The 288,358-nt window shown below is 41.6% G+C and overlaps 2 protein-coding genes, 1 long non-coding RNA gene and 1 pseudogene across 5 annotated transcripts; 3 read left to right on the plus strand and 1 right to left on the minus strand.

The window, feature by feature from the left end:
* Positions 1-8,325: 8,325 nt before the first annotated feature.
* On the plus strand, positions 8,326-52,992 carry ZC3H12D (zinc finger CCCH-type containing 12D). Its single transcript, XM_033405170.2, has 7 exons — positions 8,326-8,388; positions 18,841-19,014; positions 26,353-26,727; positions 40,962-41,101; positions 45,852-46,086; positions 49,083-49,189; positions 50,378-52,992. Exons 3-7 carry the CDS (start codon positions 26,423-26,425, stop codon positions 51,076-51,078), a joined length of 1,488 nt encoding a protein of 495 aa, XP_033261061.1. The 5' UTR covers positions 8,326-8,388; positions 18,841-19,014; positions 26,353-26,422; the 3' UTR covers positions 51,079-52,992.
* LOC125960664 (uncharacterized) lies at positions 9,750-87,397 on the plus strand. Its single transcript, XR_007470559.1, has 2 exons — positions 9,750-11,640; positions 87,340-87,397. It is a non-coding gene; the product is annotated as an uncharacterized LOC125960664 (long non-coding RNA).
* A 3,450-nt stretch (positions 87,398-90,847) lies between these two features.
* On the minus strand, positions 90,848-177,447 carry TAB2 (TGF-beta activated kinase 1 (MAP3K7) binding protein 2). Of its 3 annotated transcripts, none has more exons than XM_033405184.2 (8): positions 177,302-177,440; positions 152,547-152,695; positions 129,353-129,543; positions 120,303-121,803; positions 104,318-104,478; positions 104,009-104,102; positions 102,673-102,753; positions 90,848-92,904 (listed from the first exon to the last, which is right to left on the minus strand). In XM_033405184.2, exons 3-8 carry the CDS (start codon positions 129,452-129,454, stop codon positions 92,762-92,764), a joined length of 2,082 nt encoding a protein of 693 aa, XP_033261075.1. In that variant the 5' UTR covers positions 129,455-129,543; positions 152,547-152,695; positions 177,302-177,440; the 3' UTR covers positions 90,848-92,761. The 3 variants fall into 3 exon arrangements, with proteins under 3 accessions (XP_033261075.1, XP_049551340.1, XP_033261090.1); XM_049695383.1 differs by lacking the exon at positions 177,302-177,440 and adding an exon at positions 176,217-176,932; XM_033405199.2 differs by lacking the exon at positions 152,547-152,695 and having other exon boundaries at positions 177,302-177,447.
* LOC117197163 (60S ribosomal protein L30-like) lies at positions 133,955-134,324 on the plus strand (annotated as a pseudogene).
* Positions 177,448-288,358: the final 110,911 nt, after the last annotated feature.

The following is a 288,358-nucleotide window of genomic DNA, read 5'->3' on the forward strand; positions in this document are numbered from 1 at the left end:
TCTTTATAAGATAATGCCAAGTTATATTCTGCAGTGGCTGTACCAGTCATATCCCTACCAGCACTATATGAACTACCTTTGTTTCAGAGCCTTTCTAATACTTCTTAATTTCAGACTTTTTAATTTTGCCAATCCAGTGGCTGTTAGGTGGTATATTATTGTAGTTTCCAGCAAGAAGACTTCTATTACTCTTACATTTGTTCTTCTGTATGAAACTTTTTTTTTTTTAAATTTAGTTTTGGCTGTGTTGGGTCTTCGTTTCTGTGCGAGGGCTTTCTCTAGTTGTGGCAGGCGGGGGCCACTCTTCATCACGGTGCGCGCGCCTCTCACTATTGTGGCCTCTCTTGTTGCAGAGCACAGGCTCCAGACGCGCAGGCTCAGTAGTTGTGGCTCACGGGCCCAGTTGCTCCGCGGCTGTGGGATCTTCCCAGACCAGGGCTCGAACCCGTGTCCCCTGCATCGGCAGGCAGATTCTCAACCACTGCGCCACCAGGGAAGCCCCTCTTTTTCTTTAGTTGCTTTTAAGGTTTTTCTTGATCACTGCTGTTAAGCACTTTGATTATGATGTGCTTGGTGTAGTTTTTTTTTCCCCCTTCATGTTTCTTCTGCTGGGGCTCTTTACCTGTAGATTTATGGTTTTCATCAAATTTGGAATTTTGGAGGCTTTTTCATTTATTTTTTTCTGTCTCTGTCCTTCATTTCTTTCCCTGTGGGACTCTAATTGTATGTTAGGCTACTTGAAAACTGTCTCTTAGCACTCTGGTGCTCTGTTTTGTTTTATTTTTCTTTGTCTTTTTATTTATTTATTTATTTTTCTGTGTTCCAGATTGGTTTCCATTGCTATGTCCTCAAGTTCATTAATGTTTTCTCCTTAAGTATCTAATCTCTTGTTAATCCCGTCCAATGTATTTTTTACCTCATACATTATATTTTTAATCTTTAGAAGTTCCATTTGGGTCTTTTTTATATCTTCCATGTCTCTCCTTCCAGACTCCTGCTTTCCTCTCTTTTTTGGAACATCTGACTGAACATTACTGTTTCAATATACTTGACCATTCTGTCATCTGTCATTTCTTGTCTGTTGCTGTTGATTGATTTTTTTCCCCTCATTATTGGGTTGTAATTTCCTTCTTTGCACACCTGATAATTTTTGGATTTTACACTGTTGGGTGCTGGAGCTTTTTGTATTCCTTTTAATATGTTGAGTTTTGTTCTGGGACATAGTTATTTAGAAATAATTTGATCATTTCATAGCTTGCTTTTATACTTAATGAGATAGGACCAGAACAGCCTTTAATCTAGGCTAATTTGGCTCACTACTGAGATAATACCCTTCTGAATAATCTTCCTTACACGTGGTTTACTATGAGATTTCTCCACTCTGTCTATTGAGAGCGAGAACCATTCTGAGCCCTGTATGAACTTGAATTTTACCACTTATTCTTTTCTGGTTCTTTCCCACCTTGGGGTAGTTTTCTGAAGTGCATACACTGATTAGCCGAAGCCTCAGGGGAACTCTCTGTAGATCTGGAATCCTCCCTCTGTAGCTCCTCTCTCCAATACGCTACCCTACAGATTTTACCTTGGCTCCCCTAAATGCTCTACCCGGGGAAACGCCCAGGCTCTCCCTGCATTAAGCCTGGGCAATGGTAGGACTTTCCCTGTTTGTTCTCCTCTCAAGAGTCACTGTCCTGCACAGTTGTCCAATGTCTGAAAAACTTTATTGTACATATTTTGTACGGGTGTTTCGTTGTTTAATATGGGGAAGGGAAATTCTGCCCCTGTTACTCCATTTTGGCCAGACTGGGAGTCTCATTGTTTGAATGTGCGTTTCCTAAATTCTAACAAGGTTGAGCTGCTTTTCACGTATATTATATTCATTCCTGATTGCTCTCTGTGAAAAGCTTATTTCCTGTCTTTTGCCCATTTTATATTACGTTGCTGCCTTTTTCTTAAGGAGTTAAAAAAAATAGATTGTGGATACTAGTCCATTTTTACTGTTATATGTTGTAAACATTTTCTCTCAGTTTGTGGTTATTTTTTCACTGATTGATGCCCTTGGGAGGGCACAAGTTGTAAATGCCCCCCAACTTTTTTCCCTCAACTTTTTAATATGAAAAGTTTCATACATGTGTAGCAACACAGAAACATAATGAACATATATATTCCATCCAAATTAAACAGTAACATTTTGTTGTTGAACAATTTGAAAGTAAATTGAAAACATGATATTTCACCTTTCAGTATTTCACCATGCATTTTCTAAAAAGCAAGTGTCCTATATCACCACAATATTATTATTACAAACAGTAATCTCATAATATGTAATATATAGTATAAACTCAAATTTCTCCCATTGTCCCAAGGATGTCATTTTTATATGTTGGTTTGTTTTTAAACCCAGACTCAACCAAGCTTCATGAACTGCATGTTGTTTTGTCATTTTATTCTCTTAATCTAAAAGAGTTTCCTACCCATCCATCCACCCCAACCACATCTTTTTTAAATTTTTTTTATGACATTGACTTTTTGAAGAGTTCAGGCCAGTTGCTTTGTAGAATATTCCACATTCTGGAATTATTCGACGGTATCTTCATGGTGTCCTCCATCCTCTCTACTTTCTGTAAACTGTAAGTTAAGTCTTGATGTTTGATTGAAATTAGGTTATGCATTTTAGACAGAAATTTTTAAGTTTAATGTCAAATTTATTAGCCTTTCCCTGTGTGTTTTGTGCTTTTTTGTATTTTGTTTAAGAAGTCCTTAATAAAGTTGTTCTCCCATATTCTAAAGGTTATAAAGCTTTCTTTTTTACATTTGACTTTAATCCATATTAAATTGTATGTGTATATGTGTATGGTGTGATAATAGGAATTCAAATTCACTTTTTTTTTTCCACTTAGGGATGTAACCAACTGTCCAAAATCTGTTATGAGTGGTTCATCTATTCCCCATTGATCTGTCATATAAGTTTCTATATATATGTGGGTTTTGTTTCATGGGCTCTCTACTCCATTGGTTCATTGTTTATTCCAGCACTGATACTAAACATCTACATTTCTGTGGCTTTATAGGAAGTCTTGATATTTCAGTAACCCCCCCACCCCGCCATCTGTTTCATTAGGAATACCGTGGCTCTTTTTTTCTGTGCAATTTTGGAACAAACTTGTTAGGTTTCCGAAAAAATTCTGTTGGGACTTCAGCTGAATTTGCAATCAAACAGTAGATTAGTTTGTGGAAACAACATCTTCATAATCTTCCTATTCATAAAGATAGCATACCCCTCCATTTAGTTCTTAGAAGTTTTCTTTTAAAGCTTTTGAGCATCTTTTGTTAGATTTACTCCTAGCCTCTTTATCCTTTTTTTTTAGAAGAGTAATGTTATTTATCTTGTTTATTTATGTATTTATTTTTTTATGTATTTATCTATTTATTTTTGGCTGTGTTGGGTCTTCGTTGCTGCGCGCGGGCTTTCTCTAGTTGCAGCGAGTGGGGGCTTTTCTTCCATGCGGTGCGCGGGCTTCTCATTGCAGTGGCTTCTCTTTGTTGCGGAGCGTGGGCTTCAATAGTTGTGGCTCACGGGCTCTAGAGCGCAGCCTCAGTAGTTGTGGCGCACGGGCTTAGTTGCTCCGCAGCATGTGGGATCTTCCCGGACCAGCGCTCGAACCCATCTCCCCTGCGTTGGCAGGCGGATTCTTAACCACTGTGCCACCAGGTATGTCCTAGCTTCTTTATCTTTTATGTTCTATTACAAATGATACCTTAAAACATTTTTTTTTTCTTTTTCCTGACCTAAGAAGTTATATTTTTGACTACTCCTCTTATATCCAGTCATTTTGCTAAAAGTCTTATATTTAAAATTTATAGGGTTTTCTTGTTTTTTTGGCCATGTTTTGTGGCATGTGGGATCTTAGTTCCCTGACCAGGGAGGGAACCTGCACCCACCCCCTGCATTGGAAGCATGGAGTCTTAACCACTGGACCACCAGGGAAGTCCTCTTGGGTCTTTTATGTGGACAATAAATGATAGTGGTGTTCTTATAGTGCTTGCTGGCTAAAATTTCTAGTACCGTGATAAAATTGGCCTATAATCTTCCATTTTTGTGTTGCTCTTGTCTGGATTTGATGTCCATGTTATAGAATAACTTAGTGACTGTTCTCTTTTTTTTTCTATTGAAATAGAAGAGAAGATTTAAATATCTTCCTTGAATATTGGATAGAGGGTGCCTATAAAATTGTCTGACATTTGTGTTTCTTTTGTGAGAAAATTTAACTAATGATTAGATTTCAATGATTATAGAATTGTTAGCCTTTCTATTTCTCTCAAGAGTTTAGTCAGATTGGGATTGACATATATACACTAATATGTATAAAATAGATAACTAATAACCTGCTGTATAAAAAAATTAAATTAAAAAAAGAGTTCAGTCATTTTTGTTACTACATCTTTCTGTGAATTTGTCATTTTCATTGAAGTTTTAAATTTATTAACATAAAGATGCTCACAGTACATACACCTAGTAGATTTTTTACTTCCCTTTTAATTTTGTCTTACTTGGTCCTGATGTTTTAGTGTGTCCCAGAAACAGCATATAGCAAATTGGATTATATTTAATCTAATCTTAACCTTAACTGATGAGTTTAGTCCTGATTATTTACTGATATATTTAGATTTATTCCTATCACCTTATTTTGTGCTTTTTTTGTTTGTTTTTGCTTTCCCTTCATTTTCCTTTGGATTAATTTAAAACATTAAAAAAAAAGAAAATCTAGGGACTTCCTGGTGGCGCAGGGTTAAGAATCTGCCTGCCAATGCAGGGGACATGGGTTCGAGCGCCGGTCCGGAAAGATCCCACATGCCGCGGAGCAACTAAGCCCGTGCGTCACAACTACTGAGGCTGCGCTCTAGAGCCCACGAGCCACAACTACTGAAGCCCGTGTGTCTAGAGCCTGTGCTCCGCAACAAGAGAAGCCACTGCAATGAGAAGCCTGCGCACCACAATGAAGCGTACACACTGCTTGCCGCAACTAGAGAAAGCCCACGTGCAGCAACGAAGACCCAAAGCAGCCAAAAGTAAATAAAATAAATAAATACATAAAATCTACCCTCCTTCCCCTCATCTTTGTTTTGGGAAATTGCTTTTGAATTTACCATCCATACTTAAAATGTAATGGTAATATCTTCACCTTCCTCTCTAATTGAAGATCTTAGAAATCTTTAAGTTTCAATCACCCCTCTTCCAACTTTTGTGCCATAATCCTCCAGTATTTTAGTCTAAGCTTGTGATTTTTAACCTTAGCAATTAGACATTGTTATTTCTCTTTTTATATAGGTAGTTGTTAGATTTACCCATGTGTTAATCATTTCTTTACTCACCATTCTTGCATCTCAGATCTTCCACATAGGATGTAATTTTCCTTCCTTCTGAAACACAACATTTGATATTCTTCAGTGACAGTCTGTTGATGGTGAACCCTTAGTTTCTGCTTATCAAAAATGTATTTAGTTCACCTATGTTCTTTAAAGTTGATTTTCTACATACACAATTTTAAGTGGACAGCTATTTTTTTCTCACCACTTTGAAGACGTTCTACTATCTTTCGTTATTGCTGTGGAGACGCCCATTATTATTCCTAATGTCATTACTTTGGAGGTAATGTGTCTTTTCTTTCTGGTTGCTTTTGTTGCTGTTGTTGTTGTTATATTTAGTATAAATAGTCTTTATTGAACTGCACTGAGAAGATTGCATCTACATAAGCATAAGTTGTAACATTTCACAACTTCTAAAAAGAATGTCAACAATTATAGTGGTCTATAATCACATTTAAGAAGCATATTCAACCATTTCTAAAGAAATGCTTTAACATTGTTATATTTGTTGTTATTAATTAAACTTTTCATGTTGTAGATTCACATGCAATTATAAGAAATAAACAGATGCTTGTACCCTTCACTCAGTTTCTCCCAGTGGTAACATCTTGTAAAACTGTAGTACATGGACTTCCCCGACAGCCCAGTCGTTAAGACTCCGTGGTTCCACTGCAGGGGGCACAGGTTCGATCCCTGGTCGGGGAGCTAAGATCCCACATGCCGCACAACACAGCCAACAAACAAACAAACCAAAAAAACTGTAGTACAATATCACAACCAGGATATTGACACTGACACAGTGAAGACGCAGAATATTCCCATTACTACAAGGGTCCCTCCAGCTGCCCTTTTATAGCCACACCCACTGCCCTGCCTCTCCTAGTACCTCCTTAACCTCTGGCAACCAATTAATCTGTTTTCAATTTCTGTAATTTTGTCATGTCAAGAATTTTATATAAATGGAATTACATAGTGTGTATCTGTCTGAGATTGGCTTCTTTGTCATTCAGCCTAATTCTCCAGAGATTCTTACAGGTTGTTGCATGGAATTTAAGGGAAAAAAATGTCATGAAGAACCTAGGGGTAAGACAGGAATAAAGCCACAGACCTACTAGAGAACGGACTGGAGGATATGGGGAGGGGGAAGGGTGAGCTGTGACAAAGCGAGAGAGAGACATGGACATATATACACTACCAAATGTAAAATAGATAGCTAGTGGGAAGCAGCCGCATGGCACAGGGAGATCAGCTCAGTGCTTTGTGACCACCTAGAGGGGTGGGTTAGGGAGGGTGGGAGGGAGGGAGATGCAAGAAGGAAGAGATATGGGAACATATGTATATGTATAACTGATTCACTTTGTTATAAAGCAGAAACTAACACACCATTGTAAAGCAATTATACCCCAATAAAGATGTTAAAAAAAAAAGTTAATTTGTTTTTATGGCCAGTAATGTTTCCTGGTATGGATGTACCACAGTTTAACCATTCACCCACTGAAGGACAGTGGGTTATTCACCGTTTGGAGCTATAATGGATAAAGCTGCTATTGATTTTTGTGTGAACAGGAATCTTCATTTCTTTTGGGTAAATGCCCAGGAGTGCAGTTGCTGAACATATAGTAATTGCTTGCATAAATGTTTACAGACTGCTAAACTGTTTGCCAGAGTGGTCATACCATTTTACATTTCCAGTGTATGGGTGATCCAGTTTCTCTGCATCATTGCCTATTCGGTATTTTCACTATGTTTTATTTTAGCCATCTGGTAGATGTATAATGACATCTCACTGTGGTTTAAATTTGCATTACCCTAATTGCTAACGAGGTTGAACATCTTTTCATGTACTCATTTTGTCATCTTCATATATCCCCTTTCGTGCAATGTCTCTTCATGGTTTTTTGCCAATTTCTAATTGGATATTTTACTTTTGAGAGTTCTTTGTATATTCTAGATACTAGGTCTTTGTTGGGTATGTTGTTTGCAAATACTTTCTCACAGCGTATTGCTTGTTTTTTTCATCCTGTTAACAGGGTCTTTGTAGAACAAAAGATTTTCGTTTTATTCAAGTTCAGTTTATCAGTTTTTCCTTTTGTGGACCGTGCTTTTGGTGTCAAGAATAAGAATTGTCTAGCCCTGGATCCTGAAGTTTTTCTCCTACCTTTCTTTTTCTAAAAGCTTTGTAGTTTTAAAATTGAAGTCTGTGATCCATTTTGAGTTAATTTTTTTTTTTTTTTCTTGTGGTACGCGGGCCTCTCACTGTTGTGGCCTCTCCCATTGTGGAGCACAGGCTCCGGACGCGCAGGCTCAGCGGCCATGGCTCACGGGCCCAGCCGCTCCGCAGCATGTGGGATCTTCCCGGACCGGGGCACGAACCTGTGTCCCCTGCATCGGCAGACTCTCAACCACTGCGCCACCAGGGAAGCCCTTGAGTTAACTTTTGAGTAAGAGGTAATACTTAGGTTGAGGTTCTTTTATGGATATCCACTCACTCTAGCATGATTTGTTGAAAAGGCTCTGGCAGCTTTTAAAGGTTTTTCTTTGTCTTTGGTATTCTAGAGTTTCACTATGATGTGTCTAGGTGTGGATTTATTTTATTTATCATTCTTGGTATATAATTTCTATGTTTGATGGCTTCATACTTTTCACCATTCTGGAAACTTCTCTATAATATTGCCTCTCCTCTATTCATTCTATTCTTTCCTTTTGCAATTCCAATCAGTTTTTTGTTAAACCTTCTCATTCGGTTCTTTGAATCTTAACTCTCATTTTCCATATGGTGTTTTCTGAATAATTTCTTCAGGTCTATATTCCAGGTCACTGATTCTTTCTTTCTTCCTATAAACATAATCGGCTATTTAATCCATCCAATGAATTTTTGATTTCAGTGATTCATTTTTAGAAGTCCCATTTAATTCTTTTTCAAATTTGTATGCTTATTTTTATTTATTTATTTTGATAGGTAAGAAGCGGATTTATTTAGAGAGAAACACTCCACGGACAGAGCGTGGACCATCTCAGAAGGTGAGAAAAGCCTGTATGGTTATTTTACATTTTCCTTGCTTATTTATTTCCATTCTGTTTTGTTTCCATGGTTACTTAATATTGTGTTTTTGACAATTCCAATATCTACATTTTTTGAGAATTTGAATCTAGTTTTTTTCTGCTGACTTGTGCATAGTGGATTATTTTGTGTTTCTGATGTTTTTTTAAATGGGGGATGCATAATTTGGGACTCCCAAGGTATGTAAATTGAGGATGCTTTTCTCCAAAGAAGATTTCTGTTTATTTTTTAGGCTCCAGGTGATGTTATCACTTGGGGCCATTTTAATTTCTTGGCTTACTATTTCCATGGGCATACATAGTGTACTTTTGAACCACAGAATCTAGTGAGAGTTTACAAAATATTAGGGAAGATAAGTCTATTATTAGGATCTATCCCCATCTCCATCATTGCAGAGCTGGGAAGATGCCTGAAGATTTTTTTTTTTCCTAGCCTAGTCCTTCTCTTCTAATCTCCTGGCTTCATGTGAAAATCTTAGATTCAGTTTCTGAACTTTCTTTCAAGCCAAAAGTCTAGTCTTCATCAATGTCTTTCATCACTGTGGCCTGAGGCTGTTAGTCCCCAGAGCTCTACATTGAGGGCTGGTGGTGGTTTGCTTACCATTTTGTTCATATATTTTTGATCTTGAGGAGTTTCCCCAACTGTCTTACAATCTCATCAATGCATTTAAAGTACGACTGCTGGAACTTATCTGGATTTATCTTACATGTGGATTTATCTGGCATGTGTAGGGAGAGGGGAATGTGAATGGTTACAGTTCAGAATATCCAGCCCACCACACTGCTAAGAGCAGACGTCTCTCTGCTAGTATACATAACCCTTAGCCACCAATAGAAGAAAACTGTAATGACATTACATAAGAAACTGTCACCCTGAATATAGAAAAATAAATATTGTCCACGCAGAAGATTCTAAAATGTGGTTTGAAAGATGAATGAGCAAGAGAGAAATGATTGCTGACTGTGACAGGAGTCATGAGAAGAAAAAACTTACTGATAACTAAAACTTGAATTCAATAGGTTCAGTGGGAAGAATAAAAGTAGTAAAAATTTCTGAACCTATTGTTTCAAGGAAAAACTATCCTTAATTGCAATAGCTGATATCTTAGGTATGAAAGACTCTAGTTTTAACAAAGTTGTATGTATGGAAACACTGAGTCCTATTAATCAGAAAGTGTTTTTAATGGTGATGACCTCTAATTACAGTGTCCATCAAGTCTCCTTGACTAGATACAGGGCAGCTGTGGTGCTATGTTAGTATTACTAACAAGTAGGGTAAAGTGACCATGTTTCCTGCTTCTTCTGTTTTGCTTCTCTAGGTTTTAGGTGAACTCTTAAAACCAGGCTCCAGTAATATCTTACTTTTGCTTAAAAAAAAAAAAAGTGAGCTGTAGGTATATATTTTTATCTTTAAGAGGAAAAAAATAGTTATTTTGGGACAAAATTGCTCATTCCTTGTAACTTTGCTGTAAACTTTCAGGTTTGATCTCCCTTACCCATTGAATTTTCAAAGATTTTGATCGGAACTATTAAAGGCTAAAAGAAGAGAAACTTTAAATAGGTCCATACTTTCACAAATGTCTTTTAGTAAATTGGTTGCTTTTTATTACTGAAAGATATATTTCATACCTATGTTTTCCACTCATCATAAAAAAATTTTAATCTTGAATTTGACATTTCTTACCCACCTAGATCGAGTCACAAAGAATGCATTATAGATAGTAAAATCGAAATCACAGAAGACTTACCTTTCAGTAGCCGTTGCTATGAAACCATGTTTTGATGGGAAATTTTAGAGAAGCTTGTGCTTCCTGTTGTTAAATGATAGAATATGGAGATCCCCTTAATTTTTAAAATTGCCCTTTTTAAAAAGCAAGTAACCTCAATTATTCCTTCTAGTGGGACACTCTTTGCTCTTACCCTACCTTACCCACCCAGGACTGCTAATTAGGTTTAATTTTATCTTTGCTTCCTCTCCTATTCCTTGTGCATTGAATGGGCAGATGGGCAGAGTTTATGAGAGATGTTTTATGTGCAATTACAAGGTTGTGTTGCTATTATTTATTTTACCTAGGACACTAGGATGCTCAAGATACAGAAAGAATCAAAAATATGGTAACTTACGAGCAAGAGAGCTTCCATAAAATGGGAAGTTAGAAAAGTGCCTCTTTGTTGTTGTGAATCTAGAAAAAGACCACAATGACCTCTGGTTCCTGAAAAAGAGAAAAATTTTGTTTAATTTTGTTTCCTCCAGGCAGTGTGATCTGGTGGAGAGAGCTTGGGATTCCAAGTCAGAAAACAAGTCAAAAGGCAAGAGGTGGAGGGAGAGTAATCTGCTGGTCTGACTAAAGCAGAGGACTGTGAAGCAGAGAGCGTGGAAAGGCGGGAGGAGATTAGGGAAGGGAGTGAGCTGAATGCAAAACTGGGCACCTTGGACTTGATTTGCCAGGCAGTGGAAAAGCAGAACATATTCCTAACAAAGGAAGCGGCACTGGGATAGTTGAGAAAGTTACTCTGGGAGTCGTGTATAGTTACTCAGGGGTTGGCACCAGATTCCTCAGATGGCACCGCGTATGATCCATTTGTCATCTATTGACACATAGCCCCCAATCCAGATTTACATCAAAGCAGGCTTCCCAGGGGAGACGATGTATATACGCTGACACCTTCTGCGTTTGATATCCAAGTTGGTGCAGAACGTGGAATGGGCCGCCCAATAAAATTTGTAAAACTCATACAATCTTGGCGACATAATCACTCATTGAGCATTACAGAAAACAATTCAAATATCTTTGGAATGGTGGTAGATGGACATGCTTTTAGTAAAACTTCGATATGGTGTAGGGTCGGAATGGAGACCCCCTGGCTGAGGGCTGCTCTCTTCGTACTGCGTTGGTGGGATGTGTGTGTAGGGCTAGCCTGGAACCGTCCTGAGAACAGGCACCTCGTCAGATTCATCTCTGCACATCTGACACGCAGGAGAGTGCCTCACCTTCGTGGGAAACCAGCCCACAGATTCTGCGATCTCAGCAGATGGCAGTAATGTGGTTTCTTTTGCGGTACGCGGGCCTCTCACTGTTGTGGCCTCTCCCGTTGCGGAGCACAGGCTCCGGACGCACAGGCTCAGCGGCCGTGGCTCACGGGCCCAGCCGCTCTGCGGCATGTGGGATCCTCCCGGACCGGGGCACGAACCTGTGTCCCCTGCATCGGCAGGTGGACTCTCAACCACTGCGCCACCAGGGAAGACCAGTAATGTGTTTTTAACTTTATCATAAGTGGTGTTTCATTATTATGTTGATAATTATCTACTATTCATTCTCTGAAAATAAACCAGAGACACACATTCATGGCCTTTTCCCCTAGCGTGTGCTTATGGGAAAGAATGTGACAGGCATCCCCGTAAAACCTGCTTGATCTTCGGGCTTGTCTTAGATGTCTTCTCGCGGCACACCCCAGCATGTGTAGGCACAGGCCATGTGCATCACGTGCAGACAGCCGCTTCTCGGCCGGCCAAGCAGCCCTTGGGCGCAAGGACTCAACTCTTCCCGCTACACAGGAGGAGTGTGCTTAGCTTAGTCAGCGGTTACCACGGCTAAGAGCCCTGAGGGAAGGCGTTTTGGAGGTTAAGGGGTGTATTCGTTTCCTAGGGCTGCCATTACATATTACCACCAACTGGGTGGCTTAAAACAACAGAGGTTGATTCTCACAGTTCTGGAGGCTAGAAGTCCAAAGTCAAAGTGTCAGCAGGGCCCTGCTCCCTTTGAAAGATCTAGGGAAGAATCTTAACTCGCCTCTTCCTAGCTTCTGGTGCTTACAGCTGCATCACTCCAATCTCTGCTTCTCTTCACCTGGCCTTCCTCCCGGCAGCTCTTCTGTGTCTCTGTATCCAGATCTTTTCTCTTGTAAAGACACTAGTCATTGGATGTGGTGGCCACCCGCATCCAGTGCAACAGCACCTTAGCTTGATTACATCTGCAAAGACCCTATGTCCAAGTAAAGTCACATTCACAGATGTTGGAGGTGAGGACTTGAACATATCTTTTTGGGGGGCACAATTCAACCCACTGCAAGGAGTGAGGTGTTGCAAAGTTCAAGAAAAGCCTCTGTAGCACTTTGGCCAGAGGCCAGAAAAGATGCTGTTAAGAGAATATGGAGCTGAGCCTTAGAGCCCAAGTTTCTAGACGTAGAATGTGTTGCAGGTATTCAGATGTGACCACTTACATCTGCTGTCATTAGACCCAGAGTAGTGCTTTATCTGAACACAAGTATTGTCACTCATTCTACGCCCTTAACCTGGGTTCCTCCACCTGTTTCCCATAGACCTCACACCTTTTGATTCACGGTCTCTCTTCCTTGCAATGGCTAGAGTGTTAGACCATCTCATGTTTCCCTCAAGGCTTTTTGTGAGACAACTACGGACTCCAGAAAATGTGGGTTCCCCAGAGTCAACTGAAACTGTAGGTGTGGTTGCAGCAGCTTTAGGGAGCTTTTCCAAAATGCCAACTTATTATAATTACATAGATGCAATCTCACGATCTAAGTAGAGACTGTCTCCAGGACCAAACACAAAGGCATTCGAGCCCTCAGTCAGCGACTCAGACACTAAACAATGGGGCAACGAATTCGGTAGCCAAGGGTGGAGAAAGAATAGAGTCAGTTGGACAGTGCCCTGGAAAACCGGTACTTTTCTTACTTCTGGTTGGTAAGAAGGTCTGAGATGCTTCAAAGATTAAATGACCTTTGAAAGGCCAGGCTGTTCTCTTTTTTTTTGCGGTACACGGGCCTCTCACTGTTGTGGCCTCTCCCGTTGCGGAGCACAGGCTCCGGATGTGCAGGCTCAGCGGCCATGGCTCACGGACCCAGCCGCTCCGCGGCGTGTGGGATCTTCCTGGACTGGGGCACGAACCTGTGTCCCCTGCATCGGCAGGCGGACTCTCAACCACTGCTCCACCAGGGAAGCCCCAGGCTCTTCTCTTGATAACTTCGAGTACTCTGATACCCTCTGTTTTCCCAACCTGGTAGCTTCATGACGGCCCAGAAATGGAAATCACGACAAAACAACCCATGTATGAAAGAACATATTAATGATTCAGTTAATTGTATTTTAAAAAATGAAAATGCTTCCTAAAAAAAAAAAAGAAGCGTAAGTTTTTCCTGAGCTGAGTTGTTTCCCCTTGGGCCCGAGCCTCAGCCCCAGAGCGCTGGGCATGCTTCCTGTCCCTCTGAGCCTCTGCCTAGATTTCCCTCCATCTGGAATATCCCAGAGAACCCAGCCTTCTCTCGGGACACTCTGGCCTCTCCTTCAAAGTCACCCAAGCCACCCTCTCCTCCACGAGGCCTCCTCCGCCCCTCGTGCAGTCAGTACTTCCTCGTTGACGGAACCTCTTGCCCAGCAGTTCTGAATCAGGGGCGATTTTACCCCCAGGGGACACTTGACAATGTCTGGGCCCATTTTTAGTTGTCACCATGTGGAAGGTTGCGCCGCTGGAATCTAGTGGGTAGAGGCCAGATGAACGTCCTACCCCGCACAGGGCAGCACCCACCGCAAAGAATTATCCAGCCCATGACATCAGTGGTGCCGAGGTTGCTTTAGTCTAACGCTGCTTCACGCTAACATTTACAGTGTCTCTGTCATTCTTTGTTGACAATCATGTCACTTAGGGGGCAGAAACTTTGTTTTGTTGGTGTTTATGTTCTCAGCCTGGTGCGTGGTGTGAAATGAAAGTGAAACGAATTTAGCAATTTTTTTTTTTTAAGCAGTGTGTTTATTGCCTTGATCCCTGCACTTGTTTATGGTAACATCTCAGGTAGAACTCAAAGAAAGTGACACATAGATTTTATTTAATAACAAAAATTGTTTTAAATGCACAATTGTTTTAAATGAGATTATTGGGCTAAGCCAATAACAACTGAGGTTAGATTATTGGCTAAGTGATAGAACAATGACAGCAGCTTCCCCACTTGCTTCTGTGTGGTTAGTGGACGTACACTTCCCTGTTGATGACCCAGAAGGTTGTTCTACTTGTCTCTGTAGCCCTCTGACAGTTTTGCAGTGTTCCCTGGGTGCTAGACTTGGCCATCATAAGTTCTGGTAATCCTATCTTCATTAAAATTTGTGCTCATAATAATAACATCTAACTATTAAGCACTTACTCTATGCCAAGCACTGTTCTAAGCACTCTGTGTGCATTAATTAATTTAATTATCACGATATCCTTGTGAGATAGGTGTAATTATTATCCCCATTTTACACATGAGGAAATGGAGGCACAGGGAGGTTAAATAATTTGCTCAAGGTCACACAGCTAGTAAGTGACAGGGCAGCCCGACTTCAAGTTCATGACACCAAACTGCCTAACCTGATAAGCTTAGACCTTTTCTCATACAATTTGTAAAAAAAAAAAAAAAAAAATCCAGATCATGATAAAAGATCTGATTATGAAAAATAGAAACTTACAACTTTAGAGAAAATCTAGGAAAATATCTTTACAATCTCAGGATAGGGAAGGATTTCTTAAACAAGATTCAAAAAGCACAAATGATGAAGGAAAAGCCAGTAGATTTGACTACATGAAAGGAAAAACATCTGCAGGCCCCAAAACATCATAAACAAAGCTAAAAAGACAAGCATTTGACTGGGAGCTGAAAGCTACAAAAGATATACATATACAAAACATATACAAAAGATAAAGGATTAGTAGGAAGAATATATGCAGGTTAATACCAATTAATAAGGAAAAGACTACGCAGTAGGAAAATGGGCAATAGAGGGAAAAAAGAAGAAAACTGTGCTCTCCGTGAACATATGAAAAAATCCTCAAGTTCACTAGTAATCGGGGAAATAAAAGTTAAAATCACCATGAGACGTGACATACCATTTCTCAAACATCAGGTTGGCAAGAAGCAAAAAGTCTCACAGGCTCAAATGTTCGTGGGGTGACAGAGAAACAAGAACTCCCACGCGCTGCCAGCAGCGCAGTCTCTGGGGAGGAAGCTGGGTGACCTCCAGCAGGGCTGAGCCTTTGCGCGCCCTAGCTACAAACAGCTGCACCCTGTTTCAGCTCACAGAGAAAACAGATCATACAATAAAAGACTGTTCTTGGTGCTCACTGATGCTATACATAGACGGGAGGTAGCCAAGCCAGGGCTCCTGCCCTGGGTCCATCCGCAGGCTCCCAGGGTCCTGAAACAGCCCATGCCATCTGCCCACGCGTTCATGTGTTCCTCTCTGGGGAGGGTCTGTACCCCACATTTAGGAACACTGTCTCAACACCTCCAGGCTGCTTCCTGAAAGTACAGACCTCTGTCTCTTACAACGAGGGCCAGAGTGCAGAAAAAATAGCCTCAGGTCAGACTCAGTGCCAGTCTTAAACAGAGCAGAAGAAGGAAGTGTGCCACTGTTCTCCAAGTCTAATAGCTTTAGAGACATGTAGACATTGACCCAGTTACCTCTGCAAGTGGGAAGCTGCTGTCCTCTTTTCAGTCTACCGTAGACAGAGTCTAGTTTGGGGTGAGTGATACAGTACCTAAAATTGTAACCTCTGGCAAGTTACAACTGGGGAGAAATAACCTAAAACAGTGGTGCAAATCTTTTGGCTTCTCAGAGTGGTGGCAGCTAAGTCATTTTAGCTGTAGAGGAATCAAGGTGAGATTTCTTTAAATCAGATTATGTTATTTAAAGTCACCAGATGGTGGCTCTTTTCTCAGGAAGCCAGCTAAGTAATAATTTTTCTGGTCTACATAACATCTCCAAGATTTCAGACACAGAATTCTAGGATGTCTGCCAAATACTTACTTGTCTGACAGTTGAGCAGATTCAAGCATCTTTTTGGCGAAACTGTTAGCTGCTGGCCACTGTGGTGCCTGTCCTGTGCAGAGGTGCCCCTCGCCTGGGGTTGACACAGATCAGGATTCATAAGGTTCACCGCCCAGGTTCATCTTTTATTAAGTTCATAGCATGGTGGCACTTGACAATCTCCGCAGAGAATTCCTTCCTTGACGGGTTTCTATCCTGTACGTAAAAATATTGTGGCTCAGAATCCGGTATTTGGGAGAGATGGTCCAAGGAGCCCCTTTGCAGTGTGTGGCTCTGAGTTCTATAGCTTTATTTGGCTAGACAGAGAACAAGGCTCTTGGACAACGTTAGGTCATTTCCCCACAGAAACCCTCTCCTGAGTTGAGGTGTGACAATTCCGCTTTGACGGAGGCTTCCAGTAAAGAAGGGGCATTTGATGGCCCATGCCTCTTCTACAGGACTCGAGCTGAAGATATTGTCTGATATGTTACTTAACATAAGGACTTTGATTGCTCCTAAAATTTAGTACCAGGAAAATATTTACTTCTCTTGAAAACTGTGCATGCTTTACTAGGGGGTGGGAGCTGAGACGCTACACGTGACCATGTAAAGAGTGTATTTTGGGGATTTCCCTCGTGGTCCAGTGGGTAAGAATCTGCGCTCCCAATGCAGGGGGCCAGGGTTCGATCCCTCGTCTGGGAACTAGATACCACATACATGTGGCAACTAAGAGTCCGCATGCCCCCACTAAAGATCCCTCATGCGGCAACTAAACATGCCGCGATGAAGATTCCGCAACTAAGACCTGGCGCAGCCTAAATTAAAAAAAAGAAAAGAAAAGAGTATTTTGAAGCCTGATGGCCCTGGGTTTCAATCCTGACTCAGCCACTTACGGAGTGAACTTGGGCAGTTTAGTTACCCTTCCTCAACCCCGATGACCTCATCTCAAAAATGGGAATAATAATTCCTATGCGTAGAGCTATTGTGGGATTAGGAAACTTTGACGGAACGTTAACAAATATACTGCAGGGGCTGGACACATGGCAGTTTATTTTAGAAAATCCATTGTGCCCCACATTTCAAAGCTATGATTAGCGTTCAAATGAGGTGACTATTTTCATCCAGGTTCTAGTACATGTTCTTTTTTTCTTTGAATGATTTCTGATTGTACTTTTATTTTTTATTAATTTTATGAATTTTCATCATTTAAAAAAAATTGGAGTATAGTTGATTTACAATGTTGTGTTAGTTTCAGGTGTTCAACGAAGTGATTCGGTCATATATATATATATATATATATATATATATATATATATATATATATTTCAGATTCTTTTCCCTTACAGGTTATTACAAAATATTGAGTGTATTCCCTGTGCTATACAGTAGGTCCTTGTTGCTTATCTATTTTATATATAGTGGTGCGTTGATGTTAGTCCCAAACTCCTAATTTATCCCTCCCCTCCTCTGATTGTACTTTTTTTAATTTAGATGATCCATTCTATAGGTGCTTTAATATTCCAGACTGCGTCCAATCTTCTGTGGGAGACAGACGGGGAGTAAAGAAAGAAAAGCAACAAAGGTCTGGGAACTTGTGACTTTATTTCCTCGGCACCAACTCCCAGGATCTAAACTCAGCTTGACCATCTGGCTGACTGTGCATTTCTGGACAGGTCACTTTAGGGGCGTTGTCACTTGCTGGCAGGTGGGCTGCTCTGGGATTTGATTGTGTTCCTTCCTCTTATTCTGACCCCTGATGGGCATCCTCCAATGCAGGAGATAACCACAGAGCTCGGGGTCTGTTGCCTGTACCTGTTGAGGCTGCAGCAAGCTGGGCTGCAGGATGCTGGGGTCACGGTGTCCAGGGTTAGGCTCCTCCTGCCACAGTGAGAGAGAAGCAGCTGCACACCCCATACAGGGCTGCAGAGAGGGGAGCCCAGGGTCATATAATCCCCAACAGAGGCCAGTGCCCTGATCCTCGAGCTGGAAGGACTTTGTGACCTGCCTGGGACCCCTGTGATGGCAGGCACTTGCCCACACCCCCCTGCACCGAGTCTCCACAGCCATGTCTGTTCTCTCCCTGCCCTGCCCCCTCTTGGCTCCTGCATTCTGTATTTTTTGTTTGTTTGTTTTGTTTTGTTTTGCGGTATGCGGGCCTCTCACGGCTGTGGCCTCTCCCGTTGCGGAGCACAGGCTCCGGACGCGCAGGCTCAGCGGCCATGGCTCACGGGCCCAGCCGCTCCGCGGCACGTGGGATCCTCCCGGACCGGGGCACGAACCCGTGTCCCCTGCATCGGCAGGCGGACTCTCAACCACTGCGCCACCAGGGAAGCCCCATGCTGTAGTTTTGTTTGTGAAGTTGTGAGCACCCAGCCTCCTAAGGAGCATCTAGGCTCAGATGCTCTTCTCCTCTGGCGGCACGAGTGGGAGCAGCTGTGTCCACTGTCGGAGGCCAGAGAGCTCATGCTTTTGTCTGCGGCCAGCCCTAGCCCTCACAGAGCGTGTTTTGCATGTGGTTGTTGAACTTTGATTCAGTGACTCATGCTGAGGCGCAGGCTTTATCTCCCTCCCTCATCTGATTGCTTTCTTCCTTTCCTTTTTTTTTTTTTTTTTTTAAGTGCAAAGCAAAACTACCTTTGCAGCTGAACATGACTCTGGTGAAAGGAAGTGGAGCTTTGGCCTGAAGTGGCTCCCCGGGCCTCGGGGACACCTGGCCAGCAGGGAGGACAGTGTGTGACCGCTGCTGAGGGGAGCACAGCATCCACTGTGAGGGCCCTCGACACGCCCTGCTGGTGAGTGCATGTCCCCTGGCCATCCTTCAGTGTGACAGAATGCTGTCAGACTTGGGTCCAGGGGTGGGAGGAGAGAGACAGAGCACACGGGGAAGGGGGGGCAGTTCTTGGATGCGTGGCGTCCTAGCAATATCATCTCCTTCAATTACTTTGAGGGCTCAGCAGAAAACAATTAGGTAAGCATCTTTAACCTCCTTTGGGTGAAACCTTGCTCATTCTAGCAAAATTGTAGTTAATGTCAAGAGGGCTTTTGTGTACCTCCCTTGAAGGGTTGTCATAGGACTGAATGAGAATTTGTCAAGTGTGAGCACCATGTCTAGCACATAAAAAAATTCTCAGTAAGCTTTCTGTTATTATTTTAAAAAAGAGGGCTTTTGTGGGAGAAAGATTAATGAGAGGAAGCTCTTCAGTTTAAGTAAAAACTCTTGCTGTGGTCTTTGAAGATGTTTTAATTTTATGAACTCAGAAGAACTAGAGCTCTCAAGCACATCTGAAACCTGTCTCCGTGCTCCTGAAAGTATCTCCTAGACTAGATGCTTTTTGGCAGGTGTCTAGTTTCCTGGCAGATCAGGAACGTTTGGCAGTGGCCCCAAATGCCGTCTCCTCTAGAAGATGACCCTGTGGGCTTCAAGAAGGCCTGTGAGGACATGGAAATAAGTCTTCACCTGATGGCAGTGAATGTAATTTTGGCCAGTTCCCTGGAGCCATTAGAATGCTTGGCCATGAACCCTAAGATATGACCTCTTCTCCAGGGCCAGACGTTGCCAAGGTGGGAGTGCCAACACCTGGCACGTGAATAGGTTGGGAGTGGCAATTTTTTTTTTTTTTTGTGGTACGCAGACCTCTCACTGTTGTGGCCTCTCCCGTTGCGGAGCACAGGCTCCGGACGCGCAGGCTTAGCGGCCATGGCTCACGGGCCCAGCCGCTCCGTGGCATGTGGGATCTTCCCGGACCAGGGCACGAACCATGTCCCCTGCATCGGCAGGCGGACTCTCAACCACTGCGCCACCAGGGAAGCCCTAGAGTGGAATTTTTTTTTTTAACATTTTTATTGGACTATGATTGCTTTACAATGTTGTGTTAGTTTCTGCTGTATCACAAAGTGAATCAGCTATACGTATACTTATATCCCCATATCCCCTCCCTCTTGCGTCTGGGAGTGGCATTTAGTAGAGGGTTTTGTTTTAAACTTTGCTTCAGAGTTGTCCTGGGATCAGGACTGTAAATACTTGTGTGTATGCCTGAAGTAACCTACGACAGCACACAAGAGCAGGAGACAAGTTTGAGGGGAAAACAAAGACCAAGCCAGTCCACCCAGGCTCACAGCTACCCTATTCACAACAGCCAAAGCGTGGCAGCAGCCCAGGTGCCACTTGGGTTGCTTGAGTGGATGGATGGATGGATAAACACAATGTGCTATATACGCACAATGGAGTATTATTATTTCCTGCCTTAGAAAGGAAGGAAATTCTGACACCTGCTACAACATGGATGAACCTTGAGGACATTATGACAAATGAGAGAAGCCAGTCACAGAAGGACAAATACTGTATGATTCCACTTATATGAAGTACCCGGAGAGGTCAAATTCATAAAGACACAAAGTAGAACCGTGCTTACCAGGGGTTAAGGGAGGGGGTGGGGACTTAGTGTTTAATGGGGAGAAACTTTCCATTTTGGAAGATGAAAAAGCTCTGGAGATGGATGGTGGTGATGGTTGCTTAATGCCGCTGAAATGCACTCTTAAAAATCGTTAAAACGGTAAATTTTATATTATGACCACTTTGCCACGATTTAAAAAAATTATAATTCCGTTAAAAAAAAAAAGACCAGACCCAAACCACAAATCTCACGGGCTGAAGTCTTTGCCTCTCTGTGAATTCTTCAAACTCTGACAGCTTCCCTGAGGGCCTCTAGATCTGAGCTGAACCAGAAAACTTCGGCGTGGACCCTGTTTAGAACTTTCTCCTCAGCATAGTGGGTGACTTCTGATGGGTGTCTGTGGTAGGTTTCCCTGGAGCTGGCAAAGGCGACCCAGGAACGGACTTGGGGGTCAGTGTCGTGTGTTGCATGAGGGCTGGCCCTGCTCTGTGGCCGCCGAGCAGCCCTGGACTGCACCCTCTGGCAGGAATTGGGACGCCCTTGGGAGCCTAGTCTCTCCCATCCATTAGCTGTGGGATCCTGGGTACAGCATCAAAACTTCTCTTTCCCTCAGTCTTGTCACCTGCAACGTGAGGAACTCTTTCCATGTCCCAGGGACTTTGGGATTTTCCAAAGGTGACATACCAGCAGGCACTTGTAACTAGAAAACACAGTGCCCATGTGAGCTGCTGTTTCTCTACAGCTCTTATCCCTCTCATTTTCTCATCCTTCTGTTTCTCATTTATTTTTTTCCTTAGGGGCTCTTCCAGCCAGAGGTTACAGCCTTTTTGGCCCAGAGCCCCTCCCTCTGGATTGGCTGATTCTAGAAGACCTGATCTGACCCCCGTTGTTCCACTTGTGAGGTGTCCCTCCCCTCCTTTCCTGCTGTTCTGTCAGGTCCTGAACCCACCTCCACAGCCTTGACACTGAGCACAGAGCAGCGTGCCACACTGACCGTTGTCAGAGCTCAGGAGACCTGGGAAGATTTTCAAAGTGTCACTAATCATCTGTGCTGTTTGTGACTTCCAGTCAAGATTGAGGAAGAAAACTAAGATGAAATTGTTCATACTTTCAGGTCTTAAAAATAGAAAGGAAAAAGTAGCTGCTGGCAGTGGTGCAGCTCAAGGGCCGACACAGCTGAAGGGGGAGGGTTGTGACCTGAGGCTGCGGAGAGCGGCCTCCCACCCCTGTGTTCTCCCTTATTTGGAAATTTTATGAGGAAATGAAGTTATTTTAAAGTCTCAAGGAGGGGGGGGAAGCCTCTGAAGTAGGTGAATTCTTTCAGTTAATTTTGTGTAAAAACAGCCCTCCTGTCCCACACATAGCCTTTCAGAAGTCTGCTCAGAAAAGGAGCCCTGTTGAAACCTGAGGGTTCTGTGGGGAGCTGCCAAGGTCAGGTCCCACTCCCTCTCCCCTGCCCCAGGGGAAAAGGCCAAGTTTTTTCAGTTTGAAAATATTCATGTTTCTGTCATACCAGAACGCAAAGTCACAAAACAAATGTGGACTCTCCTCGTAGCTGTTACTTGGTGACCCAAGAGAAGTCACCTGACACAGTCATATTTTGGTTTTTCCATTTCTGTGATGGCAAGGTGTTGCCTCCGTCCTGAACACAACTCAAAGCAACCCATTATTTTGGGCATCTACTTATGGTCAGTCTCTGCCATTTAGTAGCTGTATAGCCTTTACTCTGTACCACTCTGAACCTCAGTTTCTTCATCTGTGAGAAGGGAGTACTTTTATCTACCCTGTCTAACCACCAGGGATGATGGGAAGTTCAAGTAAGAGTCTCTACAAGAAAGCGACATGGAAACGAAGAACAACGTGAATACAGACTTTTACGTTCGTGTTGCCTGTACTGTCTTTCTTCTCTTTCCTTTTCTCTCGTTTGTGTTCCCTCCCTCTTTTCTTTCTTCCACCCATCCTCTCAAGCCTCCCTTCTCTCTCTCTTCCAAACCCAAATAAGTGCTACAGAGCAGGCGTAAGCAGGGAGGGGTGGAGGTGGGAGCGACTGGGGCCGCCAGGACTGGGAAGGTTTCTCAGAGGAGGTGACAGTGGGGTTCGGTCTGGTGGAGGAGGGGCAGGCGCTCCGCAGTGGGAAGGACCCGAGGGGAGGCCTCCAGGCCTGAGAGACCAGGGTCTTTCAGGGACAGTGAACAATCCTTGGTGTGAGGCTGGCCTGCCGGGCGGGTGAGTGTCCCCTTCCTCTGTGGACATTGGGCCAAAGCTGGACCCCGGCCCAAGGGAACAACCTTCCTCAGAGAAAAGGACTGGCCACTGGTCAGGGAAAAGGTGAGACTGAACTAGAGGTATGTGGCCATTGAGACTGGAGAAGGGGTTGCAGCCGTTGTGAGGGGCCTTGCCTCTCATGCTGAAGGGTTTGACATCCACTATTAAGGACCCCAAAGAAATTTTGCTTATGTGGGTTCTAGCTATCTATGCATATGTACCTTATTAGAAACTAAAACTATGAAATTTAAAAATATTCATTTATTTTAAAATCAGAATAAACCAATTATATTAATATAAATGATGTATTTTATGAAAAAGAACTCTATTTTCCAAAACCCCCCAAATTTGTAAGAAGACTGGCACTGATTCACATTTTTTGCAAATCTCTTTAACAGCCAATTTAATAGAAGACCACTTGCTTCTCATATCTGCTTCCACATTCAAGCTGTCACAATATCACAACAACAGGTACCCTCTGGGATACTTCATGGTACGCTCATGAGAGGATGAGAGTGAAAAAACCCAAATTACACCTAAGCATTATTATGGAAATAGTTTTTACCTTAAAGACTCCCTGAAAGGGTCTTGGGCTCCCCCTGGACCCCACTTTGAGAACCACTGAAGTGGGCTCAGCAAATGCCTGGTGCGTGACAGCATTGTGAGTTCCCACAGCACTTTATCGCATAGCCTGCAGGGCGTTTATCTCCTAGATCTGCAGCCACGTGTGCCCGGTGCTAGCAAGAGGTCTGAGCCAGAAGCGCAGTTGTGCGCTCAGTGATCTAGGGGCTGGTGGAGGGCACGAGGGGGAGGGAAGATGGCCTGGGCAGGGCCCTGACGTTGAACAAAGGAGCAGAGGCTAAGGAAAGAGCTGGAAAGACTTAGGAGGAGACCCAGGCCAAGTTGTACAACCTAAGGGAGAAGAGAGTTTCAAGAAGGAGATGGTCCAAAATTTTTGGATTTAAAAATCACAAGGAAGGGAGTGGTCCACAGAGTTAAAAGTCGCAGAGAGTTTGCCTAAGGCGAGGCGTGTGAAGGTGCCATTGGATTGGGCAGTTAGGATGTCATGGTGACCTTGGGGGCGGTTGTGGTGTTGCAGCAGTCAGTGGGCCAGGTGGGTGGGAGCTGACAAGTGGAGGCTGCAGGAGAGACCTCTCCATTCAGGAGGCTGGCTTACAAGTGCCCTTGATCTGCCAGCCCCAGGCATTGTGAGTCCTGCTTGGGTTCCAGCACTACCGGGAGATACCCTGCAGGAGAGGGGGCGGCCATGCTGGGAACCCAGAAGAGGGAATGTTGCAGAGGATTCCAACAAGAGACTGGGAACTGAGGATAAAGAACCTGTAATACTGAGGAGAGGATGAGGTGAAATGATAGACGTGTGTGAATGTGCGCTGAGCATGAAGTGTAACAGGGAAAGATCGAAGACCATCTAAATTTCCGTCGTTTGGCATATGGATAAACACCATTCATTCATTCATTCAACAAATATGCATTGAGATTCAGCTGTGCCAGGCACTGTTCTAAATGCTGGGGTTATGGTGGGCAGCAGAACAGGTAAACCGGCAGGGAAAGCTTTCCAAAATGCCTTTTTAGTAAGAAAAGTATGTTGCTAAACAATAAGTCCAGAATGATGCTATTTATGTGAAAATCACCTCCTTTAAACAGTATATGTGTGTATCTATTAGATATGCAAGTAAATGCATAGAAAAAACTCTAGAAGGAGACAGGAGAGGCAAGTGGGATTTGGGGTATGTATGAAGTTATATCTTTTTATTTGCTATGCTTCTACATTGCTTCAATTTTTCACACTCGATATATTTTCATGATTATTTCTATATTTTAAAAGGCTTTTTGAAAGATGTAGGTCTCTGTGAGTAGAAAAGAGAGAAAAGACAGAGGGATCCAGTCTGTCCAGAGTGTCCCCTTTGGCTCACTCATCTTTTTCTTGTAAACGTCTGTCAGGCTGCAGCCCACTGCCCAACACTACCCCAAAGGTGTAGGCCAGGCAGCGATGGCTGAGTGGAAAGGATCAAATTTGGGTTAGGCCCTTCTATTGTAGAGGTTCCGTACGATCTGAGTTCATTGCTAGGGAAAGCGTACCAGTGCACAGAGCTGAATTTAGGTCAGAGCGTTGTGCTTCTGGGAATAGAATTCACCAAGGGGCATTTTCCCCTATTTAAGCCGCGGAGCTGTATTAGTTTGCCAGGCCTGCCACAGACTTGGTATTTATTTTATGCACGTATAATATGTATACAATCGGCCCTCCATATCCTCGAATTCAACCAATTGTGGATTCAAAATATTCGAAAAAGAATCCCAGAAATTTCCCAGACCCAGGCCCTGGAAGGCTGAGCCTCTCACCTGCTCTGGCCCTGGAGAAGCTGTCCCGCCACCTGTCCTCCTTCCTGGCTTGGTGGGGCCTGGCTGAGGGGCAAGACTGACCCACGGGGGAAGGGGGAATCTGTACCTGCTGCTGCTTCCTCTGTCTTGGCTAACCCCCGTTCCCCCTGAACAGCTAACCAAACTCAAAGAGTTCCCAAAGCCTGAGACCTGGGCCATTCAAGCAAAACTTAAATTTCCCACGCCCTGGCAACTCTTTACGTGGCATTACATTGTATTAGGTATTGTAAGTAATCTAGAGGGGCTGTAAACTATACCGGTGCATGTGCTTAGGTTGTATGCAGATACTAAGGCATTTTATATAAGGGACTCAAGCATCCACAGAGTTTGGTATCTGCAAGGATCCTGGAGCCTGCCCCCTGCCCCCACTACCAAGGGATGACTTTATAGATTATTTTTAAAATTTTAATTTATTATTATAATTATTATTACTATTATTATTATCATCAACTCCTCACAGTTCAGGTGGCCAGAAGCCTGAGATCACAGTGTCGGTGGGGCTGGTTTCTTCCGAGGCCTCTCTCCTCAGCTGGTAGATGGCCTTTTTCCCCTGTGCTTTCGCGTGGCCTTCCCTCTGTACCCAGCTGTGTCCGGATCTCCTCTTCTTATGTGGACACCAGTCTTATTGCATTAGGGCCCACTCCACTGACCTCCTTTTACCTTAATCACCTCTTTAAAGACCCTATCTCCAAAAAGTCACATACTGGGGGGCTGGGGGCTGGGGGCTGGGCTTCAACATATGAATTTGGCGGGGGAAACAATTCAGCCATAGCAGAGCCTCAAAAACATTTCTTTGGCCTGTGCACGAATGTTCCCAGGGCTGGGCGGCCTGCTCAGCGGCTCTGGGTCCCTCTGGCCCCCTTGCGGGACCGGGAGTGGGGTGAAGGCCTGGGAGAGCCACTAGTCCAGGCACCGTGGTTGCATCGCAGCTCTTCAAGCACACTGAGCCACTGAAACTCCTCAGGGGACCAGGCCCCGACGTGACTTCCTGACAGATAAGTGGGGGGAGAGAGCACCCGTAATTCACCTCCTCTGCCCAGGAAACACCTGATGGATGCCTTTTCTCTCTAGCTCATGCCGGTAGGGCTCTGCCAGGAGGAGGCCGGCGGCAGGACCCTCACGGGGGCCCAGCTGGCACAGCATGGAGCGCTCGAGAAAGATGGAGTTCTTCCAGAAGCTGGGCTACGGCCGGGAGGATGTGGTCAGGGTGCTGGGCAAGCTGGGCGAGGATGCCCTGGTCAACGACGTGCTGCAGGAGCTGATCCAGACGGGCAGCCGGCCCAGTGCCCACGAGGGCAGCGCCGCGCCCCTGCTCGTTCCCAGGGGCTCCTGTGGGAACCCCGACTCTGCCCAGCGCGGGCTGAGGGCGGACCCGGAAGAGGACAGAGGAGGCCCAGCCAGTTCCTTGCGACCCATAGTGATCGACGGCAGCAACGTGGCAATGAGGTAGCTTTCTTCGTCCCCTAACCGCGGGCGGGGAGAACTGCCCTTCTCGGTGGGTCTGTCCGAGGAGCTTTGGAACCCATGGATGGGGCTTGGAATCCCCATTCCATCCCTCAGTAGCTGTGTGGCCTTCAATAAGTCAGTTAACCCCTCTGAGCCTCACTTCCTCCCCCTGTAACGTTGGTCTACAAGCTCCATAGAAGGTAATTGTAAGAACTGGAGCTGCACAGAAATGCCTAGCGCAGTGCTGACACAAAGTAAGTGTTCAACAAACGGCAGCTTTTATCGTACTAACTCAGGAATAATCGGGGAAGAGCCTAGAGCTGGGCCTTGGTGAGCACGGCTCCCTGTCTGGTGTCTGTCCCTAACCAGCTGTGTGACTCTGGGAAAGCTGGGGTATCTCAAGCTTCCTCCTCTGTGACACAGGTCAAGAGAGAACTCTTCTACTCCCCTCAAGATTATGAGAAGCAGATGGGAAAACGTAATACTTGAACCGTGCTGGAAGCCCTCTGCTGGGGGTTGTGAGCCGTGCTGGTGGCGGCCCTGGTGGTGGAGTGGCTCCCTAGCTGGGTGCGGGAGGTGTGCTTGTGGCGCCTGAGCTCTAGAGGCAGTGTTATACTGGTGTATTGGCATCCTGTGTGTCTCGGTGATGAGAGCTTCGCGCCCCAACTCATCTTTCCTGGAGAGGCCAAGTTCAGCTGAGAGAGAAGCTCTGCAGCCTCACCCACACTCCGCGCTGGGCACGGAGGAGGCTTTGCCCAAACAAGCGCATTATTTTACTGTTGGGCTGGGCTGCAGCCCCGCAAAGGGCAGAGCCGTAGGAAGGCGGTCACTCGCAACTACAAACAGATGCTCGTCCCTTTCCCAAAGCTGAGCCACGGTGGATGGAGAAGAGCAGTGTCATCGGCGCTGAACGTGTCAACAGGGTATTCTTTGGCTGACAGACCGAGTGGTCTTCCCTGAAAATTTGGGCTCGCTTTTTTGTTTGTTTTTAAATTAAAAAAAAAATTTATTATTTGGTGGCACCAGGTCTTAGTTGCAGCAGGTAGGCTCCTTAGTTGCGGCATGCATGTGGGATCTATAGTTCCCTGACCAGGGATCGAACCTGGCCCCCTGGCACTAGAGGTGTGTGTGTCTTAATCACTGTGCCACCAGGGAAGTCCCTGGGCTCACTTTGGATTGGGCGCTGCAGGACAGAAGTGTGGAAAGGTTAACTCAAGATGGCCCAGGCTTGGGGGTAGTTCCAATATGCCCTGCTTGGTGTGTAGGACAAGTTCATTCAAGCGTCCATTCAAGTTTTAGCCAGCCAAGTCTCCCTGGGCTTGATGATGTCAATAGGCAATGGAGCCCTGCCTTTTCCCTGGGGCCTAGGAGCTGGTCCTTCGGTCTCTCACACATGCTCTGTGGAGGCACCAGATAGGTGAGACCCTGAAATCCTGCTTAATTCAAGATCTCTGGGGGAGTTAAAGGGATTTTTAAGAATCCAGTAGGTTCTGAGCATCCTAGGAAGAAAGTCTGCTGGGTTCTGAGAGGGGCCTGGCCTCTGCCTGGTCTGGATGAGGCATCTCTTCCTCTAGACATCAGTAGAAAGACATGGGTTACATGTAAAGATTTTTTCGATATGGACCATTGTTAAAGTCTTTATTGAATTTGTTACAATATTTCTTCCGTTTTGGTTTCTTGGCTGTGAGGCATGTGAGATCTTAGCTCCCCTACCAGGGATCGAACCTGCACCCCCTGCATTGGAAGGCAAAATCTTAACCACTGGACCGCCAAGGAAGTCCCTGGCTTGTATTTAAAGTAAGATGATATTGCTTAAATCGAAGACCTTTCCAGTCCTAAGATTATATGAGCTCTCCGATTCCAGATCAAAAGAGCAGAATGGCTGCAGGGTAAAACAACTACTTCAGATGCTACAGGAAAGCATTCTCTCTTTGGGGACCAGACTTTTTTTTTTTTTTTTACTATTTATTTATTTATTTGGCTGCACTAGGTCTCAGCTGCGGCACGCAGGATCTTCGTTGCCATGTGTGTTCTGGCGTGTGGGATCTTCTTAGTTGCGGCATGCCAACTCCCAGTTGTGGCATGTGGGATCTAGTTCCCCGACTAGGGATCGAAAGCAGGCCCCCCTGCACTAGGAGCGCAGAGTCTTAGCCGCTGGACCACCAGGGAGACCCTAGGGACCAGACGTTTTTTAGGAACGGCTACAATAGGGTGATGGTGGAGGGTTTTCTTTTGATGAAAGTCTCTGTTGCTGCTTGGAATTCACATTTAAACCACGTCCTCTATTTGCACATGACCTAGACGTGTTCTGGGTAAATCCATTTAGTCCCACCCTGCCCTCACCTCCTACGATTGTAATTAGTCTGTGGCTTACAAATGGAAACCATCTCTCAGGCTTATTATGAACATGTGTGTGTCAGAACATGAATTCTTTCAGACTTGTGCTGCCTAAAATGACCTCAGATACCTAGAACACATGTATTTGTGTGTGTTCTCAGGGTGTGTACGTACGTATATGCACGTATACACAAACATCCCCTCCTCTGCCCCCCTGCATCCCCTTAGTTAGGAACAAAAAGAGAAATTTCACAGCTCCCTGATGGTGGGACTTAATTTGTTCAAAGGCCCGTCTGGGAGAGAGCTGGGGTCCGATGTTCAGATCCACACCCGCTCCTTCTCCTGCAATAACACCTCCCGTGTCCTCCAACCGGAGTTTCAAGAGGACCCCTGACCTCAGGCTCGGCCAGATCCTCGTTTGTAAAGGACAGCTCCCAGTGTGGGGCGCACCTTTAGAGGGACCAGATTACTGAAACCCAGCATGGTGTCTACTCGTTATCTGCTGACCTCAAAACTCAGTTAACCTCAGAAACATGGTTTCTGAAAATTCTCCTTCGCTGAAGTTTTATAGTATCGCAGGCATTGCCATTCTCTGTTTTTGAAGATGCTGCTGCTTCATGTGCTGTCTGGTCCTGGAAGGAGTGGGGAGGAGCCTAAAAGACAGGTTGGGATGCATGTCCTTTCTGCCCTGAGCAGGTGAGAAGCGTGTCTTCTGTTGGCAGCAGCATCCTATAGGGTGCCTGTTGCCGACTTGCTGACTGTGGCTTTGTCCCCTGGAGCCTGGGACTGTGTCTGCCTTTGCTCACAGAGAACAAGAGCCTGACTTTTCAGCCATGTTTTTTTTTCTCATTATCTTTGGGAAGTTGTGTTTCAGTGGATCTTTAAAGACCAAAAAAATCTGTATTAGTTTCTATTGCTGCTATATCAAAATTACCACACAAATGTAGTGACTTAAAACAGCACAAATGTATCGTCTCGTAGTTCTGGAGGTCAGAAGTCTGGCCTGGGTCTCCCTGGGTTGAAATCAAGGTGTCGGCAGAGCTGTGTTCCTTTCTGGAAGCTCTAGGGGATGATATGTTTTCTTGCCTTTTCCGGCTTCTGGAGGCCACCTGCATTCCTTGGCTTATAGCCCCTTCCATCTTCAAAGCCAGCAGTGGCCTGAAATGATTTACAAAAAGTAGAATCTGTATACATATATTGGTTCCCTTGGGAAAAGATCCACAGCTTCCAATAGCTACTTAGAAGGTCTGTGATCCCCAAAATGTAAAGAAACACTGATGTAGAATGAGCAGTTCTAGATAATGTCATGCTTTACGGCAGGGCGCTAAGCCTCTCCATTAGCACAGAGAACATGAGAGGGGGTCATCTGTCCTTGCCTCTGACCATCTGAGTCGAGAGAGGAAAAAGCACAGGAAGGGCCTAGAAGGGCTTAGCCAAGATCAACACTGGCTCCATCAGACCCTGGCCTCCAGCCTTGTGCTCTGACCATACCATCACTCTAGGAGTTTCCATGGGCTCCTCTCCCCAGAGCCTCAGAATGTGTAGCCCAAGTCTATTCGTAGTGGCTGAACCCAGTAGGCCTGGGGTGGCTGCTCTCTGGAGATCGGCAGTGAGGGTCACTGGCCAAGTGCTTTTTAAGATAAGCGGGAATGTATTTGTTCAGAGCACACATCTTGTTCAAGTCATTTCGAAAGGACCATACCACCCAATTCCAAAAACCTCCCATCTCCTCACTGTAACAACAAAAGGAGTCTATATGGTTCTTACAAGCAGGAGCAATGGCTTCACTTATCATTTCCTAAGTGGTGGGTCAACTTCAATGTGAATTCTAAGTTGCAGTGGCGGGCGTGTAAGATTGGGACCTGGGAAGCAGACCTCATGCTTGTCCGTAGTTTTGCTGAAATCCTTGTATTTCACGTAGGAAGCTAGGGAGGTCAGGAGCAGGGGACAGAACATAGGGCTTAAGAGTCCGAAGATCTGAGTTGTGACCTCTAGCCTAGGGCTGCCCAATAGCGCAGCTCCCTGTGACGATGGAAAGTTCTTTACCCGCATATGGTGGTCCGTATGGTGGCCGCTTGCTACACGGGGCTGCCCAGCACTGGAAATGTGGCTGGTGTGGCAGAGGAGCTGAATTTCCAATTTGATTTCTTTTGAATTAACTTGAAGCGTAGATAGCCACATGTGGTGAGTGTCTGCACAATGGACAGTACAGCTGTAGCTCCTCAGCTTACCTACTGTGTGACCTCCACATGCGTCACCTGACCTTTTTAAAAAAATTTTTTTTAATTTAATTTTTTATACAGCAGTTTCTTATTAGTTATACGTTTTATACACATTAGTGTATACATGTCAATCCCAACCTCCCAGTTCATCCCAGTACCCCACCCCCCGCTTTCCCCCCCTTGGTTGGTGTCCATACGTTTGTTCTCTGCATCTGTGTCTCTACTTCTGCCCTGCAAACCGGTTCATCTGAACCATTTTTCTAGGTTCCACATATATGCGTTACTATACGATATTTGTTTTTCTCTTCCTGACTTACTTCACTCTGTATGACAGTCTCTAGGTCCATCCACGTCTCTACAAATGACCCAATTTCGTTCCTTTTTATGGCTGAGTAATATTCCACTGTATATATGTACCACATCTTCTTTATCCATTCGTCTTTCGATGGGCATTTAGGTTGCTTCCATGACCTGGCTATTGTAAATAGAGTCACCTGACTTTTTTGAGCCCTGTTTATACAGGTAAGAGGTTGGACTGAATAATAATAATCTTATGTAGTTTCTCATCTCTAACATTCTCGGATTCAGGGTGATTATTTTATGCATGTGTGAAAGAAATAGATGCATTTTTCTTATAAAGGAATGTCTCTCCTTCTGCAGAGGTTCAGAGAGAGTAAGTAACTTGCCACAGGTCCCAGAGCAGTAAGTGGCAGGCTCTGGCTTCAGTGCTCTTCCATTTCCCCAGCACTGTGTATCTTTGGGCTGCTAATCCCATGTATCTTTGGTCTCAGAGTGGGAGACCCTGACCCCATAGACTTTTATTCCGGGGCCAGAGCCTGCCTGTGCTGCCCAAAGTCCTCCCCAGGCACGATGAGCTCCAGACGTGCCCGCTGCAGACAGGACACGCCAGACCCCTCTCCCTCACCAGGGGCCAGGATGCCCCTCCTGCAGCTGCCAGCCTGTTGGGAACCCTCAGAAGGTCACACGTGCATTGAATGGTGGCTCTGCTTGACCAGCAGCACAGAGACGGATTTTCAGTCCCTACACCTTCAGGGGTGTGTGCGTACGTGTATGTGCATGTGGGCATGTGCAGGAAAGAGGAAGCTGTGAGCCGAGCACTGGAGTCGCTGTACGCTTGGCCTTAAGAAAAATGGCCAGAGGTTTTTAAAAGGTGACTTTCGTTGAAAGCACGTGACCAGCTGCACCGTGGTGTTTGGGAAGAATGTTGCTTCTCGCTGCCGACTCTTGCCAACATTTTCTTGCCTGGCAAACTCACAAATACCCACATGTACTGACAAGTACCAGTGGTGTATGTTCTGTAGGCAAATTTAGGAAAGGAGTGAGTTGAAGGCTTTCAGCCTGGGGAAAAAACACCTGATAATTTCACATCCTCTTACTGGCCTTGACAAGAGTTTCATTTGAGTGTTTCCTCATTTGGGGGTGTACAGGGTTTTTTGTTTGACTTGCTGTTTACCTTTTTAAACTCTTAAAAACCTTAACAGTATCTGGCGTATTCTGGAGAAACAAATCTTCAGTGATGAGAGAGCTGAGATTGGCAATGGGAGGTTTTCATCAGGCCCCTCTCAGTGGGTGTAGGGGGCACACTCCTGGGCTGGGGGTCCAACCTGCCTCTCAGCCCCTGAATGGACTCCAACCAACATTGGCCTTGGGTTCCCACCTAAGTCTGCACCCATTTCTCCTTTTATGAGATGAGGGAGCACCCTCTCTCAGAGGTCACCCCCTGTCTCCCTGCTGACCTGAGCTGGGGAGATCTCTTGGTGGAAGGGCTAGAAACTCCAGGTTCAGAGTGTTTGCCGTTTAACCCCAAGTAAGAAACAGAGTCATTCAGTGTTGGGCCTTTACATCTCACACCCCAAAGGAATCACCGCTTGTCTTTCCTTTCGTCCCACCCCCAAACCACCGCCTCGCTCTTCATAAGACCGTCTGCTGGTTTCTGCAGAGACTTCTTGGGCAACAGTTAATGATACAGGGGCGTTCACTTAGATTGTCAGTTACTGTAAATGGCTACGCACCGATGGTGGCTGCCCAGGCACACTCGTCAGGCAGGATTTGCCTCAGGTACCTACCCACTTCCGTTACCACCTCCCTTTGTTCAAATCCTCCCACTCCTGTTTCCTTTTCCCGAGGCCTGGCGCTCAGCTCTCTGCCTGATAAATGGTTCTCAGTGGCTTTTAATAAGCGCTAAGGTCCCTCCCCCAGCTCGAGCATTTTAACAGCTGGTAATTTTTTAAAGTTTTGATTGGAGCACAGTTGATTTACAGTGTTGTGGACAGGTGGTAATTTTTGCTCCGAAGGAGCTGCTGTCTGGGTCCCAGGAGCAGAGACTGAAGAGGGGCAGGAATAAATCGAGATGGGAAGGAAGAGTTTGCAGCCCAACAGATTAGGCTCTGAGATCAGCGAGCCAGCACATGGCTTTGCTTTAGTTTCCTCAAGGGTGAAATGGGACCAATGTCACTTCCTCAAGGGCTTCTTGCAATGATTAAATTAGGCACATGTGCAAAGTGGTCAGATACACAGGACTCTGTTAGAATGAGCTCCAAGAAGCTGGCGTGAGGTCTGCCTCGTTCACTGCTCCCCAGGCCCCCCGCACAGCGCCCTGCTGACGGAGATGTTCACAGCTGCATGCTGAGCGAGTGGAGGAGAAGCCCAGGGGAAGGGGTGCCTCTGGCTAACGTACGTGGGGTGTGGGCTTCCAGGGTGACCGCTGAGCTTCATTACCTGACTGAGAGCTCTGCCGTCTCCTAGAAACAGAGCCCCACGTGGTGAGGAGGTGACCCCTGCTTGTGGCATCAACCCTGCCATTGCTCAGAGCTTTCTGTGGCCAGGACTAGGGCAGCCATGATGGGGTTTTGAGGTTGGTAAAAAAAGACATGGCAAGGACTGAACATAGATAATCTTCACATTTCTAGAGACCAGAAGGCTCATGAGGCTGGGGTAGAGTGTGTGCAAAACGGTGGACCTGAATGAAAAATGCTCCATTCCAGAGAGACCAACTTAGGGGTTCTCAGGGCCAGTCCCCAACCTCCTTGTGCCTGGAATTCAGGCTGGAAGAGAGGGTACCTCTGAGGGAGAGAGGGAAGATACTGGCCGCACTGATGGGAAGATGTACACTCCCTCCATCTTCCACTGGTCTGGGGGGTACGTATCTGTCCTTTGGAGCCTCTTGGTTGGGGTCTGCCATCTTGGAGTCCTGTATCAGAGAGGCCGTGGGGCCAGTTTCTGCTGCATGAAGCTGATGGTGGCCCCATTCCTCAGCTCTTCTCTTCCTGAATCTCTGCACCTCCAACTGCCTCCCCTCCACCTGCCTCCAGAGTAGCTGGAACTTGTCACCCTGCTCCCCATTGCCCACTCACAGGGATGGGGTGCCTGATACCTCTGATGGGTGTGAGATTTATACCTCCCAACCCCCGTCCCAAGTCACACACCCATCAAAGGCATCAGGGATGGAAAGTTGGCTTTTGAACAGTTAAAGACAGATAGGTAGTCACAGAAAAGAGAGCAATCAAGAAACAAATTTTAGGGACTTCCCTGGTGGTCCAGTGGTTAAGACCCCACGCTCGCAATGCAGGGGGCCCGGGTTCTATCCCTGGTCGGGGAACTAAGATCCTGCAACCCGCATGCCACATGGCATGCCAGAGAAACAAATTTTAAAAGAATCGTGGCAACGATATGTTTTCTTGAGAATGGACTGTGGGCACTTTGCTGCAGCCAAGAGATACATGTGCTCGGGGGCGGGGTGGGAGTGTGGATATCATCCGATGTTCACATCACTGCTGCAGTGTGCACAGAACACAGACCTTATTTTCTATGATAGATGAAATCTCTTCGCCACCTTCTAGGTAGCGTGAAGGAGCAAACTTTACACTTGCCCGTCTGTGATAGCTCAGTGTCTTCTGTCTTCTGGAGGACTCAGGCTTCGTGTTTCCTCTCCCTTCCCCTGCCCCTCTCCCAAATGGCATCTGGAGGCTTTTGAGACCTGGTGTTGTCTGGCAGAGGGGTCTGGGACGGTCACCGGGCTCCTCTGCAGAGCAATGGGCTGGCCTGGCTTCCGGAATGGTCAACAGAGAGGGTTATCGGTCCCATTTGTCCTTTTGGGGAACCATGCTGGCTTAAAGTGCTGTCCATTCCCAGGCTACGTGAAATCCTCCAGGCCTGGGGAAGCAAGGGATCCAGGGGTGTCGCTTCCGGTTCACCTATCCGCCACTTTCCTCCACGGCAGCTCTGCAGCCCTGCGGGAGGCTGCACCCACTGAAACCACGATTTCTCTGAGAGGCTTGCGATAGACCCAGGCTGTGCTGAGAGACAAGCCTTCAGCCTCCTGTTCACATCCATCGCGGTGTCGCCAGCCCTCCCGTCCCCTCATGGCTCAGCGAGTTGGGCAGGCCTGGGGGGCAGGGTAAGGACGCTGTGAGTGGCCCCTCATTCTCCCTCCTTCTCCTTGTTTTGCAACTTCTGCTGGGGCCGAAGGGACTAGCTTTCCATTTCCTCTTCCTTTTTACCACAGACGGCCCCATTGATTTTTTTAAAATAAATTTATTTATTTGTTTGTTTTTGTCTGTGTTGTGTCTTCGTTGCTGCACGTGGGCTTTCTCTAGTTGCGGAGAGTGGGGCCTGCTCTTTGTTGTGGTGCGCGGGCTTCTCAGCGGTGGCTTCTCTTGTTGCGGAGCATGGGCTATAGGCGCGCGGGCTTCAGTAGTTGTGGCACGTGGGCTTCAGTAGTTGTGGCTTGTGGGCTCTAGAGCACAGGCTCAGTAGCTGTGGTACATGGGCTTAGTTGCTCCGCGGCATGTGGGATCTTCCTGAGCCAGGGATCGAACCTGTGTCACCTGCATTGGCAGGTGGATTCTTTTATTTTTTGTGGGTTTTTTTTACTATTACCATTTTTATTAGACACTCTCCTAAAAAAAATCCTAGTCTAACTAAAAATACTGAATTAGAAATAAGGGGTATTAACTGTAGGAAAAGAAGATATAAAGGTAGTATTATTGCTGATAATTAATGTATTACTTGAGAACAAAAACCACAAACCATTGGAGAAATAGACCCTTGACTACATAAGAAAGTAATATAAGATGAAGAAAGGGCCACCAGTCAATGGGAAAGAAATTGGGTTATTCAATCAATTGTGTACAGCATCCAACTATCTACTTTGAAAGAGAAAAATTGCGTAGAGCTGCATGTTACATTCTACCACAAAACAAATTCTAAAATACTAAAAAGATAAGTATGAAAAAGAGTCATAAAACTAAAGGAAACAAAGTTGATTATTTATCATATCCTTGAATCAGTAATAATGTTCTAAACTCAGTTAAAAAAAACTGCAAAGAAAAAGATTGGTACACTTAAGTATGTAAAAATCTGAAACTTCTACATATCAAGAATTGTAAAATTACATGTCCAACAAAACTAGAAAAAACATTGGCAATAATATGACAAAAGCTTAATATCGTTAATAGGTAAATGTTTTTACAAGTAAAAGAAAAAACAGACATCCCCAAATATATGCAATAGAAAAATAAGCAAAGAACATGGATAGAAAATTCACAGAGAAAAAACAATAGCTAATGAACATATTTTTTTTAACGTTCAATCTCATCAGTAATCAAAAAATGCAAATTAAAGCAAGATTTCATTATTTGCCAATAAAATTACCAAACTGTTGAAATGACGCAGTACTCTAATACACCACTGGTGGGAATGTGAATTGGTACAATCTCTCCGTAAGATAATTTAGCAATATGTATCAACACCCTTAATAAAATTACTCATGTTCTTTGACCTAGTAATTCTAATTTGAGGGAATCTATCCTCACGACATAATTTTGAAATACAAGTAGAGTTTTATGCACAAAGATGTTAACTATGTCATTATTTATGATGGCAAAAGACTGGGAATAACGTAAATGTTCAGTAATAATGCATTAATAATGCATCATGTAATTCTACATGATGAAATTACATTTACTACAAACTCTTTTTTTTAAACATCTTTATTGGAGTATAATTGCTTTACAATGGTGTGTTAGGTTCTGCTGTATAACAAAGTGAATCAGCTATACATATACATATATCCCCATATCTCCTCCCTCTTGCGTCTCCCTCCCACCCTCCCTATCCCACCCCTCTAGGTGGTCACAAAGCACTGAGCTGATCTCCCTGTGCTATGCAGCTGCTTCCCACTAGCTATCTGTTTCACGTTTGGTAGTGTATATATGTCCATGCCACTCTCTCACTTTGTCCCAGCTTCCCTTCCCCCTCCCCATGTCCTCAAGTCCATTCTCTACAACTGTGTCTTTATTCCTGTCCTGGCAGGCGGATTCTTAACCACTGTGCCACCAGGGAAGTCCCCCTGTTGATATTTTCTCCTTACTGTTTGCATAAGCCTCACAGCTCAGCGACAACGGCCAAAGGGCTATTTTCTCTAAGCTGGGAGACCCTACAGATCTAGGGGGGTGAGGCCTGGTTCCTGATACGTCACTGGAGCTACAGGAATCTAGAGTTCTCTTGAATCTCCACAAAGCCCAACTTCTAACACCATTGATTAGCATTTCTTTTTTTTTTTTTAAAGAATTTATGACTTCTTACCATATGGTGTCATATACTAAGACTTCATGATGTTTTCTTTTAATTTTATTTATTTATTTATTTATGGCTGTGTTGGGTCTTCGTTTCTGTGCGAGGGCTTTCTCTAGCTGTGGCAAGCGGGGGCCACTCTTCATCGCGGTGCGCGGGCCTCTCACTGTCGCGGCCCCTCCTGTTACAGAGCACAGGCTCCAGACGCGCAGACTCCGTGTAATTGTGGCTCACGGGCCCAGTTGCTCCGCGGCATGTGGGATCCTCCCAGACCAGGGCTCGAACCCGTGTCCCCTGCATTGGCAGGCAGATTCTCAACCACTGTGCCACCAGGGAAGCCCCTGATTAGCATTTCTAAGACTCCCTTTTTTACTTTATAAACCTGGACCTATCCTAATCCTCTCTGAGAAAGTAGTGGAAGAAGCCACGCACAAGAGAAAGCACAAATGTGAAGATCTGTTGTGTTGGCCTTGCCTGGACGTGGAGAGGATGCGAGGGCCATGGGGACCCTTGGCTCTCTAAGCACCCAGCCCTGCCCCTCCCACCTCCCCTTCGCCTGCTCCACGGGTTGCAGCCGCACTGTCCTCTTTTCAGTCCCTAGACACGCAAGCCTTTCCTGCACCAGGGTCCTTCCAGCCAACCCTTCCCTGTGCCTGGGCTGCTTCTCTTCTGGCTGCTCATAAGACCTGTTTCTTCTCAGTCATTCATTTCTTCAGCATGTTTTTGTTGAGCCCTTACCAATTATCAGGCACCACCATGCTAGGTGCTGGGAACGACGGGCAGCAACAGGAACCTATGCTCTAGAAAGGGGGAGGCACAATTCATCCTGTGGGGGAGTGTGCATGTCCAACTGTGATAGGTGCCAGGAAGGACAAGGATGGTGCTGTGAGGACTCCTAACAGGGGAATCTGACGGAATTTAGAGGCGAGGGGATGCTTTTCCTGAGGAAGTGACGATGAAGCCGAAGGAGGAATGGGCTGGGCTGAGAGGAGTGGAAATAGTTGGTGCAAAGGCCCTGTGATGGGAGTGAAGGGAGATGCATGGTCAGGACAAAGGGCTGAGGGAGTGCCGGTGGCTGGGTGGAAGTTGTGAGCAGGGGGTGAGCTAGTCTTTAGGCCAGGCCATGGCCGAGTCCCAATGAGTCTGCATTCTCAGTATCTCAAATCTATGTACCTGTCTCCCTCTCCAGCAAAATGCCGCTGACCTCCACTCATGAAGTCTGAGGGGTGTTTTCAGGCTTCACTGGCCCCTCAGAGCAGCATTTGGCTGCCTTCCTCCCGAGGCTTCCACGGTGCCGCCTTTTCTGCTTTACCCACTTCTCTTCTTTTTTTTTTTTTTTTTGCGGTACGCGGGCATCTCATTGTTGTGGCCTCTCCCGTTGCGGAGCACAGACTCCGGATGCGCAGACTCAGTGGCCATGGCTCACGGGCCCAGCCGCTCCACGGCACGTGGGATTTTCCGGACTGGGGCACGAACCCGTGTCCCCTGCATCGGCAGGCGGACTCTCAACCACTGCACCACCAGGGAAGCACCCCCCTTCTCTTCTGAGAGATGCCTTTGCTTCGTCCCTTGGTTGTCCTGCTCTACCTGCAACCAGCTGCTCGGTTCCAGGGCTCCTCCAGGTCCAGCCCCTGATGCTCACTCTCTGTCCAGGCAATTCTCTCCACGCGGTGGCTCCAACTGGTGCTTAAACAGATGACTCACATGTTTTATCACCCAGACCTCTCTTCTGAACCCTAGCTGTTTATTTAATATTTCCACTTAGAGGTCACCAAGGCTCCTCCCAACTCTCCATGTGTCCACGGCCAAACTCAGGATTGTTTTCTCTAAATCCTGTCTTCCTCCCAAACAGGATCTGTCTCAGGGAGCCCTCCATCCCCTATACAAGTCAGAGGTCTCCTCAGTGCCTTTTTCCCTATCACCCCTGTACCCAGTCAATCAGCACATTCTGGAGATACTACCTTCTAACTATCTCTCAGGTTCACCTACTCTTCACCACCACCAGCTGGGTCCAGGTCACCATCAGGTTTTGCTTTGATGACTACAACGGCTTCTTAACTGGTATCCCCCCTACTCTGGATCCTTCCAACTTACTCTCCTCTGTGCTGCCAGGTTGAACTCTTTGAAACATACATCAGATCACATCTCATCACATCACATATACCCCCAGTCTTAAAATCCTAAAATCTTTCTACAGCTTCTCATGCTTCTTAGGAGTAGACAGATCTTCTAGCTCCTAAGACCCTGCCTGGTCTTTTTCTTTTTTAATTCATTCTATTTATGTATTTGGCTGCTCTGGCTCTTAGTTGCGGCACGCGAGATCTTCGTTGCGACATGCGGGATCTTTAGTTGCAGCATGTGGGATCCAGTTCCCTGACTAGGGATCGAACCTGGGCCCCCTGCATTGGGAGCACGGAGTCTTAGCCACTGGACCACCAGGGAAGTCCCCCTGCCTGGTCTTGAGTCTCCTCTCACACTGCTCTCTCCTTCCTGTCTCCATTGATGGATGGTTACAGTGGAATTTGTGGGGCACATTGGCATCCTTACTTGGACTTGGGAAGACCAATATCACATGGACAACCCTCTCTCTTTTTTTTTTTTTTTTGCGGTACGTGGGCCTCTCACTGTTGTGGCCTCCCCTGTTGTGGAACACAGGCTCCAGACCGCAGGCTCAGCGGCCATGGCTCATGGACCCAGCCGCTCCACGGCATGTGGGATCTTCCCGGACCGGGGCACGAACCTGTGTCCCCTGCATCAGCAGGTGGACTCTCAACCACTGTGCCACCAGGGAAGCCCTGACAACCCTCTCTTGATCCATATTAGCTTCAGTTAATAAGAGGATCTTGTCTATTAATCCTTGGAATGCACTCCCCTTGGAGCCGGAGACCCTCTACATATTATCACAAGCTAATTGGTTCCAATTAAGGGACATATTTTGTGCAAAGAATGACCTATTTTCAAAATGCAGATTTGCCTGATTCCCTTTGATTATGAGACTATGATCCAGGCTATTCCCAGGAAAAGTCACTCTTGAGGAACCCTTCCTGTTTCTCTGCAGATGTCTTTGTTTTCTCATTGTAGTCATGGAAATAAAGAAGCCTTCTCTTGCCGGGGAATCCAGCTGGCTGTGGACTGGTTCAGGGACAGAGGACACACCTACATCAAAGTTTTTGTCCCCTCCTGGAGGAAAGAACCACCAAGATCTGATACCCCGATTAGAGGTATGCTGGAGCAGGTACATTCTCAAGAGGGACTATATACCTTTCCTCCACAGTACTCCTGAAAATCACAGTCAGTTATCTGCTTACCGCTTGTTTGATGATGTCTGTCTTCCTCACTGGACTATAAGCTCCATGAAAGCACTGACCATGAGTGTGCTCTGCCGGAGCCCTGTCACCTAGCGTAACAGCTGGCATATAGCAGGTGCCCAATAAATAGTTGTTGATAGATAAATGAACAAAGTATTTACTCTTTTAGTGTGAAAGATTAAGTTCCAAAAATAATAGAATCTTATAACTTTTAACACTCTGCAGAAAGATTGGGTCTGCATCCCACCCCTAGTAGAATACAGGAACTGAAAGAGGCATCTGTTTGGTCCAGTGATATTTATTAACTGAATATCTAGTTCAATCTCTTCATTTAAAAAAAAAAAACAAAGGAAAACGAGACCCAGGGAATTCTTTATTTTTAATTCTTATATCAGCTAGGAATATTTTCAGCTACAAATAATAGAACAGGTGGTTTAAATAAACAGGGTTTTTTGTTTGTTTGACTTTCTTATAAGAAGTCACATGCTGAGCCACTGCTGGTATCATGTCAGCCAAGTCCGCAATGTTGGGACCGACCTCTTCGTGATCCTGGCAGGTTTCATTGACTTCTTCTTCCAGCCTTTTAACCAAAAGTTGCTGGTTTTGTTTTCAGTTCTGTCAGTGGTTACCAGTTGCTTCTTCTTCTCTTTCGGATTCTGTTTTTTAAGTAAAACGCTATTCTTGTTTTACAGATACGGTATCTTCTTGACTATTTCTATACTAATACAGACTTTAAAAAAGTTCTCTGAAGTTCCATGAATCTTATTTATTTTTTCTGGGGTCAGTTCTGTTTGTTCATCTCTCTCTTTCTCTCTCTTTGTGCTGTTAAATCTTCTTCTCAAAAGTCTGGTGATCCTTTGCTTGTCAGTGTTTACTTGTGAAGAAAGAACCAGATTGGTTAAATACATACCTGTGCAGTTGCCGTGGGCTTCCTCTCCTGGTATTTGGATCTTTCCCTAAAAGGTAGGACTGACCATTGAATGTGCTGAGCAGGAGAGTTCACTTCAGCACACCCTGTGCAGAGCAGGCAGGCAGCTGGACACCTCTGCCCACCACACATTCCAGTGCCACGAGGATGATGGTCTTACTTTAGGAGGTCAAAGGCCACATGGGAACCTCCTCCTTCCTAGTTATATCTTCACTTTCCATACAGTGATAGGGACCAGAAAGGGTGGATGCAGCTGCCCCATGGTAGCCTTTCAGTTAATAATCCGACTTCTGCTGACTCGCCACTCCTGCTGGAGAGCGCTGGGACTTTGCAGGGAACGGGCTCTACCTCCTCTTCAGCCTCCATGCACATCTGGGCTGTGGTTCCCTTTGTACTGTAGGATCAATATGATCCTACCTGCTTTCTTTCTTTCTTTCTTTTTTTTTTTTTTTTGCCACGTGGCACGTGGGATCTTAGTTCACTGACCAGGGATCAAACCCAAACCCCCTGCATTGGAAGCATGGAGTCTTAACCACTGGACCGCCAGGGAAGTCTCTGATCCTACCTGCTTTCTGTCTTCCTAAAATTTGTCAAAATCCTGGGTTTGCTGCTGTCCCCAAGCCCATTTTTAATGTGCTTATGGATTCCCTACCCCTTCTGTACTGCTTCCCTTCTCTTTCAATGGGATTATGAGAAGGAGGGGGGATGAACACTTGTGTTCATCATGGACCAGTTGTCCCAGATTATTCTTTATGGTCTGAACATGGAGAATGGTGTCTTTCAACAGCTGTGCAATATTGTGCAATATATATTGTGCGATACATAATGGATAAAGAGTAGGGAATTCACTTTGGGGTAGGGAAGAATTTTTAAACAAGCCACAACAAATGCAGAGAGACAGCGGAAAGAGTCATAAATTTGCCTACATTACAATAAAAGCTTCCATTCATTAGTGAATACCACAAAAACAAGAAAAGACAAGCCTCAACCTGGGAGAGGCCATATATCACATATCCCTGATGAAGGATTCCTGTTGGAATCTATAGGGAACTTATCCAAACTAATAAGACCAAGACAAAGGACAAATATATAGAAAAATGTGCTAAGGCATGAATAGGCCTTTGACAGAAGAGAAAACACAAACGGCCAATAAACATATGAAGCGATGCTCAGTTGTATTAGTAACCAGAGAAATGCAAAATAAAATCACAGCAAGAGGCCACGTTTCACCCACCAGACTGGGAAAAATTTGAAAAACCTGCAAATGCCAAGTGCTGGCAAGGTTGCCTTAGACGCTGTGTTGGGTAGTAACTTGATATAACTACTTTGGAAAATAACGCAGCGTTACCTTGTAAAGTGCCTTTCCCTACAACTCAGAAATATCACTCCTTAAGACAGACCCTAGAGGAACCCTTGTCCTTCTGTACCAGGAGACTTCTGTGCAAAACTGACAGTCATGACATAGCCAAACCTCAGGCACACAATGTTCAATGAGGAAAGAAGTCGCCCAAGAATATGTGCGAGGTGATTCCATTTGTGTGAAGTCTGGAGGCTCATAATCACATTGGAAATTGTCCTTTTGAAGGGTACATATATATGCAGTTAAAAAAATAAAAGCAAGGGAATTATGAACACAAAGTTCTCAAAATTGGGTTATCTTAAAGAGAGTGGAGGGCGATGCAAACTTCGAGGGGCAATGCGGACTTCAAAGCACGGGCCGTGTTCTATTTCTCAAAGGGAGTACCGCACACATGGCATTTAACTAATGAATTGTAGTTTTAAATTGAAGTATAATTGACTTACAGTATTGTATTAATTTCAGATGTACAACGTAGTGATTCTGTTGCAGGAAAAATGGGGCACAAGAGGATAGTCATGTCTGAGGTCTTGAGTGAGTCCTTGGGACAGACGACCAAGTGAGGGTCCTTGGCTTTGGGCAGGAAAGAATTCTAGAGTGAACCATAGTAAAGTGAAAGCAGGTTTATTTAGAGAGCTACACACTCCAGAGACAGAGTGTGGGCCATCTCAGAGGGTGAGAGCCGGCCCTGCGATATGAGTGGTTAGTTTTTGTGGGCTGGGCTAACGCGTGGGAGGAATATTCTAACTGTCTTGGAGAAGGGGCAGGGGTTTCTAGGAATTGGGGCACCCCTACTTTTTGGCCTTTTATGGCTAGCCTTGAAACTGTCGTGGTGCCTGTCATAGTGTCATTTAGTTAATGCATTACAATAAGGGTATAATGAGGCTCAAGGTCGAGGGGAGTCTAATCTTCTGCCATGTTGCGCCTAGTAGGTTCTAACCAGTTTTTGTCGCATCCCGTTCTTCTTAATGGTTGTGTCATTCTTTCAATAGTTGTGTCCTTCCGCCTTCCTTCCTGTCTCAATTCGATATTTTTATACATTACAAAATGATCAGGGCTTCCCTGGTGGCGCAGTGGTTGAGAGTCCGCCTGCCGATGCAGGGGACGCGGGTTCGTGACCCGGTCCGGGAGGATCCCACGTGCCGCGGAGCAGCTGGGCCCGTGAACCATGGCCGCTGAGCCTGCGCGTCCGGAGCCTGTGCTCCGCAACGGGAGAGGCCACAACAGTGAGAGGCCCGCGTACCGCAAAAAAAAAAAAAAAAAAAAAAAAAAAGATCACCACACACACGGCATTGAAAAGAAATTATTCTTTGTACCATACATGCATTATGCACTTTTGAAAAGTCTGGGAACCATGTCATATAGGGAAGGACTGAGACATGGGGGACGAATATGCTAATCATCTTCCACATGCGGAGTAACTGTTTCGTGTGGAAGGGATTTCTTTTGTCTCCGAAGGCAAAACTCAGATCAAAGAGTAGGCCGTCCAGAGGTGCAGATTTTAGCTCCTGCTAAGAGACCTTGTAACGTCTGCAGCTCCCGGGACACACTCCCTCCTCCCTGGCTTCTTGGGGGCTCGCCCCACATGCGCTGGTCCAGTCGCCCCACAGATGCTGTGAGGCAGGTGCAGGAGTCATCTTCCTCATCTTATAAGTGCAAAACCTGATGTTCAGAGAGGGGTGAAAAACCCGAGAGCTGGAGCTAAGAGCGGAATGTAGGCTGCAGATTCCTAATCCCGGCCTCTCTGCGTGACATTCTTGTGTCCCTCAGAGCTGTCAGTTGTGGGCTGCTCCGTCCTGAAGGTGTCCCAGCAGACTCCTGTGTCATGGGAGAGGGGGCAGTGGTTCTCCGCTAAGGGCCCCGGCAGCACTCTTCCAGGTGGATGCAGGGCTCCTGGTAATTCCTAAGTGCCGGGATTCTAGTTAAAATAGGGATGTCTTTCTCCAGAAGAAGGCCTCTGTGTCTACTGTGGGAGGGGCACGGGGCAGGTAACCATCACAACGACAAGAGCTGTGGCTTCACTCTTCCTTCCAAAGTGTGTCTCCCTGCTGGGCACCATCCTCAGGGCTCCCGTCACGACGCAGGCAGGACAGAAGCCAAAAGCCCACTTGACCTCAGGCTGCTGGCAAATTCCTCTCGAGACCTCCCTGCTCTTCGTCTGCTAGGCTGGGCCATAGGGGAGAGGGGGAGGGGGGAGAGGGGGGAGGGGTCTAGGGGAAGGGGGAGTAGGGGGAGGGAGGCGGGGACGGGTGGGAGGGGCGAGCTGATCAGAGAGGAGCCCTGAGCTGCCGGAGCCGCTCCGGAGTTTAGGACGGCTCTGGGGGTGGAGAGCCCCTCCGAGAAAGCGCCTCATGCGGTCCCCGCCCTGTGGCCCCCAGAGCAGCACGTGCTGGAGGAGCTGGAGAGGCAGGCGGTGCTGGTGTACACGCCGTCCCGCAAGGTGAGCGGCAAGCGCGTGGTCTGCTACGACGACCGCTACATCGTGAAGGTGGCCTACGAGCAGGACGGGGTCATCGTCTCCAACGACAACTACCGCGACCTGCAGAGCGAGAACCCCGAGTGGAAGTGGTTCATCGAGCAGAGGCTGCTCATGTTCTCCTTCGTCAACGACCGGTGCGTGTGGCCCGTGGGGTCCCGGGGCGGGTAGGGGGCGGGGCGGTGACAAGGGCCCCCGCGGGGCTTAGTCCCGGGCTCAGAACCCCCTGCCCCGGGCCGCCCGCGCCCCTTCCCCGCCGCACATCTCTCTGTTGGCCCTCTCTGCCTCCTCTCTTTCGTGACCAGATTTCCCCCACGGGGCTGTCTTGTCCCATCTGTCCTGTGACCTTTCTGTTCCCACGCCCACATCCAGCTGAGCCAGCACCCAGTTGCCTGACGCATGGCCTTGGGGGGACCGTTCTTTTTTTTTTATTTTTGAAGAATTTAACATTTCAAATAAGAGCCCTGGAACTGTCATCATGGGGTGAATCTGAACTTTGTTGCACTCCCTTTCACTTCTTTTATGCTTCTGTTTTTTTCAAAGTTTTGAATTCCGGATGGGAGTGGGCACCATCACCTTTTCTTCGGGGCTGTAAAGATCTTGGAACCGTCTCTGTCTTAATACGTCTTGGTTGACACTTTCAAGAGAATCTGGTTGGTTCATCTGTCCCCTAGGGTGTTTCTCCTGGGTCAGGTCCCCCCTGGACCAACCAGCTACAGCGAAGGGAGGACGAAGTCAGGGTCACAAAGCACAGACCAGTTAGCAGGTGCTGGGTGACCAGTTAGCAGGTGCTGGGTGAGTCCCTAGACGGGGCTGAGGTGGGCAGGGTGTGATGGCTGGTCCACAAAGCACAGACCAGTTAGCAGGTGCTGGGTGAGCCCCTAGACCGGGCTGAGGTGGGCAGGGTGTGATGGCTGGTCCACTGCAGGTGTCCTGGGGCATGCTGAAGAGCCTGGCAAGGTGGGCCTGGTCACAGGGTAGGACAAGATGGGAGGGCACAGCAGGCTGGGACGTCACTCCCATTCCGATTTCTGTTCCAGGCATGGTAGCTCGGTCCTCATTCTGGGCTCTCTCACTGGCTTGTAGGAATGTGGTTTGGGACAAGCTCCCCAACTCCGTGAGGGCAGGGACTGTATGTGTCTTATGTGCCACAGCTCCAGCCAGCCTGGCGCATCATAGGCACCCAGTGACTAGTTGTAGATTACTGAGTGAGTGAGTGTAAATGGCTGCAGCCCTTGGGTAGGGAAGATGGGGAGACAGAGGCCACGTGGCCGCTATATCAGGCCACCTGCACACGGCAGACCAGCTCCTGACCTGGAGCCTGCGGGGCTGTGTGTGTGGTGGAGAGGGCTAGGGCTCTGGAAGCAGCAGATGAGCTTTCAAACTGAGGTTCTGCCACTTACTGGCTGTGTGTGGTGAGGAAAGCTCTCAACCTCCCTGGGCTGAATGTTCTTCACCTTGAATCATCCGCCCTGGGATTAGTCACACTTACCTCTGAGACGGTCGTGAGGACCAGAGAGGACTGTATGTACCCCTGGTGGTAGCGGCTATTCTCAGGCCAGGCCAGGACATGTGCCTCCAGGGCGCACCCACAGCCAAGGAGGCAGAGGCACCCTCCTACGCCCCAGGGCGGACGGTCACAGCAGCTGCTCCGCAGTATCCCCCACGGTCATTTCCACGTTCAGGAGGCTGGAGGCTTCCTCTCTCTGGCTCAGGCCCGGAGGAAGCTGGCAAGGCTGGCACCATCGGATCCCGAAAATCCTCACTGAGTTCTGGTGGATCATGGCCGCCTCTGACCTGGTGACAGCCTGGGGTCCAGGCCAAGTCCTCTTGACACACTGGCCTCTGCTCAGGGCCTGCCCGAAGGTCCCCCGACTGCCAGAGGGCAGAGCCTGCCGCCTGCCTGTGGGCAAGGACGCTCGCCCCGTGCCCAGGGCACGTCCATAGGGCCCTCCTGGCCCAGCTCCCGGCTGTGAGGCCCGGGAAAGAGCAGGAGGTGACGCCTTTGGGAACTTTTAATAACTGCACTGGGTGGCTCCCTGGATTCTTGGTCAGGGCCCAACTCTGAGAAGCCGGCTGTGTAGCTGGGATCTGAGCCACGCAGGCTACCCGGGACCAGGGATCACCCAGCTGGGGGCCGGCCTGGGGGATGTGGTCTGCACGGTGGGACCCCAGCGTGACCCTTGACACTAAGGGGGAAAGCAGCCCGTAACTACAAGCCCCCGATCAGAATCCACTCCCTCTCCAGTGGAACCTCTGTGTGACCTGGAAGCGCCTCCTGGGAACGACAGTATGTTCGTAGGAAAAGTGGATCGTGCTGAACCAGGGAGTTTCCCTTCTGAGGAAAGTTGTTTTCCCTTTTGAGCTGCGGGCATCGAGGATGCATTCCCTTCCTCCTCAGACCAAAGCCAGGGAAGGGAAGGGGCAGGCGGGGGGCAGGGTGGTGTCAGAGAGTGACAAAGTGACCCCCGCCCATGGTTTGCAGAGGAGGGGGGAGCCTGCGCTGAGCCCTGGGGCTGCGTGCGCCGCCGCACCTGTGTGCAGGCAGCCCCCGGATCCGCTTCTTCGCTGACCCACCAGCTGGCGTTTTGAACTCTGTTAATTTTCATCCCCAACCTGAGAGGCCCAGAGCTGTGGGGGCAACACAGGAGAAATGGAGCTCCCAGGACCAGAGAGTCCCCCGGGCCCCCCGGAGGTCTCCAGCCTTCTGTTGAGGACATTGGAATGCAGCTTAGAGTCGCTTTCAGACTAGGCCCTAGTGCAGTTATGCTTCAACTTTAGTGGATAAAAATGATCTGGGAAGTTGTTAAAATGCAGATTCCTGAACAACTTGAGGTTCTGATTAAGCAGGTCTGGTGTGAAGCCCGGAGCCTGCATGTTTCCAGGAGTTGCTAAGTGATTCTGGCATTGCTGACTCAGCAGGAGAAAAACTTGGACAAGGCCCAGGGGCTGCTGTCCTGGGATCTGTCAGCGCTGTGCTCTGTGCGGGTCAGTGTTGAGGAAGGCTGTGCTGCTCTAACACGCTGTGACAACCCCTGGGTGGGAGAAAGAGTCCTGGACGGCAAGAGCCCTGGTGCTGCCCGCGGCGGGTCTCTGTGGGCCTCGCAGTCACTCCCCTGTGCTTGTCTTCCAGGTTCATGCCTCCTGATGACCCCCTGGGCCGTCGGGGACCCACCCTGAGCAACTTCCTGAGCAGGAAGCCAAAGCCCCCAGAGCCGTCCTGGCAACACTGCCCCTATGGTGGGTAGCGCCCCACGCCTTGTGGGCCCTGTTCAGGTCAGAAGCGCTGGCTGGGTGGTCCGCAGCCTGGGTTCTAGCCCGGCTTCTGCCCTTAATCAGCTGTGTGACGCTGGGGAGGTAACTTACCCTCTCTGGACGGCAGGTTCCAGACAGGGTTATTGTAATGGTGAACTGCCATCCTGGACCCCTGTTGCATGCAGTTTGTGAGGGCTGGATGAAGGGGCCACACACAGAGCAAAGTCATATCCAGGGAGCAGGGATGCTGTGTGCACCCCACGCTCTCCTTTCTCAGTCCCTCCCCTGGCACCTTGTGCCCACATCCTGCCCCACAGTCTCACCTAAACCCCTACCTACGCTTAGGGACTCTGGTTGGTGCGATCCATTAAGAATTAAGGATTCTCTCCCAGAGCCCTCCAGGGACACTAGCTTTCTAGCCAGCTCTTTCATTAGCTTGCTTTGGGCAAGTTATTTAATGTCTCGTTTTTTGTGCCTATAGAAGTTTAAGATGCTGTAAGTGATACTCAGAGTCATTTCTTGTTAGAATTAAGGTGATCTCACACACACACACACACACACACACACACACACACGTTGAGGTGGCCCATCCTGTTCCCTTCCACTGTCAGAAGGGCCCTGGTTTGGATGATAAATTATTTGATCACCTCTGTTAAAACAGTATGTAAGGGAAGGGCAATGATTAGTACAAGGGATGTGGACAATAGGGTAAACTGAGTCAGCACTGGAGGCACAATCCTATGTCATGAGCACCCACTCCCAACACCCGCCCCCCCCCCGCCCCCGCCACTAGGTTGGCCGGATCCAGTGTCTCTGGGGAAGTGGAGGCTGAAGGTCATTGGATCCAGAGATTTGGTCTCAGTCCCTGGTCATGGGAACTTCCAGACAACAGTCCCCCTGCGCTGGGTGGGTAACACTGGGGTACCGTGTCCAGTGGAAAATACCACGAGGAGTAGGGTGCCGCACCCTCATTCGTCCTGTCTGCGCCCCAGGGCACTTCTCCCCACTTCGTCCCAACCTAAACCTGACAAGTCTGCAGCAGGCCCGGGGGCCTTCCCGGAGGAATCTCCAACGAGAAAGGCCGCGCAGGGCGGGCACTGCCCGGACCACACCGGGCCTCCCCACCCAAGGTCTCTCACCAGGAGCCCTCTCCCCCTGCCCCGCCCCTTCCAGGCAAGAAATGCACCTACGGCATCAAGTGCAAGTTCTACCACCCGGAGAGGCCGCACCACGCGCAGCTGGCTGTGGCCGATGAGCTCCGCGCGCAAACGCTGGCCTGGCGGGGCGCGGGCGGCGAGGAGGCGCAGCGGGGGAGCGCGCGGGCGGCCGACGTGGCGACTCTCGGAGGCGTTTTCTCGCGGCTCGTCCTCAGCGACGAGCCGGGGCCCCTCTGCGCGCCCCCTCGGGGCCCCGGCAGCGGCCGCGCGCCCAGGCCGCCCTGTCCCGACTGGGGGGCGTCCGGGCCCGCGCCGTCCCCGCCAGTGCCGCCCGGCCTCCAGAGCCCCCGGAGCCCGCCGGGCCTACGGGGCGGATACCGCCCCGGCGCCCCGCAGAGTGACCGGCGCCCCCCGCGCCGGCAGCCCGCCGACCCGTGGGCCCTTCCTCTAGGGGCCGACTGGCTCCCGGGCCGCTCGGCCTGGGCGGGGTCGCGCTGGGATGAAGACGGCCTCGGGGGGGCTTCGGGGTCCGTGCCCCAGGCTGCCGCCCCCGAGGTGGACTCGCGTGCCAGGGCACGCACCGTGCTCTGCAGCACCTTCCCGGCCCACCAGGTGGACAGCGTCATGGCCCTGTTCCCCGAGCTCTCCGACATCGCCAGGCTCATCCTCCTTATCCAGAGATTCCAGAGGTCCGGTGCGCCCATGGGGAAGCCCTGAGAGCTCATCGAGGCTACCACATGTGCTGTCCCAGTCTTGCCTTGCGACCCCACCGGGCTGGTGGCCGTGGTCAGCCTGCATCTGGGCTGGCCCACCCTGTGGAGCCCCCTTTCCTTTAAAGATGGTCCGTCCCCTGGAGGAGGCCAGCTTCCTCACCCTCTGCGGTGCCCACGGTGGCACTTGGTGACCTTCCCTGACCACACAGGGGCTGCTGCTGGAGGTCCATGTTCTGCAGAATAAGGTTGCCTTCCATAGAGGGAGTGGTTTCTCGTGCCTGAAGACTGCAAAAGCCCACTAGGGCTCCAAGGGTTTGTCCAGAACACTCCAGGGCTGTTTGGTCCAGCTGCAACTGGGAGCCACAGGTGGGTCCCAAGATCAATTTAGTGGGTGACACCCGAAATAGAGCAGAAGAGAGACACACCCCACATAATCAGGCTAAGTGGGAAACTCTCCTTTGTTGGCCACGGGTGGGCCTGTATGCCCTTGGCAGCCATGGCAAAAGGTGGAAAACTGGTGAATGGCCTTGAATTTCATTACATCAGATCACGTCTGAAATAGGTAGTCAGTTGGCTGGTGCAGATGTTGGCATCAGGAGGTTTTCACATGAGCTCTTTCTAACCTCTTGAGGGGAACCCAGTTCTAGCCTCCACGTGTGGGCTCCACTTGTCACTCTGAGATTACGTGGCTGTGCTGGTCTGTGGGGGTGTGGCAGGGGCATCTGGCCGGGGCCCTCACACCCTTCACACACGCACACCACACACACAGGCACACGGCACACACACACACGCCCCTTGACTCAGGGCTAAGCGTCCCTGTTTTTCAGCCGTCCATCACGGCAGTTTCCAGCCCAGGCCCTATACTGGCCAAGCCTTCTGAGCTACCCCTCACAGCTGAGCCCAAGCCCTGTGAGTCAGGACTTTTGCTCAGAAACCTCTGGGGGGTTGGTCAGAGCTGGGGTGAGCCTTGGTCATGGAGGTTTCTCGCCACCTTCAACCATGGCTGTTTCTCCTAGCTAACTACTGCTTTGAATTTTGGGGGGAAGGGACCCACTCATTTGCAAAGGACAAGAGATGAGACAGTGCTACCAGGACGCGGGCCCTGAGTCCTCCGGGGCCGTGGCATCTCTGGGTGGCGTCCACCCATTCACTCAGGGTTATGAGTCCAGCTCACAGATCTTGGCTGGTTTGTTCATGAGGAGAGTGTGAGGTACCTCCCAGTGGAAAACCAGCTCCCACCCCAGGCAAGCCTCCTGCAGACTGGCGAGCGCTCCCTATGGGCATGGCTGGCGCAGCCCAGTGCGCCCCCCGGAGAATCTGCTCCTGCCCCCTTCAGTGGGGTAAATGTTTCCTTTGGAGATACAGAGACCTTGTGTCCCCTGTGAGCCCTTTCATCTTTTTAAACCAGATTCTTAGTGCGGCTTAGGTCAGATCTCTTCCTCACCTCTTTTTTTCCCAAAGACAACACCCACAATTGTATCTTAATATTTTGGGACTGCAGTCCTGAAGAAGACCCACTCTTTCTAGGCAAATTGGATTCCCCTCATGGTGGTGTGGTTTTTTTTTTTCTTTTGACAAGACAGGCTTTATGTTAGAGCTGCTTTTGTCTCTTGGGTCTGTGTCCTGACTTGGAATCGTTGCATTGCTGATTTACAGTTAGAAATGTTTAAACTGCTTCCTTTGAGGACAAGTTTGAGTTTGAGTAAGCTGTAAAGCTATTTTATTTGGTGCACTGTGATTAAGACGAGCACAAAAACAAGTGAAGAAACAGCACATTTCAATGTAATCCCCTTTGGAATTCTTTCCAAAGTCTTGGTATGTCTTTGTGACACAAAACATGAATGGGATGGGGGTGAATGAAATGTTCCTAGTTGCATAACTATTACTGTGCTCCAAAAATAAATCACTTTTACCCACACCTGGACTCTCCATTGTCAAATTGTATGTCAGTTTCCCTTGTGTTGGCTTTTCCCCCCCAGGGCGGTTTTCTCACGTTAAATATTGTGGGTGTGAAGGCTGAGGTTATAGCTGCTTTATTCAGTGTTATTCCCCCCTTGGGGGAGGCGGGGAGAGGGCTGGAATTCACCTTTTCCAGGAGAAGCATCGAAGCCCGAGGCAAGGACGTGCCTTTGCTGGACGTTCAGCAGGCTGTACCCGAGGACACAGGCAGAGTCCTCCGTCACTCAGATCTGAGGCTCCCCGTGCTGGACTGTTGTTTGCTATGTGGTGTAGCTTTCTCAGAGGCCTCTGGAAGGTGGTTTGAGACACAGTTGCAGAATGTTGGGGGTTGAGGGCTAGAAGCAAGAGAAGCCACTCCTGTTGTCGGCATTGTTCCAGGTCAAGTGAATCCCTGCTCTCAGGATTTTACAGAGCTCAGATGGGGAGCAAATAGACAACTCCCAGCTGGCACGGGTATGGCTCGCTGCCTCTGGGAAAAAAGCCTCTGGTGGGAGAGAAGAGCATAGGGGAAGGGTTATTAAGGAGTGGGTGATGGGGGAGGGGGCCCTGGGAACTGGAGCGACGAAGTGGAATCGTAAATCCCACCATGAGGGAACGCATGGAAGCCAGGACCCTGTGCAAAGTTAACTCGTGGGGCTCTATGTAAAATCAAATAGCAGGGCTCCTTGTTCAAAAGTGATAAAGAATTTCAAGACATTGGCAACTGAGCATTGAAACGAGTGCCCTCTAAGTGCCCGCCTCTGATGCAAGAGACTGAAGAGGGGAAGTCGGGGGGATTGGGCAAACTGCACACTGGATTGGCCACTTCCAAGTGAGTACCAGATGTACGTGGGGGGGGCTCTAACAGGGCAGCAGGCATGCTCATTTGTGTCGGGCAAGGTGGTTTTTTACAAGCAAGGCTCACAAACCAAATGGCAGGAGGCCAGGATGGGGGCAGCTGTGGGGTTGACTGAATTTAGGGGCTCGAACCCTGTCAGGACTCTCTCATCTGTTTTCTTCATTCTCTCCCTTAAGATTTTCCCTGCACTGTGAAAGCCATTCTGTTGGCAGACAGGCACATATCCTTCTGGCTAAAGGACTCAGGAGGCAGCCTCAGAAAATCCTGGGAAGAATTCTGATTGGCCTGGCTTGGATCACGTGTCCATCCCAACCAGTTGCTGTGAGGTTCTACCATTGGTTCACTGGGTCTTAGGTGCACACTGATTATCAGCTCACACCTGAACCCAGGTAGTTTGTGGGGAGTTGGGGATGGTGAGTGGTTCCCTCAAAGAAGCGGGTACAGTGTCCAGGCAGACAAAACAAATGCCCCATGCACAGCAAAGCCAATCTACTGACACTGGGCTGTGGGGAAGGAAAGTACAGCATTTATTGCATGGAGCCAGGCAAGGAGAATGGGCAGCTGGTGCTCAAAAGACCTGAACTCCCCAATGGCTTTCAGGCAAGGGTTTTAAAAGGCAACATCAAGGCTGAGGGTTGCACAGTACATGGACAGTTTTTTGATTGGTTAGTGGTGAGGTAACAGTGTGACGTTTCAGTAATCTCAATCATCAACCTTCTGGCCCAACCAGTCTAGGGTCTACGTGTTTGTGGTCAGCAGTTTTCACTTGGTGGGGTCCTGGCTTCTGTAAAAACAACTAAAAATGTGAGTCAGAAGTTTATCTATCTCCCTCAAGGAGAAACTCAGAGTCTTGTGATTCTTTTATGGCTGGACTATTATTTAGGTTATTATTACTTTTTTGCTTCACTGCTTTTCCTTTGTTTCTGCTTTTTTATTTCTCTAATCATTAACTGCTTGGGCCTGTTCTTTGGAACTCAGGGAAGGCCTAGGAGACTAAAGCTTTTTCTACAAGCAAGAAATGGGGAACACAGGGGGTCTGTCACTGGGGAAGGTCCCTGTGCACCAGGACTTAGGACGTCCCCACCCTCCTCCACCCCCAACACTGGCTGCACCCGAGAAAGGAGCTGCTGTGTTTATTCACTTCCCCCTTAGTCACATCCACAGACAGCAGACGGCAGAGCTTTCTGTGGGAGGAAGTTGGGAGGCCCTGCTGCTACGGCACCCGAGGTATCATTGTGTTCCATCTTGCCAGTCCTGGGACTGCGGCCAGATGAGCACTTAGGTGGGAAGCCTCCAAAACCCCTGCAGGGGAGGAAATGCCTCCCCAGAGTCTAAGGTGACCTGGGTCCCTTTCAGTCACTTCTGAGCTGATGCCCTCAGGAAGCCTTGGGATCACGGCCGCTCAGCCTAGCAGCTGGCAGCCAGGCTGAAAATGAGGGGCTGAGGGCCTGACCCAGCTGGGGAATTACTTTGTTCTGAATTCCTGGGGAAACAACATCACCTGTGTGTCCTCGTGGAGGAATGACATACCTATCCCCATGACAGAAACAGGAAAGGTGCTGGGTAGATAGAGGCAAATGGGCACGGCGCTCAGAAACCAGCTGAATGCTGTACTTACTGACTAGCTGACTGACTGACAGACGCGGACTGGCTGACTGACAGACAGTGATTGGTGGATTGACTGATACTGAGAGACACTGACAGGCTGACTGACTGACTGACACTGGCTGACTGATAAGATGGAAAGTGTGGTCAGCACCTGTAGCTGTGGGGAGAGATCACTCAAATAGGATTTGAAAACCACAATAGTTTTGACTCTATCTGAAGTCACCTTACTTTTGTCTTCAAATTAAGGGCATGCTTGACTTCAACAAGCCCTATTAAACCTCCGAAGTTCAGATTCACCCGTGCCATTCTTTTTTTTTTTTTAACATCTTTATTGGGATATAATTGCTTTACAATGGTGTGCTAGTTTCTGCCCCATAACAAAGTGAATCAGTCATACATAAACATATGTTCCCATATGTCTTCCCTCCTGCGTCTCCCTCCCTCCCACCCTCCCTATCCCACCCCACCCGTGCCATTCTTGATGAGGCAGGCTATGGAGGCATTTTTTCTCCAAAGGAAAAATGGGAACGTCTCTCCTTGCAGCAGTGATTTCTCCCAAACAGGCCCTTTTCTCTTTCTCTGACTGTTTTTAGCCCCCATTTGCTCAGAACCTCTGCTTCACACAAAATCCCCTGCTCAGCAGTCCTCTGGGCGCCGTGTTGTGCTCGATCACGACACCTTTGCTCTCCCACCGCCCTTGACCTCCTGCCCCCGACCCCTGCCCTCAAACCTCCCCAGCCTTCATGCTTCCTCCACAAAGCCTGCCTGGCCATCCCAGCACCTTCTGCTCAGATGGCGTCCTGCTGTCCTTTCAGGGGCTGGACGTTTCCCGTCTGCTCCACGGCGTCCTGGCTCTGAATGGTGATTGGCGGCTCATCATGGAACTCTTTCCTTGTATTCAGGCTGGACGTCCCCAACAAGACCACACACACTTGGAGGGTTGGGACTCTGTCTTTAACCTTGTCTCTCCATCAGCCCTGAGGCCAGGCAGTCGAGGCCAGAGAGGTTACGTTACAGAAACAAAACGGTCCCTAATCCCAATGGCTAAGACCCCAGAGCTCGTTTCCCCACTGTGCTCTGTGTCTGTTGTAGGTTGGCTGGGGCTGTGCGTGCACAGACCACTCTCAAATGGGCACAGACGCTTAAAGCTCCTCCCAGGCTCATCACTGCTCTCGTTTCATTGGCCAAAACAAGTGATATGAGGACACCTAACTCCCCAGGGGCAGGAAAATGCAATTCTACTGTATGTCTGCATATGGTAGGCCTATTTGTAGAACAGCACTATGACAATTTGCCTGCAGTGGCTTAGAGAGATGTGTCTGTTGATTGAAAACCTCAGTGGAAGGAACGAATTAAATGAAGCATGGGACATCCATTTAATAGAATACTGTAAGCCACTGAAATGGTATCGTAGGAGGATGTGGATGACATAGAAAATGTTGAGCACACATTATGAAGTAGAAAAGTAGCTTATAAAAAGAATGTACCATATGATCTCTCTTTTTTGTGTAAAAAATGCATATTTATAGAAAAGAACCAAAGGAAATTTACTAGAAGTTCAAGAGAATATATCCGGGTGGGGGGATTACGATTACAGGTGGCCCTCTCCCCTTTTTGGTCTCTGTAGTTTTCTAAATCTTCTATAGCTAATAACTGTGGTAACAAGAAAACAATTTCTTGCTAAACAATGCTGCCTTTAAAAAAATAATAAAAGTACACATTCATTATCAAAGATTCAGACAATTCAGGCATCTTGAATTGACATCTGATAACACCAAGGTGTAGATCCTTCCAGATCTTTTTCCATACATGCGTGCATATTTAACTGAAAGAGGGTCCTCATGGGCTAGGGCCCGGGTCACACCTGGCTGATGTCAGTGACATCACAGTCCAGGTGAGCAGAGCCTCATGCTGGTTCCACTGCCAGAGCGTCTCGTGCAGGCCCTGGATCCCGGGAAGGTTGAAGGATCTGGGCAGGCCCCGCCCAAGCTCTATGTCTGCCGGCCCGCAGTGGCTGTCGCATGAAGACCTTTCGGCACCCGGGGCCACGAACACTTACATCTGGGATCGTGCTATTGCGGGGGAGAGGGGGCAGCTCTCACTGCTCAGCTGCTCGCCTGGGAGAGGAGGAAGATGCACATTTCCCATTCTCTGTTTGTGTTCTTTGAGTTGATTCAGCTCCAGGGATTTTTTCTGGCCAAGGCATTTTTCAAATAACTCTTCACAAACTATTTGGTGCAAATACAGTTGATTTGTGGCTCTGCTGACCTTTGATTTGTTGGCAAGTCCCTGCCTGGGGCCCTGGGGAAATTTCCCTTTGCTTGTTTACCAAGAGTGGTTTAGGAGCTGCAGTGCCAAGAAGGGTTCCCTAGCGCTTCCGCCCCGGGACCTGACCGCGTGGCCCCTGCCCTCAGGGCTCACACCCTGGTCGGAGCTCAGCCTCATATCTCATATGGAGAGGCAGTTTTCCTTTGGACTCGCTGGACCACGTCACTCATAGTCTCCGGCTTTTAACCCCTTTCCAGAAGCCCCCGAGGAGATTCCCAGCGTGCATCTCACCGGACGGCTGCCGCCTGCAGCCCCGCTTGGTCCCCCGTGTCTTCCACACCTGCTCTTTCCTCGCTGGGAGCTGAGCCACACGACTTTGTATTGATTCTGCTGGGTCAGCTCATTACAGAGTCTGGGAGCACAGCCAGGGCCTGTGGTGCCCATGGACTCCAGTGGCTTGGGCCTCCTTCTTGGGGGCTGTAGGTGAGGGCTGTGCTGGAGCCATTGCGGCTGGTGGACCAGACGTGGTGCTTTCCTATCAGGATGGAGCTGGAAGGAAACTCCCAGGGACTCCCTTCCTGGGAGGCTCGCTCAAGGCCCAGGGGAGCTTTCGGCCCCAGGACCCTTCCGGGCAGGGACCCATAGTTCTCTTCTTTGCGAAGGAGAAAGCATGGCTGTCTGCTGGGACCTCTGGGGACCTGGAGGCCATAAGGAGTGGACAGAAGCTTCGGGAAGGCGGGAGGGAGCTTCTTAGGGGTCCACCGTGTGGCTGCAGCAGTTTGCTTAAGTCAGTGACCACTTTCATCACGGGGACGGACAGTCATGTGGAAAACTGCGCTGTTCTCACTGAAGGAGTGAGGAGAGCTGGGGTCAGAGGGCGCCTTGACGAGGGCTGGACAACAGGTAGCAAAGACCAAATTGCTCCTGGTGCAGGGGCTGCCATCCCCTGTGATTTAAGGGAGGCTCCAAACAGCTCCAGAGAACAGAACGGAAAACAAAACAAAACGAAACCCTGTTTAGGACAGCTGATTGTTGACAAAGGTGCAAAGGCAATTCAGTGGAGAAAGGATAGTTTTTTAAACAAATGGTGTTAGAGCAATTGAATGTCCGTGTACAAGCCAAATCAAAACAAAAACTCAAACTCAGATCGTTTTCTGAACTCGTGCCATATATGAAAATTAAGTCAAAATGGGCCGCAGACCTTCATGTAAAACCTAAGACTATAAAACTTCTAGTTTCGTGTCTACAAAAACACATAGACATCTTTTTGACCTTTAAGACAAAGATTTCTTAGGTACAAAAGCATGATCCATAAAAGAAAATATTGGTAAATTGGACTGCTCTTCGAAAGATGCTATTAAGAGAATGAAAAGATAAGCCATAGACTGAGAGGAAACATTTGCAAAACATGTACCTGCTAAATAACTTGTGTCCAGACAATATAAAGAACTCTTGAAACTCAATAATAAAACAAACAGACCAATAAAGATACTGAGTAAGACACTTCACCAAAGAAGATGTATAGATGGCTAATAAGCACATGAAAATATGCTCAACATAATTAGTCGTTAGGAAAATGCAAATTAAAACCACAATGGGATACCGCTACACACCTATTAGAATGACTAAAATAAAAAAGATAGACCATGTCGAGTGTCGGCAAGGAAGTGGAGGAACTGGAACTGCGTCACTGTTGGTGGAATGTACCATCAATAAAATGGTACAACCACTTTGGAAAACATTTTGGCAGTTTTTAAAAAAGTTAAACACTCACCTGCTATGTGATCCAGCCGCTTCACTCCTAGGTATTTACCCCAGAGACGTGAAAGTGTATATCCGTATGAAGACTTCCACATAAATTTTTATACCAGCTTTTATTTGTCATAGACAAACACTGGAAACAACCTGAATGCCCATCACCAGGTGACTGAATAAACAATTTGTAGCATAACCGTGTGATGGAATGCCACTAAGCAGGGGAAAGGCATGAACTCCTGGTATGTGCAACATGAATGAACCTCAAATGAGGCTGTGACAGAAGCCCATCACACAAGAGCACATAATGTATGATAGCATTTATGCAGAACGCTAGAAAATGTAATCTGATTTCTAGTGCCAGAAAGCAGATGCAACTTTACCTGGAGATAAGGGAGTGGGGAGGAGGAGGAGGAAGGGGTTACCCAGGGGCACGAGGAAACCTGGGGGCCGTGTATACATCATCCTGATTGCAGTGGTGGTTTCGTGGGTGTATACAGATGTCAACATTAATCAATTGTACACTTTAAATATGTGAGGTTCGTAGTATGTTAATTATATTTTAGTAAAACTCTTTAGAAGAAAAACAAAAACTGCATAGAAACGTGTTCCCAAAAGAACTAATTCTGGAGGGTCTGATGCGGACCGGCCTTCACTGTGGGTCTTGTGAGCTGGGTCCCAGCCTCACCCCGTCGCCTCTCTGTCCCGCACAGAGTCCAGCAGGAGGGGCCCCTGCCCTGTGTGTCCCCACTGAATGAGGTAGGTCCATCTAAGGCTCAGGGGCACGTGGGGGCTGGTCTGTGGAGAGACTGCAGGGCTGCCGGGCCTTCCGTGGAGCACAGGGCCCTGTCCTGGCTGTTCCCAGGGCCCACTCCTCCAGGTAGGTCCCCTTGTGGCTGGGCTGCTGGACCGCTCTCCTGACCCCCGTCCAGTCCCTGCTCTGCTGTCCAGGGCCTTTTTCTCTGGCCCTTCGTGGACACCTTGGTGGAGGGGGGGGGGGAAGTTCCTGAAGGTGGCAGCCCTTCTCATTTCAGGCCCGGCACTGAAATGCCCTGGAGATTTGGTGGAAAGACAAGGAACGTGGGGCACAGGCAGCTTCTTAAATAAGTGCTCCAGGAACAGCTGGAAAATGGGAGGAGCAGGGAAGGGAGAAAGTGACAGCAGCAAAGGAGAAGGCACGAGAAAATACCAGCTTCCCAGTTCTGTCCGTTCACCAGAGTACCAGTACTAATGTTTACTTGGCATTTCTCCTTACTTGATTTTACACCTACCCATTTGTTTTTTTTAACATCCTTATTGGAGTATAATTGCTTTACAATGCTGTGTTAGTTTCTGCTGTATAACAAAGTGAATCAGCTATATGTACACATATAGCCCCATATCCCCTCCCTCTGCGTCTCCCTCCCACCCTCCCTATCCCACCCCTCTAGGTGGTCACAAAGCACCAAGCTGATCTCCCTGTGCTATGCAGCTGCTTCCCACTAGCTAGCTATTTTACATTTGCCTACCCATTCTTTTAATCTCTTATTTTTTATTCTCATACTTTCTTTTTCATGGAAAGGCATTTTATTTCAAATACAGCAGTGTGGATATGTCAATCCAGACCTCCCAATCTATACTATACCCTCTCCACCCCCTGCCGCTTCCCTCCTGGTAACTGCAAGTTCATTCTCTAAGTCTGAGTCTGTTTCTGTTTTGTAAATAAGTTCATTTGTATTGTTTTTTTCTTTTCTCTTTTTTTTTTTTAGATTCTGAATATAAGAGATATCATATGATATTTGTCTTTCCCTGTCTGACTTACTTCACTTAGTATGATAATCTCCAGGTCCATCCATGTCGCTGCAAGTGGCATTACTTCACTCTTTCTATGGCTAACATTCCATTGTATATATGTGCCACGTCTTCTTTATCCATTTCTCTGTCAATGGACATTTATGTTGCTTCCATGTTTGGCTATTGCAAATAGAGCTGCAATGAACATTGGGGTGCATGTCTCCTTTCGAACAATGTTTTTCTCTGGATATATGCCAAGAGTGGAATTGCTGGATCATAGGTTAGCTCATTTTTTGGTTTTTTAAGGAACTTCCATACTGTTCTTCACAGTGGTTGTACCAATTTACATTCCCACCAACAGTGGAGGAGGGTTCCAGTTTCTCCACACCCTCTCTAGCATTTACTGTTTGTGGATTTTTTGATGATGGCCATTCTGACTGGTGTGCGGTGATATCTCATTGCAGCTTTGATTTGCATTTCTCTAATAATTAGTGATGTTGAGCATCTTTTCATGTGCCTCTTGGCCATCTGTATGTCTTCTTTGGAGAAATGTTTGTTTAGGTCTTCTGCCCATTTTTTTGATTTTTTTTTTTTTTTTTTTTTGATATTGAGCTGCATGAGCTGTCTGTAAATTTTGGAGATTAATCCCTTGTCAGTCGCGTCGTTTGCAAATATTTTCTCCCATTCTGTGGGCTGTCTTTCCGTTGTGTTTACAGTTTCCTTTGCTGTGCAAAAGCTTTTGAGTTTAATTCGGTCCCAGTGGTTTATTTTTGTTTGTTTGTTTATTTATTTATTTTTGGCTGCATTGGGTCTTCATTGCTGCGCAGGCTTTCTCTAGTTGTGGTGAGCAGGGGCTACTCTTTGTTGCGGTGAGCGGGCTTCTCATCGCGGTGGCTTCTCTTGTTGTAGAGCATGAACTCTAGGCTCCCAGACTTCAGTAGTTGTGGCACATGGGTTCAGTAGTTGTGGCTCGCGGGTTCTAGAGCACAGGCTCAGTAGTTGTGGCGCACGGGCTCAGTTGCTCCGCGGCATGTGGGATCTTCCCGGACCAGGGCTTGAACCCATGTCCCCTGCATCGGCAGGCAGACTCTTAACCACTGAGCCAGCAGGGAAGCCCCATTATTTTTGTTTTTATTTTCATTACTCTGGGAGATGGATTGAAAAAGATCTTGCTGCGATTTATGTCAAAGAGTGTTCTGCCTATGTTTTCCTGTAAGAGTTTTATAGTATCCGGTCTTACATTTAGGTCTTTAATCCATTTGGAGTTTATTTTTGTGTCTGTACATGTACCCATTTTTATCTAGCATTTTCCAAGCAGCAGTATCTGTGAGGTCCTGGGTTGATATGTTAGCTACATTTTTTCCAGTACACATGAAAGAGTTATGTAACTAAAGATATTTCTAGAGATGGAAAGTAGATTAGTGGTTGCCTAGGGCTGGGTAACGGGTGCTGTTGGGAGAAGTAAGGGGATAATAACTAAAGGGTATGGGCTTTCTTTTTAGGATGATGAGAATGTTCTAAATTAGATCATGGTGTTTGTTGTACAGCTCTGTGAATGTACTAAAAAGCTTGAGTTGTATACTTTAAATGGGTGAATTTTATGGCCTGTGTATTATACCTCATTAAAGCTGTTACAAAGTGAAAAGAAAAGAAAAAGAAAGAAAGCTGGTCTGAGTAACATCCCGAATCTTCCTGCATCTCTCAGTGCGGGAGGGACCACATAGAAATATTTGGCTATAAGAGATCCTGGGTCCCTTCTGCTTCTAACATCTCAGGGCTCCTGTTAAAGTTGCATCTGCAAGGAACCGACTGCCCCATGCTTCCCAGATAAGCAAGTGGTGGCAGCCTGTCTGGGAGCTGAGACAGGCACAGCCTGGTCCCATCCGGGAGTGGGCACTCCGCTGGCAAGAACCTGAGCCTGGCTGTGGGCTGTGGGCAGGGCTTTGCCCCATCACAGTATCAAGGGCTTCACATCAAGCAGTGACTTGAGGCAGCCACAAAACATCCATCACTATTGCACCACCAAGAAAACATCTGGGGTCCAAAGTTGCAGCTGACCCCGCTCTGATTCGCTTGACCACGAGACCATTGGACATTTCTATGGGTCCAGGGTTGACAAGGGATCTAAACCAAAGGAGACAAAGAACCTGGAGCCACTTGAAACCCCTCAGGCAAGGCAGGGCTCCTTGGGTGATAGTCATCCAGGTTGCCCAGGACTGCTCCAGTTTTAGCACTGAAAGCCCCACATCCCCAGGAAACACCTCAGTCCTGGGCAAACCAGACAGCTGGTCACCCCAGCTCCTCACAAATCCATGACCCCTGAGGCAAACTTCCAGGTAAAAGGACTCCAGAAATGCTACAAGAATTGGCTTTCACCCTCCTCTGCTCCAATATCCACAATGACTGGAATGTGTCCTGGAGAAGGGAAAGAGGAGGGTTTTTTTGTTTTTGTTTTGTTTTTGCGGTATGCAGGCCTCTCACTGTTGTGGCCTCTCCCGTTGCGGAGCACAGGCTCCAGACGCGCAGGCTCAGCGGCCATGGCTCACGGGCCCAGCCGCTCCGCGGCATGTGGGATCTTCCCGGACCGGGGCACGAACCCGTGTCCCCCGCATCGGCAGGCGGACTCTCAACCACTGCGCCACCAGGGAAGCCCAAGAGGAGGGTTTTGATACAAGCCCGGCAACCCATTTTCCAGGAACAGAAAACAACAAGAAGCTGGGCTGTAGGGAATCAGGCCCTTGGCCAGGGCACCTGTGGGGCGGTGGGCACTTGCCTCTCTCAGCTCCTACCCTCATCCTCCAGGGGATTAACTCTTACTGACTGTGATGGTTAATTTATGTATCAACTTGACTGGGCCACAGGGTGCCCAGATGTTTGGTCAGATAGTATTCTGGGTAGGTCTGTGAGGATGCTTCTGGATGAGAGTAATATTTGAATTGGAGGCTGAGTAAAGCAGATTGCCCTCCCCAGTAAGGGTGGGTTTCATCTAATCAGGCGAAGGCCCAGAAAGAATGAAAAGGCTGACCCTCCCCCTAGTTCTTCCTGCTGGACGGCCTTCTGACTGAAACATTGGCTCTTCCTGGGTTTCAAGCTTACTGGCCTCTGGCCTTACTCCCCTCAGGCCTGTGGACTCAGACTGGGACTAACTCATCAGCTCTTTTGTGTCTCCAGCTTGCCGACTCACCCTACAGATCTTGGGGCTTGTCCACCTCCATAATCGTGGGAGCTGATTCTGTGTAATAAATCTCTCTCTCTTTCTCTCCCTTTCTCTCCCTCCTACTGGTCCTATTTCTCTGGAGAACCTTTATTATACTGATGAATTTAGCTCTCTCCCTGCACTAATTACTTAATGACCTTCAAATGAAGATGTCGATTTTTAGTAACTTTGAAAGGCTCAGGCTGGTGATGATTTCAATGTCAAAGCAAATAAGCCGTCAGTGTTGTTTGTGGCCTGTTACTGTGCAGACTTAGAGGATTTATAAGTGGCTGTGGAAGGAGAAAGGCTGGTGCATCCGAGTGTATTGTCTGGGGGAACACACCCATCACTGGTCCTCCATGTAGTGCTAGAAATACTAGTGTTATTGAGTTACTTCTATTCTTGGTCACATGTACATTCTCAGACATTTCAAGACATCCAGTGTCTGTGGGGAGTTGGTACCATGAGCTCCAAGGTCTTGTCTGGCCCTGACACTCCATGATTTTTGAAAACTACTTCCCATTTATGTAGCACCACTAACCAGCTTGCTTTGAAATGGATAAAAGTACATGTCCCTACCCCACGCAGTCTTTCCTACCCAACTACAGAAACATTTCTTCCCCTCAGAGCTCACTTCACATGTGGGTTTGAGACATTATTTTCAAAGGGCTCCAGACGCTGCCTTGGTGTTGTCAAGGATGCCAGTAGAAAGCTTCTTCAGGACTTACGACTTGGCTCAGCTCTTGGAAGGAGAGGAAAAGCACAATCGAAATTCTCCGAATTAGTTTATGTTCATCTGCTTCGGCTGAGAAGGGAGCTGACCAACTGTAATCCACTCCAATCCGGAATCCTTTGTTCTGTTTTACTTAGCTGCCGAAAGAACAGGCCTCCAAATACAGCTGGTAGCGTTGGCCTGTGGCTACCCAGTCCTTCAGACCCAAGAGCGCAGGTAAGTACCTTCTCTGACCATTAGGTGTCCCTGTTGCACACAACTTGTATTGACCTGGACTCCAGGCGCTTGACAGTGCTCCAGCTTTAACCATCTAGCAGTGCCCGGCCTGAGGTCAGTAACCAGTAAACAGTGGACAGTGTTTACAGAATATAGGTAAAGCTCACTACACTTGCGCACTGGCAGTTACAGCTCCTTGTTAGTGGAAGATGTAAGAGCTGTGGGTATCACGAACATCAGGAAAGGCAAATAAAATATATTTTTACATTGTAATTTTAAATTCATAGTAAACTAGTTTGAATATACAGAAAATTGCAGAGACTATTATGAGAAACACTTGAATTGAACTGTAACATCTTGCCATGTTTGTTTCAGTGTTTGTTTTAAAGAAATGAAACATTGTTGGGGCTTTCCTGGTGGCGCAGTGGTTGAGAGTCCGCCTGCCGATGCAGGGGACATGGGTTCGTGCCCCGGTCTGGGAGGATCCCACATGCCGCGGAGCGGCTGGGCCCGTGAACCATGGCCGCTGAGCCTGCGCGTCCGGAGCCTTGTGCTCCGCAACGGGAGAGGCCACAGCAGTGAGAGGCCCACGTACCGCAAAAAAAAAAAAAAAAAAAGAAATGAAACATTGCTGATACAGTTGAAGCTCCATTGCTGGCTCTCCAGAGACAATACTATCTTGAATTTGGTGTTTTTCATTCCTGTGTATTTCTATGCCACCACTGTATTTATATGTACTCATAAAGATTGCATAGTATCGTTCTGGGTGTTTTCAATTTTTAGGTAAATGTTACCATTCGCACTATGTGTATTGTTTTGCAAGTTGCTTTTACTACCTCAGCCATTATTTTTCATTTTGGAGGTTTATTCATGTTGATATAAGTAGCTCTGGCTTTTTTACTTGGATCATTTTATTGTATTCAAGTGAATCTCTACAGCAATCAATTTGTAAAATTATTGGCTGTTTTCAATTTTTTACTCATTGCAGATAAGGCTGCAATGACAATTTTAAAACAACTTTATTCGAGTGTAACTTGCATACCATATAGTTTATCCACTTTAAGTATACAATTTAATGACTGCTAGTAAATTTACCAAGTTGTGCAACTATTTCCACAATCCAGGTTTCAAACATTTCACTATCATCCCAATAAGGCCCCATGCCCATTTACCATTAATTTCCAGTCCCAGGCCAGCCAGGCAACTACTAACTACTTTCTGTGCAATGGTTATTCTTACACAGGTCTCTTTGTGCTCACGTGCAAGACAGCTTCTCCCTCGAAGAGTGGAATTGCAAAGGCCGTGGGCACATGTATTTCAATTCTCAACTTTTGCTTTATCGTGCCTTGTGTGGTTGAATCAATTTACACTCTTACCAGTGGTGTGTAGACTTTTTTTTTTAAATGAAACCATGTGTTTTTTTTTTAATTAATTAATTACTTTTTGGCTGCATTGGGTCTTCGTTGCTGCACGCAAGCTTTCTCTAGTTGCGGTGAGCGGGGGCTACTCTTCATTGCAGTGCATGGGCTTCTCATTGCGGTGGCATCTCTTGTTGCAGAGCACGGGATCTAGGTGCACAGGCTTCAGTAGTTGCAGCGCGTGGGCTCAGTAGTTGTGGCTTGTGGGCTCTAGAGTGCAGGCTCAGTAGTTGTGGCGCACGGGCTCAGTTGCTCCGCGGCATGTGGGATCTTCCTGGACCAGGGCTCGAACCCATGTCCCCTGAATTGGCAGGCAGAGTTTTAACCACTGCATCACCAGGAAAGCCCTAGACTTCTTCTTTGGCCATATTATTTTCTTTAATTTTGTTCCTTTCTTTGCCAATCTGACTTGTGTAGTTATTTTGTTGTTTTAATTTGCATTTTCCTAACTTCTATCTTTCGGTGTTTATTGGCTTTTTGCATTTCCTCTTCTGTAAATTGCCTATTCATATTCTTTGCTCATCTTCTAAAGTACTGTCTTGTCCTATTGATGTGTAGCAGTCTCTTATATATACTGGATAATTATTCTTTTTCAGTTACATGCTTTGGAAATATCTTCTCCCAATCTGTGGCTTATTTCAACTCTAGGGACTTCTGTCGGACAAAAGTTGTAAATTTTTATGTAGTCAAATTTATCAACATTTCCACATCTTATAAGAAATATTTCCCTACCCCGAGGTCACCAAAATATCTTTCTACATTTTCTTCTAAAATTTAAAAAAATTTACATTTCACTTTAGGTCTTTAATCCACCTATAATTGGTTTTTGTATGTGGTGAGGAATTTTTTCCTCCATGTGGATGTCCTTTTCCTCTATCAAACCACATTCCATGTCAAGTTTCTGTTTCTGGGCTCTCTGTTCTGTTTGTCTGCGCCTGTGCCCGTACTCACCATCTCCATCATTATAGCTTTAGAGCAAGTCTTGACATTTGGAATGTTATTAAGCTCTACAAGGGCAGGGATCAGTGACCTTTTTGTTAACTATCATATTCCCAGCATCTAAAGCTATAGCACATAGTAGGTGTTCAATAAGTATTTGTTGAATGAATGAATGAATAAATGGTAGGGCAAGTCTCTTTTCTCATTTTTTCTTTTTTCTTCAGGACTGTCTTAGCTATCTCTGGTCCTTAATTGTTCTGGATAAATGTTCAGATCAGGTTGTCAAGTCCCACAAAAATCCTTACTGGAAATTTTATTAGAATTGCTTTGAATTTATAGATTTATAGATCAGTTCGTGGAGAATTGACATCTTTATAATACTGAGTCTTTCCATTTAGGAACATGGCATATATCTAGATGTATTTAGGTTGTCCTTTATTTCCTTTAGTAATAATTTGCAATTTTCTCTGCAAAGGTGTGGGTGCCTATGTTATTGAACTTATTCCTGGACACCTTGTAGTCTTTATTATTATTATAAATGAATTCTTTTTTCTTTCCATTTTCCCATAGTCTCTTCTTGGTGTATTTATGTTTGTATGAATAAATCTTGAATTCCCCGAATACTTTGTTTGCATCTACTGAGATGATTCAGTTTTCCCCTTTCATCTGTTAATGTGCATTTCTTTGATAATTTATTGGTGTTGAGCCGTCTTTGCATATGGGAAAAGCCCGTTAATTTTCTCCATTAGGGTGGACCAGTAGAAGTTTCTGTGGTGATGGAAATGTTCTGCTCTAAGAGAGTAGTTACCGCCCATGTGTGGCTATTGGGCATTTGAAACGTGGCTAGTGTGACTGAGGAAGTGAACTTTAAATTTTACTTAATTTGCTTAATTTAATTATAAATTTAAATCGCCACACGTGGCTCATGGCTGCTGTCCTGCACAGAGTCCAGCTGCGTGCCCGGTGCTGGCCAACCTGTGATGCTGCTCGGGGTTTATCTCCTGTGTTCTATTCCCTTGAATGGGCTCTTTGGGAAATACGATAAAGACTATTGCTTTTCCTGGGGAAATATAAAAAGGCAGCTGAACCCAAACCATGATGCAGTGAAAAGTCACATGACAGCCAGAGCAGCCACCACCGCAGGTTCTTCTGTTTCGTGTTCCTTCTCACAAGCAGGGGGATTGTGCCCCACCCCACTTTACCAGACAATGCAGACATCCACACGTTGAGGGCAACTCCTTAACACCAGCTCTTCTTGGGAAAATAATGCGTATGTGTATTCCACTGTTAAGGAGATACATATTCATTAGAGAAGACACAGGAGATACAGAAAAATGACGAGGAAAAAAAAATCAAATCAACCACGTAACATTTTGGTGTATTTCCTTCTCATATGCTTTTAATATATAAGTTTCTGTTGCTGTTGTTTGTTTGCAGATGTACAGTTGAGATCATTCTCCAGATATAATTTAAAATCCTGGTTCTTTCCTATAATATTGTAACATGAGCATTTCTTCCTCTTATTATAAACTTTGTAAACATCATCTGTTAGAACTACATATTTTTTGCAGTGGAGAGACTATAATTTACTTAATTTATTGCACATTATTTATTCCTCTCTTTTGCTATTATGCATATAAATATGTTTGGCATGAAGCCCTTTCACCGTTCCAGAATTTACACCAAGTAGAATTACTAGGCACGAGCAAAGTAACACATGGTTTAAGGTCTCTGACGCCTATTGCCCAACTGCTTTCCAAGAAGGCGTGCAGATCTACCCCGTCATCAGTAATGCAGGGGACCCTGCACTTCATTACCACCACCACCCCCCCTTCTCCTGCTCTGCCTGACCGTGATGGGCAGGCGTACTGGTCAGACTGTCCTTTTCTCACTCGACAGCACTTCTGTTGGCAATCTTACTCCGGGCTTGATCGTCACTGACACGTAGCTGCCTTTCCAGCCTAGAACACACCTTGGGCTTCAACCGCCCCCTGACGGCTCTATTTGGAAGACTCACTGGTGCCTGGGACTCGGCACACTCACATCTGATGTCATGACTCTCCCCCCAAATCCCCTTTATCTGTGTTCCCTGCTCAGCCATCTGCTCTCCCTGCACACCCGCCTCTTTCCGTGCTCTCCACGGTCTACCTGGCTGCCCCTGCCAGAGGCTGGGGGACATCCTTGACCAACTTCCTTCTCCACTTTATACTATCACGTAGCCAGTCCATTCTGCTTCCTACCTGCCCTCTCTTCATCTCCACTGTGATTGTTCCTGTGAATTCTCTCCTGGATTACTTGAATCATTCCCCCCTGCCCCAACTTTCCTAATAAAGAATTTTCAACATATAAAATGTTACGTTGAGACTTCCCTGGTGGCGCAGTGGTTGAGAATCCGCCTGCCAATGCAGGGGAACACGGGCTCAAGACCTGGTCCGGCAAGATCCCACATGCTGCAGAGCTACTGAGCCCGCACTCCACAACTACTGAAGCATGGGCCTAGAGCCCATGCTCCGCAACAAGAGAAGCCCACGCTGGCTGCAACTAGAGAAAGCTGGCGTGCAGCAACGAAGACCCAAACGCAGCCAAAAATAAATGAATTAAAACAAAAAAAGTTATGTTATACAACTATGCAACCTACTACTCAGACTTAATAAATGCTAACATTAGCCATTAAATGCATCACATTTTTAAAAGAATGAGAATACGAGATATAGTTGAAACTGTCTTTATGACTCTAAATCCTGCCACCCGCCTTCTCTCCCCAGGGGTAACCCGTGTTCTACAGCTGGTGGCCTCCCTTCTATTTTTATACTTCCAACGTACATGTAAGTCTGCAAATGCAGGGTGTGATGCATTTGAAGTGCTATATAAGTGACGCCAGATGCCACGTAATCCTGCCTGCAGCTTGGTTCTTTCACTTAACATCACATTTTGAGATGCAGCTCTGTTAGCATGTGTGGCTGCAGTTCATTCTAATTGCTGTATAGATTCCACCGTGTGAACTTACACGTCTGTTCCCGTGTTGGTGGACATTAAGTTACCGCCCCCCGCCCTTTTTGCATTACAAACCATGTTTTAATCAATGTTCTTACGCTCACCTTCTCTCACATGCAGATGGTGTCCACAGGACACCTCCCTACAAGTAGAATTGCTGACAGAACACATCTGCAACCTCATTAGATTCTGCTACATTGTCCTCTTGCAAGGTTTGAGGGCTTGTTTTCCCACATTCTCACCAAAAATGTACTGACAGCTTTTCCACTGCTGCTGACTTGATGGGTGTGAATCACATTGTACTGCGGTTTTGATTTGCACTTTCCTGTTTACAAGGGAGGCTTAGTGTCACTCCCCTTGTGCATTTCCTCCTCTGTGAGTTGCCTGCTCATGACCTTTGCCCCCACAGGAGCCTCCTGCCCTCTCCAGTCTATTCTCTGCCCTTGCAGCCAGAACGAAAGCTTCTAGAAAAGGCAGCCCTGACCAGGCATCCACTCTGTTCAACAACCCTCTGCTTCTCAAAGCCGAAGACTCATAAGGTGGCCTCAGACCTGCACCACCCCCTGCGGCCTCCGTTCCGGCCATGGCCTTTCATCTCTCTGGACACCAGCTGCCTGGACTTTTCTTAGTCCCTCAGATGTGCCAGGCTCTTTCCTGCCTCAGGGCATCTGAGGCACAGTTTTCTCCACTCGTGGCCGACCTCCTCTCCCAACTCCTGAAACTCTCCAAGCCCAGAAGAATGTAGGGCTTCAGGGTCCCTTCAGGGAAGCCCCGTGAGCCTGATCAACGTGCTCCCAGCAGCCTCTTGGGTCCCGGGACCCCAGTGGTCTCATTGTCGTGAAGACAAGAGGCTGGATGCACAGGTGCTAGACCTTTCCACTCTCCCTTCCCTCATGCACCTCCCGCCACGTCTGCCCCATCTCCTCAAGCCCCTGTTGGATAAAAATGGGCAAGACTTGGGAGGATAAGATACAGTTTCTATATATATCAAGGCTGTAAGCTGTCATGAGATTTAGAAATGCATATAGGGAATTCCCTGGCGGTCCAGTGATTAGGACTCTGCACTTTTCACTGCCAAGGGCCCGGGTTTGATCCCTGGTTGGGGAACTAAGATCCCACAAGCCATGAGGCGCAGCCAAAAACAAAAAAAAGAAAAGAAAAATGCACACAGTGACGAACGCTCGCACCAGAGCTGTCTGAGGCCCCCACTACTGTGTGTGGTTAAACATCTCCGGACTCCCTTCCTTCCGCCTAACGAAGGCCTTTCTCAGAGTGTAATTAGATCTCATGTGCGCTTGAGCCTTCATAAGAGAAAAAACCCAAAGCGTGGTACTGCATTATTAATACTGGACCAAGAGAGCCTGAAAAAGTGTGGCTTTGCTGACCTGCTCAGGTTTCCCCCCGACCAGGTTTACTGAGATACTATAACATTGTGTGTTTAAGGTGCACGAGGTGATGATTCGATCTGAATGGATTGCGAAGTGAGCACCACAGTAGGGTTAATTAACACCCCATCATCTCACCTGTTTACTGTGTGTGTGTGTGTGTGTGTGTGTGTGTGTGTGTGTGGTGAGAACATTTAGGATCTTCTCCTTTGGCACCTTTCAGGTGTATAACACAGTATTGTAAGCTTCGGTCACCATGCAGTGCATAGAGCCCCAGAACGTATCCGTCTTATTAGCTGGAAGTTTGTGCCCTTCGACCAACATCTCCCCATTTCCCACCTGCGCGGCTGGGCAACCACATTCTACCCTGTTTCTGAGTTCGGCTTTTTCAGATTCCACCCATTAAGTGGGATCGTCTGGCACTTGTCTTTCTCTGACTTACCGCAGTCGGCCGGCTCCTTTGGGAATGGCCTTGCTCCCCGCTGGCCGGGAGGAGGTCCCATCCGGGAGCCGTGGGAACTTCCCTGGGAGTTGTCGTCCTGGGCGCTTACGGTGGGGGGAGGGGCTTTTGCTGTGACAGCCGCGGGGACGCAGCCCTCCGAGCTCTCTCTGCGGGCTGACGGCTGGGCTGACGGACAGACCCAGCTTTTCTCTCTGGATCCCCCTCTGCGTCTGTGCTGAGGTCACTTTTCCCACGAGCTGCCCCAGCGAATGACACAGGGCGGGGCACAGGGCAGGAGCGCTCGCTCAGACCCCTTGCTGAGGGATCTGAGCTCCTTGGTGGACAAATTCCTTCAAGCACCCTCTTGGCCTGGTGCAGCTGCCGTAGAGTCACCTGCAGCCTGAGCTCTCCACCTTCCCCACTCCAACCTCCTTCCTACTCTCTCTCTCTCTCTCTCTCTCTCTCTCTCACACACACACACACACACACACACACACACACACACACACACACAGGGTGAGGTCTGCATCGCTCCTTTCTCCTCTACCCTGGTGTTTCCCCCAGCACAGCTCACACATCTAAGCCATCTTGGTATCCACTTCAGTGGGAAGCTGAAGCAACACAAGTGGTGGCGGGAGGGGTCCCAGGAAACGAGATGGGGCTGAGGACAGGCTGGCTCACTGCCCAGGGCGAGGAGGGCACCGTGCTGAGTGGTATGTGGGCCCCTGACACTCTGTGGCAGCTCCGTCACTAAAGATTTCATCAGTGGTGGTCCAAGAAAAAGGTCCCGGTGGTGGAAATTATCCTTCCAACGTGAAGATGGGAAAACAATGTCTACAGGAGTGGAGCTTTTGGTAACTGCTAAGCTGCCGTAAGGCCCCGCAGAGGGATAATAAATACTTATTACTATTATTATGCCCTTAATGAGCAGTTAAAGCCTGGGCGTGAGGCCTCTTGGTAAAGAGGCTTTTATCTCCTGCAGTAGAAGAACTGACACAGCTGAAGAGTGGACTGAGGACCTGATAGACTCAGAACTTCAGAGATGTTTAGATACTCCGTCAGGGCAGGTCTGTCAGGCTGCTAAGGTCTTTGCCTTGGCTGGGAAAACATGACCCATGAGCATGTGATGGGGGCATCTGGAGGGATGCCTCTGAGGATGTTGGCTCTGTAGACCCCCCTGCTCCCCCCTCTCCCAAGCCCTCAGAGCTTGTGGAAGCGGCCCCTCCCCAGTAAGATGGCCCTTCCCCGTGCTGGAAAGACACAGCAGAGGCCACGGTCCTGCAGGGTGGCAGGAGTCCCCTCTGGAGCTGCCCTCATCTCCTCTCCTGGCCGCCAGGCTGACAACTAGGGGTCACTTCCAGCATAATTTGGCTGGACATGGACTGTTCCTGATCAGGGAGGAAAATGATTCTATTCCACAGATGTTGGGAGAATCAGCAAGCATGTGTGGGCAGGAGCCAGGGGAGTCTGTCTGGGACTGGATTTTGAGGGGCCTCCTCAAAGAGGCTAGAATATAAGACTGGATAAGCAAGAGTGCATCGATTTGGGGCACTTTATCAGACGTGGGGTTTAACACCCTGGCAAGGCCTCCAGAGGAGGGGCAGACTCCTGCTGAGGTGGCCGTTAGAAGCCTGAAGTGTCGCAGCCAACACTGGGTGAGGTGAAAAGGCCTGAGTTGCCCTAACAGATGGTGAAGGAAGGAACAGAGACTGAGGGGAATGGCCACACTCGAAAGCTCATCCTATGTGAGGCCAAAGACCCCCAAAGAGCTTCCAGACGGGGCCATCAGGAGCACATGGGAGAGAGGGACCCAGCGTCACCAGGACGCTCGGCCGTGGCTTTCTGCTGCAGCCAGGGTTGGTGGTAGAAGGGATGGCACAGAGCAGGGCTCGTTAATATCCCTTTCCCACCCCCATGAAGTAGTAGAGCTGGGTGGCAATGCTTAGCTACCAGGAACTGGAGGCTACAATGATTTTACAGCAAGACGAGAGGGGACTTGACCAGCAAGAACCATGGGGATGGTCATTAGAGCATGGTGACCCTTGAGGTCAAGTAGTTGGGGAGCCAACAGGGGCACTGCTTAGCATCTACAGCCAGAGAAAGGCAAGACTGGAAGAGCGGAAAGCCAAGGGAACTCACCCAAATAAAGTCATGATCCTTTCCTCAGTTTCTGGACCAGAGTCTATTTTCAGGACTGGAACCCATTAACTGATGAGTGGCCACGTCCTTAGGAAGAAGGACCCTGTGACACCGTGGCAAGTGCGTACTGTGATGATCTCCCAGCCTCTCCCTGGAGGGACCTGTGGCCGGTTACTCAGGTGACTGTATACAGGACGGACAATACCCAGGCATTTGGAGGCTATGACAAAAGCATTCTTTTCTATTCCAATTAGAAAAGAAGACGAGAAACAGTGCATTCACGTTGGATGGACAACAAATTCATTTGCAGTTTTGCCTCGGGGCTATGTTAACTCTCCTGTCTTCTGTCATGATCTAGTCCAAAGAGAGCTGGATTGCCTGAACTGCCCATGGAACATCACACTGGCCCATCAGTCACATTGATGATATGCTGATCAGATAGGAGAGCAAGAGGTGACTAGGAAGCAGAGGTCTTGGTAAGACATATGCTCACTAGAGGTGGGAGATAAACCCTGTGAAGATTTAGGGACCGACCACTTCAGTGACGTTTTCAGGGGTCCAGTGGTCAGGGGCATGCCCAGATGTCTCCTTCAAAATAAAAGACAAATGCATTGTCCATCACAGAGAAGAAAACTCAGTACCTGATGGGCGTCTTTGGCTCCTAGTAGCAACACATTCCACACCTCCAGCCCACATACCCGGTGACATGAAAGTTTGTCAGCTTTGCGTGGGGTTGGGAGCAGGAAACAGTTTTGTAGCCGGCCCAGGCTGCTTGGCCCGTAATATCAACCAGACCCTATGGTGTTGAAGGTGTCAGTGGTGAAAGAAGATGCAGGGTAGAGCTTATGGAAACCCCTCGAGCGGGAGAATCACAACACAGACCCTCGAAATTTGGAACAAGGCTATGCTATCCAGTTCTTTTGGGAAATAGTTCCTGGTATGTTACTGGGCCTTGGTCATGGGGTGCCAAGTGACCATGCAGGACTGTCCATTATGGGTCCTATCATATGACTCATCAAGTCATAAAGTTGAATGGACCCACCATCAGTCCATGGTAAGATGGAAATGGTCCATCCAGAATCAAGCCTACGCAGGGCCAGATGGCACAGGTGGGCTGCTTGAGGAGGTAGCCGGAACCCACACCATCACCAGTGTCATTTCCCCAGCTCACACTTATGGCCTTAAGGGGGGTCCTATATGACCAGGAGGAAAAAGCCCAACCTTGGTTAATGGATGGGCTCATCAGTCTGTGGGTACAAGCTGCAAATGTATGGTGGCTGCATTGCAGCTACACTCAGGGGTGCCTTGCAAGACAGTGGAGAGGGAAAATCTTCCCAAGGAGTGGAAGTGTGAGCTGTGGCCTCCCACTTTAAGTGGAAGGAGAAACGGCCTAAGGTGAGACTGTACATCACCCTGGGCAGTGGCCTGGATGTCTGATCAGGGGCTTGAAATAAAAAGGATTGGAAGATGGGAGACAAGGAGGTGGGGGTTAGACCATGTGACGGACATACGGGGCGGGGCATGAGATGAGAAGTTATCACACATTATGTCCATCAGAAAGCATCACTATGGAAAAGGCACTGAACAACCAAGTAGACAAAATGACTTAGCCAGCTGACAACGGTCAAACTTTGTTATTGACCCCCTGGAACCAGCATGATGGGTGCACAAATGGAGCGGCCATGGTGACAATGAAGGAGGCTACGTATTAATACATACCTAACGTGGACTCTAAGTCCACTCTCTCTACTTCAGGCCCCTGAGGGCCAATGCTGAGCCCCTGATATGTAGTCTTCCTCAAAGGACAAACGCCAACCTCTTGGGAGCACGTCAGCTACACTTGGCCCCTCCTGTTCTGTTCAGTTCTTCCTCATCAGAGTAGATACCTATTCTTGGTGTGGGTTTGCCTTTCCTGCCCACAGAGCTTCAGCCAGCACCACTGTCTGGGGGCCTCCTGCACGCCTTATCCATGGGCACAGAATCCCACATAGCACACTGTAAGGCCAGGGGATGCTCTTCACAGTGAACGAGGTGCAGGAGCGTGTCCTCGATCATGAGATCTGTTGGTCATATTGCACACTGCAGCGGCCGGGAACGCTGGCCTCGTGGAGCACTGAAGTGGCTAACAGCCCAACTGCAGCCCCAGCTTAGCAGTAACATTCGGAAAAGGAGAGGGGCCACCCTTCGGAGAGCAGTTCGGGCATGGAGTCAGAAATCTCTATTGTGGGACTGTGTCCCCAGTAAGAGTCCATGGGGCTAGGAAACAAGTGGTGGAACACAAGTGGTTCCACTTACCAGGACCACCGATGACCCACTGAGGGACTGTGTGCTTCCCTTTCCCCAACTTTGGGCCCTGCAGAGTTGCAGGTCCCAGCCCAGGAAGGGGGTGCATTCTTGCTAGAGTGCACAGCAAGTCCCACTGAACTACAAGTACTGCTGTGCACCTTCGCCCTGGTGTCCAGTGCCCAGCACGTGAGGGGTCACGATCACGATCCTGGGGGCTGGGAGGAGTGTGGGGGGGGGCCCGGGTGACCCCTGTGGTCACCTCCCGCTTCCCGCCTCAGCATGGATCTTCGTAGACCCTGGCAGCCCCTGGGCTGTGCAGCCTGTGGTCGCGGGCCTCCGAGCCCTCAGGCCAGGAGGCTTGGGTTACACCAGGGACACCCCAAAGACCTGCTGAGGGGAAGGCTGAGGGGAACTGGGAACTGGTAGTGGAAGAGGGAGGGGGTGAGTCTCCGTTGTGGCCCCAGGTCAACTGCAGAGAGAGGAGCGGGAGTGTGTCCCCCAGCCTCCCTCCTTAGCAAGAGGCCCACGGAAACTGTGGAGGCGTGCTCCCCAGACCCACGTGAAGAGGTAAGGTAGCTCCGTGAGGCGCGTGGCTGAACTGCGACAGCCGTGAACGTGAGCTGCCCAGACGTCCCGCTGCAACCGAGGCCCCAGCCGCTGTCCCGGCGGATCCGTCGCCGCATCTGCGCTGAGGCAGTTTCCAGCCACTGACGGAGCCCAGCGGGTACCAGGACCTGAAGGCATGGGCGCTTCTGACAGGCCGCCACTGCTCAGGGCTCCCCACCGCCCCGGCTGGAGCTTCCTTAGATCTGTGCTGCGGCCCGAGTCTGTGTGCCCAGTCCTTCCTCCCCGCTTCCCAGGGCTCAGGCCATGCCGTGCTCTGCCGCCCTCCCCGCCCCCATCTCTTGTGCATCTCTAATCTCGCCTCGCCTCCGGTCGGCTTCTTGGAGGGTGTGAAATCACAGAGAGGCTCTTTAAAAAAACTTTTTTTTTTTTTTTTTGCGGTACGCGGGCCTCTCACTGTTGTGGCCTCTCCCGTTGCGGAGCACAGGCTCCGGACGCGCAGGCTCAGCGGCCATGGCTCACGGGCCCAGCCACTCCGCGGCATGTGGGATCTTCCCGGACCGGGGCACGAACCCGTGTCCCCTGCATCGGCAGGCGGACTCTCAACCACTGCGCCACCAGGGAAGCCCTAAAAAAACTCTTTTAAAAAAATTATTTATTTTTGGCTGCGTTGGGTCTTCGTTGCTGCACGCGGGCTTTCTCTAGTTGCGGCGAGCTGGGGCTTCTCCTGTTGCAGAGCACGAGCTCTAGAGTGCAGGCTCAGTAGTTGTGGTTCACGGGCTCAGTTGCTCCGCGGCATGTGGGATCTTCCTGGACCCGGGCCCGAACCCGTATCTCCTGCACTGGCAGGCAGATTCGTAACCACTGCGCCGCCAGGGAAGTCCCATAGAGAGGCTGTTTGGATTTAAAAGCTCTACTGCTGGGACATTTCTCAAGGGGTTAAGGGTCTACAAAGAAATTTAAAAATGTTTAGAACAAAAGGCAGCCTTTAAAACAAAATCAGCTATGAAAACGCAGCATATTGTTCTCATTTTTTTTTATTTGCTCCAGATCGCTGAAGGAATCAGTGTGGATTGGGAACAGCGTGCAGCCTGGCGTTGAGGGGCCGCCGGAGTAGAAGTCCCTCTTGGGGGCTCTCCTGTCTCCCCTGGCTCTGTTGCTGTTTCTCCTGATGAGCCGTGAACTAAACTTGTGCTCACGTTGTGGCAGCTGCTGTGTTTTTCCCGTGAATGATTTGTGAAGAGGGGTAGGGATGGGACTTACTCAAGGATAAATGCCCTAACCCGGCCAACACAGGTGGCGGGTGAAGGCCCACTGTGGGAAGGACTTTGTTCTCAGGCAGTAGAGGTGACGGCTTCACGTGGAGTTTCAAACAGCCCCTTCTGAGATGGAGTTGGAAGTGACAGCATCGAGGTCCTGGCTGCTGGCTGCTCTGCTCGCGTCCAGACCCCTCCGTGGAGTCTTTGCTTCCCCTGCTTGATATCCGTTTCCTGTGATCAGCATCATAGGTGCTTTTGAAGGCTGCTACCACGTTTGTGCTGTCTTTTGGAATTAATCAAAACTTTAATCCTCTGCTCAAAAAGTTTCTTTTGAACTATGGAAATATCAGCCCTGTCAGAAAATATTTCTGAAGGGAAAACTGAAAACAGCTTAAACTCCTCTCTCTAAAGTTTTTTCCGAGTGAGCAATGTTTTAAACTTAAAAACGTTCCCGTGTAATTATGTCTCTGTGTGTATTCGTGCTTTTCTTCTGCTTGACTTCCATTCTGTTTACTCAGCAGTTAGGAGCCGTGCCACACAGGGCTCAGCTGATGGAAGACGTCCTCACGATGTGCTCAGAAAGCGAGAAAGGGGAGCCCAAGGGGAGAAGCCACACGTGTGCTGTGTCCTCCCCAGCACGGCGGTTAAGGGGGAAGGGCATCATCTTTCTGAGATACCCTCCACTCTCCCTTCCTTATTAAAGAAAACATTTAAAGACGTGAGAAACGAACAAAAACGATGTGAGATTTAGGAATCCATCCAACTTAAAATCTGCTGCTGAACAGACCGCACATGAAGAGACAAACGAGGGTAGGGTCAGAGCGACACTTTCCAGCCTTTTGGGAGCAGTGACCCCAGAGCTGTTCACTTGCCCGTTTTCCTCTCCACCCGCCTCAACAATATGACAACCAAGACCGGCTCTGAAGAGACTAACAGCTAATGTTTGGAGCATTTTGCGACACGTCTTGACAAGTGAGGTTCTCCATTATATCACAGAAGCAGAAGCCAGGAAAGTGTCACAGTTTACTCGTTCTTCAGTAAAAGAAATGGTTGCTTTCATTTAGAAATGTATTCTCGGGACTTCCCTGGTGTCCAGTGGTTAAGACTCCTTGCTTCCACTGCAGGGGGCGTGGGTTCGATCCCTCCTTGGGGAATTAAGATCCCGCATGCCCCGAGGCTCAGCCAGAACAAAACAAAACAGAAAAACCCCCCAAACCCCCAAAACTACTAGAAATGTATTCTCTTGAATTTGAGCACATGCTACTAATGGGAGAACCTGAAACCAAAATATGACAAGACCACTCTCAAAGCAACTGGGCAACATACAGAGAAGGCACGTGAGAGGCAGTCCAGGGCTGTGAGAGATCCCGGGGGACAGGCGGGCACAGTGGTAACTGTAACACCGAGTCTGTGTCCCCAGAACCAGAAGAGTGCTTGGCACATAGGACTGCATTTTTTTTTTTTTTTTTTTTGTGGTACGCAGGCCTCCCACTGTTGTGGCCTCTCCCGTTGCGGAGCACAGGCTCCGGACGCGCAGGCTCAGCAGCCATGGCTCACGGGCCCAGCCGCTCCGTGGCATGTGGGATCCTCCTGGACCGGGGCAGGAACCCGCGTCCCCTGCATCGGCAGGCGGACTCTCAACCACTGCGCCACCAGGGAAGCCCAGGGCTGCATGTTTTGAATGAATAAAAAGAAATGAAATTTCTAAATCAAGGTTTAACTCTGGAAAGCAGAAGCATCTGATAGTTGTTTGGGATTTGTCAGCATAAAATGTTACATAGTGAGTGTAACCAGAGATGTTAATTTTATATACAAGAGAATTGCTAGAATTAAACAAATAGTTTAAGAAAAAGGCAGGCAGAACGGGGAAAGCTAAACATGGGTCGCTCCCTGAAGAGCATCTGTTTGTACTGCAGAATTCAAGCTGCCAGAAGGCCAGAGGCTGTGTCCTTGGGATGCTGACGCTGTGTTCCTTTATGCAACATCCAGCGGTGGCGGCATGGGAGTGAGCACCGCCAGGACAAGGCAGCTCTTCCCTCCCTCACAAAGAACGATCCTCTGGAAGGACCTGAGGACTCAAAGTCCTAGGATGGCTCTGATCTCGGTGCACATGTGGCAGAGTTCACCCGGCCACTTTCACAGCGTCCGCACGGTCACGGATCTCATGCTGAGCTCCCCAGAACAGATGACAACGCGAAGCTCCTCAGCACAGGTTGACCTCATCTTGCTTAGCATTAATTCAGTCAATGGTTTGAGAAGAAAACTGACCAGGTGTACTGGTTATCTGATAGACAGTGGTGATAGCTTTCAGAGGAATTCATATATACTCTACTACTATGTACTTGTAAGTAAGATACAAGTTAGTGACCGTATAGATAATTGAAATTCTCACATAGGATGATGTCTGTGCGTCTTTAACTTCAGATGTGACAAGGTCACCTTATAGCTGATAATTACTAAGAGGGCACCTAGCTGGCAACTGGTTTTGTGTTTCTGCTTTTCCCCTTATTTGTCTTTCTCATGGGTGTTTGTTCATCAGCTTTTCCCCACAAGGTATTAAAACAGATGTTTCCTCCCCTAAAGTTTCTTTTAAGATAAATTTATTAGTTTAATACATACTGTTTTAATACAATAAAGTACACTCACATAAATTGTGTAATTTTCATACAAAAATCCCCATTTTTAAATGAGTTTTGACAAATGGATACACCCATGTAACTTTGCCACAATCAAGATGTAAACACATCCATCACCCCGAAGGTTCCCTTGTGCCCTTTTCAGTGAATTCTATCTCACTGCTCTGTTTTCTGTCACTAGAGATTAGCTTTGCTGTTTCTGTAATTTCACAATAATGAAATCATACAGAATGTGCTCCTCTGGCCGGCTTCTCTCACTCCGCAGAATGCATGTGAGACTCGTCTATGTTGTTGTATCAGTATTTGCCCCTTTTTCATCCTGAGTAGTGCTCCAGTGTATATATAGACCGCATCTGTTTATCCCTTCACCTATGATGGGCATGTGGGCTGTTTGCAGGTTTTGGCTATAATGGGTAAACTTGCTGTGTGGACTTCTGTTTTCATTTCCTTGGGCAAGTTACACCCAAACCTTCCATGGCTCATTATTGCCTTATTAAATTAAGCACGCTCTCAATCATCCTCCACAGGATGGTCCAAATTACCTTTCCTGGCTTTTCTTCCCAACCTGTCCTCACCTTTCAGCCGAGCGAGGTCCCCTGCAGATCTCTGCACAGCCCCTGTAGCTTCTAGACTCCACTGGGGCTCACACTGTTTCCCACACCTGGAATGTCTTTCCACCTCTGTCAGATTCCCGCCTACCATGAGTCCCATTTCAAAGGCCTCCCTTTCATAAGTTGTCTCTGACTCAACCATCAGAAGTCATCTCTCCCATCACTGAACTTTGTACCCCTCTGTACAGCACTTGCCTTATAATTATAGCAGATTCTTTTTATTTACGGTAGTTGTGTTCTATAAAGTCTCCACAAACACTGTATTAGTGAATACTAAACTCCCATTCCTAGGGAAATACAGGGTTATGTTCCCATGAGCCTCTGGTCACAACGTTTTCATCCACCAAGTAATACCTGACCTTGTTTCTATGTGTGTTTCATAGGTACTCTTGACTCATTGACTCTGACCTCCCTGGCAGCACCATGACTCACACCTGAACGAGGCTTACCTGACACACCGTCTCTTCTCCTTAGGCACATCCTGGGCTTCCTGAACTCAGGAACACGAGACAGCACTTCAGCACTATGCTTGGGGGTCATCGTAAACAGCAAAATCACCAATAAAAAGCACAAAAATGCAAAAACTATGGCACTAAATAGACCATAAAAAAGAACAGGTGTTGGGCTTCCCTGGTGGCGCAGTGGTTGAGAGTCTGCCTGCAGGGGACTCGGGTTCGTTCCCCGGTCCGGGAAGATCCCACGTGCTGCAGAGCGGCTGGGCCTGTGAGCCATGGCCGCTGAGCCTGCGCGTCCAGAGCCTGTGCTCCGCAACGGGGGAGGCCACAACAGTGGGAGGCCCGCGTACCACACACACACACAAAAAAGGACAGGTGTTTATAGTAGGAGAGCTGAAACAAAAAGGCAGGGTCCTCACCTTGTCTGTCTGACCTGAGCCTGAGTGTCAGGAAACTCAAAATTTTCATCGGTCTGTGCATGTCCATGAATGACTATAGTTAGTAGACAAATTCACAAATTTTATGGAATTCCAGGAATAACAAGGATTGACTGTACTGATTTCCCTTTTGTAAGCTCTAAGGCAGTGACTGTATCTGCCATGTCATCTAACACAATGCTTGGCCCATGGGAGGAATGTGATATTGAGAAGCATTTGGGGGAAACTGATAGAAAAATAAAGTTATACTAGGTCACCCAATTTCTCAGGTAACTTAAAATTTGTTATGCACCTCCATGTGCCAGGCCCACATGGGGAGCAGGTATATAGTGGTGAACAAAACAAGAGACCCCGTTCTCACTCGCAGGAGTAAGAATAGGAAGGCTAGCAGAAGGAGTAGCAAAAATTGAAATGTAAAATTTCTCCTCAGATGGAAAGAAGATTCCAGAGACTGAGAGCTGATCACTTACTGTAGCTACCTTGGAATAAATAGCAATAAAAATCCATCTGCAAGCCCCTCAGGAGAGCCTGGAGGTAGCTCACTGTAGTGGTTAAAAGCATGACTGGAGTCAGACTGCTTGGTTTTTAATTTTGGTCCCATTAGCTGTGTGACCTTGGGAGAGTTACTTAACCTCTCTGCTTCACTTCTTCTTTTGTAAATGGGAATATCCTATCCTCTACCTCTTTGGGTTGTTACGAGGATCGCATGAGTTAATATTTGTAAAGCATTTGGAACAGTGCCTAATGTAGCAAAAAGCAGGTGTTAATCATATTTTGAAAATTACACAGTGCCCAATTCATCTGCCGAAGAAGCAAACCTTGTCAGATCAACGTGATTACCTTTCAAAGAGAAACAGGGAAGTGCAATATGAGGTAGATAATGTCCTGGGCATCTCATTATCAAGCCAGGAAAGGTGGTCTTGGGCTCTCAGGTGAACTGTGTAGTCTGAGGACGTGCCGAGTAGAGATGTTCCAAGATGTTATCAGGACTGAGTCACGGTTGGTCCTGAGGCTAAGAATCACCGCCCCATTCTGCTCGTCTCCTGGTGAGTCACATACAAACCTACTGAGAAAATGCTCAGTACGTAAAAAAAGGATTAATTTTGAATGGATGGTTAACACTGAAAGAGAAATTAAAGTTTAAATACTCTAAAACATTAGAAAAAAAAAGGTTCTATAAAAACAGCATAGGGAATTCCCTGGCAGTCAAGTGGTTAGGACTCTGTGCTTTCACTGCAGTGGCCTGGGTTCAATCCTTGGTTGGGGTATGTGGCACAGCCAAAAAAAACCCCCCAAAAAACAAAACAAAAAACCCACAACAGCATAAAGTCAGTAGCCATGAAGTAAAAGCACTGATGGATTAAGAAAACAAAACGTAACAAAAGCAAAAACCGAGTGAGTAACTGGGTAGCACAATTCTAAGGCCAACTGAGTCCATGAAATCACCCTGAAGAGCATAGGCAGAGAGCTGTGTGACAAACGCCACAGGAGGAAACCTCCCACATGCCTCAAACGTGTAGCGAAAAGCACAGGACATACAAGTGCCAGAAAACAAGCATTAAGCCCATTTTCTTTCTTATTTTAATCAATCAATTATTAATTAATTAATTAAGCTTTGGCTGCATTGGGTCTTCGTCGCTGTGTGCGGGCTTCCTCTAGTTGCAGCAAGCAGGGGTTGCTCTTCGTTGTGGTGCACGGGCTTCTCACTGCAGTGGTTTCTCTTGTTGCAGAGCACGGGCTCTAGGAGCGTGGGCTTCAGTAGTTGTGCCACGCGGGCTCAGTACTTGTGGCTCACGGGCTGTAGGGCGCAGGCTTAGTAGTTGTGGTGCACAGGCTTAGTTGCTCCGCGGCATCTTCCTGGACCAGGGCTCGAACCCGTGTCCCCTGCATTGGCAGGCGGATTCTTAACTACTGCACCACCAGGGAAGCCCTAAGCCCATTTTCTGAACGAATAAAGATGTCAAAGGTTCTATGTCCAATTATAATTCATAAAGCATGGTAGAGGAAGCTGGGGCCTTAGGAAAGGAAAACAGAGTGTATGAGGAAAGACGGAAGGTCGTTATTCTGTCTAGAGGAGAAAGCTGAAGGGTTACTGAACTGTATTCTTTGAGAACGGAAGGGCATTTTTTCCTCTGTATCCTTGTAGAAACCTGAGAAAATAGAACCCAATGACTCAATATAGCAACAAAATCCTTTTACTTGTGGACTCATGACTATGTAAAAATGCCATGAAAAACGAAAGCTTCATACGACTCAAGTTCTCAAGATTTCTGCACCGTAGCGAACATAGATGTCAGTACATCAGAACATAGATGTGCTCAAAGGAAAAAAATGCCAGTTGGCCGAAGGTTTTCAGCGAGTCCTGCTTATTCTTTCTTTCATTTGTCTTGGAATGTGGAGGCCATTTGTTTCATGTAATGTGAAGTCAGTGCCTTTTTTTTTTTTTTTTTGGCAGTATGCGGGCCTCTTACTGTTGTGGCCCCTCCCATTGTGGAGCACAGGCTCCAGACGCGCAGGCTCAGCAGCCATGGCTCACGGGCCCAGCCGCTGCGCGGCATGTGGGATCTTCCCGGACCGGGGCACGAACCCGTGTCCCCTGCATCGGCAGGCGGACTCTCAACCACTGTGCCACCAGGGAAGCCCGTCAGTGCCTTTAACTATGGTACATTAATGGTTGTGAACAGTAGAAAAGAGTAAGATTGTGGTTGATAAAGAAATACAGTGACAAGTTTAAAAAACTTTGCTGTGTGTTTTTACCATTTGCTAGTAACGTAATTATGCTCTGGGATACTGAATCTGGTGCTTCAGTGAAAGGGTTTGTGAAATAATTCTATTAAAACCCCAAAAGATAGTCATTATGACTTCAAGCCAATTCGTGTACTAAAATGTACCCTGTTTCATGGTGCCCATCACACAGGCAGTGTCTTGGTTATACATGCCTGAGTCACAAATATACACCTAGTCCCTGCTCTCTGCTATTGTTCCTTTAGTCGGAAGCCTGTCTTTCCACCCCCTTCTTTCCACCCCGTTCTTGGGAAAGGGGAGGAGTTATTTCACATTTCACTTTCTTCTTTCTTTCCTCTTCTCTAGACCAGTTTTCTCAGGAAAAAGATTCTCTCATGTCCTTCTCTGCTTCAATTGTGAATTAAAAAAAAAATTGATCCTCGTTATGTTTAAGAACAAGCCACGCAAACATCTTTATCGAAGAAAAAGGCAAAATTAAAGCTCTAAAATGAAATCAGATGTAACAGAATCAGGAGACTCAATTTCAAATGTCAAATTTCTGGAATTTTCCAGAATATCCACAAAGCTCTCTAATTCTCCACCCTCTTCCAGAAACGTACATAAGAGATTTGAAACATTTTCACTTAATTTCACTGTTAATTTACTTACCCCAATAGTACTGCACCTTATTTCAGTATTTCAAATGCAAAGCATTCCAGTTAATTGGTGATCTGGCCTGGGAACCTATCACTTATGATATTGGTCCTATGAGAAAATACATATCAAGTTCAAAACGGCTGTACCGATTAACTTGGAATTAAATGTTAGAAATTAACTTGGTCGTCAAGAATCATTACCACCATCACCAGTTATTGACTTCTTGCTGTACATAAGGGCATTTACTGTGAGGACACAAAGCGGGTGTGTAACAATACCTGCCCTGTCAGGATGTAAATGGAGAGGTCAAAGTAGCAATGAATGACAAGTGGGCAGAAAATACAGCAAGTGCCATGAGAAGGTGCAGTTTGGAAAGTTCTCACAACCTTGACCCTTGACCTGGTTAAGTTTTGGCTGCACCAAGTTTAACCTTTGAAAGGTTAAACTTAAGTAGAGACAGGGGAAATGGGATGGACAAAAGTACATTGGGGTGATGTGGGGCGTGCAAGATCTCTTCAGGGAAGTGATTAGGCCAATTTAGCTGGAAGAGTATTCTGTTGCAAAGTAACAAACCATCCTGAAAAGACGACAGAATTGTACCAGTTAAGCCCAGTCAGCAATGGGGAAACAGTAGAGGTTTCTGAAGAGAGCATGGAGATGATGTTCTCTCTTTAATCTAGCTGCAGGTGCAAGGTAAGAGGAAGAAGCCAGAGGCAGAACCAATTAGATCACAGTGCGAAAGGCACTGAGCCTACTAGGAACTAATGGGTGGTTTCACAGGTGGGAGGGAGCTTTTTTCTTTTTTTTTCTTTTTTTGCGGTACGCGGGCCTCCCACTGTTGTGGCCTCCCCAGTTGCGGAGCACAGGCTCTGGACGCGCAGGCTCAGCGGCCATGGCTCACGGGCCCAGCCGGTCCACGGCATGTGGGATCTTCCCGGACCGGGGCACGAACCCGTATCCCCTGCATCGGCAGGTGGACTCTCAACCACTGCGCCACCAGGGAAGCCCTTTTTTTTTTTTTTTTAAATTTTATTTGTTTACTTATTTTTGGCTGCTTTTGGGTCTTTGTTGCTGCACGTGGGCTTTTCTCTGGTTACGACGAGAAGGGGCTACTCTTCGTTGTAGTGTGCAGGCTTCTCATTGCGGTGGCTTCTCTTGTTGTGGAGCACGGGCTCTAGGCGTGCAGGCTTCAGTAGTTGTAGCTCGCGGGCTCTAGAGCGCAGGCTCAGTAGTTGTGGCACACGGGCTTAGTTGTTCCGCGGCATGTGGGATCTTCCTGGACCAGGGCTCGAACCCGTGTTTCCTGCATTGGCAGGCGGATTCTTAACCACTGCGCCACCAGGGAAGCCCAACTTTTTTCTTTTTAAACTCTCTGGAAAGCACTGCCACGTTTAAGATACCACAGTATTTATTCACTATGCTATGAGGATCAATAAGCATTTTTGGAATGTAGATTGGTAAGTTGTAATGGTTCTACTATGTAAGTCGTCCTTTGGTATTCACGGGGGATTGGTTCCAGGACAGTCCCCAAGATATTCAAAATCCAAGGATGTTCAAGTACCTTATATAAAAAGGTGTAGTATTTATTATGCTTTAAATGATCTCTAGACTACTTATAATACCTAATACAATATAAATAGCTGCTGGTGCACAGCAAATTCAAATTTTGCTTTTTGGAAGTTTTTGGAATCTTTTTCTCCCGAGTATTTTTTTCCCAACATTTATTTATTTATTTGGCTGCGTTGGGTCTTAGTTGCGGCACACAGGATCTTCCTTATGGCATGCGGGATCTTTCGTTGCTGTGTGTGGGCTCATTGCGGTGCATGGGTTTCTCCCTAGTCGTGGCACACGGGCTCCAGAGTGCGTGGGCTCAGTAGCTGCAGCGTGTGGGCTTAGTTGCCTTGCGGCATGTGGGATCTTAGTTCCCAGATCAGGGATCGAACCGTGGCTTTGGAAGGAGGATTCTTAACCACTGGACCACCAGGGAAGTCCCTTCCTGAGTATTTTTGATCTGCGGTTGCTTAAATCTGAAGATGTAGAACCTGCAGATATGGACGGCCGAATGCAGTTGGGATCAGAGGAAAGATGTATTTCTGCCCTCAGAAGAGGGGGGCGGGAAAGAAAGAGGTAAAAGAAGGGGATCTGTAAAGAGAGGCTAGAATGAAGTGGACCTTGGGTCAATTTTAGGCTTAAAACAAATATGCAGATGTGCAAACACTGGACTAAGTCCTTTGAAGAAAGTGTTTATTTTCCTAGAGAAATAATTTGCTATTCTCCATCATAAAACGTACATTCTTTAGAGAGCTGGACATGCAAGAGAAATATAAACACACTTGATCTCCAGGTCAGCTTTGTAACCTTTGCAAAGCAATCAACCTTTTGACTTTAAAAGAGGGAAAGAATTACAGTGACTGAAATACCAAATTCTGATCGACTGAGATGTCCCTAGACCAATTCAGAGAAATAAATAGTAAACTTACCATTCTGTTCATTAATACTGTTGAGAAAAATGCCTCAAAACCCATTCATACAGAAACATAACCCAGTTTTAGGATAATCCGGTTCCTAGAGAGAAAAGAGGTTGGCTCAGATAGTTCCAAATTTAAGCCCCTCAACACCTCTGTGAGGAGGGTTTAACGTTAATATAATTATCTTCCTTTAACAAGGCAAGGAAAGAAAAGCAAAGGACTATCCCAGGGTTACAGAGTAAATCTAGGGAGATGCCCGAATTGGATCCCAACTGTCCTGACTCTTAAGATTTGAGGGGTCTATCTGGGGAATAAGGTGGCACAGTATTAAAAATGCAACTGCTTTCATAACCTTCTTAAATAACTAGGTAAATTAATGAGCTATTGTACTGTAACATGGCAATTCTACTTTTGAACTTGTAATACAGGAAGAAATTTATAGTTGCAAAGACAATGCATTACCAAGCATTTTTAATGACTAACTACACTCCCTTAAAAAACAACAAGAACAACAACAAAAAAACACCAAACAGCCTACTACATATTGGGGGGGGGGTGGAAATCCAATTTAACAAATATAAAGCTACAAAATTGTACTTTCTTTAGAGGAAGCCTTTTCTCTCAGTTGCCTAATTATATTTTCAGATGGAAACAATAAAAATTAAAATGCAGCCCTGAGTCATTTCATCTTCAAGTAAAATGGATACAATTATAGCTTCTAAAAACTAGAATCAAAAAAAAAATACGTTCACTTGTCACGGAGAAATATAAGCATTTTGTAATATTATATAGGAAACTATGCGAATACCTGGCACGCAGATATCAAATCTGGAATGGCGTTTGATGCCATTTAATATTATTTCCTAAGGCAACACGGTCAACTTCAATTACTCACAGACTGACGATTATATCTCATACCATTTACTTAAACTTATCATTGTTCACTATAATTTCCCAACAACTGGTGAAATGTCAGTTAACCTTGCTATTTATACATGCTTTGATTAAAATATAAGTTAAATAGCTAATATAGTTTTGAGCTATCATAGATATGAGTTTATGTACAATTTCAATTCTCCAATATAAAGTCAATTAATATTACACTGTAGTTTGGCCCTGCTTGTCATTTAAAAAAAATGGAAATTTTAAAAGAAAAATAAATTTTTATATTTTTTCCACAAAAATTCTCAATACAACATGCATCTTTGTATAACATACTAGTTATATAGTAGATACTGGCCAACATTTTGTTAAAAATAAAAGTTTTCCTGAGAAGTCCAGTTTACATGAACCGCTAACTGCCCACCTCCCCTTTCAATATAAAGCATGTCAGCACCTAAGGATGATCAGCAATGAGAAACGAAGTCCATCTTTCCATCTGAGGCTCTTAGTGCCTGCAATTCTATTTTAGTGCAATAATTCCTGAAGGTAGTCTCCAGACCACCAACATATCCAGACCTCACATTCCCTGGCAAAGAATATTTATGTCCTACTAGGTTTTAAAAGACCAGTCAGGGCAAGGCAGAGCTTTCTGTAAGTTATGTCATAACAAGGTCAGCAAGGGCCACTCTGCTCTTTTCAAGCTCAGAAAAACTGAGTCATAATTTTTTGAAAACTCAATGTAAAGGTTCTCTTCAAGGGAAGCACCACCATCCTCAGCACTTACACATAATACGAGAGAGCAAATATTAACTAAATGACTACTCAGGCTAAATGGCCCAAGAAATCGCATTTAAAAATCCCAAAAGAAACAAAAGAAAAAGCTATAATAAACTCCGAGAAAAGCAATATTCATTTTTCTGCCTTAGCTTAAACATGATTGCTTTCGCTCATTAGTTAAAAAGAAGCCTGCGGAAATTGATACAAGTAATCCAAGCAATGCAGTGGAATGCCGTGATGTCATGAGAAGACTCTAGAGAGTGAGCTTTCTCTGGTTTATATTAACTATCAAAGGTTCTGCTGGGGCATAAATTATCTCCTGTCCCACAGACTTTAAAAACAAGTCACAAAATCCACGTTAGAATAGAAGTGTTTTAATTTTTATAAATAACTTATCTGTTACAAAGATAGTTTTTACCCAGCTAAATCACAAAACCATCAACTCAAGATATCCAAATTACGTTTTATTAATAAAACAAGTAAAAACTGATTTATCAATCTTCACATAGAACTGCAGATGAAGCTGAAAAACAAGGCCTATTTTTAAAACAAAACGCATCAAATGTAAGGGCTTTGAGTTTGTCTAATTAACTAGGATTGTCATAGTTCTTCCCATATACAAGATGCAAAGCCTGGAAGTTAAGGCTTTGACATTCATATAGAATCACCTGTAATAATCCTGTTTATTCAAAAATATTCATTTGCAAACATTTACAGTGGGTGACAGTCTACATTACCTCCTATCTTTTGCTACATTTCAGCACTTCCCTTAGCCCCATTCTAAGCACTGATATATAATTCCATAATTGTTTTTTAAAATGCATACTGTTATTTCTTTTTCTTGATTTCATTTAGTTATATACACTCCTGATCATCTGAATATTTATTTTCCTTATAAAAATATATCATCAAAATAAAGAGATGCTTGAGGTTGCTTCAGTGTTCAAGTTTGCTTGTTTTTCTTTTTTCCAGCTCTTCTTCAGTTGTCCTAAATATGACTAGCCTTGTTTTATAAATATACATGATACTGCCACCAAGTCAGGTTTAGAAACGGATTGCCCCAACAGTAAAGCATTTAAACTTCTCTCCGAAAAAAGGGCTGTAGGTACTGCTGCTGTTGCTGGTTTTGAAACTGTACTTTCCCAATAGTAATCTCTTGTGAGAGTTCTGTGGGACACGAGGCAGATAAAGCAAGCTTAACCTTGTTGCTGTCAGTGGGTTAAAAATATCTTTTGTTTTAAGCTTCCCTGTGGAAGATAAAACACTGTGTTGTGTTACCCACTGCTAAAGTCAGTATATAGTGTGACCTATAGACGTAAGTCTTGTAATATTTTCTGCAATTCACTGTGCAGCATCTGTATGTCTTCACAGAACATCGGCACTCATGAGGGCAAAGTACAGAATAAGTAGAGGAAAGTTATTTTGTGCATAGTTTCATTTCATTAATGCTTTTTTTATTTTAAGGCATTGCTTCTCTCAGGTAAGGCTTAAAAAGGGACATGATCGTGCTTAATCACTAAAAGGAAAAAAGAAAATTAGTTAACAAAAGACTATTACACTATACATATAGAAATACAAGAAAATAATAAGGAAGAAAAGAAATCACTTAAAGCAGACTCGAGAGATCTGTACAGTAGGAAAGGCTTTGGGATATCTCACTCCATGTTTGTACAGACAATGCATGCTGCTTTTCTTTTCATCTTTAGACCCTAGATGCTGGCTTCACAGAGTGGAGACGTTTTCAGGGAAGACAAAGACAAAGCCAAGAGTACCACAGATTTGTGAAGTTCTTCCCCTATCCATTGGCACTATATGGCAGCAAACAGTTTTTAAATAGTTAAACCTTGTTCCTTTTCTTCATGTTTGTAGTGTTTCACCAAAAGCTTTAAAAAAAAAAAAAGCCATTGTTCTGTTCCTTCCTCCTGTCAAAATTCAGTAGTGACATGAGGGGAAAAGGTACTGGGAACACCTAGGTATTAATATATTGAGAATTATACTTAATGGGCTACTGGTAACACTGTACATGGTTAGGCAGTGGGCAACCAAGTCTTTCAGCAGATTACCTTCATGTGATGAATTTCAACTGCCCATGACATTAGACTGAGGTATTATTAGCTCTGTGGGCTGACATTTAACATTAGCACAACACCATCTTGTCACACCTTCAATTTGACAAAATCCTATGTAGCAGTGAAACTTTTCCCCTGATGACAGACTAGTTTCTTGAACTTCAGATGTGGTTTTAGGGAAGATATAGGGCCTCTTGGCTCAGAAATGCCTTGGCATCTCACACTGTTCACAACGGATTAAGGCTGGATGGTTCAAAAAAGTACAGGCAGTACAATTCCACTGAGCCCCCTCATCATCTTCTGTGTCTTGAGTCTTTGGTGTTTTGATGGTGGACCTTTGATCTGTAAGGAAGCAAAAATTGCAGTCATAAATTACTGGCAACTTTAAACACTATTTGTACTGCACAGCATGAAACAGCTTGTTAAACAAGTGAAGCAGCTAGCTGAAACTGACACACACGCTTGATCCTTACAACCTGTCTCTGTCAGGCTGGCACCTCTCCACTGGGGAACAGCAACATGTACATGACATAACCACCTCAATATTTCCTCAAAGGGGAAAAGAGCATCATTTCCCCCAATTTATAGCAGGAGAAAAGGGAAGTCAATTCATATGGTAACTAATAGCCAAGATTACCATAATGTCACCTAATATGGTGAAAAGGTGTCCAACCACAATGTAATACTGCTAGTGCATTTATGTCTGATTAAAGTTTGAGTTTCATTTCTCACTGAAGTAGTATTTATATTTTTGTTTTCTACCAGGAATGGAAGTTGTTAAATGTTCTCTATCTGAACAACACAAATAAAATATAAAGATGAACTAATTTCTAAAATCTTATTTAACTAAATATCGACAATAGACCTTGGAGGAGTAAATCAGTATAAAATTTTACCAGACTTTATTTCTCACTTTATTTTAAAATCATATTTATTATGGAACACGAGAAAGACTATTAGATTAAAGATTAAGAGTTGTGAGAATGGAGTTCTACTCCTGGCTCTGCTACTAACTCCTAATTTCTTTGCTCTGTGATCTTAGATAATAAATCATGTATCCTCTACATCTAATCCTTCTTACCTATAAAATAAAGTCACTGCAGCTTTATGAGGCCAATGTTCTAGAATGTTTGAAAGTGCAGAGGTAACTTAAATATAAGGAATAATTATATTCCTCCATGGTTGTATCTAAGATGAAATTACGTTTATGAAACTACTTTTTTGGGGGAGGGAGGTACCATTATAATTTCAGAATAGTATCCCTACAAATTATTGTGGAGACGTTTCAAGTAAAAGGAGCATGCATTGTTGGATCTCTCCAGTCAAGGTTTATAATTTGTAGTTTCCAAACTATGTTAAGATAATGTATATTAATTTGAAAATTCTACCTGCTCCATGGAGTTGATAACTAAATGATACCTTTTCTGCTATTTTAAAAGACAAACTATTGTATATAGTAGATGAAAATATCAAGTTTCTATAATAAATTTAAAATCATTAAGTTATGTTTGGTACTTTGTGCCCCTTTAGCAGCACTTTACTGTTTGGCGTTAAACACTTTGTTGCAAAATTCCCACGTTAAGCATTGGTCAGAATTTTTTAGGCATCACCACAATTTCTGGCACATGCATGGGCAGCATGGAAGTACTATTTATACAGTAATTTTCTTTAAATTGAATAACTTTAAAACAAATATCTATTTAAGGTTTACCTAAGTAAAAATATCTGAAAAATCAAGGGTCTGACAGTACTAATTAGTACCCTCTAAGACACATTAAAATAAACACAGTTAAAAAAAGTTCGACTTTTTACCATCTACAATTATTTGATACTCCATACCTGGGAAACATTTTATAGCATAACTGTTTTAATCTGGGGATAATCCAGTCTACTTACTAGAATTTTGGTCTCACCAAGGTTAGAAATCATTCCTACCTGGCACATTTTCAGTAAAACCTTGTCTTTCCTTTTTGTTTAACTACAAAGGTTTTTTAGGAAGGCTATTCAATCTATATTAACACTTCAATCTATTATTAAGTGCCAGAATCTTCTTCATTATTTAAGTAATATCTAAGGTATCAATAGAGGACCTAAATTTTTTTTTAAATGGAAAAATCTCCAATGGTTTTCTTACATCTGCACGATCTCTTTTGGTACTTAGAATTATGACTCTTATTTATGAGTGGTATTTGGAAACTAAGTAACCACCAGAATTGAAAAAAGAGGAAATTAGGTGGCACAGGATGACTTGTGATTGCCACACTTCATTTTAGCTGTTAAAAAACCCTGCATTGGGCTTCCCTGGTGGCGCAGTGGTTGAGAGTCCGCCTGCCGAGGCAGGGGACATGGGTTCGTGCCCCGGTCCGGGAAGATCCCACATGCCGCGGAGCGGCTGGGCCCGTGAGCCATGGCCGCTGAGCCTGCGCGTCCGGAGCCTGTGCTCCGCAACGGGAGAGGCCACAACAGTGAGAGGCCCGCATACCGCAAAAGCAAACAAACAAACAAACGAACAAAAACCCATAAAAAACCCTGCATTGTCTGTTGGTGGAAATGTAAACTGATACAGCCACTACAGAGAACAGTATGGAGGTTCCTTAAAAACCTAAAAATAGAACTACCATACGACCCAGCAATCCCACTACTGGGCATATACCCTGAGAAAATCATAATTCAAAAAGAGTCATGGGATGGGGCTCTTTGGTGGAGCTAATGGCAGACTCTGGGAGGGCTCACGTCAAGGAGAACTTCCCAGTACTTCTGCTGCCAGTGTCCTTGTCCCCATAGTGAGCCACAGCCACCGCTGACTCTGCAGGAGACCCTCCAACACTAGCAGATAAAGAAACAGAGGCTAAAGACCCGTTAGCAGGAAAGTCAGCACTGGAACTCAGGACTTCTGACTGCAGAGACCACCCACACACTTCCACATCTTCTGTCTCTCTCAAGGCCCAGCCCTGTCTTCTGAAGAGAGATCGGGTGCTGACAGGGTCTTGGTGCTCTGGCCGGATGTCAGGCCAGAGCCTCTGAGGTGGGAGAGCTGAGTTCAGGACACTGGACCACTAGAGGCCTCCCAGCCCCACGTAATATCAAACAGCGAAAGCTCTCCCAGTGACCTCCATCTCAACACTAAGACTCAGCTCCACTCAGTGCTTCACCCAGCAAACTACAGTGCTGGGCACCCTATGCCAAACAACTAGCAAGACAGGAACACAACCCCACCCATTAGCAGACAGGCTGCCTAAAATCATAATAAGGTCACAGACACCCCAAAACACACAACTGGACGTGGTCCTGCCCACCAGAAAGGCAAGATCCAGCCTCATCCACCAGAACACAGGCACTAGTCCCCTCCACCAGGAAGCCTGCACAACCCACTGAACCAACCTTAGCCACTGGGGTCAGACACCAAAAACATGGGAATTACTAACCTGCAGCCTGTGAAAAGGAGACTCCAAACACAGTAAATTAAGCAAGATAAGACAGAGAAACACACAGCAGATGAAGGAGCAAGATAAAAACACACCAGACCAAACAAATGAAGAGGAAATAGGCAGTCTACCTGAAAAAGAATTCACAGTAATGATAGTAAAGATGATCCCAAATCTTGGAAATAGAATGGAGAAAATACAAGAAACGTTTAACAAGGACTTGGAAGAACTAAAGAGGAAACAAACAATGACATATAACACAATAAATGAAATTTAAAATTCTCTAGAAGGAATCAATAGCAGAATAACTGAGGCAGAAGAACGGATAAGTGACCTGGAAGATAAAATACTGGAAATAACTACCACAGAGCAGAATAAAGAAAAAAGAATGAAAAGAATTGAGGAAAGTCTTAGAGACCTCTGAGACAACACTGAACACACCAACATTCGAATTATAGGGGTCCCAGAAGCAGAAGAGAAAAAGAAAGGGAGTGAGAAAATATCTGAAGAGATTATAGTTGAAAACTTCCCTAATATGGGTAAGGAAATAGTCAATCAAGTCCAGGAAGCACAGACAGTCCCATACAGGATAATCCAAGGAAAAACACGCCAAGACACATATTAATCAAACTATCAAAATTAAAAACAAAGAAAAAATACTAAAAGCAGCAGTGAAAAGTAACAATTAACATACAAGGGAATCCCCATAAGGATAACAGCTGCTCTTTCAGCAGAAACTCTGCAAGCCAGAAGGGAGTGGCAGGACATATTTAAACCGATGAAAGGGGAAAACCTACAACCAAGATTACTCTACCCAGCAAGGATCTCACCCAGATTCCACAGAGAAATTAAAACCTTTAGAGATAAGCAAAAGCTAAGAGAATTCAGCACCACCAAACCAGCTCTACAACAAATGCTAAAGGAACTTCTCTAGGCAGGAAACACAAGAGAAGGAAAAGACTTAAAATAACAAAGCCAGAAGAATTAAGAAAATGGTAATAGGAACATATCGATAACTACCTTAAATGTAAATGGATTAAATGCTCCAACCAAAAGACACAGACTGGCTGAATGGATACAAAAACAAGACCCATATATATGCTGTCTACAAGAGACCCATTTCAGATCTAAGGACACATACAGACTGAAAATTAGGGGATGGAAAAAGATATTCCATGCAAATGGAAATCAAAAGAAAGCTGGAGTAGCAATTCTCATATCAGACAAAATAGACTTTAAAATAAAGACTATTACAAAAGACAAAAATGGAGACTACATAATGATCAAGGGATCAATCCAAGAAGAAGATATAACAATTGTAAATATTCATGCACCCAACATAGGAGCACCTTAATACATAAGGCAAATGCTAACAGCCACAAAATAGGAAATCGACAGTAACACAATCATAGTCGGGGACTTTAACACCTCACTTTCACCGATGGACAGATCATCCAAAATGAAAATAAACAAGGAAACACAAGCTTTAAATGATACATTAAACAAGATGGACTTAATTGATATTTATAGGACATTCCATCCAAAAACAGCAGATTACACTTTCTTCTCAAGTGCTCATGGAATATTCTCCAGGATAGATCATATCTTGGGTCACAAATCAAACCTTGGTGAATTTAAGAAAATTGAAATCGTATCAAATATCTTTTCCGACCTCAACACTATGAGACTAGGTATCAATTACAGGAAAAAATCTGTAAAAAATACAAACACATGGAGGCTAAACAATACACTACTAAATAACCAAGAGATCACTGAAGAAATCAAAGAAGAAACCAAAAAATACCTAGGAACAAATGACAATGAAAACATGATGACCCAAAACCTATGGGATGCAGCAAAAGCAGTTCTAAGAGGGAAGTTTATCGCAATGCAATGCTACTTCAAGAAACAAGAAACATCTCAAATAAAGAACCTAAACTTACACCTAAAGCAATTAGAGAAAGAACAAAAAACCCCCAAAGTTAGTAGAAGGAAAGAAATCATAAAGATCAGATCAGAAATAAATGAAAAAGAAATGAAGGAAACGATAGCAAAGATCAATAAAACTAAAAGCTGGTTCTTTAAGAAGATAAACAAAATTGATAAACCATTAGCCAGACTCATCAAGAAAAAAAGGGAGAAGACTCAAATCAACAGAATTAGAAACGAAAAAGGAGAAGTAATAACTGACAATGCAGAAACACAAAGGAGCATGAGAGATTACTACAAGCAGCTATACGCCAATAAAATGGACAACCTGGAAGAAATGGACAAATTCTTAGGAAAGCAAAACCTTCCAAGACTGAACCAGGAAGAAACAGAAAATATAAACAGACCAATCACAGGCACTGAAATTGAGACTATGATTAAAAATCTTCCAACAAAAGCCCAGGACCAGATGGCTTCACAGGCGAATTCTATCAAACATTTAGAGAAGAGTTAACACCTATCCTTCTCAAACACTTCCAAAATATAGCAGAGGGAGGAACACTCCCAAACTCATTCCACGAGGCCACCATCACCCTGCTACCAAAACCAGACAAAGATGCCACAAAAATATGAAAACTACAGGCCAGTATAACTGATGAGCATAGATGCAAAAATCCTCAACAAAATACTGGCAAACAGAATCCAACAGCACATTAAAAGGATCATACACCATGATCAAGTGGGGTTAATCCCAGGAATGCAAGGATTCTTCAATATACACAAATCAATCAATGTGATAAACGATATTAACAAATTAAAGGAGAAAAACCATATGATCATCTCAATAGATGCAGAAAATGCTTTTGACAAAATTCAACACCCATTTATGACAAAAACCCTGCAGAAAGTAGGGAGAGAGGGAACTCACCTCAACATAATAAAGGCCATATATGACAAACCCACAGCCAACATCGTTCTCAATGGTGAAAAACTGAAACCATTTCCACTAAGATCGGAACAAGACAAGGTTGCCCACTCTCACCACTATTATTCAACATAGTTTTGGAAGTTTTAGCCACAGCAATCAGAGAAGAAAAAGAAATAAAAGGAATCCAAATCGGAAAAGAAGAAGTAAAATTGTCATTGTTTGAAGATGACATGATACTATGCATAGAGAATCCTAAAGATGCTACCAGAAAAATACTAGAGCTAATCAATGAATTTGGTAGAGTAGCAGGATACAAAATTAACGCACAGAAATCTCTTGTATTTCTGTACACTAATGATGAAAAATCTGAAAGAGAAATTAAGGAAACACTCCCATTTACCACTGCAACAAAAAGAATAAAATACCTAGGAATAAACCTACCTAAGGAGACAAAAGACCTGTATGCAGAAATCTAAGACACTGAAGAAAGAAACTAAAGATGATACAAACAGATGGAGAGTTATACCATGTTCTTGGACTGGAAGAATCAACACTGTGAAAATGACTATACTACCCAAAGCAGTCTACAGATTCAGTGCAATCCCTATCAAACTACATATGGCATTTTTCACAGGACTAGAACAAAAAATTTCACAATTTGTATGAAAACAAAAAAGACCCCGAATAGCCAAAGCAATCTTGAGAAAGAAAAAAGGAGCTGGAGGAATCAGGCTCCCTGACTTCAGACTATACTACAAAGCGACAGTAAACAAGAAAGTATGGTACTGGCACAAAAAGAGAAATATACATCAATGGAACAGGATAGAAAGCCCAGAGATAAACCCACGCACCTATGGTCACCTTATCTTTGATAAAGGAGGCAAGGATATACAATGGAGAAAAGACAGCCTCTTCAATAAGTGGTGCCGGGAAAACTGGACAGGTACATGTAAAAGAATGAAATTAGAACACTCCCTAACACCGTACACAAAAATAAACTCAAAATGGATTGAAGACCTAAATGTAAGGCCAGACACTATAAAACTCTTAGAAGAAAACACAGGCAGAACGCTCCATGACATAAACCACAGCAAGATCCTTTTTGACCCACCTCCTAGAGAAATGGAAATAAAACCAAAAATAAACAAATGGGACCTAATGAAACTTAAAAGCTTTTGCACAGCAAAGGAAAACATAAGACAAAAAGACAACCCTCAGAAAGTGAGAAAATATTTGCAAATGAAGCAACTGACAAAGGATTAATCTCCAAAATATACAAGCAGCTCATGCACCTCAATATCAAAAAAACAAACAACCCAATCCAAAAATGGGCAGAAGACCTAAATAGACATTTCTCCAAAGAAGATATACAGATTGCCAACAAACACATGAAAGGATGCTCAACATCACTAATCATTAGAGAAATGCAAATCAAAACTACAATGAGGTACCACCTCACACTGGTCAGAATGCCATCATCAAAAAACCTACAAACAATAAATGCTGGAGAGGGTGTGGAGAAAAGGAAACCCTCTTGCACTGTTGGTGGGAATGTAAATTGATACAGCCAGTATGGAGAACAGTATGGAGGTTCCTCAAAAAACTAAAAATAGAACTACCATACAACCCAACCCAGCAATCCCACTACTGGGCATATACCCTGAAAAAACCGTAATTCAAAAAGAGTCACGTACCACAATGTTCACTGCAGCTCTATTTACAATAGCCAGGACATGGAAGCAACTTAAGTGTTCATCGACAGATGAATGGATAAAGATGTGGCACATATATACAATGGAATATTACTCAGCCATAAAAAGAAAGAAAATTGGGTTATTTGTAGTGAGGTGGATGGACCTAGAGACTGTCATACAGAACGAAGTTAAGTCAGAAAGAGAAAAACAAATACCGTATGCTAACACATATATATGGAATCTAAAAAAAAAAAGAAAAATGGTTATGAAGAACCTAGGGGCAGGACAGGAATAAAGATGCGCAGACGTAGAGAATGGACTTGAGGACACGGAGAGGGGAAAGGGTAAGCTGGGGCAAAGTGAGAGAGTGGCATGGACATATATACACTACCAAATGTAAAATAGATAGCTAGTGGGAAGCAGCTGCATAGCACAGGGAGATCAGCTCTGTGCTTTGTGACCACCTAGAGGGGTGGGATAGGGAGGGTGGGAGGGAGACACAAGAGGGAGGAGATATGGGGATGTATGTGTACATATAGCTGATTCACTTTGTTATACAGCAGAAACTAACACACCATTGTAAAGCAATTATACTCCAATAAAGATGTTAAAAAAACAAACAAAAAACACCCCTGCATTGTGAAGTAGAACTGATTTCAAGAACTAAGTAAACCTCTATAAGTGAAACTAGTAACTTCCTATTTTAGCTTTAAGGCAAAAATGACTGATTCTTTATTTCTCCCAAAGTAGCCAGTACACAAGCTTCTATCTTTTGTGCAAAGGTTTTTAAGTACTGGAGTTTTTCTTTTCGAACTTTTTATCATGGGAGAACGGTGAAATAAACCCTCAGGCACTTATCCTGCTTCTACAACTCTCAAGATAAATCTTATTTCATCTATATTCCACCTCCCTCCTAATCTCAACACATAAGTACTGGATTATGTTGAAACAAAACAGGATCTTTTTATATGAAAATTTTAGTTTTTGAAAGACAGTAAGAAAGAGTGTATTAAGGCAACTCATTTAGAGGCTAAAATACCCACTTTGCTTATTTTAGGAAGCTAGGCTATACCACTGTTTTCTTTATTCCTTTATTCAATTAACATCCAAATAGCATCCAATGTCTGAACACTGGCTTCCCCATGTACTATGCCAAATACCCTAATCTCACTTTTGCTCCTTTGTAATAAGAGTTCATTACGTTCCAGCTAACAATGTTTAAAGACATTTAAATTAAAAAATATGAAGATAAAGCTAGGCCTAATTAAATTATACTTGAACAAAAACGAGTGGACAGCACAGGATACTGAAAGAGACTATGAAAATTCTTGTAACCAACTAAAAAACTAGTAACATACTTGTTTCTTTCTTATTCCCATTTTATATGTTTTTTAATGCCTGGAGTAAAAAAACCCACACAAGGGGCTTCCCTGGTGGCGCAGTGGTTGGGAGTCCGCCTGCCGATGCAAGGGACACGGGTTCGTGCCCCGATCCGGGAGGATCCCACATGCCGCGGAGCGGCTGGGCCCGTGAGCCATGGCCGCTGAGCCTGCGCATCCGGAGCCTGTGCTCTGCAACGGGAGAGGCCACAACAGTGAGAGGCCCGCATACCACAAAAAAAAAAAAAAAAAAAAACCCACACAAATGTTCCGACATTTCTTAGTTTGGTGTCTATACAGTCTGTGAATATCAGTGATGTAAAAATGATAATAGGTAATTATTTTAAAAAACCATTCGTCTGAAATTCAGAGTATTTTGATTACAGAGAACTATGCGTAAACTATATAGGACAGAATACTCATGAAAAATAAACTTTCCTAAGGTGTCTTCCTTAACGTTTGTCTAAAATTTCAAAGAATGCAAGTTTCCGCACCTGGTGATCTTTTTTTTTTTGGCCAAGATTTGCTATTTTGGGAGTATATGATGAATCCTTAGGACATGCATATTACTTTTCAAGAGCTAAGTACATTACATTTTTGCACCCCTCCAATTCCCAGCATGTAAGTGAAAATAAATATCTTCCGAATGAATCCATCCAAGAATGCCGAAGTTTGAAGCACTTCTAGAGTGGAAGGTTTTCCAAAACCTTGCTTTTCAAAATGCAACAGTTCTCATGCTTACTGGACACACTAACCTTTGGGTTTTGGTGGCACAGGACCTACAAATCCAATATTGTCATAAAAGTTATGAATAGCGCTGGGATTAAAATGTGGTCCTGAAATACATAAAAAGTAAGTATATCAATGCTTATAGCTCAAAAATATTAAAAAAATTGTTAAAAAAACCAAATATTTTTTTTCTAAAAAATATCACAGTATAAATAGAAGAAATAAATACTTTTTGCACCTCTAATGTCAAATTACATGTCAGGGTTTCAAAAACAGCTGAGATAGGTATAATATAGTACCCATAACAGAGGTCTAAGTGGTAAATTGGGGAAGAAGTCAAATTAATGCCAGTAAGATAGTAACAGAATTAGAACTAGACGCCTGTTCTATGTGACAAGATAACTTAAAATTTAACAATTTAAAATACAATTTTAACATGGTCTTAAGCAACTAAATAGCTTGGCTTCAAGTTAAGTATAAAAACCTTGTAGTAATGTAATAAAATGCTTCAGATTTTAAACAAAAGGAACAAGTTTAAGAATTATATTTTCTAGACTGGCACTAACTTCCTTTTTCTCTCCAAAGTTAAATTATGGCATTTTCAATGAATGTTTCAAGATAAACAGCTTACTTACTAAAATAAAACAAATCATCTTTCAGTTTAATGGATTTTGGCACATACTAAGAAGTATGATTAAGGGCTTATTTTTTGGCTTCTTCCCTTTCCTGTCTTTTCCATTCTATATATTTCTATTATTTCTAAACTTCAGAATTAGGTTTAAGTTATAAATATTCCTTTTAGTTGTCTATGGAACTGAATTGTAAACATTTTTTTGTTTTACAATAAGCAGTTATTGCTTGTCAAGAATAGCTCAAGTATAATAAACTATCATTGTCCTAAAAATATATAAGCCGTATTTTTATTTTCTTCTCTATTTTAGCAATTAAGAAAGTACCATTAGGGTGGCGATGCCTTTTAAATTATGTTCTTAAAAGCATAATTCTTGAAAGAGAAAAAGGTATATGAGGTACGTACATCTTAATCTTATTAAATATTGTACCAGATTATACTAATACATCACAGCAATACTTTTGACAATACAGCCAGACATACTAATCACTGTCTTCCCTTAACACATGACTAAAGGGGATTTGAAGGCTATACAATGTATCAAATTACTCCTCAACCAAATATACAACTTTGGGGGGGAGTGGAGAGTGAGTGAAAACAAAAATCCAAGTAGCACTATATGCTCCAAAGTCAAATCTGAAACAGTAAGATCACAATTGATAAGTCTGGTTTTAGCCATGGGAAAAGAGTTGGTAAAAATGAATTTCAGCTGAGTATGCATTGAACTTTACCTCTGGCTTGAAAAAGATCAATTTCTTTGGTTAAGCAGTCAATGTCAATCTGGAGTTGTCTATTACAACTTCTCAATTGCTGCATTTCTTCGAGCTGAAAAATAATTCCATGTGAGAAGGATCTACATTGAACTCTTGTGTTATTAGCTTAGAAAGAGTGAAATTTTGCAGGGGGAGGTAAGGACAGAGAAAGAAGTATGAATTAAGAGCATTTCTAGAAAACAAGATCAAGCTTTTATACTTATGACAGATTGCCTATTCTCATGTTCAAGCATAGCAGTCACAACAGTTAGAGAAAGAAAGACTTACTGAAGGTATTTGGGATATGGAATTTGATCTTTTCAGACGCCTTCGAGTTAGATTATTTTCCATTTCATTGACCTCAGATTTTAGTTTATCCAGCTTTTTCTTTTGAATCTCAAGTTCTCTTTGAAGTCGTTCCATTCTGGCCTTCTGATGTACCAAAAGAGCTGCAATACATATTAGTAAATATGAGGACCCACCCAGGTAGTCGATTAACCTTGAAACAGCCTTGGGAAAACAAAACAAATGACTACTTCTGTGACAAACGAGAGGCTGCCAAGAATCCCAAAGATCAAAATAACACAAAATATTGTGAGTTAAACATTTAAAATTTCAAAATTTTTTACTTGAAAATTATTTTAATCATTTAAGCATACAAATGTCACTCATTTTTTGGGGGGGAGGTTTTAATATGGCCAATGACAGCATTTTTGCCTATAACCGCTCAAAAGGTCTAGTAGAGTCAATTAACCTACTTACTATTTAATTCAAATTTGACCCCTTGAAAGGATAAGCCCCTCTACTCCAAAAAGTCTGACATGTTTGGACTATACATAAGGTATCCCAATATAGACATGTTACAGATATTTTAGAAGGGAACATGAGTTAGGTTAAATCCATTTTGATGTATACAACAACTAAAACTGATTTCAATTCATATGAATGTTAACATTAAATTCCTCAAACTGCAAATTAAAAACAATACCATTCAGATAAATCAAACACATTTTCTTATATTGCAATTACATTTTGTGAAAATATTTTCCTAAGATTTCATAAGGAAAGAAAATAAGCAATCAATCTTGTCGCATGAATGATGAATTGCTTGGGAAACCTTATTAAACCATAAAAATTGGTATATGTTCCTGCCATCTCTGGACAATGTGAGCTTCACTTCTTAGGACACTGGACTGGTAGTGAAGATACCTGAATACACTTCTATTAAAAGGCAGCTTGGGATGATTCTACCATGAGAAAACAGGCAGATTTTGGAAAATACAATAAATAACCTCTAAAAATGAAACAGTCAAGTCGATTAAACAGATTAGATTAATGCTAAACAGTCATCATCAATCAAACTCAAATTTCCATGAATCTAAAAAATAAGGAAAAGGCTATATACATTCAGGCCATTCAATCTGGTAGTGTATTCTAGAATCAGAATTAGGGTGTGAGGTGCGGGAGGCTAGTTAGGCTCAAGTACTTTAAAATTAACTTTAAACAATACATAATTTTTCCCAACAAAAATTTGACACTAATATAATCCACAGGTATTTCCTCTGTAATTCTTCTTTCTTACTTATTGGAAGAAAAGAGTATTAGGGCATTATGTTTCAAGTTTTAAAAACCATGACTGATTCTTGCTACCCTCTCCCCCATTTTAATATATATTCTAAGAACACAGGGCAGTGTTTTTGGAGGTACACATGTTCCTGGTAGAAAACTCTCCATGTCTCTGTACACCCATACCTACCCCAAGCTTGTTCTGTCAGGCTTTTATTAATTTGGTTTATTTTATTTGAATTGCAGACTTTTATCCCTCTATTTCCAAAATATAAGAATTCTGCATTAGGGTTTATTTTATTCTCTTAAAAAAGATGAGGAGTGGGCTGTTAATTTTTGAGTGGGATAATAAGAGGAGAAAGACGGAGGCATGAAGTGGGAATGAAGGGCAAGGCAAAGGAGAACTAGGAGTACGTAATACACTTTCCTTCATTTCTAAACCCTAACCACCTACCAACATGTCTCAAGTGGCATTAGACATTTGTTCAAATTAATGATTACTTAAAAGCAGTATTTCTTAAAAGTAATGGAGATTTTCTCCTTAAAAGTTTTTTCCTAAATATGTACAAAAAAAAAAACCCACAACTTTTAAAAAATACATTTATTTATTTATTTTATTTTTGGCTGCGCTGGGTCTTCATTGCTGCGCACAGGCTTTCTCTAGTAGCCGCGAGCGGGGGCTACTCTTCTAAAACACATTTACTTAGTGGTTCTAATGATATGTGATAATTCATATGTGTGCTGAATTAGAAAATAAGATATACATTTGTTATATTATTTAATATTATATATGGAGAGGGGATAAGAACAGATTTTCTGAGAAATTGAAACCCAACCTATATTACACTCTGAGTGGTCAAAATTCATACCACGAGGGCAGGGAGAGAACCTCAAAGTAAGGAGTTATAACAATTAAATACGAAGAATCAATTATATTAGAGAGGACTTCCATTTAAAGATGATTGAGCATTGCATTTACATAATCTTCTGCCTCCTGAAACCCCATGAAAATGACAGAGGAATAAAACTGATAGAATCCAACAATGATAAAAAACAGGAAGAAGGCAATAAATGGACGAGAAATTTCAACAAGTTTCTGGAGAATGAAAGTAGATGAAGTGGTATAGGTTTATGGAGGAGAAAGCTACAGTCTCATAGACAAGTACTGTACTGCAAAGAGGCAGCTAACTTGCCTGCAGAAACCTAAAGAGGCTCCAGACTTTGGAGAATGAAGGTAACAACAGAAGGCAGAAGTGAGGAGTGGGCCAGAAAAGGGGGTTAATTGGATGTCTCTATGGAACAGCTGATCTCTCCCCATCCTGTGGAAGGGCAGGTAGCTGTATGCTTATTCTCAAGGCTCCTTCAAACACACATTTCTCAAGCTGGTTCCCATACACAAAGAATGCTAGGTGGTGATAGTGGAGTGTTCTCTTGCAGAAGGCTCTTCACTTATTCCTCACAAAGCAAAGTCTGCCAAGTGACGAGTCTCACTTGCTTACCCAGGGCTTTTAGCCCTCATAGTCCTTCATTCTCAAATATGAAGCAATAGCCAAGGATCACCACACATTTGAGTAACATCTGACATGTGAAAGACCTAGATAAAGAGATAGACTAAACCCAGACTAAGTGAATATAACTGAATAGGGAGATGAGAGAACTCAACTTCTAATGAACACCATTAAGAGAGTTCAGACAATGAGCATCCATAAAACAGCAATCTGCTATGAAAAAGGAATCGGAGAACTAGCTCTTAGAAATTAAAAACATTACTGCTGAAATGAACATTTCATACATGGACTGACAGAAAATTTAAGGAAATCTCAACTACAAAACAGAAGGACAAGGAAGTGGGATATACTGAGAATATGACAATGAGAAATAAATAGAAAATTGGTCCAGGACGTTAAATAGCTGATTAAAATAAGTTCTGGAAAGAGGCAATAAGAAACTGGAAATCAGGAGATTTCCTGGTCTGAAGGGAGACGCTAGCCTTCAAACTGAAGGTCCAATGAATGTAGAAAAATGGACGATTAAAAAAAAAAAGACCTATACGTAGATACATTACTGTGGTCTATATAGAGTAGTTATACATAGAATATATGTGTGTGTGTATATATATATATATGTATATATATACATATATATATACATATATATATATGTATACCTTGATAAAATTAAAATAATATCCAATTATATACAAGTAGTTAAACCATAATAAGGCACAGGTAAAGACTATGCTGCAGCTTCATTTGTAATATTTGCATTGTAATAATATTTTAATTATTCAGCCAAATCACATTAATTTTCCCTATTCTGGAATCCTAAATTATTTAAATCGTAATGGAACTGAAATTACTTTTTGTACTAGTTCAAAGGGCATTAAGTAAATTACTACCATGAGTGAAGTGTGAAGGAAGGAAACAAAGGGAATAAACTACATCAAGAGCTTACATATTATTACTTCGTATTTATAAATCATTTCACACTAAAGGGGAATCTTTTTTTGTTAGATGAGTTCATTTCATTTTTCACTTGGAAAAATTCAGCATTTTAGATTTTTCATGATAAAGTACATTTCTCAATTAAACTGCAATCTCCTTGAGGGTAAACATTTTTGTATCATCTTGTATCTATTTTTAACCCTGAACATTGTAGGCACTTGATAAATACCTATTAAATGTAAAATAACAACAATAATTTGACTTTTAATGGATAGTAAAATGAAATAGAAATGTCTAGGAAATACTGTTAAAACAAAAATTGGACATTTATTTTAAAGTCTCCTTGAATGTGTACTTCTAATACGTTTTACTTAGCAAAATTTTAATAATTTTAAAATATGGCAAGACTTTTTTAGGTTGCTCACACTGCAGAAAGATGGCTCTTTTATATGCCAGTTCTACTAAGGAAATAAGGGTTATATTTAACATTTCAATCATACAACGATTTCTTCAGTTTTCCAAACTTAACTATCTACCTTGTCCTTTTAAATAGACAAAAAAGGAGGAGGAATAACAGGTAGAGAAAAAATACTCAGTATGTTTTAAATCTTCTTTCAGTCAAAATTAAATTTTAATGAATAAAGGTAATTTACGCATGCAACGCCCCCTGGTGGTTGTTAAAATAACTGACAATTAGTTACTTAAAATACATACTAAGGCTCTTAAAACCGCTTCTATAGGCATACTAGATATTTCACACAGCAATCTCGGAAAACGTAGTCTTTACCGAACTTTGGCCAGCTTCCAATAAACAATGGAGACAATTAATTACTCAACTTTATTTGTAAATAGAAAAACTCACCTGAAGTTTCAGACAGCGCTAGCTTTACTAATTTTAGGCATTCTATAAATGTAAATGACATCTAATTTCTCCAGAAGTTAAAAAAAAAAAAATAAGAGAATTGGATGCGCATATTAAAAAAAAGATGCCTTTGCCATTGGAAAACGTACCAGGCATTTATGGATACAAAGATTTTAGGCTTATTTAAAAAAAAAGAGAGAGAGTGAAGGAGATAAACTTTATCACTGGAAACATAAGACACTTATTTCTACTGTCTTTAAAATTTTTGTCTGTCAGGGCAATTTTAAATGCCTAAGTGTGGTACCATGTGGCCTAAGTCATTGTACCCCAAAAGGCACAATGTCACCTTCTAAAATAAATCAAGATTTCTCTGGACTGTAACTGCGGACAGCAGGGATATTTAGATGTTTTATATGCCACTGTATAATTACAATCACTTATTTGGTGATTGAGTCACAAGATTCAGAGACAGCAATTACTCTTTAAAATAAAGCATGCTGATGTTTTAATCTATTTTGCCACTTTTAAGGACAGCTTGAAATCAGATCTTGCAACAGTGTTGCAACTGGGCCTGTAATCTGGGCAACACATTTTACAACAAAACCATGAAAATAATGCTTAACCTCTGTAATTATTTTTAAGAAATTTAAATTACTTATATATTAGTATTAATAATAGATGAGTATGGGACCCCTGCTAGACAACTTTGTTGTCATTTATTTGCATATAATTAAGATGCTGCATGCACTCTTACAGCATTATGATACAGATACTGTCTAAAAGCTTTGTTTTAGAGAAAAAGAAAACTGGGGCCTACAGACACCTAAAGAGCCTCAAAGAAATACAACTGGATGAACCATAATAGGAATTGGGAATGTTTATAGCTTAGAAAGATTTATACTTTAAAAGGGGATATGGTAGTTATTTTCAAGTTTTTGAAGGGATGCCATATGAAAGAGAAATAAGGCCAGTTCAATATGATTTCAAGGAGTATCACTATAACTAAAGAGGAGATACACACAAGATTTTTGTTCTTTTCTCTCAAAATCTTGGAGTGGAGAAGGGCTTTCTAAACATAAACAGAAGCCAGAGGAAAAAAAGATTAAAAAGTTTGAATGTACAAAAATAAAAAAATTTATAAAACAACAAAAAAATTTATTGACCAAGTTAAAAGTAACAACATATTAGAAAAAACAGACTAGGCACAAAACAAGCAAGTTCACAAAATAAGAAATACAAATGGTTTAAAAATTAATACATGAAAAGATGCTCAACCTCACTCATATTCAAAGATGCAAATTTAAAAACACCAAAACAATATATTTTTACCTATCAGACAGACAAAGATGTATTTTTTTCAATCACCTACATAGTGATGGGTGGGAGAAAGAAGAAAAGGACATTCTTATAAATATTACTAAAAATGTTCCCCATGTATAAATATAGGAGTATAAACTGGTAGAATCTCTTTAGAGAGAGTCTCAAAATTAAAACTGGCAACATGCACTGAGGCGGTCATCAGTGTCCTTCACCAAATATTTCTGCCTCTCTGCTTTCCAGGTATGTGGTAGAACGGCGCCTCTCCATTCTCTCTGAATTAGGGGTGGCTATGTGGACTTGTTTTTTCTAAAGAGTAACAAGTGTCGGAGCAGAAGCTTAAGGAGTCAGAGCTGATTTGCTGTATGTCCTTTGCCTTGCCTGAACAATCACGGAAGCACAGAGATGGAGCTTCCCTTAACCTGGGTACCTAAGTGAGGATGATGTAGAAGGGCCCACCAGCTAATCTAATTGGCAAGTGAACTAGAAATAAACCTTTGTTGTTTAAAGACACAGTTTCTTACAGCAGCATAACCAAGCCTAAATGATACATCTATCAAGATTAAAAATGCACATATCCTTTGACACAGCAGTTTTCCACTCCTGGGAATCTCTTCTGCCAACATATTGGGTGTAGGCAAAATTTGTATGCACAAAATTTTTACTGCAGCAGTTTGTAAAAACAAGACCCTAAGATCTGTCAAAAAAGGACTGATTAGAGATCATGGTACAAAATACTATGCAGTCGTTGTCGTCTTTTTTTTTTTTGGGGGTACGTGGGCCCCTCACTGTTGTGGTCTCTCCCGTTGCGGAAGACAGGCTCTGGACGCACAGGCTCAGCGGCCATGGCTCACGGGCCCAGCCGCTCCGCGGCATGTGGGATCTTCCCGGACCGGGGCACGAACCCGAGTCCCCTGCATTGGCAGGCGGACTCTCAACCACTGCGCCACTAGGGAAGCCCTATGCAGTCATTTTTAAAAGAAGCAGATCTGCAATGCCTGACATGGAATACTCTCAAAGAGATAAAAACAAAAACACTGATAAAGACGGAGAGTAAAATACTATGCTTCATTTGTATAAAAAAAGGTATAAATATACATATGCTTCATATACAATTTCAATTTCTAGAAGAACACAAAATGAACTGTTTGTGACCAGCTACTGGTTGTCTCCGGGGAGGGGAACTTTCCATCATAAACCCTTTTTGGTCTGTTTGCATTTAAAAAAAAAATCAAGTATATTTAGAAAAATGTTTTGGTGTAATCCCTATAGAATCCTAGCTGACTTCTTTGTAGAAGGTGACAAGCTGATTCTAAATTATATATGGAATAGCAGGAGACCTCAAAGAGCCAATCTAAAAACAGAACAAAGTAGAATTTACCTGCCCCAATTTCAAAACTTACTACAAAGTAACAATAATCAGTGTAGTAATGGCATAAGGATAGACATACAGATAATAAAAAAAACCCCTGAAAGTCCAGAAATAAACCCATGTGTTTACGGTCAACTCATTTTCTACAAAGGTCCCAAGACCATTCAATGGGAAAAGAAGAGTCTTTTCAACAAATGGTGCTGGACTGCTATATTTAAAATAGAGAACCAACAAGGACCTACTGTATAGCACAGGGAACTCTGTTCAATATTCTGTAACAACCTAAACAGGAAAAGAATTTGAAAAAGAGTAGATACAAGTATACCTATAGCTGAGTCACTTCGCTGTGCACCTGAAACTAACACAACATTGTTAATCAACTCTACTCCAGTATAGAAAAGAAAAAGAAAAGGCCACCTATGGTACAGGAGAGAACTCTGCAGCAACAACACAACAGCCCAAATGGTGATGGGACATCTGGACTGCCACATGCACAGGAATGAAACTGGACCCTTATCTCATACCATTACACAGAAATTAACTCAAAATAGATGAAAGACCAAAATTTAAGCTCTAAAACAATAAAACTCTCAGGAGAAAACACAGGGGTAAATCCTGATGACCCTGGATGTGGCAAATGATTCTTAGATATGACAGCAAAAATATAAATAATGAAAGGAAAAAGATAACTTGGGCTTCAGCAAAATTAAAAACTTGTGCTTCAGGGACACTATCAAAGTGACAGGATAACTCACAGAATGGGAGAAAATAGTTGCAAATCATATAAGGGACTTATATCTAGAATATACAGAGAACTCATACAACTCACTAATAAAAACAAATAACCCAATTAAAGAATAGGCAAAGGAAATAAACAGGCATTTCTCCAAAGAAAATATACAAATGGCCAGTGAGTACATGAAATGATCCTTGACATCATTAGCCATCAGAGAAATGTAAATCAAAACCACAATGAGATACCACTTTACAGCCACTAGGATGGCAAGAATCAAAGAAAAAAGCAACTGTGGTGAAGGATGTGGAGAAATCAAAACTCTCGCACATTGTTGGTGGGAATGCAAAATGGTGCAGCCACTGTGGAAAACAGTTCATTCCTCAAATGGCTAAACACAGAGCTACCACAGGACCCAACAATTCTACTCTTATGTGTATACCTACACATATGTGTATACATATGTCCACACAAAAACTTGTACACAGATGTTCACAGCAGCATTATTCACAATAGGCAAAAGCTGGAAACCACCTAAATGTCCATGAACTGATGAATGAATAAACAAAATGCAGTATATCTATACAATGGCATAATGGGCCATCAAAAGGAATGAAGTCCTAACACGTGTTACAAGGTGGATGAGCTTTTAAAACATTATGCTAGGTGAAAAAAGCTAGTCACAAAAGACTACATATTATGTAGCTCCTCTTATATGAAATGTCCAGAATATGTAAGTCTACGGCGACAGAAGGTAGATTAGTGACTACTTAGGGCTGAGGGTGGAGGTGATGGGATAGGAGGTGATAGATAAAGGGTACAGAGCTTCTTTTCGAAGTGATGAAAATGTTCTAATATTGGTTGTGGTGATGGTTACACACATGTGACTATACTAAAAATCACTGACTTGTAACACTGTAAATGACTGATGAACTTTATCTCAATAAATGTTAAAATAATGACTAAGACTTTTTAAAAGTAAATTAAAAGAATGAAATATTCGTACATGCTAAAATAAAATGATCTTAAGATGTTAAACAAAAAGTGTATATAATATATCCCCAAAGAGTATGTTTATGTTATACATACTGTGGAGTATGTACATATTATATAATGCCACATATATGTATTTATGTATACCCATATACATATATATTGCATTCCCATTAAAAAAAAGTGTGTGAGACAGAGAGAGAGAGTAATTATAAAGGGAAGGAGGATCAAGAACTGCTAATGGAGATTACCTCTGATAATTAAACAGTGGGATGGCTGGGGGAAGGGACAGGTCAGGGGTCAAAAGGAGACATTTTTATTGTATCTTCCCTTTTTTGGGTTAAATTTCTTTTACCATATGGATATGTTATTTTCATTAATACTTGTAGAAAATTCAGTTTAACATAGGAAATAACTTGCTAGTAGGCAGAACTCTTCAGAAATGGAATGTGCTGCCTTAGGAGGCAATTTCTCCCTCAGAAAGCACGCAGTACACAATGGGTTTACGCTTGACAGGGGTCCTGCAGGACCAACTGCTGGATGGGTAAGTGGACTGGATAACGTTTGTTGCAGAGTTCTAGATGAAACAAGTCTCTTCCAGCCTTGAGATTTATTCCAAATTAAAAAGGTAAGTAGTCTTAAGACCAGGAAGAACCTACGAGAAGTAGGCCAGATTCGAAAGGAAAAAAATTCTTTAAGTGGTTTGAAGTCAAGCTTAACTACTGAGTTAATTTAATGTGACCTCAATGTCAACATAGTGAGTCAACGTTCGAAAAAATGCATTTCCAATCAGCAGGTGAATCAGAGTCAAAGTGCAAATTTTAAAATTTAAATTAATTTCTAGTTCCTTTTGAAAAGAATATCTAGCCCCCTCAAGTTTTGTCATGATTAGCATTTTTATTAAATCTCATTAAATAGAAAGGTGTTGTGATTTGGAGGGAAGTACTGCTGAAAAAAATGACAAGGAGGGGCTTCCCTGGTGGCGCAGTGGTTGAGAGTCCGCCTGCTGATGCAGGGGACACGGGTTCGTGCCCCAGTCCGGGAAGATCCCACGTGCCGCGGAGAGGCTGGGCCCGTGAGCCATGGCCGCTGAGCCTGCGCTTCCGGAGCCTGTGCTCCGCAACGGGAGAGGCCACAACAGTGACAGGCCCGCGTACAGAAAAAAAAAAAAAAAAAAAAAAGACAAGGAATGTGAAAGTCCAATAAGCTAATTTCCTCTCATACATTTTCTTATTTGTATTTCTATTTTAGGTTTAAAGTCATAGTTGCTGTTTGACAATGTAATGGGACCATAAATATAACTGGAAGAAAAAGTATTAAAGTATCATTAAAAATGCTTATTAATTTAGCTAGATCAATGCCATAGATGCTTTCTGTAGCGATAATGGGGAAGATGAAATCATTTTTGGCAGCAATGTTAGTTTGGTAAGAGCCTCTGGCAACTGTAACAAAACACAGACCACAGGCCACTGCCCCCAATCCCCTACCATGAAAACTGGTTTGAATGAGTGGAGCATTTGTTCTCCACACCTACAGAAGTTTCCAGTGTTACAAAAAGCAAACTTCTATGAATGGGGGGAGGACACCGGAAAGTCTCAGGAGACAGTGAATGATTAAGGACTAAAGTATAATTTACTTCCTTTACAGGGGGTGATGGTGATAGACTTGGTGCTGAGATGAGCAGGGTCCCGAAAGAAGCTTCATTAACTGTCCTCTTTTTTCATTCTATAGCAGAGGGCGTATGAAACAATAGATCTTTAAAAAGAAATTCTCATTTTTGAAATTTTTATTGTAGTATATTTATATTTCAAATGTTAAATGATAAATGAAAAATAATGCGTTTTGTTTACCACATTTATTTAGGCACGTTCTCGCCTCAATTTGAGAAAAGTATTTTCCCATGATTCTAGTACCTGGCTTAGCTTGCTCTTCTACTCTGAAACAGTATGATTCAGGAGCTTTAGAAAGATCAATTTCACTGCAGGAGGCAGGGATATTTCTTTTCTCTTTATTACCCACACCACACAAATTAGAGTTCAGAAAAGATCCTTACTTAAATATCAGTATTATTTGGGTCACCTCATTTAGTGCTGTGTAAACTGTAAAGCATTACACATGTATAAGTTAACATCGCAAGAGATGCATTTTGCTGGAAAGAACAGTCCTTTGATTTGACTAGAACCAAGTCAATGAAACACTAGATCAAGATTTTGACACTGGATGATACAGAAATCTTGGTCAACACCAGTTCCACGTTAAACAGAAGGAAATGAGATAAGAGGTTGCAGAACAGCACCCACCCCAGTACCGTGTGCACATGCAGATAACACAAGGGTACACAGCCATACGAATGTTAGGAAATTCCTTACATAGGTAGGTACGCTTAAAGAAAGTGATCATGGTTGTTATAGCTGTTTGGAGGTTGTTCAGTAAAGAGAAATAATTTGAGTGGCCCATTCTGGGGAAACCTGTTTTTTTTTTGTAGGCTTTGAGCTCTCAAAACAGATCCCTTATTCATTAGCAAAGCTTTTTTTACCTTCAGGTGTCTTTATAAGGTCTTCCGGGACTTCCCTGGTGGTCCAGTGGTTAAGACCCTGCTTCCACGGCAGGGGGCACGGGTTCGATCCCTGGTCGGGAAACTAAGATCCCGCATGCCACGCAGTGCGGCCAAAAATAAAAGAAAAAAATAAAAAGGTGCTTCCTACATCTACCAAGGTTATTACTTTATTGTTTCAAGTTATTTCAAATTATAGCTATATATTATCTATATTGTGATTTCTTTTGTGATAGCTGCCTGTTTTTATTTATTTTTATTGAGTGATCTTCTAGTTCCATGCTTCTCAAACTGAGGCATACACAGCCCCTACAGTGGTGCACCAGGGGTTATATGAAGGTACAAGATAAACCTGAAGCATCTTTCCAGAGGGTTTATTTTGAAAATCTGGAAAGACAGTGCCATGGGCTCTGTTAACTGCCTACGTGAGAGTCCTGACGCTGCTACTTGTCCTTTGGCTAGGTATTTAACCTATCTGTTCCTAAGTATTTTAAGCTGAAAACAGGAATACTACTAGTGCCTATTTTATAGTTGGTTGTGAGAAATAAATGGGCTTTCAGAACAATGCCTAGCACATTATAAGCTTTCAGCAGGTATTAGCTGTTATATATCTTAATATTAGATTATTCATTTCCCCGTTGAGCAAATATAAGCAATGATGGAGAGACAGGAAATGCTGGGGGGTGGATTCAGATAGGGAGATCAAGGATAGTCTCATTGAAAAGGTAGACTTCTGAGTAAAGACTTGAAGGGAGTGAGGGAGTTAACTGTGGAGTCAGGGAGAAGAGAATTTCAGACAGAGGGAATAGCAAGTTCAAAGGCCCTAAGGTATGCCTTCTATGTTTAAAGAATAGTAGCATGAAGGCCAGCAGGGCTGGAACAGAGTGAGTGAGGTGGTAACTAAAAGGAAAAGAGATGGGGGAGAGGCAGTGGATGGCTGAATGAAATAGGTAGTGATCATGTGCAGAGGAGTCATATGATCTGACTTATGTTTTAAAACTGTATCCCAGTGGATGCTGAGTTAAAACAAGACCATAAGTAGGCAAGGGTGAAAGCAGGTAGGCTACTGCAATAATTCATCTAAGAGATGACAGTAGCTCAGGCCAGAGTGGTGACAATGAACGGGGGTGGTAAGAAAAAAGAATTCTTGATATACTTTGAAGGTTAGAGTTGACAGGATTTATCGTCAAATTAGATGTGAAATATGAAAGAAGGAAGGAGTCAGTGGTATTTCTGAAGTTTCTGGCCTGATTAAGCTGCCATTAATGGAGATAGGAAGAGTAAGTTCGGGGCAATGTCAGAAGCTGTTTCAGACAGAGTAAACTTGGGATGCCTAGTAAACATTCAAATGGAGATGTTAAGTAGGCAGTTAATTAAACTGCTTGAAATTCAGGAAATAAGTCCAGGTTAGAGTTACAAATTTGGGAGCTATTAGCATAGAATAATATTTAAAGTTATGAGGCTGGCTGAGATCATCTAGGGAATGGTAAGGACAGAAAAGAGAGAAGGCCCAAGGATTGAACTCTGAGGCTTTGATCTCACTTCTTTGAACAAAGAAGTGGAAGAACAAAGAAGTGAAAGGTCAGAGAGATGAGGGAGAACCACCAAAGAATAAAAGGAGAGGTAGAATCCTAGTGTATTATCCTATAGTAAGTCAAATGAACAAAATGTTTCACAGAGAAGAAGGTGCTTGACAGCGGCAAACGCTACTGATACAGATCAAGGAAGACAAGGGCTGAAAGACCACTGGGTTTAGTAAGGATGCTGTCACTGATGACCTTGACAGGAGCAGTTGTGGCTGACTGCAGTGGGAAAAATCCTGACTAGAGAAGACTCGAGAGAGAATGGGAGAGAAGTTGGAGTTAGCACATTTAAGCAATACTTTATTTTCACACTCCAGTTAGTATACAAATATCTCACATCTACTTTAAACAAAAATTCCCCTTATCAAGTTATCTTCATAAAATAAATTACTCTCTGGGGGTGGTGGTGGGAGGAGGAGAGACACAGGTGAGGGAGATTAAGAGGTATAAACTTTTGGTTATGAAATTCTGAGTCACAAGCACAAAATGTACAGCATGGGGAATATAGTCAATAATTATGTAATATTTTTGTATGGTGACAGATGACAACTAATCATCGTGATCACTTTGAAATGTACAGAAATATTGAGTCACTATGATGTGTACCAGGAACTAATACAGTGTTGTAGGTCAATTATACTTCAAAAACAAACAAAGAGACATCAGATTTGTGGCTATCAGAGGTGGGGGGGGGCGGAATTAGATGAAAGCAGTCAAAAGGTACAAACTTCTAGTTATAAGATAAATAAATACTAGGGATGTAATGCACAACACAGTAAAGATAATTAACACTGTTGTACGTTGTAAATGAAAGCTGTTAGGAACAAATCCTAAGAGGGACTTCCCTGGTGTTCCAGTGGTTAAGAATCCGCCTTACAATGCAGGGGATGTGGGTTCGATCCCTGATCGGGGAACTAGGATCCCACATGCCGCGGGGCCACTAAGCCCACGTGCCTTAACTACAGAGCCCACGCGCTCTGGAGCCTGCGCACCACAACTACTGAGCTCACCTGCTATAACTACTAAGCCTGTGCGGTATGGAGCCTGCCGGCCACAACTAGAGAGAAGCCTGCACGCTGCAACAAAGAGCCCAGGCGCCACAAAGAAAGATCTCGCGTGCCGCAACTAAGACACGATGCAGCCAAAAAAATAAATATTAAAAAAAAAATTTTAAAAAAGAGAATAAATCCTAAGAGTTCTCAGTCAGAAGGAAAACATTTTAAAAATCTATTTCTTTAATATTGTATCTATATGAGATGATGGATGTTCAGTAAACCTACTGTGGTAATCATTTCATGATGTACATATGTAAATCAAATTATTATGTTGTACACCTTAAGCTTATACAACGCTATATGTCAATTGTAATCAATAAAACTGGAAGAAAAAATTTACTCTCCATTTAAGAATCAGTAACTATCCAAACACAGGAAATCTACTATTTTGTTGGAAGGAGAGGAGAAGAAAGGACTTTGAGGGAAGAACAGGAATTAAGTATCAGTGGAAAAAAATACTGTTATATTAAAAATAATTTACTGCCAAAACTAAACAAAAATGGTTCCAGTTTAGTCACAGATATATGGAAAATAAAGTCTCAGCACAATTTCTAGTGAAATCAGAATCACCCATGGAGCTTTAAAACACACATGGGCACCCATGCACACGTGCACCCAGGCTTCACCATTAAGAAGCTCTAATTGAGCAAGTGTGGACTGAATCTGGGCATTTTTATGTTTTGAAAGCTTCGTAGGTGATTACAGAATTTGAAAGCACCACAGCCTAGCTTGGGTTGTGAATCACTAGAATATAATTGTTTAAAACATAAAATAAACCAAAACAATCAGGCTCCTCTAAGAAACTCAGCAGTAAAATCACTACTTTTAGAAATTCTAAAAACGACAAGTGGTACTAATAGTAGTAGGAGGCTACATGCTGCATGGGGGTGATACAGTATTTTCCAATCTATAATACTTGGAACAATTCATTGGCGATATAAGGATGACTGAGATACATCCTTACTCTAAAGGACTCCAGCTAATTTACAAAACCTGAGTCAATAGTCAAGACAAACATCCTCTCCTTTTTTATCTGAATGAATTTAACAGTTTCCTACGGAAGATTAAATAACTTAAGGGGTCAGATAAAATGTGATATGATAGAAATTATCTCTAATTGAATTAATATAGATATAATTTAGTATTACACCAATATTAACTAGCCTGTTCCAGAAAAGGACAATCAAGTGAGATAGATTTAAAACTAATGTTTTCATTCACAATTCCGAACAAAGAGAAAGGTTGCACTAACTGATGTTTAAGGGAGACTGAAAGAAATAAGTACCAGGAACAGGATTCAAATTTCTCTTTGAGTTATTCAAGAATTCACAGCAATTTAAATTTTGTTATAAAATAAGACAAGTAATGTTGTATTAGAAAAATGAAGAACAGAGAATTCTTCTGGTCAAAGAAGGCAGATTTACTATATTAGTTCACTAATCTCTTATTAAAATGTTTTTATGAATTTTTATTTGAAGAAAATTTAAGGGGAAAATCTGCATCACTACAGGTGACAGAGTTACTGAAAAGAAAGTTTTATAAACGTTAAGAAAACAGACAAATCAAGAGTTGATTATTCTGAAGATCTGATAAGGCTACCATTCAAGCTTCAAGTTATAAGATAAAACTGATATCCAAATTTATATGAACACTCTCAAAGGTTCTTAAGATAGTATTATTTCAGGCAACATTTAAAAGATAAAATAATGGTGATATCCACTTCTGCAGTGAAATCAAATGTACACCAATTAAGCCCAGAATGGAAAATGATCCCATTGCCAATATTATTATTACCTTGTGTGTAGGCAGCATCATCAGATCCCATACTCAACTTCCGTGCTTCACTTATTCTATCCACATGTGCTAAAGCAGGGTCCGTGAGGTGCTGAATATTCTCTGTTTCTACATAATGATCAGGATGGTTCAGCAGATTTGTAAGTTCAAAGGTAGGGGACACCACCCCTGGTGAAACTGCAGGGGGTTTATTGGGAGAAACGGTAATTTTGAAAGTATATTTTGTATTGGGTTGAGTGACCACCACTCGAGGAGAAGTTGCAGAGTTATTGCCTATTGCTCGACTTTTGGGAGGGTGGTGATGAATAAAGGCAGGCCCCATGCTCACTTGCCCGGACATGTTCCTGGAGGCAGCAGATGCTCCAGAGTTTGTGGATATGAAGAGAGTGGGCTGATTCCGCATGACCTGCTCATCTCCTGTGGTGGCATTAGCTGAAATATAGACCTTAGGTTGACTACGGGACATCACCTCATCGGTATTTGGGGGACTGGCAGCTATGTAAACAGTGGGTTGATTTCTGTTTAAGGTCTGGCTGTTGACCGAAGAGGAACTGCTGGAGGTTCGAGGTCCAGAAGAACGCAGTTTCGAAGAACTGCTTCTTTGCGGGGGTTCAAGTTTGATTTCAATCTGGTTTTTCCGAGGTCCTGTTGAAATATTCTGAATGTTATATTGGCTATGGGCAGAAGACTGTGAGCTACCAGACGAATGAATTGTTGGTGGCTGTGGAGTAGTAGGTGAACTGATGGGCATGTAGACGTGAGAGGTCTGGTGGCCTTGCTGATTTGGCTGCTGGGCTGAGGTATGTGGCAGAGGATTAGATGCAGGATATGTAGTCCAGGGACCAGGTTGTGAAGGTTGATAAACTTGTTGAGGGTTCATGGGATTAAACTGAGATACCCAGCCAGAATGCTGTTGTGTCTGTCGAGTTGTACCACTAGGAGTTGTAATGTAGGGCCTAATATAGATAGAATTTCCCTGTGGACTGTTAAGTACAGGTGGAGGTACACCATGTATGTGCAAAGACGTAGGAGTATTACGACCAGTCTGGATATTTGGGGCTAAAGTTACCATAATGGGATTAAATCTTGGAGTTTGTTGAGAAAGGTTAGATGTTCCTTTGCTGCCTAAGTGAAATCCAAGATGTGGTGCTGAATTTGAAGCACCAGATGTACTGGACATTCCAAAAACATTAAAGCCTTGAGGAACTTGAGCTGGTGCTGTCTGTGGCTCCTGCTGAAATAGTTCATTATTGGACTGACCACCTTGAAGTTGTCCATCACTAATGCTGTGCGTTAGAGTCCTACTTCCATTCATTCTATTTCCTTCTCTTCCATGGTGGTAAACATTCTGTGACTGCAAGTCCAAGTTGAGAGAAGTCATGTGATTGCGTAGACCAGAAATTCCAGAATCATCCGAAAAATTCAAGTCTCCTTCACCGTAAAGATACCTTGTACTCTCCTGAGAGAGAACTGCACAGCAGGCATCCAGGTTATTATTATTCTATAAGACGAAATAAAAACAGCTTGTGTTAACAACCAGAAGCCAATGCATACACTCTCATCACTACTTAAATATTACACGATTAACAAGAGATTATTTAATACAATTATAACAGATACACTTGAGCTCTTTTACTTGAGAAGAACTAGTATTTATGCAAATAGTTGAATTAAAAATCCTCACTACTAATGTAATGGAAAAGTTCTCTAACTAGCAATAGCTAAAAGTGAACAAAGTCAGTATTCTGTTTTAGGAGTTATTTTATAGTAAAATGGAGTCATGCAAATATAGTAAAATTACAACTTAATTAAAAATGCAGTTTGAATTTTGAACAAAATATAAGCATTCAACTTAAGCATATAATATTGTATAATTAATATTTTGCATATTCATGTGCTATGTAATTCTTTTAAACCAATGACCTTTTAAAAACTATTATTTGTGGTATTTAAATTAAAAAGTTCTAAAATTCATAACAAAGGCATTACAATTCCTTATGTGCTTCCTCTTGTGTTAAAAACAAACAAGCCACATACATATACAAATGTAAGATCAAGGTAGCCTCCAGAGTAACTGAGATCACATCTTTGCCTTTAGATAGCATCATATAATTCTACTCCAGAGAAATGAAAAACAAAACAAAACAAAAAAACAATTAGACTGTTTCTAAAGAATTCTCAAAAGAAACTACTTATAAATTATCCATAAAAATATTTACTGAACACCTACGATATGTACATCATTCTGTTTGAGACTGTGGAAGACTCAAATGATGTATAAAACCAGACTTTTCCCTAGAAGAGCTTGCAACTCAATTAGGGAGACAAACCATGGATTTATGAAAAGGTAACATTATTAAAACATGAATATATGTCAAATAATAAGTGGTATTGAAGTTCAACAGAGAGTTAATACCGTAGGCTACCGCAGAAAGGACTGTGTTAATGAGGGAGGTATAATCTCATGGGTTTCACAGTATATGTAGGACTTGGATAGGAAAAAAGGCATTCCTGGTGAAGGGAATGGCATGCCTAAAGACAGACATAAATGTGATAGTAAGGAAGAGTATGTTCTAAACAAGGTGACTGGAGCAGATCTGGCTGGAGTTAAAGGTTTGTATTGGAAATTTTGTGGAACAAATTGTTAGAAAAGCAGATTGGGGTTAAATAATTGGGGCTTGTTAAAAATGAGTTATACTAGAGTTTGGGCTTTAATACAGGCAATGGGGAGAGCCACTGAACATTCATTAACAGAGAAGTGAAGACACAAAGGGTGTTTGGGGAAGATAAAGAACTCCACTGATACTTAAGATGAAGAGGAAAGGAAAACTTTTTGCCAAGAAGATCGGTTAGAAGATATGAAATAATGACTGATGGTGGAAACAAATTATGAAAGACTACAAATAAACAGTCAACACAATTTGGCTATAAGGGAGAAAGAGAATTCAAAGACAGCTGGAAGACAAAGAGCCTGACAGAAAGGGGACAGTTTTAGACATAAAGAGGATGAATATAGCCAAGTTAAAATGTCTACAGGTGGTTTGACATGAGATAAAATCTTATTAGAGAAAATGGAAGTAAAAGGCATCTCGAAGTCTTGTTAAGAAATGGTAGTCCACAGTTTGACCAGATAATACGAAAGAAAAGATTAGTGAGCAACGTTTGACTTTTTTTCTTCCCCAAACGAACACTTCAAATCTCTCATGCTATAAAAATCCTTTTATCCTACACATAACTCTGAATTGATATATACTAGTTTTTCAAAGAAAATTTAAAAATTCATCACAATCTTTATCAATTGATTACTCCTTATCATAGTTAGACCTTATCTTTTGCCAAACCTAACTGATGCTTTTTGCTTCAAGCTAAGTTTATTGCTATTCTTAGTAAATTCTTCTCCCTCCTAAGTCAAAGCTCACAAAGACCTCTTCTTCTCATCTCCTTTGCCAACATTCCCAAATTAAAATGTATATTCCCTACTAAATCCAACCCCACACTTCCTTTTTAAAAGCTGATACTCCCATTTAAAAAGTCTTCTTCTCTAATTCTCTTGAGCTCTCAAAAATCCTTTCAATTCTTTATAATCTCTCATTATTTAATATGTCCTAGTCCCAGCTATGCCATAACTCACGTGCCCTTAGGTTTTTTACTCTCTACAGACATTAGTTTCTTATCAGCAAAACATAAAAGAACTTACAGGGATTTTACAAGGCTACAATAGGATAAAAGGAAACGTACCTTTTATTAAACATTTTATTTTGGAAAATTTTAAACACATATGAAAATAGTAAATATGACAAACTCTCCTATATGCATCATGCATCTTTTAAAATATCAATATATGGCAAATCTTTCTTCATCAAATGTGTAAGCCCCAGCTGCTCCCTTCATCAAGCTAGATCAAGCCTGACATTATTTAATTTCCATCTGTAAATATTTCAGTATGTATCTTAAAACATAACCACAGTGCCATTATCATACCCTAAAATAATCAACACTTAAGATCGCATAATATCCAAATAGTGTTAAAGTCCCTTGATTGTCTCATAAGTATCTTTTTAGTTAGTTTAAATCGGGATCTAAGCAAGGTCCACATATTTCATTTGGTTGATATGCCTCTTAGATTTCTTATAATAATAATTAATCCTCCACTCTTTCTCAAATTTTCTAAGCCATTTGTTTTTTGAAAAATGATCATTTGTCCAGCAGATTTCCCATCTGGATTAGCTGATTGCACCCTGTGGTATCAATATTTTCTGTATTTCACTGTGAACTAGAAGGTACAACTAGAGGTATGCGCAGGTTCATGTACAAATTGTTAGCAAGACCCTGTATGGGCTTTATTTCATAGTGTATCACACAGGAGGCACAATAATATATCTGCCTGTCTTTTTGTGATCTTAAGGCTGATTGGTAGGTTCTGATGTTGTCACAGCTTGATCCAGCTAATGATTTTTTTTTGTGTGTGTGTGTGTGTGTGTGTGGTATGCGGGCCTCTCACTGTTGTGTCCTCTCTCGTTGTGGAGCACAGGCTCCGGACGCACAGGCTCAGCGGCCATGGCTCACAGGCCCAGCCGCTCCGCGGCATGTGGAATCCTCCCAGACCGGGGCACGAACCCATGTCCCCTGCATCAGCAGGCGGACTCTCAACTACTGCGCCACCAGGGAAGCGCCAGCTAATGATTTTTATCAGCCAATGATAACCACTGTTTAGAAACTTTATCTCATTAGGGGTTGCAAAATGGTGCTATTGGTGATATTCCAAATATAAGATTCCTTTCTCATGTATTAGCTGCAATTCTTCCTCATAGAACTTGATCTCTTTAACTATTTACTTACTCTTTGCACAGAAGAGGCAGGATAAATAAGTTCTCTTTACTGGCTTTTAGAATAATGAATTGGTGCCCTAGCAACTTCCAAAGGTGACACTTATTTTCAGTATCATTATAAACTCCTGTATCTTTAACATTTTGATATGTGTCAACTGATTGTGGTCATTATATCCTATCTTCAGCCTAGTGGGAATGACTCCAAGTTGGCTCCTGTGTACATATGACACGAGCCCATTAGTCTTTCATAGCTTCCTTGCTTTCTAATATGACAAGATGTCTAAGATCATCTTGTACACATCTTATCCCAGACCTGGGACCAGCTGTTTCTCAAAGAAGCCCTGGCTACTTATAGTGGGAAACTGTATAGGACTCCCTTTAAGTGTATCAAAAGAGATGGGATGAGTTTTTAAAAGGTTGAAAAATCACTGCTTTTTTATATATATACAAATGTGCATTCTTTTCAAAACCACGAAAGAGTCTGAATCATTATTTTCAGTTCATCTTTCATTTTTCTCCAAGCTTCTTGCACAGAGACATTACAGATAATATCAAAGTATACACTATAATCATCCTTCTCAAACTCTGATTCATTCACTCTTTCAACCGATATTTACTGAGCATCCCAGTAGGATGTAGAAAGGAATATAATCGCTGCTCTTAAGGATCTCACAGTCCAGTGGAGGAGATTAATGTGTATGCAAATAAATATAATGTACAATGGTAGGTGTTTTAATAGAAATATGAATAAGGATTATGGGTGGAGAGCACCTGAGAAGGCTTCAATTAAGGATATGGTAAGTAACACAACATATTACTTTGAAAAGAAATAGCAATTTTTATTTATTTATTTATTTATTTTTGCGGTACGCGGGCCTCTCACTGTTGTGGCCTCTCCCGTTGCGGAGCACAGGCTCCGGATGCGCAGGCTCAGCGGCCATGGCTCACGGGCCCAGCCGCTCCGTGGCATGCAGGATCTTCCCGGACTGGGGCACGAACCCGTGTCCCCTGCATCGGCAGGCGGACTCTCAACCACTGCGCCACCAGGGAAGCCCAAGAAATAGCAATTTTAAACTTACAGATTTAATCGTCATATTAAAAGAATTAAAAACTAGTGAAAATTTCAGTTAAAAAAATTAAAGTGTCAACTATGCAATATTTTTACACTATTCTAAGTTATGATTTAATTACCAAATTTTAAAGATATGAATTACATCCACTGATAACATAGCTATCTTAGAGAATCCACAGCACAAGGAAATGATGTGAGTAGTTCCAAAAAGAGGGGGCTGAACAGTAAACAAAGTCAGGAAGAGAACAGAGGATAGATATTTCTGTTCTCCTCCTAAGAACATGTATACAAAGTGGTAGTGTGACATGATTCTTTAGCTACTAATTTTCAATATTCTATATACTTTTTTTTTATCTAGAAAAGTTCTGAACCAGTATATTATAGGGAGGATCCCTCCAGAGAAAAGACAGCCTACCCAACTGAGAAAGGGAGAGTGGCTCTCAAAAGAAAGGCTGTCACCAAATAAGAGGTGTTTATACTACATTTAGAGGTAGCTTATTTGCCGTTACAGTTTAAAAGTAACTCTAAATTTGGGAAAACTTACACCTTAGTTGTATCCCCAGAGGAGCCCTCCCCATTCCTTGCTTGTCACATTTGTGTTATATCAGCTAAAAGGGACATTATTCGAATGATTAGCAACTCAATTTAAAGAGAGTTGGGTGTTGGGAAGCATGCCATACGGAGGTTTGTGTTTGTAAAACCAGATTAACACAGTGAAAGTTGATACTACTGGGGGCCCAAAAGAAATTCTAAATCATCTATTTTCTATTTTTTGGTAAAGTTGAAAACATGTTTACTTATTTTATTTTTTAAAAAACTAGGTAATTCATTTACAAAGATCAAAACAATATTAAAAGATACACGCTGAGAAGTCTCACTCCCATCTGGCCTGTTCCTCCTTGCCCACCATGGGTAACCATCTTTTATTAACTTTGTTTTTAATCCTTCCAGTATTTCCTCATGCAAACAGGGGCAGACGTACATACATGTGAATATTTATTTATAGATGTATTTACATACATCTATATATACTGCTCTACATTTTTTTTTTAACTTAATATATCCTGAAGATCATACTGTAAGAGTTTCTCTCTCCTCCCTCCCTCCCCACCCCCTCCATGTTCTGGACAGTTCTTTCAGTAGCAAATCTTATACAATCTTATTGAAGAACCTATATATAATATTTTTGTAGTTTTCAATGATTCACTGAACATTCTCAGTATAGTCTTATCAGAAAATGCTATTTGAAAAATTAGGAAGAGGTACCTGAGTTCTAGGGGAAGATACCTTCCCCTATCTCTGCTTCTTCCCATACTTTCTTTAGCTTCTGACTCCATTTTTATTACCCTTTTTTCCTCTTTCATTTCGCTGCACATCCGATATCAACAAATATGGACTATTGATTCATTCACCAAATATTCACTATGGGCCTTCCACTATTATTACTGTTATTCGTATTGGTTGCTAACATTTATTGAGCACTCATTATGAATCAGGTATCCTTAGTTGCTTTCCTGCATTATCACATTTAACTCTCTGTGAACTTTCTTTATTCCCATTGTACCCCTGAGGAAAATGGGGGTCAGAGAGGTTAATTCAATTGCTGCTAATAACTGTCAAATCTTGAACTCAAGTCTCTATCAGGAAAATATATACTATTTGTTATTATTTAAATTTTTAAATTTATTTCCCCCTAGCTTTAACTGAGGTATGATTGATAAATAAAAATTGTATATATTTTGGTTGTACATGATGTTTTTTAAAGGTATACAATGTGATGATTTAATATACATATACATTGTGCAATGGTTACTACAATTAACACATCCACCACTTCACATAGTCAACTCTTCTTTCCTTCCTTCCTCCATCCCTCCCCCAACTCTCCCACCCTGGCTTCTTTCTTTCTTTTTTGGTGGTAAGCATACTTAAGATCTGTTCTCTTAGCAAATTTCAAATATACAATACAGTATTATTAACTCAAAACATATGCTCTTAAACAATATACCACAGAAAGAGCCAGACGTGTTTGGAGAATTCCAATCAGTTGAGGATGATTATAGCATAGGGTGTGAGGGAGGAGGGACTGGGTAAGAGATCATGCTGCAGAAGAAGGCACGATTTTAGATCACAGACCTAGTATGTCCTAGTCAAGATATATAAACTTTACTCTGAAGGGTATGGGGAACAACCATGAGGTTTTTAAACAGGTAAATATGATAAAACCTGCATTTAAAAAGACATTTCTAGCAGAAGTGAGGAGGATAGATAGGAGCGACCAAAGCTGGGTTAGACTAAAGGTGGGTAGACCAATTAAATGTACAGATAAAAAGATGATAGGGTGTGAACAAAATGTAGTCACTTGATATCAAGTACAGATATTGAGCCTTTAAAGTTTCATATAATTTCAAACTTTAAAAATCATTCATCAAGAATAAATATGTCTGAAACCAAATCACTTTTTTATATCTCCATTTTAACAAGCTGAAAAATAGTTCTTGATAGAAAGGTTTCCAGTTTAATCAAATGAGAAGGTACACTATCACTAACTATTTAGAATTACGGATTTCTAAAATTGTACGTACTAAGAAAAATGTAAAAATTTATTAGATAGTGGTATTAATTGGAAAACTTAAAAATAAACATTTTTCTTCTTTAGAATTGGGACTTCAGGCATTGTCTAGTCAAATTTCCTCATTTTACAAATAAGAAAACTAAAGTACAAAAGAAGGCATATTACTTGTCAAATATGTTTAGGGTGCCCATTTAGGATTAGATCTCAAGTTTCCTGATTCCTTATTTAATGATTTTCTCACTTTCATATGAAGACCTGGAATTTTTAAAAGTTCTGGCAAAATGGGGAAAGGGGGGAGTGAAGCAAGCTCATAGTAAGTGTGGACCATGTATCAATGCTTTATATTGAGATCTCATTTAATCCTCACATCTACTTTACAAGGTAGGTATGATCCATATGACAGATGGGGTACAGAGAGCCTAACAACTTGCTAAAGGCCACATGACTATCAGACACCAAAGCTCATCTCTCCATCATAGTACACTAATGCCAAAGAAGATAAAAGAGTTTTCTTTCAGTGTTTAAAAAAATACCAAGTTTGTATTAATAAATTCAGAAATCATTGAACACTGACCTGTAACATGCACCTGGATACAACAACTTCAGGTACTTCAGGGAATTTTTGTCGCAGGTCATGTAAAACCTGAAAATCAATTTGGTGGCTTCCTTGGGCCATTCGTATATTGCCTGATCAGGACTATTTGTACAGTAGGCAATTCTAGGCCTTAGTGGAAACAGTACTCATCTCTTCTGTCCAAGCATTTTCTGTGAAAGAAAGAAAAAAAACTTTAATGAGAACTGTTATAGAATGAATATTGTTGTGGATTTAAAATTTCAATACAAAAGGGTATGTGCTTTAGTACCTAACATTTAATATAAACTATAAAAATATTATTTAGTCCTATAATGCTTCCCATATAGTTATACTGTCTTTTCAGTTTATAACTACTGGTGGCAAACTTTAAAATGTTCTAATTCCTATGTATTTGTATGCTTTATAATGGCTGTGCCAAAAGGCATTCAAATAAGAAACTGTCAAGGTTGTTTTAAAATGGAAAACTGAGTAACTTTACTGATTTTTTTCTTAATGATCAGAGGACAGTCTAAGGTAAGTAATCTTGTTTATTCTACTTAAAATTTTTAAAGTTTGGATCCTGAAAAAGCTTGGTCCTACAAATAGCTTTGCCTGCTTTGTCTAAAACTGATCTGTGAATCAAAACATTTGATATTTTGCCTTAATTTTCAGATATACTTAATCTTTAAATGTGTAATCAATTCATTCTCAGGGCCTTAGCAGCATTTTATTCCCTCTGTTTCTATAAAATCAGTATTTTAAAAATGCTAATGCTTGGGCCCCAACCCCAGAGGTTCTGATTTAATTGGCTGGGAGCAGCATGAGCGTGTGGATATTTAAAAGCTCCCTGAGTGATTCTAACGTATGGCCCAAGTTGAGAATTACCTAACTTATTTATATTCCTAATATTCCTAATGTAAACCGTGCTTAATCTTGAAAGCCTCTTTGGGATATAAATAGTATAAAGTATATTAAACCTAAATAACATATTAAAATATTTAAAATCATTCCATTTGCATAATAATTAAAATACATTTCATTTTAGTATAAATTTGACAATATGACAATCTCTTTAAAACAAATTTCTTATCTGTAGCATTTCTCTTTTCCATAAGCTTAAATACAAGTCTGTAAACTCTATGAATATAGGAATTAGGTCTCTTTTGTCCATTATTACACACCTAGTGCTTTGTAGACAGTTTTCAGCATAACAGTAGATATTAAAACACTTTTGAGTAAATTTAGTTATGACAGGCCTCCCGAATCCTCAACACAATAAAAGCTCATTGAGATATCATGTTTGGTAAAGACTCTCAAGCTTTTTATTATCATTTGGTTAATTCTTCCTTAATTCTTTTGTCTGTGTGACTTTAGCTTAGTTACATCTCATAGGTAAAAGCACTGCCAAACCAAGTTATCTGCATTACACATTTCTCAAATCTATTTCTAAAACACACACACACACAATTTTTAGCACTCAATGTAGTGTTTCTAGAAAAGGGTTGCAGGAGAAAAGAAAAGTACTGGAAATTAGTAAAGATATTTAAACATAACAATAAAGGGCGATAAACAGGCTACAGTACTGCTCATCTTGAGAAAGCCTCCTTGACTTCACTCCAGCTATCAGCTCATTTATCTGCCCATTCCCTCTTTTGGGCTAAACTCCTTGAAAGGGTGGTTTATACTTTGTCTTCATTTCCTTCCTCTTATCACTTTTAAATCCACCCCAGTCAGGTTTTCATAGTTTTTCTCCACTGAAACTACACTTATCAAAGCTGTCCTGGATCTTCAGGTTGTCAAACTTAACAGTCACTCCTCAGGCCTCATCTCACCAGACCTCTCTGTAGCTTATGAACTAGTCAACCACTCCCTCATTCTTTAAACAATTTCTTCACTTGGCCTCTGAGATTTATACTCTTCTGGATTTCCTCCTACCCACTAGCAGCTCCTTCTCAGTTTTCTTTGTCAGATCCTCTTCCCTTTCGGAACATCTAAATGTTGGTGAGTTATGGAGTTCAGATCTAGGGTTTCTTTTCAATTACACCTACATTCCTCTTCAAGGTAATCTCATCCAAACACACTACTTTAAAGAGAGGCTTTGCAAATCTGTATGTCCAACACCAAGGGAGCTCTCTCTCCCTTGAGTTCCAGACTAATATAACCAGCTGCCTGCCTCACATATCCTTTTGGATATCTAAAATTCACTTCAAACTTACTATGTCCATAATTGAACTCTCAATTTTCCCCCATCCAAACCAAACTTTTCCCAGTCTCTTTCATCTCCGTATATGGTACCACCAATCATTCAGTTGTTCCTTCTCACATGCCATATCTAATCCATTATAAAGTTTGGTTGGTTGTTATCTGCAAAAGAATATTCTGAATCTGACCACTTCTCCCCACCTCTATTACCGCTCTTGTCCAAGCTGCCATCATAGTTCACCTAGACTACTACTGCGAAGGTCTCCTAACTGGTCTCCTCCCTGCCTTAACTCTTTGCTCTACCCCCACCTCCCACTCTATTGAACAGAGTGATCTTTGTGAAAAGTAAATCAGAACAATCATTTCCCCAGCACAAAATCCTAAACAAGGCCCCTGGCTAACTACCACCCCTGGGGCTTTGTCTCCTACCACCATCTTTATTCCCTCAGTTCCAAACTAAGTTCCCTCATACTGGTTACTTTCCAAAGAGAAGCCAATCTCATTCTTCCCTTAGGACTTTTAGACTCCTTGCTCCTTCTGCCTGGAACACTTTTCACTCAGATACTTGCATGGCTTTCTCTCTTACTTCATTAACATATCTGATCAAATGTCACTTCCTCAGAGACTGCTTCCTTGACCAATCTATCTAAAATAATGCCACACTTGTTTCCCTTCCCTCCCTATCACATCCTCATACCTTGCTTTTACTTCATAGCATTTATCAATATCTGACATACCTACCTACCCACCTGCCTATCCCTAAAGCGTTAGCTCCGCAGGATTACGAACTTTGAAGTTCACTGCTGTATCCCCAGGATCTAAGTCAAAGATGTAACATTTGTTGGATGAAATAAAGGTTTTACTGTATGGTTTCTTCATATTTTTTGCTTCTAACATGCATTTCAAATAACCTAGATTGGAAATTTATATACATAATTTGAGGGAGAGGCAAATAAATAAATTCTCAGTCTAATTCAGGACAACCTTTCTTATTTAAAAGTAGATGAATCATGTAAATAAATTTCAACTTATTCTATTGTTAAAACATATACAGAAATTTCTAAAGTTCTTTGAAAAACTCTTATCACACTTGCTTGCTTTCTAATAAAGACTATCAAGTACACAAACAAGAAAATTGTTCAAACGTACAACTGTATTTTAGGGATTCTACTTCCTGTAATGCCTAAGTAGCTCCTACTGGACGAATTCTCTCATGAGCAACTTCTATAACTAGACAACGTATAAAGAGATTGAAGGCAGAAACAGCAAAGGGGGAGTGGTGGTGCTGGGGGTGGGGAGGTGAAGGAAGTCAGTACGTAGAAGAAGTGGACAGCACAGGGTGATTTTCCATTTTTTAAATGGCTTTTAGCCAGAGAGCAGGCCTCAGTTGGTTTGCTCAGCTAAAACCCAAACAAGTAAATCCATAGTCTTACTCACTTAATGAACCAAAGGATAGGTCATGTTGTGGCATGACCACAACAGCTGAAAATCTAGCCAGTAAATCATAGAAAGGAGAGAAGCACCAAATTCTGTGTATAAATTCTGCACGTATCTCTGATCCCCAAACTACACATATGCGAGAGATTCCAAACAGCCAGGCTAAGGCTAAAATAACAGAACTGACATTTCAGTTTGAAGTTTGAGTTGAGCCAAGTTAACTGCCTACTGAAACAAACAAGTAAGGAAGCAAACCACCAACCAAACATCAATACCCAAACATCAATACTAGAGGAACACAATAGACTCCAGAGTCTCTACAATGTGTCATTCATAATGTCCAAGTTATAAACTAAAATTACTACACATAAGAAACAGGAAAAACTGACCCATTCTCAAGAGAAAGGCAACTAAGGGAGACCAAGCCCAAGATGACCCAGATGCTAGAATTAGCACATAAGGATTTTATAGCAGCTATTTTAACTATGTTCAAGAATGTAAAGGCAAATATACTTGGATTTCTCAGCCAAAAAAAAAAAGAAAGAAACTATTAAAAAAATGCAAATTCAAGAAGTGAAAAATGTCTGAAATAAAAAAATTCACTGGCTAGATTTAACCACAGATCAGAAGTGACAGAAGAAAGAGTCAGTGAACTTGAAGACAAAGCAACAGAAATCATTCTAACCTGAAGAGTGGAGGAAAAAAAAATGGTTGAGGTAGGGAGATGAACAGACCCTCAGGGACCTGTGAGAAAGAATCAATAACTCTAATATAATATACCTGTAAGTGGAAATCCAGAAGAAAAGGGGAGGGAGAATGGGGTAGAAAAAAGTATTTAATGAAACAGTGGCTAAAAATTTCCCCAAGTTAGTAAATGATATAAATTTACACATCCAGAAGGTCTTGACTGGCTCCCCGGCCATCTTGGAGGTTGCTCTTGGTTGGGCGCCATCCTGCACCTAAGGCAGGAAGGTGGTGGTCACAAAGAAGACAAAAAAGTTGCCTAAGTCAATCAACTCTAGACTCCAGATCAACTCAAGATTCCAACTCCTTATGAAAAGTGGAAAGTACATGCTGGGGTACATGCAGGCTCTGAAAATAAGACAAGGCAAAGTGAAACCTGTCATCCTCACCTACAACTGCTCAGATTGAGGAAATCTGAAACAGAGTATTATGCCATGTTGGCCAAAACTGGTATCCATCTACAGTGGCAATAATGTTGAATTGGGCACAGCATGTGGGAAATACCAAAGAATATGCACAATGGCTATCAATGATCCAGGTGATTCTGATATCATTAGAAGCATGCCAAAACAGATTAGTGAAAAGTAAATCATGCAAAATTTTTCTATAATAAAACTGGCCAGAGCCTGTTTTAAAAACAACAAACAAACAAAAAGATCTTGATCAAGAAGATCAGCAAACCCTCAACAGGAAAAGCCAAAGAAAACCACAGAGAGGCCTAACAGTCGAAGTGCTGAAAACCAAAGAAAAAAAAAATCTTGAAAGGAGCCGAAGAAACGAAATACAGGGAAACAACAATTCAAATGAATGCCGACTTCTTATCAAAAACAGTGGAGTCCAGAAGATACCGAAATGACAAAATTTAAGTGCTGAAAGGGAAAATAAACAATCAACCCACATCCTGCATCCAGCAAAAGTAAACTTTAAGGACAAGGCAAGATAACTATTTTTAAATATAGCCTTTGTGGGTGAGTGAATAAGTTTTACAACTAAACACATTACTGAAACAAACAGGTATTTATTTAATTACGAAAGGAAAACCAAGAAATACTTTACAACTTACTCTGGAAAATTATTTCTAATAATAAACAAAAATATATTTTCTATGGTTAAGATGCAAAATGACTGCTCTTCTGAGAAAATAAAGAAGTCATACTTTATAGGTATGCTTCTAACAGTAGGTGCAAAATTTTGGCACCTAACCTGCCACCAGCTCAAATGATCTAGGAGGAATAATTTCTTAAGGATTCTAAACAGTAGCAGAGTATACACAGTACTACAAAACCCAACCGTAAATATACTGGAAAGATTTACAAAATGTGCCATATTCTTTCCTTTCTTAGAGTATGTAAGCAATTTATTTCTGACCTCTCAATATTATGACAGTGCAGAGTACTAAGTATCAGTTAATGGCTCACTCAGACTTCACGTTATGATAATTATCAAGTCTTCATTTTCACTATTGTTTACCATGGTGAATTCTTCCAGGACTGTAAGAGTATAACACAAATAATGGTTTAACTGTACTCACAAGAAGAGACCACAGCCTTCAGATTAAAAAACAACAATAAAGAAAAGCAACAGAACTTATAGGTCTGATCAAAATTTGAGCATTTATGAGGTAACTGGATATTTAAAATTAGACTATCATCACCATCCACAACCCACAAATTTAAGGAGTGCCTAGTATGCAGCAGATACCATGTTGGAGATACAAGTATTAGAGTCTATACCCTTGCTCTCCAGGTCACAGACATTCCTGGATTAAAGGCACATCAAAACAAGCTCATAATTTAGGTAACTATTTTAACTTGTCCACTATTTTATATTCTGTCTGCCTCCTGCTACCAGATCTGCTGCCTGCTATCTCAGTCTACCTTGTTGCTGACACAGCAGTCTTTTTCATCCGTTTCACATCATTCAAAAACAGACTGGAAAGGAGTACATGAGGAAAAACTATAAAGAGCAGCAGCAAGAAAAAGGTAGGGGCCACATCGTGAAGTGCCTTTTGGGCCATTAAAATTTGGAGGTTTTAGCTTCAGGGTAATGGGAAGCCACTGATAGATTTAAGCTCAGAGGCAGGAAAGGTGACATGATCAAGAAAACCTGTATGTATGAAGAATGGCTATAGTACAGAGAAAAGGGGCAAAAGAATATATGAGAAGACCAGTTAGAAAAATGCTGTAGTGTAACCATGGAATAGTTAATAGCTTGTAACTGCAGAGATAGCAATGGACAGTGAGTAGAAGGAAAATCTTCAGGGATATTTAGGAAGTAAAATTTAATAGAACTTTGAGATGGATTAGATACTGGGGTAAAGAAGGAGGTATAAAGGTTGCTTTCTTATTTGCTCAGATGGTGGTCCCATCTATAAACTAGGGAACAACAGAAAAGGTCCAAGAAAACAAAGGGGTAGATTCTAAGTTTAGTTTTGAACATACTGAGTCGAGGGTACCTTTAAAACCTCAAAACAGTGATATCAAAGAGGGAGTTGGGATATACGGACCTGGAGCTCAGAGGAGAGGTCTAGGCTGCAGATAAACATTTGAGAGGCATCTATGGTGCTGGCATTAATTAAAATCTGAGCATAGATGAGACAATCCTACCATATAATTTAAGAACAGTCAAAGAAAAATATTCTTGGTTATATTATGTATAAAACATCATACAGTCATTATTAATTTTTTCCCTAAAGGCCAACATTCCTTCCAGCCCAAACACTAAACATTATATACAAAAATTGATTTTAAAATATCTTAATTTTTTGTTCCGGAACTATTTTAAGGATATACCCTATAATGAAAAATTAAATAAAAATTTAAAGAAGAAAACATGTACATAGCTTTTTAAAAGCCAAACAGTACTACAAAGTTTATCGAGAAACCAGCAATTTCCCTGTCTCATGCCTCTCCACTTTTATCCTATTCCATATTCCACTGTCAACACTGAGCTGTTTCTCCACATTATACAAAGATGATTACAGGGCTGTTTCTTGATTTTTCAATTTTATACATTTTCTATGGACTTCCTACTGTGGAAAATGAAGAGTTAGCTTTATAACTTAGTTCCCATCCCATAATATAACCATGCTTCTTCACTCCAATGTCCCTCTGCCCAATACTTATTTCACAATTTTTTGCTTAAATCCATATTCAGTATTTATATTACTTTTTCCTGTAAATACTGTTAGCCTACACTTAATCTATTATGAGGGGTGGATTATATTGCCAAGGTCCTTCCCCTACTAGCATTTTGGGAAGAAAAGTGTGTGTGTTGTTAATGAAAAAACTGTAGAATATTAACCATATGTGACCAAAAGCTGGCTTTCCATCAAGTCCAAGAAAACAGCAAAGCTCTCGCAATTCTAACTCCAGGATAAATGGGGAGAAATGAGAGGGGAGGGGATAGGGGTAAACACTACTATTCTGCTATTGAAATTATAGATTTAGATGAGATGTATTACTTTTAAACAAACCTTGACAAGAGATTAAAAAACAAACAAAACCCCCAAACTATGACTATACCGATATGTAAAAGATTAAAGTTGACTGCTCCTGGCCAGGAGGTACCATACAAAATAAATGATGGAGGAAAGCAAAATTCCCAGAGATCTAACTTTTAAGAAAAAAGGAGTGGACTTCCCTGGTGGTGCAGTGGTTAAGAATCCATCTGACAGGGCTTCCCTGGTGGCACAGTGGTTGAGAGTCCATCTGCTGATGCAGGGGACACGGGTTCGTGCCCCGGTCTGGGAAGATCCCACATGCCACGGAGCGGCTAGGCCTGTGAGCCATGGCCGCTGAGCCTGCGCGTCCGGAGCCCATGCTCCGCAACGGGAGAGGCCAGGGCAGTGAGAGGCCCGCGTACCGCAAAAAAAAAAAAAAAAAAAAAAAAAAATCCATCTGACAATGCAGGGTATATGGGTTCGATCCCTAGACCAGAAAGATCCCACGTGCCACGGAGCAACTAAGCCTGTGCGCCACAACTACTGAGCCTGTGCTCTAGAGCCTGTGAGCCACAACTACTGAGCCCGCATGCCACAACTACTGAAACCCGTGTGCCTAGAGCCTGTGCTCTGCAACAAGAGAAGCCACCACAGTGAGAAGCCCGTGCACCACAACAAAGAGTAGCCCCCACTCACCACAACTAGAGAAAGCCTGCGTGCAGCAACGAAGACCCAATGCAGCCATAAATAAATAATAAATTAATTAATTTATAAAAAGATAAATAAAAACGGAGTAACTGGTAATGTATCTTATATAAACTACTTAGATTTATGTAATTTAAACTTGACAAAGTGTTGGCCTTTATTATTAAAGTCTTATTAAAAAAAAGAAATCAATGAATAAATTAAATGTAACTCTCAGATAAGCTTAAAACTTTCCTAAGCAGTAGAATTTCAAGAAACAATACTCTAACCATCTGTTTCTAAAATTTTCTGGCAAAAGAACATATTAATAGTTAAAAACAGAAATAACACTGCTAAATATTTCACCCTCAATTTCTACATTAGTGGGCATTGTTTCATTTAATAAGATGAGACAATTAAATGGCTGGTTAAGTATAAATTCTAGGATTCTATAATTTGTGCTCATTTATTTATGAAATTTAATCTGTCACTTACTTGCAGTGTCTTCTTGGGCAAATCATTAAACTCCTCTGTGTCTCAGTTTCTTCACCTACAAAATGGTGATGACAGAGTAGCTACCTCACATGATTTTGAGTAATACACGTAAGATAATAAAAAGGAACACAGAGCAAGCAAACAAGTAAATAAAATAGCTTATGTAAATGGTAGCCATTAACACTATCATTTCTTCCTTGTAAAATGAAGGAAACTCCAAGAATTTACAGGATTAGTGATAACACAGTGAAAATTAATGGTATTACACTTGCCTGGCCTGTAGCAAAAACTACAAACACTAGTAGTAATAATTATTTATTCTAAATATCATGAATTTCCACAAAGTACAAAGGAACAAAACCTTAGCAAACACAGCTGCAGGCCACTCTGGCTGCAGAATATTGAAGGAGTTGACTGAGCCTTTGAGGCCTTCCTTTCCCATGTATATGGGACAAATAATTTGTTTTAATTAGGTAACTCAGATAAAGCTACCTGAAAACCAAATATTAGGTTGCATATAAGTGCCAGATAAGTGATATAAACTGTGCTATAGGTGTTTAAAGGGCTCTCTGGGCTGAGGGAAGGTGTGGGAGGGTCTTGAATCATGGGTACTTAAATAAGGTTAAAGTATGAAGCAAGGCAGCCAAATACTGGGCAGGTTCTGGAGACAATGAGTCAGTCACCTGTCTGGCTAAAAGAAGGAGGGACAGGAGGAAAGGGAATTATGAAGAAGGAGTTTGGGGTGGTGAGTATCTACAAGAGAAGACGAGAAAGGCCAATGAAGGCTGCAAGTGTACAGTGGTCTTTATCATAGAAGATCTTGAGTTAACACTAACGGTTTAGTATTATTATGTAAACTGGTATACATATTTTATCTTTGCCCAGTTTGTACATGGTTGAGTTTTGCTGGAACAAATTTAATTATTATAACAAAAAAAAATACAGTTCATGTTGAAATATCACAGAGAAATAGGAAGAAATATATAAAACTAAAGTTCATTTCTCAACTGCATTAGGATTCTCCTTTAGCTTGTGGACAAGAAGGTCTTTCCACTTTAACCATATATACCATCCTAAAATTTAACTCTGATTTCCATAGTGACTTCCAGAGACGATAATTTTTTCTATAAACAATGAAATCTTGAGTTGGATAGAACCCTAGGAAATTGTCTTATAAAAGTATATATATTTAAGAGGTAAGAGAAAAGCCTTGCTGCCCAGTAGACTCCTTTTACCAGACTTCCTCTTCCATTCATCTATCCAATTTTACCTCCTAAAACTAACCCTTGACAACAAACAGAAATTTTTACACAAGTAATGTTAGTTTCAAAGTGGAGAGACTACCTTGTTCACCGCTGCTGTACCCTAAACACTTAGAAAGTGTAAGGCAAGTAGTAGATGTTCAAAAAATATTGCTGCAATAAATCTCTAAATACAGATCAGAATACATCTAGATTAAAGACTACTATAAAAAATGGTAGCTATCCCTCCAAACTAAAGTGTCTGCCTTACCCCTGGCTATGTCAGTGCTGCTGTAATACTTGTTTTGAAACTGTAAATTTGTTTCAATGCAATTGATATGTTAGGGAACAATTTGAACACTAAATGAATTTTGCTGTGATTTTATCTGCCAGAAACACTAGGTGAATGCAGAAAACCATACTCAGCTGAAACAAGCTGCATGTGAATACACAAAATGTGAATGTGAACACACCTCAACCATCTGCCAGCTACCTCAGCTCATTGCATCTTCGTGGAATCAGTCACACCCATCCACAACTTGTGTTCAACTTCCCTTGTGATTTCAGAAAACCCTTCTTCAACCACTTCACAATAGCAAGCTTCCACAACTATGTGGAAACTTCTTTTACAAGGCAAACTTCAGGAGGGTTTAAAAGCAAAATACAATATTTATTTGTATAAATATTGTACAAGTATTTACATATTTCTTAGCCACTTAACATGTGTAAAACTATACTATCATGTTTTTTAAGGTTCCTATCTTTCTAAATGTTCACTGATGACATTTTGAGTGTTGTACCCCAATTCCATGTTTCCCGTAAGTCTTGTAGGGTTTTGTTTTTTTATTTTTTGACTGTATTATTTTCCGTAGTATGGTGTTTTTTAGGAACACATATGTCAAATTTTAACAGAACTGTTTGTACTGCAAAGCCCCTGACCTCAACAACGGTTACTCAACTCTCCAGGATGTCTAATTGGAAGGTAGAATGTTTCAACTTACATATTTGGTTGTCAATATGATGTTAACAGTTTCTTATTACTAATTTTAACTTGTGTCTCTCTGTGGACTGGCTGACAGGATCAGACTGTGCAGTGAGTTAGCTATAACTTTTTTAAAGTTAAAGCAAGTTTTGAAACTTTTTGGCCTCAATGAAGATTTCAGAATTAAACTTAAAAAAAAAGTATTACCTTCCTAATTATATACACTATTTAAAATACCTTTTTCATTATTGGTGTAATATGTAAGTATCTCATCAAATGCCAAGTAGGTAATCGTTGATGCACTTCACATCTGATTAACTTTAAAAGAATTTACAAATGCCATTAATTGAATAATGAAAAATCTCAAAATTAACTTCAACAGCAAATTTTTAGAACTGTATTTCTTGGAGCATGATATTACATCTTTATTAAGGCAAAGCAAACTCGCTGCCCCCCAAATTCTATAATATCAAGTTATTTTCCTAACATTTAAAATGTAAGAATTATAGCTATGGCAATTAAAAATCTAAAATTCAAATACTATCATCATCTACAATTAAAAACAGGATAAGTATAATTCACCTGTAGCATAAACTTTAGCATAAAACAGCTGTAATACTGAATCATTTTACATAGATATTTGCAAAAATAAAATAACAGAAACACACCAAGTTAGTCACCTAAATGCTACTTACTTTACCTATCATGTTCAGATTTAGTGTTAGTTAAAAGATTAAAGGGAACAAAGGATTACGTTACCAGAAAATGTATTTCTCAACTTTATAAGCCTACAGTAATTTATTTTCTAAAGAAAAACAGTAAATATTAATAACTGAAGTAACATAATGATCCACATTACCTCCTCTTAAAAAAAAATTTCCCAATTTTCTCATTTAATACACTGCCTCAAGTTCATTGAATGTTGACCATTTCTTATGGTTAAAAGGCTTACCAGTTATAAGTTCCTCTAAAAGGAATGTGCAAGTCAGCCACACTTGGCAATTTATGTATTGTGGTTTTGTGGTGAGTGCTACCATTTTCTAAGGATCAAGAAAAGTGCAATAAATCTAAGGCAGAATGGTTATAATCCATCAAAACATATTATATAACTAACTACCTTGTGTGTATTTTCCAATTCATACCCCATTATTATCTTTCAATACATTAGGGCTTTAAGATGGAAACAAAGTTACTTCTGAGTGAGCCCCTTTTCATGTAATTTTTGGATAATGCATCCTGTATGCAAATATCTTTAAAAGAAAACATGATATAAATATGTGATATGATAATAAGCTCCTATTTATGGGTAAAAGGGAAAAAAAGAGGAGAAAAAGAAATGAAAGCACTTGAAAGAACCAGTTTACATCTTACATCAACCATAAACATTTGGAATGAACTAACAGTCTCAGTGACATGTAAAAATTATAATAATGTGGTTAAAATATTAATCTAGAATGGCATTTTAAGATGAAGATTCAGAGAAAGTTATAAGAAGTTTCACCATCTCCATGTAGTTTCAACCCCTTCCTTGACCCCTGTTTTTTCTGTTCATCTCATCTAACTTTGCCCATCTTCTTTCTACTGTCATGGCCCTTAGCTGACTTCTCCCCAGTGTAGACTGCTGGCCAGATGCTAGGTATGTGTGTGTGTTACGGCACTGAGAGTGTGATGATTAACTTCATGAGTTAGACACAGTATAAATGGACAGTTATTCTTGATCTCCAAAACCTTTAATAACTAACAAAAAGTTATATCAGTAATTTTAAAATCATATACATACACTTGATTGGTAATTGACAACTGTGGTGAATCATGAGACTGCTAAGCCTGCTAATGGAGAAAGTACATAAGGATCTATGTGCAAAGGAAAACATTTAAAAGAAAGATTTCATTACTATAACAGTATTCAGAATCTTCAAAAGAAATTACAGTGTATTTAAAATGAGTGGTTAAAACAGTGAAACAATATTAAATTGAATCAACTCTCTAAAATAAAGTAATTTTGTTTTTTGTTAAGTTATGTGCCAGTCTTTCAAATCTAACACTACAAAACTGTTGAAAAGATGGCTATTAATCTTGTTATAGTTATGGGGAATGAATTTTATATTAGATGGTCAAGAATAATCTCAAAACTGTACAGAAACTTCTATCTCAGCAGATTTATTACATATAAATCTATTTCACAATTCTCCAAACAATTATAGATACCCTTAGAGAATACTCAATATTTTTAATTGTATAATATAGTTGAATAAAGAACCAGAAATCTCATTATACAATGCTTATCCATAAATCTAGAGACTTTCATAATAAGAAATATGAACTGCAAAAATATATGAAAGTGATCATCTACTTCATATTTTGATTTATGAAATGACACATTTTCTAATATATTACTGTTATATATTATATTTGCATATGTACTATATAGTATACATATTTTGCTTACTCAATAAACATTTGTTGAGTGTCTACTAGTCACTCTATATGATAATGGGTGCTGAAAATATTAAAATTAATAAAGGAAAGTTGCCTCCACTCAAGAAATTTACATTTTAGTAGGGGAAGACAATACATCAACAAGTAAATATAATAACTGAACTGTAACTGAGTTGTGCTGCAGTATACATGGGAAACAAAGAAGGGACCCATCAATTCTGAGGGAAGTGGAGGGTTTATGGAAACGATTAATTAAAGAAGGCAACACTGAGACAGTGGAAGCAAGAACTACAATCCTGCAGCCTGTGGAACAAAAACCACCTTCACAGAAAGATGGACAAGATGAAAAGGCAGAGGGCTATGTACCAGATGAAGGAACAAGATAAAACCCCAGAAAAACAACTAAATGAAGTGGAGATAGGCAACCTTCCGGAAAAAGAATTCAGAATAATGATAGTGAAGATGATCCAGGACCTCGGAAAAAGAATGGAGGCAAAGATGGAGAAGATGCAAGAAATGTTTAACAAAGACCTAGAAGAATTAAAGAACAAACACCTAGAAAAATTAAAGAACAAACAAACAGAGATGAACAATACAATAACTGAAATGAAAAATACACTAGAAGGAATCAATAGCAGAATAACTGAGGCAGAAGAACGGATAAGTGACCTGGAAGACAGAATGGTGGAATTCACTGCCATGGAACAGAATAAAGAAAAAAGAATGAAAAGAAATGAAGACAGCCAAAGAGACCTCTGGGACAACATTAAACACAAAAACATTCACATTATAGGGGTCCCAGAAGGAGAAGAGAGAGAGAAAGGACCTGAGAAAATATTTGAAGAGATAATAGTTGAAAACATCCCTAACATGGGAAAGGAAATAGCCACCCAAGTCCAGGAAGCGCAGAGAGTCCCAGGCAGGATAAACCCAAGGAGAAACACACTGAGACACGTAGCAATCAAATTGACAAAAATTAAAGACAAAGAAAAATTATTGAAAGCAACAAGGGAAAAATGACAAATAACATACAAGGGAACTCCCATAAAGTTAACAGCTGATTCCTCAGCAGAAACTCTACAAGCCAGAAGGGAGTGGCATCATATATTTAAAGTGATGAAAGGGAAGAACCTACAACCAAGATTACTCTACTCAGCAAGGATCTCATTCAGATTCAACGGAGAAATCAAAAGCTTTACAGACAAGCAAAAGCTAAGAGAATTCAGCACCACCAAACCAGCTCTACAACAAATGCTAAAGGAACTTCTCTAAGTGGGAAACACAAGAGAAGTAAAGGACCTACAAAAACAAACCCATAACAATTAAGAAAATGGTAATAGGAACATAGATATCGATAATCACCTTAAACATGAATGGATTAAGTGCTCCAACCAAAAGACACAGGCTTACTGAATGGATACAAAAACAAGACCCATATATATGCTGTCTACAAGAGAACCACTTCAGACCTAGGGACATATCCAGACTGAAAGTGAGGGGATGGAAAAAGATATTCCATGCAAATGGAAATCAAAAGAAAGCTGGAGTAGCAATACTCGTATCAGATAAATAGACTTTAAAATAAAGAATATTACAAGAGACAAGAAAGGACAATACATAATGATCAAGGGATCAATCCAAAAAGAAGATATAACAATTATAAATATATATGCACCCAACATAGGAGCACCTCAATACATAAGGCAACTGCTAAGAGCTATGAAAGAGGAAATCAACAGTAACACAATAATAGTGGGGGACTTTTAACACCTCATTTACACCAATGGACAGATCATCCAAACAGAAAATTAATAAGGAAACACAAGCTTTCAATGACACAACAGACTAGCTAGATTTAACTGACATTTATAGGACATTCTGTCCAAAAATAGCAGATTACACTTTCTTCTCAAGTGCACAAGGAACATTCTCCAGGATAGATCACGTCTTGGGTCACAGATCAAACCTCAGTAAATTTAAGAAAGTTGAAATCATATCAAGCATCTTTTCTGACCACAACACTATGAGATTAGAAATCAATCACAGGGAAAAAAAACCGAAAAAACATAATCACATGGAGGCTAAACAATATGTTATTAAATAACCAAGAAATCACTGAAGAAATCAAAGAGGAAATCAAAAAATACCTAGAGACAAATGACAACAAAAACAATATGATCCAAAACCTATGGGATGCAGCAAAAGCAGTTCTAAGAGGAAAGTTTATAGCAATATAAGCCTACCTCAAGAAACAAGAAAAATCTCAAATAAACAACCTAACCTTACACCTAAAGGAACTAGAGAAAGAAGAAAAAACAAAACCTAAAGTTAGCAGAAGGAAAGAAATCATAAAGATCAGAGCAGAAATAAATGAAATAGAAACAAAGAAAATAATAGCAAAGATCAATAAAACTAAAAGCTGGTTCTTTGAGAAGATAAACAAAATTGATAAACCATTAGCCAGACTCATCAAGAAAAAGAGGGAGATGACTCAAATCAATAGAATTAGAAATGAAACAGGACAAGTAACAACTGACACTGCAGGAATACAAAGGATCATGAGAGATTACTACAAGCAACTAAATGCCAATAAAATGGACAACCTGGAAGAAATGGACAAATTCTTAGAAAAGCACAACCTTCCGAGACTGAACCAGGAAGAAATAGAAAATATAAACAGACCAATCACAAGCACTGAAATTGAGACTGTGATTAAAAATCTTCCAACAAACAAAAGCCCAGGACCAGATGGCTTCACAAGCAAATTCTATCAAACATTTAGAGAAGAGCTAACACCTATCCTTCTCAAACACTTCCAAAATATAGCAGAGGGAGGAACACACCCAAACTCATTCTACGAGGCCACCATCACCCTGATACCAAAACGAGACAAAGATACTACAAAAAAAGAAAATTACAGAACAGTATCACTGATGAATATAGATGCAAAAATCCTCAACAAAATACTAGCAAACAGAATCCAACAACACATTAAAACGATCATACACCATGGTCAAGTGGGACTTATCCCAGGGATGCAAGGGTTCTTCAATACATGCAAATCAATCAATGTGATACACCATATTAAGAAACTGAACAATAAAAACCATATAATCATCTCAATAGATCCAGAAAAAGCTTCTGACAAAATTCAACACCCACGTATGACAAAAACTCTCCAGATGGGCTTCCCTGGTGGCGCAGTAGTTGAGAGTCTGCCTGCCGATGCGGGGGACACGGGTTCGTGCCCCGGTCTGGGAAGATCCCACATGCCGTGCAGCGGCTAGGCCCATGAGCCATGGTCACTAAGCCTGCACGTCTGGAGCCTGTGTTATGCAATGGGAGAGGCCACAACAGTGAGAGGCCCAAGTATGGCAAAAAAAAAAAAAAAAAACCTCTCCAGGAAGTGGGCATAGAGGGAACCTACCTCAACATAATAAAGGCCATACATAACAAACCCACCACAAACATCATTCTCACTGGTGAAAAACTGAAAGCATTTCCTCTAAGATCAGGAAGAAGACAAGGATGTCCACTCTTGCCACTATTATTCAACATAGTTTTGGAAGTCCGAGTCACAGCAATCAGAGAAGGAAAAGAAAAAAAAGGAATAAAAATTGGAAAAGAAGAAGTAAAACTGTCACTGTTTTCAGATGACATGATACTATACACAGAGAATCCTAAATATGCCACCAGAAAACTACTAGAGCTAAACAATGAATTTGGTAAAGTTGCAGGATACAAAACTAATGCACAGAAGTCTCTCGCATTCCTATACACAAATGATGAAAAATCTGAAAGAGAAATTAAGGAAACACTCCCATTTACTATTGCAACAAAAAGAATAAAATACCTAGGAATAAACCTACCTAAGGAGACAAAAGACAAAAGAAAACTATAAGACTGCTGAAAGAAATTAAAGATGATACAAACAGATGGAAAGATATACCATGTTCATGCATTGGAAGAATCAACATTGTGAAAATGACTCTACTACCCAAAGCAATCTACAGATTCAATGCAATCCCTATCAAATTACCAATGGCATTTTTTACGGAACTAGAACAAAAAATCTTAAAATTTGTATGGAGACACAAAAGACCCTGAATAGCCAAAGCAGTCTTGAGGGAAAAAAATGGAGCTGGAGGAATCTGACTCCCTGACTTCAGACTATACTACAAAGCTACAGTAATTAAGACAATATGGTAGTGGCACAAAAACAGAAATACAGATCAATGGAACAGGATAGAAAGCCCAGATATAAACCCACACACCTATGGTCAACTAATCTATGATAAAGGAGGCAAGGATATACAATGGAGAAAAGACAGTCTCTTCAATAAGTGGTGCTGGGAAAACTGGACAGCTACATGTAAAAGAACGAAATTAGAACACTCCCTAACACCATACACAAAAATAAACTCCAAATGGATTAGAGACCTAAATGTAAGACCGGACACTATAAAACTCTTAGAGGAAAACATAGGAAGAACACTCTTTGACATAAATCACAGCAAGATCTTTTTTGATCCACCTCATAGAGTAATGGAAATAAAAACGAAAATAAACAAACGGGACCTATTGATACTTAAAAGCTTTTGCACAGCCAAGGAAACCATAAACAAGACGAATTGACAACCCTCAGAATGCGAGAAAATATTTGCAAATGAATCAACAAAGGGTTAATCTCCAAAATATATAAACAGCTCATGCAGCTCAATATTAAAAAAAAAAACAAACAAACCAATCAAAAAATGGGTAAAAGACCTAAATAGACATTTCTCCAAAGAAGACATACAGACGGCCAAGAAGCACATGAAAAGGTGCTCAACATCACTAATTATTAGAGAAATGCAAATCAAAACTACAATGAGGTATCACCTCATACCAGTTAGAATGGGCATCATCAGAAAATCCAGAAACAACAAATGCTGGAGAGGGTGTGGAGAAAAGGGAACCCCCTTGCACTGTTGGTGGGAATGTAAATTGATACAGCCACTATGGAGAACACTATGGAGGTTCCTTAAAAAACTAAAAATAGAACTACCATATGACCCAGCAATCCCACTACTGGGCATATATCTAGAGAAAACCATAATTCAGAAAGACACTTGCACCCCTATGTCCACTGCAGCACTATTTACAATAGCCAGGACATGGAAGCAACCTAAATGCCCGTTGACAGACGACTGGATAAAGAAGATGTGGTGCATATATACAATGGAATATTACTCAGCCATAAAAAGGAACGAAACTGTGTCATTTGTAGAGACGTGGATGGACCTAGAGACTGTCATACAGAGTGAAGTAAGTCAGAAAGAGAAAAAAAAAATATCGCATACTAATGCATATATGTGGAACCTAGAAATATGGTACAGATGAACCGGTTTGCAGGGCAGAAATAGAGACACAGATGTAGAGAACAAATGTATGGACACCAAGGGGGGAAAGTAGTGGGGAGGATGGTGGTGGTGGGATGAATTGGGAGATTGGGATTGACATATATACACTTATATGTATAAAATGGATAACTAATAAGAACCTGCTATATAAAAAAAAAATAAAATTCAAAAAAAAGAATGATGACATGAAAAACAAAACGATCACAAGATTATAATTTTAAAAAAATAAAATAAAGAAGGCAACACCTAAGCTGGGTCTTGGAAGATAAAAATGTGTTCGCTAGATTGTCAGGCAAGAGGGAAAGAATATTTCAAACATAAGTAGTTGTCTGGGAAAAGACTTTAAACGCATGGCAAGTTTGGAAAACCACAAGAAGCTGGTTAATGTTGAAGTGCAGGGAGTGAGACTAACAGCGAAAAAGTGTGATAAAGGAAGAGGCTGAAGAAGTAGGGTAGGCACAGGCATATCATAGATGATCTTAATTGCTTTCCTCTGCACCATATGTGCTGAATCCCACAAGTCAGCAAGAACAACATGCCTCTCACTTTCCAGATTCAGATAATTTATCTCTGAAGTTCCAAGCCCTGCCTGGTTCTGTGACATTCCACCAAGTCCCAGAGGTGGGCATGCATTCATTCAGCAACATTCACTCTGTGCCATTTAGCAGTGTATAAGCTGCAGTGGAGATCAGGAGGAAGTGTCTAAAACTTAGGAATTAAGGAGAGGCAGGAGAAACTTCACAAAGAATGTAGTGCTTGAACTTAGCCATTACAGATGAATCATAAAAGTCTTGCAGGATATCACTGACTACTGTTTGTGTTGCGGGAAAGACCATGAAAGAATAAATTTGAAGAATTATAGCTGTAGTGTAGAAGGGTAAGTGAGATAAGGCTAAAAAGGTAGAAAGTTTTCAGTGAAAAATGTACAGATTCTAGATAATGTAAAAGAGCTAAGAAAATTATAGTGGCCTGGAACTTTCTCATAAATATGATCTACTTTTTGGTTCACCTTGATATCTGGGATCCATTCCACAAACATTGCCCACTATAAGCCTGGTAATGTGTTCTAAACATGCAAAGATGAATAAAATATGGTCCCTGCTTCTGAGATTATAAATTAGTAGAATTCAGATTTATATTGGACTTCTTATAGCATATATTTGTTATCTTACTTCATCCTCCCCACATGTGAAGCAGAGAAGACAACAGGTAAACCATTTTTTTTTTCTTTTTAACTGAAGAGAATCATGGAAAGACGTATTAAGAGATATATCTACAGTTCCAACTAAGTCAGTAGCAGAACAGTATTCTAGGCCAGCAGTTCTCAACTGTGGTGTCACTACCCAGTGCTAGCGCAATCAGTTGTAAATGAAATTTGTTGCTGATCATTAAGTACCAGAGCTCTATCTATAACAATATAAAGTATCTAACCTATGGACAAACACATGTGTTTAAAGAGGAGCACATAAGGATGTCACTGGAGTGTATATTACTAAAAGAACAACCTGAATGACCATCGAGGAATGAATAAATAAATTACTGTATAGCAATACTAAAGAACACCATACAACTTTTTTTTAAGTGGAGTAAGATATCCAAGTAATTATATGCAAAGACCTATAAGACATTACTGAATGAAAAAAGATGCAAAACCCATGTATAATGATACTCTTTGTGTTAAAAAAAAAAAAGGATACAAAAAAATTTTTAGACAGATTATTTTTATATGAATGCACAGGAAATGCTCTGAAAGGGTAACACTAATGAGAGCCGGCTGGGTAAAGGGACACATGGATGGAAGATGGACCAAGGAGATTTAGTCATCTCTGTTATGTCTGAATTTTTTATAAGGATATATATTCATGTATTACTTGTATAATTAAGCATAAACAATTGAGCTTAAAGCAGAATATTTTCCCTATAAAGTTATTTCCTACATATTTCCCCATAACACTACTTGTATTCTGATATGTGGGTAGGAGAGTAAGAGCAGAATAGAAAGAATTTATTTGCAAGTACCTGAACTGAGCCAACTCAATGTACTTTCAAATAACTCAAAGCCTATGTTATCAATGCTGAAACTGTTACCGATACAGTTAGCAACTGCAACAACGCTCAATCATCAGGAGTCTTGACAGACGAGATTTAAACGTCCATACATAAAGGTGGACAAGAGCACTCTCCTCTGAACCTATAGCATAACCACTCTGGTTTAGCCTCACTACAGGTTGGGCTCTGTGATGAACGCTGTTAACCTGTATTATTTCAATTACTTCTTACAACATTCTTGTAAGGATTAAATGAGAAACTGCAGGTAAAACTCTTCACACATAATGCCCAATCACATAACAATAAGTGTTGTCCTTTATAGGTGTTCCTACTGCCTAATCTCTAACCTTATCAATTACTGTACTGCAGTCAGCTTTTCAAAAGCCTCACTGTACTGCAGTCAGCTTTTCAAAAGCCTCACTGACTTAAGTGTGCCAATGCTAAGAAACCTGCAATGGATTCTCATTACCTACTGGACTAAATCCAAACTCCTTCATCAGACATTTGAAAGCATGTGTGACGCAGCTCCATCACCCATCATGTTCCTTCTGTACCCTACTATTCTGTAGGCACACTGGAGTGCTCACAATTTTCAGCATATATTATATACTCTGACTTCCATAACTTAGGAGTACTCTTGTCACTCTCGCTAAACAGTTCTATCTACTCTTCAAGGTTTTGTAGAAATATTACCTTCTCTACAAAGTTGATTCTCTCTGGCACTCTCAAGTACATTGCTTATCTCTATTATGATACTTTTTTTGTATCACTTGTTTGTAAACTGACTGAAAGCAAGTTTTATTTATTTTTACATCCCTACTGTGCCTAGCACAGTGTTTTATACACAATTTGCATTTAATAATGTAGAAAACTTTCACCATTACTCATAGCCCCAGTGATAACCAGTACAACTTGAAATTCTGAAGCAATTCTCTCTAATTTCCCCTTCAATTCACCTACCAGTGGTAATGACCCTATAGTAACTCTGGTAGTAACTCTTTCCAGTCCTAATTCAACACTCAGTGAGATATAATTATTTCCATACCAAACAAATGAAGTGGCACATAATCAGTGACCTAATGCTGACAAGACTGGCTGACATTAAATTCATTATGCATTAACACTGGAGGAAGGAATACAAAGCATAAGCTAGAATATTGGAATCATCTTTTAAAATCACAACTGGGATATAAAATTCCTCTGTTCAATTTTGGGTAATCTCTAACCTAACTGAATTGAACTTTAAAATCAAAGGATTGTAAGGTCATCTACCCATTTAGTAAATAAAGTCACCTTTTATGGATTAATTATTTCTAAATCTATACAAATTGGTAAAAGCAGTAAATGTCCTTAAAAGCTAAGTGACCTCAGCCCTCTAACCATTCATAAGTGGTTTTTTCTCGGTTAAAATCTAAGGTAGCAAGAAACCTTAGTTTTTAGTTTTGTTGTTAAATTTCACGACATTCCAACTACTAATGACTTTGGTTTCTTTTGAGCAATCAAGTAAAAACATAGCAAATACTAGTTATATACGTACATTTAAAATATAATTAAATTCTTCAGGCAAAAGTATTACATAATACGTTACTTGATTCTATCTAGGAATCTTCTTCCAATTTTTGAAAGCCATATTAACTCTTTATGTGAAGGCATTCGTAGTGCAGAATAGTTGAGGATCTCAGGACAGAGAACTGGTTTCATTTAATTCTCTAAACTACTTGTATCACATGTGAACCTCTTAAAGGAAGACAGTTTTGTGGTTACTGTTTACTTTTCAATGAAGACCAGAGTACTTTTTGGAGATTTACAGGGCTTAACTCAATAGCATGTCAAATTTATTTTTCTTAAATGGTTTTTGCATTAGTTTGCTACTACTAGCAAACAAGTTAAATTAGAAATATTCAGGCAAAGGTACATAAAGTCAATACTAGCTGCATGTTATCTAGGTGTTAGGGATGTTACCAAACTTTAAAGCAAGATGACCACAAGTTTTGAAAGTAAAGTGTTGGTTATTATAGATTTCATAGTAAGGCAGTTACATGGCTAAGCTTGGCTGGTACCATGGACTTTAGCATACCTGGAAATAGAAAAATTCAAATGGTAGCTGTTCTTGATTGGCCCATTGCCATTTTTGCAGCTTACAAATTTTTAATTAAGTAACTGCAGTGAGCTCATCTCTACTGGATACTTCTTTTCCAGGGCAGGTCCAGGAACTGGGTCTGGAGCCTTGAAAGCAGAAGAGAAACTAGAGTAAACTAGGGGTAGGCAGAACAAGAAACGTGACCAGATAACATTGAGATCTAATAGCAGTGAGGTAGTCCCCAATGTCTCTCACATGAAATATTCTTAAGTGGAAAAGAATCTCTTAAATTACAAGTTACCAGAAGATGCTATTTGCATTAGTTCAGTCATTGTCTTAATCTACACAACTCCACTCTGAACTCCTAACTCTAGAAACTAAAACAGTAGCCTTTATGAAATCTCTATTGGCTTTTAGCAATAGACTGTCCAATATGGAACCACAGAGTATAAAAGAATGAGAAAAACAACAATAAATTCACTTTCATTGGTAAAATTGGAATTGTAAAGTCCTCATTTTCAGGTCAGTTTTCTCTTTTGCTATCTTATTTCCAATCATCTTCTAATTGTTCCCCTAAATTCCTACAATCAATTGTCAGAGGTTTCTTAAGAAATGCTTTATATATATATCCAAGCAATGAACTGAATTTCAAGTTCCAATTTTTAAAAATACTTTGTAATTCTTAAAGAGGGAGGCAAAGAACAGCTCATAAGATGTGGTTCTTAACCACACTGGAAATTCTTTTTTCCATTACCAAAACAGATTCAATGATTTTTTTTTTTTTTTTTTTGGTTAGGTCCACATTATTTAAAAAAACACACACACGCAAAACTTGCAACTACAAAGGTTACAGAAATGGTAGGCTATTAAAAATGTTAGACTGTTGTACTAATTAGATTACTAGGGCCTGGAAATGATGTCGTTATGTTTGGTGAGCTGATACCCTTAGGAGTCTCTCTCTAAGAAACGAATCAATCCCACAGCAGTCAAAATAAACTGAACCCTCTGCTGCTGTCAAATGATGGCAGATTGTGAGAACTGTAACAGGACAAAAAAGTAGTGAAGACAAGGATTCAAAGAACTTAACTCCCTGCATTTCTAGTAACTAGAAACACAACAAAGCAAAATAAAATGAAAGTAGTTTTTAAGAAAAATGTCAATTTTCCACCTTCTGTGATGGCATGTTGCAGGTGAAAATATTCAGGTGGAGAAAGATCTAGGTTCAAATCTGGTTCCAGTATAAACTAAAACTCTGCAGAAGTTTCCGGTCTATTAAATGGGATACCATCCCCCACCTCACTGGATTGTCATGAGAATTAGCACCTAATGACCTGGCACACAGTAGGTATTCAATACATTTTTCTGCATAATGGAACGTTATTTTTTTGTTCTAAACATATGAGTATACTTAAGCTTTCATTTTAATAAATGCTAAAGCAACAGCTGTGTAACAAGCTTTAGGTTTAAATAACTCAACTGTGTCACATCCTAAGAGATATAACTGATTCATCAACACTGATTTCAGAACAAAGCAAATGTAAGAACGCTCAGTTCTGTGAATTGATGATAAATAAAAATATAACAATTTACATTTAGGATATAAAGAGAATTAGTGGTAAACAAGTAAGTAGACATGTAATTCTTCCTCCTCCAAGTAAAGGAGAAAATACGTTTGTCAACAGGTTAAAAGGTTATAGATCTGGGATACAGTGCCTTTTAAAAAACAAAAGGAATCAATGTATGATCTAACTAGGTCTTTAAGTCAGGAAATGCTTTAAGGGCAAAGAAAAGCCTTACATTTGAGCAATAATTTTCCTCTTACTGATAGAACAGTGGGTTCCACACAAAATTATTATTTACCAAATATGGTTCAAAGATCAGATTACACCTTCCCTGGCATTACCAAGTAATAGAGCATTATCGCAGGCCACAAGGAATTTTAAAAAGAAAAAGAAAAAGAAATTTCCTTAAAGTTACTCGAAATGTATTCACTGCTACAACTTTATTTCAAATAGTTTTTAAAAGTTAACATGGAAAGACAGAGTCTTACTCAAAAGAGATTGCAATTTACTTAGAGATGATAAGATAAAACTAAATTTTGCCAGAAGGCAAAAAAAAAGAAAAAAAAAGTATTTAAAAATGAGGATTCCTATTCATTAACCCATATGGATAGACTTTCAGTTTAAAGACATCAAGAAAAACACTTTTATAGACAAACCATTAATTTTTGTTTTTATTTTATAACTACTATCATATTGAAATCTCATTACTCAAATAATGTTTCAGTTGATTCTTTTGGATTTTCCAGATATAAAATGTCATCTACAAATAAATGTGCCTCCTCCCTTTCAATAATTACACCTCCTGTTTTGTTTTTTGGTCTAATTATATTGGCCAGCATTCCCAAGACAATATTATGTAACAGTAATGCTGGCCAGACCTTTTTTGATTCATGACTTTTAAAAAGGAATTTAGTATTTCACTAAATACTAAAATAGGAATTCTAGTATTTTACCATTTCTAGTAACAAAATGCTGGCTTCCGGTCTGAGATATATAAAATCTTGGCTATGTTCATTCGTTCTTGTTTCACTAAGCATTCTTATTAGAAATAAATGTTGATTTCCCTTTTTTTTGATATCCGTCAAGATATTCATAGCCCCCGTGACCTACTAATATGACTTAACTTGATTTATCATTACATTCCTAGAGTGAATGTTACTCAGTTATAGTATTATTCTGTTAATGTAATGCTAGATTCCATTTGACAGTTTTATTAAGCATTTTTTGCACCAACTTTTGTGAGACTGATGGGCAATCTTTTATGTTCATATTTTACGTTACGTGGCTTTATAAAAAGAACCAGGAAGCTTACCTTTTCTTCTCTATATTCTGATATACACAGCTAATTATCTAGTGCTTTTTGCAGGAAAGAGTCTCATATCAGCTAAGACCAGCATTTTCATTTGTGGCTCCGGATCCTATCCCTTTCTTTCACATTTCCACAACACCCTTTCTTTTCAATCTCTCACTTCAACCTATGAACCTGTTTAAGTCTTAACCATCTTAAACATATATCCATGAACACATTTATACCACAAAAACTTTCCTTATCAGTTAAGTCTTGTTCAGCAAGTATTTATTCACAAAGCTGTTTATTAAAACTGCTACTCTATTCAAGGAACTGAGAATGAACTGCAGTTCCTGCCCTCTATTCCTAATCTAGTAAGGAGCACAACCATGCATACAAAAAACTGCAATAGCAATGCAAAGAATAAACAAGTTATGCTAAGACATCTCTCTCTCACCATCCGTGCCTTGCCAAACTTCTCTACTGAGTAGTTATGCTATGGTCTCAAATTTGTTTTAATCTGCCTTCAAGTTTTATCCCTTGGTAAGTTTTATTCAAATCACCAAATCCAATAACCTCTTCAGGAGCCTTACCCACCATTTTGCAAAAACTTTGCGGCTTGTTTCATATTTTTTTAATAAATCCAATTAGATCTTCAAATGTACTGTTAAATTTTGTTTTTTTAAAGGAAATTCATAGAATATTTTATTCTTTAAAAATTTATTCATTTATGGCTGCATTGGGTCTTCACTGCTGCACGCCGGCTTTCTCTAGCTGCGGTGAGCTGGGGCTACTCTTCGTTGCGGTGCGTGGGCTTCCCATTGCAGTGGTTTCTCTTGTGGTGGAGCATGGGCTCTAGGCGCACGGGCTTCAGCAGCTGTGGCACACGGGCTCAGTAGTTGTGGCTCGCAGGCTCTAGAGCACAGGCTCAGTAGTTGTGGCGCACGAGTTTAGCTGCTCTATGGCATGTGGGATCTTCCCGGACCAGGGATTGAACCCGTGTCCTGTGCACTGGCAGACAGATTCTTAACCACTGCGCCACCAGGGAAGTTCCCATAGAATATTTTAAGTTTTACTAGGCACTTTTAATTCACCATATCATTTGATGCTCATGAAAAACCACCCAGTAAGGCTAGGTAATTATTACTCTCATTTGCAAGGTTCAGAAAAATACATCAATTTACTGATTATCAAAACTCCATAAGCAGCAGAGTTAGGGCCAGAGATGTATTTGTGGCTTTCTAACTCCAGGTCCAGGGTTCCCTCCTCTATATTTTATTAACTTGATTGATTAATTACTAACTTGAATACTTACTGATCATTCTCTTCTTTAAAACTTTTCTGGTCAATATTGCATATTCTTCTAGCGTCCTAGGTTCCTTATTTTGGTACTTCTTAATGTTTGTCAAAAGGATGTATAAGTAAAATCTATGACATTTATTCTCTCACTTCTTGCTCTGGCATCTCATCTACAGTTACAGCATCATCTAGGGAGAAGCTCCTTTAAATTGTAGTTTAACCTTCCTGTTCTACTTGATGAAATGTAAGCATTCAGAATCATAGAATTTGATGTTGAAAGGATCTTAGAGATTATTAAGTCCAACATCTTTATTTAACAGAAGAAAAATATAAAGTTCAACTCACACAAGTCAATAGCAGAATTTGAATAAAAGTTTAAGCAAAATTTGCCTTTTTAAACTTATGAATCATAAAACAAATATATACATATACAGTAAATAGAAAGCAACTAAAATTTCAAGAGTAATTACTGGCCCCTGTTTCATTTTTGTTAAAGATACTTGTCCATATTTCTAATATGACAATACTAATGTATGAGTCCATTTATCAAAGTAATTTTTTTAAAAAAATCATGGAATGGCAATAAAGTTAAAACCTACTCAATTCTATATATTCGTGCATTAATTATCTATCTTCCAGATTTTTAGAGTGAACTGGGAATCAAAATCACACCACTACCTAGCCTAATGCTTCCTACCTAGGTTGATAATCATGACCTAGTCTACAAGGCAGGAACAGATACCACTAGACTGTTTGCTGAACACCACTTAGAACAGTGCCTGGTACATGTATTAAGCACTGAAAACGTGTCAGCTACCACTGCTTCTCCACCAATTACTACTTCTGAATATATTCATATGATTATAAATATGGCCGTATTAATGATTCAGCCATACAGACAAGTATCCTGTTAGAGGACCAGTACCTCACTCTTCTCCTTTTGGTCTATTGTCCAAGTTTTGTTCTAGTGAGCAGGGCCACAACCCTTTGTTATCTAGGAATACCTTTCCAACAACTCCCAAGCTAGAAGTACTTTAATATCTCAACATCAGAGTCTATAGGCTCTGAAAATTAACAGCTGATTTTAAAAGGAAATTTTCTACTCCAACACTTCTAAACTTTTAAGCTCATTTACCCATGATACAGAATGCATGAGAAATAAAAGGGAATCTCATGTGAAGCAGGAAGATTTTTTTCCCTCTTAATTGTGCTTAAGTTTAAACTTAAACTCTTCCCCAAACTAGCTTCCCCTCTTCAACTTCCCATTTTTATCAGAAATAGCAATTTTCTTGTTAGCCTGAAAACTGAAATTACCTTAACTTTTCTCTTGCCTTCCTTTACCTTTCTCAACTGCTTCAAATTTCATCCATTTAATAACTAACATTCCTCAAAACACAACTCCTGAGACTCTCCTCACTGGATATTACAGTCAGTACAGTTCACAATCACTTCCACAGTTCTGAAATCTAAAAAGTTCTGAAAAGATTTTTTATGAAGCTTCATGTCAAAACTCATCTGGTAGTGGCAAAAATCTGCTTTGAACTGACGTGAAGCTACTTATAGGCTTTATTTAGCCACTTACTGTAAACATTTCCATTTTTCACTGCAGAGATACTAGTGTTTAACTACTGGGTGATGCCTCAAACCTTGCTGGGCATGTTACATAGTATACAATATATACACATGTTACCTTTCTAAAATTCAAAAAATTATGAATTCCAAAACATAGCTGGCCCCAGGGTTTCAGAAAAGTTATCATGGACCTGTACAATATTGTTCCAAGAATCCTAATTTAGGCACCCTATTCTTAACTTTCTTTTTGATACTTCCCCTTACACCACTCCATGCATTTCAGCCTCCATATTTACCACCAAGTCCTATAGGTTCTTCTTTCCAAACACCACAATTGCCAATTCTACTCCACAACTACTGCTACCACACTATCCCAATCATCCAATTTCTAAACGACCAGACCCATGGTTTACCTCCCTACCATTAAGTTCTTCCCATCTGACCCATCAAGCAGATTAAGAAAGGCTCCTATATAACCACTTAAAATATTTCACTGCTTTGCACAAGAACTTAATAAACTGGAACAGATACATAATAAGAGGGTAAAGATGGTGATTGTGGGATTATAGATGAATTTTTGTTACCTTATCTATAACTGTAAGCTAAGAAGAGGTTCTCTTTTTTTTCAAACTTTATGAAGTTTTAAAAATTTCTAAATTGACGTATTTATTCTGTAATTAAAACAACACAAACAAATGAAAAATATACTAGGCCGCTTCCCTATTTATCACTTCAACTAAAATTCCTCAGTGTGGTTTTCAAGGTCTTCTCCAGTTTGGTTCCACTAGGACTGGTATCACGGACACCCCCCTGGCCAACCCCGGCTTTTCAGTAAAGGCCAGTTTTACTGAAATATAGCTAATTATTTTTTAAAAAGAATGATTTTTAATGAGTAAAATAAATGATCACAAAGAAAATCAATTATACTGAAAAGCACAGTAATCAAGTGTTCTTTAGAACCCATATTTATGATATATTTGCTTCTTTATTAACACTCAACAATAAAATCCAGCAGGGGTCTAATAACAACTATAATTTTGAAGTAGTAATCTACATAAACTGTACTCAGAGACAGCCACAACAGTAAAGTAATATGAAAATATCTGTGCTTTTTTTCTATTAGTAATAAAGTCACAGGTACTGCTAATACTACTGTGCTTTACTGTTTAAAATCATAATGGAAGGAAATATTAAATTTCAGTTACAGGTTATTCGTTGGTAAAAATATACAGATTTTTTTTTTCAGGGACTCCTTTAAATTCTCTCCTCAGATGCTCTTCAGGGTTATGGAGTCTAGAATTAAACCCTATTAAATCCACCTACTTTTATTTCCCACTAGTCCCCACAGTCAGAGAACTTCAGTCAGGTTTTGTCTGAACATGTTCAACCCTGCTTTCATTCCTGACTATGTTACTGCTCTAGCTTAGGATATCATTTCTCCACCTGCATGCTTATCAAAATCTTAACTATCTCTTGAAAAGCAATTCATGTTCCATCTCCTTTTCGAATTCTTTTTCTACTTCTTCAGCTCACATGGATCTCTCTATTCCTAGAACTCCTAATGTACCTGTGGGTCAATGCTTCATGACCCAACATGTAATTATTTTCTTCGAGTTCCACTTCCGCATCTCTTCATCCAAGGTGTAAGATCCCTGGGGACATGGGTGGCATGCTTGTATACAGGACACTGCACATATAATATAGGCACATCGAATGTATTCAATAAAGAAACTATTCTCAATAAACCAAGTATCAGAAGACAATTTCTTTGGGAAGTTTAAGTACCAGAAAATACATCAAGAGGACTAAAAATTCCACTAAGCAGCAAAAACAGACTCATAAATTAAGCTTAGTATTAATAATTCACCTCAATCAGAACCTAGATAGTCATATTATATTAAAAACTCAGAAACTTATTTACCTGGCAGTAATGAATTCCAAGTAATAAATCAGGAACGGAGTGCTAAAGTAGGCATAAAACAATGATTCATTCAAAAAATATTTGCTAAGCATCTACTACATGCCAGGCACAATTCCAGAGTCCACTGATTCAATGGTAAAAAAAACAAAAAACAAAAAACCCAAAAACCCCCCAAAACAATGAAAAACAAAAACGCACACAAGAATTTACTGTTAGGCCTTGGACTAGAACCTGGGGTTCCTGATTCTCATTATGAGGCTCTGGAACAAAAAGCTGTTTCTGTCTTTCAGAATAGGTAAAGTTGGGGTGGAGAAATGTTCTCAGAAGGCAGTAAATCATATAAAACATTATAAAGAAAAAGATTTGGAGCTATTAAAAATATATATATAATCTACATAGTATATAACATTAAAATCTCTATACATAAAGTCTATAAAGAAATAGATTTGGGGATAAGTTTCAATTGTCTGTAGAATATTTATTGCCTAATGATACTAGATGAATGAGGTATTACTCTACTCACTGATTAATATTTTAATCACAAACACTTCATGAAGTTTTATTCTTCTTCAAAGAGCTCTGCCAAGTTGCCTCATTTACTTTATATAAAAATATAAAAACTTAAATACCAATATCACAGAAGTTGGGTGGGTGATAGCAGTCATGGTGGTAAATACTATTCGAAGTAATCTTTTTCATCGGAGGGAAGAGCCCAAAAGAGGAGGATAATGTGAATGCGGGTAGGAAACAAGGAACTGCTCTCCACACATTTCAATCTCTAGTGCTGTTTATGACCAAATAGAAATTACTTTTCTTAAAGGAAAGTTCTTAGACTAATAGCAATGGAATTCAGAGACTGAGTGAGTGAGTAAGGGGGAAGGATAAGTGGGTGGGACTGGAACAAATAAATAGTCTGACAGTGCCATGCTAGTAACCTTAAGTCATCTTATCCAAAACTCAACCTACTGCCTCCCACGCAATAATATAGCTATATGTTAACTACTAATAACAGAGCACTGATTCTGAAGTTAGAAATCTCAGGGTCTTCAATTCTTTTCCTCACCATATACAATCACTGGCAAAGTTCTACTGATTACTCCCACAAATGTTTCTTGCATTAATCCCCTTTTGTAGTCCCACAACCTCCTGGTTCAGGTATCTTTTACCTGGATAATCAAAGTAACACAATAATCTCTTATCTGATGGCTCATTCCACTCTTAGGCCGTTCTAAGCTATATTTCACAGTGGTAACAAGCTTTCTAGCTCCTAAACATAGCTGGATCATGTCACTTTCCTCCCCAAGAGAGGTAAAAGATTTTGTAGAATTAGACTGTACTGAGTTTTGGTAGAAGGTGATGACATTGACCAAGGGAATAATGGAAAAGAGGTTGGGCAGGAAGAGAGGAGACTTAAAGACCAAGAACTTACAACAAAGGAGTCAGAAAAGTTAGATAAAATGCAGGAAAGAATGGGATCAAGAAAGCCAAATGAAAAAAGGAATAACAATAAAGTTTTAAGTTTATTATTTTTATAATAATTTTGTAACAATGAATAGCTAACATTTATTAAGCATTTATGTGTGTGCTAAGCACTGGGCCAAATGATTTATAATGCATTCACTCATTTAATGCTCTCAATAATCATGAGAAGTAGGTACCTCTGTATCAGACTCAGCTGACTACACATTGTTCTCTCCCAGAGAAAATAAGGATTATTTTATATAGCGCCCCGCCCCCCTCTGGCCCCAGCCTTATTCCCCACAATGCCTTAAACAGAGCACCAAACAATTTACATTCTTACTATGTTGGTGTCAACAATACCAGAGGAAAGCCATTTTTCCTATTAATTTCATTAATATGTCATTGACTAGCACAATATATACATGTATATACAGCTATATACATACATACACGTACGTAAACATACACATACAAACACACTAGGGATCTGGAAATAAAATACTATGGCTTTCAAAAATAACTCTTCTCTTGGGGCTTAAATCTGAATTGGAACAGTAATGGCTCAGGGTATTTTTGTCTTGTAAAGCTCAAAGAGGGAAGGTAAATAAAAATGTTTTTAACTGAAGAGAAAAGAGGCTTATACCCCTACCATCTACCTGGAAATAGGGAGGACCTAGTCCTCCTAAAGGCAGATGAAAGTTACTTTCTTTTAAAATGTGTATAGGAAATTTCCTATGAGATACTACTATGGTCTAAACTCTAAGCCCAGCCTACTATTTGCCATGTGTGCTCCATTCCGTACAAGAAGTCTGGGCCAACTTTAGATGATTTTGCATAAATCCACTACCACTCGGAAAAAAGAACAAATAACAAATGGCAAAATGTGTGCTTCACTGACCTTGGGTTAGTAATGTTGCTATGTTTGGGTGCATTCTTCAGGAGTGTAATATTTGTTTGAAAGCATCAGGGTACTACTCAGAAAAGACTTTTTTTTTTTTTTTTTTGCGGTATGTGGGCCTCTCACTGTTGTGGCCTCTCCCATTGCGGAGCACAGGCTCCGGACGCGCAGGCTCAGCGGCCACGGTTCACTGGCCCAGCTGCTCCGCGGCATGTGGGATCTTCCCGGACCGGGGCACGAACCCGTGTCCCCTGCATCAGCAGGCAAACTCTCAACCACTGCGCCACCAGGGAAGCCCCAGAAAAGACATTTGACCAAAACCTATACTCTGGAATCTCAAAAACTCACTTACTTTTAAAAGCAAGCAAATCTTCTAGCTTTAAACTTTAGTAGTATGTGTGTTCACTCATTCATTCACAAATATTTACATAGAGCTTAAATGTCAAGGCATTGTACTGATGCTGTAAAAACTTATTTAGTGGGAGAAACTGAAAAATAAACAGAATATTATAATAAAATATGGTAAATCCTGTGATAGGGGAAAAAAAGTCCTGAGATATTTAAATTATAAATAAGAAAAAGCATTAATCAGTTACAACAGAAAATATCATGCCACTTAAAAAAGTATTTTCCAGAATACCTTAATATGAAGAAAACATACCTGAATGGAACTCAGAAGATCTTTTTACCACGTCTGTAAACTGAGGCTTACCCTTTCCCTTTACCAATTTAATTCTGGCTCTAAGTCAGAAATCTAAGTCTCTCCTTGCTAGCTATTTTGCATTCCTATTTTAAATTTTTGTTTTTGACCTGTCTCTTTGGCTATCTGTTTTATCTACAAAAGAAATGTTGCCACAGAAAGCCTTTCAGTCACTTAATAATAGTGTCAAACCCTTTTCACAATATGCATAAAGCTACTTCATTTACAAAGATTTAGGACAAAGCTCTGAAAATTAGTAAAGCACATGTGTCTATACTACTATTATAGCCATCTACTTTTCAAATAAGCATGATTAAATACACATTACAATAAATATATATCCCCCAAATTTGTCTCCCAACCACATAATTTCTGGTGCACTCAATGTGAGATAAACAACAGTGTTGATAAACAGAACCAATCAAAATTTTCACAAAGTTCTTCACGTGCTAGGAGAATCTTGCTTTTTGCTAATAAGCCTTAAACAATGGCACAGTAAAAAGAAAAAGGTTACAGGTATAATTTTTAATAACTATCACTATAATTTCTCAAATATCAACTCAACTGATGACTCTCTAATTTCTATTTCTAGCCTGAATTTCTTGCTTGAATTCCATTTGCATATCAAATTACCTACTTGATAGGTCCAGTTAAGTGTCTAGTAGGCCTTTCAAAGTTAACACATCCAAAAAAAAAAAAAAAACAACTCTTGATTGCCCAGCCCAAACTTGTTACTTCACTGTCTTCCCCAACTCAGCCAACAACGACTCCATACTTCCCAACTGCTTGGGCCAAAAATCTTGGGAGTCATCCTTGACTTCTCTTTTATGCCTCAGATCCAATTCATCAGCAATTTCTGCCCACCCATGGTTTGTAATATATCCAAAATATGATCTCTTCACACTCTTTCCTGTTGTTACTCTGGTCTAAGCCACCATCAGCTCTCATTTGGATAACTGCAGTAATTTCCAATATGGCTTCCCTGTTGACATCTTTGCCCTGCTCTTATAGTTTATTCCACAAAGAGCTGCCAGAGTGAATCTTTTAACAAGGAAAGTTACCTTCAGTTAACAGTTTAAAGAAGAAAAACCGTATGGTCATATCAAGTGATTCTTAAATTAGGAAGAGACAGGCACCTACAAAAAACCTACAGCTAACATGTACTTAATGGTGACAGACTTCATGCTTTCCCTTAAGATCTGGAATAAGACTAGCTTGTCTGATGTCACCACGCCTACTAAACACAGTATTGGAAGTACCAACCAGAGCAGTAAGGCAAGAAGAGGAAATAAAAGGCATTCAGAATGGAAAGGAAGAAATAAAACTGTCTCTATTCATAGACACATTAGAAAACCCACAGTCTCCACAAAAAAACTACTAGAATTTATTAGTTTAGCAATGTCTCAGGATAAAGGGTGAACTCACAGAAATCAACCATATTGCTATAAACTAGCAATAAACAACTGGAAACCAAAATTTAAAACACAGTATCATTTACAACTGCTCCAAAAAAAAAAAAACGTATCTAGTTATAAACCTAGCAAAACATGTATAGAATTTGTGTGTTGGAAGCTACAAAATGCAGATGAAAGAAATCAGGCAACCTAACTGTAAGGAGAGATAAACTTGTTTATGGCTTGAAAGACTTAACAAAATAAAAATGTCAATTTTCCCCAAATTGATCTAAGGGTTTAATGCAATTCCTACCAAAATCCCAGCATGATTTTTTTATAGATTCTAAATTTTCCATGGAAAGGAAATGCAATAGTTAAAACAATTCTGAAAAAGAAGAATTAAGTTAGGGAAGTTTTACTACCTGGTTTTAAGACTTACCATACAGCTACAGTTATCAAGACAGTGTGGTAGTAGTACAGAGATAAACACAAAGATCAGTGGATCAGAATAAAGAATCTAGAAACAGACGCTCACAAGCACAGCCATCTGACTTTTGACAAAGGTGCAAAAGCAATTCAATGGAGGAAGGATAATTTTTTTTAACAAGTGGTGTTGGAACAGCTGAACAATCCACAGACAAAAAGTGAACTTCAATCTAAACTTCACACCTTTATGTGAAGATTATGTAAAACTGGATCATAGATCTACATATGCAAGATGTAAAGCTTTTTAGAAAACTTTTAGAAGAAAATAGGAGAATGCCTTTGGAAACCTAAGGTTAAGCAAAGAGCTCTTATTAGACTTGACAATAAAAGGCACAATTCATAAAAGAAAAAAAGATAAATTAGACTTCATCAATTTTTTTTTTTCTCCGCAAAAGCCCCCATTAAGAGGATGAAAAGATAAGGCACAGATCAGGAGAAGATATTTGCAAATCACATACTTGACAAAGGGCTTGTGTCCAGAATATATAAAGAACTCACTAAACTCAACAACAAGAAAACAAACAATCCCATCAGAACATAAGCAAAAGACTTGAACAGACACTTCACCACAGAGGATACACAGACAGCAAACAAGCACATGAAAATACATTCAACATCATTAGCTATTAGGGAAATGCAAACTAAAGCCACAAAGAGATGTCACTACATATCTATTAGAATGGCTGAAATAAAAAATATACTGACAATACCAAATGCTGACAAGGATGCAGAGAAATTAGATCTCTCATATACTGCTGATGGGAATGTAAAATGGTTCAGCCACTCTGGAAAAGTGGCAGTTTCTTACAGAGTTAAACATACATTTATCATACAACCCAGCCACTGTATTCCTGGGGATTTATCCTAGAGAGATGAAAAAGTATTTTCACATAAAAACCTGTGGAAAACTGTTCACAGCAGCTTTAGTTTTGGAGCCCCAAACTGGAAACACAAAATTCCTTCAATCAATGGCTGAACAAATTGTGGTACATCCATACAATGGTATACTTCTTAGCATTAAAATGCAATGAACTACTGATACACGAAACAACTTGGATGTATCTCAAGCGCATAACGCTGAGTGAAAAAAAGCCAATCTCAAAATATATAACACAACACATGATTCCATTTTTATAGCAATTCTTGAAGAGTGAAAGGGGGAAAAAAAGGAAAATAGCTCACGTCTTAAAATCCTTCCGTGGCTTCTAATTTCATCCTGAATACTAAAATCCTTTCTACGATCTAAATAGCTACATGGAAAGCACATCAGTAGATGAGAGGATCTCATCCACTCTTCTCCCGCTCTCTTAACTCCAACTGCACTGGTCTTCTTGCTGTTGGAACACGGCAAGCATGCTCCTGCCTCTCTATTTAGAAAGCTCTTTCCCTTTATTACTTCACTCAGGCACCTGCTCAAATGTCATCTAATCAGAGAAGACTTCCGTGTTGCCTCCCAAATAAAATGATGTCTTCTTTCTCTTTCTCTCTCTCTAGGAACCTTAAAACCAACAAACAGAACTCAAACATCTTCCTCACCTGTTACTGCCCCTGGTATGCTCTTGTGCTGATGAATGGCAGGCATTATACTATGCACTCAGGTACTCAAGCCAGGGCATGTGTGATTACTTACTTACTTCACACTCAGTATTCTCTTCTCAAATTCATCACCTACTCTTCTCCCTAATTACAGCCTTAACTCACGTCTTTATCAATTCTCAAATAAACGGTTATAAGGCTACCTCCCGCCCCCCCCACTCTTTTCTAAATATTCTCTACACTGCAGCCAGAGAAATCTTTCTAGAATGTTAATTTAAACATTCCATCATTTATGGGATGAAGTCAAATCTACTTTACAGAGCATACAAGTATTTTCATGCTCTTTCTTCTCATTTTCCACCTCACTTCCAATTAACCCACCACTGGTACCTAATGCACTGTGGAACTATTCACAGTATTGAATAGGTGTGGACTTTGCTACCTCCATCCTTTATGCATGTTGTTCTCTCTGACTGCAATGGCCTTTCTTCTCCCAACTTGTCCTCCTCTTCCTTGCCTATCTGACACAAACAGATTGTGTCACCCTTCCTATGAAGAATTCCCTCTTATATCCCTCCTTCCCTCACTGAGTCAGACACTCCCTCCTGTAGATTCCTAAAGTGTTTTATGTCTAACCTTGTCACTGCATTTGCTAGTGTTAGTACACTATTGATAGCCTGTATACCTGTCCCTTGAGGGCAAGAACAATATGTTAGTCATCCTTCCAATCCCATCACCTAGCAAAATACCTGGCACACAGCAGGACTCAAAACTAATTCAAAACTACTGGATAGGTGAATTAGGTTGACCAATAAAGAAGGTAGAGATGAGGCATGGTGAAAGAATGAGTCAGGCAAGATTTTTTGGGTTAGCTATTTTGCACAGGTATATCATAGAAGCCATATGAAACAAACTCTATGGAGTTTCTTTCTATTCTTTTGGTCATGTGATACCCTATAGAAACTGAAGTACTGATTCCGTAGCTTGGTTTGGCGAAGATCACCAGTTCACTTTTCCCATGAACCAGTTACCTTCCTCAAAAGAGTACTTCTTGTTCCATTCACAGAGCTACAGCAACGGCTCTGAACAGTCATCCTGTAAATTCATACCATTGTTCATGAGGGGAAAATCTCATGAAGAGAATGAGGATGTCTCACTCAGGCCCAAGCACCACCTCAGCTAGAAAAATCTCAAAAGAGAAAAAGAAAAGTCAAGCCCAACCAATACATGTCAATACATTTTCATATGTAAAAAAGCAGAATTGGCTTTGTGGAAATGGAAATTTTTTATTTTTTGAAACCCCACTTCCACATGTTTATTTTTCCATTTCCTTAGAAAATCATCATAAAGTAGCAAACAGTACTTAGTTAAGTACAGCTCAGGTATATGCTAGTCACAAGGTAAACAGCAAGTTACTCTCAATGCAAACACACAGTACCTGTATTTTCACCAACTTTTGTTTGTCAATGGTCCCTTAGATATCGTGAGTACTTTTTCTCTTCAGTTCTAGTAACTACTTAACTGTGATGCCTACATGCATCTGCTTGAGTTCCAAAGAGTAGACGCCCATGTTTGTCAGGTCACTAACAGTCTTTTAAAAATTAACCAAGCAATTATACCACAATCTGTGCTCAATGAATTAAAATGGAACAAACACTCTGTTCTGAAGCCCTTTTAAAAAGCAAACTTTCTTGCCTATATTGCTATCTTCTTTGTTACTATTTTCTAGTGATAACATAGCACCAATAAAAGCTGATGAACAGAAAATGTTTGTATAAGCATCACTGTATAATACAAACTGTATTATTAGTAGGTTAAAATATTACTTATACAATAGCAATTAATACTAATTAGTACAGCAAAATATTCTACAACAATCACCAGTTCACTCAATGAATTAAGATAAAAAAACTTTTAGGAAAACTCAAAGCAAAAAATCACAGTTAACCCAGTAATGAACATCAGGAAATTCAGCACTGTATCTTTTTTGAATGTGAAATATGGACACAGAAAATAATACTATTAAAATAATTGAAAAAATATTAACTAGCAATTTAAAACAAAAAATTACGAAGGTCACCTTATACAGATAAAGTGGTATATGTTTTATAGTATTATATTTAAGCTCATATATTTTCAGTGTTTTCAAAATCCGATCCATGCCAATTTTCTAATGCTTTTCATAAAAAAACCTAAATCATGGGTTGTGAACTAATTTCAAATTAAAAATGTGGGCTTTTTCACAGGAACAGATAAGAAAAATACAAAGAATTAATAATGTGCATGTTTATTTTGTAATTAAAATAATAATGGTGATGTTTTGTTTATTTCACCCTTGGTCTGAAGAGGTACAGTAAATTAAACAGTATAGAAGTTATTTCCCTTTTATTCTACTTGTTGGGGAAAATGAATTGAACAGGTATTCTGAAAGAAAAACCTAACAAAGCTAAATTCCAAATGTAAGATTACCTCCCATTATTTGAGCTATATGTCTACTAGAAAAAATAATTCACCTTGTTCTGTTTGAAAGATTAATACTTTTTGAAACTGAGCTTCGCTAAATAGAAGCTAATATTGATATAAGAAAGTTACAGGGAAGAAAATCTGCCTCAAAAAGCATAGGATATATCAGACATTTTGACGACTACTTATTGATGTCTACTAAATTCAGGTAAGTACTGTGCTAGGTAACATAAATACAGAGCTAGCTAACATAAGAAATACAGATAATGTAGTTAAAACTACCATGCAAGGTAGGTATTATTATACCTATGTATTTTTCTAAAGACAAGTCCTAGAGTCAAAGAGTTTGAGTGATTAGCCCAAGACCACAAAGCTATAGTTAGTAATAGAACTCACATTTGAACTTGGGCTCATCTGACTTTAAAGACCAGGTCTTTTCTTATCATACGTCACAGATTCCCAACACGATAAAATTAAGATGTTTAGTTAAAAGGGAGGAGGTTGACAAGTTGACAAGTTAACAGAGACCAACTCAAACTCAAAAGTAGTATTTTCTTCAGCAGCTGAGAGAATTAAAACTAGGTAAACTCCCTTCTACTCCTATTTTCCCAGTTCATATCAGAATGATTGTTTTTGTTGATTTCTCTGATAAACAAAACTTGCCTGGTGTGAGAACTGTGTTCAGCAAGGTCAAATTGCAGATTTCAAGTTTTCATTTGTATTGGCAAGTATTTCCTCCCATTGATAGGGAATGGAAAATCATTCCGCTGAACTGCCATTGGCTCTATACTAATGAAAAAAGCAGTATCTGGCCTGCCTGACTGGCAAACCGACAGGAAGCAAACTTGTGATGTGCTCCATTTTGCTAACACTAAAAAGGTTAACATTAAGATATTATGGGTCAAAATAAGTTTTCCTTAATATAAATGTTAGAGGAAAACTTTAAACATTAAAACTCAAAAGAAGAGTATTATTTAATAATTCAGATGAAAGTATAGTTAATAAACCAAAGAATAAAAAGAATTTACTAACTGAAAATTTACTCTTTTTGTGCACTTTTTTCCCCTCAATAATTCACTGTCATCTGTTATTCTCCCAGAACCTGTCTTCTGCACTAGCCAAACAGACAAGTTAAATGGTCAGAATCAACCCCCAGAAACTCTGAAGTTTTTGATGGTAGCACCAATCTCTATACTATACCTCGGAATGTGGCATTGCTTTTGACTTACTATTTTGGCAAGCTTGGGCAGGGGCTGGTTGCAGAGACCACGAATTTTCTTTAACAGTGTAATTCTTTTGAATAATTTTATTAAAAACAATCAGCATTCATATATTTCCACCAAAATCTTTTAAATTCTACACTTCTTTACTCTTGCTTCTCTCTGTCTCTCTCTGCAGGACCATTCCAACCTCTACTTTATTCTTTGGCTTCTGAGGCTTGTACCAGGACTGTTTTTTGTTTTTCTTCTTAGGTGAAACAAGAATGCCACTTTCTTTAACAAGGCAATTAAAATACTACAAATTCTTAAAATGCCCTGGTCTATGTTGTACCTGTTTGTGGATAAATCAGACTGACTTTCTTTCTGAAGCCACTCAAACTGACACCCTGTAGTAGTATCCCTTTCCAGTGGTAGGTTATTACAGTTCAAAGCAAACAAACAAACAAACAAAAACCCACAAGAGTATAAAAATATCCAATTGTAGATATTTTTATCTCATTTCTAAAACAGTATTGTGTCATGCCAAGTTTAAAAATGAAGCAATTTGTTTCTATACATCTTCAAGGGGAATTTTTTTAAAAGCCAAGAAATATTTTGCATAAATGACTAAAGATCTTAGAACTTAAGGGAAGTCTTCAGTTTTAGGAAAGCTAAAATTATTATTCATTAGGCAGAGAATAACTTGCTACAGAACAGGAAAAAGCTTCCTGGTACTAAGATTCAAACATCTGAAAAATGGTTACTGTTAAAGTAGGGTAGGGTGGGGTGGGATGTTTTCCCTTTTCCGTGAAAACACCAATATTCCCCACATCACAGGAATGTAAGAAAGTGACTGAGCCATTTAATCCATAATGTCAGTATAAATGTACAGTTTCACTGAAATTGCCTTAAAGAGGTAAGACAAACTTGTCTTTTAAAGCCTGGTTAAGAGCACATAATTATACATGAATTATTTTTTCTAATCTGCTTTTAAACATTTCTATTCACTTTTTCACTTTAATGTCAACCACTTCATAGGAATAGGTTAATAAATATTAATTTAGCTGCAAATAATTTCTTTCTTTTCTTCCTTTTAACTTCTAGGATGTTTTTTCAAACTTTTGGCTAGATTCAAAAAAATAGCATTCAGAAGATTTTGTGTGATATCTGAGTCTGTGCTTAAAACTAGAGATTCAAAGACTTAAGTCCAGTGCAAACACTTTTCAAAACCATAAGGTGCTTACTACCAAAAAGAGTTGTGATACACAGGAAAACTATCACTAAGAGCCATTCAGCACTGAACGCGCAGTATTCCTTGAGCTCCTTAACTACAGGCCAGGCACTGAAGATATGGTGAAGTCAAGACTGAAAGGAAAATAAGACACGGTTTGTCCTTGAGACAGTTTAGTGATTTCCCAGGCTAAAAATGAAAAACAAATATTGCAATTTGACTATTCCACTCTTTCTTCATAAAACTTATGCACAATTTGCATTACTTTCTCTTCATAAAAGTTTTCCTTAATACTTTGTGAATTCTCTGAATTACCCCTTTTCACACAATAAAGGTATAAACTAATGACAAAGCGAACATTTATTGAATATGTAAACTGTACTAAATGTTTCACAAGTACTTCCATGAACTGGGATCTTATACGACATTTTTATCTACTTGTCAAAATGCTGAAATCCAGCTCATCAAGATATGTCACAACTTTTCCTCATCATAAAGACTAGGTTTACTCCTGACAGCATATTGACTAGATAACATGCGCAAACACTCCAGAAAGTATCAGTGACCATAAATTACAGTTGAGTTTTAATTAACCTTATTCTATCAGAGAAGAGTGCTTTAGTTGTTCAAATAAACTGTGTATTAAACAATGTCCCCCACAGTGCTGTGAAAGCTTCTTGGAAAGATTACCAACATCAACTATTTTGTTTTATAACTCCAGATAAGCAACAGACAAAAAAGTTGCAGTTTATTGAGCCCCTTCTATATATCAGATAATTTACACAAAATGTATAATTTGGCATCACAACAACCCTATAGGTATTCTATTCATTTTACAGAGAAGAAAACAAGCTCAGAGAGGCTGAGAAATTGTAGTTGGCCCCAAATCACAAAGCTAGTAAGTGGCAAACCAGGATTCAAACCAGGATATCAGACTCCAAATTTTCTATTGAGCCACAAAGCAGCTTTCTGAAGCACTAACAATAGGAAATCGCTATTAACTAAAACTCTGAAGTACAAACATAATGTTGTTCCCAAGTTATGAAGTATATTTCTAAAAAAAGTTTCTTATTGGAGTATAGTTGATTTACAATGTTGTGTTAGTTTTGAAGTATATTCTTAAAGAAAAAAATTTATGTATGGAAGTTTTTGTTTTTGAAATCAAAGATAATATCCACTATGTAGTTTTTAAAAGAGCAAATATGCAATGTCTGTTCCCCAACCTCCTGTTCTGTTTTACTTTTCTCCACAGTACTTTTTTCTCCCAGACACGCTTGATTTTACTCATTTATTATATCTTCCACTACTAAAATGTAAACTATATGAGGACAGAAATTTTGTCTGTGTTATCCACTGCTGCCATCTCCAATATCTCAAAGAACCCTGTGCTCAATAAATATCTGTGAAACGATAGAAACCTTGGCACTTAGTAGGTATTCAATAAATATTAGTTTCTCTTTTACTATGCAGGAAACACTAAAAAGGTTAATGTTAAGATATTAAAGGTCTAAAGAAATTTACTACTCCCTTGATACCAAATTTTGAACTGAAACATTATCAGAAATCCAATAGAATTTCTTGCTCAAGTTTTACATTAAAAATGTTGAGGCAAATCAAAAAGATACATTCGGCAAAGCCTCATTTATAAAGCACTGTCAGGAGATACGGGGGTCTACATGAATTATATTTTGAACAAAGCACTTTTAAGTGGCAAAACTTTAATCAATTTTCACAGAGATCTTTTACTGATATTAATATTCACAATTTTGCTTTGTGGCAATTCTGACTTGGATCTCCTTCTAAAACATCAACTTCTCAGCTGACGCATCTTACTGTGCTTTTAACAGTAGCCCATTCCTTCTGAGGATTAAGAAATTAGAAACTAAGCATACTTTGTAAAATGAGTCAATAAAAATCAAGTGAAAAGTCTAAGTAAAATGCATAAGTTTAACGCTAGAAGGCTAGTAGTAAATACTACTTAGTACCAAACATTGTGTTTTGAGGGATGGAATACTTAGAAAATGAAGAAAAAGACAGCCATTCTTTTTTTTTTTTTTTAACATCTTTATTGGGGTATAATTGCTTTACAATGGTGTGTTAGTTTCTGCTTTATAACAAAGTGAATCAGTTATACATATACATATGTTCCCATATGTCTTCCCTCTTGCGTCTCCCTCCCTCTCACCCTCCCTATCCCACCCCTCTAAGCTGTCACAAAGCACCGAGCCAATATCCCTGTGCCATGCGGCTGCTTCCAAGACAGCCATTCTTAATCTCTGACTCTTATCAAGATCACAGGCGAGTTTAGCAGTTAACTAAAGGGAATGTAAAAAGTACAGTACTGGGCTTCCCTGGTGGCGCAGTGGTTGAGTCCGCCTGCCGATGCAGGGGACACAGGTTCGTGCCCCGGTCCGGGAAGATCCCACATGCCGCGGAGCGGCTGGGCCCGTGAGCCATGGCCGCTGAGCCTGCGCGTCCGGAACCTGTGCTCCGCAACGGGAGAGGCCACAACAGTGAGAGGCCCGCGTACCGCAAAAACAAACAAACAAACAAAAAAGTACAGTACTGGCCACCACTGAGTACTTACTCAGGGATTTTAGCTTTCTGATTAAGTGTCCTTGATTTTTAGGGTCAGAATCATAAAAAAATGAAATGTTAAAATATTATAAGTATTTTGGAAATATGAGCCAGAGGCAAATAAATATGAACATGCATACGTTTAGATTTCATACAATTTCCAAGTCTCCAAATCCTTACCATCTTAATACAGAGGACTTAAAATAAAATGACATATAGACTGTGAGAGTCTACCGAAAGATTCAGCCCAAACCTCCTTAGAATCGTTCAGCATGATCACCTTCCTGTGCTTGGCACCCACCACTACCCACATTTCCATTTTCCTAGTTGCCTAAAACTGTTCATCTAATCCTCTACTAGCATCTTATCCCCTAGCTTCTCCTCCTTATTACTGTTTTGCCCCATTTTCACATTTGCCTCTGTTATTTCCTAATAATCCTTCTATTTTATAGAGTCCCAATCTTAGATGGACCAAATAAAGATGACATAAGTGAAACAACGGAAAAGTGCTACTACCGTTCTCTCTTGGGTCATAGGAGCATGGCCAAGTAGAGATATAATGAAATTGAAGCTTTTCTGAATTACAGTTTAACTTACAAACTTTGTATGTTGTAAAGATTATCAGGAACTTTTTTTCAAAACATCTATAACAAGGTAAACAGTGCCTTTTAAATAAGTTGATAACCATTAAAAAATATACTTTTAGTCTTGATGAATTTATACAACTAAAATAAATGCTGTTTCAGAAAATTCACACATTCCTCATGGGACTTTTTTGGCACGAAACTCACAAAGTTTCATGTAAGTGGTGCCCATCACACCCATTTTGCAAAATGCCATATGTTCATAGATACATATGTAGATTTCATCCTCAACAGTGTTTTGAGAAAAGAATTTTCCTTACAGAGAAAACTACAGAAGTAGAATAAATTTTTATTTCTGTCAAGACACAAGACTAATCATGTTATGACACTTACCCAAGTATAACGTGTTACTAATACTAAACAAGCAATTCTCAATAATAACGTAACTGGGGATCTGAGTAGTTGTGCCCACTTAACTCTGCAGAGTTTAAAAACCTCCTGATTTCATTAGATGCAATAACTGTATGCAAGTTTTAAACAATATCACTAGCTGAAGGCAAGCGCTTCTTTCCAGTAAAGAGAGGACCAAATATAGGTGTTATTTCAATCAAATCAGATTAAATTAAAACTTATTTTTCAGGAAATTTGTATCAGATGAGACTGATCATTTATCCACTTCTTAACAAGTTACAAAGGCACAGGTTCTACTATGTGACAGTTCACTAAAGAGGGTTGAACCACTTGCATTTCATCAGTGTCCCCTGAGAATACTTTTGAACTCAGAAAAGGTATTCCACGTGCCCAAGAGAAAAATGAAATAACGGAGTATATTCAGTGGATGACTTACTCATCTAATTAACGCATTCAACTTTCAGTTGATCCTTTAAAGATTTAAATCTTAAGCACCCTCTATTAGAAACTGATTAGATTTAAGGGGAAAAAAACCCCAACAGAAGTTCTGAATCACTGGAATTTTTGTTCTATTTCCTGTTAACACACTGATAGTGCCATCATTCAATATATTCCTTCCAGACACGTTTTTTCAAAGCTATTGAATCCTTTTTAAACTTGGCCCTATTTTAATTTGTAACTCATTTATCTGACAATTCTTCCCATTGTTTCTAATTTAAGTGCTCAGCCAAAGCTTACAGTAAGATGAAGAGAGTGTCTGTCTTTATTAGAAAATGCAATGGTTTCAAAGTCTGAAGTTTCAAACTGTCAGGGTTTAAAACCAATCACGACTTCACTGTTCCAAGGAATTCAAAGATACTTTTAAAAAGGTGTCAATACTCTGCTACTGTATGAAGAGTGTGGTAAGCAGCAGTAGTGTAAAAACTGAAAGCAAAATTGTATTCCATGCCCACCAAAATTCCCGGCCAAATCTGAAATTGCATAATGAGCAACGTACTCTTTAAGAGTGAGCTAAAGCACAAACGAATTCCTTTTATAAAATGCGAATCAACCTGACCCTAAAGTTCGACACTTTACAAACTTACCTAAAACAGACAAAATGGATGCAAAAGTATACTGCCTCACTGTTGCCTCAAATACGACCTTAGTGTTCAAGAACTTTCCAATGAAGAGAGGCACTCAAAACAGCCTCGCACTGGAGACCCCGAAACGCATGAACTCCTGCGAAACCCCCGTGAAGCTGCAAATTCCCTCCACTCTCCTGGAAACCCAGCTTATCAGAAACATTTGAAGAATTCCTCCACGACAATTAAGCTGACTTGAAGAATGGAAACCGAACATCGCAAATATACTATATATGGAATGAAACATGGCCAAACGCATAGATACGAAGCCACATGGGCTCCGCCACTCTGCTATACTACCCAGCCCGAGCAGCCTTACAGCATCAGCAACGGGAAGATACACCTGTCACCTGTTCAGCGATACCCAGACCCTTTCAGCCTCCCGGCCCCAACCCCAATCTTAGGGTTTGAGGTTGACAGGACAGAAAGCTAGAACTATCCTCTGAAATCTAAGGGCCACACACTCACAGCGGGGCTGGCTCCCCACTTCCAGAAGGCTGCAGAAAACCCACATCGGAAAAGGAAAGACGCTCTCCCCTCGACCTCCACGTAACTCCCTCGATCTCTCCCCGCAACACCCTCGCCCCTAAGTCATCCCTCCTCGGGCCACGGCTCCCCCAGAGGAGATCTCCGTCCCCCCCGGCCCAGCCCCCCCATATCTCACACATGCCAAAGGGGCGGGCCGGGGGCACCCGTGCAGGCAGGGGCCCTCCCCGCCCCCGGCACCCTCCCCCACCCGGGGCTCTCCCCGGCGCCCGACTCCAATGAATCTCCCCCTCCCCCTACACACTTCTTCCCGGGAGCCCAGGCCGGGCCCGATGCTCCCCACCCCCGCCCGGTCTGGAGGACTTGGGGGGCCTCCCTCTCTGCCTCGCCACTGGGGAAGGAAGGAGGCGGAGGGAGGAAGAGCGAGAGGAAGAAGCGGACGCCCCGCAAGGGCCTCGCGAGTCGGCAGAGTCCCTTCCAGATGAAGGGGGGGTGCGGGGAGCTGAGGGGAGAGCCGGGATTGGGGATCCCGCCGAGGCCCGGCAGCGCTGTCCGCTTACCCTTCGCCGCCGCCGCTTCCCCCTCCTCCTCCTCGGCCGCCGCCGCCGCCGCCTCTCCCACTACGGCAGCCGTCTCCACCGTCGCCGCCGCCGCCTCCACCACCACAGCCGCCGCCAGCGCCGCCGCCGCCTCCGATTCCACCCGGCAGGGGGGACACCTCAGCTCTCCCTCCCTCCCCGCTCAGCCCCTCCGATCGGCCGCCGCCGCCAACTCCCTCCGGCTGCCGCCGCCGCCGCCGCCGCCGCTCGTGGCTGAGGGGGAGGGGAGGGGGTCGGGCTGGGTCGCCCCGCCGGCGGCTGCTGCAGATCAAAAACGATGGCTGGGTGGCGTCGCCTCTCCCCGCTCCTCGGCTCCAGCTCGCTCGGCCTCCCTACCTCCTTCGGCCCCCACCCCCCTCGCGCTTGCTTGCCCTCCCCCCACCCCCCCAGCTCTCGCTCGCTCTCGCCGCGGCTCCGCCAGTCCAGTGCAAATCAAAATACTGTCACACAATATGGCGGCGCGGCCGCCGGCAAACACCGCGAGATCTGTGGGCGCTGCTGAGGCGGCGGCTGTGACTAGGCCTCCCCCAGTCGGGCGGCGGGGGAGCGGCCAGCGGCGGCGGCGGCGGCGGTGGCGGCGGCGCGGAGATGCTCTTTCTCCGCCCTGCACCCCTCCCCCGACTCTCGCAGACTCCACACCCGTCTTGCGAAGGCTGCAGGGAGAACGCTGCCCGGTCGCGCGGACTGGCGCGGGCAGCCGCCGGGGCCGTGCTAGAGGGGGCGCCGAGGCAAACGGCCAGAGGAGGGCCCGATCCTACTTTTTAAGTTTTATCCCGGCCGCCGTTACTTGGAGGGGGTGTGTGTGTGGAGAGAAAGAGCAGGTTTACCCCCCAACGGGGGCCGATAGCAGTTTAGGTCGAAAGGAGAAAAGAACTCAGCTCCCCGCGGCTCGGCCCGCCCGGAAGCGGGCGGCGGGACCAGTGGGGCTGCTGGCCTCACCGCGCGGGAAGGGGGCTTCGAGCTCCGGGCGGGGGGCGGACCCGATGCCGCGGCACTGCAGCAGCTCCGCGCCTTCCCCGGGCCCGGGCCGCCGAGGGCGGCAGGTGGGCCGCGGCGGGGCGGGGACACACCCCTTTGGAGGCAGGCGGCGCCGAGAGCCGCTGGCTGACTGTGGTCAGAGCGGGAGACCAGAGTCGTCCCGAGAGTGTGCGGGACACGTCCTAGAAGGCTCGGAACTCGCAGCTTCGAGTTTGGAAAAAAATGTTGGGCTCTGAGTCTTCTTGAGCGCTGGAAAGAAAAAACCAGTCTAAATACTGCAAGGGTTTTGTTGTTTCGATTTTATTTAAATTGCACGTTCCTAGAAGTCCTAGAAGCAGAGCCAAAGACACTTTAACTTGGGGGGGGGGCAGGCGAAGCAAAGACTTCTGTTTCTATCTTCTTAAAGAAATATTTGTTTAATTTCCCCCTAAAATGAAACGTGTTTAACACTCACACGTTTCTCACAATGTAAGATATTTATTTAAACCTTCTAGCGCTTTAATGGTGTCCAAAACACTACATTTTTAAAATTTTTGTCCATTTCTCTGCCAGTTTCTTCCTTGAAACAATTCTTACTCCCCAGAAAAATCCTGAAGGACCATTTTTATTTTTCTATTTCCAGTATGAGCGCTGTAGTTACAGCGAGAGCCTTTAAACACACACACACCCACCCAAAACAAAACAAAAATCTCTTAAGAAGTACAGGCTTCTCTACGGTTAAGGTACTTTTGCCAGTTCTTTTCCCCTCACTCATCATTTAAAAATACCTGAAATATTGGGATAGGGCACCAATTCAAAACCTTTACCACGTCAGAAGCCGGAAGTACTTATTATTACTTACTGTATCAGAATTTAAGTATTTTTCTCTCCATTGTCGATATTAAGAGGAGTAAATTAGGATTTAAAAAATGGGAAGGCTATAGTTTTAATGTACGCAATGCTTGGTAATAAAAAAAATCACTGAACCTTAATACTTCACAGTAGTCCTTTCTGAGAAACTATTTCCGAACTAAATGTTAAAGTAATTAATGAAATGAGTTTAGAGAAATTGAATCCATTATTAAGTAAATTTCACTTCTCTTTGAAACCACTATAAAATATAGAGCCAAAAATTGCTTTTGAAATGGTAGAATTACATATTTTATACAAAATATTGTTAGAAATTTAATGAAATGTATATATACATATTTTAATAGAAATATAATGCTTTGTAAACTTATGAACACGATAGGTGTGAATAGCTCAAGTCTAAGAACCAGTGGGTGGCAGAGAAGGTATGTATAACAATACATCCTTGCACCAACACTGAAGAGCTTTAACCTGAATCTAATCATGAGAAGCATCAAACAAACCCAAATAGAGGAAAATTCTACAAAATAGCTGGCCCATATTCTTAAAACACGCTCAATGTCATGAAAACAAAACAAAACTGCAGATTAAAGGAAACTAAAGACATAACAACTAAATGCAATATGTGACCCTGAACTACATCTTTACTGGAGGAGGAAAATTTTATACTTTAGGATGTTACTGGGATAATCGATGCAGTTGGAATATGAACTGTAGATTAAAGTACGTTATCCATGTTAAGTTTCCTGAATATATTATGTATGAGAATATTCTTGTTCATCGGAAAACACACTGAAATATTCCCTGTGGCCACCAGGGAAGTCCCCTTGGTTATTTTTAAATTTTAAAATAGTTTAAATATTTTAAAAAACTTGGTGAATATGGGAATTTCTCTACTATTCTTGCAATTTTTCACTGTATGAAATTATTGCAAAATAAGTTTTAAAAAACAAAGAGCTTTAAACTGCAGAGTTCCCTACTTAACCAAGAGAAGGAATGTTGTGAGATGGACAGGTAGAGATAGAGAAATAGATATCCTTTCATAATGGAACTAGCCATCTGTTTCTCAGTGACAGATGGGAGTTTTGGTCATTCAACTTTTCCTTCTTCTCACCTATTTAATCTACTTGAATTTGGAACAGAAATAGGAACGCTTACTATATATTTGGTAAATGTGATATCCATATTTAGTGATCCAATAAATATTCAGTGTCTATTATCCACAAGGCTCTGTGGAGAAAACATGAGGGAACAAAGCAGACTGTGCCTTTCAGATGCTCTCTGTAATGATTAGAGAGATAAAACAAGATATAATCCCTATACTACATTCAAGAGTCTTTTAGTCTAGTGCTGTGTGGCCACTAGCTACCTGTAGCTATTTACATTTAAATTAATTAAGCAAAATGAAATGTTCAGGCCCCCAGTTGCATTAGCCACATTTCAAGTGCTCATTAACCATCTTCACAGAAAGTTCTATGATTGAACAGCACTGGTAGTAGAAGAGAATACACTATGTAAATAACACCAATACAAAGTAGATGGTAATAAACACCATAGAAGCTTAGAAGAAGGAGAGTTTACTTTGCAGGGGGTGGCAGTAGAGGAAATGTCAGGGACAGTTTCAAGAAGATTGTGTACAGGCAAGTGGAGATGGAGCAAGAGAATTCCAGGCAAAGACAACATGAACAAAGCGGGAAGGGGAGAGGCATATTCAAGGGATAGCACTTAGTTCTATGTATCCATAGTGCAAGGTACGTAACAGAGTGTAGCGCTGTACAACACCACAAATGCTGAACTGCTGAGCTTGGACTAATTCTCTAAGCAACGGGAAGTTACTAAAGAAGTTGTCTTTTGGACAAGACAAAAAATATGATCAAATAGTTCTTTAGGAAGGATAATCTAGCAGCACATGTATGAAATGGATTAGAGTTGAGGGCATAAAGACTGCATAGCATTGCAATAGCCCAAATGAGACATAATGAATTTATATAAAGCGGTCTATCAGTAAGGATGTAACAAATTCCAATTTAAAATGGCTTAGGGGGCTTCCCTGGTGGCGCAGTGGTTGAGAGTCCGCCTGCCGATGCAGGGGACACGGGTTCGTGCCCCGGTCCGGGAGGATCCCACATGCCACGGAGCGGCTGGGCCCATGAGACATGGCCGCTGAGCCTGCACGTCTGGAGCACAGATTCAAAGTAGAGGGAAAGACTGAAGGTGCAAGAATGAGGTGATGACTCTTGAGCGTCTAAGAGAAACTTATAGGAATAATATTGAAGGCACAAGAAGAGTTTAGCTTTTTAGGACAAGGGACATTTTCTGAGACAAAAATAATTAAGAAAGGAAGACTATCCTAAAATATTTGTGTGTGTTTGTGCATGTGTGTGTGCAAATTGAAAGGTGATTCTAAAATTTATGTGGAAATAGAAGGGTCTATAGTAACCAAGACAATTTTGAAGAAGAACAAACTTAAGACTTAACACTACCAAGTTTAAAGACTCATTAAAAGTCTCAGTAATTAAGACAGTGTGGTATTGGCACAGAGACAGATGAATACACAAAAGGAACATAACAGAGAATCCAGAAATAGAACTTGATTTATGACAAAGGCACTGCTGCAATTCAGTGAGAAAAGGATATATTTTCAACAAATGGTGCTGGAACAATTGGCCATTCATATGGAAAAAAAGGATACTTGACTCCTACCTCACACCATATACAAAAATTAATTCAAGATGGATCATAGACCTAAATGGGAAGTTTAAAAAAGCTTCTGTTAATCAAAAGACACTATCAGGAAAGTGAATAAGAAAGAGAGAACATATTTCAATACATATATCTGACAATGGACTCACATTCAAAATATATGAGAAAATTTCCATAAATCAAAAAGAAAAACCAAACAACCCAATTTTTAAAATAAGGAAAAACTCTTGAAGAAGTACCCTATAAGATGATTTCCAAATGGCCAATAAGTTCACAGAAAAGTGTTCAACATAATTTCTTATCAGGAAAATGCAAATTACAAACGCAATGACATATCAGTGCCTCCCTAACAGAAGGGCTAACGTTAAGAGTCTAACAGTGCCAAGTGTTAGCAAAGAAAAGTGTAGAGCAACCTGAACTCTCATATACTGCAGATGGGATTGTAAATTGGTTCAACCACATTGGAAAACTCTTTGACAGTGTCTACTAAAGCTAAACATATGCCTACTTTATGACCTAACTATGATGTTTTATTTTATGTGTCAACTTGGCTGGGCCATGGTGCCCAAACAGCTGGCTGAACATTATTCTGGGTGTTTTTGTGAGGGCGTTTTTGTATGAGATTAACATTTAAATTGGTGGACTTCGAATACAGCAGATTGCCCTCCACAATGTAGATGGGCGTCATTCAATCACTGAAGGCTTAAATAGAACAAAGGAACAACTTTTCCCCCACTAGGAGGAATTTCCCCAACTGGATGGCTTCCTGACTTGAACTGGTACATAGGCTCTTCCTGGTTCTCCAGCCTGCTGGTTTTTGAACAGAAACTGCAACATTGGCTCCCCCTGGCTATCCAGCCTGCCAGCTCATCCTGTAGATTTTGGACTTGCCAGCCTACATAATCATGTGAGCCAATTTCCTATAATCTCTCCATCATTCTTTCTCTCTGTATCCTATTGGTTCTTTTTCTCTGGAGAATTCTTATACACCAACAATTTCATTCCTGGGTATACACTCAGGAGAAATAAATGCACATGTCCATCAAAAAACCGATAAATGGAATATTATTCAGCAATAAAAAGCAATGAAGCACTGATACATGCTACAACAGCGATGAACTTTGAACACCTGCTGCTAAATGAAAGAAGCTAGTCACAAAGGACCACGTATTGTATGTTTCCATTTATATGAACTGTCCAGAATAGGTGAATTCATAGAGACAGAAAGTATATTAGTGGTTGCCAGAGGCTGGAGGAAAGGGTAGAATATGGAGTGGCTTTTAATTGGTATACAGTTTCCTTTGGGGATGATGAAAATGTTCTACAGTTATATATTGGTGATGGTTTCATAACTCTGAGTATACTAAAACTCACTGAATTTTGTACTTTGCAAGGGTAATTTTATGGTATGTGAATTATATCTTAATAAAACAGTTACATATTTAAAAACGAATTAATTACTGATACACTTAACAAAATCAGTGAATCTCATGCACATTCTGAGAGGAGAAAAAGAAAACAGACAGAAAAGAATACACATTGTATAATTCTGTATATGTGAAGTGCAAGAACAGGCAAAAGAAACTGATGGTAATACAATTCAGAATAGTGGTTACCTCTGGGGGGTACAGGATGAGGAGTTTTGATTAGGACGACTCATGCGGGAGCCTGCTGGGGCACTAAAATATTCTTCATCTTGATCTGGGTGGTGATTGTTTGGATTTAAACACATGCAAATATCCATCGAGTTATATATACACTAAAGTTAAGCGTGACTTAGGCACTTTACTGAAAATATTTTGTACTTCAATAAAAACATTTTCTAAAAGGAGAACAATGGGTGACAATGTAGAGAAATTTAATCTTAGAAAGAGGGACAGTAGAGAGGTTGTGGTGGCCTCCAAGCTTTCGAATATGCAGAAAGCAAGGTCCTTTGCTCAGAGTAAGAGTGTTGGGTAGGGGATTAAAAACTTATGGAAAGGAGATAGTGATATGAAGGAAGAGGGTCACTCATTAATTGTTGTCTTATTTCTCTCTAGGATAAACAATGTGATTTATGTCACATGCTCTCATGTGTACCAAATATGGTATGTGTGTGCTGTGTGATGCCACTGTGGGTAGAAGCACCAGAAGTTTTTATGAATAATTTAAAAACTTATTCCAGGAGAATAATAATAACAGACAGATCCATGAGAAATCAACAGTCTTTTTCATGGACTCAGCTACCCTTTGCCTCAGGACTAGACTTGAAAACAGAGAGAATTAGAATGGCTAATATTCTCATCTTTGTCTCTCCCTTTCACCCTAGATCATAAACTCTTGAATAAAAATCTGTTTCATTCAGAATAGTTTATGCCAGCATAATAAGCTAGTGTTTAAATTCCATAATCTAGCTTTAGGCTGGACTGGGGTGCTCAGTACTTTTAAGGCTCTTTTTCACCTTTAGATAACCATTAGTTAAAAAGTCTGTTATCTTCCCAGCCAACCAGTCATGCTGATTTCCATTTTTGAGACTAGATCATGATGCAAGAGCTTATCAGAAAATGTTGCGACTGTCTGATGTAGAATATGGCACGTTGATACACTGGCGTGATGCACAAATGTGATAGGAACCCAGAGTTTATAACCCAGTTATAAACCACTATTTATTATACAGTGCTTTACAATTTACAAGGTTTTCTCACATATATTATCTTCTCTGTTTGTCACAGTTTCTTTTGTTTTCTACATCATTACTACCACCACCAATTCACAACTAAAGATTTTAAGGTTCAACAGGTTAAATGACTTACTTTAGATTGGGTAATCTAAAACAATTATTAAGTGAACAGTGGGACTTTGAACAGATCCTCTGACCACATAGCCCAGGTCCTTTTCACCATACCATCCAGCAAGACATCTTCTCTTTGCTTAAAAAATTTACAATGATGATAATAATAGGGTGGGAAGTTTAAGAGAAACAAAGTTACTCTGGAAATTCAGAAGAAGAGGGGATCACAGGAAAGGTTTCTTGGGGATTATATTCCAGATGGGCCTTGAAGAGGTGACAGGATTGCAAAAGACCAACCCCCCCCCAGAACCAAACCAAACAAACAAAAACAAGGGAAGGCATTGCACGTGCATGTAATAGTAGGTGCAAAGTCATAAAGTCAGAAAAGCATAGACCATATTTTGGGAATGTTCAGTAGTTTGGTTTTGTTGACTGTAGGAAAAATGTAGGATAGTGGTAAGAGAGAAAACAGAAAAAGGTAGCATTACGAACTAAGTTTGGTAGGCAGTAGTGTACCATTGAAGTCTTATGAGCAACTGAATATACTTGCATCTGTACTTCATCTGTCCTCTATTCGGTGGAGAAAGAAGAGGCTGGAGGTGGGAAGACCACAAAGCCAATCATTTCTAGGCAAAGGTATGGACAACCTGAACAAACCTGTGGCAATAAAAAAAAAAAAGTCAGGAGCAAGAGAAATTTCGATGGTAGATTTTTTTTTTAACATCATTATTGGAGTATAATTGTTTTACAATGATGTGTTAGTTTCTGCTTTATAACAAAGTGAATCAGCTATATGTATACATATATTCCCATAACTCCTCCCTCTTGCGTCTCTCTCCAACCATCCCTATCCTACCCCCTAGGTGGTCACAAAGCACGGAGCTGATCTCCCTGTGCTATGCAGCTGCTTCCCACTAGCTATCTATTTTACATTTGGTAGTGTGTATATGGCCCTGCCACTCTCTCACTTCGTCCCAGCTTACCCTTCCCCCACCCCGTGTCCTCAAGTCCATTCTCTACATCTGTGTCTTTATTCCTGTCTTGCCCCTGGTTCTTCAGAACCATTTTTTTTAGTTTGTTTGTTTGTTTGTTTTTTTAGATTCCATATATATGTGTTAGCATACACCATTTGTTTTTCTCTTTCTGACTTACTTCACTCTGTATGACGGACTCTAGGTCTATCCACCTCACTACAAATAACTCAATTTCGTTTCTTTTTATGGCTGAGTAATATTCCATTGTATATATGTGCCACATCTTTATCCATTCATCTGTTGATGGACACTTAGGTTGCTTCCATGTCCTGGCTATTGTAAGTAGACCTGCAATGAACATTGTGGTACATGACTCTTTTTCCATTATGGTTTTCTCAGGGTATATGTGCAGTAGTGGGATTGCTGGGTCGTATGGTAGTCCTATTTTTAATTTTTAAGGAACCTCCATAATGTTCTCCATAGTGGCTTATCAATTTGCATTCCCACCAACAGTGCAAGAGGGTTCCCTTTTCTCCACACACTCTCCAGCATTTATTGTTTGTAGATTTTTTGATGATGCACATTCTGACTGGTGTGAGGTGATACCTCACTGTCATGTTTTTCTCTAATGATTAGTGATGTTGAGCATCCTTTCATGTGTTTCTTGGCCATCTGTATATCTTCTTTGGAGAAATGTCTATTTAGGTATTCTGCCCATTTTGGGATTGGGCTGTTTGTTTTTTTGATATGGAGCTGCATGAGCTGTAAATTATTCCTTTGTCAGTTGCTTCATTTGCAAATATTTTCTCCCATTCTGAGGGTTGTCTTTTCTTCTTGCTTATGGTTTCCTTTGCTGTGCAAAAGCTTTTAAGTTTCATTAGGTCCCAATTGTTTGTTTTTATTTTTATTTCCATTTCTCTAGGAGGTGGGTCAAAAAGGATCTTGCTGTGATTTATGTCATAGAGTGTTCTGCCTATGTTTTCCTCTAAGAGTTTTATAGTGTCTGGCCTTACATTTAGGTCTTTAATCCCTTTTGAGTTTATTTCTGTGTATGGTGTTAGGGAGTGTTCTAATTTCATTCTTTTACATGAACCTGTCCAGTTTTCCTGGCACCACTTACTGAAGAGGCTCTCTTTTCTCCATTGTATATTCTTGCCTCCTTTATCAAAGATAAGGTGACCATAGGTGTGTGGGTTTATATCTGGGCTTTCTATCCTGTTCCATTGATCTATATTTCTGTTTTTGTGCCACTACCATACTGTCTTGATTACTGTGGCTTTGTAGTATAGTCTGAAGTCTGGGAGCCTGATTCCTCCAGCTCCGTTTTTCTTTCTCAAGATTGCTTTGGCTATTCGGGGTCTTTTGTGTTTCCATACAAATTTTGAAATTTTTGGTTCTAGTTCTGTGAAAAATGCATTGAGAGGTTGAAAGGGATTGCACCGAATCTGTAGATTGCCTTCGGTAGTATAGTCATTATCACAACGTTGATTCTTCCAATGCATGAACATGGTATATCGCTCCATCTGTTTGTATCATCTTTAATTTCTTTCATCAGTGTCTTATAGTTTTCTGCATACAGGTCTTTTGTCTCCTTAGGTAGGTTTATTCCTAGATATTTTATTCTTTTTGTTGCAATGGTAAATAGGAGTGTTTTCTTGATTTCACTTTCAGATTTTTTGTCATTAGTGTATAGGAATGCCAGAGATTTCTGTGCATTAATTTTTTTTAACATCTTTATTGGGGTATAATTGCTTTACAATGGTTGTGCATTAATTTTGAATCCTGCTACTTTACCAGATTCATTGATTAGCTCTAGTAGTTTTCTGGTAGCAACTTTAGGATTCTCTATGTATAGTATCATGTCATCTGCAAACAGTGACAGCTTTACTTCTTCTTTTCCGATTTGGATTCCTTTTATTTCCTTTTCTTCTCTGATTACTGTCACTAAAACTTCCAAAACTATGTTGAATAAGAGTGGTGAGAGTGGGCAACCTTGTCTTGCTCCGGATCCTAGTGGAAATGCTTTCAGTTTTTCCACCATTGAGGACGATGTTGGCTGTAGGTTTGTCATATATGGCCTCTATTATGTTGAGGAAAGTTCCCTCTATGCCTACTTTCTGCAGGGTTTTTATCATAAATGGGTGTTGAATTTTGTCAAAAGCTTTCTCTGCATCTGTTGAGATGATCATATGGTTTTTCTCCTTCAATTTGTTAATATGGTTTATCACATTGATTGTTTTGCGTATATTGAAGAATCCTTGCATTCCTGGAATAAACCCCCCTTGATCATGGTGGATGATCCTTTTAATGTGCTGTTGGATTCTGTTTGCTAGTAGTTTGTTGAGGAGTTTTGCATCTATGTTCATCAGTGATATTGGCCTATAGTTTTCTTTCTTTGTGACATCCTTGTCTGGTTTTGGTATCAAGGTGACGGTGGCCTCGTAGAATGAGTTGGGAGTGTTCCTCCCTCTGCTTTATTTTGGAAGAGTTCGAGAAGGATAGGTGTTAGCTCTTCTCTAAGTGTTTGATAGAATTCGTCTGTGAAGCCATCTGGTCCTGGGCTTTTGTTTGTTGGAAGATTTTAAATCACAGTTTCAATTTCAGTGTTCATATTTTCTATTTCTTCCTGATTCAGTCTTGGAAGGTTCTGCATTTCTAAGAATTTGTCCATTTCTTCCAGGCTGTCCATTTTATTGGCATAGAGTTGCTTGTAGTAATCTCTCATGATGTTTTGTATTTCTGCAGTGTCAGTTGTTACTTCTCATTTTTCATTTCTAATTCTATTGATCTGAGTCTTCTCCCTTTTTTTTTCTTGATGAGTCTGGCTAATGGTTTATCAATTTTGTTTATCTGCTCAAGGAAGCAGCTTTTAGTTTTATTGATCTTTGCTATCGTTTCCTTCATTTCTTTTATTTCTGGTCTGATTTTTATGATTTCTTTCCTTCTGCTAACTTTGGGTTTTTTTTGTTCTTCTTTCTCTAATTGCTTTAGGTGCAAGGTTAGGTTGTTTATTTGAGGTGCTTCCTGTTTCTTAAGGTAAGATTGTATTGCTATAAACTTCCCTCTTAGAACTGCTTTTACTGCATCCCATAGATATTGGGTCATTTGTTTCTAGGTAATTTTTTAATTTCCTCTTTGATTTCTTCAGTGATCACTTCATTATTAAGTAGTGTATTGTTTAGCCTCCATGTGTTTGTATTTTTTACAGATCTTTTCCTGTAATTGATATCTAGTCTCATAGTGTTGTGGTTGGAAAAGATACTTGATACGATTTCAGTTTTCTTAAGTTTACCAAGGTTTGACTTGTCACCCAAAATATGATCTATCCTGGAGAATGTTCCATGAGCACTTGAGAAAAAGGTGTATTCTGTTGTTTTTGGATGGAATGTCCTATAAATATCAATTAAGGCCATCTTGTTTAATGTATCATTTAAAGCTTGTGTTTCCTTATTTATTTTCATTTTGGATGATCTGTCCATTGGTGAAAGTGGGGTGTTAAAGTCCCCTACTATGAATGTGTTACTGTCGATTTCCCCTTTTATGGCTGTTAGTATTTGCCTTATGTATTGAGGTGCTCCTATGTTGGGTGCATAAATATTTACAATTCTTATATCTTCTTCTTGGATTGATCCCTTGATCAGTATGTAGTGTCCTTCTTTGTCTCTTTTAATAGTCTTTATTTTAAAGTCTATTTTGTCTGATATGAGAATTGCTACTCCAGCTTTCTTTTGGTTTCCATTTGCATGAAATATCTTTTTCCATCCCCTTACTTTCAGTCTGTATGTGTCTCTAGGTCTGAAGTGGGTCTCTTGCAGACAGCAAATATCTCGGTCTTGTTTTTGTATCCTTTCAGCCAATCTGTGTCTTTTGGTGGGAGCATTTAGTCCATTTACATTTAAGGTAATTATTGATATGTATGTTCGTATTCCCATATCCTTAATTTTTTGGGGTGTGTTATTGTAGGTCTTTTCCTTCTCTTGTGCTTCTTGCCTAGAGAAGTTCCTTTAGCAGTTGTTGTAAAGCTGGTTTGGTGGTGCTGAACTCTCTCAGCTTTTGCTTGTCTGTAAAGGTTTTAATTTCTCCATCAAATCTGAATGAGATCCTTGCTGGGTAGAGTAATCTTGGTTGTAGGTTTTTCTCCTTTATCACTTTAAATACGTCCTGCCAGTCCCTTCTGGCTTGCAGAGTTTCTGCTGAAAGATCAGCTGTTAACCTTATGGGGATTCCCTTGTGTGTTATTTGTTGTTTTTCCCTTGCTGCTTTTAATATGTTTTCTCTGTATTTAATTTTTGACAGTTTGATTAATACGTGTCTTGGCATATTTCTCCTTGGATTTATCCTGTATGGGACTCTCTGTGCTTCCTGGACTTGATTAACTATTTCCTTTCCCATATTAGGGAAGTTTTCAACTATAATCTCTTCAAATATCTTCTCAGCCCCTTTCTTTTTCTCTTCTTCTTCTGAAACCCCTATCATTCGAATGTTGGTGCATTTAATGTTGTCACAGAAGTCTCTGAGACTGTCCTCAGTTCTTTTCATTCTTTTTTCTTTATTCTGCTCTGCAGTAGTTATTTCCACTATTTTATCTTCCAGGTCACTTATCTGTTCTATGCCTCAGTTATTCTGCTATTGATCCCATCTAGAGTATTTTAAATTTCATTTATTGTGTTGTTCATCATTGTTTGTTTCATCTTTAGTTCTTCTAGGTCCTTGTTAAATGTTTCTTGCATTTTTCCCATTCTATTTCCAAGATTTTGGATCATCTTTACTATCATTATTCTGAATTCTTTTTCAGGTAGACTGCCTATTTCCTCTTCATTTGTTAGGTCTTTTGGGTTTTTATCTTGCTCCTTCATCTGCTGTGTGTTTTTCTGTCTTCTCATTTTGCTTATCTTACTGTGTTTGTGGTCTCCTTTTTGCAGGCTGCAGACTCATAGTTCCCGTTGTTGTTGGTGTCTGTCCCCAGTGGCTAAGGTTGGTTCAGTGGGTTGTGTAAGCTTCCTGGTGGAGGGGACTAGTGCCTGTGTTCTGGTGGATGAGGCTGGATCCTGTCTTTCTGTTGGGCAGGTCCACGTCTGGCGGTGTGTTTTGGGGTGTCTGTGGACTTATTATGATTTTAGGCAGCCTCTCTGCTAATGGGTGGGGTTGTGTTCCTGTCTTGCTAGTTGTTTGGCATAGGATGTCCAGCACTGTAGCTTGCTGGTCGTTGAGTGAAGCTGGGTGCTGGTGTTGAGATGGAGATCTCTGGGAGATTTTCGCCATTTGATATTATGTGGAGCTGCGAGGTCTCTTGTGGACCAGTGTCCTGAAGTTGGCTCTCCCACCTCAGAGGCACAGCACTGACTCCTGGCTGCAGCACCAAGAGCCTTTCATCCACACGGCTCAGAATAAAAGGGAGAAAAAGTAGAAAGAAAAAATTAGTAGAAGAAAGAAAGAACGAAAGAAAGAAAAAAAGGAGGGAGGGAGGGAGGAAGGAAGGAATGAAGGAGGGAAGGAAGGAAGGAAAAAAAGAAAGAAGATAAAGTAAAATAAAGTAAGATAAAATATAATAAAGTTATTAAAATAAAAAAATAATTATTAAGAAAAAATAAATTAAAAAAACAACAAAAAAAATGGACAGATAGAACCCTAGGACAAATGGTGGAAGCAAAGCTATACAGCATAAATCTTGCTCTCAGTCTACCTCCTCGGGCTTTCCTGGTGTCGCAGTGGTTGAGAGTCCGCCTGCCGATGCAGGAGACACGGGTTTGTGCCCCGGTCCGGGAAGATCCCACATGACGCGGAGCGGCTGGGCCCGTGAGCCATGGCTGCTGAGCCTGCGCGTCCGGAGCCTGTGCTCCGCAACGGTAGAGGCCACAACAGTGAGAGGCCCGCGTACCGCAAAAAAAAAAAAAAAAAAAAAAATCCACCTCTTCAATTTGGGATGATTCGTTGTGTATTCATGTATTCCACAGACATCAAGTTGATTGTGGAGCTTTAATCCGCTGCTTCTGAGGCTGCTGGAAGAGATTTCCCTTTCTCTTCTTTGTTCTCACAGCTCCCGGGGCTCAGCTTTGGATTTGGCCCCGCCTCTGCGTGTAGGTCGCCGGAGGGCGTCTGTTCTTCGTGCAGACAGGACAGGGTTAAAGAGCCGCTGATTCGGGGGCTCTGGTTCACTCAGGCCCGGGGGGGAGGGAGGGGCACGGAGTACGGGGCGGGCCTACGGCGGCAGAGGCCTGGGTGACGTTGCACCAGCCTGAGGCGCGCCGTGCGTTCTCCTGGGGAGGTTGTCCCTGGATCCCGGGACCCTGGCAGTGGCGGGCTGCACAGGCTCCCCGGAAGAGGGGTGTGAATAGTAACCTGTGCTCGCACACAGGCTTCTTGGTGGCGGCAGCAGCAGCTTTAGCGTCTCCCGCCCGTCTCTGGGGCCCGTGCTTTTAGCTGCGGCTCACGCCCGTCTCTGGAGCTCCTTTAAGCAGCGCTCTTAAACCCCTCTCCTCGCGCACCAGGAAACAAAGAGGGAAGAAAAAGTCTCTTGCCTCTTCGGCAGCTCCAGACTTTTCCCCGGACTCCCTCCCGGCTAGCCGTGGCGCACTAACGCCCTGCAGGCTGTGTTCACACCGCCAACCCCAGTCTTCTCCCTGCGCTCCGACCGAAGCCCGAGCCTCAACTCCAGGCCCCACCCGCCCCGGCCGGTGAGCAGACAAGCCTCTCAAGCTGGTGAGTGCCGGTCGGCCCTGACCCTCTGTGTGGGAATCTCTCTGCTTTGCCCTCCGCACCCCTGTTGCTGTGGTCTCCTCCGCGGCTGCGGCTCCGAAACTTCCCCCCTCCGCCACCTGCAGTCTCCGCCCGCGAAGGGGCTTCCTAGTGTGTAGAAACCTTTCCTCCTTCACAGCTCCCTCCCACTGGTGCAGGTCCCGTCCCTATTCTTTTGTCTCTGTTTATTCTTTTTTCTTTTGCCCTACCCAGGTATGTGGGGGGAATTCTTGCCTTTTGGGAGGTCTGAGGTCTTCTGCCAGCGTTCAGTAGGTGTTCTGTAGGAGTTGTTCCACATATAGATGTATTTCTGATGTATTTGTGGGAGGAAGGTGATCTCCGCGTCTTACTCTTCCGGCATCTTCCCGGAAGCTGCGTTACTTATCCTTTTTCATTTCTAATTCTATTGATCTGAGTCTTCTCCCTTTTTTTTCTTGATGAGTAAGGCTAATGGTTTATCAATTTTGTATAATTTCTCAAAGAACCAGCTTTTAGTTTTACTGATCTTTGCTATCGTTTCCTTCATTTCTTTTCATTTATTTCTGATCTGATCTTTATGATTTCTTTCCTTCTGTTAAATTTGGGGTGTTTTTGTTCTTCTTTCTCTGATTGCTTTAGGTGTAAAGTTAGGTTGTCTATTTGAGATGTTTCTTGAGGTAGGATTGTATTGCTATAAACTTCCCTCTTAAAACTGCTTTTGTTGCATCCCATAGGTTTTGCATTGTCGTGTTTTCATTGTCATTTGTTTCTGGTATTTTTTGATTTCCTGTTTCATTTCTTCAGTGATCTCTTGGTTATTTAGTACTGTATTGTTTAGCCTCCATGTGTTTGCATTTTTTACAGATTTTTTTCCCCGTAATTGATATCTAGTCTTATGGCGTTGTGGTCAGAAAAGATCCTTGATAGGATTTCAATTTTCTTAAATTACCAAGGCTTGATTTGTGACCCAAGATATGATCTATCCTGGAGAATGTTCCATGAGTGCTTGAGAAGAAAGTGTATTCTGTTTTTTTGGGATGGAGTGTCCTATAAATATGAATTAAGGCCATCTTGTTTAATGTATCATTTAAAGCTCATGTTTCCTTATTTATTTTCATTTTGGAGGATCTGTCCATTGGTGAAAGTGGGGTGTTAAAGTTCCCAACTATGACTGTGTTACTGTTGATTTCCCCTTTTATGGCTGTCAGCATTTGCCTTATGTATTGAGTTGTCCCTATGTTGGGTGCATAAATATTTACAATTCTTATATCTTCTTCTTGGATTGATCCCTTGATCAGTATGTAGTGTCCTTCTTTGTCTCTTTTAATAGTCTTTATTTTAAAGTCTATTTTGTCTGATATGAGAATTGCTACTCCAGCTTTCTTTTGGTTTCCATTTGCATGGAATATCTTTTTCCATCCCCTCGCTTTCAGTCTGTATGTGTCCCTAGGTCTGAAGTGGGTCTCTTGTAGACAGCATATATACGGGTCTTGTTTGTATATCCATTCAGCCAGTCTATGTCTTTTGGTTGGAGCATTTAATCCATTTACATTTAAGGTAGTTAGCGATATGTATGTTCCTATTACCATTTTCTTAATTGATTTGGGTTTGTTATTGTCGGTCTTTTCCTTCTCTTGTTTTTCCTGCCTAGAGAAGTTCCTTTAGCATTTGTTGTAAAGCTTGTTTGGTGGTGTTGAATTCTCTTAGCTTTTGCTTGTCTGTAAAGGTTTTAATTTCTTCCTCAAATCTGAATGAGGTCCTTGCTGGGTAGAGTAATCTTGGTTGTATTTTTTTCCCTTTCATCAGTTTAAATATGTCCTGCCAGTCCCTTCTGGCTTGCAGAGTTTCTGCTGAAAGATCAGCTGTTAACCTTATGGGGATTCCATTCTATGTTATTTGTTGTTCTTCCCTTGCTTCTTTTTTTTTTTTTTGCTGGACGTGGGCCTCTCACTGTTGTGGCCTCTCCCGTTGCGGAGCACAGGCTCCAGACGCGCAGGCTCAGTGGCCATGGCTCACGGGCCCGGCCGCTCTGTGGCATGTGGGATCCTCCCGGACTGGGGCCGAACCCATGTCCCCTGCATCGGCAGGAGGACTCTCAACCAGTGCGCCACCAGGGAAGCCCTCCCCTGCTGCTTTTAATATGTTTTCTTTGTACTTAATTTTGATAGTTTGATTAATATGTGTCTTGGCGTGTTTCTCCTTGAATTTATCCTGTATGGGACTCTCTGTGCTTCCAGGACTTGATTGACTGTTTCCTTTCCCATATTAGGGAAGTTTCAAGTATAATCTCTTCAGATATTTTCTCAGTCCCTTTCTTTTTCTCTTCGTTTTCTGGGACCCCTATAATTCAAATGTTGGTGTGTTTAATTTTGTCTGAGAGGTCTCTAAGACTGTCCTCAATTCTTTTCATTCTTTTTTCTTTATTCTGCTCTGCGGTAGTTATTTCCAGTATTTTATCTTCCAGGTCACTTATCCATTCTTATGCCTTAGTTATTCTGCTATTGATTCCTTCTAGAGAATTTTAAATTTCATTTATTGTGTTGTTCATCATTGTTTGTTTGCTCTTTAGTTCTTCTGAGTCCTTTTTAAAAGTTTCTTGTATTTTCTCCATTCTGTTTCCAAGATTTTGGATCATCTTTACTGTCATTATTGTGAATTCTTTTTCAGGTAGACTGCCTATTTCCTCCTCATTTGTTTGGTCTGGTGTGTTTTTACCTTGCTCCTTCATCTGCTGTGTGTTTCTCTGTCTTATCTTGCTTAATTTACTGTGTTTGGAGTCTCCTTTTCACAGGCTGCAGGTTAGTAATTCCCATGTTTTTGGTGTCTGACCCCAGTGGCTAAGGTTGGTTCAGTGGGTTGTGTAGGCTTCCTGGTGGAGGGGACTGGTGCCTGTGTTCTGGTGGATGAGGCTGGATCTTGCCTTTCTGGTGGGCAGGACCACGTCCAGTTGTGTGTTTGGGGGTGTCTGTGACCTTATTATGACTTTAGGCAGCCTCTCTGCTAATGGGTGGGGTTGTGTTCCTGTCTTGCTAGTTTTTTGACATGGAGTGTCCAGCACAGTAGCTTTCTGGTCGTTGATTGGAGCTGGGTCTTAGCGTTGAGATGGAGATCTCTGGGAGAGCTTTTTCCGTTTGATGTTGCGTGGAGCTGGGTGGTCTCTGGTGGACCAATGTCCTGAACTCGGCTCTCCCACCTCAGAGGCATAGGCCTGACCCCCGGCCGGAGCAGTAAGACCCTGTCAGCCACACGGCCAGGTATGTGGGGAGTTTCTTGCCTCTTGGGAAGTCTGAGGTCTTCTACCAGCGTTCAGTAGGTGTTCTGTAGGAATTGTTCCACATATAGATGTATTTCTGATGTATTTGTGGGAGGAAGGTGATCTCCATGTCTTACTCCTTCGCCATCTTGAAGGTCTCCCAGATGGTAGAGTTTTTATAAAATCATTTTAGGCAAATGAAAGGGGTAAGGAAGAAAAACCTTATCAAAGGAAGACTGATTTTGAGCCTACAAAATGGTGAATTGTTATCACATTAACAGAAACGGAGAAGTGCTTTTGGTGGAAATAATGAATTAGGTTTTCAATGTGTTGAACAATGGTTTTAGTTGCCCTCTGCAGCTTTCCAAGCCTCTGTCATTCAGATGTTTAAAGATGAGAGGATGAATTGTCAAAGAATACGAATGGCCAATAAATGTATGAAAATGTGTTACCTCATTGGTAATAAAGTAAATGACATTAAAAAAACAAAGGAGGTATTTTTTTCTTCCAGTGTATCAGATGGAGAAAGATTAAAAAGACCAACTAGTCAGAAACAAACTTAAGAAATATTTAGGATTTATAAGAAAATGAAAATCTCTGCTGAAGAAAACAAGAAAAACTAGAAGAAAACTAGAAATAATATACCTTGAGTTGGAAGATAATATTTTAAGGACAAAATTGTCCCCAATGTTATAAATTTAACTCAGGCACAATCAAAGGTTGACAAAGTAATTTTAAAGAGCATCTGGATATTTCATTAAATAAAAGTTGCAGAACAGTGTGTATAGCATGCTACAGTTTTTGTAAAGAAAAGGGGAAATACACACACACACACACACACACACACACGCACTGGGGAGGAGAATGGGGGCAGCTGAGATGAGGGGGAGAGAGTGAGACATCTAATTTTTTTTAAATTAATTTTTATTGGAATATAGTTGATTTACAACTTTGTGTTAGTTTCTGCTGTACAGCAAAGTGAATCAGTTACACATATACATATATCCACTCTTCTAGATTCTTTTCCCATATAGGTCATTACAGAGTATTGAGTAGAGTTCCCTATGCTATACAGTAGGTCCTTATTAGTTGTCTATTTTATATATAGTAGTGTGTACATGTCAGTCCCAATCTCCCAATTTATCCCTCACCCCACCTTCCCCCTTGGTAACCATAAGTTTGATTTCTACATCTCTGACTCTATTTCTGTTTTGTAAATAAGTTCATTTGTGCCCTTTTTTTAGATTCCACATATAAGCGATATCATATGATATTTGTGAGACATCTTATTTTATTCCCTTTCCTCCTGATTTAGAAAATGTGAAAGCATTACACATCAAAATTAATGAAATCAATTGAGAGGAAGAACTAGAATGGTTTTTTTAAGGAGAAATAATTAGGGTGGGGGTAGGGTGGGATTCAATGACTAGACAAAAGGCTTGTTATAAGGATTAAATGAAGGAACATAGGTAAAGTTGTTACAACAGTTCTTAGAACATGTGGTGTACACACAAATGCTTGTTGATATCATTTTTTTAATAATCTTTAGATGGGAACTACATGACTCAAATATGTAAAGAAATATATTGATAGATTTTTTACGACATGAAATTTAAAAACTTGTGGATGGGGAAAAAAGATTGAGAAAAACATAAACTGGAAAAATATACTTACAACATATATGAGGGATAAGGTCAGTCATTCCGCAGATATTTTTTGAGTGTCTGCCTTGGGTGAGGCATTACACTAGAGGCTGGCTACGTGGTGATGAAGAAGATGGTCTTGGCCCTCATGGAGTTTATAGTCTATATAGAATAGTATTACTATCCCTAATATATAAAGGCTTATTAAAAGTCATAAGGTGGGAAACCTACAGGCCAACAGGAGATGGACAAAGGACATAAAGGGGTTGTTTTTAAAAGTATTGCTGATGGTCAATAAACATAGAGAAATAAATCCATTCTCACTAGTCAATTTCACTCAAAAACAATGAGATTTAATTTTTTGTTTATTAATGGTGAAAATTTAAAAAATGTGGAAACTCAATGTTGGCACGGTGGAGACAGAGGCAGTCTTATATCCTGGGATTGGGAGTAGAATAGTATAAGCTTCCCACAAAGCTGTTTAATAACATATATTGGAATTTGAAATATGCAAACTGTTTGACCTAACAATTCCACTCCTAGGAGGAAAAAATTGGACATATATTTGAAGGTATATGTTCAACGATGTTTACTTCAACCTTCCTTATGATAGCAAAAAAATAGAAAACAACCAGAATATATCTTAATGAGTAACCAGCTAAATTCTGGCGCATTTATAAAGAATATGATGCAAAGATTAAAAGGGTGATGTACTACACACATTGACATGAAAAGATGCCACAATATTATATTAAGTGAGGAAGGCAGATTGCGTGACAGATAATTTAAAAAAACTGATCACATTGAAAACAGTGGATGTACATGTATAGAAAACATTCTTGCAAGATAGGCTCCAAAACATAACACTGGGTGACGACAAGAGGGGTCACCTTTATTTTATGTTTTATACTTTTCCGGGGGTGGTATTTTCTGAATTTTTAGCAATGAATATGTTACTTATACATCCACACACAAAATGAAACTCCAATAAAAATAAACGAAGTAAAGCTATGTCTCTTACATATTTTCCTTCAGAAGTTCTTTAGGAATAATCTTTGTTTAACTAAAGCCACGACGATTGAAATTTTTATGATTAGGACTCTCAGGTTTTGCACATTCATAATTTTTCCTGTCCTAAGTCAGTAGGGAAATCTTTTGTAAATAATAAAATATTTCAAGAATTTGGAATGAAATGACAATCACGGAGTACTGACCTCGTTTCCACGATGGTTAAAAGAATCGAAGGAAAGGAAACCTTGACAGGGCAGCAGACAAGAAGTCTGAGCGGCACCGGCTGCCTGAGGTTTGCAGCAGGTTCTTTGGCAGGGGCAGGGGGTGGGTGGAATGGAGGAGAGACAGGCAGTTTGCCTCTTTTTTGGTTTGCCAGCCATACTTACTCTTCCCCAAACTGTGTAAATTTCCACGTATGTAAGTCTTTAGGATACAAGAGAACTCCTCTCCTTGTCCCTGTCACTCTTCTATCCTTGTTGAACCAGGTCTTATGTGCACTGTTATCTGGACATTAAGTCCTCTTGGCTCTGCAGACATTATTACGCAAAAATGACTGAAAATCCTTAATTCAACCCACTTTGCTATGGGATTCAGAGGCCTAATGCTTATCATGTTTGCAACAGAATCGTTCTGTGACTCACAACGCTACCCATCTTTGGACAGAGAAAAACTGTGTCTCAGCCTCAGATCTTGGAGTCGGAGAAAGGGGCCCAACTCCGCAGACCATGGGGTTATTGTAAGGAGACAGTGATTTCGTATAGGTCCCAAGCCTAGTCTGAAAGCGAAATTGACCAAAGTACAACTGCTGCTGTATGGAGAGGGCCACATTATTAAGATACTTAGATTAAAAAGGAGTTCTTATTGTCAGAAAGTTTACCAACTACAAACTTAAGATGATAAACTTTGTATGGTCTTTCATGCCTTCATATGTCTCTGTATATGAAGGGTCTCTCCCACCCCACCCTACCTTCCTGCCCTGGTGAATCCAGCAGGAGCATGACGCCAAGCACACAGTAAATTTTCAGTAAGACTGTTTAGTCCAAATTCTATAGATCTGTAGAACAGAACCCCCTCTTACTCTTCCTCTTATTTCTCTTAGAGCAAAATTCCTATATAAATACAAGAACAAAAAATAAAAAATGAAAACCAAGTTTGATTGTTCAGAGGCGGGATGAGGAGAGGCACTGAATAATTGTCATGTTCCTAGACCTAGTTATTGGTTTACTTACTAGAAAAAGTCACAAATTTTTCTAAACAATTTTTTCCAAAATAAATGCTGAAATGCTCACTATTATAAAATGGAAACCTTATGAATTCTGAAGAATTTTAAAATAATAAGTCTATGTATCTGAATTGGAGGAAAAAAATGACATGTGAAGGAAACACTTTAGACTCTAGTTTCAGCTACTATAGCATTTCTTTAAAAAAAATTCAAAAGAATGTTACCTCAGATTTATGAGTAACTGCTTTGTCTATGTTACACTCAAAGTCAGCATTTCACTGAAAAATTTTGTGTTCTATTGTTTTTTTCTTTGAACTACTTTTCTTTCCACATGATAACGTCAGGATTTTTCATTTCTAACAGCTCATCTATTAACAGCAGAGAACAGGCAGGACATTTGAGATAAGAAAAAATGACTTGGAGGTGCTTTTATATGTTTAATGGTTCCTGAGTCTGAACAGTCTTGTGAACTTTGGATGGTATCCTTAGAAAAAGGAAATGAGTTCAAAGAGACAAGCTATTGCAGTGTTTGAATTTCAAGCTTGTGGTGAGCCAAGAAACATGATGGGCTCATGTAGCAGAATTTAATAATAGATTATCTTAATGATGCACACTCCCACCCCAATTCTCCCCTACTTATATTAATACTCGACATTTCAGTAAGATATTTGAACAGGAAGAAAGATGTTCTAATCATGACAAAATGATTTTCAACAGTTTTCAAGTGATACTCCCAAATTTGGAAAGACCGCAGTACTGAGTCACTTTTAAACAAATGAGTCTAGTCCTTTAGGTGAAATGATGGGAGATCCTGTGAGATCCTAGTCGTGGTTCACCTGTGCCATTTTCCACAGATAAACCAGGGTACATGTTATTAATTTGTAAAATCAACTACTTTGTGAACATTGGTAGAGCATTGGGATCTAACCTTTTGCTGTTGCACCTGTCATTTTTTCCATCTTTACCCATCAAGGTGTGACCTGTTCTATAATGTGTCTGTCTTTGGTGAAGGACACGCCCAACTTCTGAAGCTCCAGAAAGAGAGTTTATCTGACTAAAACAGACACTTGAAGACTGAATTCCCAGACTCCTGTTACTGAAAGAATAGGAGGCGCCAGCAGGAATCTGAGCTGTCTGGCAAAACCCACTGTGCCCATCAGTACAAATGAAGACGAGATCACTGTAAAAACCAAGAGTATCTTTCAAATTAATGAGAACTCCTTTAAGCTGAGAGAAGAATTTGAGGAAACTGTACTAGGTGGCCAGAAAACCAAGAATACAGTGACCTTAGATAACGACTCCTTGATTCAGGTGCAGGCCTGGGCTGGCAGGGAGACCCCCAGAAGAAGAAAGTTGGTGGATGGGAAAATGGCGATGTAAAGTGCAAAGTGCCATGAACAATGTTACCTGCACTGGGACACATGAGAGAGTATAAACAAGGCACTCAAACTCTGAGGCACTCCCGAACTGTGATCCAAACTCCTGAGGTGGTTTCAATAAGATTCCAAAATTTAAAAAAAATTACCTGTTCCTTCGGGGTCTAGCTGAAACGCGAGACCCTGGTCTTCCTAACAGGGGTCCTCTTTCCATCTTTTGGACCTTCACAGCACTTGCTTTGTGCCTGTCTCAGGGCACTTCCCACAGACAACTCATCTCCATTCAGGTTCCTCCTTCCTTGACTTCACTGATTCACCTTTATCTTTGCATCTGCCGTGGTTCCTAGTACAGGACTTGCACATAACAGGAGTAACAGATGTTTCTGTGAAGAAATGAATGAATGGATGTATCTTTAACCAATCTGGAAAAACGTAAAATTAGGCATAAATGTATCTGTCACTGATCGAACTAAATTAGTAACATGCAAAAGTTTACTTCTCATTTATTACACAGTAACATATACTTAACTTAGAAATTTAAGAAAATACAGATAAGCCCAAAATTACCTATACTCTTTCTATCCAGAGAGAGAAACTCTTCCATGCTTTTTTCTATTTGTAAACGTATATGTGTATATACATAATGGAAATATACACACGTACACACACATACACACCCACAGGTATATTTTTCTCCTTAACCAAAGTATTATAATATGCTATATTGCTTTGTAGCCTGTGTTATTTCAGGTTCTCTGAAAAGCAGACACCAAGATAGGACTAAAGGTACCTGAATCTCATTAGGAAAACACCTGTGAGAGAAAATGGGGAGGGAGCTGGGAGAGGCTGGAGGGGCATCAGAGTGTGATCTAGGTCTGATCCCAAGTGAAGGAGAGAAAGACAGGAGGTTAAGTGGTGTCATCTAGGGAAAGTTCAGCAAGTCTCTGGGGGAGTCCAGGACTGAAAATTGGCCATCAGAGGAGTCCCACGTCCCCGGGGAAGAGGCCTGCCTTACTAACCCTGTCCGGCTGTCATTGGTTGCGAGCAGACAGTGGGGGTGTGGCCTTGGCACAAACGCTGTGGACAGATTTCTCAGAGCAGCCGCCGGAGGCCCTTGGTCAGTTATACTCTCTGAAGTTGGAAGTCTGATGCCAAATACCCACTTTTTGTTATGAACATCTTTCCAAACCATAAACTATTCGTCTATAGTGTTCTAATAAATATTTCTATTTCACAAGTAATACATGGCTGTTTTAGAAAAACTGGACCATACCTGAAAGAACATCAAACTTACTAATAATTCTAAGCCTAGAATTACCTACTGTTAATATTTTAGTATATGACTTTTCTGATAAAAAATTGCAAATATGCATATATAAATAAAACAGGCTTATATATTTGTGTGTATAATGTATACATATACACACACAAAATATGTATACACATATATGATCATAATTTTCTAGCATTTGTGAGAATGATGGGATCTGCTCCTGAGCCTTTCTTGGGCATATTTTTGAATGGCTATGTGAAACAGAACAGGCTGTAAGTTCATAGAAGCTGATTGAGAGGTTTCAACAGGCAGGACTTTAAGACTTTGTATATGTCAATGATTTCCTTCTTGGATATGAAAATAGATTTAATTTTATACCTCTTTGTCAAAACTGCTTTTCAAATGGCATATATAGTTTTGTATTAAATAATATAAGAATGTAATGAGTAGATATGTCTTAATCCTTCAAAGTTTCCTTCTGTTCTCCAAAATGGTGGCTCAGTGACTTCTGAGTCGATAGTTTTATAAAGTGATTTATTTTGCAATCACAAAAATAAGATTTGAAAGGATGTTGACCTGTTCAGTATAGTGTTTTCTGACAAGTATTCTTTGAATACCTAGCACTCTTCTTAGTGAAGACAAAATATTATATGGAAACAATAGATGAAGACACTACAGCTTTTGGACACAAAATAACTTTCACACGGATGAAACAAATAAATAAAAAGAGATTTTAAAATGTGGACTGGCATTCATAGAGTTAGGATTTATAAACATGGGTTCTTATTACTCCTAACCATATATTTTTTGATGAATGTTTAAGTGTAATATGCAGAAATGACCATTTCATCCCCTTATTAACTCCCTGCTGGACTTCATTTTAAGAAATTTTAATAGTTGAAAACATCATCTTTATACTGCAGGCTTCAACAACCTCAGTGTATAATTAAGATTACAATGACCTTAATACTCTACATTATAATGTCCCCAAGAACCTATGACTTGATTAGTAGGCTTTTGAGTTTTTTCCCTGGGTTACTGTAATTCCCGTTAATATCCATTAGAGGAGAGAGAACTCAAATGTTCCTTGGGGCTAAACTCCGCAGCTGTTGGCTCCTTGCCATGCCTTCTGGTTTTGGCTGCCTCAAGTGCTAGAGATTTGCCCTTGGTGTCACTGGTGGTGTTATATGGTTGCTGACCACCATGTCAAGAGCCCGCACTGTCCCACAGAGATGTGTCTCTGGCCAACCGCACTGTGGACCTCTGCCAGTTATCCCAGTTCACGATGATTCCAAGGATGAGAGGGAAGGCAGTCTCTTGTCATCACTCAGTCTCTATCCCGGTTATCTCATAGCAAAACTCCCCAAGCCCTGAATGGTACAGCATTCAATTTACACACGGGTTCATTTTTGCCAAGGTGCATCGAATGCCCTTGGGTAACTCAGGCAGGATCCTCCCTTTCCATGCAGCAAAAGATGCAGAGTCCAGGATATTCCATGCCAGTGACTTAGGCCTTGAAGCTAAGGATCATTGGTATTGACAACCCCTCTCTCAGCTTTCAGCCCACCTCTCCCTGTCTTTGCCTCCTTAATTTCATGCTGGAACCCCTGGTCCTTTCCTCAGTCTGACATTGGGCCTGTCTTTTAACTGCAGTGGAGTGTGTGTGTGTGTGTGTGTGTGGGGGCGATAGAGTGAGGTGGGGGGGACATGGTAATGGGGAGAGAGTTGATTTTAGACACATGACTGACAAAAAGTTCTGTTGCATATCATAAACTGTTCTCTAAGAATAACATTCAATCAGAAAAAGGTGGAAGGAAAGAGAATGATCCTAAAGCGTCACTTTCAGTCCTAAATTGAATTTTAAAATAACCCACAGAACTACAGAATTTTACAGCTGGAAGTGATTTTAAAGACCATTTCATGCACTTCACTTGACCTGTGCAGAAACTAAACGATTTGCTCAAGATCAGAGTTTATTGGCAGAATCAGTTCTAGAATCAAGATTATCTGACTCCAGTCAATCTTATACCCATGATTCAGCAAACATGTCTTATTGATCAAAACCATTCTGTCTGATTTTTCCTTTTATATGAGAGAAATAGGACATTTGAGGTCTCTTGAGCCAAACATACAAATAAGGGCTTAAATTTAATCAGAGTAACTATTAACAATATATAGACTTTTTAGGATGAATCCCTTTACCTGGATTCACTCACAAATGGTCAGGATCACAGGGTCTATCCTCGGTTTACCATCTTTCTAGTCCTATATAAGTTATTCTTCCTATATTGTTAATACTTCGAGACCAACATTCTTCAATAACAATAAAAAGAAAAAAAATTATTCTTTCTTCATCCAGAAGACACTTATCTAGCAAAAATGCTATCTAGTTTATCTAGCTTCATTTTTATCTAGCAAAAACCTGGGTATAGGAAAAAATAGATTTCCCCTAATTTGCACTGCACTATTAACTTTCTTTCTGTTGCAACTTATAATGGCAGCTGATGTTAGATACACTAATGTAATTACTATAGTTTCTTGACCAGAATTAAATATTTCAAACCAATGCTGTATTCACAGATGAACATTTCCACTAAAATTAGACAGATTCTTAACATAGCATTTCTATTCCACTGTAACACTTTTCATTTTCTGTTGTATTTGAAATATGTAAAAACATTCAGAGTTAGCTGTCCAGTCAAGGAAAAAAATTAAATCTCTGTATTTATTTAGCATGAAAAAGATTCTTTAAATAAATCCCCAGTGAAAAGCTATGATTGATAGTAACAATGGAGCTAGGCATATATTTTTATTTCAAAAACAACATTAAGGGGAAGGAATGTACTTAGCCAGTTACAGAGTTAATCCTTTTAGCTGAGATTATCTTCAAAATTCTCAAAAAGGTTCTGTCAAGTGGGAGAATATAATATCATTTTATGGGATTTGCCCCTGAAATAAGGAAAAATAACGTTTCTCTCTGTGTCTGTATGTGTACTAGACTTTGTAAAATATCCTCCGTATTTTAATTCTCCCTTAGAATACCTTGAAGAGTAAATACTATAATCTCCAATTTATAAATTACAAAACTGAAGTTCAAAGAGCTTAAATGACTGGTTCAGGGTTACACATGTAGTAAGTAGTACAGTCTTGATTTAAAATGATGTCTTCTGACTTTAAAACTACATATCTTTCTCCAACAAAAATGCATTTCCTAGGAATATCATGTGTATTTTCAGAGATACTGAGCTCTACTCAAATCCCCTGTCAGCTATAAAAACCAGAAGTAGATGAACACATATGTGAAAAAATTTAATTTTTTAAACTAAAAAATTAGTTTAAATTTAGTTTAAATGGTTTTAACCATTTAAATGGATGGTTTTAACCATAGGTCAGAGGCAGCTAAAAATAGAATTGGTGAACTATATAATAGGTCAGAAGAAATTATCCCGAGAAGAGAGAAACAAGAAGAGGGTTGAAACACAGCGATACTGAGAGAATATCTAACATGTTTAATTGGAGTTCCAGAAGGACAGGAGAGAGACAATAGGAAAGAGTAATGTTTGAAGACATAATGCTTCAGAATTTTCCAGAATTGATGAAAGATATCCACACATTATAAATTCTCAAGCCAGGTAAGTTAAAAAAAGAACAAAACACCTCACTTAAACTCACTGTAACGAAACAGCAGAAAACCAGAGACAAAAACAAAGTCTTTAAAGCAAGCAGAGAGAAAAAAAAGATAGATTATCTTCAAAGGAGAGACAGTTGGGCTAAGTAAAGGCTTAGATGGCTTCACTGGCAGCTCTACTAAATATTTATGAAAGAAATAAATCAGATCTTCCACAAATCCGTCCAGAGAATTTTGAGAGTCCACTATATCTTGAGAGTCCACTATAACATCCACTCATGATGAAAACTATTCAACATTGTACTGGAGGTTTTGATGGTACAGTAAGGTGAGAAGGAAAAATAAAAGTGTAATGACTGGAAAGGAAGAAACAAAACAGTAATTTAGATGGCATGATTATGTACTTTTCTATATCTGCGTTATATTTCACTCTAAAAAAGTTTTTTAAATGCCTTATAATTGCATAGCGCTGTATGGTTTTCAATGCTCTCTTATATTAATGGTTGTATCTGATCATCACAAGTCTGTGAGAAAACTCAAGTTCAGAGAGGTTGGGTCACAAAGCTGGTCTATGGTAGAAGCTGCACTAGAACCCAGGTTTACTCTCTACTGACTCTTTAAGAGCATTTCCAGTTCATAGGTATTTTTACTGTGGCATCCATTTTAATAACAGTTGTCCATAAAGCAATCTGTTTATTCGGGAACATAATTTATATTATGTGCAGTGCTATTTGTTATAGAGTAATACCAAACAACACATGACCTTGCAATTAGATAAGAGAAAGAAGCTATAACCTAACCAATGCAGCTGCTTTATCTGAGTGTCTTGGCTTATCAAAACAGCAGGTGGTAAAATTATGTTAGAAACCATTGATAAAATTAGTGTTGTAATTTGAATTGCGCCCCCTAGCCCCTCGCCCGCCAATTTATATGTTGAAGTCTTAACCCTCACTACTCTAGAACGTGACTTTATTTGGAGATAAGATCTCTAAAGAGGTAAAGTTAAAATGAGGTCATTAGGGTGGGCCCTAATCCAATATGACTGATAAGAAGAGGAAATTTGGGCACATATGGGTACAGAGGGAGGACTCTGTGAAGATACAAGGAGAAGATGGCCGTCTATAAGCCAAGGAGAGAGATGTGGAATACATCCTTCTTTTATGGCCCTTAGAAAGAATCAATCTTACAGACAGCCTCCAGAATTGTGTGAAAATAAATTTCTCTTGTTTAAGCTACCCCAGTCTGTTGTACTCTGTTACAGCAGCCCTAGCAAACTAATACAGTTAGTGACATACATACATACATACATAAATGCCATTACTCTTGAGCAAAACAGATGCTGGATTTGTATAATGACACTTAGGATTTATAGCTGTTCACTTATATATAGCTTTAAAAGCTTTCTATTTGTTAAGATTTTTTTTCAGGGAAAATAACTTTGTTATTGAGTGTTTAACACTCTCTAGATCTCTGCCTTTTTACCATTGAAACAATCGCTTTTATAACACTGTATTGAATTATTGACATTTTACAGTAATTAAATTATCACAGCAGAATAAACATTTTCATGATGATTCGTCTAATATTATCAGATGATGTAAATGAAGTCATATTGTCTGTGAAGTGATCTTACAGCATTTTGAAAGATATCGTAAACTTCTCCTTAAAAGATCATGTTAAGCTTATATTTAGAGGATGGTAATTTTGAAGAGTTGAAGTGAATTGTAATTTATTAATGCTTTTAAAAGGCACGGTGTTGGGCTTCCCTGGTGGCGCAGTGGTTGAGAGTCCGCCTGCCGATGCAGGGGACATGGGTTCGTGCCCCGGTCCGGGAAGATCCCACATGCCGCGGAGCAGCTGGGCCGGTGAGCCATGGCCGCTGAGCCTGCGCATCCGGAGCCTGTGCTGCACAACGGGAGAGGCCACAACAGTGAGAGGCACGCGTACCGCAAAAAAAAAAAAAAAAGGCATGGTGTTACTGTCACATATGCCCTTCTCAACCCAGGCTGATGTACCTGGAACATCTGGTCTGTCATTCATTAAATTCAACATTCCAATGGAAAATGCTACTGGAATGTGCAAAGATTCAAACAACAAGCCAGGACACCTGCATCTGAGACCAGTTTTGTTTTGAAACCAGAAAACCCATGCAAATAAACAGCAACACACATAAGGAGTGAATTAATGACAGCTTGCTGGAGATAACCCAAAAAGAAAAAAATTTCAATAGTAGTTTCCAGACTTCTGTCTAGAATCAAAAGAGTTGGGTTAATAATTATCCCGAATGAGATGGTAGATTTATATAAAATGAATTTATTCTACATTAAATATAAGAAAATATTTCAGAACATTTTATACTCAATGATCTTTCAAAATAAAATAATTCCATTTACACTTCACTACAAATTTCTCCTCTCTCCATCCCCCCCATCCCCTGTCCCCAATTCTAAATGAAGAAGAAGAGAGACAATTCAAAAGTTTTCTAGTCCTATTGTAATTAGTAAGCCCCATAACGAGAGGCCTGTTGGTCATGAAGCCTGGCCCAAGAAAGCAATTTCTGGAGTTCACAGGGTTATTTTCATTGGGAAGCAAAACTCACTTGGAAACTCCCAATTTGTCAGCTTTTCAGTCAGGGGAACTAATAAAGATATGTGCCTGGAAAAGTTAATTTATTCATCTAGTCAAAATATTTTAATTCAATCCTCGTATATTGAGTAACAATGAAAACTTTCATAATTAGCTTGAGTTATGTGATATTTTTATTAAAGAAAAACAAAGGAATTTAATTAGGGATGTCAAGGAAATAGGTCATATGATTAGCTATGAAATAACTTTAACTTTTGCATAAGCTCATTGTTGCTTAATTAAGGTACATTGATTTGTAGAAACTTCAGGGGTGCTTTTGTTACAAGTTGGAAATACGCTGGATTTCTTAATACTGATATGTAAATTTTATGCTTCTTAATTTACCTGTTGGAACACTGTCAATAACACAGTTCAGTTCTTTCAAAAACAAATTTAATGATTAGCTCTTCCTCTATTTAAACAAATCTATTTAGTTAATTTTATGCTCTTTCTTAAAATAAACAAAAATTCTAGAAGTGCTACCGGGCATAGTCTCATTGTTTGAACTTGCAGCTCTATATTTATAGCTAGGTCCTTACTTACTAATAACTTCAATTGCATCAATCATTCAGTCTAAAATTGTGCTTTTTATTTTGACTTGTTCAGTGCTCATGGACTCCTGATTAAGAAACAGTTTTCTGATGCCAGCACGGATGGAGTTCAATCTGTGGTCCAAAGCACTGGGAAATGAGATTAATCAGTCTGTGTTGTCAAAAATTTACCAAAACACTTACTCTTTCCAGAGTGTTGTGCTAACCAAAGCACCATACTTCTGTCTAGTGACTCAATCTGCTTGCCATTCCTACTCTTAAATTCTGCAAAATCCAGTTGCCAATCACTTCCTTCTAGAAGGCTGCTAAGATTACCCATTTATGTTCCTCATTTATATTCTTAATTTGTGTCATTTTAATGAACATTCATTGGTATGTTGCCTTATACCTTGTTTTCTAATGATTTAGTTCCTATGATGTGTCTTCATAGTTAGACTGTAACCCTTGAGGACAGGCACTGTCTTCTATTGCTCATATGATCAGCAACATCCCCGAGATTAGCACGTATTCACCTAGAAAGCTCAAATAATACTCCTAATGATGACATCTAGTCACAGTAAAATTTTGAAGTGGTTTCTGAATAATCAAAGGAAGTTTAAACTGAGTTTCATGATAGACTCTAATTTTTTGAAATGCGACAGTCCCTGAATGGTCAATGTATGCGGTCACTTTTGGTTCACAGAGCATGCATTCCCCAATCATTCTGAAGAAACAGGAGCTTACTGTGTGGTGTTCTGCATGCAGCAGGAGCTCAGGGATTGTGTTTGATTTTAACAAAATGGCACAACGCTCCCCCCCCCACCCCAGGAAGAAACTGTCTTTAATCTGGATCCTGTTATTTTAGATTTTGTGATAAATTGTCAAACAAGGTTCAGGCTGAAGCATATCTTTGTTTTTGCTGTGAAAGTGGGGTTTATCTAGTAAATTATGAAGAAGGTGAGGAAATTTGAAATCATTCCCTCATTCAACAGCTTTTTATTTAGCACCTACTAAGTATCATATACTCTTCTAGCCTCCTGGGATGTATAAGAAAGCAAAACAGACAAGTATTCCTGCCCTGATGGCGTTTACATTCTAGTGGAGAGGAGTAGGGCAGGAAATACAATTAAAAATTAGTAAATATATGGGGTAGTGACAATTGCTATAGAGGCAAATAAAGCAAGGTGGGAGGATAGAGATGAAGAGAAGAAGGGAGAGGACACAGAGGTTGGTTAGGTAAGTGCCCTTTGTTTGAACAAAGACGTGATGCGGTGATAGCTGAGCCAGGGGTGAACCTGCAAATGCAAAAGCAGTGAAGTGTGTACCGGCCAGGCACAGGCACCAGCAAGCAGCCCAGTGGCCTGGAGTGGGAGAGTGGTGGAAAATGAGGTCAGATCCTGCAGAACTGGTTCGCCACACTGCCTGCACATACAAATCACCTGTGGAGCTGGAAGGACTCAGGCTCAGGCCCCAAACCAGAGACTATGGGTTTCAAAGTCTCCTCAGTTGATCCACTGAAGGCCATGATGAGAACTTGGGCTTGTGTTTCTATTAAAAAAATTTTTTTCCCCAGTTTTATTGAGGTATAATTCACAGACAGCACTGTATTAGTTTAAGGTGAACAGCATAATGGTTCGATATAAGTATGTAATGTGAAATGATCACCATGGTAAGTCTAGTTAACAGCCATCACCTTATACAGTTATGAATTTGTTTTTCTTATGATGAGAATTTTTAAGATCTACTCCCTTAGCAACTTTCAAATAGACAATACAGTATTGTTAACTATAGTCACCGTTACATCCCCAGGACTTATTTATCTTGTAACTGGAAGTCTCTACTTTTTTTTTCTTTTTGCGGTACACGGGCTTCTCACTGTTGTGGCCTCTCCCGTTGCGGAGCACAGGCTCCGGACGCGCAGGCTCAGCGGCCATGACTCACGGGCCCAGCCGCTCTGCAGCATGTGGGATCTTCCCGGACCGGGGCACGAACCCGTGTCCCCTGCATCGGCAGGCGGACTCTCAACCACTGCACCACCAGGGAAGCCCAAGTTTCTACTTTTTGACCACCTTCACCCATTCCCCTTCAACCCCTGCATCTGGTAACCACCGGTCTGTTCTGTTTCTATGAGTTCCGTTTTTTTCAGATCCTATGAGTGAGATCATACAGTATTTGTCTTTCTCTGTCTGACTTATTTTACTTAACATAATGGTGTCAAGGTCTATCCATGTTGTTTTAAATGGCAAGATTTCCTTTTTTATGGTTGAATTATGTGTGTGTGTGTGTGTATGTATATATATATATATATATATATATACATACACACACACACACACACACACATTTTCTTTATCCATTCATCCATCGATGGAGACTTAAGTTTCCCTCTCTGGCTTTTATTTTGAGTGAGGTGAGGGTCATTGAATGGTTTTGAGCAGAGGAAAGACAGGACATGATCTATCTTTTAAAAAGCATTCCCTTGATTCCTGTGTTGGGGTGCAAGTGCAGAAGTAGGGAAACCATTGACTTAAGAAAAGCTATTTGTGTGCAGTTTTACAAAGAACTGCCGTGAGTTCAAGACGCTCTTATTAGGACATCATCAGGTATCGTATAAGTTCCACTATCGAGTATTGCTTGGTCCTAATAAACCAAGTATATTACAAGTTCCTTTGTGTGTAGTACAATTGCATCATTCGAAAAGTATGCTGGAAATCAAAGTTTTCACTAATTTGATTAGCTTTTTCTGCAATGGTGTGGGTTGGAGACGTTTTGCTGGACAAAGAGAAGGCCCTTTTCTTTCTCCACCGGCAGTGGCATATCCCTGTCCCTCATCACTCATGTCTCGGGGACCCCAGAGATGAGCAGGAACAGAGGAAAAGGAGCTGGTAGGGTGGTGATGTGGCCACGGGGGCAGCTTGCGTTTGCTTGAGGCTTTGCCTTGAGGTGCACAGAGCCCAAACGGGGCAGAGGACCCTTGGTTGTCTCTGGGAGTTTGTAACTGTCTACCCTCCGCTGGTCCGCAGAGATGTGAGAGTAAAAGAAGAGGGACCGAGAAACACATCCACTCTGCTGAGCAGACCGTGGTGAGATGGAAACGATGCAGGGACCACTGTGTTCGGATCTTTGCCCCTCGGGTTCCTCATTCAGAGATAACAGTGCCCACCTTATAAAGTGATTTTGGGATGGGTGAGGTAATCCACGTAAAGTGCTTTGCACAGTAGCAGGAGCAGAGCAAGGACTTCAAAATATTTACTGTCATCATGCTATTTGTTTATTGCTGATATTTTTAAACAATTAACTAATTCATCATAACCATAATTTTATTCTTTGGCATGACAGTAATTTGATGGTTGAATTTAAATATGCTGCACATTTTTATGAGCGCATCAAAACTCCAGATATTATTTAGTGGGAAACTAAATTTTGTGGAGCAATTGAAATGAATGCTTAAGACTTCCTTGTAAAGATTATGCCCAATGCCTAAGTTCTGGGGACTTTTATTTACTTGTCCACTTTAGAGAGTGCTCAGAACTAACCTGCTTTTTCCTGAATTTCTCTTTACAGGGAATAGTGTTACCTGGCAGTTTAAGTGAGCACAATGTCTTTATTTATTAACTTATTTTTTTAACATCTTTATTGGAGTATAATTGCTTTATAATGGTGTGTTAGTTTCTGCTGCATAACAAAGTGAATCAGCTGTACGTACACATATATGCCCATATCCCCTCCCTCTTGCGTCTCTCTCCCGCCCTCCCTATCCCACCCCCTAGGTGGTCACACAGCACCGAGCTGATCTCCCTGTGCTATGTGGCTGCTTCCCACTAGCTATCTGTTTTATGTTTGGTAGTGTATATATGTCCATGCCACTCTCTCACTTCGTCCCAGCTTCCCTTCCCCCTCCTCGTGTCCTCAAGTCCATTCTCTACATCTGTGTCTTTATTCCTGTCCTGCCCCTATGTTCTTCAGAACCATTTTCTTTTCTTACACAATGTCTTTATTTTAACACATATAAAAAATGAAACCAGGCACAGTACCACATTGAAAACAAATTCTGGAACAGGCTGATGGAGTGGCCCTGTGCTTGGTGGGCTGGAAAGGAAGTTGGTATACACATGAGTAGTTTGTATCAAAAGAAATACCTTTACAACAACTTTTAATAAGCAGATTTCATTTTCCTTCGGAAAAAGTCACAACTTCCTACTACTGTTAAAAAAAAAGACACCCAGAAAACAAAGTTTGCTTGTTAATAGTCCCTCCAATATGTAGGGGAAGCTTATTTTTTCTATCCATTTAATACTTCTGGGAACATTTGCAGTTTGGGCATAAATTTATACATTTCAGGGGCTTCTACCCTTTTTATACTTGTTGCTAAAACAATGTTTATTGTTTTCTATTTATAAATTAATACATGTGTAATGTAGGAAAATATAAAGAAGAAAAGAAAATCACCTATAATCCTTTCATCTGAAGAAATGAAAGAAATGTTCATCTGTCAACATTTCGTGTTTTGCTTTCAGTCTTTTAAAAAATACATTCTTTTATGGTTACAAAGGCAAAGTTAAATGATATATACAATTGTTAGCCTGTTTTGTTCCCTTAGCATTATATCATAAATATTGTCCTATGCTACTAAAAATCCTTCATTTTAAGGGCTGTCAAATATACCAATGTACAGATGTATCATAGTCTACTGAATTAGTCCCCTATTGCGATAGTTGGGCCTCAGATTTTTGCTATAATAAATAATGCAGTGGTGAACGTTTTTGTATATAAACCTTTTGTCAGGTCATTTCCTCAAGATTGGTTTCTGAAAGAGGAATGAATGGGTCAAGACATGTGAAAACTTCTAAGGGTTCTGATATGTACTGGGAAAGCCCTTTCCAGAAAGACTGAACCAGTTTGCCCTCCACGGGACTTCAAAGTACCACGCACTTTCAAACATATATTTTTTTAGAAACATTTTTTCCTTTTTAGAGGGTTTTAAAAAATGCTGTTTATATGCTGTTTGAAATAACAAAGTAGAGTAACATCAAGTATTGGTAATAACTTAGAAAACTGAAAACAGCCATAAAAGCAAATTATTGTCTTAGATATACAGAAGTAATTTGTAAGAAATGTACACCGTATAATATATTTGAAAATTGTTTTTTCTTCATGTTCTGTGCATATGTCAGATATGAAAGTCCATTGATAGCAGCTGGGATTTTTCTAAACTCTAAGACTTAAGACCAGGGCATTGGAAAAAATTAAATAGTAGTGTGTAACTAAGTTTGAGAAACTGGATTGGAACTACTAAATTATTAAAAAGAGGTTTTTTTTGAGTAATATATACCTCATTTTAAAAAAGGAGCAAATTATCTTAGAAGAATTTGTGAAGTATATTTTCAGTGCCTTTCTTTCCCTGAAAGGAAAACTAGGACTTTAGTTGTTTTAAGCCATACACAGTATTATTTAGAGCACTGGTTCTCAAAGTGGAGTCCCCAGGCCAGCGGCAGGAGCATCACCTGGGAACTTGCTAGAAATTCAAATTCTCAGACTCTAAGGCCTAATAATTGGACCCTCTGAGCATAGTTCCCAGCCATGTGATGATTCTGATGCATCCCCAAGATTGAGAACCACTGATTTAGGGTTTAAAAGCAAATCAGTTTGTCCATTTCCCCAACCACCACGACCTGAGGCAAGATAGCAACCGGTTAGACATAGAGAAGGACATTTCTGCCTTCCAGGTTTTGTTTATCTACAAGTGTTTGGGAAGTCACTCAATGTGCTTCATTAGTACATGTCTGTATGTGATGAAGTGGGTATATAAGTATATTAAAATACACATCTTAGAACTTTCCCCCTATTTCTTACTTCATAAGAAGGAAGGATTCTTTGTTGCTCCCAGAGTTTATAGGGATAATAGGTGGAAATGGAGAGAAAGTTAAGAGGAGGAAGTAGCTCACTGTTTAAGATAGGCCTAGTACTACCCCTGGGAGTACTACCCCTGAGATCTGTAAAGAGATTCTAGGAAATGTATAAGACTCTAGGCTCCAGGCACAATTGTAAAATATTTGAGAGTTGTCTTCAGTGCCCTCTGGCTTTCTCTCCCCAGGTCTATGCTTTCCATCTACCCACTTACAAGAGTGTGAGTGGTAACTAACTTATTACTTATGGAATGCCTGTCCTGCACCCTCTTGAAGAGCTCAGTGGGCATTGCATCATGAAATCCTACAACCACACCAGGAGAATGTGGCCTCTTAAAAGCAACTAATACTCAGAGAGGTAAAATAACCTGCCCGACATCACAGAGGTATGAGTCGGAGGCAAGTCAAACCAGACTTTCCTGATTCCGACAGCTGTGCTCTTCCTCTCTGAGCGGTGGCCCAGATGGGATGTCTTTAGGCAGCGCCCCAGGCTGCAGAACTGCCCTCCTCCTGCCTTAAGCCAGCTCGTGATCTTAGATGCTCCTGGCTCTGTGGGGGCAGTGGGCGTGGGCAAGTAGCTCCAAGGGTATAGTGAGCACAATTCAGGGTAACCTCTTTCAAGATTGTTTGTACCTAAAGGAAGAGGCAGTTTTTTAGATGTTAACAATTTGCGGGTGGCCTCTCTGGCAGTATAGCAGCTAATAGAGAAGGTATTTTGGAGTGGATTCAGGGGAACTTTCTAGTAACTTTTCAAATCATGCCCTTCAGGCAACTGCCTACCCTGACCATGAGTAAGGACAGATTGTTCATGTGCTTTGGGAATGTGTGTGTGTGTGTGTGTGTGTGTGTGTGTGTGTGTGTGTGTGTGTAAAGGGATCATTGTGTGGCAGACACAGATTAACCCAGGGTGAAAATTAGCTCTAATTTTTGTTAGATGCTTCCTCCTCTTAGTCTTTGTGAGAGTTGCATTCTCAGAACTAACTAAAAAAAACACTTACTGAGCACTTACTAAAACTCAGCAATAGGCACTGGGATACAAAGACTGACTTCAAGAAAGGCTCTAGTAGGGAAACTAAAGATACAACGCTATATAACTTTGTTGAAACAGTGATGGAGATGTTCACAAAGAATTATGGGAAAGAGAAGAGGCACCCAACTCAGCTTGGGGGCAGTCAGAGGAGGGTTGCCTGTGGTACAAGTAAGGTGTTGCTTATTCTTGGAGAAAGGATACAATCAGGGTAGAGAGCATGGCTAGAGGCACTTGGGCTGGGTATGTGGGGAGCTGAAGCATTTTGGTGCTGTGAACTAGTGGGGATGTAGCAAGTGGGAGGCTGTTAAATGCGCTAGGAAGAGAAATTGACAAAGGTCAACTTGCATCTTAAGTGTGTAAGCTGGCAAATGAGTGTTAAGTTTGGGGAAACCAAAGGTCAGATCCTAGTGATAACACACCTACAAGATTGTTGTTATTTGTATTCTGAAACCTTGAACTATTCGCCCTACTAATTTTAATGATTTTTATTATATTTCAAAAATGTTTTTAAAAATCAAAGTTATACATGCCCAGTTATAAGCCGTAGTGCCCTGCCCTCCTTTTTTCAACTCTAGTCCTGTTGGGCAAAAACCACCACTTCTCTCTGAGTTGTTTCTTCTTGCAGTTATTTCTACACCTCCAAATGAGACTCTTCTGCCCCTAATTTGTGATTTATTGATTCTAGTGAACTTCCTGTTACATTATACGAAGGTATGACATACCCTCTCCCCTTCTTCCATATTTCCGTTATACTTATATTACTTTTTAAATTTCCTCTGTTGGTTACTGATCTATTTACATAGGTCATGACCTGAAGTCCTTGGCTTCTACCTATCTACACCCACTTAGCATCAACCAAGTGGTGCAAACAGAGTGGGATAGGAGAGAGTTGCTCCTGAGAGGTTCCAGCCAAGGGAGCCCACCATGATAGAACTACTCAAGTCTACTAACTGGAGAGATGTTTAATTTATTAGATAACTGTGAGATTATTCTTTCTAGAGTGACAAAACAGTGACAAAATTCAACCTTTTGTTTATTAAGGTAGGAAATAAAGTCTTTGCTAAAAGTTTTTTTTTAAGTCCACCCTTCCCAACAAATCCCCTAAGCTGTCCCAATCAGTTGCAATTTATTATGAACCAGCAGCCAAGAATGCTCTTCTGTGATGTGTTATTACCTGAGGTGGGTGGGAAGAGATTTTTTTTTTAATGTAGGTAATATTTTATTTTGCCTGTATGTAGCAAGAGCTGCTTCCCTGAAGAGTGGTGGCAACCAGAGCTCCTTCAGTGTGTGACTAGTTCATGTGACCCAGTCACAGTCTTGGTTTTTGTTGTGGAGAGAGAATCAATTCTGGCTGAATTCACATTTGCTCTGATAATTTGTCCTAAACTATGATCTGAAAATGCAGTGAGTAATGGTTTTTAATCACACATTTAATAATCTCAATGGTTTCTCCTTCCATTCCCTTAATTTCTAATTTAATTCCATTGTAGTCAGAGAATATAATTTGTATGACTTGAACCCTTTAACATTATTTGAATTTGTTTTGTGACTCAGATTATAATCTAATTTGGTAAGTGTTCCATATGCACTTCAAAAGAATGTCTATTTTGTTGTTGGCAGAGGGGAGAGGAGATGTTCTACAATGAGGTATCACCTCACACGAGTCAGAATGGCCATCATCAAAAAATCTACAAACAATAAACGCTGGAGAGGGTGTGGAGAAAAGGGAACACTCTTGCACTGTTGGTGGGAATGTAAATTGATACAGCCACTATGGAGAACAGTATGGAGGTTCCTTAAAAAACTAAAAATAGAGTTACCATACGACCCAGCAATCCCACTACTGGGCATATACCCTGAGAAAACCATAATTCCAAAAGAGTCATGTACCACAATGTTCATTGCAGGTCTATTTACAATAGTCAGGACATGGAAGCAACCTAAGTGTCCATTGACAGATGAATGGATAAAGAAGATGTGGTACATATATACAATGGAATATTACTCAGCCATAAAAAGAAACGAAATTGCGTTACTTATATTGAGGTAGATGGACCTAGAGTCTGTCATACAGAGTGAAGTAAGTCAGAAAGAGAAAAACAAATGGTGTATGCTAACACATATATATGGAATCTATTAAAAAAAAATGGTACTGAAGAACCTAGGGGCAGGACAGGTATAAAGACGCAGACGTAGAAAATGGACTTGAGGACATGGGGAGGGGGAAGGGTAAGCTGGGATGAAGTGAGAGGGTAGCATTGACATATATACACTACCAAATGTAAAATAGATAGCTAGTGGGAAGCAGCTGCATAGCACAGAGAGATCAGCTCAGTGCTTTGTGACCACCTAGAGGGGTGGGATATGGAGGGTGGGAGGGAGACGCAAGAGAGAGGAGATATGGGGATATATGTATATGTATAGCAGATTCACTTCGTTATAAAGCAGAAACTAACACACCATTGTAAAGCAATGATACACCAATAAAGATGTTAAAAATAAATTTAAAAAATGATATTTTAAAATTATGAAAAAAATGTCAGTCAGGTCAAGTTGGTGGATAATTCCGTTTGACTCCTATATTCTTACTGATTTTCTATTTGTTCTGTCGATTATTGAGAGGGGTTATTGAATTCTTCCACTATAATTAGGGATTTGTCTATTTCTCCTTGCAGTTCTGTCAGTTTTTGGCTTCATGTGTTTTGAAGCTTTGTTGTAAGGTGCATAAACATTTAGGATTATTCTGTTCTCCTGATGAATTGACACCTTCATCATTAAGAAATGACTTAAAAAAATCTCTGGTAAAATTCTTTGTTCTGCAATAGATTTTGCCAGATATTAATATAGCCGCTCTGGCCTTCTTTTGGTTAGTGTTGGCATGGTATATTATTTCCATCCTTTTACTTTTAATCTTTTTATGTCTTTATATATAAAGTTGGTTTCTTATAGGAAATATATAGTTGTCTTGCTTTTTAATCCATTCTGAACAATCTTTTACTTTTAATTGTGGTGTTTAGACCCCACTTGCATTAATATGATGACCTATGAGGTTAGGTTAAAATTGGTCACCTTGCTGTTTGTTGTCAGTTTATCCCATCTGTTCTTTATTCCCTCCCTTTTTTTTTTTTCTCTTTTCTGCCTTCTTTTGAATTAATCAAGTATTTTTATGGTTCCATTTTATCTTTGTTGACTTACTAGTTATAACACTTTGCTCTGTTATTCTGGTGGTGGCTTTAGGGTTTATGGTATACATCTTTGACTTATCACAGTCTACCTATCACTTCAAATTAGTATAAGAACCTTACAAGAGTATACTTTCACTTCCATTCCTCCCTCTTTTTGTGCTTATTGTTATATATCTTTATACAACTTTTCATATACTTTTAAGCTACATTGTTATTATTTTCATTTAAACAGTAAATTAATTTTCTTTTAAGGAGATTTAAATAATTATAGAAAAAAAATTTATATATTTACCTAAGCAGTTACCTTTTTTTTTTTGTGGTACGTGGGCCTCTCACTGTTGTGGCCTCTCCCGTTGCGGAGCACAGGCTCCGGATGTGCTGGCTCAGCGGCCATGGCTCACGGGCCCAGCCGCTCCGCGGCATGTGGGATCTTCCCGTACCGGGGCACGAACCCGTGTCCCCTGCATCAGCAGGCGGACTCTCAACCACTGCGCCACCAGGGAAGCCCAGCAGTTACCATTTTTAATTCTCTTCATTCCTCTGTGTAGACCTATATTTCCATTTGGTATCATTTAACTTTATATTATTAAGATATTTTCAAAGAGTGCTGTAATTAGGACTAAATGTATCATAAATCCTGGTTCTAAAACTACCTTTAGGCTGTTTTCAAGGAAAAATGATAGCAAATACTAAAATCGTGAATATCATGCATTAATTCTGTTTCTGTTATGAGTCATTTAAAGGAAATAGAAAATGTAATAACTAACTTGAATTCTAAGTAAGTGCATTTAGACTCTCTGTTATGTGAGTAAGAATTCTGAATCATAAACAGCAGCCTCCTATTTCTCATAAGGTAGAGCTTTAAAATGTTTCCTTTTTTTGTATAGGTATCGTGTTTATGTGGTTCTAACATCAAAAGGTATAAAAAGGTATTCTGTGAAAATCTCCTACCTCTGTCTCCCATTTGCCCAGTTCCTACACCCACCCCCATTCTTTATGCCCAACTAGATAATCACTGTTATTAATATTTGGTTTATCTCTCTAAGGACTTAAAAAATACATTTACAAGCTAATTCCTATCTCCTTATATATGTTAATGATACATCCACTGCTCTGCATCTTGTTTTTTTAACTTAATATATTTTGAAGATTTTCTATATCAATATATAAAGAACTTGCTTATTCTTGAAAAAAAATTATGTAGCATTCCATTGTACGGATGCATCTTACTTTATTTAACCAGACCTTGAATTCATAGACCTTTCATTTTTTTGCTATTACGTACAATGTTGCAATGAATCCACTTGTACTAACGTTATCTGCATGTGTGTGAGTATCTCTGTAGGGTAAATTCCTAGAAATGAAATTGTTGGATCAAAGATATAATCTTTGTAATGTTGATATTGCCCAATTCTTTTCCATTGGGATTTTACCAATTTACATTCCCATTAGCATTGTGGGAAGGTGACTGTTTCCCCACAGCTTTGCCAGCATAGTGTATTTCTAGATTTTTGTATATATTATGTGATAAAATTGCTATCTCGGTTTTAATTTATGTATCTCTTATGATAAGTGAGGTTGAATAGCTTTTCAAATGTTTAAAAGCTGAGGGTAGAATTTTAAAAAGTGTATGATTGATTTACTGAATCTCAAGAAAACACTTTGGAGAAAGTAGGGAAATCAAAGAAGGAAAAATTCAAATAATTTAAACATTTTTAACCATAAAATTCCTATTAAAGACAATAAATGTTTCTCAGAATCATTGAGTACCACCTCAAACATCTGCCACTGTTAATATCTCATGTTATATAATATTTTCTTTGGCTCCCAATAGAATACAAACCAATGCACAAATGTATAAGCCAATTAACAATCATACTGACGTCTCTAACTATAATCCACTATCACGTGGATCATTTTAACCTCTTCAAGGGTAGGATTTTTAAAATAGAAAATGATCATTTTAATTATGTAACTTCAGAATATAGGTTTCCATTGAAAACTGGGGAGATGTATGGGGTATGAACATCAGTCCACAACTCAAGTTCTTTGTTTTCCTTTAAATCAACTTATATCTAGCTCTGAGTCTTATCCTGTGGAGGTAGAAAGAAATTCCACTTCAAACATGCTTGGGGCCCCATGCCTCAGGGCTATCAAAGGTCCAGGGCTCTTGTGTAGCCCCTTGGCACTGGGGCGGGTTGTCTTTCCGCCCTGGTTGCTGCTGAGATGCCTGTGGTGGGAGCTCACAGGGGTCCTAAGCCTCCACGACTTGTGCCACACATGAGGTGGGGTACTCATCAGTAAGAAGAGGGTCCTGCTCTGGTACGTGTGTGGCCACCAAGGTCTGGCACCTCCTGGGGCCCTCCATAAGCATTGCCCTGGTCCTCACTTTCTCTGGAACCCCGACTTCCTTCCCTATTCCAATCCAGGCCCAAATCTCCACTCTTTTTTTACACTTTTCAAAGGCCCATTTCCTCCAGGACAATAAGTGCAGCTTCTTTAAAGGACTAAAGCTATATCAAAAGCAAGAATGGGAATTATCTTTTCAGGCAACCTCCTTAGACATCCCATTATTATAGGGTGCAAAAAATGTCTGGCTACCTGCTTGAAATGGTGGTAGGGGGAAAACACAGGCAGAGCAAAGATAAGGTAATATTTCAGTACATTTCTCCTGTAAGTGAGTAATGGTGGGTTTGAAAAGCCAAGGTAATAAAACGCTTTCAATTAGAATTACGAGACAAAAGAAACACTTTCTACTTTGAGGTTGTACAGTCTACAGTTCCACTCTTAAGAACAAAATGCTCAGGTCACATCCATACACGTTAGCAATGGGATCCCTTAACTGGGTGCCTAGTTCCATGAGACTTTTGGATGACAGAAGGCCGATCACCCAGTCACAGCAATTCTAATGCATTTGCTATTTATGTCACATAGAAAACTGTTAGTTCTGGGCCCGGGATGCAAGATTCCATCACGCTTTTGAGTTTTGAACTGAGGTCCTATCATGTTTCCAACAATGATACTGGTCAATGGAAATATTATACTTTTAAGATATAAAACTAGATTACTAACAGAGATTTAACTTTGTGAGGTGCAAGCCGAAACTTTTATTTTCTCCGATCACTGCTTCCAATTGCCGTCTGTCCTCTCTTTTTTGTTCTATTAAGTAGCAGATTTTTAAGATCCTTTTACTTTCTAGTCACTTTCCATTTATTGAAATTAGTCCAGTTTCAACTCTAATCACATATCACATTCAAAAGCTTCCGTCTCCCCATCACAGGTCAGACTTTTAAAGGACTTTGAACAAGGAAGCTATGTGGTCTGCCTTTCTGTTCCCTTTCCCTGTTTCTTTTTGAGGGATCAGGGACAAAGGGAGGCACAAGGACCACCTCCTCGTGTTGACTGTTGCTGGTTCTTTTGCTAAACTGATGGGCCATGGATACTGGCTTGGTGCCAGGTGAACAAAGGCTGATTCTCTCATGGAATGTATAAATCAGCACATGAAGCATCCTCATTGCACAAGTCCCTTTCTGGAACGTCTGGCCCTGGCCCAACCTCTGCCAGCCTCCTTTAGCACTGCCCTGGCAGTCTGCCCTTGATGGTGGAGTTCACTCACTTGGTAGACAGATCTTTAGAGTGAAGCACTACAGAGCAGATTCCTCTCAGCCCCCGACCACGAGAGCCACTCAAGTATCTGTTCCACAGGATCTAAGCCACAGGAGCCTCGGGTATCTCTTCTAGGCCAAGAGTAGAAACTCATATGCTGCTCCCTGCCTCCTCTTCTCTAAGACCTCTGTTAGATGACAGTTGTGACCATCACAAACGTCCCCAAATATTGCCAAATGTCTCCTGGTGATAGGGTGACCAACTTTCCTGGCAGTAGGCCTGAAAGTCCCATGTCCTGATGTGGTACACAGAGTACTGTCCCCCCAAAACTGTCCACATGCAAATCCCCCAAACCTGTGACTCTGTTACCTTCCATGGCAAAGGGACTTTGCAGAGGTGATTAGTTCAGTATCTTGAGATGGGATGATTATCCTGGGTGATTTGGGTGGGCCCACTGCAGTCACGAGGGTCCTTAGACAAGGGAGGCAGGAGTGCTAAAGTCAGAGAAGGAGCCGTGATGATAAGAGCTGAGATCAATTGCTGACCTTGAAGATGGAAGGGGGCCATGAGTTGAGGAATGCAGTCAGCCTCTAGAAGATGAAAAAGGCAAGAAATAGATTCTCCCCGAGAACCTCTAGAAGGAACACGACCCTGTCAACACCTTGATTTTAATCTAAGGAGACTTCTGACCTCCAGAACTGTAAGATAATAAGTTTGCATCACTTAAGCCACTAAATTTATGCTTATTTGTTATAGCAGCAATAGGAAACAAACACACCCACAAACTCCTTGGTCCCAACCCAAACCAGGATTGTGGGTCATCCCACCTGGGGGGCAAAATTGCCCCTGGTTGAGAAACACTGCTCTGTCTTTTAGGAATAGTTTTCTTGAACTTTGCTCACTTAGCTTCAAGAAGGGACACATGCTTTTCCCTTCTCCGAGGATGAGGAAGGAATTATCTCTTACCACAGAAAATTACATTCCCCACAAGGCAATTACTCAACAACTTCCTCTTACTTCTCAACCAGCTCAGCCTTTGGGAGGTTGAGGGTGGGGCTGGAGGTGTGTGGTATTGGTTTTGTGTCAGCCAATACTGACACAGTTGGTCTTGGCTCCCTTTTTTACTCAGCTTTTTCCAACTCTTTGCAAATTCCAAAGCAAAAGGAAAAAATCATATTCAACTTTCCATTAACCTCAGAAATGGCTTTAAGCAAAGCCTTTTGCAACTTCTGCTTTCTGGTTGTCCATAAGTGTGAGGAAGAAGATCTGACTGTCGGTATGACAGCTTCATTTCCTATCTCTGGTGGACTCTACTGTCCCCCAATATATCCTTTTCCATAGTAATAGTGTTTTAAGGAAACCACTTGGCTGCCCAGCTAATGAGTATACTTTCAAGCCTTCCTAGCAGCTAGCTGTAGGTCAGTGACTAAGATCTGGCCAAGAGGATGTTAGTAACTTCTGGCTCATTTCCTAAAAAGGAAGTGGCTTGCCCTCTACTTCCTCTTTTCCTTAGGGTAGGAATGCAGATAAAATGATGGTGAATTAACTTCAACCAAGCAGATGATGACAATATGTTAGAGGATGATGGAGCCACAAGATAGAAAGAACCTGGGTTCCGGGATGACCCCATGGAGTAGAGCTGCCTACCCATCCTTAAGTAAGCTTAAGCTGTGTACAGTATATACTAACTCACTAATAAAATTATTTGCATCCCTGTCCATTTTCTGTGTTCCATATAGTAGGAATTCCCAAACACTGTCATGCCGATGACATTCTCGACAATATTTTCAACTGTCCAAGTCAAAATGAAAAAATAAGAATAATGCAGTAGCTAAGAGATGGAAAAGAAAAGCCGCAGACAAAGGAATTGTTTCCAGAATATAAAAAGAACTCTCAAAGGTCAATAATAAGAAAACCAAACAAGCCAATTAAAAATGGGCAAAAGAATTAAACTGACATTTCCTTAAAGAAGATATATAGTTGGCAAATAAGCACATAAAAAGGTGTTTAACATCACTAATCATTAGGGAGATGAACATGGAAACCACGAATACCATCAAACACCTATTAGCATAGTTAAAGGAAACAAAAATTGATGTTATCAAGCACTGTCTAGGATAGTAACCACCGGCGCCCCATCTATTGCTGTTGTGATGCAAAATGACAGAGCCAGTTTGGAAAACAGTCTGGCAGTTTCTTGTAAAGTTAAAGGTACACATCGTATGACCCAGCGATTCCTCTCCTAGGTATTTACCCAAGTGAAATGAATACCTATGTTCACACAAAAACCTGTATGTGAATGTTTGCAGCGGCTGTATTCATAATCACCAAAAACTGGAAACAAACCAAATGTCTCTCAGTGGGGTAATAGATAAACATAATGTGATGCATTCATGTAATGGAATACTACTCAGTGATAAAAGGAATGAATTACTGATATCTGTAACAACATGGCTAAATCTCAAATACATTATACTAAGTGAAAGAAGTCAGACTCAAAAGTCTACCTGTTATCTGATTTCCTTCTGTGATAGTGTTGCAAGACAAAACTACAGATCAGACGACGGAAAAAGATCAATGGTTGCCAGGGGCTGGAGGAGGTGATAGGACTGGATTGCGAAGGGGCACAGAGGAATTTTTTAGGGTAAAGGAACTGTTTTATTTGACTGTTCCATTGTTGTGGGGTCATACAATTCTATACATTTGTCAAAATTTGAAGAACTGTGCACTAAAAATGGTGAACTTTATTGTATGTAAACTGTACTTTAATTAAAAATGGAAAAGAAGAATAATTTGTGGTAAGTTTTAAATTTTTTATTTCTTTAAAAGTTTATTTATTTAATTTATTTATTTTTGGTTGCTTTGGTTCTTTGTTGCTGTGCACGGCTTTCTCTAGTTGAAGCGAGCAGGGGCTACTCTTCGTTGCAGTGCATGGCCTTCTCACCGTGGTGGCTTCTCTTGTGGCAGAGCACAGGCTCTAGGCACGCGGCTTCAGTAGTTGTGGCATGTGGGCTCAGTAGTTGTGGCTCGTGGGCTCTAGAGCACAGGCTAAGTAGTTGTGGCGCACGGGCTTAGTTGCTCTGTGGCATGTGGGATTTTCCCGGACCAGGGCTCGAACCCGTGTCCCCTGCATTGGCAGGCAGATTTTTAACCACTGCACCACCAGGGAAGCCCAATTTGTGGTAAGTTTTTAATAAGACTACTCAGTTTTACAATGTTACATATTATACATGCTTTGTAACTTGTAGCACTATGTTGTTGCTTGTATAGTGTAACATTTCTTGGTTTTTATTTGGCACAGTAATGAGTTGGCCACTTTTTACTGGAATCCCAGATTTTTGGTGGACATCTTCCTGGTATATGTAATCTCAGCCTAGGATGCACTGCCTTAGAAGGCCAGGCTCTATAGATTTAATCAGGGATTGTGGTGCAATAAAATAAAACCCACTCAACTCATATCAGGAAAGGAGTTTATGAGGAGATAGAGAGGACTCTTGTAGAACCCAGATGCAAGAGCTCTTCTTGATCTGGGGAAACAAGAACGCCTCAGGCAGCTTTCTCCCCACCCACTCCCTCATTTCTCTCTCCGTTGTAACAAGGTCTCTCCTCTTTGCTGCTGTATCCATACAAGCTCCTCTGCCTTCGCTGCACCCCAGCCTCTTCTGCTTATACGTGGCCCAGCATGGCAGCCAGCCCCAAGTCCTAAGTGACCCCTGACTCAATCTCAGTTCAAAGGAGACAGATTCTGGCCAGCTCAGCAACTCATGGGTTAGTTCTTCACTTCAGCGCAGGCAGCTGTGGCCAGAGAGAGGTCATATTATGAAGAACAGAGGCACCAGGGCTACAGGCATACATTAGATTCTTTATGATGGAGTATGGGCAGGCAATGGCTGGTACCTTTACTACAAATGACTTGTGTTTAACGTTTGCTCTTATTAAATGCCTGGCAAATGAGTGAAGTAAACCGAGAATATTCTAATCTTCTCCCTCCAGGTCAACCAAAGCAGGTCCCAAATTGTGAGACTTGGGCCTACTGAAACTCTGATGTTTACAATATTCTCAGGGGATGCACCATGCTTTCACATCAGAGAGACTAACAAAAGCAGATTTTACTTAGGTGTCAAGCATCTGACTCAGTTCTTGACCTATCTTAAATAAAAACAACACGTTATGGCTTTACAGACCTGGTGAACGTTAACAAGTTGAACTTTCCAATGTCCTGAGTATCCTTATTTATTGCCCAAGGAACCTAAGATTCAGAGAGGTTAAAGGAATTGCAAAAGCTCACAGTGAGGGTCTCTTGATGCTTTGATAAGGAATTGGAAGTGTCTAGCTCCCAGACGCATGCTCCGTCTACTAGGTCACTCTCTGAAAAAAATTTTTGACGTTAAAAAGATTGACTCATTCTGTAACCATGAGAATTGGAAACAACTACTGTATTGTGCTTTTTTTCTTTTTTAAAGTTTTTATTACACAAGCAGTACATGTTCATTATAAAGAAATCATAAATTATGGATAACCAGATAGACGAAATCACAGACGCATATATTTTATTTTAAATGCAGAAGGGAAGACTTGTTTTTATAATCACTGTGGTAGATTATCCTCTCTACATTCAAAACAGCACCAGAAAATTCTTTTTTCTCAGAGGTGAAGAAGGGAACATTTTCCTCCTCTTCCCACACTAGAGCTTCCCCTTTGGCCCTTCAGAGAGGGAGAATCTTTCCTCAGCTAGTGGCAGCCAATGTGCTTCCGGTGTGGGAGCTTTACACTCTTCACGGAGATAAAGCAAAACCACGGCTGAGTTTGGAGGAGGCCTGGAGCAAGTACCATGAAAAATGAACTTGAAAAAAAAAAATCCCAGCTCAGTTCAACAGTATTCAAGACCAAATATATCATATGCTAGGGAATAATAGTAACAGCCTTACCACCAGATACTCACCATAACAATCCTATGTGGAAGGACAAATCTGTTTTATTTATGAGGACATTGAGGATTTTGAGAGGTTAAATAACTTGACTAAGGAACCATAGCTAGTGAATAATACAGACAGAATTTGAATCCAGACAGTCAGGCTCCAGAGCCTGCTACCTTAACCAGTACTATCTGAAGGGATAAAAACGAATCCAAGAATGAAGAGGCAAAATTTGTAGACTCGTTAAACAAAAATTTGGGGGGGTGGGGGGAGAAGGAATTTAAGAATCACAAAAAGTACAGTGAAGAGATTGAGTCATCCATATTTCTACCACTCAGAATGAACTATGCAACCTGTTTGTTTTCAGGATTTTTTTAAAAAGAAAATCACATGCTTACAATAAATAAGTCAAATAATGTGGAGATATACAAAGTAGAAAGTATCACCCCAAATTCCCACCACATTAGACAAACATCACTGCAGACATTTTTCTGTTTATTCAGATACGGTGGCAGGCAGTTTGCTCCGTGCCTCTAAACTCATCCTGAAGCCCTGTTCAGTGATAAAGCATCACAGGAGATATTTTTCCTACTTCTTTTCTCATTCCTCTTCTTAAATTCATGTAGTGCCCATTTAGGGTAGAGCCTTCCTTCCTCCCTCCCTCCCTCCCTCCCTCCCTCCCTCCCTCCCTCCCTCCCTTCCTTCCTTCCTTCCTTCCTTCCTTCCTTCCTTCCTTCCTTCCTTCCTTCCTTCCTTCCTCATCATCCATGCAACAATTCAGTGGTTACTCTGTACCAGGAATTGTGCTAGGTTTTTGGAAAAAAAAGTTTCTGATACATGGTAGAAAAAAGCCTGGTGGAGAAAAACAGAGAACAATTGAGAAAATTGAGAACAATTACAGGTTTCTAATGAAATATAAGGGACCCTGCAAACACAGAGGTAAAATGGCAGTAATAAAACTTTACACCTATTGAGAACTTACCATGTCAGTGACTATTCTAAACACATTATATATATATATTAATTCATTTGCATCTGTGGAGGTCAAGGAAGGCTTCCTGGAGGAAGTGACATTTGAGTTGAATCATGAAAGGTGAGGAATCACTTATCAGAGATTCAGGTGAAGACAGTGTATCCCAGGCAGAGGGAACAACTTGTCCAAAACCAGAAAGAATATCCCGTGAGAACTGTAGCAACCACAGGTGAAGCCCAAAAGGTCAGGTCATGAAGCCGCATCAGGAAGAATTTTAAGGACCTGCATGGCATAATCAAAAATGTAAATGATAAAGATCTCTCTGGCTATAACTGGAAGGTAGATTGAAGAGAATAGGATGAAGGCAAGAGGGTCAATAAGAACTACCTGAGAGTATTGATCCAGCTGAGAATTGATAAGGGCCTAAATGGAAGCTGTGCCATTGTGAGTGGAGAGGAGGGAGGAGATTTGAGAGATGTTCAGGGATTAGAACCGTCAGTGAATAATTATAATAATAGGAACATTTATTGCGCATTTAGCCTGTGCTCGACAATCTCACCATAGCCTGTGGGGCAGACACCATCATTAGCCCTGTTTTACAAGTGAGGAAACAGAGTTGTTAAGTAACTTGCTCAAGGATATATAGTTAGCAAGTACTGGGGCCTAGTACTGAACCCAGGTTTTCTGACTCCAGAGTTCATGCATGTGACCCTGTGCTACGCAAACTCCTACCGTTTTCATCAACATTTGTAGAGGGAGATCAAGACAGAGACTCAAAGAACAACTGGACGTGGAAGTAAGAGGGTGCTACCTGTGATGACTTCCAGAATCCCGCACTGGACAAATCCTGGGAGCAACTGGGATTAGTGTAGTATTCTCAAATAATGCCTGGAGAACCATTGCTCCTTTTATATATGTGACAGAGAGAAGAATTTTGCAATGCTCCCTGTGGCAGAGAAAGCCAGTTATCTCTCACATTCATCCTTACCCTCTTCTTTAGTAAATAGTAGCCATTATTTTCAGGTGGGCTCATGACCACCCAGAATACCATTTTGCCCAGCTGCATGTGGGCCACATGACTAAATGTAAAAGGAGGAAGAGTGAGCAACTTGAGAAATGCCCTTTAAGGAGAAAGGGTAGCACTTCTACTTGCCTTTCTTCTTTTTCCAGGCTGGAATGCTGACACGATGGCTGGAGCTGGAGCAGTCATCCTGAACCATAACATGGAACTGAGGATGGTAGAACGATGACCAAGAAGGAGCCTGGGTCCTTAACACCATGGAGGGCTACATCAGCCCTGGACTGATGACCTTTTTTGTGAGTGTTTTTTGTTTAAGTCATTACCATTTTGATTTTCCTGGTAGTTAAAGCTAACCTAAGTCTAACTAATACATTGATTATGATATCCTTTGGCGAGTATATTTCTCTATAGCCTTTGATTTTCACGTTTTGTTTTGGATGATGATACTAATTCACTTATTCATTTGATGTATATTTATTGAGTTCTCACCATTTGCCAGAGACTATTCTAGACATTGGTGGTGTAGCAGTGAGCAAAAAAAAATCCCTAACCTGTTGGAGCTTACTTTCAAGTGGAGGAAAGAGACAATGAATGAAAATCTGTATACACAATATAATGTCAGTTATTAGGCTATTTTCTTAGTTCCAGACCATCCTTCTTTTGCTTTATGATGCTGGAGCTGGGATACTTTTCTGCTTTTCCTGCAGTATCCTTGTTAGGTCATACCAATAGGGGGCCCCAGAGAGAACTCGGACTACAGGAAGAGTAAGAAGGGATATGTACACTCTTTTCTCTGCAGTGCCAGTCTCATCAATTTCCCTCAGACACATCAGCACCAGCGGCAGGTAGGTGTCCCCTTCTTAGTTGTCTGAGTTCCAGCTTTGCAGGGATCCCCTCCTTCCTACTTGTACAATATTAGTTTGCTAGGACTGCCATCTCAAAGTACTATATATGGCCTGGGTGACTTGAATAACAGAAATTTATTTCCTCACAGTTCTGAGGGCTGGAAGTCCAAGATCAAGGTGTCAGCAGGGTTGGTTTCTTCTGAGAACTCTCCCCTTGGCTTGCAGTTGGCTGTCTTCTCCCTGAGTCTTCACACAGTCTTCCCTCTGTACACGTCTGTGTACAGATCTCCTCCTCTTATAAGTATAACCAAGCAGGACGCTCTGGGGCCTTCCCTGAACAGACACCCCACCCTCCCCACCACAATGTCCTCTGTCTGCCTCTTGTTTGTAGTAAAACTTTAGCCCCCTAGGCTTTTCCCAACTTCCAAAGAATAAATTTGATCAGAGAAGTGAGAAAATGCAAAAACAATGGAAAACGGTCAAGTAAGTCAAAATAATAATAGTTTAACCATTAAACAAAGTCAAGGGCCTTTGGTTCCTCCTCAAAGGCTAAAGATGATATTCTAAGTCATATCCTTTGAGCTGTCATGCAGATATTGAAAGCCCCACCAGGTGGAAGAAGTTAACTGCATGCTGCCCACAAGCATGTAGACCCCGACTTGCTGGAACCAGAAGGTTGATGATATTGACTCACTATGACCTCACCACCAACCAGTCAGAAGACTGTCTGTGAGATGATCACGCCCCACAACCCTCTCCCTCACCCTGTCTTTAAAAATCTTTCCCTGAAACCCATCGGGAAGTTCAGGCTTTTTGAGCACTAGCTGTCCCGGACTCCTGCAATAAACACTGCACTTTCTTTTGCCACAACCTGTTGTCAGTAGATTGCCTTTACTACGCATGGGCGAGTGGACCCAAGTGTAGTTAGGTGACATAAGGACACTGGCCATATTGGACTTGGCTCACCCTAATGGCTCATTTTAACTTCATGTCTTTAAAGGCCCTATCTACAAATACAGTCATGTCCTGAGGTGCTGGAGTTTAACATATGGATTTTTGTGGGGTGGGGAGAACATAATTGATCCCATAACACTACTCCAACTTCTATATGTGTATATTTTTAATACAGTTAACTTTATTTTTTTTAAATTAATTAATTTATTTATTTGGTTGCACCGTGTCTTAGTTGCGGCAGGTGGGCTCCTTAGTTGCGGCAGGTGGGCTCCTTAGTTGCAGCTCGCGGGCTTCCTCGTTGCGGCTCGCCAGCTCCTTAGTTGCAGCATGTGGGCTCCTCAGTTGTGGCATGCAAACTCTTAGTTGCGGCGTGCGTGTGGGATCTAGTTCCCTGACCAGGGATGGAACCCAGGCTCCCCTCCATCGGGGGCGCAGGGTCTTATCCACTGCTCTACCAGGGAAGTCCCAGCTTCTATATTTTAATAATTACAATTTCTTCTCTTTGCTACCCCAGCCCTAGAAGTGGAAACTTCTTGCAGTTGTTATCTCCATGAAGTGCTGATATTCCCCTTTTGCATTTTTGCTTCTTTGATACCTAGTGCCCAATTCTTTACATTAATTTCTCTCTGTTAAGATAACTGGTGCGGGTTCCCACGCTTAACCAGTCCCCGACTGAGGCAAGGGGAGACTCTGTGTCAGTTACAGGGACAGTAGGGTGGTGTCCCAGGGGTTCAGGCTGGCCTCCCCTCCCACACAGGGCTTTCAGGAGGCACTACCTCTGACAGTTACTCCATCTGTGCTCTGGTTCTTGGCTTGCGAGGGTCAAAAACCCTATTTGGTCAGTGCGCTTCGAGCTGGTCAGGCTCTCAGCGATGGATGGCTGCAAAACAAAGTCCTGGGAGATGAAGGTGTGGAGTACAAACCGAATGACCATTTGTTAGATGATGTGGGCTTGGGATATTCATGCTCTCCAGTTAGCCCTTCTCTTCCCTAAGGAAACCTACATAGGAATTCAAATGGGACCAGAGTTTCCTTAGTCAGCATGAAGTCTGAGCAACGGCAGAGTCGGTGGTCTCAGCAGCTCATGAGGTGACCAGATTATGATATTCTAGCATACTCATCTCTACTGAGGGACAGTCTGCCAAGTGGATGAGAACAATCATGTTAACCAGGGAGGATGCCCTCTGCCCTGGAGAGTGACACAGATACATGGACAATCTATGACTCCTTAGGCAATTGTGGGCTCCCCTTTCCTAGATTTCACACAGGCAATCCTTTTTTTCTTCACCCATCCTCCTTTCTGCACATGAATTTGACTACTGCTCTCTTTTGCGTTCGATTAACACCAGATGGTATTTTGAGTTCCATTTATTCTTTTGACCTAAAGATTTTTTTAAAAATTTATGTTATTGAAGTATAGTTGATTTACAATGTTATGTTAATTTCTACTGTACAGCAAAGCGATTCAGTTATACATATATATACATTCTTTTTCATATTCTTTTCCATAATGGTTTATCACAGGATATTGAATAGTTCCCTGTGCCACACAGTAGGACCTTGTTGTTTATCCATTCTATATATAATAGTTTACATCTGCTAATCCCAAACTCCCAATCCATCCCTCCCCAACCCCTCTTCCCCTTGGCAACTACAAGTCTGTTCTCTATGTCTGTGAGTATGTTTCTGTTTTGTAAATAAGTTCATTTGTGTCATATTTTAGATTCCACATATAAGTGATATCATATCATGTTGGTATTTCTCTTTCTGACTTACTTCACTTAGGATGATAATCCCTAGGTCTATCCATGTTGCTGCAAATGGCATTATTTCATTCTTTTTTGTGGCTGAGTGGTATTCCATTGTATATATGTACCACATCTTCTTTACCCATTCATCTGTCGATGGACATTTAAGTTTCTTCCATATCTTAGCTGTTATAAATAGTGCTGCAATGAACATTGGGGTGCATGTATCTTTTCGAATTATAATTCTCTCCAGATACAGTGCCCAGGATCATATGGTAACTCTATTTTTAATTTTTTGAGGAACCTCCATCCTGTTCTCCATAGTGGCTGCACCAATTTACATTCCCACCATCAGTGCAGGAGTATTCTCTTTCTCCACACCCTCTCCAGCATTTATTGTTTGTAGACTTTTTTGGCTCAGCAGCCATGACTCACGGGCCCAGCCGCTCCGTGGCATGTGGGATCTTCCCGGACCGGGGCACGAACCCGTGTCCCCTGCATAGGCAGGCGGACTCTCAACCACTGGGCCACCAGGGAAGCCCTTGTAGACTTTTTGATGATGGCCATTCTGACCGGTGTGAGGTGATACCTCACTGTAGTTGTGATTTGCGTTTCTCTAATAATTAGTGATGACGAGCATCTTTTCATGTGCCTATTGACCATCTGCATGTCTTCTTTGGAGAAATGTCTATTTAAGTCTTCTGCCCATTTTTTGATTGGGTTGTTTGTTTTTTGTTATTGAGTTGTATGAGCTGTTTGTACATTTTAGAAATGAAGCCCTTGTCTGTCGCATTGTTTGCAAATATTTTCTCCCAGTTCGTTTTGTTTATGGTTTCCTTTTCTATACAAAAGCTTGTACGTTTGATTAGGTCCCATTTGTTTATTTTTGTTTTTATTTCTACTGCCTTAGGAGACTGATCTAAGAAAACATTTATATGATTTATGTCAGAGAATGTTTTGCCTCTGTTCTCTTCTAAGAGTTTCATGGTGTCATGTCTTAAAGATCTTTCAAGGTGACTTACTGAAAGCTAATATCACTTAATACATCTCACTTGTAATGAGAGTATAACCCTATTTCTGAGTTTGAGTGTGGTAACGCATTGTAACTCTTATGAATGGGCTTCAGGTCAATAGAATCTCTTTAGGGAAGGACGTGGCAGCCATTGTCATCCAATAGGGCCCAGAGCAAAGCACAGAGAGAGCAGGGATGAGCGTGCCCTGTTCGGGAGTGACTTCCCAGTTGGCTGGAGAAGAGAATTTATGTGGGTATTGTGGTAGGAGACGGATGCGGGTCAGTGTCAGATTGTGGAAAACTCTGAATTCCAGGTTAAGGAGCCATACCTTATATAGACATTAGGGAACCCTGGAAGACTCTTGTGTGAGGCTTGCAACGTTAGCATTAGACCCTGGCCTTACGACTCCAAGTTCAGTGCTCTGTAGAAACCAGCCTCTAGGCACAAGCCCTTGTTCTTTCCCTTTATCTTATTCTTCCCAAAACTTTACTTTCAGTAAAGATGCTGAGTGGAGCAGTGCTTGAAGGGGTAAGTGGTTGGGGAGGAGAGGGGCTGAGGAAGCTCAAGGAAGCAGGAGCAAAAACACAAACATAAACCACAGAAGAGGAAAGTGAGCTATTGGTTATTATTTCCATTCCTGTGGATATGAAATACTATCCCAATTGTGGGAAGCTGAGAAAGGCCACAGCAAAATAAAAGAGAAGCCGTCCCATTAGCAGTGATGTTTGGATGTTGGAAAACAGCTAAGGTGTAGACTTACGTTATGGAAACATCCTTAACCTCAACCAAATTCCAAGAACATTCTAAAAGAACGCTGGCAAAGCTGGTTTTGCTTTGTAGGGTCTTTGCCATTAGAGACCCACAAAATTGTAAACCTTGGAAACTGCTGTGTTTGAAAAAAAGGATTCTGAACGCTTGTCATTAAAATGCATTTTTCCAGCATCATTTTAAATGAGTCAAAACTCTCTCTTTCTCTCTCTCTTTTTAAGACTCCAGCTCACTAAATTTGTCTAAATTAGATTTAGAAATGATACAGTTCTAAAGATAAGTATCTCCTAAATTCCAAAGCCACTCCAGCTTGTACTGATGTGAAATGTTTGGGTAAAAACAACAAAATATAAGCAACTGAGCTTTCTGATCCTTCTAACCCTTCCTCTATCATGGCAGTCGCTGGAAATGTGGCCACGTTCCCAGCTTCCCTGCAGTGGCTCACGTTTCTCTTTCTCTTCAATGGAGAGCAGAATATGTCACCCCAAAGCCTCATACTCCAATATATTGATTTTTTTTTTTTTTCGGTACGCGGGCCTCTCACTGCTGTGGCTTCTCCCATTGCGGAGCACAGGCTCTAGACGCACAGGCTCAGCAGCCATGGCTCACGGGCCCAGCTGCTCCGCGGCATGTGGGATCTTCCCGGACGGGGGCTTGAACCTGTGTCCCCTGCATCAGCAGGCGGACTCTCAACCACTGCGCCACCAGGGAAGCCCTATATTGATTATTTTGAGTTAAAGTTACTTAAGAAACAGCTGGTGCAAAAAGGACACTCTGACCCTCCCTTGTCCCTCCTAAAAGCAGGAAATAAATCTCCCATGAGAAAGGTACCCTCCTTGTACCAGGAGGTAGAGAGACATCCTTATCATCAGAGATGGGAAATTTAGGGCCGAGAAGGCTGTATAATAGGACGTGTTACTTCACTAATTTACTACCCCAAGCCCGAACTTCTTTGTCTTGTCAATTCTTCAAAAACATATTGTTTCTTTGTCTGAAAGCTTTGATAAGCTGCCTGTTTTGGTCACTTCTTTGAGTCTCATATTTTCATGAGTTCTCGAACACTGGAAATTAAATTTGTTTTTCTCCTGTTAATCTGTTTTATTATTAGACTAGCCAAAGAACCAAGAAGGGAAAAAGGGAAAAGTTTCCTCCCCTACATCATTAAGTTGTTCTCCAAGGCCAATGCCATGCACCCGGGATCCACTCCTCCTGGCCTCTGCAGTTTTCTGCTGCGCTCACCTTGCTGGGTCATGGGATGTGGTTGCCATGCAAACATCATTCCTGTCACCATCTCTGCAGAGTCACCCATGTTTATGTCATTTCTTGCTTTCCTGCTCTACTTCCTGGTTCCCCGCGTCTTTAGCGGTTACTGCACTGCGTGGAATAAGAACTCTCTCCCCACACAGTGTTACAGTTTTCGATTAGGCCCCTCATGAGGACTGCTTTGCTCCTTCTATTAACCATGAACACTAGTCACCAATTGTTAGCCAACTAATGTTAGAAGTCTCATTTCATTTGGTCTTTGTTTTCATAAGGCCCCTCTGCTGGGGACCCTGGCACACATTCCTGCAGAGAATGGGCAGATGTTGCCTCTTCACAGTAGAGTTTGGACCTCCCGCTGATGGTCACCAAGAGTCCCTGCACCAAGCATGGGCGCTTCCATTCCGGCCTCACCGTGAGGCCAGGGAATCCCCAGGCCTCCAGGCCCGGCCAAGGAGCCCGGGGGCGGGCCTCGTCCCTCTTCCTTGTCCAGGAGGCTCACACCAGGAAATACCTGCCCCTTCCCCTGGGCCCTCGGGCCAGCACAGCCCACAGTGCCTGCCTTTGCATTTCTGAATTCCCATGACGGGCATGCAGGACAGGTATCGCCTTCAGCACAAACTGAAAAACATTCACTCGATCCTCCCTTGAAGCTGGCAAGAGGCAGGCTGGGAATATGCCATGGAAAGAAGAAAACAACCCTGCCAGATTCTCCAGTTTCCGAAGTCAAGAAGAGATCTGGTTGGTGCCCCAGAACTGACTGCCTACCAAGCAGCCCGCAGAGATGGCTCTGTGTGCGAGGCGTGTCCGCTACGGAAGGCTTGGGACAACTCCTGGGTATGAGTACCGCTGGCATGTCCCATAAGAGCTGTTAGCAATTCCTTTTAGGGAAATTGTATGCCTGGGGTTGTGGAAGTGAAGAAGCCTCTTAAGTTACTCTGTGTTTTCAGGGCAGAGGAGGGACTAGTTTTCACCATTTAGGGGAAACTTTGCTCATGCCATTCATTTGGACTGTTCTGTCAACCTCCATAGGTTGATATCCTATCCAATCCTTTGGTTTGGTTAAAATGACACTTCTCCCTTGACCCAGTTCCTCTTGAACTCACTGCCTACACACAGCTTTCATACTATAAATTCCTGCAGGGTGGTGACTAGGAAATCTTGGCTCCCACAAAATATTAACATGATGTTTTGTGCATACTAGGTAGCCAGATTAAATTGAGGTTTCTCTGTCTGGATAGTAATTTGTTAAATTTAGGTTAAAAAATCTGTTCTGATATAGATAACGACCCATTTATTTCTAATTAAAAGCATCTGTTTTTATTTTTCTGTAACAGCTATAACATGACTCCTTTTTACGAACAAGCAACAATATTTTAACAGCTCTGAAAATTAGATCTCATTATGAAAACTTCTTGTCTAATAATCTTTGCAACATTTATGCTTTGTCTGAACCCTAGAGGAAAATACAGAATTAAAATTTGATCAGTTGAATGTTTCTTTCACAAAAGAATATTTAACTTTTAAAAAGAGTTAAGAGAATTGTAAGTGTTAGATACAAAATTCAGTTTTTTTCCTCTTGGATTTAATTTTTTCTTATGGGACAGATTCATGGTGGAAGCTAATGGTTAATGTTGAAAATGACGGATAGTGATGTGGATTTGCTTCTTCTTGATGTCCTGTTGTTTTCCCAAAAAGGCAGGGATTTTTATTCAGCACGGAACGTAGTCCTCTCGAATTCCCGCCATTAGCTCCAGAATTTATTTTGCCAGGTGAGAACTCTAGCATTTGAAAATTTTACCTAGAAAAGCAGACCTTATAGTGGCTGAATTTGATGCCTGGCATGTGAATGTGGCTATCAGTTAGTCTAATAATCTTCTTGCTTTTGCATTTGTCAAATGTCTCTGTTAAAAGTTTAGACACCCTTAAACATCCACACCCTTCCACCCAACCTGGATTCTTTAGCTAACAATTTCTTGGTAAATATTACATTTCTTCAAGGAACACAGATTCCACTGAGCTTCAACTATACTCAATATCACATATAAATTAACCTTTGACAAGCAAAGTTCCACCTGCTTAGAGACAAGAGTCCTGACCTGAACTGGTGTCTTTGGAATTTGGATCCAGAGCTACTGTCGGGGTGCTGAATGTATTCCCCTCAGAATGATAAAGTAGCCTGGGTTGTGCCTGCTGTGGAGGGGTGGGCTCAATCCGTGCAGTTGATTAGGACAGAAGTTATTTTACCTTGGAAGCTATTGTGTCTCAGCTGGATCAGTTTAACTTAGCTGTTCTTTGGAGGAGACGTGATGCCTCATTTCTCTTTTTCCTTTTTTCACCAACAGTCAGCCATCCACGGGTTCTCGGACCCCCAGACATCAGTTAGCTATCATTAAATATAATTTGGAGCTTTAACAATGCTGTCGATATGCCGTGGTATTTTGTCATCACTTTACTATTGGTTACCATCCCTTTCACTTATGGAGACTTCTCCCTCTTTCATCTTTGTGGTTGCCAGACTTGTAATTTGTTTTTCTGTTTAATAGAAACCTTAGAATCATTGGTATAAAGTAAAGTATGCTATGAAAAACACATGCTTTTTAAAATAGCCCTTTTCATCTTTAAAAATTAAAATATTATGTTGTCATCTATTCCAATACCAGTAAATGCATATTATAGCATCTCCTTTAAACTCTTCAACAAGATAATTAAAAAAAATTTTGTATACCAAAATAGTCACCTTTCTGAAACTACTTTTATTTTTTATATATAAATTAATTAATTAATTAATTTTTGGCTGCGTTGGGTCTCTGTTGCTCCACGCGGGCTTTCTCTAGTTTCAGAGAGAGGGGGCTACTCTTCGTTGCAGTGCGCGGGCTTCTCATTGCGGTGGCTTCTCTTGTTGCAGAGCATGGGCTCTAGGAGCGTGGGCTTCAGTAGTTGCAGCACGTGGGCTCAGTAGTTGCAGCATGTGGGCTCAGTAGTTGTGGCTCGTGGGCTTTAGAGCGCAGGCTCAGTAGTTGTGGCGAATGGGCTTAGTTGCTCTGCAGCATGTGGGATCTTCCTGGACCAGGGCTCGAACCCATCTTCCCTGCATTGACAGGCAGATTCTTAACGACTGTGCCACCAGGGAAGTCCCTGAAACTACTTTTATACGTCTCTTCATGTCCCTTTAAATTTATGCAGTAGAAAGGACACTGTGAAAAATCTCCAATGCCAGCAAAGATTTTGGTTTTCTATAGATAAAAATGTGGAAGAACCAAAATGTAGTAACTCTTAAAATATCTGATTTTTGCTTTGCCTTTAAAAGGACCCCTTTGGAGAGAGTGGATGTTATAGGGCCTCTCCACTCATCTTTCTAATTAGAAAGAAAATTCAAGTTGAGAATTGTAATTAAACATGACTTAGATGAAATACTTTTCAACCTAATCAAGAGTAAATATAGCTTCTACATTTCTAATTTTTAGGATTTCAAAGCTCTAAAAATAGAAATACACCTTCATTTACAGAACTGTTTGGAAATTATGCATTTTATGTGGCAAACGAGGATTTTGTTTTGAATGAGGAATAACATACACATAGTAAAGTTCACAACTCTTAACCACAGGTCCATAAATGTCTTTCATGTGTATACACCTGTGTAACTACCACTCAAATCAAAGTCGAGCATGTTTTCAGCTCCCCAGAAGGCTCCCTTGTGTTTTTTTTCCCAGTCAATAGCACCCCACTCATTCATGCTCTTCCCCAGTAATCGCTGTTCTGACATCAGTCACCATGAATTAGTTCTGCCTGTTCTTGACCTTCATGTAAGTGGAAAATGCTCCTTTGTGTCTGGCTTCTTCCAGTCAATGTAAGGTCTGTGGTATGATTTGTCTGTGTGTGTGTAGCAATAGTTCATTTAAAAGTCAGCATTACTTTACAATTAGCCAAGCAAGTTCCAGTAAAACCTCTTACCCCACATACCCACTCCAAAGCAGAGCTCTGATGAGTCCATGCTGGAGCTCATACTGGGTCAGGCCTCTGTCTCACCTTTCTCCTCCATCCCAAACCCACATAGTAAACTTACCATCACCTGGCCAGCTACATGGTGCCATGACTGGAAAGCTCAGGCAAAGGAAAGTGATGCCAGGGTCTGTCTCAGTGAAGAGGTGGGTCCTGGGCTACTTATTTCTCCCTTCATATGGAAAATAGAATGTAACCATGTTTGACATTTTAAAATCCAGTGATTCCCTTTCCAGGACAAATGTGGCCTGGTCCAAGTTTGCATTTGAAAGCCATCTTAGTATTGTGTCTTCTTGGGGGAAGATTGAGAAATACGGTAGGTAAAGAGGCCAGAGTAAGGGGGAAGGGGACTGGGAGTTCCTCCCTACCTTATGTAATCCTATATAACTTGCTTATTTTTCAAAACGGTGATATCTATTCTTTGACTCTTGAGTATAGAGTGAATCACAGAATCCAAGTCAGGGCTGCAGTGGAGAGAACAAGGGCTGGGAGGCGGGGCCAGGCTGTGGTCTTGGTTCTGATGGCCGTGAACTCAAGGGGTGACTTAGGGACCCCTTGCTTCATCTCTTGTTCCTCGTCTGCAAAAAGGGGATGTTTGACTAATGAGCCTCTTAGCACCGTGGAGAATTTTTAAAGACCTTGAGGGAGTATATATTTTATACCTCAAGGTTCTTCCGCCCTTGTATGAATAAGCGTCTGTAGGACGGGCTGCTGGACTCCTCTGGAGATTTCTGAATGTCCTGCCTTTGACCAGGGAGAGCAGTGGCCAGTGCCAGTTCTGACTGCTGTGCAGGTGTTAACTTCAGGCTAAGGATCTTGTTTTAGGGAATCCAAATGACATAGTGTGTGTGTGTGTGTGTGTGTGTGTGTGTGTGTGTGTGTGTGTGTGTGTGTATGCGGGGAGTACTATGGACAGGCTTTCCCTGTCTGCTCTACAGGCAAATGTCGTCAGCGCTTCTAGGGCCATTTATCACTTTCCATGTATACATTTTTCTTGCTTTGTGTTGCTTCTTTCCTGAAAAACAGGCTCTATTAGTTTCCTCTTACTGCTGCCAAAAATTACCACAGATGTAGTGGCTTGAAACAAAACAGATTTATTATCTTCAATCATAAATTCTGGAGGTCAGAAGTCCAAAATGGGCCTCTGGGCTAAAGTCATGGTGTGGGCAGCCATGTTCCTCTCTGAAGGCTCTAGGGAAGAATTCATTTTCTTGCCTTTTCCAGGGTCAAGAGGGACCCACGTTCCTTGGCTCATGGTCTCTGCCTCCATCTTCAAACCCGGCCATGGCCCGTTGAGTCTTTCCTACATCACGCCCCTCTGACACTGACTCTTTTGCCTTTCTTCCACTTTTAAGGACTTTCGTGAAAGCACTGGGCTTGTCTGAATAATGCAGATTCATATATCTTAAAATCAGATAATTAACAAACTCCATTCCGTCTTCCACCTTAATTCCCCTTTGCCATGTAATTTAACATACGCACAGGTTCTAGGAATTAGGAGGTAGACATCTTGGGTGGGAGCATTATTCTGACTATTATGTGCCATTATTCACACAGGTACATGGTACTTTCTTAATCCAAACAAAAATAGGTAAGTTAACTGTGATGAACATTTTCTGGATTCAAACTTTTTATTTAATTAAGGAGAATCATCTTTTGCATGAAAATGGATGCCATCTTAATATGTACATTATTAGCAAAGAATAGTTAGGGGACACATTCCTTCTTTTAGACATAGGAGTATGAGAAGGAAAAAATGGTATAAAGGTGAAAAGTGTCTTTATGTGAGGAGTGTGTGTGTGTGTGTGTGTGTGTCTGGAGGCCATCGTGTGCTGCAGCTGGCTAGTATTAGCCAATGTGAGCCATTATGTGCCTGTTTCCCTAAATCCACATTCAATGACATCTCATGTTAAATGGCTTGAAATTAGCCATGGTGGGAGAATTTACACCATGGAAATTGGCAAATGCTACAAGTCAGCGTTTTATTTTTCCTGGAGACCCTGCTGTTAAACAGTAACCATTAACACCAGCGGGGGAGAGACTCACTGCCTTCAGTTTATACACACAGCAACACTGTGTGGCAACACTGCACCCGTGGGATCTCAAGCCCTGTAGCTGGAGAAGGGGCAAGTTTCACTTGCATCAGGACCATCTGGCAGTTCTCCCAGTACTGTCAAGACCTCCCTACCTGCTGTTGTTGGCTGGACGGGGAGCTAAGTTTTCTCTCATGTAGGCGCAAGGTTGCTCCTTTGTTCCTCATTACTATTTGAACTCTGTCTGTCTAGCATTTGTTAAGGTGTTTGGCCTGACCAGTCCAATCCCCTGTTATCATTCCATCATTTGCACCCACCCTCGCTGGCCCTCTCTGTGTTTATCTTGCTGCTCCAGTAGGTAGGAGGTCACTGGTGTTCAAACTTCAGGGGAATTATCAGGGACACTTATTAAAATGCAGATTCCAAGGTATTGTCCCCAGAGAGTCTCACTCTGAAGGTCTGGGGTGAGGCCCAAGGACCTGCATTCTTGACAAGCGCCAGGTGATTCTGAGGCAGGAGGTTCGTGGATGCTGACTGCCCCAGCCTGGAAGATTCTGGGAGGCTGGAAGCTCCTTAGCTGCATCCTGTCCATACACTGTGGGTTCTCAGTGGGGAATGAGAAGAGTCATTTTAAAGAAACAGAGTTCCTAGTCTTTAGGAAGTTTTTCTTCCCATCTGGCATACAAGGTTTACAATGCTCCCACGTGCAGTGGGTGCAGAATACCATGGCCCAGAGGAGGACATGTTTTGAAAGCTTTATCAGGTGGAAATGTGAAAAATTCCCATGTTTGCTGAGACTGGCCCTATGAGCCTAAATATTCTGAGTGTTTGAAACCATCTGAAGGGTTGAACTTTTCCCTTTCCGTGGACGTGTTTCTTATCTATCGTGCAGATGTAAACCGCCCAGCCACAGACAGTGTCTGTCGAGAGGAGCATTCAGTCTTTACCAAACCCAAACCAACTTGTCTCTTAGCAGCAAACCATTCTGACTGTGGCAATTTTCTTAGCAGGAGAATTTGGGGATGGATGCGTGGTTTTTAACTTTACTCTTTTTCATTTTACACGTGAACTCTTCAGGATCCAGATCGGTTTTCTTTAAAAATATGGTCCAAATTAATTTCTACTGACTTGATTAAAAAAGAGAGAGCAAGAAATTACTACCTTAAGAGACTCTGGCCTCAAGTCCTTTGATATTTGAGACAATTTTTTTTTAATCCCCCAGGACGCAATCTTTCAGTAGCATGTAGGCAAGTTTCAAATAAAGGAAAGAGTAATGAAAAATCTAATATAAAGGTTATAATTTTCTAAAGAAGTCTGTTCCTTATTAAGATCAAGTGCTTGTCAGTCATCTTATATTTTTGGAACATCCACTGAATGGAGACTGTACTGGGTGCTTCCATGCATGGGAAATCTAACCCCCTGTAATTAGTTTTTCTAGTCCAATAAACATATTTTAAAAAGCAAATGAGATATTTTCTAGCTGTCATCTGCAGAATAATTTGAGTTATTTAGTAGAAGAGACCCCTGATCGTATAGAACTTGGGCTTACATCCTAGCCCTGTCTCTGGGGGTCTCATTTATAGGGAGACTGTAAAAGAATGGAGAGAAGAATATTTGTCTTAGGTCCCACATAGGGAGGTTGTGAGGATCAAATGCAATGACATACGTGAAAGAGTTTTTATAAAAGAGTAAGAACAAAACAATGTAGTTTATAATAATACAACATAGTTTTTGAGTAGAGTTTTTAATATTAAATTCTATAGGCAAGTAGAGCATTTCAGTCTTAATCCTTCCAAATTCTTTTCCTTCATTCCAATTCCTCTAGAATTGCTGTACCATCATTTTGAGATGGAGTTACTGAATTCTGTTTTAAGATGAATGATTGTATTTTCACTTAAGTCATAAATATGTTTCATCTTCCTTTCCACTTCTCTTTCTTTTTGGAAACTGCTTTCTTTTAAATAGTAGTCAGCCAGCCCCTGGAAGCATCTCAGCGTAATGTGGGTTTTCCCCATGCTAGTCGGTTGGAGAGTTAAAAGTAGTCAGCTGCTTCCTGCGAGCTGGGATGGAAGGAGTGAGCCTCACTCACTCTTCACCCTCAGGTTGCTGAGTCTCATGACACTCTCTCTATTTCTCCTTTTTCCGGCCCCCCCTGGAAGTGTACCCAGGCTTTTGAGGAGGCCTGAGCAATGAACGTGGTCTGCAGTACCCGTCTGGTTCTTCTTCCTCTTTCCAAATTTCAAATCTGACTTGAAAAGAGAGGCAATTCTAAATGTCCATATGACTTTCTGATTACTTAAAAACATCCCTTTCCTTTGTTCTGTCTGTAGTTCATACACACAACGAACTTGTGTAAATGTATGTTAAACATCAAGGCTCATTGAAAGAAGAAATATTAATGAATCTAGACAAGGAACACCTCAGGATTTATTAAATTTATCTAGGACAGGAGCATTGTTTCCTTCTTCTGGTGTTTTTCCTGTTTACAGAAGTAATAGGAGTTAATCATAGAAAATGTGATAAATATGGAAAAGCACAAAGAAGAAATAAATTGTTCATTATTCCACTATTTAGAGATAATCCTTATTAATATTTTTAGACTACCTCTCCAGTCTTACTTTCCATGTAGGTATGGACACACACTCCTTTTTCAAGTATTTAAGATCGGTAGTGTAAGTACGTTTTATACCTTGATTTTTTTTCTGGCCTATATTTAACATTCCCCCATCATCAAGTATTCTTCCCTAGCACAGTCCCTGAAACAGAGTAGGTGTTTTTGCTGAATTAAGAAATAAACTGTTTTTAATGGATACTAAAATATGTAATATTTTATCATATAAAAATACCATAATTGATTTCATCAGTTCCCTCTGTTTTCCATTTTAAAGTAGCAATAGCATGGGAAAGGTGAGAAGTTATTTGATAATTATGGCCACATATAGAGGGAGAGAGAGACACCATCTGCAAAGGCAGTTAGGCCACATGAAGCTCTCTATGGAGAAAGCCTGAGGGAAGGAGTGTGGAACTTTCAGTAATGATTATAAACTTTATGCCTGGACTTGATATCAGATGACTCAGAGACTAGACCTATTAAACCTGAAATAATATGGAAAGAGGATCCTAAAGTGACTTCAGAAATGGTCTGAATTACCTAGTAAGAATGCTTTGAGCTGTAAGAAGCCCAACTCAAACTGGCTTAAACAATAAGGACATGTACTGAATCATGAAAATCCAGAGGTAGGTCAGACTTCAGGCATGGTTTGATCAAGCCTTTTGCTTTATTTTTCTGCTGTTGTCATAGCTCTGTACTCCTTTATTACTGATTATATTCTCAGGCTAGTTCCCCTAGAGGTCTTTGGATGGCAGCTATGGGCCATCAGAGCTACAGTACTTTCTTGTTCACAAAGAAGTAAGGAAGAGAACAAGAGAGAGGACTTGGTATGTCTTACAAAAGAAAGGAGTCATTTCGCCTGAAGACTCCAGCAAATTGCTGTTATATTTTGTTGGCTGTGATGAGCCTAGACATCTCCATTCTGAGGCCAGTTACTGGCAAGGGTTATTAGGATTAACTCACACTAAACATCCAGGGTGAAATAATTGTTAATATGTGTACTACATTTCCGTGTAACCAATAGCCACAAAGTCTCAGCAATAAGTGTTCATTTGAGGTTGTCTGATCTAGGATGGGCCCGGCTGTTATGACTTGGCTGGGTTGCCTCTGCTCATCTGTCTCTCCATCTCTGCTCCACCTAACTTCTCTTCCGCGACCACATGCACATTCTTCTCATGGTGACGGTAGATGTGAAAGGGGGATTGACATATATACACCAATATGTATAAAATAGATAACTAATAAGAACCTGCTGTATAAAAAAGTAAAATAAACTTCAAAAAAAAAAAAGTGAAGGAGGGCATGTGACAGCAGGCAAGGCCCCATACGTCTTTGATTTGGAAGTAACACACCATCACTTCCATCTCATTTTATTGGCCAAAGTGAGTCACATGGCTAAAGTTAAAGAGGAGGAGAAATATACTCTGTCTGGTTGGTGGAGGAAGTTCAACATCATACGGCAGAGGTTGTGGGCAGTGCTAAGAGTAGGGGGAGGTGAGTGAGCACTTGTCTTCAGTGAAAACTTTAAGAGGTACCAAGATACTTAATTAAGATAGATTATATTTCAATGAAACATTTAAAAATTCAAAATTAATGCAAAAAAAATTCATCATGAGCAAACTAATTTTTAACCAAGACAGGATCGGTATGGGGGAGGGTAAAGAATTAGGGCCCCAAACCATAGACCACCAGCCGTAACGTTCCCGTTGTAGGACTCCCACGCCTCACAGCTTTAGGAGCCTTAAAACTAACTCTTCCTTCTTGAGGTTTGCTGCTTGCTTCCTTCTAGGTCTGTAGCTTGAGTATCTGGTTTTCCTGGAAGTCTCTAAGAAATTTAATAGGAATCGTTTCCAAAAACTATTCTGAAGAATAAAACACTCCTTCAGACTTCTTTGGTAAAAAAAGGAAACAAAACAAGAAAGAAAATCAAGTTCTAGTCAGTGGTTCTTGTATATTAATCCATTTCTTGATTGCTAGTTTAAGAATTGGTATAATAGCCGTAAGAATGAGCCGTAGGGTATGACAGTGATTCTCTAGAGACTGAGTTTCGTAATATTTTTAGATTTTAAATACAGTACATGTCTTGACAAAGTACAGTGAAAGTCTTTTTGGCTCAATCACAAGTTATGCCATGGGTGCTTAACGTTTTGTAGATGAGATTGGCTCAGGAATTCAAGAGCATATGTTAGTCTGGGGAGATCTTTCTCCCGTCTTGTGTGGTGAGTGATTTGCTGATCCCAGTACTGAGGATGTTGGCGGGAAGGAAAGACTTCCGAGGTCATAGGACTCATCCTGTGAACTTGTGTGGAACTGCCATTGGTCCACGGGCTGCCACAGAATTATGCAGGGAATAATTTTCAAAGAAACTGGAAGGAAAAAATATTGGCTACAAAATTTTATCACTGTTTTATTTCAAAAGTAAATCTAGTTTGAAATGCTAGAGATACAACTTATTTCTTCCTAAATTTGTCCCAGTGAGAATCATATGCTGGGTCTTATGGGGTGACAATCACCTTTACACCTCATCAGACACCCCCCAATCCAGCCGCACCCAAAGGCTTATAGAGAGGAGGGGTTGGGTGCAAGCCGGCACCAAACCAAGCCCGATGGAATCTTGTTACGTGGTGAGAACTGACCAATACTAAGTGAACCGTTAGTCTCAAAATACAGGATATTTCCCACGATGGCATGACAAGGAGTTGGAAATATTCACCTTTGTAGTCATTTACTACAAAGTAATGTAGTAAGGCACTGCATCTCCCAGAGTGTGTCAAAAGGCCAACAGGCTAATTGGCAAAGTTAACTCAGATAGTGACTGACTTGTGGTTGACAGAGCTGTGCATGCAGTGGGATTTAAAGTGGAGACAGAGAAAGAGTATAAATCCTTGAAAAGCCGGGGAAAGTGGGCTAGGGAGGACAGCAAGTAGCATTTAAAGGTAAGTGTGAGATTGAGTGAGATTTTGAGAGAAATTGAGTGAGATTTTGAGAGAAATTGAGTGAGATTTTGGAAAGGCAGAAACAAAGTCGACAGTGTCAGAGGCCTCTATGGCAACATACTAAGCATCAGTATGAAGTGAATTTGACATAGGGTGGTAAATGTGATTTCCAAATAATAAACAAGATTTGGAGCAAATACAGCAAAGGAGGGGATAAACCTAATCAAAGTCAACATACCCATTATAAATAGTTACCTAGCGTGATGCTCTATTTCCCCCCTAAATTTCCCCTTTGAAATCTATTTTATATACAATCTTGAGTTATCCCTTAAAAAGAAACCCCAGATGTAATTATGCCATTTCCTTGATTTAAAAAAGTTTGTTGAGGTGTTCCTTGGGGGTCCAGTGGTTAGGACTCGGCGCTTTCACTGCTGGGGCCTGACTTCAATCCCTGGTTGGGGAGCTAAGATCCTGCAGGCTGCACCGTGCAGCCCAAAAAAAAAAAAAATTAGACTACTCACCTGTAAAATAAAAATCACTAGCAAACAGAGAGAGTTGAGGTCCAACAATGGCAACCACGGATGGTGTAATCAAATCTGAAGCAGAGAACACTCCATAAATAATTACCATGCTGCACACATAACATTAAAAAGAAAAAAGGAAAAAAGTTTGTTGAGTATTCACTGTCTACAAACTAAAATTTAGACTTCTCTGAATGACATAAAATTCTCTTTAAAATCAGGCTTTATCCTACTTAATTAAAAATCCAAAATAAATATCTACTGAGGGCCTACTGTGTGCTGTTTCAGGATCTGTATACACTGGTGAACAAAACCACTCCCTGCCCATGCTTCCCACACTGTAGCCTCTAGTTATTCCCATGCGGAGACTTTCCCATACCCTTCTTGTCCTTTGCCCAAGAACTCCTATTCATCCTTCAAGACCCAATTCACATATAGCTCTTCTCCGGTAGCCTTCCCTCACAGGCCAAGCAGAAATGATTGCCCTCTCTTCTGTTTTCAAATAGCTCGTAGTTTGTATTTCAAGTATAAGACATAGAATTTTGTTACTATTATTAGTTGATTATCTATCTCTTGAATCGGTTTGTAAAACCAGCAACAAGTGAGGGCCTGAAACAGATTAGGCAATAACTGACTGTAAGGAAATGAGGAAACAAAAGAGTGACGGAGACACACATCTGTACAGGAAAGCAGAAACCTGAGAGCCAGAGCCAGGCTGAACATGGGAGCAAAGAGCGAAGGAGAGAGAGAAGCCTTCAGCTGGAGTAGTCCATTAGGGCAGGTCCCAGATTTGTAGGTCTTGGTGGGATGTTTTGGAGGGTCCAGTGCTGATGAGAGGAATATGGGAAATAAGCCAGGAGGTGACACTAAAGTGTCAGGAGCAGAGTTCTGTCTGCTTATACTATAAACAAGCCCCAGGTACTGTGCTGAGCTCTGGGGAGATGTACCAGGGAACTGTGCTAGTAGTGTGTGTGCACTACTAGAGTGTGTGCACATGTGCATGTGTATATGTGTGTGTATATGTGGGTGCGTGTATGTGTCTAGGAGAGCAGGGAGTAGGGAGAAAACTCTGTAGCATAGCAAAGTGAGTAAAGCGAAAATTAAAGAAAACATAGGAAGGAATCTTGCAGATATGGCTGTGTCCACCTGGCTTCCTCTTCTGTGTAATTTGGCCTGTGTGTGTGTGTGTGTGTGTGTGTGTGTGTGTGTGTGTGTGTGTGTGTGTGTGTTTGGGAGGATGGGGTGAGGAATGGGGAAAGAGTTGCCATGTGTCCTATGGCAGAAAATGGATAGAATTGATGGTGGCTGAGGTGGGGGGAATATTACCGCTCCTGGGACAAGACAGAAAAAAATGGCAGATGCCCCAGACTCAAGTCTGGAAACAGGCCAAGGCGGAGCAGTGATGGACGGTCCCCTGGACGTCTCCTTCCTTTTATAGCAGAGCTTCAGAAACAGTCCTGACTTAGCTTGTTGATACTTTCATTTCCCAACTGGAACAGGAGGAACTGGGGAAACTGCCCCCTTTGATAAATTTTAAAGAACAAGGCAGAATTCGAGTTCATGCAGGGCTACTTATGGGCACCTTGGGAGAAAGTCTGCGCTAGCTGGCCAGGGAAACTCAGACACGAACAATCTTTATGAACTCTAAATTTGTGGAATGCTGATTTCTTAAAATTCAGGGGAAAGATGGACATGATTCTATGGCCCAGGAGTTTGGAAGAGAGGGAGGCTCAAGAGGTCCTAATGAACTCACACCTGGGACTTAGGTTGTGTCATGACCACTGATCTTATTGAAAATAAAAGGCAGCCCCCTCCCACCCAGGACAGAACAGCCGCACTAGGAGCTCTCTACTGAACTTTACATCTAAAGGGGCAGGTACGAAAGCTGGGAAGAGAAGCATATAATCAAGATAGAAAGAAGTAAGGAACGTGGTAAACATAACAATAGTGTCAGAAATGCCGAAACCCCAAGAGCTGAAGGCTGTGAAAGGGGCTGAAGACTTGACAGTCATATTAGGTCAGAAGTTCAAGGGAAGAGTTTGGGTGACAAGAAAGCCCCGTAGTTAAGAGCCTTTCAGCTTCCATGTCTATAAAAGGAACACCAGTAGTACCTACCCCACAGGGTTGTTTTGAGAATTAAACAAAATACTGTGTATGAAATACTTGGAACAGCAGCTGGCCCACTGTGGGAAACATATATGAGTGCTTGAGGCCACCTGTGTCCTTTCAGGTACCAGGGACATGGCAGTGAACCAAGCAGGTGCAGCCCCTAGCCTCCTGGAGCTTCCCTTTATGAGGGAGAGGCACAGGCTACCATGAGAGCTACTGACTGTGGCTGGAGGTGTAGGGGAGAGGGGGGTGCTTACCTGAGGAAGACATCCTTAAACTGAGACCCTAAGAGGGCATGGAGAGGACAGAGGGACAGCGGGAGCGGGGTGCCTGCTGAGCGAGATAAAGAACTGAAAGTTGTCCATGACTGTGGGGTGAGGACAGCAGAGCGAGTGGCTTAGAGGAAACAGAACTCTTGCCCTTTCTGTTTCATTTTAGTCTTTTTGGCCTATAATAGTAAAGTTGAGATGGAAAGGGCCTGAGTATTGGAGGGGGGAAATCAGAAGAGCGCCTAGCTCTTCAAGATGGGAGCGAGGTCCTCTGCTGAGCCCACAGGCTCCTGACTACCTCACTTTGGGCGGCCCTCGTCAAACCGGTCATGCTTCACGGGCCGTCCAGTAGCACCTGCTTCAAACTTGGGATTTCTCTGACGTCTCGACTTTCATTTTAAAAAGTTGTCGTCAAGCAGAAAACAGAACAACTTCCAAGTAGTGATTTTTAAAAAGAGCTATGTTTCAAGGGTGCAAGTTAGGTATGTAGATTGAGGAAATCATCTTGGAAGATGTGAGTTTACACTTGCTAGAAATTGGTTCCCACAATGTGCCAGGGAAACAGTGTCCTACAAGAAGCAGACTATTGAACACGATTGAATTTTTAGGCCTGAACAAGCCATTTGCTTTCAGGAGGAAATTTTAGGCAGCTCTTTCCCTGTGAGGTAGGAGTACATCTTTGATAAAAAGTCCAGTGGCCACTGTATAATTTTTAAAGCCTAAAGGCACAAGAAGGAGGGGTAGATATACAGAGATATACGTTTCAGCATAGTTTGGAGAGGTACAAAGCCGGAAGCCATCCATCAGTGGCGGAGTGGATGAAGCACAGTGTTGTGGGTGCTGTGCTGGACGGTGGTCCAGGAAGTGTACTTAAGTGCGCAAAGCAAGCTGTGCAACAAAGGGTGCACTTCTTCCAAATTCATCAGAAGAAACGGCAAAACCCCAATTCTGTGCGTATGTATTATCATCTCATTGTACAAACATAGGTAGAAGTGTTACCTCAGGAAAGTTAAGACTGCAAAAGTGTTAGGAGGAGAAATAACTTTTAATTTATGTGACCATGGGCTCTTTCATTGAGTTAAATAAGTATGAATTACTTCTGTAATGTGAAATTTGATGTTTTAAATACATTAGGGAAACAATTGGAATCAGAGAGCAAAAGGAAGAAGAAACAAGGAAAAAATGTCTTGGTGATCTCACACCCTATTCAATAATATAAAACTGCATTTGAAAGTGAGGTGCTGCAAGATAAAAGCACCAAAGCTCTCCTCTTTGGGAGAATCAGACAACAAACCATGTTGAGCCGATGGCCGTGAGTCCTCTGGTCATGACTGTTTGCACCCAAGGGTGCTCTTAGCCCAGTTTGAGAAGCCAAAGGCCAACTCCATCCAGATCAACACCTATTTTCCAAAGTTGAACTTTAAGCTCCACTGACACCTAATGTCACGCTCTCCCTCTGCCACTTCACAACATCTATGACTCTTCAAAAAATGTCACTTCATGCCTGTCTGGCAAACTCTTAGCCTCTTGGTTAAGAGTGTGGCCGCTGCAGCGAGATGCCTGAGTTCAAAGCCCAGCCCTGTTGTGTGAGAGCTGCTTGAGTGGCAAGTTGCTTGATCTGTCGGCACTCTGTGAAATAGAGATCATACTGGTGTCTACACACAGGGTCTTATGAGGATGAAACCAGTTAATACATTAAAAGAGGCTTAAAGCCCCTTCTGTCATGTGTTGCTATAGATGTTGCTTGTCTTTATTACCACTCATCCCTCCAGAGTCAGTCTGGGCAGCAGGGCTCTCCAGGACCCAGCTTTTAGACTCCTCCCCTCTTATTTCCTCAGTAGCCTGCACGGTGTCCTGCATACATTTCATCCCATGATTCTCTCTGTTAAATTGTGTACCCTTACTCCTCACTCTTGGACTTTGAGTAACTTGAGGGCAGGAATCGAGATTCCTTCATCTCTGAGTGGCCAGCATTCAGCACAGCGCCTGGCATAGAGTAGAGGCTAAACTGATGGCAAAGTGTTGGAAAAAACATGGATGGGTAAGTCCATCCCGGAGACCCTTCCTTATTTAGGCCATTTCCGAATACTCCAGGAAGCCTCAGTGCTTGTGTGTGCACCTGTTAGTACTTACATATTATTGGTATACATTGTCTAATTGATCTCTCTTTATACAGTCATGTTCCAACTTAAATTGTGTGCTTCCTGGTTCCTGGTGTGTATTTTCTTTCTTTGGTGTCTTTTTCAGTTGCCCACTAGGAGAGTCTGAGCCTGACTATTTTTTGCCAAATGGGATGGGAGACTCTAGGAGGGAAGAGGTGTGGAGGTGACTTCTCTTGGGATGTCCTAAAGACAGTGACCAGAATCTCAAGGGATGTTTTCAGATTCCACAACATAATGAGGGAAAAGGAACCAACCCCTTAAATGAAGAACTTTCAGTCACCTCTACCCAGGTCCACGTGTCAGTTTCATTTCTTTTCATTAACTCCTCTCCTTTGATGGTCTACTGAAGCGAAAACAGTTAGGAAAGGTAGGCTATTTAAAAGGGACCTGTTAAAGGGACCTTGTTAGGAAGAGATTCATTTCAAAAAACAGCCCTTTAGTCTATCAGGAAATCCTTTCAGTCAAGCCAAAAGCTTGGGTTAAGTCAGTAAGGTGCAAATGCAGACCATCCCTATTCCATTTAAAGATAAAATATTACACGATGTAGTAAAAGGTTTCAGAAGAGGTGTTTCCCGTTTTTTAAGTTATGGGGGTGGGGAAGGGCTTGCACAAACCTATTTCCGTTTCCTAGTACACAGTAACTAGATATAATATCAATCTGTTATAAATAAACATGATGTCTCCTCCAACATTCGTCATTGCTTCTGACTAGTCAACTCAATCTGTGAAAATGAGATTATTTGAAAACCCTGTCCTAGATTTTAAAGCTGAACAAGATATATTGATTATACAAATATTTTTATGTCACTGTATATCTTAATAAAATAACATTCATGTCTGGAGTGCATGTCAGTCTGGAAAGCCTGCCCAAAGGCAGATCTATTTATTTAAATCAGGGATGGCAAAGGGCCGTGTTGGCAGCCAATCAGCTCGTCATGCTCTCATGGTTGAACACAGATAATAATAATTTTGGGTGCACACGAGCAGATTTCTCAAAGGAAGGGATTAACCCCTGTGTTTACATTATGAATCAGCAGGGAACTATTTCAGATGCTGAGACCAACAGTGGGGATAGCTGATTTCTTCTCTTTCTTTAGATTTCAGACACATGTGGAGATCCTCCTGGAATTTCAGACTCAGATTCTAATTTCTGGGAATTCCAGTTTATGATGAAGTGATGAAAGGGCTGGTTTCACAGGGTCAACAGCTGGTTATTCCTGGTGAGGAAGAGACTTGACCAGCCTAGCCATCCTTGGGTCGTTTGTCCAGGGATTCAATGGCCACCCTTGGGGCTGAGTCTAACAGTCCCCTGGAGAGGAGATGGGCCATCCTTATGTCAGATCCTTTTCTCCACTGCTAAACAGCCCAGAGCCAGAAGCTTGGGGTTCCCAGGGGATTGCCGAAAGAGAAGAGTTACACACTCCCCAAGAAAAGTGTTGTTTGTTTCACATTGGAAATTCTCTGAAACCATACCTTTTGGGACACTCCAATTTTGTTGGCAGCTCAACTCCAGAGGAAATGTCTCCTTTTGGGCATTGTGAGTCAGTTATTAAATCTTTAATTAATTTTCATTGGGAGAAATTTATTTCTTATTTTACTCAAGGACAACTTTATGTACCTTGTAATAACACTAACTGCTACAGACTGAATGCTTGTGTCCCTCCCAAATTCATATGTTGAAGCCCTAACTCCCAAGGCGGTGGTATTTGAAGGTGGGGCCTTTAGGAAGTAATTAAGTTTAGGGTGAAGTCATGGCGGTAGAGCCCCCATGGTGACATTAGTGCCCTTATAAGAAGAGGAAGAGACTACAGTGCTCCGGTTCTTATCAGACACTGAAACTGTAGGCACCTTGATCTTGGACTTCCCAGCCTCGAGAACTGTGAGAAATAAATGTCTACTGTTCAAGCAATACGGTCTATGGTATTTTGTTATAGCAGCCCAAACTGACGATAAGACACTAACAATAAATAGAAAAACATAGGTTCACTTAGATTTCAAAGTGCTAATTGGTTTTGATTTATATTAAAAAATTACTTCTTATTGACATTAGTATTAATGGGACCAAGGGTGATATTTGAGTTATCTCAAACCCTGACTCTTGTGAAATTATATTCCTGTGAAGAAAAAGAATTAATAAAACTTGATAAAGATGAATATTGGGTCCATAAAACCATTATAACTGGAGACCAAAGACTAGAATTGGCATCATCAAAATGATTGCGTATGTTTAAGCATGATGTCTGCAAGAGTGCTGTTCGAATACAGATATGTTTAACTGGCTGGAAGCAGTGACGTACTGAGCAGTGACTTGCCCATTAAATAGAGATTAGCTTATCAGTTTCCTAACAGAAAGTGGAGCCTGATGGCCCAAGGCAGGTAAGCTTTGATGAGGAGGGTGATTGAGGAAAGGTCAGAAGGCTGGGGAGGGCAGAAGAGGATGTGATACCCAAGGAAGACCTTAGGGCCCCAGGAGCCACCCTTCTGAGCAGTGGAGAGAGGAGGCATGGGTGAGAAGACAGAGTCATCTTCAGGTCAAGTTCCCGTTCCCAAGTCTTGCTGCTGCTTATTTGTACATATGTGTTCAGGGAAGCCTTCCTGAAGTCTGATTCGGTGGCTATGTGTAGATGCAGTCAAAGTCTAATTTTTCAGCTTGAATTATGATAGAAATCACAATTTAGTTTGTAAATCACTCCAGATAGCCTTGTGTGAGATTAATTTCTGGTAACATCTGTCTGAGAGTCTCACATGTTCTCTTGAAGGTTGCCGTCAGCCTGACCTTCCTTTCTGATTTATCTCATTTGCATTCTATTTCTTTATCCGTAGTGTTGAATCAGTGGCTTGTAAACAGAATTAATTTGCATGTTCAAACTAAAATACCTTTGCAGATATTGAAGCTTTTCAAATATTTATTGGATTGGTGTCTGACAGAACAAATCTAGCAAGTATATTACCATTACTTGTAATGACAATTTAAAACCATTGAAATAATCTATAGTACACAGAATCAACATCCTATTGATGAAAAGAAATTTAGGCAAAAAGTCACCATTTGAAAAAAAACACCATTTGAAAACAAAACAAAAAAAATGGAAAAGTGGTTTGCCTACATATATTATCAACTGTATGTATTAAACTTAGTCAAAAATGTATTGTTTTAGTCTGCTCCTGCTGCCATAACAAAATACTATAAACTGGGAGGCATAACCAATAGAAATTTATTCTCTCACAGTTCTGCGGCTAGAATAGGGTTCATTCTGAGGCCTCTTGTCTTGGTTTGTAGGAGGCTGTCATCTTGCTGTGCTCACAGGATCTCTTCTTTGTGTAGCCAGGAAACAGGCCTAGTGCCTCTTCCTCTTCTGATAAGGGCACCTGCCCTGTGGGATTAGGCCCCCACCCTTATGACCTCATTTAACCTTTATCACTGCCTCATAAGCCTTATTTCCAAATACAGTCACAGTGGGAGATGGGGTTTCAACCAATGAATTTTGGGGGAGGGGTCACAAACACATAGTCTGTAACAGATATCATAATTAAATGTGTAGCTTTAAATATTTGTTTTAGTTAAAATATAACTAGTTGACTTTGTATTATGTGTTAAAATATAACTATTTGACTTTGTTAGTCCAAAAGTAATAAACAAAACTTGATATACTTGACAGTATAATAACTGTCAAGTTTTGTCCAAGTCCATCCATGTTGCTACAAATGGCAAGATTTCATTCATTTTTTATGGCTGAGTGGTATTCCATTCTACAGGCTTACGTTGTTCTCTTGTTTGCTTGTTTTTAAGCATGTTAACAAAGGGTGAATTTTCTCTTGGACTGGGCACTTGGTTACTTCCTCAAGGCTCAGAATCTCTAAGTGTGAATCCTTGTCTGACAAAGATTTACTAAGTACCTGCTACATGCCAGGCACTGCGTAAATCTCCAGGGATACAATGCTGAATGTGGCAGAGGTGTCTCCTGTCCTCACAGAAGTAACAGTCTACTGGACAGTGTGTCCTAGAGGTGAACTCGGCCTGTTCTCAGGCTTTTCTGCACAGGGTCAAGGCTAGTCTATTCAAATTCCTCAGCCGCAGGACTGGTAGCAGCCCCCGAATGGTAAAAAGGCCCCTGTGACCACAACTGACATCCCAGCTATGGGCACCCCTGAGTTGAAAGTGGTGGAAAGCAGAAGGAGTTTCAGGCCTGAAATGGCCAAGCTGACCCTGCTTATGGTTCTGCCAAGGTTCCTGGCTGTGCTTTTATTATTATTATTAATTCTGATAACTACACTTTATTGAAGGTTCTCTAGGGACCCTGCCCTTGGCTAAGGGCTGTACCCGTGTAGCCTGCTTCTCTGTCTTGCAGGGCTCTTCCTACTTAGCTCAGGAAGAGGGGGAAGAAGAAGCTGAGAATTCAGTCTTACTGTTCCCTTTGCCAGAGAAGTCACCTAGCTTGCTACCTCCTGCAGTGGTGGCAGGATTCTTCCAAGCTATGAAAGATGGGGAACACTCCCTGCATCCCCCAGAGAGACTGTTCCTCTCTTCTGGAAACCTACCTCCATTCAAAAGACACAGGCATGCAGGGAGAGTTCTGGAGCCCAGTGTAAACAGGTCAGGTAGGTCAAAAGGTTTTGTAAACTGTGAAGTGCTATAAAACTGTAGAATATTATTATTATTATTATTAAATGATAGTGGTAACATCACAATTAGGCTTGCTGACTAGAGAAATTCAAATCAAGAACCATTACAACTTTACTTTTCTACTCTTTCCATTATCTTTTTTTAAAATTTATTAATTTTATCTATTTATTTTTGGCTGCATTGGGTCTTCATTGCTGTGCATGTGCTTTCTCTAGTTGTGGCGAGCGGGGGCTACTCTTCGTTGTGGTGCGTGGGCTTCTCGTTGCAGTGGCTTCTCTTGTTGAGGAGCATGGGCTATAGGTGTGCGGGGTTCAGTAGTTGCGGCACGTGAGCTCAGTAGTTGTGGTGCACGGGCTTAGTTGCTCCGCGGCATGTGGGATCTTCCCGGACCAGGGATTGAACCTGTGTCCCCTGCACTGGCAGGCAGATTCTTAACCACTGCGCCAGGGAAATCCCAAGGTGCAAACTATTATGTATAAAATAAGCTACAAGGATATATTGTGTAACAGGGAATATAACCAATATTTTATAATAACTCTAAATGGAGTCTAATGTTTAGAAGTTGTAAATCACTATATTGTATACTGGTAGCATATAATAGGGCACCTCAGTTATACTTCAACAACAACAAAAAAGAAGCCTGTAGAAGCTGCTTGAATAAAACACAGTCTGATTTTTCTTGCCAGTACCTAAGCTCCCTAAATTTAACTGAAATGTCCCAACACCATGTCAAAACATTTACATATGCCTTTCTAATCAAAAGCCTAGGATTGTGGCAAGGTCTTAGCGTGCTTCAAGCACCTTTTTTGATCACCACAAATTCTAGGCTTGCCCATGACATTGTTTTGATGGTGATTTTATGGCTGGAGCCATAGCCTGCTCATCAAAAGGCTTAGCCTCTGCTTCCTGGCTCGTCTACTGGCTCAGGTGACCTCACTACATAATCCCAGTAAGCTCGGGCCAGGGCAACCCTGGGCAAGGTTTAAAGTAACGGTGACCACAAGGCTAGGTTCAGCGCGAGTTTGGGCTTGTCTATCAAGCGATCCTATGACATTTGTGTCGGTAACAGTCAGACCTGTCAGGCTCACTGGAAACACAGATGCCCCGAGTGTATGATATCTGCAATGATCCCTTTCTAAGAGTCACTTGAGTTTCAGACAGAGAACCGTATTCAGAGCTGGATATCAGTTGGTGAGGCACCGACATTCCACTGTCAGTTGAGTTAATCCCTTGTAGAGGTCCCGGAGATATTTCCACCACTGCTGTCTTCTCTTCTAAACTGGTCATCTGAATATGATAAATGTGAGTTTTACTGCTAAGATTAGCTCTTCCCTCATCCCTCACTCTGTAAAGTGAGGTGGTTTTGAACACGCACATTAAAGAAGTTGAAAAGAATGCAAGTCTTGGCTGTACCATCTAAGATGTGGTTGCCTCCATGGGTAAGTCAAGAGGCTTCCTTTGAACAGGAAATATGGCTATGTTCACAAAGCCTACATGAGGTGCACAGGCAAAGGAAGCTTCCAGACTGTGTAGGTTTGTGTCTTTCAGGTCCTCTTCTCACAGGGGAATTACTCTTTTTTTTTTTTTTCAATTGACGTATAATTGGTCTATAATAATGTGTTAGTTTCAGGTGTAGAGCAAAGTGATTCAGTTATATATATATTTTTTTCAGATTACTTTCCATTACAGGTTATTACAAGATATTGAATATAGTTCCCTGTGCTATACAGTAAATCCTTTTTTTCTCTTTCACACACACACACACACACACACACACAGAAACACATACACACAGAGCTTTGAGAGTAAATGGCAGGCATGATGCCTCTTTAGTTTTGAATTTTATTTTATTTATTTTTATACAGCAGGTTCTTATTAGTTATCTATTTTATACATATTAGTTTATATATGTCAATCCCAATCTCCGAATTCATTTCCCCCCCAACTTTCCCCCCTTGGTGTCTATACGTTTGTTCTCTACATTTGTGTCTCTATTTCTGCCTTGCAAACCAGTTCATCTGTACCATATTTCTAGGTTCCACATATATGCATTAGTATACGATATTTGTTTTTCTCTTTCTGACTTACTTCACTCTGTATGACAGTCTCTAGGTCCATCCACGTCTCTACAAATGACCCAAAATAAAATATTACTTTTATGGCTGAGTAATATTCCATTGTATATATGTACCACATCTTCTTTATCCATTTGTCTGTCAATGGGCGTTTAGGTTGCTTCCATGGCCTGGCTATTGTAAATAGTGCGGCAATGAACATTGGGGTGCATGTATGTTTTTGAATTATGGTTTTCTCTGGGTATATGCCCAGTAGTGGGATTGCTGGGTCATATGGTAATTCTATTTTTAGTTTTTTAAGGAACCTCCATAACTGTTCTCCATACTGGCTGTATCAATTTACATTACCACCAGCAGTGCAAGAGGGTTCCCTTTTCTCCACACCCCCTCCAGCATTTGTCGTTTGAAGATTTTCTGATGTTGCCCATTCTAACTGGTGTGAGGTGATACCTCATTGTAGTTTTGATTTGCATTTCTCTAATAACTAGTGATGTTGAGCAGCTTTTCATGTGCCTCTTGGCCATCTGTATGACTTCTTTGGAGAAATGTCTATTTAGCTCTTCTGCCCAGTTTTTTCATTGGTTTTTTTGTTTTTTTAATATTGAGCTGCATGAGCTGTTTATATATTTTGGAGATTATTCCTTTGTCTGTCGATTTGTTTGCAAATATTTTCTCCCATTCTGAGGGTTGTCTTTTCATCTTGTTTATAGTTTCCTTTGCTGTGCAAAAGCTTTTAAGCTTCACTAGGTCCCATTTGTTTATTTTTGTTTTTATTTCCATAACTCTAGGAGGTGGGTCAAAAAAGATCTTGCTGTGATTTATGTCAAAGAGTTTTCTTCCTATTTTTTCCTCTAAGAGTTTTATAGTGTCCGGTCTTACATTTAGGTCTTTAATCCATTTTGAGTTTATTTTTGTATATAGTGTTAGGAAGGGTTCTAATTTCATTCTTTTACATGTAGCTGTCCCAGCACCACTTATTGAAGAGACTGTCTTTTCTCCATTGTATATCCTTGCCTCCTTTGTCATAGATTAGTTGACCATAGGTGTGTGGGTTTTTCTCTGGGCTTTCTATCCTGTTCCATTGATCTATGTTTCTGTTTTTGTTCCAGTACCATATTGGCTTGATTACTGTAGCTTTGTAGTATAGTGAGAAGTCAGGGAGTCTGATTCCTCCAGCTCCGTTTTCTTCCCTCAAGATTGCTTTGGCTATTCAGGGTCTTTTGTGTCTCCATACAAAATTTAAGATTTTTTGTTCTAGTTCTGTAAAAAATGCCATTGGTAATTTGATAGGGATTGCATTGAATCTGTGGATTGCTTTGGGTAGTATAGTCATTTTCACAATATTGATTCTTCCAATCCAAGAACAGGGTATATCTCTCCATCTGTTTGTGTCATCTTTGAGTTCTTTCATCAGTGTCTTATAGTTTTCTGAGTACAGGTCTTTTACCTCCTTAGGTAGGTTTATTGCTAGGTATTTTATTCTTTTTGTTGCAGTGGTGAATGGGATTGTTTCCTTAATTTCTCTTTCTGATCTTTCATTGTTAGTGTATAGGAATCCAGGAGACTTCTGTGCATTAATTTTGTATCCTGCAACTTTGCCAAATTCATTGATTAGCTCTGGTAGTTTTCTGGTGGCATCTTTAGCATTATCTATGTATAGTATCATGTCATCTGCAAACAGTGACAGTTTTACTTCTTCTTTTCCAATTTTTATTCCTTTTATTTCTTTTTCTTCTCTGATTGCTGTGGCTAGGACTTCCAAAACTATGTTGAATAATAGTGGTGAGAGTGGACATCCTTGTCTTCTTCCTGTTCTTAGAGGAAATACTTTCAGTTTTCACTATTGAGAATGATGTTTGCCGTGGGTTTGTCATATATGGCCTTTATTATGTTGAGGCAGGTTCCCTCTATGCCCACTTTCTGGAGAGTTTTTATCATAAATGGGTGTTGAATTTTGTCAAAAGCTTTTTCTGCATCTATGCAGCTGATCATATGGTTTTTATTCTTCAATCTGTTAATATGGTGTATCACATTGATTGATTTATGTATATTGAAGAATCCTTGCATCCCTGAGATAAATCCCACTTGTTCATGTGTTTTAATGTGTTGTTGGATCCTGTTTGCTGGTATTTTGTTGAGGATTTTTGCATTTATATTCAACAGTGATATTGGTCTGTAATTTTCTTTTTTTGTAGTCCTTTGTCTGGTTTTCGTATCAGGGTGATGGTGGTCTCATAGAATGAGTCTGGGAGTGTTCCTTCCTCTGCAATTTTTTGGAAGAGTTTGAGAAGGATGGGTGTTAGCTCTTCTCTGTGAAATTCACCTGTGAAACCATCTGGTCTGGGACTTTTGTTTGTTGGAAGGTTTTTAATCATCGTTTCAATTTCATTACTTGTGATCGGTCTGTTCATATTTTCTATTTCTTCCTGGTTCAGTCTTGGAAGGTTATACCTTTCTAAGAATTTGTCCGTTTCTTCCAGGTTGTCCATTTTATTTGCATAGAGTTGCTTGTCATAGTCTCTTATGATGCATTGTATTTCTGTGGTGTCTATTGTAACTTCTCCTTTTTTATTTCTAATTTTATTGATTTGAGTCCTCTCCCTCTTTTTCTTCATGAGTCTGGCTAAAGGTTTCTCAATGAACGAGCTTTTAGTTTTCTTGATCTTTGCTATTGTTTTCTTGGTTTCTATTTCATTTATTTCTGCTCTGATTATGATTTCTTTCCTTCTACTAATTTTGGGTTTTGTTTGTTCTTCTTTCTCTAGTTCCTTTAGGTGTAAGGTTAGACTTTTTATTTGAGATGTTTCTTGTTTCTTGACGTAGGATTGTATTGCTATAAACTTCCCTCTTAGAACTGCTTTTGCTGTATCCCGCTGGTTTTGGATCATTGTGTTTTCATTGTCATTTGTCTCTAGGTATTTTTTGATTTCCTCTTTGATTTCTTCAGTGATCTCTTGGTTATTTAGTAATGTATTGTTTAGCCTCCATGTGTTTGTGTTTTTTATGTTTTTTCCCCTGTAATTGATTTCTAATCTCATAGAGTTGCAGTTGGAAAAGATGCTTGATATGATTTCAATTTTCTTAAATTTACCGAGGCTTGACTTGTGACCCAAGATGTGGTCTATCCTGGAGAATGTTCCATGTGCACTTGAGAAGAAAATGTAATTTGCTGTTTTGGGATGGAATGCCCTATAAATATCAATTAAATCTATCTGGTCTATTGTGTCATTTAAAGCTTGTGTTTCCTTATTAATTTTCTGCCTGGATGATCTGTCCATTGGTGTAAGTGTGGTGTTAAAGTCCCCCACTATTATTGTGTTACTCTCGATTTCCTCTTTTATAGCTGTTAGCAGTTGCCTTACGTATTGAGGTGCTCCTATTTGGGTGCATATATATTTATAATTGTTATATCTTCTTCTTGGATTGATCCCCTGATCATTATGTAGTGTCCTTGCTTGTCTCTTGTAACATTCTTTATTTTAAAGTCTATTTTATCTGACATGAATATTGCTACTCCAGCTTTCTTTTGATTTCCATTTGAATGGGATATCTTTTTCCATCTCCTCACTTTCAGTCTGTTTGTTTCCCTAGGTCTGAAGTGGGTCTCTTGTAGACAGCATATATATGGGTCTTGTTTTTGTATCCATTCAGCGAGCCTGTGTCTTTTGGTTGGAGCATTTAATCCATTCACATTTAAGGTGATTATCGATATGTATGTTCCTATTACCATTTTCTTAATTGTTTTGAGTTTTTAAAAAATAAGTAATTCATTAATTTTTGGCTGCATTGGGTCTTCATTGCTGTGTGTGGGCTTTCTCTAGTTGCAGTGAGTGAGGGCTACTCTTCATTGTGGTGCATGGGCTTCTCTCGTTGCAGAGCACAGGCTCTAGGTGCGTGGGCTTCAGTAGCTGTGGCTTGCGGGCTCTAGAGTGCAGGCTCAGTAGTTGTGGCACATGGGCTTAGCTGCTCCATGGTATGTGGGATCTTTCCCTGTTTCCCCTGCATTAGCAGGTAGATTCTTTACCACAGTGCCACCAGGGAAGCCCCTTTGGGTTTGTTTTTGTAGGTCTTTTCCTTCTCTTGTGTTTCCTGCCTAGAGAAGTTCCTTTAGCATTTGTTGTAGAGCTGGTTTGGTTGTGTTGAATTCTCTTAGCTTTTGCTTGTCTGTAAAGCTTTTGATTTCTCCGTTGAATCTGAATGAGATCCTTGCCAGTTAGAGTAATCTTGGTTGTAGGTTCTTCCCTTTCATCACTTTAAATATGTCATGTCACTCCCTTCTGGCTTGTAGAGTTTCTGCCGAGAAATCAGATGTTAACCTTATGGGAGTTCCCTTGTATGTTATTTGTCATTTTTCCCTTGTTGCTTTTAATAATTTTTCTTCGTCTTTAATTTTTGTCAATTTGATTACTATGTGTCTTGGCATGTTTCTCCTTGGGTTTATCCTGCTTGGGACTCTCTGTGCTTCCTGGACTTGGGTGGCTATTTCCTTTCCCATGTTAGGGAATTTTTCGACTATAGTCTCTTCAGATATTTTCTTGGGTCCTTTCTCTCTCTCTTCTACTTCTGGGACCCCGATAATGCAAATGTTGGTGTGTTTAATATTGTCCCACAGGTCTCTTAAGCTGTCTTCATTTCCTTTCTTTCTTTTTTCTTTATTCTGTTCCATGGCACTGAATTCCACCATTCTGTCTTCCAGGTCACTTATCTGTTCTTTTGCCTCAGTTATTCTGCTGTTGATTCCTTCTAGTGTATTTTTCCTTTCAGTTATTGTATTATTCATCTCTGTTGGTTTGTTCTTTAATTCTTCTAGGTCTTTGTTAAACATTTCTTGCATCTTCTCAATCTTTGCCTCCATTCTTTTTCTGAGGTCCTGGATCATCTTCACTAACATTATTCTGAATTCTTTTTCTGGAAGGTTACCTATCTCCACTTCATTTAGTTGTTTTTCTGGGGTTTTATCTTGTTCCTTCATCTGGTACATAGTCCTCTGCCTTTTCATTTTGTCTGTCTTTTTGTGAATGTGGTTTTCGTTCTACAGTAAATCCTTGTTGCTTACCTATTTAATGTTTAGTCGTGTGTATCTGTTAATTTCATACTTCTAATTTCTCTCTCCCCCATCTCCCTTTCCCCTTTGGTAACCATAAGTTTGTTTCCTATGTCTGTGAGGGAAATTACTCTTATTAATAAGGTTGGGTGGGAACTGTTGGGTAGCGAAGTGGAGGGGATGGGGAGTCACCCTGCATGGCCAGGGCCCAGAGTGATGGGCATTTGTCCCATGCTCAACACTGGGTCACCAGGCCAGGTCATGTAGCATCAGTCTTAATTGGTCAGTTGAACTTAGTCAGTTTTGCTGTGCCTTGTGTATCTGCGCCCAGGTTTGGAATCCTGGAGGAGCACGGGCCAGAAACCCAACGCATCTTGTGACTCCTGTCTTGGGTAGAGAAAAGGAATGCAGAAAGACCAGGGGCCCTCTAAAATAAGAGAAAAGAAACATGGACTTTCAGGGACGTGAAGGGGGTCTTGGAAATTCCGAAGTTTCAATGTGGAGTTGCATGTTTGTTCAGTTATGTTCTTTCTCGTTAGGCCGTTGGATGCGTGATTTGTGCCAGGCACTGTCCTTGGTGTTGGGGACACTGGGGTGATGAGGACGAGGTCCCTGCCCTAGGAGCTCACTAGTTAATAAAGGCAGTGGACTAGCAAACGTCAGTAATTGCTAGTAGAAACCCAGTCTACGTATGACAGAAATAGAGGGAAAAAAGAGAACCAAGTGCTGTGGGGATACTGAGTGGGGTGTACTTCTGCCTGGGGTGGGGCGGGTCCAGGAAAATTTCACAGGGAAGAAATGTCTGAACAGAGTATTAAAGACGTAGACATTTGTCAGTTGAGTGGGTTTGATGGGAGAAATGTCTGAGTCAGAAGGACAGCTCAAGCCCCTGAGAGTAGGGATCATGCCAGGGGACTGGCTGTCACCTGGGAGGCTCTTAGGTGTCCCCGAGAGGAGAGGGTGAGTGCTAGGAAAGAGTCCTTGTCAGAGGCTGAGCAACACACTGAGGCTAAGGATTTTCATTTCACAGTGTAGGGCTTAGGAAGCCATTGAAGGCTTTGTAAGCAGGAGAGGCCTGGATTCCAATGTGAATTTTAGGGAGATCAGCCTGGGGTGTTGTATAGACTGTGTGCGAGGAGGTTACAGTGAGTAGCCCATGGAGAGGCAGGGGTGACTGCTTCTCCGCTCCAGCACAGAATTTGGCCCACATTTGGCACGTTGATAGCTCTATTGCATCAAAGGTATGTGCGGTGGCCCCGGGAGGTGCTGCCTGGGGGACTCAATATCCCTGGAGAAGCAGCAGGAGTGCTAGGTGGATGCAGTGCCTCTTGGTGGAAGGAGGCTGGAGCCAGAGAAGAGGAAAACAGTGAAGAGGACCACATTGCATGTTTGGGGACCAGCTCCTGAGCACATGTGACAGTCCCCCGAGGCCTCCAGAAACACATTACAAGAAGACTTTGCAGAGAGTGCTGTTGCAAACTGACGGGAACATACTGTATAGCACAGGGAACTCAATGCACTGGGGTAACCTAAATGGGAGGGAAGTCCAGAAGGGAGGGGATATCTGTATGCGTCTGGCTGATTCATTTTATTGTGCAGTGGAGGCTAACACAACATTGTAAAGCGACCATACTCCAATAAAAATTAATACAAATAAAAAAAAGAGTGCTACTGTGTAACTAGGGGTGAGTAAAATAGAGTAAGATTTTTTTTCTTGTATAAATTTACTTTCAAAGAAACAAGACGAAGGTCATGCGTTATATATGGTTTTGTATTTTACTCTGATCACTTAGCATTATTTCAAGAGCATCTGCTTATGCCCTTAGATATCTTGTTATTTCTTGCTAAATTCCAAAGAATCCTTTGTGCTCAGGAATAATGCTTCATAGCGCCTAACACAATCCGCAGAAGGGACCTCCATACAAATAAATTCAAATACTTTACTCAGGTCAATTTAAAAAGTAAAGAGAGTTGGAAAGATAAATTATTTGGCTCAGCAGTGGCACATTGGACCAAGTATAATATAGCAAAATATCAGCCTTACAAAAAAAGTCAAAAGAAAAGATTATGTTCAGAATTGCTCCTGGCTGACTGGCCTCCTGGCTATTAATTCCAATGCCCCTCCTATTGGTACTGTTAATGGCGTCAAACAGATCTTGTCTCCTTTTATGCAATGGGAAAACTGGACCCATTCCAAACAAAATAGCAGTAGTAGAAGGAAGCCAACATTTGCAGCATTGTTAGATAACTCCAACTATTAATCTTCTTCAACCAAGTCCCTTTTCATTTTTCACAGATATTTCTTACACTGCTTAACTCTACAAGTTAGACATTCCAAGTGCTTAAAACCATTTTTAAATAAAAGAAGAATTTTCCCATTTGATTAGCATCCTGTCTCCCTTTTCAGGCTATTTCACCAGCACAAGGTACTGACGGAGCAGTAGAAGCCTCAGATGTGATGTGGTTCTTGGTTTTCAACTAGAGATAGAAGATGAGGGATGGGAAGGGACATTAGAATCTTTGGGGACAGGGAGGACAGCTAGGTAGAAATAATTTGAAAAGACTCCTCCCGTGATTCTGACATGTCCCCAGGTTGGAAACTCCTTGGAGTTGTTGAATCTTAGAATTTAAGGGCTCTCTGAGTTCAGCCAACAATGCCTCCTACCTCAGGTCAGAACCCCGTTTGATCCTCTGATCCAGCTTGAATAACTTGAAGGACCGCTTTATTTTATTTTTAAAATTTTTATTGGAGTGTAGTTGATTTACAGTGTTGTGTTAGTTTCAGGTGTACAGTAAAGTGAATTAGTTATACATATACATATATCCACTCTTTTTTAGATTCTTTTCCCATACGGGCCATTACAGAGTATTGAGCAGAGTTCCCTGTGCTATCCAGTAGATCCTTATTAGTTATCTATTTAATATATAGTAGTATGTATATGTCAATCCCAATCTTCCAGTTTATCTTCCCACCCCTTACCCCCGGTAACCATAAGTTTGTTTTCTACATCTGTAACTCCATTTCTGTTTTGTAGATAAGTTCCCTTGTACCCTTTTTTAAGATTCCACATATAAGTGATATCATATGATATTTGTCTTTCTCCGTCTGACTTACTTCACTCAGTATGACAATCTCTAGGTCCATCCATGTTGCTGCAAATGGCATCTATTGTTCTTTTTTGTGGCTGAGTAATATTCCATTGTATATCTGTGCCACATCTTGAATGACCATTTTAATATTTAGAAAGTATTTCTTCATCTTGAACTCTATGTAGTGGTCATTTTTCATTGTTTTAGATGCCTCAGATCCATTCCCCTCTTTCTAAGAGCACCATGATTTTCTTTGGGGGCATAACCTGCTTTCCATCGGAGCAGGCTTTGTTGGACAATGAACTCTCGATGTCCTCCTTCTGTGAACTCAAAGAGATCTCAGGAAGTTCCTCCTGCCAAACTCTTCCTGTTATTTCCCTGGGACAGTCAAGGGGGAGGGAGGTGACCTAAGCATGTCTAGTAAAATTCATGCTTCTGGGACTTGCTACAACGTGATACAAACACCAAGGAAATAGTGGGAATTCTTTTATTCTAGAGGCAGTGCCAGGCAAGGCACTCAAGAGCTTCCTGTTGCCAAGATCTTCCAGAGTTGCCTCTTTCTTGTCAGCCCCGAGTCTGGTTTCTCAGCCTTTCCAGTGCCTGGTGAACTCCTCTGTCCACGTCAGGTGATTTCTGTTGCTCACAACCAGGGGATGCCAGCTGACATCACCCGCCACTCGAACCACCCTCCCGATCCTAGTCCTGCTTTCTGCTGTTACATGAAGTACACCTGATTCCCCTTCAATACGACCTCTGAAATTTTTAAAGACATTTGTCCTGTCCCTCCTAGATCTCTCTTTCTCAACTGAACATCCTCGTTTCCTTGAACACATCCTCACCTATTATGGTTTATAGAGGCTTCACCCTTCTGTTTTCCTTGTGGCGTAGAGCCCAGTTTATCAAGGTCCCTCTTGCAGTGTGTCATCTGAGATTGAAAGTATGATCTTTATTTGGTACTTTGACCAGTTCAGATTATGGTCAGAATTTTCCCTCCCTTAACCTCCGTAGTCTATTTACATGATTGCAAATGGAACTTGCATTAGATTTTATTCATTTTATGTAACACTCGACTTGGATTGAGTGTCACGTAGCAGGCATTTAAAAGGCTGGGTTATTATGAATAATAAACCTCCTGGCGTTTTCATAAGCACTGCTGATGTCAGGTCTCCCATTTTGTATTTTTTGCAATTGATTCTGAAAATCTAAAAGTGTGAGTTAGCATTTATTCTTGTTAAATGTTGTGTCTTTTGGTTTTGGTCTATTCTTACGCCAGTGTCATTAAAATTTTTTTTTGACTATTTCTAATCTTAATAGTTCCCACATTTTTTTGGTCATCTACTCATTTGGTAAACATGCCTTTGATGTTTCCTTCAGGTCATTGGGAAAAGTGCTGCTCAGTTCAATGGTACAGCACCAGAGACCTCCCCAAAGGGGGAAGTCGATTCATTAATCATCCTGACAGTGTATTGCTTGCTGAGAGTCCAGCCTCACTGTACCAGATTTTCCCATCTTGCTCGTCCGCAAGAAGATGATGAGCCACACTGTGGGATGTCTGTCTGAAAGCACCATATGCAACGTGTACGTGAAGGGGTGGGGTGGGCATCTCTGAAACGAGGAGGTTGATCTTCTATCTTGTTGTTCATAATGCTGCCAGGTCCCCCAAACAAAGCCTTAAGCAAAACCCCAATACATAGGAGATCATAGCGGGGTTAGCTCACGGTTAAGTGGGGCTGGGTGGGCAATGTGTGGCCAGGGACCTGCTTGGCTTCCTGCGGGCCCAGCATCCTGTAGCCAATTCCTCACTGCCCCCCTCCGCCCCCGCCACTCCTCATTGCACCACTTCAGAAAGGAATGACCTCTAGGGACTATGTTTTTTTTTTTTTTTTTTTTTTTTTTTGCGGTTCCCGGGCCTCTCACTGTTGTGGCCTCTCCCGTTGCGGAGCACAGGCTCCGGACGCGCAGGCTCAGCGGCCATGGCTCACGGGCCCAGCCGCTCCGCGGCATGTGGGATCTTCCCGGACCGGGGCACGAACCCGTGTCCCCTGCATCGGCAGGTGGACTCTCAACCACTGCGCCACCAGGGAAGCCCAGGACTATGGTTTTAACCTTCTGATTTAAAACATCACGAGTAGCAATAGTTCCCTTTATTATTTCTACTGCCTTTGCATCTACAAATAACTGCAGGAGAAGCCGAGATTTTATCAGATAGTCTGCCTTTAAGTTAAGTTTCTATTTTACCTTAAAAATGTCATTGAAAACCTCCTGCGGGAAAAGCTTTGTGTTAGAGGTTGTTGGTGAATCTTGGGTGTGCTGCTCAATACATTTGCTATAGAAGTAGAGGAAAATATAGATAACAAAAGTGTGAGTGATGATCACTGTTAAGAGACAGAATAAAAAAATGTTCATAAACATTTGGAATGTTTATGAAGGACTGTCGGAATTACATAGAGATAAATGTAAAAATGCTACATTTAGATTTGAAAATGTTTAAAAATGAATTATGCAAGGATAGGATTGAGAGATGTGACTTAATGGCATTTTGCCTTTTTCCTTTTGTAGGGAGTTGCAGGACAAGGGTGGTGAAAATTGTGTTACCATTTATGGAGAGTCTATTATGGGTCCGGCATTTGATATGGATCAAGGTTAGTGTCTGGCCTTGAGAAACGTATAATCTGAGTAACAGCTATGTGGTGGGAGAGTAGGACTAATTACACAGGGAAAGCCTTCTTGTGGGGATTTCATCTGGAGAATAAGTAATGGTGTGGTAAAGATGGTGTGGTAAACAGTTAACCTAGTGCTTCTTGTATTAGGGCACATCCTGTGTTGGTGATTCAGGGATAAAAAGCAGTCCTGGCCTTTAAGAGGCTCACAGTGTAATGAAAGGGACAGACAAGTGACTGGACAACATGTCTATGTGCCCAGTCTGACACAGGTGAGCGCAGTTGCTGGGCACTGGGTAGCTCGAGGTCAAGGTAGGAAGGAGGGTTAGTTTGCTTCTCCCTGGGGGTGGAACTCCCAGGATAGGCTCCAGGACATAGAGTAGGGGCCTCAAGATGGAGAAGCAAAGGACAAAGGACACTTTGAGAGGAAGGAGACTTACTGTGGACACTTGGTTGGCTGAGATTCTGTCCCTGCACTCAGCACCCCCAATTATAATTCGTGCCGGGAGAGCCCTGTTGCTCTCCCCTGGCCAGGGAGTCACTGTAGGAGTCATTACTTTATTGGTTATTTCCCCTCATCATTTATCCTCACCCACAAGCTCTTCCTGCTACCTCTACCTTCGGGTTAGAGAATTTCCATATAGGATGTCCCTCTCCTGGTATGATGTGTGGAGACAAATGGGCTTACCTCAGGATAAATGGGGCTCATTGTTACAGAGGACTCACACGGGAGTGGGTACTCCCTGCTGGGATCTCAGCTGTGGCGCTTGTCCAGCTTCAAGTCCAGCTTCAGGTCCAGTGATGGGAGAAGCACAGCAGCGTCCCTCACAAAGGACTGGTGGATGTGACAGACATTCTGAGGCTTGTTCTGTTCTGGGATGCTTCCTCAGGAGGCAATCTCGGAAGGCTAAAAGCAAGGGCTTTGGTTCCAGTGCTTATCAGCTGAGTGGTCCTGGGCAACTCCACTTCCCCAAGCCTCAGTTTTCTCATCTGTAAAATGGGACTCTACTTCATTGGGTTAAAGGAAGTAATGAATAGAAGGCAATGAGTATAATGTTTAGTAAGTAGTGAGAGCCAAATACATCTAATTCTTTTTATTATTCAATATAGTGATACCCCCTCACCACTTCTGTTGTTGGAACAACGCATATCTTTCCTCAACCATATCCCTGTCACGGACCTAGTTCCCTATCTCCATGACCCTTGGGAGGTCATAGTTCCATCTTGTGTTAGAACATCAAGCTGTCTTTGACTCTGTGCTTCGGTCGATGGTCCCTGGAGGTCAGCACTGTACTCTCCCTTCATGGCCCCTATTTTCTGCTGCTCTTTAACGGGCACCTCCTCAATCATCCTTCTCTCTTTCTCTAGCACACTTCTTATTCCCTGTCCTGTAAAGTTCACCGTTATATTTGGGCAGTTTTCTCCCTTCCTCTCAAACTTCCATCTCTGGTCCTCTTGGTTGGGTCAGCAAGTTTCCGGCTGACATTCTACCTAGAGTTTGTAGATGTGTTAGCTGTCCTTTGCCCACCTCTTGTTCAGCGTAATGAGCCCTGATCCAGAAACCCAAACCCTGCTCTTGGACACCATGTAAAAGCCAGCTGTTCACTCTTCATTTCCTTTCTTTTCGAAAGCTGTGACACTTTAACTGGAAGAAGAGATGTAAACACCTCCTATATCCTCAGATGTTGAGCATCCTACCAAGGACTACAGATACATTCTAGAGTTCTTCCTGATTGTCAACTTTCCAAAAGAGAATTTTACACTCATTTAAAAAATACTTTGATTGATTAAATTGTGTTAATACAGGAGCTCTAACTTAGCTTAATTAAAGTTTTCTTTCAAGAGAAAGTAAACTCATTTATTATTATTATAATATTATAATACAATATATAATATTAATATTACAATATAGTATATATTATATAATATATTATTATCATTATTATATACAGAGAGATTTTAAGTGCTTTTTTCAGATTATCGATATTATATAGAAAAGATATATAAAGCATATTAAACTTACTTTGAACATGATCCCCAAATCAAGTTTAAAATTTAATTTGTAGAAAAATTAGAAGAAAACACCATAAAACATTGTTAAACAAACCGTAACTCCCTATATACATGCAATTTACAGAATGCAGTTAAGTATAATTTAAGCACATCAGTATATAGCCACAAATGCATGTCTGTTTCCTTAGTACTTTTTTCAGCTTTTTCTGTGGAACAGAAAATAAAGTCTTTGGTATTAAAGTGGTGACTGTTCAAGTTCGCAGAGCACGTGGTCATTAATCATTGGCCCCATTGCCCTTGTCACATGTATAATAAAAGAGAATCATTGTCTACATTTCATCTCTCCTTCCTAATGTTCCCCAAATACTGATGTCGAAGTTCAGAAGTACAAGAACTGAACTCTAGCGTCAAGGGTCCAAGTTCAGCGTGGCAGCCTGGTGTTAGAACAGAAGTGTCCTGTAGGCAGAGAGACCTGTCTTCTATTTCTCAAAGAAGGCCTTCCTGCGGTGAACCCCAAGTCAGAAGGGGGCTGACTTGCCCAGTTGGTGAACTTGCCTGGTTTCTATTCCATAACACCTCTCTCTCCTGCAGCAAAACCACAGGCTGTGAATACACAGAAAGCTCCAGGGAGCTAAGTGGTCTGTTTTCAGTTCCCCTAGGCTGCCAGAATACCACCCTGACCGTAGAAAAACACTTCATATACTTACCTAACCTTTATTGTGAATGCCAGCGTGTCAAAAGTGGGGTCAACCTCCTAGGACGAACCTAGACCTTTCAGTTCACCGCACAGCTCTTCCTTATGGCCTTGTAGGGCAAAGAGGCTTCCGTGGAGGCCAGCTTGCTTGTGTGCTGGTGGGATGGCCCAGCCAATTCAACTTGCAGGTCTCCCTGTGCTCTATGGATTATGGCTGGCTTGAGTCATCGATTAGTTTATCATCGAAGAAATGGAGTCAGCCATCACATGGGGCAGTGAGCTTGGCTCTGATCCCTCGCTAGAGAACTTAATACATTTATTTTAAAACTCTATTCCTTGCTCCAGGCAATTGACCTAGGGAATATCTATTATTGACCTAAGTTGGACCAGAGACCAATTTATTATTAGTCTCTTTGGTAGAACAACTCAAGCCCCCTGACACAGGTGGGAGAAGGAAACTGAGAAGCAGCATGCCCTCCACGGGCAGAACAGAACAACTTCTCAGGCTTGCAGAACTTTGGGGTTTTCCACAGGCCAGCACTCCTGAGATGAGGGCGGAGGGAAGGTCATCCCTGATGAAGGGGTTCATCACTCTCCCTGTCATGACTAGCATATGGGAAGGGCTCCGTCATCGAATACAAGAGCAGATGAATTAGTAAATGATCGTCCATGTTTACGCAGGATTAAACGGAAGAGATATCCATTGTTGCTTGTCGATAGCTTATTGCAGTAAATATTCCTCATCAACAGGATATTGCAATAAATACTCCAAAGCCTCTTGCTTTGTTGAATTTCATCAGTTTCATCCGATATACGTTTGGCCTGAAAGAGCAGAGAGGGAGCTGGGATTTCATTACACCAAGTCCATTAAGCCAAACATAGGCTTTTTGACATTCCACTGAACTCGGAGCCAAGTCTTTCCGTTATTTTAACTTCTTACCCACTTCTGGGAGAGGTGTTCAAACATATTTCCAGAACTTGAAACTAACCAATGTCCTGAGCAACTGCAATTAGAATTGGGGAAATTTGAAACTTGGGTCCACATGATAGCATGACCTCTGAAAGAACAAATAAACCAACACAACAGCACTCTGCTCCATAGTTTGAAAACTTAACCCACCAGGGCACTGTTGGAGTTAAGGCTGACACTGTAGGCCACCGGCAGTGCAAACAAGAAACTGAAGACCAGAGCTTGCAAGGGTTCAGACCAGAGTCTTACCGAGCCAGCCAAGCAGGAGGTGGCGGGTCTGATCGTCCACAGTACCCGCTAAGTCCAGAATCCCTGCTCCTCTGGGTAGCCATCCATTGCCAGGCTTCTTCTCTGTGCGCAGCTGACTGTGCAGGCTCCAGTTTCCCCCATGGAACGAAGCCCATGCAGCATTGATATGGCTTCCCGCATCCACGGCAACCAAACACCACCTCTGTGTACCAGCGGCCTGCCTCCTGTGTATGGGGTGGGTCTGCAGTTTTCAGGAGGGAAACCTGCGGGCCAGGGTGGTGGCGAAAGCTGCCCATTGTTGCCACCACCCCTCCCTTTAAAAAATATATGTAAGCCTTTCTTCACGTTTGCTGGGCTGTCTACAAAAAGCACATGTTTTCTTTGTTAGCGAAAGCACTGTGCCAGTTCAGGGTTTTACTTTGCATCGTTGTCAGTTTCATCTTCGCTCTTGTGTTTGGTTTCTGACACTACGTATTTTTTCTTCCCTCTTGGTTTTGGCATCTCTTGTGTTTTCTTCTTTTATCTGTCTCTCCTGCTCCCCCTGCCTCATCCACTTCAGTTGTAGATGGCTGGCTGGTTTGCTTTCTTTGTGCGTTCTGTTAAGAATACTAGTTTGAGGTTCACTCCTTTAAAGGTCCCTTGTGTGCTAACTTTCCCACTCTATTTTATTATGTGTCAGTCTTTACTACCATCTTCCTAATTGTTCCTTTCCCCTTTGTTTCAACTCAAACAAAAAAAGAACAGTTCAGTTCTATCTGGGGGTTACTCTGCCCTCTCTCCAGGGGACTCTTTCAGCATCTGTGTTGATTCTCTGAACATACACACACACACACACACACACACACACGCTCCCCTCTTGCTTAACTAATTGGCCATGGCTATCCTGGGGGTTTCTGTGGTTCTTAGAGGCTAGTGTGATTGAATTGGTACTTTGGGACTCTTAAACTGAGCACATTTAAAAGGTTGATTCAGAGAGAGCTTTGACAAAGACTCTTTTAATTATTTTTTCCTCTGCTTTGCCAGTGCACACTGCTGTAGCCTGTCAGAGGCCGGTCCCGGAATCGTTAGGGGGCCAAGCCATTAGGTGTTCCTGCTTACTCTGCAAATATAACAGGCTTATCACGTAGAACTCTGTCTCCAGCTGGTTTAAAATGTAGGTGGTGCCAGTGGGTAGCAGCTGTTACAGGCTGGGGAGCCAGGAGACAGTGGGGACGTTTTATGGTACAAGGAGGTCAGAGTTGACAACTGCATACAGTATAAGGGACCCTTCCATTCTTCCACCCGGGTGGCCGAGGATTCTGAAGGGCAATCTGCCTCCCAGAGTCCCCAGATGCTACCCTCCCCTGGCCAGCCAGATCTTAGGCCAGCTTAGCACTGGCTTTCAGTGGGCCCCAAACACTGTCACATTGTGGATAATGAATAATTCATGCATTTGTAATTCAAATGGTCACGGTGATGCATAATTCAAGTGGAAAGTTGTTATTGTAAATGCGGGGGAAATGGATTCATTTCAGAGATTAAAAAAGTTTAAATTATTATTTTCCTTAGGTTTCAGGGTTGGAGCGGCCTCTATTTTTGCAGCTGTTTGATCGGAATTGGTGCTGGGCTTAATGGCTTTGCCACAGTGTAGATTGGATAAGACAGTGCTTAACGGTTAGGGTATTTCACCCAATAACAGGTACTGATTTGCTCGTTTCATCCTGAGGAACGAGGTTAGTGTAGACATTCTCTTTGTTCCCTCCCTGTGGACATGCGTGCTTCCTGCCTCAACTGTGTTAGCAGATTTAAAAAAAAAAAAACTTTTATTAGGAAGAGTTTCAACCATACACAAAAGAGAATTGTATCACGAACCCTCATGTGCCCATCATCCAGTATTAATAATTATCAAGACATCCCCTTTTATCCCCATAGGTTACTTTAAAGCAAATCTCACATTAAAAAATCATTTCATCTGTTTCATTCAGTACACATCAGCCTGGTAGCAGCTCTTCTCGACTCTCAGGAAGGAGGGTCCATACGGCCCCTTTTGTACCCGAAGTCCAGTAAAGACTCATTGGTGACGTGCTCCGGAGCAGTGGTAGTTTCATGGGAGTGGAGGGCAAGTAGCAACCTGGTCTCACCCCCAGTGACATCACCTAGGAAACCAATCTCTTGAAGGAATGCCCTGAAGTACCTCCCCCTCCCTTCACCCCTCGGCAGTGGCCTGGCATCATGGGAATCTGCCTTGTCTGCTTGTTGGTGGTAACATGACTCTCTTTCCCTTTGAGCCCATATCAAATTTTTTAAGTCTCTCATATTAGCATGTAGTTGGGGCACCGAGGAGCTAGACTTTTCACAAGCAAGCTTCACTCACTTTTCATATTTTCAATACAAAGTAGACAATAAACGTTGTGGTTAAGATGATGAAAGTTTACTGGCGCAAAGCAAAGAGTGTCATTTTAAGATAATGCCCCTGGACATAATACTTAGTCATGTACAGGAAAAGACGGAAGAATTTGTTTACCATTTCTAATTACTATAATTCAGATAACATGGCAGAAAAAAAATCCTCTGTAATTGTAATATTAACCTTTGTTTATAAGAGGTGAGCTTTTCTTTCTATAATATGTGTTTTCTTGAAAAAAACAATGTATACATTGTTTTGCTTTGTTTTTGGTGGAGGGGAGGGCTAAATAATTTCTGTTGAATCTGGAGTTCTCCACAGGGATTTTGAGATAAATCTACTCGAGAAGCAAAGGATTTTTTATAAATGAATAAACACCCCCTTCCTCCATTCATTCATTCATCACTTTTGAGCTCTAAATACTTCGTTAACTTGTACAATTTATAAATCTGGGTTTGGGTGCATACAGCATTGTCCAGCTGGCCTTTTTTTCCCCTCAACAGGGGCCTCATTGAGCGCAGTAACTGACATGCATCTCATGGGATAGAAGCACATCAGTATTAGGAAACATGAAGGTCTTATGTTTGTTTTTACACTTTACTGTCTTACAAAAGCAGTGTTAAGTGAAAAGACACGGCCCTGTGGTGGGGTTTGAAGGGTCAGAGATCTGCCTGTCTCCATATAGCTCTACTTTCTGGCTTGTTCCAGAGGCGGCACCACCAAGATAGCATTTCCTGGGAAAGTGAGCAAATATCTATTTTTCTAAACTAGCAAATGATCCTAAGTAAGTGTATAAGGTGGTGTGAGCATCACAGTGCAGGGAGTTGAGGCAGTGGAGCCTGGACGCAGAGACCCAGGGACTGAAAAGCACCCCAGGTGTCAGTTCGGGTGCCTTTGCAGGGACACATACACACACACCTGCCCGAGGGCTGAGAGGATCACGTTCTTTGGTGTCCGTGAGGAATGGAAGCAGATGGGTCCTCACACCTCCCTTCCTACCCTGCTTTTGGATTCACTCTCAGCCACAGCTGTGCCTTAGCTGGAGGTGTTTCCTGGGTCCTGGAGTCAAGGGCAGGCACATGACCGGCCCCAAAGCCAGGTCCCCAGGCTGTACCAAACAACAGTCGCCACCTGGCATGGTTAGAACTCGGGAACTTCTCATTGTATCTCAGCCCAGTTTAATCCCGTCCACTTCTGGCGGCTGCTCTTTTGTGCGTTTGTCAAGTTCTTTTGTACTTCGTCTGCATGACCCCCCGGTTCTGCCTTTGGAGCTTCTGAGGGGAAAGACCTCAGCAGGACTCAAGTCCTTTTCACTTCAGCAGCCACCCTGGGCCTAGTGCCTGCTTATTTTCCCTGCTTATCCCCTTGAACTTCTAATGCTTTGATCTTGGCTTCTTAGCTGTTAATATTCTGCTTCTCAAATTCTGCTTGTTTTTGGAATGCTTGAAATGCCACGCTCTGTTTTCTCCCAATTCTTAAGCACTGGGATGACCTAACACCAGGACATACTTTTTCATTCACAGGCTCCAGCAGGGAGAATGTCCTGCTCTCTGCTGATTGCCTGGTGACTGTAACAGTGGAGAAAGTTAACTCGGTGGGGCGGAGGGGGGAGATGGGTAAGGCCCTTTAGTTTAAAAATTGTGCCCTGCTGTCCCCAGCTTTAGGACAAATAAAATCCCCATTCTTCTTCTAACAAAGTGGCTGATCCACGAGAGGTGGGAAGTCCTAAGGGAAGCCCCCAGCTACCTTGTAGCCCAGCCCTGATCCTGCCAAATACTGCAGGAAGACGTTTGCCTTGTCTCTTGCTCTGCCTGGTGTCCCCTGGGTCATGTCAAAACACTTCGGGCTACATTTAGAATCCGGCAAATTCTGAAAATTTCCCTGAGCCGTTGAGTTCCACTTTTTCTTTTCGTGAACAGATCCATATTATTTTCCTTCCCACTTTTCTGATGTGCAAATTGGATTTAATGATGGTCAAGCTTTAAAACCGAGATGGATTTTGAAGGCCTAGAAGCAATGTCTCCGGTTGCTATTTCGGATTTTTCAAAAGATTCGTGTCCCTATGGCCTACTTTTACAAATAATTACCAAGTCTCCATTTCTGTTGTGTAGCACGTACACACCTGAAAGCAGAGATAGTGTCCGTTTGTAGTTTTTTTGTTTGGCTTTAATGTACCTAGCACATTGAGGTTATAAATACATTTTAACTGAAAATACTAGCTTTAAAAAAGTCGTAATAGAAATTAGAGGCACTTAACCAAGACACAAATTCCAGAAAGAGACCAATTAATCCCAACATCCTGTATCTACATAGAAATGAAAAATGGTCAAAGAGCATCGTGTGCTATCAATTACACTTGACACATGTAACTGATATGTATGTAGGAGGAAAAGACCTTAATTCTTCTGTTAGTTCTCCTTCTACTTTTCAAGAGCCTGCTCAACTCCCCCATAAAGGTATGTAGGGCAGCATTAATCTATGTGTCAACCTATCTACAGATTAAAAAGGCAAAGCAAAGAATACTCCTCCCTCGCCATTTAGGACTAGTTTCTTCCTGTTGCTCTTTTCTTCTTTGAGACATTTGTGTTCTCCCTCCCCCCTCGTGGCACCGTGGGCTGGCATGCTTCCCCGGATGGGCACCTGACCAGCAGGATGAATGTTCCCTTCGTGTAATCTGAGTGAGAACCACAGTAAGTGGTGCTGTAAATTACACTAAACCAAGGATTACCAGGAGCAAAGGGAAAACAGGATCCATCATTTCAGCGTTTAGCCTGGGAACCACTGACACGCGTGTCAGCCTTTGACAGTACAGATAGGAAGATTTATGGGAAAAATCCATGCGATTTGAGCTGATCCAAGAAAGAGTTTTTTGGAGTTTCAGAGTGCAACATGAATGCATTTTTGCTAAAAATAGAATATCTCTTTCAAAAGGGGAGACTTCAGTTATCTTCCAAAATGATTGGGTCACAATATTGTAAGATAATACTTAAATGCAATTAGCTCCTTGTACTATCCAAAGTGCGTGCCAGAAATACATGACTACATCTCTTTCATTATCACCTTTCCCAGCTCGTGGGCTGCTATAACCATCATTTTCTTCCAAGGTCAGCTGTAGCTCCTGCACTAAGAACTGTCTAGGTATATTTAACTTTGGGGATGGGTCCAACATGCCACTTTAAAAGATGATCGTATTGTTTTTCCTGCTTTCCATTTCTGAAAAGGCGAGGCTTTGGCTAGTGGGTACTCGACATATCTGGCTGCAAATATGTTACTAGGAGCCAGGAAATGTGGTGCCTAATTTCAGCATTCACTTAAGTAAAATTATTTATGACAGTCCCTCCAATTTTTTTTCTTTTCCTAACAGGGGAGAGGTGTAGACTCAGCCAGATTGAAGGCATATTTGCATGCAGTCTCAGCTACTGGTGCCTTTAAAATATGAAGGTTGAAACTAGCTACAGCATATAAGAAGTTGAATGAAGTGTCCCGAGAATGGAAAGCATTCATCTAAAACATTGCTAAATCGAATTCTCAAATAATCACATAGCTTAACTTTTTTTTTTTTTTTTTACATAAGCAGCTGAAACAACAAAAGAGCTCTCTAGAACGATAGGGTCAATCACTCCACACCAGGCATTTGGTCACTGAAGCCACAGAAAACCTAGATGATGGAGATTCGAGTTGAGAGAATTGTCAGTTATAACCATCTAAGTTTGCATTACAAATTGAGAGCATTTTCCAGTGGATTAGGATGAGGCAGAGAATCTGGACCATATACTTCACGAAGTGGCAGGACAACGAAGCAAGAGACACAGGCTCCAATTTGGAAACGAATGTGGGTTCTAGAATTATTACATGTCAGAGCTGGATGAGTCTTAGAGATGAGCTGTTTTAATTTCTCTTCAGTCGCACTGATTCTGCAAGCTAAAACAAAAGAAAGGAGGTGCAGGAAAAGATCATCTGAGATGTCCTCATTGATAGGTCAGAGAGTTCTGAGAACCAAATTTCACAGGAAGAACACAGAATAGGCTCCGTTTGCACTCAAACAGAGCTGAGAGAGTCCCACATTCTTACCCCAAAGCCTTTTGTGATGAAATGTTCCTTTTGACACTAATAAGATAGTCTTTTGAGTTTATAATTTGTTGCATGCTTGTTGTTACGCTGCAAAAAAGAAAAATTTTTCTTCTTAGACTTGATCTTGGTTCAGAAAATGAGATTGATGCAGAAAATAATGAATAGAAGGGAGGTAGATTCTGTACAATCTAACAGAAAGATGGATTTATAATACTCATGATCTTCCTGTTAACTTTACTTATTAATCAATAATTACTAACAGATGGGATATAGATTACTTAGGAAAAATGATTCCAGCAAAATCGCTTTTCTAACTGTACAGAATCTGAGACGTGTGTGTGTGCGTGTGTATGTGTGTGAGAGAGAGAGAGAGAGAGAGAGAGTGAGTATTGCACTACTGCCTGTGTGGCTAGGCATCAATAAGAAAAGTATGGGTAATACTTCCAATATCCATGAGTTCCTTATTTTCAAAGGGAGTAACTGTTACATACATTCATGTGGTCAAGAGGGGGTGAGTAATGTTCCCCAAGTCTGGTAGTGGAAGTGGAAATTAGAAATTGGAATCCTAGCATTTCTGAATGTCAGACCTGGGCTCAGATAATCAAGAAATTATTTCTCTCCTGCTTTCATTCCAGGATTGATTACCCAGCAGAACCTATTCTACCTAAACTTTATAAAGAGCTTTTGTACTCCCTCCTCCCTAGAATAAGTAGACTTTTACCCAGTAAGTTAAATGCTGCAGTTAGAGAGTGTATTAATTGTTTCATTGTGGGAGGGCAGGGACACAGAGCCTGGAGTCTCTGAGGGTCTGGCTTCTGAGGGTTCTCCCTAGCCTCATAGTGGTAGTGGTTCTCCAAGTGTGATTTGTGGACCCCTGAGGGTCCCCAAGTCCTTTAAGAGAGATGTATCAGGTCAAACTACTTTTATCACACTGGGATGTTACTTGCTGTTTTCACTGGGTTGGCTTTTGCATTGATGATGCAGTAGCAGTGGGGGTAAGGCTGCTGATGCCTGAGGTCAAGGCAGTGGTACCAACCTGTCCCAGCAGTTCATTGTGAACTTCACTGTCCTGCGCTTCCTTGTAACGTATACTAGTTCCACTTAAGAGTGCCCTTATGAAGCAGTAAAGTGTATTCATTGCATTCATCTTGATTCTCGGCTACAGGTTTTTTAATATTTTGACAAAATGGGAAGTGCACATAAAGCACTTCGTTGCATACAAAAGTACCATCACCATGGTCCTTCCTCTTGAGGAAAGACACCTGGGGAACTGTTTGAGTCGCGAGCTTAACTAGCTGCTTTTTTCATGGGACGCTGTTTTTCCTTGAAAGAATGACCGGCAAACCTTGGTTATTCTGACTAGGATATGTGGCAGATGTATTCTTGAAAATGAATTAAGCAAGCTGTCATTTCAAGGAAAATAACGCACAGTATTTGTTGCTAATGATAAAATTCAAGCTTTCAGGTGAAAATTAGATGTTTAAAATACCTGTATCTTCCACTGTGGGCTTCGTAGCTTCCCCAAACTCCAGTACTTTCTGATGATATTTGTAGTCATATTAACAATGTAAACTCTTTAGGATATTATACAGTGAAATGCATCAACATTTGGAAGATCTGAATAACTCAGTGAGTTTCCAAATGACCAGTGCATGATGTTACAAAATCACTCATGGGTTCATAGTGAAATATAGTCCAATAACAGAGTGGGAAAAATTCATCAATAATGGATTCAGATTCCATGTACAGCTAACCTTTCTAAGAGAAACTCCCACTTGAGTTGAGTTTGGTATGGCATCAAAGAGGAATATCCACGTTTATCTGAAAAGGATATGAAAATATTCCTCCCTTTTCCAAACACACATCGGTATAGAGCTGAATTTTTTTTCAACCAAAACAACATATCACAACAGACTGAATACAGAAGACATAAGAACCTGGGCAGTCATTAAAGAGATTTGTAAAAATACACATCTCTCACTAATTTCTTAATATCATGGTTATTCTTCATGAAAATGTTCTTTATGTAAACATGCAATGGGGTTATTATTATTTTTAAATCAATAGTTTAAAATAGTTTAAAAATTTCCCAGTTGAAAATTCTAAAATATCAGTAGATATAACCCACATCAACAAAAGCTCTTTGAGGTCCTCAGTAATTTTTAAGAGTGTAAAAGGGTCCTGAGATTTAAAAAAAAATTGATAACTGCTGTTCTACAGGTTACAGTAATGGCCTCTGGGGCTCTCAGATCTATTAGAAATACACTGGGAAAGTATCCAGTCACAGAAGAATTTGGGGCCTGGGGAGATCGGGAAGAGTTTCTTTGAAACAAGGGTGAACTGTTTCTAGGATACCACATAAATGTCTGAGGCTCGGGGGGTGAATCAGGTCACTGAAAATAAAGGCAACATAAAGCAGCAGTTAACTTTAAAAATGCTGCCCTTCCCTTAAGTGGTCCTAAAATCTTTTCTAGCTCTTCATTAAAACAAAAGAATCGTGATTAAAAGAGCAGGTTTTAAATGAACAGAGACTCGGTTGGAATCTCAGCAAGGCCACTTCACTAGCTGTGTAATCTGAGCAAATCTTAGTGTTTACCTTATCTGGAAAATGGGACAGTAGCACCAACCGTTATCAGGTATAAAGTGTGGCATTGCATTCTTATGTACCTGTCTTAGTACCTGGTAAGTGCTCTATAGATGTTAGCAACACACACACACACACTCACACACACACACACACACACGCACCAGTGTGACACACCTAGGAAAACAAGAGTTAATTTTCGGAACAGATCTGGCACAACTATGGCAACTGGTGCCAGAGATTTTTCTAACTATGAAGCTTCTGGACTCCCGTGGCTTGAGTTCCGAGAAGAGTCCATGGGTTCCTTTATTCATCTGGCTGTCACTGACAACCGTCTCCTTCCCAAACCCTCCCCAGAGACCACTGTAATTAGTAACTGAGCAAGTGACAACAAAAGTAAGTTTATAGGGAAAAGATGAGAGAACAAAAAGAGAGTTCACGAGTTTCCTGGACACAGCTCTTTCTTTTCCAAATCTGGTTTTTGCTGGCCGTATACCAGCGGTCTCTTTTCTTTGCAGTCAGGGATTTTAATGGCATTTTAAAAAGTCCTAGAGTTCCCTTCTGTACTCATTAGTAGGTTTCCCAGGCCTCTCCACTGAAGCTCAACCGCCTTAGGACCCAAGATCACAGAAGATCCTTTTCCCAGAAACACCGGGTGTTCCCTGCCTCTGTATATTCTCAGTCAGCTCGCTCTGGAGAAGCAAACTCAGTCTCAGGTCCTCCTTGCCCAGGAGAGTGGGGTGGTGAAGGGTGATGGCCAGGCAGGCGAGGTCTGCTCTTCACACCAGCTGTGTGACCTCTGATGAGTTAGCTTCTGTGAGCCTCAGACTTCTCATCTGTGAGATAATGAAAGCAGTGTCCTTCTATCCTTATTTTCCACCCTGCCAGCTCAGAGCGCTGGCTTCTAAGGGGACAGCCCTTTCTGGGAGCATGGGCCTGTTTTATCCTCTTTGGCTGTGAGGACCAGCAACCCAGCTTGATCTGCTGTGGGCACAAGAATTGGATGCTTTCTTCAGGGCTTAATGTCACTCTCTCTTTCCCTCTCTTTAAATCTCCTTCTAAACCTTGATTCCAAATTAATCTTTCTTTCCGGAATAAGCATTTTAATAAATCTTTTTTCCCCCTGAATGAGCATTAATCTTTTTTCCTGAATAAGTATAAAACATGTGCAATGTTCTTTTGGCATTCTGTAAGAATAAGCGGTCTGCGTGGCCAGGAACCAATTTATTCAAGTACCGAATTTACTACAAAGAGTTTTTTTTAGGTCATATATGAAATAGGAGCCCTTGAGAGCTAACGATAGCTTTCTGTTCTTCTAAATGGGTTTCGCTAGTCTATATATTAGGATTAGGTTCATCGCTGAGTGCAGAAAATTCCAAATAGGGATCTGGGGATGCTACCGGGTTAGTATGCAGGTCTGCAGTGACAGGGACACAGGCTGCTTTATCTGGTGGCTCTGCCATGAGTGGCCTCCATTCTCAAGGTCACGTCATGTTTTAAGACCTTTCTTCCAGCTTCAGCTTTCTCCCTCCGTGTTGCATTCTAGGCATCAGGAGGGAGGAGAGGGAAGACCTGTAAGGATTCTTTCCAGCAGTTGCATAAATCACTTCAGATTACATCCCACTGGCCAGGACTCAATCACATGGCTCCGTCTGGTAGCAAGAGAGTGTGGGAAATGCAGTTTTTATTCCAGGCAATCCTGTGCAGGCTAAATATGGATTCGGTTACTGTAGAAGAAGGAGGCAAGGAGCAGCTGCTGCCACCCATAGTTCTTACGTTAATCTCATCATGGAGGGGGAGGTGCTATGGGCTAAACCAAAAGTTGGCGAACTGTCAAGGGCCAGAGAGCAAATGTTTTAGGCTCTGCAGCCATATTGTTTCTGTTGCAACTCTTCCATTTTGCTCCTGTAGTGAAAGCACACATAGACAAGGTGTAAATGTGTACGGCTGGATTTGGCACTTGGGCCTTCATTTGCCTTTTCCTGGGCTAAACAATAATGCTAATACTAAAAAGAACGTTTATTCTCCATTTACTGTGTACGTGTTAGGCTCTGTGCTGAGCACCTCACAGCCATTTTCTTAACTAATGCTGCAGAAACTCTATGAAATAGGTCTCATCATCCTCATCAGTCTTATCTATGAAGAAATTGAGGCTCAGAGAAGTTAAGTGATTTGCTCAGGGTCACACAGCTGGTAAGTGGCAGATGGGTTTTAGACGGAGACATTGACTTTGTGGCCCACTCTTCCCTGCTCCCCCAGAAAGTCTGGACAAGGGGTAACCAGAGCCATGCGACCAGGGATTTGCTCTAAGGCAGTAAATTTAGAGGGCACAGAAGACGGATAATGAGTTTAAAAGCTTAGCACGTCGTTAGCAAGAATGGTTAAAATGGGAAGAAGCTCTTACATAGAGATGGCTGGTGAGGAAACCTGTTGTGGGCCACATCGTGAATCACATTGCTGGTTTAAGGCTTCCTGTAAGCGCTCTCCCGGGCACCCTAATCCCTTTGGATCAGGATAACTTGCTATATAGACATTGGGGAGGGCTCTTGGTGTGAGGGCACGCTTGCACGGAGGTGTGGGTTGGTTGGGAAGGCCTTATGCTACCATGGGATGGCGAGGGGCCCCGGGGGGCTGTACAGTGTGCTTTCTGCATCACGGTCTGGGGTGGTCCCAGTGTTAGGTGAGGGCGGAAAGAGACAGGATTTCAGAGGCTAAGAGAAGCCTGGCTGAGTTGGAGAAATGAGACGGAGACCTCAGCCTATGTCAGTGGAGGCCAGAGCCCAGGTGAGGTTTGTTTCAAACGTTTGGGTAGGAGGCAAGACAAAGGAGACAGGGCTTGCTTTCGGGGAAATGCTTGAACCCAGCACAGAGGTTTTTTTCTCTGGAGGAACTGGCAAGTCACTTTTCAGCATCTAACAGCTTTGCATGACATAGAAACAGATTTTTCTGGAACGATGTGGTCTCCAGGGAGAGCTGCTCAGCTAAGCAAAGCCTGGGCCTCCTCTGCTGGAGTGCTGCGTTGCCACCACAGGCCCAGAGTTCCTTTCCAGCTCCTTTATGACTCCTGGAAAGCCACCCGATTTCTCAAATCAGGGATAATTTATGAGGAAATCCTCTCATTTACGACAACGTGAGTCGACCGTGAGGGCATTATGCTAAGTGAAAGAAGTCAGACAGAGACAGGCAATACTGTATGATCTCACTCATATGTGGGATCTAAAAAAACCGAACTCAGAGACATAGAGAACAGATCGGAGGTTGCCGGAAGCAGGGGGATGGGCGGTGGGGGAAATGGGTGAAGGGGGTCAAAAGGTACAACTTTCAGTTATGAGATAAATAAGTCCTGGGGATGTAACGTACACTGTGGTGACTATAGTTAATAATACTGCACTGTATATTTGAAACTTAATAAGAGAGTAGATCCTAAGAGTTCTCATCACAAGGAAAAGAAATTTATAACTACGTGAGGTGATGATTGTTAACTAAACTTACTGTGGTGATCAATTTACAATTTATATGTATATTAAATCATTATGCTGTGCACCTTAAACTAATACAATGTTAGATACTGATTATATCTTAATAAGATTGGGAAAAATAAAATAGAAAAAAGATACGTTTAAAAAAAGAATAATTTATTATTGATGGAATATTAATAATCTGAACACCACATATGATTTTCAGAGCACTTGTATATGCATTATCTCATTTAGTCTTCATAAAAGCTCTGAAGGGAAGGGTTGAGCAGAATAAAACTAATACACATTGACCTTGGATGCTATTGGTGTGACTGCCTGGATACTTTGATATGTACTTCAGCCTTCCTAGGAAGTAGGTATAATTTTGTGCCCACTTTACAGAGGGAGAAGCAGAGTTAGAGAAGTTAAGTAATTCCCCTGACCACTCTCAACTCATATGTGATACTGCTGGAAGTTGAAGTCGGTCTTCAAAAATCAAGTTTCATTGCCCCTCTTACTAGTTTTCAGCTGCGGGTCCCTTTAGAGAGTATGACAAGGAAGTCAACAGTGCTGGATGTCAGGGTTCTCTGAAGACAACAGATTTTATCCAAACACCAGAGCTACCAGTCCAAATAAAATGGAAAAGCAGCAGTAGCAGTCCCTGAAGAGAATTAACCAGTGGAAGAAAACCAAGAGCCTCACGAGGGGTGCAAATCAGGCCTGGACACAGGGTGGGTGCCTAACAACCCCTTCTTTATTCATATAGACCTGTGCTCATGTTGTAACAGTGAAATTAACCAAGAAACGTTTGTTGATTGATTCATTCATACCTTTGGTGGACAATTATTTAGAGCAAGGCTCTGTTGGGATGCTGGGAATAAGAATAAGGAGGCTGACATCCAGCCAGTGTGTTGAGATCGATGTCCTTTCTGATGCTTTGGTGTCCATGCTGTAACTGTTTTAAATAATTTGAATAGCACCACTGGATACAGCAATAAACAAATTCTTGCCCTTGTGGAACTTATATCTTCATGAGAGGAGAGAGTCCACTGGAAAAAAAAAATCAACAAATAAAGAAGTCAGGCGTTGGAAAGAGCCATAAAACAAATAAAACAGGGTGATGCTATGAGGGTGACACATTTCCTGATTCTCATCTTGTACTTAGATTACTGTCTTAAGATATTTAATTTTGGATTGAATGACTGTCAATAGAAATGAAATACAAACTTGGATAAAAAGTGACGAAAACAACAACAAAAAACCAGGATGGTGAGACGAAGTTTACTTTAGGCGCAGTGATTGAGAAAGGCATTTCTGAAAAGGTGATCTTTAAGCTGGGACCTAGCGTCAGGAAGGAGCCAGCCTCTGAGAGAAGGATTGGGACGAGGTTGTGGTGTTTGGGGAATGGAAAGATGCCCAGTGTGGCTGGAGCAGAGGGGTGAAGGGGAGTCAAGTATATACAGGAGGTCAGTAGGGGGGACGTGGCTGATTCACAGGGGGCTCTGAAAGGGTTCGAATTTCATTGTGAGTTTCAAGAAAGCCATTGGAGGGTTTTAAACAGGGGAGGGACATGATCTGATTGACGTTCTTAAGAGTTCACGCTGGTTGCGCTGTGGAGAATGGATTCTAAGGGGGCAAGCCTGCCGCGAAGTGTTTGCAATAGGAAGGAGACGGGTGATGTGGACT

The sequence above is a fragment of the Orcinus orca genome, chromosome 12 (genome assembly GCF_937001465.1).
Source record: "Orcinus orca chromosome 12, mOrcOrc1.1, whole genome shotgun sequence".
Classification (NCBI taxonomy): domain Eukaryota; kingdom Metazoa; phylum Chordata; class Mammalia; order Artiodactyla; family Delphinidae; genus Orcinus; species Orcinus orca.

What these genes read in the sequence shown, in the direction of transcription:
- ZC3H12D (XM_033405170.2), top strand. Translation starts at nt 26,423, where the DNA reads ATGGAGCGCTCGAGAAAGATGGAGTTCTTCCAGAAGCTGGGCTACGGC. An exon ending in TTCTCCTTCGTCAACGACCG is followed by an intron (nt 46,087 to 49,082) that starts GTGCGTGTGGCC and finishes CTTGTCTTCCAG; the next exon opens with GTTCATGCCTCCTGATGACC. An exon ending in CTGGCAACACTGCCCCTATG is followed by an intron (nt 49,190 to 50,377) that starts GTGGGTAGCGCC and finishes CGCCCCTTCCAG; the next exon opens with GCAAGAAATGCACCTACGGC.
- TAB2 (XM_033405199.2), bottom strand. Translation starts at nt 129,454, where the DNA reads ATGGCCCAAGGAAGCCACCAAATTGATTTTCAGGTTTTACATGACCTG. An exon ending in TATCCAGGTGCATGTTACAG is followed by an intron (nt 121,804 to 129,352) that starts GTCAGTGTTCAA and finishes TTCGTCTTATAG; the next exon opens with AATAATAATAACCTGGATGC. An exon ending in CCATATCCCAAATACCTTCA is followed by an intron (nt 104,103 to 104,317) that starts GTAAGTCTTTCT and finishes ATTATTTTTCAG; the next exon opens with CTCGAAGAAATGCAGCAATT.